This window comes from Ranitomeya variabilis, chromosome 2, assembly GCF_051348905.1.
Source record: "Ranitomeya variabilis isolate aRanVar5 chromosome 2, aRanVar5.hap1, whole genome shotgun sequence".
NCBI lineage: Eukaryota > Metazoa > Chordata > Amphibia > Anura > Dendrobatidae > Ranitomeya > Ranitomeya variabilis.
This window is the reverse complement of record NC_135233.1, coordinates 492,399,884-492,688,241: the sequence shown is the minus strand read 5'-3', so window position 1 is coordinate 492,688,241 and position 288,358 is coordinate 492,399,884. Positions and strand designations below refer to the sequence as shown.

The window sequence follows — 288,358 nt, the reverse complement described above, 5'->3', positions numbered from 1 at the left end:
TCTGTCTCTTCACCACCTGCCAAATTGCCCAGGCAGACAGAGAGCCCAGGACAGGAGCCGTCTCTACTTCTGTTCTCTGAATCTCTTGGCTTGGAAACAGGGGGCCAGCCAAGCAGCATTGGAGAAATGGAAGAAGAGGCAGGGTGCAGTGATGCCCAACAGCTTTTTCTCTCTTCCTCTGAAGAGGCGGGTGGGCCAGTGGCTCCGGTCACCACATCGCAGGCCGCATCAGCTGATGATGACACTCAGGTGCCACTTACTGGTGCGTGCTCTGCTGCTGAGACTACCCAGGAGGAGCAGTTGGGGGCAGAGGGTAGTGTAGATGATGAGGTCCTTGACCCATCTTGGCGTGAGGGACAGGAAGGTGGTGGGAGCAGCTCTGAGGAAGAGATTCCCCGTACGGCCCAAAGAGGGAGAGGGAGGGGGAAGACTGCGGATCCTGCAGCCTCCGCTTTGGCACCCGTTAGGAGCATGTCTCTTCCAAAAGCCAAAAAGGGCGCTCCCAAGACTTGCAGTGCCTGGTCCTTTTTTGACACAGTTGCAGATGACATTTGCTATGTCAGATGCAAGGTGTGTCATCAAAAAGTCAAAAGAGGTCGAAATGTCAGCAACCTCAATACCTCCAACATGTGGAAACATGTGCGCAACAGGCACCCGGCGGAGTTAGAAAAACACACTGAAGAGCTAGGCCAACCAACAGCGGCAGCTACCACCTCTTCAGCTCGTGTTGCCTCTTCCTCTAGCTCACACGCAGCTGGTTCGGCTTCCTCCCAGGATCGCCGTGGAAGAACGTCTGGCCCTGTTGTCCAGAGACCCGCTGTAATTCCACCCGCAGCACCACTTTCCCAGTCATCCACACACTCCCAGCCCAGTCTACAGCCATCGGTAGTACAGGCATGGGAGAAAAGGCGGCCTTTCTCGTCAAACCACCCACGAGCACAGGCTCTGACTGCAGGCATTGCCAAACTTCTTTCACTGGAAATGCTGTCATTCAGGCTGGTGGAGACTGACAGCTTCCGTGACTTGATGTCATTGGCAGTCCCACAGTACAATGTGCCCAGCCGCTTTTACTTCAGCAGGCAAGCCGTCCCTGCCCTGCACAAGCATGTGGAGGGACACATAAAACACGCGCTACTGAACGCCGTCAGTAGCAAGGTCCACCTCACCACCGATGCGTGGACCAGTCAACATGGACAGGGGCGATACCTTTCCCTCACTGCCCATTGGGTTAATGTCGTTGAGCCGGGTACAGACCGTGCGAGTGGCGCAGGACGTGTCCTGCCCACTCCAAGGATTGCAGGAATCCATTCTGTACGCATTGACTCCTCCTCTTACACCAGTTCCTCAGAATCATCGCTGCAGGAGCCGTCACAGTCCACCTCCACATGGACCCGTGATGAACGTGTACCTGTTACGACCGACATGAGCACAGCCGTGGCCAAACGTCAACAGGCCGTCTTGAAATTAATTTTTTGGGGGAATCGTAGCCACACAGCGCAGGAGCTCTGGAATGCCATCAAGCAGGAGAGCGATGTGTGGTTTGTGCCAGCGAATCTCCAGCCAGGCATGGTAGTGTGTGATAATGGCCGAAATCTGGTGGCAGCTCTGGGCCTCGGCAACCTCACTCACATCCCATGTCTGGCACATGTGCTCAATTTGGTCGTGCAGAGCTTTTTGAGGGACTATCCGGATCTTGATGCACTGCTGCACAAGGTCCGCCTAGAGTGTGCTCACTTGCGGCGTTCCAGCACGGCAAAAGCGCGCATTGCGGCTCTGCAGCGCCGACACCGCCTGCCGGAACATCGCATCATATGTGACCTACCTACCAGGTGGAATTCCACGTTACATATGTTGGAGCGGTTGTGTGAGCAGCAGCAAGCTGTAATGGAGTACCAGCTGCTTCAGGCGCAAAGAAGTCGCAGTCAGCGCCGTACAGACTTCACAACCACAGAGTGGGCCACTATGAATGACGTCTGCCAGGTTTTGCGTCCCTTTGATTATTCCACGCGGATGGCGAGTGCAGATGATGCACTAGTCAGCATGACTGTCCCCCTTATCTGCCTGCTTGAAAAATCACTGCAAGCGCTAAGGGATGATGTTGTGGAAGAGGTGGAGGATGAGGATTCACCATTTCCATCATCTTCTGGACAGTCAGCGCCACGTGGTTCCTCACAAACGCGTAGGCAGGGGAAAGTTTGTGAGGAGGATGAGGAGGAGTCAATGGAGGAGGAAGACATCCGTCCAGAGGAGGGAGTTACCGAATTGTCCAGTACTCAGTGTGTACAGCGAGGGTGGGGTGATGACGAGCGGGCAGAGACCACGCCTCCAGCAGGGGACAGCGTTTCTTGGGCAGTTGGCAGTCTGCAGCACATGGTGGATTACATGCTGCAGTGCCTGAGAAACGACCGCCGCATCGCCCACATTCTCAACATGTCTGATTACTGGGTGTTCACCCTCCTCGATCCTCGCTACCGGGACAACGTAGAAAGCCTCATCACACCGTTGAACCGGGAGCGAAAAATGCGGGAGTACCAAGACACACTGGTCAATTCCATCATCTTCTCCATTCCAACTGAGAGAAGTGCTGCTAGTGCATTCCAAAGCAGCTCAGTGCGTCCAGGCAGTGGTGGAGGCTCTGCACAAAGAGGGAGCAGAAGCAGTGCCTCTGCCCAAGGCAAGACCAGTATGGCCCAACTGTGGCACAGTTTTCTGTGCCCCCCACAAAAGTCTACACCATCACAGACGGCTCCAGTCAGCAGGAGGCAACGGTTCCGTCAGATGGTGACAGACTACATGTCTTGCCCTCTTGCTGTACTCCCAGACGGCTCTTCCCCTTTCAAGTTTTGGGTCTCAAAGCTGGATACATGGCCAGAGCTAAGCCAGTATGCATTGGAGGTGCTGTCTTGCCCTGCGGCCAGTGTATTATCGGAACGTGTCTTTAGTGCTGCAGGTGGTGTACTAACTGACCGTCGCATGCGACTATCCTCCGATAACGTTGACCGGCTTACTTTCCTGAAAATGAACAAGGCCTGGATCTCGCAGGAATTTGCCACTCCTCCTCCTGATTAAATAATTAGGTCACTGTATACGTTATCCAGGTCTCCTGTTGTGTTCATCTTTCTACCACCTGAACTTAAATTCCTGGGCTCCAACACCGCCAGTTGAGGCTCAGAAGTGCCGTCTGCACAGTCAAAACATACGACCCAGTGTTATTGGGTTTCAGTACCGTCAGCTGATCCCCAGCTGTGTAGCCGGCAATGTGTCATGCGACCGCCACGCTGACACAACAACTGAAATGTAAGGGAATCTGTCCCCCCCCCCCCCCCCCCCAAGGCGTTTGTTACTGAAAGAGCCACCTTGTGCAGCAGTAATGCTGCACAAGGAAAAGGTAGCTATTTTGGTTTAGCTCCTTGCACACGCAGAACTTAACACTTATAAAATGTGTCCACTGATACCGTAAAACCGTCCCGGAGGTGGGGCTTTCCTTCGTAATATGACGCAGCACAGCCGTCATTCCTACCCCCCCGGCGCTGCGCCCCGGCTCCTCAGCGTTGTTTGATTCCGTCCCGGAGCCTGCGCTGTTATGTTATCCCGTGGCCAGGCACACTTAGCGCTGCCCGTCTTCTGGCATCATTTGGTGTCAGGATGGCTGCGCCTGTGCGGCCGCGCTGGCCGAGAGCCCGCCTCGCAGTGTCTTCTGATTTAATCCCACTGGGGGCCTGGGATCCATGGACACGCGCATTGCATATCTGAACCTCCACCTCTCACTCATCTCCCTATGGCTTCTTCAGACTGTTCGGTGTCAGCTGGTCCCTAATAGCATGCCACGGTCGTGACACCGCACAGTCTTAAGAAGCCGTAGGGAGGGGAGTGAGAGGCGAGGATATGCACTGCGCATGGCCATGGATCCCAGGCCCCCAGTGGGATAAAATCAGAAGACACTGCGAGGCGGGCTCTCGTCCAGCGCGGCCACACAGGCGCAGCCAGCCTGACACCAAATGATGTCAGAAGATGGGCAGCGCTAAGTGTGCCTGGCCAAGGGATAACTTAACAGCGCAGGCTCCGGGACGGAATCAAACAACGCTGAGGAGCCGGGGCGCGGCGCCGGGGGGGTAGGAATGACGGCTGTGCTGCGTCATATTACGAAGGAAAGTCCCACCTCCGGGACGGTTTCACGGTTTCAGGGGACACATTTTATAAGTGTTTAGTTCTGTGTTTGCAAGGAGCGTGATGAAAAGAGCCACCTTTTCCTTTTGCATCTTTTGTGCTGCACAAGCTGGCTCTTTCAGCTACAAACGCCTTGGGGGGGGGTTAAAGGTTCCCTTTCGACTTTCTCAGGCTTCGGCCTACATTGTGTTCCTCTGCTTTTCCACCTGTCCCTGGGCTCCAACACCGCCAGTTGCCGTCCAGAAGTGCTGTCCGCACAGTCCCAACAGTCGCTCCTCTGTTATTGGGGTTCAGTAACGTCAGCTGTTCCCCAGCTGTGTGTGTGGCAATCCCTCCTACCTCCTCCACCTCCCCCTCCTGTCCCTGGGCTCCAACACCGCTAGTTGCCGTCCAGTAGTGCTGTACGCACAGTCAACAGTCCCTCCTCTGTTATTGGGGTTCAGTAACGTCAGCTGTTCCCCTGCTGTGTGTGTGGCAATCCCTCCTACCTCCTCCTACCTCCTCCTCCTCCACCTGTCCCTGGGCTCCAACACCGCCAGTTGCCGTCCAGAAGTGCTGTACGCACAGTCAACAGTCCCTCCTCTGTTATTGGGGTTCAGTAACGTCAGCTGTTCCCCTGCTGTGTGTGTGGCAATCCCTCCTACCTCCTCCTACCTCCTCCTCCTCCACCTGTCCCTGGGCTCCAACACCGCCAGTTGCCGTCCAGAAGTGCTGTACGCACAGTCAACAGTCCCTCCTCTGTTATTGGGGTTCAGTAACGTCAGCTGTTCCCCTGCTGTGTGTGTGGCAATCCCTCCTACCTCCTCCTACCTCCTCCTCCTCCACCTGTCCCTGGGCTCCAACACCGCCAGTTGCCGTCCAGAAGTGCTGTACGCACAGTCAACAGTCCCTCCTCTGTTATTGGGGTTCAGTAACGTCAGCTGTTCCCCTGCTGTGTGTGTGGCAATCCCTCCTACCTCCTCCTACCTCCTCCTCCTCCACCTGTCCCTGGGCTCCAACACCGCCAGTTGCCGTCCAGAAGTGCTGTACGCACAGTCAACAGTCCCTCCTCTGTTATTGGGGTTCAGTAACGTCAGCTGTTCCCCTGCTGTGTGTGTGGCAATCCCTCCTCATATCTGAACCTCCACCTCTCACTCATCTCCCTACGGCTTATTCAAACTGTGCGGTGTCAGCTGGTCCCTAATAGCATGCCACGGCCGTGACACCGCACAGTTAGAAGAAGCCGTAGGGAGATGAGTGAGAGGTGGAGGTTCAGATATGCACTGCGCATGTCCATGGATCTCAGGCCCCCAGTGGGATTTAATCAGAAGACAGTACGAGGCGGGCTCTCTGCCAGCGCGGCCGCACAGGCGCAGCCAGCCTGACACCAAATGATGTCAAAAGACGGGCAGCGCAAAATGTGTGCATGGCCAAGGGCTAACCTAACAGCGCAGGCTCCGGGACTGATTCAAACAACGCTGAGGAGGCGGCGCACGGCGCCAAGGGGGTAAGAATGACGGCTGTGCTGCGTCACATCACAAAGGAAAGTTACACCTACCGGACGGTATCACGGTAGGAGGGGACACTTTTCATAAGTGTTAGGTTCAGCATGTGCAAGGACCATAATTAAAAGAGCTAAGTTTACCTTTTCCAGCATTAGTGCTGTACACGATGGCTCTTTCAGCTACAAACGCCTGGGGGGGGGGTTAAAGTTTCCCTTTCAACTTGCTCCAGTGCAGGCTTCGGCCTACACTCTGCTCCCTCTCCTCCTCCTGCTGACCCTGGGCTCTAACACCGCCAGTTGGGGCCCAGATGTGCTAGCTGCACAGAGCCAAACACCAGCCAATGTGTCAGTGGGGTTCAGCACCGCCAGCTGTTCCCCTGCTGTGTAGCCGGCAACGTGTCCTGCAACAGCCACGCAGACACAAGAACTGAAATTGAAGGGAACCTGTCCCCCCTCCCCCAGGCGTTTGTACGTTTTTAAGGCCACCTTGTACAGCGGTAATGCTGCATGTGTGCAAGGTGGCTCATAAACGTATTCTCCTCGCACATGTGGAACTGAAAACACGTCTGAAATGTGTCCTCTGTGTGACCATTTAACCGTCCCGGGGGTGTGACTTTCCTTTGTAATGACACGCTGCAACCCCCTTGGTAGCGCTGCCCGTCTTCTGGCATCATTGTTTGGCTGCCTGCGCCTCTGCGGCCGCCCTGACCCACACAACGCCCCTCGGTGTCTTATTTCTTGGGACTGCGAGGGTGTGATTGATGGGCATGAGCAGTGCATCAGTTCGCCTGTCCCTCATCTCCTTCCGCCTTCTTCAGACTGTGCGGCTTCATGGCCGTGGCATGCGATAAGGGATCAGCTGACGCCGCACAGTCTGCAGCGGGTGTAAGGACCCGAGTGCGAGAGGCGAACATATGTGCTGCGCCAGGCCATGAATCACAGCCCCGCAGTGTTTTAACAATGTTAAGACACCGCGGGGCTGGGATTCATGGTCATCGCGAACCGCAGCGGCCGACATTAAATGAGGTCAGAAGATGGGCAGCGCTAACAGCGCTAGGCCAGGGGATAACACGACAGCGCAGACTCCTGTACAGCAAATAACAACGCTCAGGAGGCTGCACCCAGCACCAAGGTGGGATTCTTGACATCTGTGCTGCGTCTCATTACAAAGGGAACTCGCGCCTCCAACACAGTTTGACTGTATAAAGGGCTAAATGTTATACGTGTTTCATTCAGCGTGTGCAAGGAGCAAAATTAAAAGAGCAACCTTTGACTTGTGCAGCACTACTGCTGCATAAGCTGTGGCTCTTCTAGTTTGTAACCCCTGAGGGGGGGTTAAAGGTTACCTTTGAAATTGGTTCAAGTAGGCTTCGGCCTACACTCTGCTCCCCCTGCAGAGCCCGGGCTCCAACACCGCCAGTTGGGGCCCGGTACTGCTAGCTGCACAGAGCCAAACACCAGCCAATGTGTCAGTGGGGTTCAGCACCGCCAGCTGTTCCCCTGCTGTGCAGCCGGCAACGTGTCCTGCAACAGCCACGCAGGCACAACAGACCCAAAGCTGCCGCCAGTGCAGGCTTCGGCCTACACTCTGCTCCATCTCCTCCTCCTGCTGACCCCGGGCTCTAACACCGCCAGTTGGGGCCCGGTACTGCTAGCTGCACAGAGAAAAACACCAGCCAATGTGTCAGTGGGGTTCAGCACCGCCAGCTGTTCCCCTGCTGTGCAGCCGGCATCGTGTCCTGCAAAAGCCACGCAGACACTTGCTCTTGTACCTTCTGCTCCCCATCCTGGTTCCAGTACCGTCAGCTGGTTCCGGGCAGAGCCTTTGGCTTAGGTGCCTCCCTCTGGGTATCCGAGTTCCACCAACGTCAGGTGGTCCTTGGTAGTGCTTTCAGGCACGGGTACCTCCTGCTTAGTAACCGGGTTCCAGTAACGTCAGCTGGTCCTCGGTAGTTCCATTGGCTCTTGGACCTTCGGGTAGCCATCCGAGTTCCAGTTCCATCAGCTGGTTCTCGGCCTTCTTGTACCTTCTGCTACATTTCCAAGTTCAAGAGACTAAACACGATGACCCGGAAGACCACCCCTAAGATGACGACGACACCAGAGACGACAACCACCGTGATGACGACGACCCTGGAGACGATGACCCCGAAGACCACCCCGATGACGACGACCCCGGAGACGACGACCCTGAAGACCACCCCGATGACGACGACCCCGGAGACGACGACCCTGGAGACGACGACGACCTGGAAGACCGAGAAGCAGAAGAACAAGAGGCTGCAGAACAAAGAGCAGAAGAACATTAAGCATAACACTAAATATCAGAGCAAAAAATATTATCTAAATTATAAGCAGAAGAAGACTAAGCAGTGTATGGGGGTGAGTCCGTTCCTCCTCGTGGTGCCCCTGGATAAAGCCTGATGCTGCAGGCCAAACTGAATGCGGACAAATGTAACTCTTTTGTGACAGGCAGAACGGAAGGTGTAATCTTCAAACTTTTATAGATAACAACTACGGGAATGCCTGTCACAAATAAGAATATGATGAAGAAGTAGAATATGATGAAGATAATAGTAAAATAAAAAGAATATGAACAATGTAAGAAAAAAAATAATAGGTAGAAGATGAAGAAGAAGATGAATAAGGTGAAGAAGTTGATGTCAAAGAAGCTGATGATGAGGATAATGAAGAAGAAAGTGTGGGAGAAGTAAAAAAGAAGGTGAAGGGCGTGGAAGTAGTGAAACATCAATATCTGACAAAATAAAAAAAAATTAACATAGTCAAAATCTTTCTACCGCCGAACGTCATAAAAAAAAACAAAACCTGCTATTCTATTACATTGGGCTAAACCTCTGTGCCTTTAATGTCTCCGCCACGTCCCCCAATACATCCTACATTATTCTTAGTTGTTTTCCTTCATGTAGAATGAACCTACAAGTTTATAAAGGGTTTATTTTAATTCCGATATTTTCGTCCCATTGACTTGCATTGGGATCGGGTATCGGTATCGGATTAGATCTGATATTTTGACGGTATCGGCCGATACTTTCCGATACCGATACTTTCCGATATCGGAAAGTATCGCTCAACACTAGTCACTAATAATGGACCTGCTCAGAAATACCATGACTGTGAATCAGTGACCTGCATCTGGGCTATGCCCTCTAAATGCACACACCTTTATACAGCTGATGTGACAGCACTGTTCACATTAACATGACTTCCACAAGCCGATGCCGTGAGTCAGCAGCCTCCTGCAATTCATTGTGTGGTCTGACGATAGACACCGGCAATGGTGTAGCCAGAAGGCAGAGGTTGGGCCGTGTTTCTACATTTTTGTCTATTCAACCAATTGATGTGTCTAAATTGAAGAAAATTGATAAGTCTGTGTTCAGATGCAGGAATCATACTGTGTCTTTAAACTGCAAAAGCCCTGTGCCCCGATGGTCTTTCCACTGTTTTCTGGCACAATCACTTAAAGGGGCATTTGCACTGCAGGGTAATCGTTAAAGTGCATTGTTAAAAACACTGATTTCACAAATATCTTGCAGTGTGAACAGGCTGCTGATCAGCTGAGGAAGAAGAAAAACGCTCATTCATCGGGTGTAAGATCATCGTTCGTTCTCGGCTGTGCATCATGCTGTGTAAGCAGGACTCGTGCTGCCGAGAACAAAGGCAACCAATGTGTACTGATCTATCTAGTACAGATCTAGCATAGATGGCTCAGTGCGCATCATTTACAGCAAATTTTGGGCAGCACAGTGGTTCAGTGGTTAGCACTGTATGGTGGCTCAGTGGCTAGCACTGTATGGTGGCTCAGCCTTGCAGTGTTGGGGTCTGGGGTTCAAATCCCACCAAGGACATCTGCAAGGAGTTTGTATGTTCTCTCCGTGTTTGCGTGGGTTTCCTCCAGTTCTCCGGTTTCCTCCCAGACTCCAAAGACATACTGATAGGGAATCTAGATTGTGAGCCCCAATGGGGACAGTGATGATGTATGTCTGTAAAGCGCTGTGTAATTAATGGTGATATATGAGTAAAATAAATACATTTACATTGGTCTGCCTGTGTAAACAGGGATTCAAACAACTGCTAATCAACAGTCAGTTTTGGGCCAGTTGTCAGATATAAGAGCTGCTGGGCCAGGCACAGCCACCCAGCTCAGTAAAAGGAATAGCAGTCTCACTTCCGCACCACATCCCTTTAACTATCTGATCACTTGGGCACTAGTGATGAGCAAATATACTCGTTACTCAAGATTTTCTGAGCATGCTCGGGTGACCTCTGAGTATTTTTTAGTGCTCGGAGATATAGTTTTCTATGAATGATTTACATCTGTTAGGCTGTGTGCACACTTTCAGGATTATTCGCGTTTTTTCAAGTTTTTTTCCGCTATAAAAATGATATAAAAACACTTTAAAAATGCATACATTAAGCATCGCATCATTTTTAATGCATTCTGCAATTTTTGTGCACATGATGTGTTTTTTTCCCGCGAAAAAAACGCATTGCAGGAAAAAACGCCGCATGTTCATTAATTTTGCGGATTTTTCACATTTTTCCCGCTATTTAATGCATTAGGAAGCTCCGGAAAAAAAAACGCAAAAAAACGAGCAAAAAACGCGTCAAAAACGTGAAAAGAAACTAATGCGGATTTCCTGCAGAAAAAGTTCAGTTTTGTTCAGGAAAAATCTGCAGAAAATCCTGAACGTGTGCACATAGCCTTAGCCAGCTTGATTACATGTGGGGATTCCCTAGCAACCAGGCAACCCCCACATACATATACATGTACTTATGCTGGCTAACAGATGTAAATCATTCAGCTGCGGCAAAAAACCCTAAATCTCCGAGCACTAAAAAATACTCGGAGGACCCCCGAGCGTGCTCGAGAGATCTCGAGTAACGAGTATATTCGCTCATCACTATTGGGCACTAGGGTTGCTCAATCCGATAATGTAAAATCGGAATTATACCGATTTTCACTATGATCGGAATTCCGAATCCCGATTCCGATCTTTGAATGTGATTGGAAATCGCGTTTTTTTTTTTTTGCACAATGCTTGTGATTGACACATGAACCACCCAATGAAGAGCCTGTGTAGTGTGGGCACATCCAGTTCGGGAGGGGGGAAGAGTGTGGGCGGAAACTGTGCGTGTCTGTGTGTGCGGGCGGGGTCTGTGCGAGACCATCGGGGGTCTGTGCGGGCCTGCCAGGGGTCTGTGCGGGCCTGTCGGATCTGTGCGAGCGTCTGTGCAGGCCTGCCGGGGGTCTGTGTGGGGCTGCTGGGGGGTCTGTGCGGGCCTGTCGGGGGTCTGTGCGGGCCTGCCGGGGTCTGTGCGGGCCTGTCGGGGGTCTGTGCGGGCCTGCTGGGGGGGTCTGTGCTGGGCTGTCGGGGGTCTGTGCGGGCCTGTCGGGGGTCTGTGCGGACCTCTTGGGGGTCTGTGCGGGCCTGTCGGGGGTCCGTGTGGGCCTCTCGGGGGTCTTTGTGTGTGTGCAGGCATCGTCCGGGCAATGCCTGCTACAATGACAGTGATTGACACATTAGCCAATGATGGGACAGTAGTAGTCCCATCATCCGGCTAATGTGTTGAATGTAAAAAAAACCCACAAACATACAGTACAGACCAAAAGTTTGGACACACCTACTCATTTAAAGATTTTTCTGTATTTTCATGACTATGAAAATTGTAAATTCACACTGAAGGCATCAAAACAATAAATTACCACATGTGAAATTATATACTTAACAAAAAAGTGTGAAACAACTGAAAATATGTCTTATATTCTAGGTTCTTCAAAGTAGCCACCTTTTGCTTTGAGGACTGCTTTGCACACTCTTGGCATTCTCTTGATGAGCTTCAAGAGGTAGTCATCGGGAATGGTCTTCCAACAATCTTGAAGAAGTTCCCAGAGATGCTTAGCACTTGTTGGCCCTTTTGCCTTCACTCTGCGGTCCAGCTCACCCCAAACCATCTCGATTGGCTCCAGGTCTGGTGACTGTGACATTTTTATTGAAAAATAAATGATGGTCCAACTAAACGCAAACCGGATGGAATAGCATGCCGCTGCAAGATGCTGTGGTAGCCATGCTGGTTCAGTATGCCTTCAATTTTGAATAAATCCCCAACCGTGTCACCAGCAAAGCACCCCCACACCATCACACCTCCTCCTCCATGCTTCACGGTGGGAACCAGGCATGAAGAGTCCATCCGTTCACCTTTTCAAAGACACGGTGGTTGGAACAAAAGATTTCAAATTTGGACTCATTAGACCAAAGCACAGATTTCCACTGGTCTATTGTCCATTCCTTGTATTCTTTAGCCCAAACAAGTCTCTTCTGCTTGTTGCCTGTCCTTAGCAGTGGTTTCCTAGCAGCTATTTTACCATGAAGGCCTGCTGCACAAAGTCTCCTCTTAACAGCTGTTGTAGAGATGTGTCTGCTGCTAGAAATCTGTGTGGCATTGACCTGGTCTCTAATCTGAGCTGCTGTTAACCTGCGATTTCTGAGGCTGGTGACTCTGATAAACTTATCCTCAGAAGCAGAGGTGACTCTTGGTCTTCCTTTCCTGGGGCGGTCCTCATGTGAGCCAGTTTCTTTGTAGCGCTTGGCGCTTGATGGTATTTGCATCTACTCTTGGGGACACTTTCAAAGTTTTCACAATTTTTTGTACTGACTGACTTTCATTTCTTAAAGTAATGATGGGCACTTGTTTTTCTTTACTTAGTTGCTTTTTTCTTGCCATAATACAAATTCTAACAGTCTATTCAGTAGGACTATCAGCTTTGTATCCACCAGACTTCTACACAGCACAACTGATGGTCCCAACCCCATTTATAAGGCAAGAAATCCCACTTATTAAACCTGACAGGGCACACCTGTGAAGTGAAAACCATTTCCGGTGACTACCTCTTGAAGCTCATGAAGAGAATGCCAAGAGTGTGCAAAGCAGTCATCGAAGCAAAAGGTGGCTGCTTCGAAGAACCAAGAATATAAGACATATTTTCAGTTGTTTCACACTTTTTTGTTAAGTATAAAATTCCACATATGTCAATTCATAGTTTTGATGGCTTCAGTGTGAATTTACAATTTTCATAGTCATGAAAATACAGAAAAATCTTTAAATGAGGTGTGTCCAAACTTTTGGTCTGTACTGTACATACTACATACAACATAATACATACATACATACTACATACATACATACATACATGCAACATACATACTACATACATGCATACAACATACTACATACATACTACATACATACAACATACATACTACATACATACATACATACTACACACATACAGCATACATACATACTACATACATACATACTACATACATACTACATACATATATACTACATACATACAACATACATACTACATACATACATACATACAACATACATACATACTACATACATACTACATACATACAACATAGATACAACATACTACATACTACATACATACAACATACATACAAAAAACATACAACATACTACATGCAACATACATTTTACATACGTACTACATACATACTGCATACATACTACATACATACATAAAACATACATACATACATACTACATACATACATACTATATACATACTACATACATACAAAAAAATGGATCAGTTGCATTAATTTTTCGCTATTTGCAACGGATCCGTTTTTTCAAAAATTCGCCGGATCCTGCCTGATGGATGGATTTAGATAGATATATAGATAGTTAGGCTACTTTCACACATCAGTTTCTTTCCGTCAGGCAGGATCTGGTGAATTTGTAAGATGCGCCAATTCCGGCACTTAGCCCCTCTCTTTCCACTCCCTTGTAGCGGTGGGATATGGGGTAATAAGGGGTTAATGTCACGTTGCTATTGTAAGGTGACATTAAGCCGGGTTAATAATGGAGAGGCGTCAATAAGACGCCTATCCATTATTAATCCTAGAGTAGTGAAAAAGTAAAAAAAAAATAAAGACAGCCAGAAAAAAGTATTTTATTATTCTTAATTTAACCATACTTACCATACTCGATCGCCTGCAAAAAACGTAAAATAATAAACCGTATACTTCCTGTCCGACGCAGTCCAATTAATAACGAGTGTCCCATGACGATGTCACTGCTCTATAGGACCCTCAGTGACACAGTGACAGGAGACAATGGCTCCTGCAGTGCATCACTGAGGTTGCATTGATTAAGATCGGACTCGATCGAAACGCGTCGCATCAACTCTTGTACTCAAGCATTCACATGTATGCAAGGATTTATCGAAAGGGAACAATTTTAATGGATGAATAAAGAATTGTGTTTTATGGAGCTGGAACGCCCTTTTTTCTGCTATTGCTGTTACAACTTGTCTTGGTCCGAGACGAAGTTCCGAGCACCTGCGTTGATCGGTGAGCTGGCTGCGGCTTTTTAAGCCGCTTTTTTCTTTTTATTGCTTATCATCACTGAGGTTACTGTAGTTCACTGGTCTCACTTTATGCCATTGCTGGGTGGGAACTTTCTCACACAGCAGTGCCAAAAGTGAGACTAGGGACTATTTTTTACAGTGGTGGAGGAATACAGTGCGGAAGGATACCTCCCTCCCGTCATTGTATTCCTGGAGCCCCTAGAGAGCGGTCGCATCAGCTGATGCTGCTGCTCTCTCAATGGGAGATCGTCGTGGGACACTCGTGGATTTCTGCGGATCAGGGAGTATAATCGGGTATCAAAGTGACAAGTGATGGTGAGTATGTACTCTATGTTATATGTACTGTATGTTATATGTATTGTATGTAATGTATGAATGTATTGTATATTGTATGTATGTTGTATCAATGATGTACTGTATGTATGTAGTATGTATGTTGTATGTATGTAGTATGTATGTAGTATGTTGTATGTATGTAGTATGTATGTAGTATGCATGTTGTATGTATGTTGTATGTATGTATGTAGCATGTATGTAGTATGTATATTGTATGTATGTAGTATGTTGTATGTATGTATGTAGTATGTAGTATGTTGTATGTATGTAGTCTGTATGTAGTATGTTGTGTTATGGTTACCCCAATGACCATGGGAAACAAAAATACAAAACGGACTAGCTCTCGGGTGATGGAAACTAAGGTCGACCGTGACCTGAACCTGGCCCAACACTTACAGTAGCCGGGGGATGTACCTACGATGCCCTAGACACCACGCGCCAGCCGGAGATCTAACTACCCCTATAAGAGGAATATACAGGCCTGCCTTACCTCCAGTGAGGAACCCCAAAAGATGATAGTAGGCCCCCACAGATATTGACGGTGAGTTCAGAGGAAATGACATACGTAGGATGAACAGCAGATTTAGCACAGTGAGGTCCGCTTACTAGATAGCAGAAGGACAGGAAAGAGTTACTTCACGGTCGACCTAAAAATCACTATTCAAAAACACCATCCAGAAATTACTTTAAACTCCAGTGACAACTCATGCCACTGGAGTAGTAATTTTCTGTCCACAAGAGCTTCCAGCACTGAAGAGTCACATTGCAGATAGCTGGACAAAAATAGCAAAACAAGAAACTAAATTCAACTTAGCTGAACTGGAACTTGAGGCAGGTGAATGCAACAGAATGCTACTAGCACATTGTTGGCCGGCATGTGACTAACAGCCAAGCAGCCTTAAATAGGAAACTCCCCTAGAGGGTGGCGACAGGTAATCAGAGATGGAGGAAGGCACATGAGAGACACTACCATAACAGACCACCGGGGGAGCCCACAAACCGAATTCACAACAGTACCCCCCCCTTAAGGAGGGGGCACCGAACCCTCACCAGAACCACCAGGGCGACCTGGATGAGCACTATGAAATGCACGAACCAAATCGGGAGCATGAACATCGGATGCTGTCACCCAAGAATTATCCTCCTGGCCATAACCTTTCCACTTAACCAGATACTGAAGTTTCCGTCTGGAAACACGGGAGTCCAAGATCTTTTCCACCACATACTCCAATTCACCCTCAACCAACACAGGAGCAGGTGGATCAGCAGAAGGAACAACCGGTACCTCATACCTCCGCAATAATGACCGATGGAAAACATTATGGATATTAAAAGATGCTGGGAGGTCCAAACGAAAGGACACAGGATTAAGAACCTCCAGAATCCTATAAGGGCCGATAAACCGAGGCTTAAACTTAGGAGACGAGACCTTCATAGGAACAAATCGAGAAGACAGCCACACCAGGTCCCCAACACAAAGACGAGGACCAATACGCCGATGACGATTAGTGAACTGTTGAGTCTTCTCCTGGGACAACTTCAGATTGTCCACAACCTGTCCCCAAATCTGATGCATCCTATCAACCACAGCATCCACTCCAGGACAATCCGAAGACTCCAATTGACCGGACGAAAACCGAGGGTGAAACCCTGAATTACAAAAAAATGGAGAAACCAAAGTGGCAGAACTAGCCCGATTGTTAAGGGCAAACTCTGCCAATGGCAAAAAGTCAAGCCAATCATCCTGATCAGCGGACACAAAACACCTCAAGTAAGTCTCCAAGGTCTGATTAGTACGCTCAGTCTGGCCATTAGTCTGAGGATGGAATGCAGACGAAAAAGACAAATCGATACCCATCCTGGCACAGAACGTCCGCCAAAATCTAGACACAAACTGAGTACCCCTGTCAGACACTATATTCTCAGGAATACCATGCAAACGCACCACATTCTGAAAAAATAGAGGAACCAACTCAGAGGAGGAGGGCAATTTGGGTAAAGGTACCAAATGAACCATCTTGGAAAAACGGTCACAAATCACCCAGATGACAGACATCCTACGAGAAACCGGAAGGTCAGAAATAAAGTCCATAGAGATGTGCGTCCAAGGCCTCTTAGGAATAGGCAAGGGCAACAACAACCCACTGGCCCTAGAACAGCAGGGCTTGGCCCGAGCACAAACATCACAAGACTGCACAAACATGCGCACATCTCGAGACAAAGAAGGCCACCAGAAGGACCTAGACACCAAATCCCTGGTGCCAAAAATTCCAGGATGACCTGTCAACGCGGAAGAATGAACCTCCGAGATAACTCTACTGGTCCAATCATCAGGGACAAACAGTCTACCAGGCGGACAGCGATCAGGCCTATCCACCTGAAACTCCTGCAAAGAACGCCGCAGGTCTGGGGAGACAGCTGACAATATCACCCCATCCTTCAGGATGCCGGTAGGTTCGGAATCACCAGGCGAGTCAGGCTCAAAACTCCTAGAGAGGGCATCCGCCTTCACATTCTTGGACCCAGGCAGATATGACACCACAAAGTTAAATCGGGAGAAAAACAACGACCAGCGCGCCTGTCTAGGATTCAGACGCCTGGCCGACTCAAGATAAATTAGATTCTTGTGGTCAGTGAGGACCACCACCTGGTGTCTAGCACCCTCAAGCCAATGACGCCACTCCTCAAACGCCCACTTCATGGCCAGAAGTTCCCGATTACCCACATCATAATTTCGCTCAGCGGGCGAAAACTTTCGGGAGAAAAACGCACATGGTCTCATTACTGAGCAGTCAGGATCTTTCTGCGACAAAACTGCACCTGCTCCGATCTCCGAAGCATCCACCTCAACCTGGAACGGAAGTAACACATCAGGTTGGCGCAACACAGGAGCGGAAGAAAAGCGGCGCTTAAGCTCTTGAAAGGCCTCCACAGCCGCAGAGGACCAATTAGCAACATCAGCACCCTTTTTGGTCAAATCAGTCAAAGGTTTAGCAATGGCAGAAAAACCCGCTATAAATCGGCGATAGAAATTAGCAAAACCCAAGAACTTTTGCAGACTCTTCAAAGAAGTAGGTTGCATCCAATCACAAATAGCCTGGACCTTGACAGGGTCCATCTCCATAGATGAAGGGGAAAAAATATATCCCAAAAAGGAAATTCTCTGAACTCCAAAACTACACTTTGAGCCCTTTACAAAAAGAGAATTAGCTCGCAAAACCTGAAAAACTCTCCTGACCTGTTGAACGTGAGATTCCCAGTCCTCCGAAAAAACAAGAATATCATCCAAATACACAATCATAAACTTATCCAGATATTCACGGAAAATATCGTGCATAAAGGATTGAAAAACGGAAGGGGCATTTGCAAGACCGAAAGGCATTACCAAATACTCAAAATGGCCTTCAGGCGTATTAAATGCGGTCTTCCACTCATCCCCCTGCTTAATCCGCACCAAATTATACGCACCACGTAGATCGATCTTAGTGAACCACTTAGCCCCCTTTATACGAGCAAACAGATCAGTCAGTAAAGGTAACGGGTACTGGTATTTAACTGTAATCTTATTCAAAAGTCGATAGTCGATACAAGGTCTCAATGAACCATCCTTTTTACCTACAAAGAAAAATCCTGCCCCTAGTGGAGACAACGAGGGGCGAATATGACCCTTTTCCAAGGATTCTCTGATATACTCCCGCATAGCAGTATGTTCAGGTACAGACAAATTAAACAAGCGACCCTTAGGAAACTTACTACCGGGGATCAATTCAATAGCGCAGTCACACTCTCTGTGGGGAGGGAGAGAATCAACTTTAGGCTCTTGAAAGACATCATAAAAATCTGACAGAAATGCTGGGATCTCAGAGGGAGTAGATGAAGAAATAGGAACCAGAGGTGCATCCCCATGAATACCCCGACATCCCCAGCTCAACACAGACATAGATTTCCAGTCCAAGACGGGATTATGAATCTGTAACCATGGTAATCCAAGCACTAAGACATCATGTAGGTTATATAATACAAGGAAACGAATAATCTCCTGATGGTCTGGGGTAAGACGCATAGTCACTTGTGTCCAATATTGTGGTTTATTGCTAGCCAAAGGTGTAGAATCAATACCCTTCAGGGGAATAGAAACTTCCAACGGCTCCAAATCAAACCCACAACGCTTGGCAAAGGACCAATCCATGAGACTCAGAGCGGCGCCAGAATCCACATAAGCATTCACAGTCACAGATGATAAGGTACAAATCAATGTCACGGACAAAAGAAATTTTGACTGCAAGGTACCTGTAGAAAAAGATTTATCAACCTTTTTATCAACCTTATTTATACGTTTAGAGCATGCTGATATAACATGAGCTGGATCTCCACAGTAGAAGCACAATCCATTTTTGCGCCTGTAATTTTGACGTTCGCCTCTAGACAAAACACGATCGCATTGCATATGCTCTAATGCCTTTTCAGAGGTCACCGCCAAATGGTGCACAGGTCTTTGCTCAGAAGACACCGCCATATGGTGCACAGGTTTTTGCTCAGAAGATACCGCCATATGGTGCACAGATTTTTCCTCAGAAGACCCCGCCATATGGTGCACAGATTTGCGCCGATCAATCTGGATAGCCAATTTCATGGCATCATTCAGACCTGTAGGCACAGGGAACCCCACCATGACATCCTTCACGGCATCAGAGAGACCTTCTCTGAAATTAGCTGCTAAGGCGCACTCATTCCATCTAGTAAGCACCGACCATTTACGGAATTTCTGGCAGTATATCTCAGCTTCATCTTGCCCTTGGGAAAGAGCTATCAAGGCTTTCTCAGCCAAAATCTCCAAATTAGGTTCTTCATAAAGCAACCCCAAAGCCTGAAAAAACGCATCTACATTTAACAACGCAGGATCCCCTGGCGATAATGCAAATGCCCAACTTTGTGGGTCGCCGCGCAGTAGAGAGATAACAATTTTAACTTGTTGAGTCTGATCACCAGCAGAGTGAGATCTCAGAGACAAAAACAATTTGCAATTCTCTCTGAAACTCAAAAACCGGGATCTGTCTCCGGTAAAGTATTCAGGCAGAGGAATCTTAGGTTCAGACATTGGAGCACGTATAACAAAATCTTGTAGGTTCTGTACTTTTGTCGCAAGGTTATTCAAACCTGCAACTAAACTCTGTGGATCCATGTTTCAAATGGGTGTAACCCAAGCATTCAGAGGTTAAGAGGAGAGGAGAAAAAAAAAAGGCTGAAGACTGCAGTTTAAGCAAGAAATACAAATGATCAAACTAAGGTGCACTTTCAAACACAGAAAAAAAAACCTTTTCTTCTCCTTCCTACTTTAGTGCATATTTTAACACATAGATTTTTTAAAGGCCGGCCAAACTGTTATGGTTACCCCAATGACCATGGGAAACAAAAATACAAAGCGGACTAGCTCTCGGGTGATGGAAACTAAGGTCGACCGTGACCTGAACCTGACCCAACACTTACAGTAGCCGGGGGATGTACCTACGATGCCCTAGACACCACGCGCCAGCCGGAGATCTAACTACCCCTATAAGAGGAATATACAGGCCTGCCTTACCTCCAGTGAGGAACCCCAAAAGATGATAGTAGGCCCCCACAGATATTGACGGTGAGTTCAGAGGAAATGACATACGTAGGATGAACAGCAGATTTAGCACAGTGAGGTCCGCTTACTAGATAGCAGAAGGACAGGAAAGTGTTACTTCACGGTCGACCTAAAAATCACTATTCAAAAACACCATCCAGAAATTACTTTAAACTCCAGTGACAACTCATGCCACTGGAGTAGTAATTTTCTGTCCACAAGAGCTTCCAGCACTGAAGAGTCACATTGCAGATAGCTGGACAAAAATAGCAAAACAAGAAACTAAATTCAACTTAGCTGAACTGGAACTTGAGGCAGGTGAATGCAACAGAATGCTACTAGCACATTGTTGGCCGGCATGTGACTAACAGCCAAGCAGCCTTAAATAGGAAACTCCCCAAGAGGGTGGCGACAGGTAATCAGAGATGGAGGAAGGCACATGAGAGACACTACCATAACAGACCACCGGGGGAGCCCACAAACCGAATTCACAACAATGTTGTATGTATGTACAGTACAGACCAAAAGTTTGGACACACCTTCTCATTTAAAGATTTTTCTGTATTTTCATAACTATGAAACTATCATTCACACTGAAGGCATCAAAACTATGAATTAACACATGTGGAATTATATACTTAACAAAAAAGTGTGAAACAACTGAAATTATGTCTTATATTCTAGGTTCTTCAAAGTAGCCACCTTTTGCTTTGATGACCGCTTTGCACACTCTTGGCATTCTCTTGATGAGCTTCAAGAGGTAGTCACCGGGAATGGTTTTCACTTCACAGGTGTGCCCTGTCAGGTTTAATAAGTGGGATTTCTTGCCTTATAAATGGGGTTGGGACCATCAGTTGTGTTGTGCAGAAGTCTGGTGAATACACAGCTGATAGTCCTACTGAATAGACTGTTAGAATTTGTATTATGGCAAGAAAAAAGCAGCAAAGTAAAGAAAAACGAGTGGCCATCATTACTTTAAGAAATGAAGGTCAGTCAGTCCGAAAAATTGGGAAAACTCTGAAAGTGTCCCCAAGTGCAGTTGCAAAACCATCAAGCGCTACAAAGAAACTGGCTCACTTGAGGACTGCCCCAGGAAAGGAAGACCAAGAGTCACCTCTGCTTCTGAGGATAAGTTTATCCGAGTCACCAGCCTCAGAAATCGCAGGTAAACAGCAGCTCAGATTAGAGACCAGGTCAATGCCACACAGAGTTCTAGCAGCAGACACAACTGTTAAGAGGAGACTTTGTGCAGCAGGCCTTAATGGTAAAATAGCTGCTAGGAAACCACTGCTAAGGACCGGCAACAAGCAGAAGAGACTTGTTTGGGCTAAAGAACACAAGGAATGGACATCAGACCAGTGGAAATCTGTGCTTTGGTCTGATGAGTCCAAATTTGAGATCTTTGGTTCCAACCACTGAGTCTTTAAGCGACGCAGAAAAGGTGAACAGATGGACTCTACATGCCTGGTTCCCACCGTGAAGCATGGAGGAGGAGGTATAATGGTGTGGGGGTTGCTGGTGACACTGTTGGGCATTTATTCAAAATTGAATGCATACTGAACCAGCATGGCTACCACAGCATCTTGCAGCGGCATGCTATTCCATCCGGTTTGCGTTTAGTTGGACCATCATTTATTTTTCAAGAGGACAATGACCCCAAACACACCTCCAGGCTGTGTAAGGGCTATTTGACCAAGAAGGAGAGTGATGGGGTGCTACGCCAGATGACCTGGCCTCCACAGTCACCAGACCTGAACCCAATCGGGATGGTTTGGGGTGAGCTGGACCGCAGAGTGAAGGCAAAAGGGCCAACAAGTGCTAAGCATCTCTGGGGACTCCTTCAAGATTGCTGGAAGACCATTTCCGGTGACTACCTCTTCAAGCTCATCAAGAGAATGCCAAGAGTGTGCAAAGCAGTCATCAAAGCAAAAGGTGGCTACTTTGAAGATCCTAGAATATTAGACATAATTTCAGTTATTTCACACTTTTTTGTTAAGTATATAATTCCACATGTGTTAATTCATAGTTTTGATGCCTTCAGTGTGAATGTACAATTTTCATGAAAATACATGAAAATACAGAAAAATCTTTAAATGAGAAGGCGTGTCCAAACTTTTGGTCTGTACTGTATGTATGTAGTATGTATGTTGCATGTATGTAGTATATATGTAGTATGTTGTATGTATGTAGTATGTTGTATGTATGTTGCATTTATGTAGTATGTATGTAGTATGTATGTAGTTTGTGTTTTTTTTTACATTCAACACATTAGCCAGATGATGGGACTACTACTGTCCCATCATTGGATAATGTGTCAATCACTGTCATTGTAGCAGGTTTAGCTTTTTGGGAGTTGTAGTCCCATCGGACGATGCCTGTACACACACACAAAGACCCCCGAGAGGCCCGCCCAGACCCCCCACAGGCCCGCACAGACCCCCGACAGGCCCGCGAAGACCCCCGACAGGCCCGCACAGACCCGCAGACCCCCCGGCAGCCCGCACAGACCCCCCGGCAGCCCGCACAGAACCCCGGCAGGCCCGTACAGAGACCCCCGACAGGCCTGCACTGACCCCCCAGCGGGCCCGCACAGACCCCCGACAGGCCCGCACAGACCCCCGACGGTCCTGCACAGACCCACAGCAGGCCCGCACAGACCCCCCCCCTGCAGGCCCGCACAGACCCCCTGCAGGCCTGCACAAATCCCGGCAGGCCCGCACAGACCCCCTGCAGGCCCGCACAAACCCCGGCAGGCCTGCACAGACGCCCGACAGGCCCGCACAGACCCCCGACGGTCCCGCACAGACCCCGCCCGCACACACAGACATGCATATTTTATCCCCATTGACTTCAATGAGGATCGGAAATCGGAATTCCCGATCGCCGATTTTCAAGTGTGATCGGACTGATCCTTTCCGATCCGATTTTTAGGGTGATCGATCAACCCTATTGGTCACCAATCTGATCTACGAATAAAGCATCAATATCAGAGCGCAGAAACCCCCCAGTGTAGGCAATGGAGGGTGTGCGACCACCGAGCCCTCACCATGGCGCTGGTCACATGTAATCTCAGAGTACTGGCACGCTGTTTACGGCAGCAGAAAGAGGACATTTCCTTTAATAATTAAAGGTCATAACCTGTTTACTATCCAGCAGCACTAATGATGGCACCTGTGCTAATAACCTTTATCACAGCAGACAGCACTCATTATAAAACGCCAGTTTATGACATGACGCCACCTCACAGTAAGGCCTGCCCCCCAGTACACAAACAAGTTTGTTTTTATCTTGTGACCACGTGACCTGGTGGCCATTTGTAGATTGGGCAACTGAACTTTTAAGCTTTTCCAGGGACCCAAAAATCAGCTATAAACGTTAAGCAGAGGCTCCTTACACCGGCTTAGTCATCTACCTCAGGATTACAATCGCGGATTTTTTTTTCTCCATTACTATTGCTATTTACTTGGACTCTGCCCTTAACAAACATGGCAGCCGGCTGGCAGGTCACGTGTCAAGAGGCGGGGCAGTTCCCTTGGCACCGCTAGGGATCGCGTGACGTCACTCTGCGTATATATAGCACAGCGGGACGGTGCAGCTTGAGCGCAGTTCAGAGAACGTTTTTCGGTTCCCGCTTCAACAGTGATTGGACGGAACCCGATAATCCGCAGCCATGAGCTCCCAGGTCCGTCAGAATTACCACCAGGACTGTGAGGCCGCCATCAACCGGCAGGTGAACCTGGAGCTGTACGCCTCCTATGTGTACCTATCCATGGTGAGTGCTGAGCCCGCCGTGCTGCTGGGCGACACATACTTACCGCAGGCAGCTGTTAGGTTGTCTTTTTGTGGTGCGCCTCAAACAGCTGTTGCCGTAAAGCATGTGCTTTGGGACTACAACTCCCAGCGTGCTACGTTGGCTCATGACTAGACTGGTTGTAAGTAGCTCCATCTCTAGGTGCTGGGGTCTGGCCTGTCCGCACTCTGCAGTCCGCCGCTGCTCCACTCGCTACATCTGGACTTCTATAATTCCTGGCCTGGCGGGCTCTGGCTGGGGGGGTCCCTGGCGGGCTCTGGCTGGGGCTTGTGGTGCTGTGCGGCCTCCATCTTGCAGGGTCATTAGATCCAGCAGTGCTGACGGCTGCAGCTGTCACTCCCTGTGCCAGTGTCCTGAGCACCATCTACTCTGGCTCTTGTAGCAGTGAACCATGTGGCCTGCCTGTTTACCAGCCTTTGTGGGTGCTGGATCTGCCATCCAAATCTGCTGGGCTTTCCCCCTTCATCTAGTTCATGTGTAGCTCAGGCCATTGACTTCTATGGGAGCTGTAAATCTGGCAGTTCCCACTCCCCTGTGTTGCAGGCCCTGCACATTAGATGGTAAGAGCCTGGTCTCTAGTCTAACGTGGGTGAGCTGACACTTAAATACACTACTGCATACAGGGATGGTGCATGAAGCTTTTGAGCCTTGTCACTGCACAAATGGTCCTATAGAAAATCCTGGCCCTACCTTTGTAGGATGGGCGGTCACCTTCCCCCTGCAGGCCTGTTATTAATTTCTGCCCTTCCAATAACTAAACACGCCCCAGGCCTGGATGCAGTTTATCTCCCAGGACCAGTGTGATATCGGAGCCAGCAGATGTTGGATATAGCGGATGGGGCCTGTTAGTGCAGAGCAGTGTGCCACCCTTGTACACTGGTCTCCAGTAACTCTGCCTATTGTACTGGCCTCTGGTTTTCTAACACCCAATATTTAAATGATGATTGAAGCTACAAAGACCATTAGACGAGCTGTCACCAGAACTATAATGGACTTCTCCCCTGCACACTATTTAGTTTTTTCCCCTTCTATTTGTTTATAAATCTGTCATGGATCCAGGGATGTGGCCCTTATTTAGCTCTAATTTGTATGGTCTGTACTTACGGGGCTGTGGCTCCTAAGGTAACCATGCAGAACACACTGCCACACCCCATGGTAAAGATTATAACAATGTACTCGTATACTCATGGCAGCAGCTGAAAGGGTGATCCGTTCCTTTTGCCCTGGTGACAGGTGTTTCTTTAAGGTTGTGCTGGGAGTTATAGTTCCACAGTAGTTGGCGCAGTGCTCTGATGGCTTAGATTATCTCCTTATGTTCTGTTCTAGTACACGAAGTGCTGAGTGGGTGGATGCAGCACTGTTACATAATCACATCTTGGGTGATATAGTGGCTTTTTCCCTAGCTGCTCCGCCATGTCTCTGGACTTGGATGTGCTTCATCATTGGGAAGCTTAGACCCCAGGCATAAATATTGCCACCTCGTGTTATGTATGATACAAAGACATGATGACCTCCAGGAGGGTTTTCTGCGTGTGATGGGAGGGACTCTGCGCCATGTGCGACATATGGGTGAAAAGTGCTTACCTACACTGCCCTCTGCTGGCCAGGAGGCATCACTGTCTACCCGTGCCCAGATGTATAGCCCTCACTGCAGGGATTGTCATAATTCATAATACCGATCACGCTATATCAACAAGGACTATAGGACTTGCATGAGTTTTATAGGACTACTTGGGCTTGCATGGGGCTGACACATCCTGGTAGAGGTTGTCCAGCAGTCCTAAAAGTGCAATAATTGCTATAGCCGTCTTGTATAGCCTGCACGTCAGGTCTAAATCCATACTTATAATCTGCCATTAATGAGTTTTGAAAGACTGAGGTCTAATGTTCTAGCTATTGACCAGTTTGCTTGTTTTTTTTTCCCCTTGCAGTCTTATTATTTTGATCGTGATGATGTGGCATTAAAGAACTTTGCAAAATACTTTCTGCATCAGTCCCATGAGGAGCGGGAGCATGCCGAGAAGCTTATGAAGCTGCAGAATCAACGCGGAGGAAGGATTTGCTTGCAGGACGTGAGGGTAAGAAGACTTTACCCTATTCACCTGCTGTAGTGTGTAATTATTGATGGGATCAAACCTAATAAACATAACCTTGTGTAAAGTAACTTGCCTGCCAGAGTAATGCTGACCTCTAGCCCCTTCTGACACTGAGTGTAATGATGGGAACACGCTTGGGTCCCCTTCTCGGTCTGCATTTCTCCTAGTGGTGGATAACTGCAGGTGCATGCATTGCCGGGGGCTTGCTGAGGACCCCTGTACCAGTTATAGCAGCGCTCCTATGAAGACCAGCTGAGGTGGCTGCTATGGAGCACAGTATTGCTGTATATAGTAAAAATACCAGTCAGACAATTGCACGATAAAGTCCTGACTATGGGGACCTAAACTGTTTATTAGCAAAATAAAAAAAGTGACATGGTCTTGACCAATATGTCAAATGTGTATACAGCATGGTAAATTTTGTAATAGAATGTTTAAAACAACTTTTAATAGTTGTTTTAAACACTTTTACAAATTTACCTTGCTGTATACACATTTTGATAAATTTTTCTAAAAAAAATCTGAGTGTTTTAAGGGAAGGTGCTGCAATTTATATCATCTAATAGAACACTAAACTTATTTCAGTCACTGGGGGCTGCCATTTTCGCTTGCTGGTGTACGACACTTGTACGCCTCAAATACAGCAGCCCTTTGGCATAAGACTGAGATCTCCTCTCCTACACTGACCTGGGCTCACCGCTGTGGAAGATCAGACATTTTGTAGTAGCCCACAGCATGTGCATGTTGTAGTCATGTGTCGCAAAACAGTGGATGGCTATGGGGGGGGCCTTATACTGTATGGAGGACTGTTGTGGTCGCCTTACTTTGCCTAGGGACTTGAAGGAGGGGGCTACAGTATGGTTATCACATCATTTTTATGAAAGAATTCACTGGTGGCATAATTGCCTTGTGGGAGTCTTTTGTCACTTTACAGGGGAGTCTAGGGGCTTCAATAGGAGGAAAATTGCTTTAAGGGCTGCCAAGTTGTGAAATGCACCCCAGACTTGTGTATCTAACCCAATCCTGTGACAGTGCTCAGTGTAGTGTAACAGACACTGGGGTTAGGTATATCCCAGCATATCATACAGCAAGCAGCCCAAACTAACACAGCGCTGTCGGCCATCCTCAGTGACCATGTCCCCCATCTCAGTATCACTATGCAGTCATCAACAAAAATGGCTCCACACTGATCCTAAACTTCATACTGTGAAAACACCCAGGAGGAGCTATGTCATGCAGCTGAGCAGACCTCCCCCATACTTACGCCTACTTGTACACTAGGTCTTGAAGGCAAACTTGAGTAGCTGTTCCCCTAGTGCTTAAAGTGGAAAAGATCAAACTGTTTAATATTTTATTCCATTAAACTTTTTTTAATCAAAACAAATATGCACTAACTAATGATAAAAATTCTAAACTGGCCTTTACAGCGATGTTGGTTAAAGATCTATATTTTAGTCCAGTACCTAACCTGCACTTGTCTTTAGAGGCTGATGTACTGTGTATTTTTCACCAAATGTCCTGTTGCCTCTGCAAATTGCCTCTTTGGCCCTCGTTAGCATGAAGCATGAGAACTAATTTGGCTAGGTGAGAGGCTCTGGACTGGGGTCTATGCTTTGCACTGACGAGGGCAAACAGCTCAAAACACAGCAGACAGGATAAAGGCCAAATCAGTATCTCAATTCGCTGAGTCATATTGCAAGACTCATTAAAGGTTTGACTGACTTGTAGGATCGCTACTTCCATCAGGTGGCGCTATAGAGTTCAAGTCCTCTTTCTTAGAGGCAATTTGCATATTAAATTTCCCAGAGGAGCATTGCACGGCAAATATGCCTCCTTACCTTGACAAGCCAGAGCTGGTATGTTACTCTCCACAAGGAGAAGCCTTACCCCTTAAACCCCTGTTGCCTTTGGGCAGGCTGGTACCTAACAGGGCATGCTTTATGAAGATACATGGCCACTATAGAGGAGTCCATATACTCACAGGGCCCTGCTTTCAGACATTATCAATATTCTGTAGCTTTCAGAAGTCCTCGAGTCATCTCCTGTCGAAGGTGACATGTAGGAGGCAATTGCAGGGCTCTCATCCAGTGTCCACAGTGTACTATTGTGGCCACTGGATCAGGCTTTTGACTCCATGTGATCATAACCCCAAGTACGTCTTGCAGATGTATAAAAGGTACATGAATAACTCATGGATAGAAGTCTGATGGTATTAATGAAAAATGTAATGTAATTGCAGAAGCCAGATCGGGATGAGTGGGGCAGTGGGCTGGAAGCCCTAGAATGTGCCTTGCAGCTGGAGAAGAGCGTTAACCAGTCCCTCTTGGATCTGCATAAAGTGTCTACTGATCGGAACGATCCACATGTAAGTGACTGCTGTGATGGTAACTTGCATGTGTCACCCCACTGAAAATCCTATTGTCACTTGGGTGGATGGGGACTTCTGTTTGCAGACGAGAGCAATCTATAACATAATGTGATCAGCTGCTTGCCTCCATGGAAATGTGTTCTAGATTAAACTTTCTTGCCCTGAATATTGGTCTCGGCTGTTCCCAGAGTTGGAATCTAAGACCATCATACATGTAACTGACTAGTCGTGTGCTGCACAGCTTGACTCATTCTGTGTCTTCACAGCTCTGCGACTTCTTGGAAACGCATTACCTTGATGAGCAGGTGAAATCGATAAAGGAGCTGGGTGACCATGTGACAAATCTCCGGCGAATGGGAGCCCCACAGAATGGCATGGCTGAATACCTGTTTGACAAACACACACTAGGGGAATCCCATGACTAAATTCCCACCTTGTCGTGCTTGATGTACAATTTCCTTTTTAATGTCCGTGCAATTGTTTCTTGCTATATTTTGCCTTCAATAAATCCTCTAATATATGTGGCTTCACAAGTCTCATCACTTCTATATGTCCCACTTGCCAGTGATCGTAAAGATCTCACTGCCCTAGTCCACAGGGATGACTGACTCAATAGAAGAGGAGATGGTGTATGTTGGCTCTACATGACAGAGCTTGCATACTACTGATTATAGATTTGGGCCTCTGGCTGACTCAACATAGGCACATTGACACCTCTAACCTCAAGATCACTAAACAATATAAAACATGAGGGCTGAAAGTGATGCAATGACACTGGAGCACTTGCTTGGTCTAGATCAGTGGTCCCCCAACCTTCCTGACCTTGAGAGCCACACTCAGCTTGGAGAGGGTCACGAGCCACATCCAGTTCCCACCCTCTTCAAAGTAGTGTCAACCAAAGCCCCCATTACAGGTATAATGATAACCAAAGCTTTTGCACAGAAATCACTCCAAAGCAGTGAACTGAGATACTGGGGTTCCCACAATACTCCCATCAATGACTCCCAACACTGTCACATCCAGCATTGAGCACCTCCTCTAACAGGTAGTACCATCTTCTTGCGTACCATATCTAAAATATCTCTAAACCCCTAAGGCTACTTTCACACATCCATCAGTACGGGGCCGTCGCAAACGTCAGCCCGACGGACGTTGTGCTAAATGTAGCACAAAGTGGGCAGCGGATGCAGTTTTACAACGCATCCGCTGCCCATTGTGAGTTCCAGGGCGGAGTTTTGGCCACGCATGCACAGTCAAAAATGTCAGACCTGACGCACAAACGTTACATTGAACTTTTTTTTTTTTCGTGCATCGCGGCTGCTAAAACACAACGCATCCGTTGCACGATGGATGCAACGTGTGGCCATACTTTGCAATGCATCGCTAATGCAAGTCTATGGAGAAACGCATCCTGTGGGCAACTCCGCAGGATGGTTTTTTTTTTCTCAACGCATTGCGACATGCCAGAAGACGTAAGTGTGAAAGTAGCCTTAGACCAGTAAGGCTACTTTCACACTAGCATCGTGTATTGCACGTCGCTATGCGTCGTCTTGTAGAAAAAAACGCATCCTGCAAAAGTGCTTGCAGGATGCATGTTTTTTTTTTCCATTGACTTGCATTAGCAACGCAGTGTGAGGCTTTGCCACACGTCGCGTCGGACCGTCGCCACCAAAAGACATTGCTTGTAACACTTTTTTGGTGCATCGTTCCCGACCGCACATGCGCAGCCGGAACTCCGCCCCCTCCTCCCCACACCTCACAATGGGGCAGCGGATGCATTAAAAAAAACAGCATCCGCTGCCGCATAGCGACGTGCAGTGCACGACGCTAGTGTGAAAGTAGCCTAAATGTGCATCTAGATCTGCACTACTGTGCAGGGCTACTCACAACTCACCATTTTGAGATGTTCTTCATACCAGTTTGCTAGACATGGAGCTAATGCACCAAGCTGAAAGTCACGAGCCACAATTCATGGGACAGCAAGCCACATGTCGCTCCCGAGCTACAGGTTGGGGCCCACTTGTCTAGATGGTGCTGTGTAGGTGAGGCTGCTGTGCTACACTCCTCTTGGAACCTCCTACAATGTTATGAATGGTTGTCTAGACCCCTGTAGTTAAAATGCCTCCATTAAAGACTCTTTGCCTTTAAGCTCCTTAGGGTACCGTCAGTCACACTTTGATCGCTACGACCGCACGATTCGTGACGTTCCAGCGATATCCATACGATATCGCAGTGTCTGACACGCAGCAGCGATCAGGGATCCTGCCGAGAATCGTACGTCGTAGCAGATCGTATGGAACTTTCTTTCGTCGCTGGATCTCCCGCTGGATCGTTGTGTGTGTGTGTGTGACAGCGATTGTGTTCGCTTGTAACCAGGGTAAACATCGGGTAACTAAGCGCAGGGCCGCGCTTAGTAACCCGATGTTTACCGTGGTTACCAGCATAAAAGTAAAAAAACAAACAGTACATACTCACATTCCGGTGTCTGTCCTCCGGCGTCTCAGCTTCTCTGCACTGTGAGCGCCGGCCAGAAAGCGAGCACAGCGGTGACGTCTGACGTCACCGCTCTGCTGCTTACACAGTGGAGAGAAGCAGAACGCCGGGGGACAGACACCGGAATGTGAGTATGTACGGTTTGTTTGTGTTTTTTTTACGCTTACGCTGGTAACCAGGGTAAACATCAGGTTACTAAGCGCAGCCCTGCGCTTAGTAACCCGATGTTTACCCTAGCAATCCGGGGACCTCGGCATCGCTCCAGCGCCGTGATTGCAAAGTGTGACCGCAGTCTACGACGCTGGAGCGATACTCATACGACGCTGCGACGTCACGGATCGTGCCGTCGTAGCGTCCAAAGTGTGACTGTGTGACAGTACCCTTAGCTGTTCATTCAGACAACTCTTCATCACTGCCATAGGCTCTGCAGCTAACCCCAGCAGGGAACCTGATGACTGGAGATAGCAAACTTGTTTAGAAAACATTCGGCACAAATGTGGCTCATTCAGATTAGTGTTCGGCTTCCCAAGTACCGTACTTTACCTCAAGGTCAGTAAAATTTGGTAAATGATCACGTTTCCAGTAATGGTGGGGTTTTTTTTTCCTCCCTTCACTTTGTCTAGGATGAAAGTGATGTTTTGAAGGGAGAGCATGTGTCTAGGTCAGAAAAGCAGCTTTCTTTTTTTTTTTTTTTTTTTTTTTTTCTCCCTGTAATGTTTATATTGCAGCAGGTAAAAACGATCCACACCATGACAAAGGTCTTGTGATTGGCTGCCAAAGTCAAATGTCCCTGACCATATAAAAAGCAGACATCTTGTCTTGCAGACACCATCTTCTCAGTAAAACGGCGCAGAGGCTGCTGGAAGTGACCTTGTTGACTAGATAAAATGCTGTCCTGTGTGAGATCTCTCCCAGCATCTAACTAGATTGTGCTAAAACTGTGCCGTGCCGTCGTAGCGATCAAAATTGCACTGTGTGACGGTACCCTAAGGAGGCTCACTTGCTAATCCAAATCACTTGAGAAAACTGGTGTAATGAGGAATAAGGAGGCCCCACTTACCAAAATCATTAGGTATAAGTGTTCAGGCACCATGAAAATAAATGAGCACTTAGTGACAAGTGACATCTGTTACTGGCAGGCCTACTCAACTCCATTTCTCTGGTAGCTGCACAGCGGTACACCTTGTAGATGAGGCTCAGAGCATGTTCTCCAGTAGATGGCAAGCAATGCATCTAGTAGCCTCTCCTTCTCTTCTCCACCTTAGCATCACATGCATTACATTCCTCAGAGGTGGTACCTCATCACCCTTGTCAGATTTCCAAATGCCCAGCTGATTGTGGGGAACCACAGATGGACCATTCTCCAAAGCTGTTACATTCTATGGGTATCGGAGGTCGGCTCCAAAGACTCACAGAATCTGGAGGAAATCATCTGCACCAATGCCCCCAATTTTTTTTTTTTCCTGTGGGGGCTAAATGAAGGGCCAAGCATAACTTAGACCCTCATCACCAGAAGTTAATCATTGGGGGTGATCCTGATGCAATTCCCATACCAGAGTTGCACACTGACTGTCCTATGGTGTCAGGAAGAGGAGGGTGGGGAAAGGATGGCTGAGGTTGTAGATCCCACTTGGTGTGAACCCAGAGGTATGTGACAGAATAGCTCAGCATAGGAGGATGAGGAGGTTACATTGCAGCTTCCTGCATGGAGTGATACAAGCACTGCATCCTCAGCCACCGATGGCCAGCATCGGTCAAGTCTACAGTTCACACAGGCTAGCCTGGGCCTTTTTTTTTTGCAACCAGAGGACAACAACTTGCATTATCTGCCAAACTTACAAAAAACCTCAATTAAAAAAATTGCAATGTAATAACTACATGCATTAAAGCAGAGGTCCGCAACGTTTTTGATCTTGAGAGCCACATTCAGCTCTGAGAGAGGGTTGCGAGCCACATCCAGCCTTGAGAAAGGGTCGCAAGCCACATTCAGCTCCCGCCCCCCCTTAAAATAGTGGCAACCAAAGCCCCCATTAAAGGAATAATGGTAACCAAAGCTTTTCCACAAAAATCAATCACCCAAAAGCAGTATACAAAGATCCAGGGGTTCCAACAATACCCCCCATTCAGTTTTCTCCTATAAAGCACTCCCAAGACACTGTCACATGCAGCTTCAAACACCTCCTCTGACTGGTGGTATCATCTTGTCTCCAGCGTACCATAATTAAATCATCTCTAAGACCATTATATGTGCATCCAGATCTGCTCTTCTGTGCAGGGCTGCTCACAAAGTTCACCATTTTCAGATGTGCACTTCATATCTGTTTGTTAGAACTGGAGCTAATGCACTAAGCTGACAGACAGCCACGAGCCACAGTTCATGGGACCGCGAGCCACAGGTTGGGGATCCATGCATTAAAGGCACAAGCATTGTCAACATGCCTTAGTGTGGGATTCTCACTGCGCTAAAATGCAGACTAGCGGGCTTCGCCAACCACTTCCATCCCATCAACCACATCTGCTACTTCCTCCTGTCACTGCCAAGTGTTCTCACACAGGTCTCCAGCAGCAGAAACTCCACTTGTTTACCCTCTACAGTCGGGGTGAGTGAGAGCCCATCAGCTGTTACGGAAGCGGGCATGCATGCTGTTTTTGTCACCTAGGACAACTCTTTCTCAAGCCACCATAACGCCACCTGCACCTCACTTTCAGTCCAGCTGTTTGTCCTACTCCACCCTCTCTCAGCACAGCAGCCAGCCCTCTGTCCTGCAGTTGTGGTCTTCTAAAAGAATGTTTCCTCCAACACATGCCATAGCAAAGAGCTTGAACTCCACCATCTCCAATTTGTAGGCCACGAAAATGCTGCCTTTTTTCCTGGTGGATACAGATGTTTTCTGAAAGTTGATGGCTGTTGCAGTCCCTGAGTACTAGTTGTCCAGTCACCATTCCTTCTGTAAGAAAGCTGTGCCTGCACTACAGTAGCATGTGGCGGACAACATCACCCATTCACTGAAAAAAAAAAAATTGTCTTCCATGGTGCATTTCACCACTGACACCTGGATGAGCAAGGAGCGTTACTTCTCTCTGACTGGGCCCTGATGGCTGTGGGAGCAGGCGGTCAAGGGGCTGCTCCACAAGTCTTGGAATCCCTGAGGATTGGACTAACCTCCATATCTAACTGCTGGGTATTCTTACCTCCTCTATTGCTTCCACCTGCACCCTCAATCCTCTCTTAATGAGACACACGTTCCAACAGTGCAGAGAGAATCCTCCTCACCTCCGTACTGCACATCCATGGCTCACCTCAATCAGGCAGTGTTAAAATTAATATGCTTTGGATCTTTAACGCTTCCGCAGCACGCTTGCGCCGGCCTTCAGAGGACACAGGGAGGTATGAACTATCACCCCCTCACGGACGCCCTTCCCTCCTGCGGCTGATTACCTCCGAGGCTCTCCGCTTACCGGCGGCTATTTCCCCTGCATCCCGGCGCTTCTGGCGGCGACCTGAGACGGACCGAGCTGCTGCTGCGGCTGCCTGGTCTCTGCTCTGTTCGGCGCTGTCAGCGGGCGCGGCAGAGCTCTGAGAGAGGAGACTTGAGAGGCGGGCTAGCTCGGCGGGAGAACACCCTTCGCCCCCCGGTGATCCGGTTGTTGCCCGGGATTTGTCTCTGGAGGAGGTACGTGTGGGCTGAGATTTTCCCGCCAGTCCGGGCGCCATTTTAACTGGACGGTGTGCGGTGGAGAGGATCCCTGTGTGCTGGGAGAGGGAGCGGTGTCTAGCTGAAGCTGTCCTATATCTACAGCACATACTAGCGCTCTTACTCCTGTGGCCTCATAACCTACCTTTTTTATATCAAAGAGGATGACATAATTAATTGAAACTGAGCTAGACTTTATGTCCAGATACAACATCACAAGGAGATAACTTACATATCAATAACGCTCCCCTCATAAGGCTTGTGACAATCCACGCAGCCCCACCTCCACATAGGTGCTGCAACGGTTCAATTTAAATAATATCCCTCTGTGGCCTCTGGAAATAATTTATCATATAAGCGCAAAGAGTTCATAGACAGGAAGCAAAGTTTTTTATTTTCCTACTGGGCTCTTTTTTGCTATAGACTCAGACATATAGAATGTAAGAAAAAGACCCGGAGAATAGGTCTATGGTGACACCTAGTGTCTATTTTGAGAATTGAATCTGAACTTGATTTTATACACAGTGGATCAAACGAGATATAATCTCTATTCCTTAAAGGGAACCTGTCACCTGAATTTGGCGGGACCAGTTTTGGGTCATATGGGCGGGGTTTTCGGGTGTTTGATTCACCCTTTCCTTACCCGCTGGCTGCATGCTGGCCGCAATATTGGATTGAAGTTCATTCTCTGTCCTCCGGAGTACACGCCAGCGCAAGCCAATATTGCCTTGCGCAGGCGTGTACTCCGGAGGACAGAGAATGAACTTCAATCCAATATTGCGGCCAGCATGCAGCCAGCGGGTAAGGAAAGGGTGAATCAAACACCCGAAAACCCCGCCCATATGACCCAAAACTGGTCCCGCCAAATTCAGGTGACAGGTTCCCTTTAAGCTAATTGTGACAGCTAAAACTAGTGCTGGCTTTTAGTTCTACACACCACAAAAAGTTTACCTACAGATTCTATCCAAGTACTGAAGTTATGATTGAACCAAGATAAACTTGTATGAACAAGCGGCGACTTTAGAAGCTTACGTCTTCGACATTAAGAAATTATAATGGTGAGGACAGGTAAAGAACGTTCTAAAAGTTTAACTCCAGCTCTCTATCAAAGAAAACAGGGAGAGATGGAAAAATTTCTCAAACATAAAGGAACAGCTAAAACAACTTTAAAGAACTCTAATCCGACTACTGGCACTGAGGACATGGTAGAGGACTCTGATTCCAGTGACGAAATGTCTGAAAATGACGTCCCCCAATCAGACTCAGGAAAACTTTCCAGATCGTTCCTTAAGAAATCTCTGTCTCAAGCTATGAAACCTCTTATAGCGGAAATTGCTGGCATGAGAGCAGACCTGGCGCAGATAGGAAACAGAGTTGACTCACTAGAAAATGTTCAATCCTCCATGGTTAACCAGACGAACCTAATGAAAGATCATCTTGATTTCCACAAGCACCAGATAAATACTATGGCTCTAGCAATTGAGGACCAGGAGAACCGAAACAGGAGAAAAAACATCAGAATTAAAGGCTTGCCTGAAAGCGTTTCCCTGGAGGTCCTTGAGAAAGCTACTAAAGAGATCTTCGCCCTGTTGCTGCCACAGGAAAAATGTGACCAAATCATCATCGAAAGGGTCCATAGGGCTTTGAGGCCAAAGCCGAGGCCCTCGGATCCTCCAAGAGATGTTGTATGCGGACTACTAAACTATCAAGATACCTCGGCCTTGATGATGGCCTCCAGAGAAAAGAAATCTCTCTGCTATGAAGGTTCTAACATTCAGATTTACCAGGATTTGTCTCCAACTACTCTTATGAAGCGCAGAATCATGAGACCGCTCCTGGATGTCCTACGCTCCAAAAAAATCCTATATAGGTGGCTTTTCCCTTTTGGCTTGGCGATTCAGGGAGACGGGAGACAGATTGTGGTCAGAAGCCCAAAAGATCTCCCGAGTGTGTGGGAGGCACTTGATATTACCCCTGTGGAGATCCCTTCTTGGCTTCCGGTGGACATGGATCCATTCCTACCTCCACCTCTGAATGCTATCCCTGGAGAACATGGAGACTGGACCCCCGTCAAGAGAACGGCTTCCCCCAGGCAGATGAAGGCAGCTAATAAGAAGAAACCCCCTCCATGAATATACAATTCTTTAAAGCTCTAACATGGTTCCACGCTTACTGTTTTTTGTCTTCTGAAGTCAGGTTTATCTTTAGTTGACATTAGATAATGTTTGAAGATGTTCACGTTCATTATAACTTAATTAGATCGTCGCTTGTCCATTTGATGACATCCATCCCATCTGATATGGGAGGACTCCCTGGCCCCCGCTTATGCGGTGGAAGGGTACTTTATTTGTTTTCATGTATATTTTTCCCCCAGTTAATATTTGTTATATTGTTCACTTGGAATTGGTACATTTGCAATATTTCGGTAGACCATAGCAGGTCGTTTTATATGTTCAGTCATGGTTAGTTGTAATTCTCCGGCCAATATAACCCTGGCCTCATACAATGTGAAGGGCATACGATCCCCGAACAAAAGAAACCAAATTTTAAGGTTCCTCCATTCTAAAAAGGCAAATATTGCTTTCCTTCAGGAAACACACTTTAAGCACAATAGGGCCCCAGATATGACTAGATCCTATTTCCCCCAATGGTTCAATAGCATGGGAACCTCCGCCTCTAGAGGTGTGAGCATAATTTTAGGCAAAAATGTACCCTTTACGCTTAAAGACTCCCTATCTGACCCGGAAGGTAGGTTTATTTTCCTCAAGGGACTTATTGCTAACACAAAAGTAACCCTTGGCAATCTCTACGCTCCAAATCGTAATCAAGTGAGTTGGATGTGTAAAACGTTACAAACCCTAAAATTGTTTGCAGAGGGAGTCATGATTGTTGGAGGTGACTTAAATATACACTTTAATCCGCTCTTGGACACATCGTCAGGAAAATCGCACCTGTCCCAAAAAACCCTTAGAAAAATGCATCTTTCCCTGCAATCGCTTAATTTGGTTGATAGTTGGAGAGCCCTACATCCCTCTGGTAGAGATTATACATTCTATTCATCTCCTCATAATACATACCACAGAATCGACTATCTGTTAACTCAGATCAATTGCCTTCAATTTATTAAATCGGCCACAATTGGCAATATCACTTTATCTGATCATGCGCCCGTTTTCCTAGAAATGTACATCGATTCTTTACCCAAACGAACATTGACTTGGTCCTTAAACGAAACATTGTTAGATTCGGACACCCATTTATCAAAATTAGCAAATACCCTTAATTTCTACTTTCAGGAGAACTCTGACTCGGGGCCTCGAACCGCTATCATCTGGGAGGCGCACAAGGCGGTTATTAGAGGTGAACTAATTGCTCTAGGCTCCTTTGTTAAAAAGGAAAGATCTAAACAAATAATTTCCATTCTGCAACAAATTAATACTCTCGAGAGGATCCATAAAAAATCCCGAAGTATGATAATACAGAAAGATTTATTAAACCTGAGGAGTACGTTAAAAAACCTACTAAATATACAGTCAGCTAAAATCTATGCTAGAAGCCAACAAAAATTTTATTTACATGGCAACAGAGGTAGCAAATTGATGACCTCATTACTTAAAAAGCGTAATGACCTGAGGTTTATAAACCGCGTTCTATCAACTGATAAGTCGATTAAACATAAGACTCCGGAAATTGCGGAGGAGTTTCGTTCTTATTATGAAAGCCTCTATAATCTACCTACCCCATCACAACTTAATGACCCATTTGATATTCTAACTCAAACAAAGGATTTTCTCAAGTCCCTCAAACTCCCAAAAATATCGCCTGAAGGTCATCAGATATTATTGGCACCTATTACCCCCAAAGAGGTACTTGATACACTAAAACTGATTCCAGGTGGAAAGGCCCCTGGCCCAGATGGTCTTTCAATCACATACTATAAAAAACTCATTAAACAACTTCTGCCCCACCTAGTAACTTTATTCAACTCGCTCTTAGATGGCCAGCCCCTGCCGAAACAATCCCTTGAAGCTTTTATCTCCATTATACCCAAAGAAGGTAAAGACCCTACAGCTTGTTCCAATTACAGGCCTATTTCCCTTCTCAATGTGGATATTAAGCTTTGGGCTAAAATCTTAGCATCTAGACTTAGCATTTTCTTGCCGAAATTGATTCATAAAGATCAGGTGGGATTTGTCAGGGGGAGGGAGGGAAAAGAAAATTCCACCAAAATAATCCAATCGATAACATTCGCTAAAAATAAAGGGATCCCCTTGATCCTACTTTCAACAGATGCGGAGAAAGCATTTGACAGGGTGAGTTGGTGCTTTATGGAGCAAACTTTGATGAAGTTTGGATTCCCATTGCAGTTTATTGAAGCGATTTTTTCTCTCTACTCGCAGCCAACGGCTAAGGTGAGAGTGAATGGCACCCTGTCAGATAGCTTCAGTATCCATAATGGTACGAGACAGGGGTGCCCATTGTCCCCAACCTTGTTTATTCTGGTTATTGAAACTCTGATTCAAAAACTAAGGCAAGAAACATTAGTTGACGGTTTGAAGATTGGCTCTATTGAGTTAAAAACATTGGCCTTTGCAGACGACTTGCTTTTCCTGATCACTAATCCTTCCACGGCCTTCCCAGTAATTTCAAATATCCTAATGCAATTTGGACATTTATCCAACTTTAAAATTAATAACACGAAGTCACTGGCTTTAAACATTTCTCTCCCTCATAAAAACCTAACGGAGTTGTACCCACTTTGTCCCTTCTCCTGGGCTACACATTCTATTAAATATCTTGGTATCCTGATAACAAAAAACCCTAGTCAACTCTTTCAGGCAAACTTTTCTACTTTAACTAAAAAAGTCCAAGATATGTTAAAAACATATAATTTGCCCACGCTTTCATGGCTAGGACGGGTCAATGTCTTCAAGACGTATATTATGCCTGTTATACTGTATACATTAAACATGGTCCCGATAAACATTCCACAAACTTATTTTAAAAACCTGAAATCTCTAATAACTAAATTTATCTGGAAACAGAAACCTCCCAGAATCACATATAAATTTCTCTCTAGATCTACTCGGGACGGTGGTCTTAAGTTGCCTGACCCTGCATTATTTTATCGAGCAGTACATTTATGCAGATGGCTCAAAATAATAGACGCTTTTGAGAGGAACGATCAAGATAGCGTTGATTTAGCTTTGTTGGGACCAGGAGGTATACCATACCTTTGGTCGTTAGCTAAGCCCCCGGATGGCCATAGATTAGATGAGATTTCTCTTACTACGCTCAAAATTAGACGCTTATTAAACAAGGATCTCCCGTCGAGTTCTTTTCCCTCTCTATTTGCCCCAATATGCTCTATACCCTACTTACTAGACCCAGATTATGCTGATCCATACAGATTATGGTCCTCTCTTCCTAAAGAACCCTTGAAAAACTTCTACAATGGCAAAATTCTGCAGAATGAAGCCTGGCCCCCTAATTCTATAAATCACCCTAAGAATTTTCTTCAAATACAGCATTTTAGACGTACACTACTTAATTTCAAGGAAAAATTCCCCCATGGCTCTACTTGGTCCTGGCTAGATTTATTGACTAGAATTCCCCACCCTGAAATGAAAAGCGTCTCTCGCATTTATACGCAACTCTGCTCTGTTAACACTCAGAATAGGCCAACATTTATACACTCCTGGGAGCAAGAGATGGGTACCGTTTTTACTGAGACACAAATTTTGAAAATTTTAGAATTTGCTAAGGGATTCTCACGCTGCATTTTACTCCAGGAAAACTCCTATAAGATAGTGACGAGGTGGCACCTAACTCCTGCTAAATTATCACACCTGGGCCTGGTGGAGGACGACTCTTGTTGGCGTTGCCACGCTTCATTAGGCCATCACACCCACATTTTTTGGGATTGTCCCATTTTGAAGACGTTTTGGGGAGAGATCAATGAGACTCTTAAAAAGCTAAACTTAATTAATACTAATCTTAAAGCTTCAGAAGCCCTTCTTTCTTGCCCATCCATTAATTTTCGTCCCAAGAAACATAGACTGCTACCACTATTAGTAAGTGCCGCAAAGCATCTAATTACTTTACACTGGAAAGATACTTCCCCCCCCAACCGTGACTGAGTGGCTCTCCAAGGTTGATCAAATTTCTAGGTTAGAAGAATTATCGAGTTGGGAGGTAAATAGCCATGACATCTATGTAAAAACTTGGACTCCTTGGAAAGATTTTCGGGCAAGTGGATAATTATGGATTGGTTGTCCGAATATTTCATAACTATGTATAGTAGTTAATTCACAAATGATACCTGTTAAAAGTTTTGTGTCCTAACTGCAATGTGCCATTCCATGCATTGGTTAATACCTACCCTTTCCCTGACTTTCCCTTGTTACCCTGTTCTATCCTCCACTTCTTTTATCACTCTCCTTAGATTTAACCTACCTCCTTCCCCCTCCCCCACAACCTTCCCCTTAAATAACACTTATGTTATTATTTTTTTTGCATTTTATGTGATTTGTTGTCATATGTATGCTAATTTTCATAAATAAAGAATTTATAAAAAAAAAAAAAAAATTAATATGCTTTGGAGATCGCAGTTGTGGACAACTATATAGGCCGAGTTAGAGCAATGGCTGTCTTCACTGAATCGGGAGCCAGGGAAGACCGTGTGGGATAACTATGCAAACCTGGTAGCGGCCCTACACTGGGGCAACCTCACACACGTGCATGGCTCACGTTGTCAACCTGGTGGTATAGTAATTTCTCTGCCATTATCCCGGGCTGGATATGCTGCTGCCGCAGAAAGCACGAACACTGTATGCTCACTTCCTACGATTGCTCCCCGCAGGTCATTGACTTGCATCACTACTGAGGTCTTTCGGCCTACTGGTTGTTTGATTTGCGATGTTTCAACACAGTGAAATTCCACTCTGCACATGTTGCAGCGATTGTGGCGGCAGCGACGAGCCCTGGTGCACAATGTCCTTTTGCATAGCCTGTGCCAAAGCAGTACGGACGTTGTACAAATCATGCTTGCGGAGTGAGCACAGAGCAAACGGTTGCGCAGTTTTGAAATGGCTACTAAGATGGTTAGCACCGATGATGCTGTCATCAGAATCACTATTCTGGTCATGATGAAGCACTCTTTGAATAGTCTGCGTGAGGAGGTGGTGGTCCCAGAAGAAAAGGATGAAGCAGAGGAGAATGTGCAAGGCATTACAATATCTCTAAGTTCCAGACTGTAGTCGCACAGGTGCCTTGGGAGGGTGCATTACAGAGATTGAGGGAGCTCATGGCACCAGGCAAATTGTTGTTGAAGGTGCAGGAGCCAAGAAACAAATTGAGGAGGACGAGGTGATGACACACTGTCAGGAGATGAAGAGAATAATGATCCTCTCTCTGTTGTCTGTGGTTGGCGGGAGTGGATGGAACGAAGCCACCTTGTGTTACCCCGCCACCAAAACACCATGGACTTGAACCTCATGGACACATGAGCACCTTCTTGCTACACTATCTTCAACATGGTGCTTGTATTGTTAGGGTTATTAATGGTGCTGACTCCTGTTTTGCCACTCTGTTAGATCCACAGTACAAGAGAGAATTTTACCAGATGCTTCCCCACTAGAAATAGACACGCGCATCCTGGAGTGTCAAATTGCTCTTGTAGACAGTCTCAAGAGTGGTTTTACCCAAGACAGCAGTGACGCACACAGTGTGCATCGCAGTTCAAGACTTCCAACCTCGGGAATGTCAAGGTGTCACCGCAAAAACAGCAGCAGCAGCAGCAGTGTAAGTGGCATAAGCAATTTCTGTGAATCATTTCACACATTTTTTTTATACCAGCCCGTGCACCAGCAGAACAGAGTACAAGTCTGACACATTGTGAACGACTGGAGAGGTTGGTGCAGGAGTATCTAAAACTCAACATCAATACTATCAGGGAGGTGGGGGGGGGTTTGGACCCATTTGCATTATGGTCTTCAAAAATAGAAGAGTAGCCTCCAAGTGGGGTCTCCATCTGGTGTGTAAGTAGGTCTCCCAGACTGGCAGGCCTGCACTCACTTTCAGTCAACTACCTGTGTTACTTTCCTTACATTTTACTACCAATAGTAATGTATGAAACTGATGTTTGTGCCACCTGTGTGTGGCTGGGGAAAAAAAAGCTGTTGCATGAGGTATCAGGACTCCCAGCACAGCAGGCACCGCTCTCTTAATTTAAGCTTTAATTCCAAGCTGTAAATGCTGGGCCAGGCCCAGATAGCTCATGCATGGCCCATGCCTGACTGCTGTGCCATTTGCAAATTTCTACTGTGGGTCAATTGATGTCACCTTTCATGATGTTTGCCCCTAATTTTAGCTGTTTGGGAACCCCATAAGGTGTTGTGTATACATTTGGTTTGGCCCCCATTGAATTTAGTGGGGTTTGGGTACGTTTTGTCAGCCCAGGGTCTTGTGGGTAAGCCAGGTGCTGAGGGATTTGCCATCTTCATTGGGTTTTTGCTCGTAACCCGACTGCTAATTCTGGTGCTCAGTCTATAAACATCATGTGATATGTTCTAAAAATCTCAGCTTCCTATGTTAACCACAGATGCAATACACATTTTTTTTTTTTCCTTAAGAAGTGATGGAAGGCATTCACCAAGCAGTAAAATCTTTCTTTATTGTAGAAAGTGTACAAAGGTCAGGGAGGCGATGCAGGTAGTGTGATAAACCGGCTATTGGCATTTTACATTAGATTGTGCTTCTGCAACCAGAAGAACGGGTTCTCACTAAGATATCTATGGATTCACATGAATGAACACCACCAGCTATGTGCACTTTGCCAAGTGTTAACGCTTAACACACACTAGATCTGTATTTTAAGAAGATGGTGTCCAGCAGTTTTTTTTTTAAGGGGAGACAAAAACCCATGCCTGTTTGGATGATAACATCTTGGTCAAACTTCATTTGGAAGTTCACAACCTATCAAATGTCTTCTCCAGATTTCCAGTCTTGGCTAAAAGCCCATCGAGCAGATTATGCAAATGACAGTATCCAACAGAAGACTCCACTCCTGCCCCCCCAATTCCCCCCCTGCACCCGCATTTTCTGTGCAACACCCATTGGGATGATGCAAGGCAAAATAAATAAAAAAATCCAAGCCCTACATAATAAATACAGGGACAATCCAAGTCTCGAAAATAAACAATGCACAGACATAAGACAATAACTTTTTTTTTTATCAAATAGATTTTTATTGATTTATAAAATGCAATAAACATTTAACAATAACACATGTTTTTCAATTCACCCCCAGCATTAACCCCCCCCCCTTTACCCATCCCACCCCCCTTCATCTCCATCTCTCACGTCCTTCTTTGATCATGTCTTGTAGCATTATATACTTTAGTATAATATAATATCCTTCACTATGAATTTATATACCATTATTTTATAGGCGACACCTCCTGAGGCCTATTTTCCCTTAATCTCCTCCTAACCCAATTCCAACCAAGGCGTCCACAATTTGTCATACAGAACCATTTTCCCTCTTTTCTGATATACTCCCTTTTCTAAGGTTATGACCTTCCCCGCATACTTGATGTATTCTCCCCTCGAGGGAGGCTCCTCTTTCATCCAGTTTCTTGCTATGACCTTCCGAGCCATGTATAACAGTCTAGCGATTGCTATTTTCAATGTGTTATCTACAATTGTCTCATCAACATATCCCAGCACGCACACCACTGGTTCCCTTGAATTTACACATCTGTACGCCCCTTCTATCCGGCTGAGAACCACTAACCAGAAGACAGTCAACCTTGGACACGACCAGAGCATGTGGAACATTCCGGCATTATCATTCCTACACCTAGGGCATTCCGAATCGGGTCTCAACCCAGCTCTATATAGAACATATTTGAACCCTAAAACCTCAGTGGACTGTCGAATTTTGGCGGCCAACGGTTCCACGGCCAGAGCAAACAAAAGAGGGGAGAGCGGGCACCCCTGTCTCGTTCCTCTATGCAGCTGAATCGTGTGAGAAAGCTCACCATTCACTCTCACTCTAGCTGATGGTTGCTCATATAGCAGCTGAACCTGTCATGTTCTCAATGGCAAGAGAACATAGCATCAGCATATATAGGAACTAGCTCTTGGAAGATGGAAACTGAGCTGACCATGAACTAAACCTAACGCACAACTAGCAGTGGCCGGGTAGCATGCCTACGTTGATTCTAGATGCCCAGCACCAGCCGGAGGACTAAATAATGCTAGCAGAGGAAAATATTAGTCCTAGCTCACCTCTAGAGAAATACCCCGAAAGGAGACAGAGGCCCCCCACATGTATTGGCGGTGAATTAAGATGAAATTACAAACGTAGTATGAAAATAGGTTTAGCAAATTTGAGGTCCACTTACTACATAGCAGAAGACAGAAAGGACACTTTCATGGTCAGCTGAAAACCCTATCAAAACACCATCCAGGAATTACTTTAAAACTCTGGCATTAACTCATAACACCAGAGTGGCAATTCCTGTTCACAAGAGCTTTCCAGACACAGTAACGAAACTTCAGCTGTGAACTGGAACAAAAATGCAAAAACAAACATGGACAAGAGTCCAACTTATCTAGTAGTTGTCTAGGAGCAGGAACAAGCACAGAGAGGCTTCTGATAACATTGTTGACCGGCAAGCAACTAACAGAGCAGCAAGGTTATATAGCGACTCCCACATCTTGATGGGAACAGGTGAACAGAGAAGATGACAACACCAGTTCAATTCCACCAGTAGCCACCGGGGGAGCCCAGAATCCAAATTCACAACAGTACCCCCCCCTCAAGGAGGGGGCACCGAACCCTCACCAGAACCACCAGGGCGATCAGGATGGGCCCTATGAAAGGCACGAACCAGATCAGAGGCATGAACATCAGATGCATTCACCCAAGAATTATCCTCCTGGCCGTATCCCTTCCACTTGACCAGATACTGGAGTCTCCGTCTGGAAACACGAGAGTCTAAGATTTTCTCCACAACGTACTCCAACTCACCCTCAACCAACACCGGAGCAGGAGGCTCAACGGAAGGCACAACCGGTACCTCATACCTGCGCAATAATGACCGATGAAAAACGTTATGAATAGAAAAGGATGCAGGGAGGTCCAAACGGAAGGAAACAGGGTTAAGAATCTCCAATATCTTATACGGGCCGATGAACCGAGGCTTAAACTTAGGAGAAGAGACCCTCATAGGGACAAAACGAGAAGACAACCACACCAAATCCCCAACACAAAGCCGAGGACCAACACGACGGTGGCGGTTGGCAAAAAGCTGAGTCTTCTCCTGGGACAACCTCAAATTGTCCACCACCTGTCCCCAGATCTGATGCAATCTCTCCACCACAGCATCCACTCCAGGACAATCCGAAGTTTCCACCTGACCAGAGGAAAATCGAGGATGAAACCCCGAATTACAGAAAAACGGGGACACCAAAGTGGCAGAGCTGGCCCGATTATTGAGAGCGAACTCCGCCAATGGCAAAAAAGCAACCCAATCATCCTGGTCAGCAGACACAAAACACCTCAGATATGTCTCCAGGGTCTGATTAGTCCGCTCGGTCTGGCCATTCGTCTGAGGATGGAAAGCGGACGAAAAAGACAAATCTATGCCCATCCTAGCACAGAATGCCCGCCAAAATCTAGACACGAATTGGGTCCCTCTGTCAGAAATGATATTCTCAGGAATACCATGCAAACGAACAACATTTTGAAAAAACAGAGGAACCAACTCGGAAGAAGAAGGCAACTTGGGCAGAGGAACCAAATGGACCATCTTAGAGAAACGGTCACACACCACCCAGATGACAGACATCTTCTGAGAAACAGGCAGATCTGAAATAAAATCCATCGAGATGTGCGTCCAAGGCCTCTTAGGAATAGGCAAGGGCAACAATAATCCACTAGCCCGAGAGCAACAAGGCTTGGCCCGAGCACAAACGTCACAAGACTGCACAAAGCCTCGCACATCTCGTGACAGGGAAGGTGTCATGATCTCTGCAGGCAGAGATCATAGCAAGCCTATAGAGGGACAAGCTCTCGGAAGATGGAACTATACTGACCATGAACTAAGCCTGCCGCGCAACTAGAAATAGCCAGGTAGCATTTCCTATTTATCGCTAGATGCCCAGCTCTGGCCTAAGACCTAAATAGCTAGCAGAGGGAAATATAAGACCTGGCTCACCTCTAGAGAAATATTTCAAAGAAGACAGTAGCCCCCCACATATAATGACGGTGAGTTCAGATGAAACAACAAACGCAGCAGGAAAATAGTCTTAGCAAATTTGAGGTCCGCTTACTAGATAGCAGAAGACAGATAGTATACTTTCATGGTCAGCAGAAAAACACTAACAAAACACCATCCAGAGATTACCTTAAACTCTGGCATTAACTCATAACGCCAGAGTAGCAATCCCTGATCAACGAGAGCTTTCCAGACACAGTAACAAAACTTCAGCTGTGAACTGGAACAAATAGGCAAAACCAAACATGGACAAAAGTCCAACTTATCAGTAGTTGTCTAGAAGCAGGAACAAGCACTGAGAGGCATCAGATAACATTGTTGACCGGCAAGAAACCACCAGAGAAATGAGCTTAAATAGCGACACCCACTACTGATGGAATCAGGTGAAACAGGAAAGAGGATGACAAGTCCAATTCCACAAGCGGCCACCGGGGGAGCCCAGAATCCAAATTCACAACAGTACCCCCCCCTCAAGGAGGGGGCACCGAACCCTCACCAGATCCACCAGGGCGACCAGGATGAGCCCTATGGAAGGCACGAACAAGATCAGAAGCATGAACATCAGATGCATTGACCCAAGAATTATCCTCCTGGCCGTAACCCTTCCAGTTGACCAGATACTGGAGTTTCCGTCTGGAAACACGAGAGTCCAAAATTTTCTCCACAACGTACTCCAACTCACCCTCAACCAACACCGGAGCAGGAGGCTCAACTGAAGGTACAACAGGTACCTCATACCTGCGCAATAACGACCGATGAAAAACGTTATGAATGGAAAAGGACGCAGGGAGGTCCAAACGGAAAGAAACAGGATTAAGAATCTCCAATATTCTATAAGGGCCGATGAACCGAGGTTTAAACTTAGGAGAAGAGACCCTCATAGGGACAAAACGAGAAGACAACCACACTAAATCTCCAACACAAAGCCGAGAACCAACACGACGATGACGGTTGGCAAAACGCTGAGTCTTCTCCTGGGACAACTTCAAATTGTCCATAACCTGTCCCCAGATGTGATGCAATCTCTCCACCACCGCATCCACTCCAGGACAATCCGAGGATTCCACCTGACCGGAGGAAAATCGAGGGTGAAACCCCGAATTACAGAAAAACGGGGACACCAAGGTGGAAGAACTGGCCCGATTATTGAGGGCGAACTCTGCCAATGGCAAAAAAGCAACCCAATCATCCTGGTCAGCAGAGACAAAACACCTCAGATATGTCTCAAGGGTCTGATTAGTCCGCTCGGTCTGGCCATTAGTCTGAGGGTGAAAAGCAGATGAAAAAGACAAATCTATGCCCATCCTAGCACAGAATGCCCGCCAAAATCTAGACACAAATTGGGTACCTCTGTCAGAAACAATATTCTCAGGAATACCGTGCAATCGGACAACATTCTGAAAAAACAGAGGAACCAACTCAGAAGAAGAAGGCAACTTGGGCAGAGGAACCAAATGGACCATTTTAGAGAAACGGTCACAGACCACCCAGATGACAGACATCTTCTGGGAAACAGGCAGATCTGAAATAAAATCCATCGAGATGTGTGTCCAAGGCCTCTTAGGAATAGGCAAGGGCAACAGCAGTCCGCTAGCCCGAGAACTACAAGACTTGGCCCGAGCACAAACGTCACATGACTGCACAAAGACTCGCACATCTCGTGACAGAGAAGGCCACCAGAAGGATCTTGCCACCAAATCCCTGGTACCAAAAATTCCGGGATGACCTGCCAATGCAGAAGAATGTACCTCAGAGATGACTCTGCTGGTCCAATCATCCGGAACAAACAGTCTATCAGGCGGACAACGATCCGGTCTATCCGCCTGAAACTCTTGCAAGGACCGCCGCAGATCAGGAGAAACGGCCGACAAAATTACTCCCTCCCTAAGGATACCTGTGGGTTCAGAATTACCAGGAGAGTCCGGGTCAAAACTCCTAGAAAGGGCATCTGCCTTAACATTCTTAGAACCCGGTAGGTATGACACCACAAAATTAAAGCGAGAAAAAAATAAAGACCAGCGCGCCTGTCTAGGATTCAGGCGTCTGGCAGTCTCAAGATAAATCAAATTTTTGTGGTCAGTCAATACCACCACCTGATGCCTAGCCCCCTCGAGCCAATGGCGCCACTCCTCAAACGCCCACTTCATGGCCAAAAGCTCCCGATTCCCAACATCATAATTCCGCTCTGCGGGCGAAAATTTGCGAGAAAAGAAGGCACAAGGCCTAATGACGGAGCAGTCGGAACCTTTCTGCGACAACACTGCCCCAGCTCCGATCTCCGAAGCGTCAACCTCAACCTGAAAAGGCAGATTCACATCAGGCTGACGCAACACAGGGGCAGAGGCAAAACGGCGCTTAAGCTCCTGAAAGGCCTCTACAGCATGAGGGGACCAATTAGCAACATCAGCGCCTTGTCTGGTCAAATCAGTCAGTGGTTTAACGACATCCGAAAAACCAGCAATAAATCGGCGGTAAAAGTTGGCAAAGCCCAAAAATCTCTGAAGACCCTTAAGAGAGGAGGGCTGAGTCCAGTCACAAATAGCTTGCACCTTGACGGGATCCATCTCAATGGAAGAGGGAGAAAAAATATACCCCAAAAAGGAAATTTTCTGGACCCCAAAAACGCACTTAGACCCCTTCACACATAAAGAATTAGACCGCAGAACCTGAAAAACTCTCCTGACCTGCTGGACATGAGAGTCCCAGTCATCAGAAAAAATCAGAATATCATCCAGATATATTATCATAAATTTATCCAGAAAATCGCGGAAAATATCATGCATAAAAGACTGGAAAACTGAAGGGGCATTAGAAAGACCAAAAGGCATGACCAAATACTCAAAGTGGCCCTCGGGCGTATTAAATGCGGTCTTCCACTCATCCCCCTGCCTGATCCGCACCAAATTATACGCCCCACGAAGATCAATTTTAGAGAACCACTTAGCACCCTCTATACGAGCAAACAAATCAGTAAGCAATGGCAATGGGTATTGATACTTAACAGTGATCTTATTCAGAAGCCGATAATCAATACATGGTCTCAAAGAGCCGTCTTTTTTTGAGACAAAGAAAAACCCAGCTCCCAAGGGAGAAGAAGATGGACGAATATGTCCCTTTTCCAAAGACTCCTTTATATATTCCCGCATAGCAGCATGTTCCGGCACAGACAAATTAAACAAACGACCCCTTGGATATTTACAACCCGGTATCAAATCTATGGCACAATCGCACTCACGGTGCGGAGGTAACGACCCAAGCTTGGGTTCGTCAAAGACGTCTTGATAATCAGAGAGGAACTCAGGGACTTCAGAGGGAATGGACGACGAAATAGAAACCAAAGGTACGTCCCCATGAATACCCTTACATCCCCAGCTCAACACAGACATTGCTCTCCAGTCCAAGACTGGGTTGTGAGACTGCAACCATGGCAATCCCAGTACCAAATCGTCATGTAAATTATACAGCACCAGGAAACGAATAATCTCCTGGTGATCCGGATTGATACGCATGGTTACTTGTGTCCAGTATTGTGGTTTATTATTGGCCAATGGGGTGGAGTCAATCCCTTTCAGAGGAATAAGAGTCTCCAAAGGCTCTAAATCAAAACCACAACGATTGGCAAAGGACCAATCCATAAGACTCAGAGCGGCGCCAGAGTCAACATAGGCGTCCGTGGCAATGGATGACAAAGAGCAAATCAGGGTTACAGACAAAATAAACTTAGACTGAATGGTGCCAATGGAAACAGACTTATCAAGCTTCTTTGTACGCCTAGAGCATGCCGATATAACATGAGTAGAATCCCCACAATAGAAACACAATCCATTCTTCCGTCTAAAATTCTGTCGCTCGCTCCTGGACAGAATTCTATCACACTGCATACTCTCTGGCGTCTTTTCCATAGACACCGCCAGATGGTGCACCGGTTTGCGCTCCCGCAGACGCCTATCAATCTGAATAGCCATTGTCATGGACTCATTCAGACCTGCAGGCAAAGGGAACCCCACCATAACATCCTTAACGGCATCAGAGAGACCTTCTCTGAAAGTTGCCGCCAAGGCGCACTCATTCCACTGAGTAAGCACAGACCATTTACGGAATTTTTGGCAGAAAACTTCAGCTTCGTCTTGCCCCTGAGATAGTGCCATCAAAGTTTTTTCTGCCTGAAGTTCCAAATGAGGTTCCTCATAAAGCAAGCCCAAGGCCAGAAAAAACGCATCCACATCGCGTAACGCAGGATCCCCTGCTGGCAATGAGAAGGCCCAATCTTGAGGGTCACCCCTGAGCAAGGAAATCACAATCCTAACCTGCTGAGCAGGGTCTCCAGCTGAACGAGACTTCAGGGACAAATAAAGCTTACAATTATTTCGGAAATTCTGGAAGCTAGCTCTATTCCCTGTGAAGAACTCCGGCAAAGGAATTCTCGGCTCAGATACCGGAGCATGTACCACAAAATCTTGTAAATTTTGTACTTTCGTGATGAGATTATTCAAACCCGCAGTTACACTCTGGAGATCCATTATTGTCAGGTGCACACAGAGCATACAGAGATTAGGAGGAGAGAGAGAAAAAAGACTGCAGCAAGGCAGACTGGAGGAAAAAAAAAAAAAAAATTCCAGCAGACTTCTTATAACTCTCCTTTCTCAACCTGGGTCTTTAACACTTTATGGGCCGGTCAAACTGTCATGATCTCTGCAGGCAGAGATCATAGCAAGCCTATAGAGGGACAAGCTCTCGGAAGATGGAACTATACTGACCATGAACTAAGCCTGCCGCGCAACTAGAAATAGCCAGGTAGCATTTCCTATTTATCGCTAGATGCCCAGCTCTGGCCTAAGACCTAAATAGCTAGCAGAGGGAAATATAAGACCTGGCTCACCTCTAGAGAAATATTTCAAAGAAGACAGTAGCCCCCCACATATAATGACGGTGAGTTCAGATGAAACAACAAACGCAGCAGGAAAATAGTCTTAGCAAATTTGAGGTCCGCTTACTAGATAGCAGAAGACAGATAGTATACTTTCATGGTCAGCAGAAAAACACTAACAAAACACCATCCAGAGATTACCTTAAACTCTGGCATTAACTCATAACGCCAGAGTAGCAATCCCTGATCAACGAGAGCTTTCCAGACACAGTAACAAAACTTCAGCTGTGAACTGGAACAAATAGGCAAAACCAAACATGGACAAAAGTCCAACTTATCAGTAGTTGTCTAGAAGCAGGAACAAGCACTGAGAGGCATCAGATAACATTGTTGACCGGCAAGAAACCACCAGAGAAATGAGCTTAAATAGCGACACCCACTACTGATGGAATCAGGTGAAACAGGAAAGAGGATGACAAGTCCAATTCCACAAGCGGCCACCGGGGGAGCCCAGAATCCAAATTCACAACAGGAAGGCCACCAGAAGGACCTTGCCACCAAATCCCTGGTTCCAAAAATGCCAGGATGACCTGCCAACGCAGAAGAATGAACCTCAGAGATGACTCTACTGGTCCAATCATCAGGAACAAACAGTTTATCAGGTGGGCAACGATCCGGTCTATCCGCCTGAAACTCCTGCAAGGCCCGCCGCAGGTCTGGAGAAACGGCTGACAATACCACTCCATCCTTAAGGATACCTGTGGGCTCAGAGTTACCAGGCGAGTCAGGCTCAAAACTCCTAGAAAGGGCATCCGCCTTAACATTCTTAGAACCCGGTAGGTATGACACCACAAAATTAAACCGAGAGAAAAATAATGACCAGCGCGCCTGTCCAGGACTCAGGCGCCTGGCGGTCTCAAGATAAATCAAGTTTTTGTGGTCAGTCAATACCACCACCTGATGTCTGGCCCCCTCAAGCCAATGGCGCCACTCCTCAAAAGCCCACTTCATGGCCAAAAGCTCCCGATTCCCAACATCATAATTCCGCTCAGCGGGCGAAAACTTACGGGAAAAGAAGGCACAAGGCCTCATCACGGAGCAGTCAGAACTTTTCTGCGACAACACTGCCCCAGCTCCGATCTCAGAAGCGTCGACCTCAACCTGAAAAGGTAGAGCAACATCAGGCTGACGCAACACAGGGGCAGAGGAAAAACGGCGCTTAAGCTCCCGAAAGGCCTCCACAGCGTCAGGGGACCAATCAGCAACATCAGCACCCTTCTTAGTCAAATCGGTCAATGGTTTAGCAATATCCGAAAAACCAGCAATAAATCGACGATAAAAGTTAGCAAAGCCCAAAAATTTCTGAAGACTCTTAAGAGAAGAGGGCTGCGTCCAATCACAAATAGCTTGAACCTTGACAGGATCCATTTCAATGGAAGAGGGAGAAAAAATATATCCCAAAAAGGAAATCCTCTGTACCCCAAAAACACACTTAGAACCCTTCACACACAAAGAATTAGACCGCAAAACCTGGAAAACCCTCCTGACCTGCTGGACATGAGAGTCCCAGTCATCCGAAAAAATCAGAATATCATCCAGATACACAATCATAAATTTATCCAAATAATCGCGAAAAATATCATGCATAAAGGACTGGAAAACTGACGGAGCATTTGAAAGACCAAAAGGCATCACTAAATACTCAAAGTGGCCCCCGGGCGTATTAAATGCGGTTTTCCACTCATCCCCCTGCCTAATACGCACCAAATTATACGCCCCACGAAGGTCAATCTTAGAGAACCACTTGGCCCCCTTTATGCGAGCAAACAAATCAGTCAGCAACGGCAATGGGTATTGATATTTTACAGTGATTTTATTCAAAAGCCGATAATCGATACACGGTCTCAAAGAGCCGTCTTTTTTTGACACAAAGAAAAAACCGGCTCCTAAGGGAGATGACGATGGACGAATATGTCCCTTTTCCAAGGACTCCTTTATATATTCTCGCATAGCAGCATGTTCAGGCACAGACAGATTAAATAAACGACCCTTTGGGTATTTACTACCCGGGATTAAATCTATGGCACAATCGCACTCTCGGTGCGGAGGTAATGAACCAAGCTTGGATTCTTCAAAGACGTCACGATAGTCAGACAGGAACTCAGGAATTTCAGAGGGAATAGATGATGAAATGGAAACCACAGGTACATCCCCATGAGCCCCCTTACATCCCCAGCTCAACACAGACATAGCTTTCCAGTCGAGGACTGGGTTGTGAGATTGCAGCCAAGGCAATCCTAGCACCAAATCATCATGTAGATTATGCAGCACCAGAAAGCGAATAATCTCCTGGTGATCCGGATTAATACGCATAGTTACTTGGGTCCAGTATTGTGGTTTATTATTAGCCAATGGGGTGGAGTCAATCCCCTTCAGAGGAATAAGAGTCTCCAAAGGCTCTAAATCATACCCACAGCGTTTAGCAAAGGACCAATCCATAAGACTTAAAGCGGCGCCAGAGTCGACATAGGCGTCCGTAGTAATAGATGACAAAGAGCAAATCAGGGTCACAGATAGAATAAACTTAGACGGTAAGGTGCAAATGGAAACAGATTTATCAAGCTTTTTAGTGCGCTTAGAGCATGCTGATATAACATGAGTAGAATCACCACAATAGAAACACAACCCATTTTTCCGTCTAAAATTCTGCCGCTCGCTTCGGGACAGAATTCTATCACACTGCATACTCTCTGGCGACTTCTCAGTGGACACCGCCAGATGGTGCACTGGTTTGCGCTCCCGCAAACGCCTATCGATCTGAATAGCCATTGTCATGGACTCATTCAGACCCGCAGGCACAGGGAACCCCACCATAACATCCTTAATGGCATCAGAGAGACCCTCTCTGAAAGTCGCCGCCAGGGCGCACTCATTCCACTGAGTAAGCACAGACCATTTACGGAATCTTTGACAGTAAATTTCCGCTTCATCTTGCCCCTGAGATAGGGACATCAAAGTTTTTTCTGCCTGAAGCTCCAAATGAGGTTCGTCATAAAGCAACCCCAAGGCCAGAAAAAACGCATCCACATTGAGCAACGCAGGATCCCCTGGTGTCAATGAAAAAGCCCAGTCTTGAGGGTCGCCCCGGAGCAAGGAAATCACAATCCTGACCTGCTGTGCAGGGTCTCCGGCAGAGCGAAATTTCAGGGACAAAAATAATTTGCAATTATTTCGAAAATTCTGAAACCCAGATCTATTCCCCGAGAAAAATTCCGGCAAAGGAATTCTCGGCTCAGATACAGGTGCATGACAAACAAAGTCTTGCAAATTTTGTACCTTCGTGGCGAGATTACTCAAACCTGCAGTCACACTCTGAAGATCCATTACAAACAGGTGGACACAGAGCCATTCAAAGATTAGAAGGAGAAAAAAAAAAAAAAAAATTCTCAGCAGACTTCTTATTTCTCTCCTTTCTCAGCCAAGGATTTTAACCCTTTAGTGGGCCGGTCAAACTGTCATGTTCTCAATGGCAAGAGAACATAGCATCAGCATATATAGGAACTAGCTCTTGGAAGATGGAAACTGAGCTGACCATGAACTAAACCTAACGCACAACTAGCAGTGGCCGGGTAGCATGCCTACGTTGATTCTAGATGCCCAGCACCAGCCGGAGGACTAAATAATGCTAGCAGAGGAAAATATTAGTCCTAGCTCACCTCTAGAGAAATACCCCGAAAGGAGACAGAGGCCCCCCACATGTATTGGCGGTGAATTAAGATGAAATTACAAACGTAGTATGAAAATAGGTTTAGCAAATTTGAGGTCCACTTACTACATAGCAGAAGACAGAAAGGACACTTTCATGGTCAGCTGAAAACCCTATCAAAACACCATCCAGGAATTACTTTAAAACTCTGGCATTAACTCATAACACCAGAGTGGCAATTCCTGTTCACAAGAGCTTTCCAGACACAGTAACGAAACTTCAGCTGTGAACTGGAACAAAAATGCAAAAACAAACATGGACAAGAGTCCAACTTATCTAGTAGTTGTCTAGGAGCAGGAACAAGCACAGAGAGGCTTCTGATAACATTGTTGACCGGCAAGCAACTAACAGAGCAGCAAGGTTATATAGCGACTCCCACATCTTGATGGGAACAGGTGAACAGAGAAGATGACAACACCAGTTCAATTCCACCAATAGCCACCGGGGGAGCCCAGAATCCAAATTCACAACATGAACCCAAGACACGAAATGTGGGCCAAAGCCAAAACAGTGCAATACCTGCCACAGGTACCCCCATTCCACACTATCGAATGCCTTATTGGCATCTAAGGAAGCAATGACTCTATGCCCACCGTTATCAGCCCCCAGTTGTAAATTCAAAAAGAGTCTTCTTAGATTCACTGCCGTAGACCTATCAGGCATAAAGCCGGACTGATCTGGGTGAATTAATTTAGAAACAACTCCTGTTAATCGGGCCGCTAACACCCCGGCCAGGAGCTTAACATCTGTAGTAAGTAGAGAGATCGGGAGATACGATTCAGGCCGTCGCAGATCTTTATCTTCCTTCGGAATTACTACTATTATGGCTTCCCTCATGGAAGCTGGCAAGGTTCCCCTAAGCTTGGCCTCCTCCAATACCACTCTTAATCTGGGTATTCACACCTCTTCCATCTCTTTATATATTTCAGCAGGTAGCCCATCTACTCCTGGCGCCTTACCTCTTGCCATCGCCCTTAAAGCCCGACCTAGTTCTTCATCAGTAATAGGGCCCTCCAAACTTTCCCTATCCTCCTCACTCAGTCTAGGCAAGGCGATGCCCTCTAAAAATGCCATATTGTCTCCGATGGGACCACACCAGAGGAGTACAGATCCGCGTAAAATTCCATAAAGACTCTTAAAATCTCAGAGGTCTCCGATACTTTCATACCATTGTCAAGTTCCAATGAATGCACGAATGATGCACTCCTCTGAGCAGAAGCCACCAATGACAACATATGTCCAACTACCTCTCCCTCCTGGTAAAACGCCAGATGTTGGAACTCTCTTCCTCTCTGCCCTCTCCATTAGAATTTTATCCATGTGGTTCTGGACTTCTTTTAGCAGTTTCCCAGCCTCAGGAGTACCCAGTGTAATCAAATCATCTTCAGGAATTCTCAGCCTTTCCCTCGCGCCATTCTCCGAAGACAATCACTTAACTCTTTTGTCCATGGAAAGGCCCAGTGGCATCACTTAGCCATTCCAATTAGATATAACGGTTCTTGTAGTAGTGGACACTTAGCACAGATCACTAGGCCATCCTCAAATGTTCACACTAATTGCAAAATTAACCCCCTACAACCGAACCCTGCACTAGGGCTAATTCAACCTCCCGGAGATCCTCCTGGATTACTACAACCATTTCTAGAGTTCCCTCCCACAGACACTACAACAATGCTCATTTCTAGACACTCTTTCTTTAGCCAAAATATCTGAATCACAAAGCTTGGCTTGAACAGGATCTAACAGAAGTAAGGCTATTCCTTCCACCCCTCCTGATAAAACACTAGGTCTCAGTGTCTTCCTTGGCAATACTACAATATTCTCACACCTAACTAGTCTATTTACAGAACCTTTCATCAAATATTTCATGTTGAGCTGGACACATGGAGATATTAGCAGTCAAAATATTGTCACCTAATAAGTTAACTTTATCCAAGTGGGTTTCACTTGGGGGGGGGGGGTATCCTTCTGCCTCCTTTGACACTGACCAATCATAAGCGGGCAGCAACATAGAAGTGCAGAAGGACCTATGATGTCATCAGGGTCACATGATCAGAGTCCAAAGTTCCTGCTAAAAAGTGTGGAGTGAAAATAAGCCCTTACCATAGATTACACAGCACAGAATTGTAGAGCCATTAACTGGAGATTATAAAATCAAAATTGTAACATTGGTGGATATCAGAGTCTATTCAGTTTTCCGCACAAAAGTGGCAGAAATGAAGAACAGAACTATGGAGAGAGTACTGACGGACAGGGGGTATATGAGCGAACATTCTTTCAGTGACCACTTTGTTGTAGAATCTGGGTTACAGGATATTATGAGGTTCTGTAGCAGCTGAGGTTTGTATTATATTTTACCGCAGCTGAGGTGTGGTATGAGGATCTAAGACTGCTGAGGTGTGTATGAGGTTCTGCAGTAGCTGAGGTGTGTATTATGTATACTATGCATATACCGTTTATACTCGAGTATAAGCCGACCCGAGTATAAGCCGACCCCCCTAATTTTGCCACAAAAAACTGGGAAAACTTATTGACTCGAGTATAAGCCTAGGGTGGAAAATGCAGCAGCTACCGGTGAATTTCAAAAATAAAAATAGATGCACCATACCGTTCATTATGGCCCCATAGCTGTGCCATATAGTGCTCTGCACCGTTCATTATTGCCCCATAGCTGTACAATAGAAAGCTGTGCCATATAGTGCTCTGCACCGTTCATTATTGCCCCATAGCTGTGCCATATAGTGCTCTGCACCGTTCATAATTGCCCCATAGCTGTGCCATATAGTGCTCTGCACCGTTCCTTATTGCCCCATAGCTGTGCCATACAGTGCTCTGCACCGTTCCTTATTGCCCCATAGCTGTGCCATATAGTGCTCAGCACCGTTCCTTATTGCCCCATAGCTGTGCCATATAGTGCTCTGCACCGTTCATTATTGCCCCATAGCTGTACAATAGAAAGCTGTGCCATATAGTGCTCTGCACCGTTCATTATTGCCCCATAGCTGTGCCATATAGTGCTCTGCACCGCTCCTTATTGCCCCATAGCTGTGCCATATAGTGCTCTGCACCGTTCCTTATTGCCCCATAGCTGTGCCATATAGTGCTCTGCACCGTTCCTTATTGCCCCATAGCTGTGCCATATAGTGCTCTGCACCGTTCATTATTGCCCCATAGCTGCACAATAGAAAGCTGTGCCATATAGTGCTCTGCACCGTTCATTATTGCCCCATAGCTGTGCCATATAGTGCTCTGCACCACTCCTTATTGCCCCATAGCTGTGCCATATAGTGCTCTGCACCGTTCCTTATTGCCCCATAGATGTGCCATATAGTGCTCTGCACCGTTCATTACTGCCCCATAGATGCTCCATAGAAAGCTGTGCTGCTGCTGCTGCTGCAATAAAAATAATAAAACACATACTCACCTCTCTTGCTTGCAGCTCCTCAGCGTCCCGTCCCGGCGTCTCTCCGCACTGACTGATCAGGCAGAGGGCGGCGCGCACACTATATGCATCATCGCGCCCTCTGACCTGCAGTCAGTGCGGAGAGAGAGACGCTGGGAAGACAGAGCGGCGCCCGGCGTGTGGAACGCGGACAGGTAAATATGACATACTTACCTGCTCCCGGCGTCCCGCTCCTTCCCCCGGACAGCTGGTCTTCGGTGCCGCAGCCTCTTTCTCTGTCAGCGGTCACCGGCACCGCTGATTAGAGAAATGAATAGGTGGCTCCGCCCCTATGGGAGTGGAGCCGCCTATTCATTTCTCTAATGAGCAGTCCCACGTGACCGCTGAACAGGGGAAGAGCTGCGGCACCCGGAGACCGTGGGACGGGCAGGGGGAGCGCCGGGAGCCCCGGAAGCAGGTAAGTATGCCTCAGCGCCCTCTCCCCCTCACCCGCTGACCGTGACTCGAGTATAAGCCGAGAGGGGCACTTTCAGCCCAAAAAATGGGCTGAAAATCTCGGCTTATACTCGAGTATATACGGTATATATATATATATATATATATATATATCTATATATATATAATTGTCTAAGGGTTTTTCCGTCTGTCTGTCTGTCCCGTTTATTCATTCGCTTTATACAATCTATGAATTAACACATGTGGAATTATATACTTAATGAAAAAGTGTGAAACAACTGAAAATATGTCTTATATTCTAGGTTCTTCAAAGTAGCCACCTTTTGCTTTGATGACTGCTTTGCACACTTTTGGCATTCTCTTGATGAGCTTCAAGAGGTAGTCACCGGGAATGGTTTTTGCTTCACAAGTGTTCCCTGTCAGGTTTAATAAGTGGGATTTCTTGCCTTATAAATGGGGTTGGGACCATTAGTTGTGTTGTGCAGAAGTCTAGTGGCTACACAGCTGATAGTCCTACTGAATAGACTGTTAGAATTTGTATTACGGCAAGAAAAAAGCACTTAAGTAAAGAAAAACAAGTGGCCATCATTACTTTAAGAAATGAAGGTCAGTCAGTCCAAAAAATTGGGAAAACTTTGAAAGTGTCCCCAAGTGCAGTTGCAAAAATCATCAAGCGCTCACATAAGGACCACCTCAGGAAAAGAAGACCAAGAGTCACCTCTGCTTCTGAGGATAAGTTTATCTGATATACAAGTTACACACGGCACTCAAGGCCCCTGGGTGGTGCTCAAGTAAGGTTTCCAACCCGTCAATGAATGATTAATAACTTGCCACTCAAAAGTTCTTTTTGCAAGATGAAAATAACTTTTTCGTTTATTAGTGCGACCAGTTCAATGATTAAACGTTTTCGGTCACAAGACCTTCATCAGAAACATCTCATATGAAACTGGAAGCAGGGCAGCGCAATGCATAGGCCCGAATGGCCTGAGCACAAGTGTAACCGGGCGACTAGACCTGGAAAATCCTGGGGGGTATACTGAGGTAGGGCGCACTGGGGAGGCGAGAGCCCCGCTGTAGGGAACTGGCGCTGATACGTCCAGGTCCAGGAAGCCGAGGTGCTGTGGAGCCGATGTTGCCAGAAGCCGCGGCAGAGTGAAGGCAAAAGGGCCAACAAGTGCTAAACATCTCTGGGATCTCCTTCAAGATTGTTGGAAGACCATTTCCGGTGACTACCTCTTAAAGCTCATCAAGAGAATGCCAAGAGTGTGCAAAGCAGTCATCAAAGAAAAAGGAGGCTACTTTGAAGAACCTAGAATATAAGACATATTTTCAGTTGTTTCACACTTTTTTGTTAAGTATATAATTCCACATCTGTTAATTCATAGTTTTGTTGCCTTCAGCGTAAATTTACAATTTTCATAGTCATGAAAATACAAAAAAATCTTTAAATGAGGTGTGTCCAATCTTTTGGTCTGTACTGTATATATATATAACTTTTACTATACACCATGGACTAATGGATTAATTGTTCTGTCCATCAATTTATTCTTTTTTCTTTTTTTTTACCATTTGATTTACTCGGATTTGTCCATTTAAATTGTTCATGTTGGATTCTTTAGGTAATAAACCAGTTTGTTCTTTCACCTGCGAGATCTTGGCAGTTCTGATTTTGTAACTCAAAGCTTCATCCATGTTGAGTTGCTTATATAACATATTTCTGGTTAGCAAATTAATCTTGGAGTAGGCTCACATGGGATAGGGAAGCTGCAGCGTGTTACTGTAACTGAGATTCTACTAAATCACATCCACTGCAGAAATCTATAACAAAAATTGACCTGAAATGCAGATTTAAAAAGGGCAGCACCTTGGTTTGTGCTGGAGATTTTCAGTGGATTTAAATTTTTGCTGTGAATATTGTAAAATCTGCAACAAATCCACATGCAACATATGCTGTGATTGTGCATGGCGGATAATGGGAGTATAAGTGTATTGTACAAAACAAAATACACTGAACTACCAATGCTAGCTTGGGAAAGCCGTGAGATGCATTCATGTGAGCGGGTTCGATTTCCACTTAAATTTTAATTTGTGCATCTTACTCCAGTGCATTGTTCATCAAGACTGACGCAAACTGGTGCAAAATACCAGTCTTGATTACTCGGGTTCACTTTCTATAATCTTTATAAAACTGTCTAATGCAGTCTAAAAAGTGTCTAAAACCAGGGCTGTGGAGTCGGTATGCCAAACCACCAACTCCAACTCTGACTCCTCAATTTCTCTGACTTTTGACTCCAACTCTGTCACTCCCAACTCCACAGCACTGGTCACTACTGAACATGTACATAGTGCAGCACAGATTCATCTCATCTATGACTTCACAGCACTGGTCACTACTAAGCATGCACATAAAGCGTAGGACAGATTCCTCTCCACTACAACTCCACAGCACTGCCTCACTACTGAGCATGTACATAAAGTGCAGCACAGATTCATCTCATCTACGACTCCACAGCACTGGTCAATACTGAGCATGTACATAAAGTGCAGCACAGATTCACCTCATCTACGACTCCACAGCCCTGGTCACTACTGAGCATGTACATAAAGTGCAGCACAGATTCATCTCATCTACGACTCCACAGCACTGGTCAATACTGAGCATGTACATAAAGTGCAGCACAGATTCACCTCATCTACGACTCCACAGCCCTGGTCACTACTGAGCATGTACATAAAGTGCAGCACAGATTCATCTCATCTACAACCCCACAGCCCTGCCTCACTACTGAGCATGTACATAGTGCAGCACAGATTCATCTCATCTACAACTCCAAAGCCCTGGTCACTACTGAGCATGTACATAGTGCAGCACAGATTCATCTCATCTACGACCCCACAGCACTGGTCACTACTGAGCATGTACATAAGGTGCAGCACAGATTCATCTCCTCTACGACTCCACAGCACTGCTCACTACTGAGCATGTACATAAAGTGCAGCACAGAGTCATCTCATCTACAACTCTACAGCACTGGTCACTACTGAGCAAGTACATAAAGTGCAGCACAGTTTCATCTCATCTATGACCCCACAGCACTGGTCACTACTGATTATGTATATAAAGTGCAGCACAGATTCATCTTATCTACGACTTCACAGCACTGTTCACTACTGAGCATGTGCATAAAGTGCAGCACAGATTCATCTCATCTACGACTCCATAGCACTGGTCACTACTGAGCATGTACATAAAGTGCAGCACAGATTCATCTCACTAACGACTCCACAGCACTGGTCACTACTGAGTATGTGCATAAAGTGCAGCACAGATTCATCTCATCTACAACTCCACAGCACTGGTCACTACTGAGCATGTACAGTGCAGCACAGATTCATCTCAACTACAACTCCACAGCACTGGTCACTATTGAGCATGTACATAAAGGTCAGAACAGATTCATCTCAACTAAAGCCGAGATCGTTAAATCAGGAACAGAACAGACATTTATATGACATTTTATAACTTTTCCATATTATTATGGAAACATTTACAGCACATCCTGCATTGTACTACTGCACGCAATTTATTCTATATTTTAGGAGTTGGAGTCGGTCCATTTTATACTGATTCCATGACTCTGACTCTTACAGCCCTGTCTAAAATACATGAGAAATGTGGCATAAAGCATGTTTGCCAGTTTTCTTATATAAATGAAACCAGAATTCTGGTTAGTAAACCCCCACCTCACCTGTTTTGGGACCCCCTGAGACCATGTAAAAGGATGTGTACCACAGAATTGGACATCATTTGGACATCTGTTTTTGCTTATATACGTGAAAAAAAGGAGCATTTTTTTTGTCAATGTGCTTGATCAAATTTTCATCTATTTTTGGGCTTAATGTCCTTTCTTACCTTCAGTGTGGCATCTGCTTTTCTCGATAGTATCCAAAAGCTATCTGGTTTTTAACTAAACTCCTGCATTTGAACAGTCCAGTTTTGATGTGAGATCAAGAACGGAGAATAAAAAAAGTGATCCAGCTCCCCAACTGTGAAGTAGCTAATGAATCATCAGCTCGGATGACAATTCACTCCTCAGTAGCAGCAGTAGGGAAAGGCTCGGATATGCAGACATTTTTGGCTAAAAAAAATGTTAAAAAAAATTATTTGTAGAAGTGAAAAAAAGATCTGTATATCTCTACCTTTTCAGAAAAAGACTAGACCTGTATCCATTTTTTTATCTGTTCAATCAAGTAAAAAAAACGGAAATGTGAGCAGCTCTATAGACGATAATGGGTCACGGCTGAATCCATGAAAAATATGTTAAACACGAACGTCCTAATTCTAAACATAATAAGGAGTATAGCTTCATGCAGGGCCGGACTGGCCATCTGGCAATTCTGGCAAATGCCAGAAGGGCCTGTCTGGTCATGGGCTGCCTTGTCTGCTACGTTGTTAACAGAATTGGTGTTCTCAAGACACCCATACTGTTAAGAGTTGTGATGGAGCACACTTACCCCAGTGACTCTGTCACTTACCCCAGCAGGCCACGGAAATCATTAGAAATATTGGTCTTGTAGTACATCTTCCTTTCCTCCATCCAGGGTAATATTAGTAATATATTCCATCTGGTGCTTGGGGACGGGGACAGCATTAGCCTGTGTGATTTCAAATGCCAGGGCTGAAATTCAGCTCCAGTCCGTACCTGGCTTCATGGTACAACTTTACTTTTCTGTTGAATGTCTATGGAAACTGAGGTATACTAAGGTACTGCAGGACCCTTCTTTGGTTTTTTTTTGTACGACTCTGAAGTTGTTAAAAGTCATAATGAATAATACGCAAATGTAGGTCAATAGTTTAATTGTCAACTTTTTTTAATTGGACATTGGTTGCTTTTAACCCTTTAAGCCCCGAGGGTGGTTTGCACGTTAATGACCTGGCTAATTTTTACAATTCTGACCACTGTCCCTTTATGAAGTTATAACTCTGGAACGCTTCAACGGATCCTGATGATTCTGACACTATTTTCTCGTGACATATTGTACTTCATGATAGTGGTAAAATTTCTTTGATATTAACTGCGTTTATTTGAGAAAAAAAAGGAAATTTGGCGAAAATTTTGAAAATTTCACAATTTTCCAACTTTGAATTTTTATGCCCTTAAATCACAGAGATATGTCACTTAATAAGTAACATTTCCCACATGTCTACTTTACATAAGCACAATTTTGGAAACAAATTTTTTTTTTCCGTTAGGGAGTTAGGGTTAAAAGTTGACCAGCAATTTCTCATTTTTACAATACCATTTTCTTTAGGGACCACATCACATTTGAAGTCATTTTGAGGGGTCTATATGATAGAAAATAACCAAGTGTGACACCATTCTAAAAACTGCACCCCTCAAGGTGCTCAAAACCACATTCAAGAAGTTTATTAACCCTTCAGGTGTTTCACAGGAATTTTTGCAATGTTTAAAAAAAAATGAACATTTAATTTTTTTTCACAAAAAAATTAACTTCAGCTCCAATGTATTTTATTTTACCAAGGGTAACAGGAGAAAATGGACCCCAAAAGTTGTACAATTTGTCCTGAATACCCCGATACCCCATATGTGGGGGTAAACCACTGTTTGGGGGCATGGCAGAGCTCGGAAGGGAAGGAGCGACATTTGACTTTTCAATGCAAAATTGGCTGAAATTGAAATGGGACGCCATGTTGCGTTTGGAGAGCCCCTGATGTGCCTAAACATTGAAACCCTCCACAAGTGACACCATTTTGGAAAGTAGACCCCCTAAGGATCTTATCTAGAGGTGTTGTGAGAGCTTTGAACCCCCAAGTGTTTCACTACAGTTTATAACGCAGAGCCGTGAAAATAAAAATTCCTTTTTTTTTCCACAAAAATTATTTTTTAGCCCCCAGTTTTGTATTTTTTCCAAGGGTAACAGGAGAAATTGGACCCCAAAAGTTGTTGTGCAATTTGTCCTGAGTACACTGATACCCCATATGTGGGGGTAACCACCGTTTGGGTGCATGGCAGAGCTCGGAAGGGAATGCAGAATGCAGACTTAGATGGATTGGTCTGCAGGCGTCACGTTGCATTTGCAGAGCCCCTGATGTACATAAACAGTAGAAACCCCCCACAAGTGACCCCAAATTGGAAACTAGACCCCCCAAGGAACTTATCTAGATGTGTTGTGAGAACTTTGAACCCCCAAGTATTTCACTACAGTTTATAACGCAGAGCCGTGAAAATTAAAAATCATTTTTTCCCACAAAAATGTTTTTTTAGCCCCCAAAATTTTTATTTTCTCAAGGGTAAAAAGAGAAATTGGACCCCAGAAGTAGTTGTCCAATTTGTCCTGAGTACGCTGATACCCCATATGTTGGGGTAAACCCCTGTTTGGGCGCACTGGAGAGCTCGGAAGGGAAGGCGCACTGTTTTACTTTTTCAACGTAGAATTGGCTGGAATTGAGATCAGACGCCATGTCACGTTTGGGGAGCCCTGATGTGCCTAAAAAGTTGAAACCCCCAATTCTAACTGAAACCCTAACCCAAACACACCCCTTATCCCAACCACACCCCTAACCACACCCCTAATCCCAACCATAACCCTAACCACATCCCTAACCCTAACACACCCCTAACCCTAATCCCAACCGTAAATGTAATCCAAACCCTAGCCCAACACTAACCCTAGCCCCAACCCTAACCCTAGCCCCAACCCTAGCCGCATCCCTAGCCCCAACCCTAACCCTTGCCCTAACTCTAGCCCCAACCCTAGCCCCAATCCTAGCCCTAACCCTAGCCCCAACCCTAACCCTAGCCCTAGCCCCAACCCTAACCCTAAGCCCAACCCTAACCCTAACCCTAGCCCTAACCCGAATGGGAAAATGGAAATAAATACATTTTTTAATTTTTCCCTAGCTAAGGTGGTGATGAAGGGGGGTTGATTTACTTTTATAGTGGGTTTTTCAGCTTACAGACTAAAAGACGCTTTTCATTGCAAAAAATATTTTTTTGCGTTACCACATTTTGAGAGCTATAATTTTTCCATATTTTGGTCCACAGAGTCATGTGAGGTCTTGTTTTTGCGGGACGAATTGACGTTTTTATTGGTACCATTTTCGGGCACGTGGCATTTGATTGCTTTTCATTCCGATTTTTGTGAGGCAGTATAACCAAAAACCAGCTATTCATGAATTTCTTTTTTTGGGGGGGGGGCGTTTATACCGTTCCGCATTTGGTAAAATGGATAAAGCAGTTTTATTCATCGGGTCAGTGCGATTACAGCGATATCTCATATCTTTTTTTATGTTTTGGCGCTTTTATACGATAAAAACTATTTTATAGAAAAAATAATTATTTTTGCATCGATTTATTCTGAGGACTATGACTTTTTTATTTTTTTGCTGATGATGCTGTATCATGGCTCATTTTTTGCGGGAGAAGATGACGTTTTCAGCGGTACCATGGTTATTTATATCCGTCTTTTTGATCGCGTGTTATTCCACTTTTGGTTCGGCGGTATAAAGCGTTGTTTTTTGCCTCATTTTTTTTTTTTTTTACGGTGTTCACTGACGGAGTTAACTAGTGGGACAGTTTTATAGGTTGGGTCGTTACGGACGCGGCGATACTAAATATGTGTACTTTTATTGTTTATTGTTTTTTTTATTTATTTAGATAAAGGAATGTATTTATGGGAACAATATATTTTTTTTTTCTTTATTTAGGAATTTTTTTTTTTTTTACACATCTGAATATTTTTTTTTTTACTTTATAACAATGCCCCGGGGGGGATATCATGTTATAAGGTCAGATCGCTGATCTGATACTTTGCACAGCACTGTGTCAGATCAGCAATCTGACATGCAGGGCTGCAGGCTTCCTAGTGCTTGCTCTGAGCAGGTGCTTGGTAAGCCACCTCCCTGCAGGACCCGGATGCAGCCTCGCGGCCATTTTGGATCTGGGGCCTGCAGGGAGGAGACGCTCGGTGCAAGGTGAGCACATCGCCTTGTACCGAGGGTCTCAGGGAAGCCCGCATGGAGCCCCCTCCCTGCGCGATGCTTCCCTATGCCCCCGGAACACTGCGATGTTTGATCGCAGTGTGCCGGGGGGCGGTCCGTGACCGCTCCTGGCACATAGTGCCGGATGTCAGCTGCGATAGTCAGTTGACACCCGGCCGCGCTCCCCCGTGAGCGCAGCTGGTCGCTATGACGTACTATCCCGTCCCTGGGAATTAAGTCCCAGGTCACCTTGACGGGATAGTACGTCATAAGGGATTAAGGGGTTAAGGGTTATTCCAATCTCAGCCTTTCATGGCTGTAATGAAAATAACTTTATTCAGGTTCCGACCACTAAAAGTGGGGCTACGGAAATAGCCAAGGGCGGCTGAGCTATGCCGTTTCCATAAATCCCTTTGGATGTTTCCATAGCCTTGGAGTCTGGGCAGAAATATTACCGTCTCAGTTATAAAAAGCTGAGGTCACAAGTAACCCTTTAAAGGGACTCAATCACCAGGTTTTCCTTATGTATTCTGAGAGCAGCATGATGTGGGGAGTGAGAGCCTGATTCCAGCGATGTATCACTTACTTGGCTGTGTGCTGTTGCTTTAATAAAATCAGTGTTTTATCAGCAGGAGATTATCACTAGAGGACTAGTTGTCTTGTGACATGTAGTCTTCCTGCTCTGTATAACCCTGCCCCCAAACACTGATTAGCAGCTTTCTGTCATTGTACAGTGTGTGGACAGGTTATACAGAGCTCAGCATTCAGAGCACTGCTAGATCTGCAGCAGAGAAAACTGAGATTGTGTCAAAATGACAGCATGCAGACCAGCAATTGATACATTGCTGGAATCAGGGTCTCAGCCCCTACATATTGCTGCTCTCAAATTATGTAGCAAAAACTTCTGACAGATTCCCTTTAAGTGACAGCCTATGACATAGCATCCCCAGCCATTTACCCTATCACTTTGGAACACAGTGAAGCTATAGTTATTTCTTTAGTATAACAAAAATGATTTTATTCTACAAAATATCTGATATTTTCTATAATGATGTTATTTGCACCTTCTGAGTATAAAAGGGTTAAAGACTTTCATAGGAAGTCATTGCTGATAAATAAGATTACTTGGCTTATGACTGGAATAGTCCATGAGCCGGGCCAGATATCGGTACCACCCGGAGTGACTAATTTTCTTTGGTATTTTTAGGTAGATGCATGTCTGTAGTTTATTTTTTGATATGATAGCCCTTACATATACGTAGCTTATTAACCCCTTCAGCCCTAGGCCTATTTGTACCCAAGTGCCTAAGCCAATCTGACCTGTGCCACTTCATGGGCTAATAACTTTGGAACGCTTTCACCTATCCAAGCCATTCTGAGATTGTTTTCTCGTGACATATTGTACTTCACGTCAGTGCTAAATGGGAGTCAATATATTTTACCTTTCTATATAAAAAAATGCTAAATATTCGGAAATTTTGGAAAAATCGGCAATTTTTTAACTTTGAAATTCTCTGCTTTTTACAAAAATACTGATACCCCCCATAATAGTTATTAATTTACACTCCCCACATGTTTACTTCATATTGGCATCATTTTGAAAATGAAACCTTATTGTTTTACGACGTAATAGGGCTTATAGTTTTATGCGCAATTTTTCACATTTACAGCAAAACCCACTTTTCAAAGGACCAAGTCACTTCTGAAGTCACTTTAAGGGGCTTACATAACAGAAACCACCCATAAATTACCCCATTTTGCAAACTACACCCCTCAAGCTGTTCAAAACTCATTTTTAAAAACTGTTAACCCTTTAGGTGTTCCACAGGAATTTTAGCAGAATGAAGGCGAAATTTCAAAATTTCATTTTTTTTCCAGATATTACATTGTAATCCAATTTTACCTGCAACCTAGCAAGGGTTAACGGCAAACCCAAACTTGGTTACCCTAATTCTGCAGTTTATAGAAACACCCCACATGTACTCGTAAACTAAAGTATGGGCACACAGCACAGCTCAACACGGAAGGAGCGCTATGTGGTTTTTGGGTGGCGGATTCACTGGAAGAAATCTAGGGGGCCATGTCACATTTGAAGGCTGCCTGAGGTACCCCCACAGTGGAAACCCCAAAAAGTGACCCTATTTTGGAAACTACACCCCCAAGGAATCTTTTAGGGGGTATAGTGACCACTTTGACCCAACCAGTGTTTCACAGTAGTTGGAAACACTTGGTTGAGAAAATGGAAAAAGTGCATTTTTTACATGAAGGTGTCATTTTAGGCTCATTTTTTTATTTTTAAGAGGTGTACCAGCAAAAAATGCACCCCACTATTTGTTCACCAATCTCTCCCGAACACAACAACACCCGATATGTTGTCGTACACTGCAGTATTGGGGAACGGCAGGCCTCGGAAGGGAAGGAGCGCCAAATGACTTTTGGAGTGCAAATTTTACTGGAAGAAATCTAGGGGGCTATGTCACATTTGAAGACACCCTGAGGTGCCCCAACACACGCACACACACTGACACATACACGTTCTGTGCTGAACAGGACTCTCCGGTCTTCTCTGCAGAGCTCCTATCTCCCTCTGTAGAGGCTGACACCTCCCAGGCTTGTGACTGATCACATGGCCGTGACATCACCACAGGTCCTGTAGTCCTGTACTGTGTGCTGCTGCTGGTAAGGAACTTGTGGAGAGAGGGGGAACAGTCACCTAGCACCAGCGCTCCCAGCTCTAAGAACGAGCGCCTCATGAAGGTGGGCCCCTGCCTCCTCCTTCCCTGCGCGGCGGCCTTTCCCCCCGGCGGCTGTATTCGGCGTATAAGACAACCGCCCTCTTGGAGCCATGTTTTTCATGGCTAAAAAGTCGTCTTATACGCCAGGAAATACGGTAAATAAAATTTTAATGTTTTTCTTTGTGTTTGCAGGTGTTTACTGACTATCTAACGGCATGATGGAAGTACCAGCAAGGAAGAAATCACGGATCGACTGTATCATACACTGCTCTAATGATGACAGCGATGATCTGGCGTCCCTTAAGGATTTGGACTCCTGGAAAACATTGCTTAGGGCTGCAGAGATCAGGCAGCATGAATCAGTCCTGGTAGCAGCTAAGGGCCTTGAAGAAGGAGAAATACCACACATACAATATCACCGTAAATGTCGTAGTATCTTTACAATGAAGAAGTCACTGGATTCTATCCTTGGCAAGGGTGTCAATGTCGAAACAGCAAGCAAAATCTCCATGAGGAAGCTACCGAGGGGTGCCCCCAGTGATAGCAGGGTGTATGCCAAAGTATGTATCTTCTGTGAGAAGTCAAGCAAGTACCTAAAAGGAAAACAAACAAGGGAGCCAATTGTCCAGTGTGTTGAGCTACGAGCAGATGAGACGATCCGCAGAGCAGCGATAAGGAAAGGCACACAGAGAATACTTGGTTTACTTAGCAGAGACCTTGTTGCTGCAGAGGGGCACTACCACAAGTCGTGCTACAAACTATTCACAAAAGATGATTCCCAAGTGGCCTGTAGGTCTAGTGCAGCTGAAAATCAGGTCGAAAGCGAGGAAGTACGCTACGAAGAGGCAGAGAAAGAGGCCCTTGAAGAACTCTTCTTGTATATAAGGACTAAATTGTTCCCAAACCCAGAAGTACTGCCTATGATAAACCTCACATCTAGGCTTGAGAGATTAATGATATCCCGTGGTATCATCCAACTGAAACCATCGACAAAGAAACATGTTCGACGAAAACTTGAAACAGAGATTGGGGAATCACTCCGCTTTCTCTCAGATGAGAAAGGTAAGCTTCTAGTCTATCCATGTAGCCTATCAATGGACGACCTTGTCCGGCAAGTACACAGCATGACAAAAGATCTGCAAGAAGCAAGAGCTGCTAACTCTGGAGATATCGTAACCAAAGCAGCAATGCAGCTAAGGAATGAGATCAAGAAGCAAGATGTGAGTCAGCCATGGCCTCCCAATACAGATCAGAATGTCGTTCCTGCATTAGTCACTCAATTCCTGCAAACCCTGCTTACAGGAGATTGTGAGTGCCAAACTACCTGTGAAAGAGCTCAACGTCTTGCCACATCCTTCGGCAGTGACTTGGTTTTTGCTGTTACCAATGGAAAGACAAAGCCACCAAAGCACGTACTGCTATCCTTTGCAGTTAAGTCTTTGACCGGCAATACAGAACTGATTCGAACTCTGAATCGTCTTGGCCACTGTGTGTCATATTCAATGGCTGAGGAGATCGATACAGCCCTTTGTATCCAGAAGTTGGAATGTTCAAAGGATGACATCCCAATGCCAGCAAGTATCTACCCAGGTGTGTTCACAACCCTGGCCTGGGATAACATTGACAGACTTGAGGAGACACTAAGTGGAGCAGGTACATCTCATAGAGTCAATGGCATTGCTGTTCAGTCCAATGTTGCATGCTCTGTGACAAAGAAAGTCCTGCCAGATGTAACCAAGTCGAAGAAAAGAAGCATAACTCTGACAGAATTAATGCTACCGATATACAATGTTGGGCAGCGGGGAGAGCCACCCAGGATTGAGACTTCGAATGTTAACACTACCAAGGAGGTCCAGGATTCAAAAACCAAAAACCATATCTGGCTTCTGGCTAGAATGTCAGACCATGAGGATCAGACCACCAGCAGTTGGACTGGGTTCAACATAAAAATCCGCAGCGACATTGTAGTGGCCCAGGACACTGTAAGCTACCTGCCCACTATCAATGCTCCTGCAACAGCCATGTCCACTGTGAATGAAGTCTTGGAGCAAACACATGCCATCATGCAGACCCTGAAGCTTAACAGAATTGTGTGTGTGTTTGATCAAGCACTCTATGCCAAAGCTGCCGAGGTTATCTGGAAACAGGAGAAGTTCAAGAACATTATAATTAGAATGGGTGTCTTCCACACAATCTGTAATCTCCTCTCTATCATAGGGAACAGATTTCAGGATGCAGGCCTTAGAGATCTGTGTGTTGAATCCGGTGTAATCGCTGAAGGATCAGTGTCTGGAGTGATGGACGGCCGGAGGTACAACAGAGCAGTGAGACTACACAAGCTGGTCTATGAAGCACTTATGAGGCTTGCATGGAAAAACTTCCTTCCATGGCTAGAAGAAAACCATGCAAGGGACCTTCACCATCTGGATGAAACACTGAAGAACATCACAAACTTTCGCATCAGTGTGTCGCAGGGATCCTTCGAAAAGCTCTTGGATAATGAATCTTGCACACTTACCCTGAAGCTCTTTCAAGTTTATCTTGAGACCCTCAGAAATGAACAACTCTCAGCATTCTGGATGTCATACTTGGACATGGTCGAGACCATGCTGGCCCTGGTTCGAGCTTCAAGAGAAGGCAACTGGATGCTTCACCTAGGAGCAATCCGACAGATGATACCATGGTGTTTTGCCTATGACAAGGTCAACTATGCCCGATACCTAACCTATTACTATGCCACAATGTCTCGGCTGCCCATAGAACACCCAGAGGTCCATGAATACTTCATGCAAGGTGGCTTTTCGGTCCAGATCGGTAGCAAGAATCCTTTTGGACGAATTCCTGTGGACCAGACCATTGAAGAGACAATCAACAAAGACACCCAGACACCAGGGGGCACAAAAGGCTTCAGCCTCAAAGTTGGAGCTGTTTCCAGGTTCTACCTGACATCAGAGTACCGCAGTATGTACTTGAGGCAGCTGAGGGCCCTGGTAGGCCAACAATATACTGACTTCAGCCATTCAGACCTACAGGTGTCTAGGATTAGAAGAGATGAAGCCGATGTCCAATCTTTCGTTCAACTGCTGGAGACAGGTTGGGTGAACCCCTTCAACAAAGAGCATAATGGTGAACTTATCAGTTTGTCAACAGCGACTGTAGCACCACCAGATGTAGCCAAAGACCTTCAAGGGGCATACAGTATAGGAGAGGATGCATATCAAACATTCAAGGATGAGCGTTTGGGTACCGATAAGCCAACTACATTGTTTCATGACAAGATGACGAAGAACAAACTTAAAACGTTCTCTAACATCCAAATGAAGACACGCAGACAAGGTCTTGGCAAGGAGGTAATTTTGAAGGCTGACAGAAACCTATTTGGCCAGATGATACTTGTAGCTGAGAACAGAAAGCTACAAATGAGTGATGTCTTGACTCATCCCCTGGGTCCATTGCCATGGGCACTTGCCAATGGTGATGGGTCTATCCGCAAGACCAACAAGGCTGCCCTCGCAAGGGAGTTGGAGAGGAATGCTCGTCCTGCAGAAGTGATCCCCGAGCCCTCTGCAACCATCATTGATGGGATGAGCCTGGTTCAGAAACTGAAGGGAAACAATGCAACATTTGGCCAGCTAGCAGGCACAGCAATGAGTCGCGCTATCCATGAGGGTGCTAAGAGCAAGCGCATTGATATTGTCTTTGACGTCTACAAGGAGACATCCATCAAAGATACAGAAAGAGTCAACAGATATGAAGGCACAGGGATCCATTTCAAGAACATTCAACATGGGCACAACATCCAGCAGTGGAAAAAGCTTCTAAGTAGTTCCTCCAACAAGGCAAGTCTCATAAAGTTTCTGGTAGAAGAATGGAAGGCGAAACACCACAGGGAGAAGCTTGAGGAGAAGGAGCTGTATGTCACATGTGAGCAGCTCTGCTTTAAGATCACCAAAGAACAGTGGGAAGAGGCTGCTGACCTTAAGTCAAATCAAGAAGAAGCAGACACACGCCTCCTTCTCCATGCTCTTCATGCAGCAGAATCTGGTTACAAGTCGGTCATCATCACTTCGGAGGATACTGATGTCATGGTCCTGTGTCTGGGCATGTGCCACAAAATCCCATCCCACCTGTTCCAGAAATGCGGTACACAGAACCGGACAAGATTCCTGGATATCACCACTCTGAGCCGAACATTGGGAGGCAGCGTATGTGATTCATTGATTGGTATGCATGCATTTACAGGCTGTGACACCGTCAGTGCATTCGCTGGCCATGGGAAGATGACGACACTCAAGCAGTTGAAGATGAACAAGACATACCAGGATGCCTTTCAGGAAGTTGGTCGTTCATGGGAAGTGTCTACCGAACTTTTTGAGAAGTTACAGGAAATCACCTGCCACATGTACCTGCCAACTACCCAAACAACTGAGGTAAACAGGCTCCGTTATCAGCTGTTCTGTGCCAGACGTGGAGTGGTAGAGTCAAGTCAACTCCCTCCTTGCCAGGACTGCCTTTTCATGCATGCACTGCGTGCAAACTACCAGGCTGCGATCTGGAGGAGAAGTCTGCAGAGCCAGCCATGGGTTGCAAACCCAACAGACTGCGGTTGGATGATAGATAACGACGGAAAGCTTGTTGTCAAGTGGATGCAAGGGGCACCAGCACCAGAAGCTATTATACAGCTACTGTCCTGCAAGTGTGTGCGGTCATGTGAACTTCCTCAGTGTACTTGCCTCAGCAATGGCCTGAAGTGCACAGACATGTGCAGATTACAGACATGCCAGAACAAGGGTACTGAAGACGAGCCAGTAGAACAACAGTCAGATTCAGAGTCCGATGTTGAAGATATTATGGAGTAACATATATATATATATATATATATATATATATATATATATATATATATATATATATATATATATGCACATGACATGTTCAGTGTGTATTTACATAACTTGGATTAAATTTTGTTACAAATACTACATCTAGTCACTCCGGGTGGTACCGATATCGTCATATTTGGTTCTTGGCTCATGCTAAAATTCCTGTGGAACACCTAAAGGGTTAACAGTTTTTAAAAATGAGTTTTGAACAGCTTGAGGGGTGTAGTTTGCAAAATGGGGTAATTTATGGGTGGTTTCTGTTATGTAAGCCCCTTAAAGTGACTTCAGAAGTGACTTGGTCCTTTGAAAAGTGGGTTTTGCTGTAAATGTGAAAAATTGCGCATAAAACTATAAGCCCTATTACGTCGTAAAACAATAAGGTTTCATTTTCAAAATGATGCCAATATGAAGTAAACATGTGGGGAGTGTAAATTAATAACTATTATGGGGGGTATCAGTATTTTTGTAAAAAGCAGAGAATTTCAAAGTTAAAAAATTGCCGATTTTTCCAAAATTTCCGAATATTTAGCATTTTTTTATATAGAAAGGTAAAATATATTGACTCCCATTTAGCACTGACGTGAAGTACAATATGTCACGAGAAAACAATCTCAGAATGGCTTGGATAGGTGAAAGCGTTCCAAAGTTATTAGCCCATGAAGTGGCACAGGTCAGATTGGCTTAGGCACTTGGGTACAAATAGGCCTAGGGCTGAAGGGGTTAATAAGCTACGTATATGTAAGGGCTATCATATCAAAAAATAAACTACAGACATGCATCTACCTAAAAATACCAAAGAGAATTAGTCACTCCGCTTGGTACCGATATCGTCAAATTTGGTTCTTGGCTCATGGACTAGAAGGACAACCTCCTCTTCTGCCTAATGGAGTCACAGCCTCTGAATCTACATTTTATGCATCTACTATTATTCATTTATTTATTAACCGCTCTTGTCTTCTTGGTGACACGGCTCCCCAGCCTCCATGATTACTTCCATAAGTTGTGTAAAGTCTCCCTCAGTTAGACTTATGCCGGAGTCTTTTGGAGAGGGAAACTGAAATCCATTCTGTTCTTTAGTGCCTCCTTCACAGTTTACATCTGGCTGCCCATGAGAGATTTTGGAAGTTGCCCTCTGCAAATTTGGGGAGTTCATAGGAGAGAATGAAAAAATAGGATGTGATGTCTTGTGTCCTGGGGTATGAAGAGCATCGGGTGAAGCCAGAGACGGGTTTTCTTGCAGTAATGCAGATAAGCGGTGGCCTCGGAGTAACCTTCTAGGTATCTGTATAGGACTCTGCACAGGTTGGTCAGTCGCTTTCAGTGAGGAGGTACTCTCCACACTATCTACAATGGCCTCCTCCTGTTCCTCCATACTTCCCAGTGGCCACACAAAGCACTCTTTAGACCCAGGAGATACGCTGGTTGTCTCATCTGCAGTTTCATTAGATGTCCCCATCTTCTTGCTTCTTTGTGTGTGACAAAGGTTCGGAGTTCCGTGAGCAGGAAATCGAGGACAGTATGTTGGACCTCCATTAAGTGGTGTTTGAGGAGCGCTATAAAATCCCGACCTCTCATAGAAAGGGGTAGACATGAATACATTTAGATCACGTAGGGTCTCTCCACCCCTGTTTCCCACGTCTCGGTGTGGAAAGTGTGGGAGTCCTGGAGGTATGCCGCTCTGTCTTCTCATTAACAAGCTCTGTCGTGAGTTGGAACGAGGTGGACTAGGAGAATGAACTCCCAGTAGACGCCCAAGTGGTCCAATCAATGGGGTAGAGTGATTGGCCTCTTCATTCTCATTTATCTGCTCAAGAGGAGGAAACTCCAAATCCTCCTTTTGCAAACTGGAAGGTAAAAACGGAACAATAAATTGTCCTGTAAAATACTGAAAATCATAATACAACTTATTAAATTGTGTGGTTGTATTTCTGTAATGCCACAGTTCTGTGCTGGGCCAGTATACTATACAATAAAATCTGTATGATCTGATCACCCAAAATTTCATAAAAAAATGGTCTAGAGGGGAGGTCCTTTCAGAAAGGTATACCAAACCGGCATTTATGATGGAGCTGACCAGACAAATGGGTCTAAGTAAATGGTGATCAGCATGGTATATGATGAAACAGAAAAAGTAAACTAGATATGGGGGTAGTCATTTTTTTAGATGATTCCTTGCATGTTGGAAGGTTGCATGGTAGAATAGAAAGTTGGGGTACGGTAGTGAATAATTATAACATTTCTATTAAATGCTAGAACTTTGATTTGTATAATGGAAGAAATAGAAGCTAGTAGTCTCTGACTAAAGGTACCTTCACACTGAACGATCCGTGACGTTGCAGCGTCACGTTGAAGCGATCCGTGACGTTGCAGCGTCCTGGCTAGCGATATCGTTGAGTTTGACACGCAGCAGCGATCAGGATCCTGCTGTGACATCGTTGGTCGGAGCAGAAAGGCCAGAACTTTATTTCGTCGCTGGACTCCCGTAGACATCGCCGATTCAGCGATGTCTTCACTGGTAACCAGGGTAAACGTAAAAAACCCCAAACACTACATACTTACATTCCGGTGTCTGTCCCCCGGCTCTGTGCTTTCCTGCACTGTCAGCGCCGGCCAGCCGTAAAGCAGGGCACAGTGGTGACGTCACCGCTGTGCTTTCCGGCTGGCGCTTACACAGTGCAGAGAAGCAGAACGCCGGGGGACAGACACCGGAATGTAAGTATGTAGTGTTTGTTTTTTTTTACGTTTACGCTGGTAACCAGGGTAAACATCGGGTTACTAAGCGCGGCCCTGCGCTTAGTAACCCGATGTTTACCCTGGTTTCCAGGGGACTTCGCATAGTTGGTCGCTGGAGAGCTGACTGTGTGACAGCTCTCCAGCGACCACACAGCGACGCTGCAGCGATCGGGATCGTTGTCTAGATCGCTGCAGCGTCGCTAAATGTGACGGTACCTTTACTATAACCTAAGAGTATGTTTATACCGCCTAGTGTGTGGGAAGATCAGCGATAGAGTGTCATCTTATGGCCGCTGATAAGATTGTTAGAATAGGAACCAGATTGTTTAGGAGGGTCACATTACTGATTGCTATAGTTCTTAGGCCATGTGCACACGTTCAGGATTTTTCGCGTTTTTTCCGCGTTTTTTCGCTATAAAAACGTGATAAAAACGCGAAAAAAAACGCTAACCTATGCCTCCTATTATTTACAGGGTATTCCGCATTTTTTGTGCAAATGTTGCGGAAAAAAAAGCAACATGTTCATTAAAAATGCGGAATTGCGGGGATTCCGCACACCTAGGAGACCATTGATCTGCTTACTTCCCGCACGGGGCTGTGCACACCATGCGGGAAGTAAGCAAGATTATGTGCGGTTGGTACCCAGGGTGGAGGAGAGGAGACTCTCCTCCACGGACTGGGCACCATATAATTGGTCAAAAAAAAAAGAATTAAAATAAAAAATAGTGATATACTCACCTTCGATGTCTTCCCGCCTCTCAGGTGCATGCTGCCGCTTCGGTTCCTATAGCTGGTGTGCGGTGAAGGACCTGCGATGACGTCGCGGTCCTGTGATTGGTCGCGAGACTGGTCATGTGACCGCGACGTCATGGAAGGTCCTGCGCACACACACCAGCTATAGGAACGGACGCCGGTGAGGAGATCAGCTGTCTGCGGGTGAGTATAAGCATTTTTTTATTTTTTTAATTATTTTTAAACATTCTATCTTTTACTATAGATGCTGCATAAGCAGCATCTATAGTAAAAAGTTGGTCACACTTGTCAAACACTATGTTTGACAAGTGTGACCAACTTGTCAGTCAGTTTTCCAAGCGATGCTACAGATCGTTTGGAAAACTTTAGCATTCTGCAAGCTAATTACGCTTGCAGAATGCTAAAAAAAACGTGAAATAAACAGAAAAAAAACGCAAAAAAAAAAAGCGGATTTCTTGCAGAAAATTTCCGGTTTTCTTCAGGAAATTTCTGCAAGAAATCCGGACGTGTGCACATACCCTTAAGACTGGAAATTGGGAAAACATGACATTTCATAGATAGTGATTAGGGCTCTTTCAGACAACTGTAGTGTTGATCCTAGTGTCATCCATCACAACATAGGATCACACTCAGATCAATGGTATTCAGTGAGGACATGCACATGTCCAATTTTTTCCTCTGACCGAGTGGTCCGGGGAAAAAGATCACAGCACGCATGATTTGCCTCCAATAATCCGACTACATTTGCACACTCATGTCTATGGGTCTGTGAAAAACATTGGAACACTCCCGGATGACATCTGAGTGGGGTCCAATTTTCATGGACAGATTGGATGGAGAAGATAGAGAAACTTTTTAGTTCTCCACATCCGAGAAAATTGGATCACACTCTCACCAGAGTTTTATCAGAGTGTGATTAGCGTAATCAGCCCAGTTTTCTTGGATGGAGAACATATCGTTGTCAGCACCTGCCCTTTGAGTGGTGCAAAAAGATTTGGGCTGACATTTTCCATTGTCCAGTCCACTCCTCTATGGCAGCATTTATATTTACATACACAGGGCAGCATTGTTAAGGTTTTTATTCTCTCTCTCTCTCTCTCTCTCTCTCTCTCTCTCTCTATATATATATATATATATATATATATATATATATATATATATATATATATATATATATGATTAAATTTGCATTAGCAGCAAATGTTCTCTTTCCTTATTACACAAAGAATGTATTTTACGGATGAGTAGTTAAGAGATGTTATAACGACGAAAATAAAATTAATTTTTAATATATACAGCTCTGGCAAAAATTAAGAGAAAACTGCAAAAAGTTCAGTTTGTCTGATTTTTCCTTTTATAGGTACAGTATATTTTTGAGTAAAAAGTAAATTGTTCTTTTATTCTATAGACTTCTGACAACATGTCTCCGAGTTTCCAAGCCATAAATTTTGTATTTTTTTTTTACAAAGAAAAATGGTCAAAATTAAAAAAAAACCAGTGCTTTCAAACCTCAAATAATGCAAAGAAAACAAGTTCATAATCATTTAGAAGGAACAATGCTAATGTTTTAACTCAGGAAGAGTTCAGGAATCAATATTTTGTGGAATAACCATGATTTTTAATCACAGCTTTCATGCGTCTTGGCATGCTTTCCACCAGTCTTTCACACTACTTCTGGCACAAAAATTTAAGAAGTTCTTCTTTGTTTGATGGCTTGTGACTATCCATCATCCTCCTGATTACATTCCAGACGTTTTCAATGGGGTTCAGGTCTGGAGATTGGGCTGCCAATGACAGGGATTTGATGTGGTGGTCTCTTAATTTTTGCCAGAGCTGTAACTAATCTCTTCTCAATAATTGGTGTACTAATTCAGTTCTGCAGTCTTTTTTTCTCTATCTTATTTATACACCAGAAAAGCACTCAAAGAATTCATTATTATTGTATGCATAATAAAATCTGAATTTATCCTAGGTGTGGCCCTCACATTTCACAGTTCGTCTAGAGCAGGGGTGGGCAATTAATTTTCCCATGACAGACCGTGACTATTGTGGAGGCTGAACCAATAGGCTGAAATTAATTCTGCTCAATATTAATATTAACATATTAGTCATAATTACTTTATATTAATATTGTATCACTTAATATTGAGCCCGTCTCAGAGATCCTATACCAATATGTAATAGGTATAATATTAACAAATACCTCCAATTAAAAATGTAGTATTATTCTTCTAATAAGTTATGTCGCTTACCCATATGTGGGCATTGCAGTAGCTTAGGTATCCATGATTACGACCACTAACAACAAACTAACACTATATGAGTGGTCGTAACCATGGATACCTAAGTTACTGCAATGCCCTGCAAATGGGGTAAGTGACATAACGAATCAGAAGAACTATACTAATGTTTAGTTCACTGTTTCAGCCCTTCAGCTGTCTCAATCCACGGGCAAGACGGGGACAGCCAAAGGGCCAGTATCTGGCCTAACTTTATAACTGTGCACTATAAAGTTGTCATGCTCAGAAGTAAGGTATAGGTAGTGAAGCATTAGCAGTTACACAGATGCCATTGGGGGGCCTAACAGCCAGTTTATTACGCAGTCAGTGGGGGGGGCTGTTTCAGAGTTTAGTTTAGGGTTCCAGAAACAGAGGTTAATGAATAAGTAGTAAACTACATATAATAACCTTATTTAATGATACTTTTTGTTTACTGGGAAGAACCCATATATTATGGACCAACATGGACTAGAGAGTAAATCGATAGTCCACGAATAAGTCAATGCTTTCCTGCAGGGTCACTAGCAAAAAGGAGGAGTATCTGCATGTCTTTAGGGTAACTAGAGTGAGTGCAAAAGATGTGTATGAACATGGCTGAGAATGGCATTGCTGTGATGGGCAAGGCATCTTAGGTGTTGCTAATTCCACATTTTGTGAGAAGCTGAGCAGTTGGAGGCAGTTTTATAGGAAGTGACCTTATCTGAAAAATTACACCATGGGTATATGTTAGATTCTCAGTTTCGCCAACATCTTTCACAATGTTACAGTGTGTAAAGTTGAATTAACTTTAGGTTTTTAATTTTTGTGGAGTTATATCTTTACCTTATATCAAACGCAGAACCCATGAATGATGGCCTCCGAGTCTCCACTGTAGACGCAGTGTACGGCGGCTGAGCGTCCGAATCATTCCAATATACATCTTTTTCCAGTGGAGGAACATTTTGGTGCATTTCATCTACTGCTAGAAGAGACACCTGATGGAGAATGTCGCATTATCAAAATATTGTCACTTGACTGAATTAGTAATTTAAGAGGCACTGTGACATTTTATAGGTTACAGGGTATATACTTCTATATATCCATCCATAGACATGTACTTATTTCTTTGTTTTTTCTACCAAAATTTTGGGCCATAACACAACATGTTCACCTGATCTATTTAAATTATTATATAAAATAGCATTCATTAAGTGAATTACTATTATTATTATTATTTATTGTTATAGCGCCATTTATTCCATGGCGCTTTACATGTGAGGAGGGGTATACATAATAAAAACAAGTTCAATAATCTTAAACAATACAAGTCCCGACTGGTACAGGAGGAGAGAGGACCCTGCCCGCGAAGGCTCACAATCTACAAGGGATGGGGGAGAATACAGTAGGTGAGGATAGAGCTGATCGTGCAGCGGTTTGGTTGATCGGTGGTTACTGCAGGTTGTAGGCTTGTCGGAAGAGGTGGGTCTTCAGGCTCTTTTTGAAGGTTTTGATGGTAGGCGAGAGTCTGATGTGTTGTGGTAGAGGGTTCCAGAGTAGGGGTGATACGCGAGAGAAATCTTGTATACGATTGTGGGAAGAGGAGATAAGAGGGGAATCAGTAGGATCAATCCTCCTATGCCCTCTATATGGGCACACACAGGGGCGTAACTACCGCGGTCGCAGGGGTCGCAATTGCGACGGGGCCCGCAGTGCTTACAGCAGACTGGGCGGGCCCCTAAGAACTCTGAGCTACAAAATGGGCCTCCGGCCCTTTAAATACATCTTCTTTACAGGCCCTGGTGCGCGTACACTCTCTCAGTGCATGCGCGAACACGGGTGGGACTGCACTTGTCCCGCAGCAGAGCCCCTCCACCGCAGAGAGCCGCACACCACAACTATGGCAGCAGCTGCTCTGTGCGCACAGGACCTGTGATGAGGTCACAGGAGGGGAGGAGTCGGAGTCACATGAACAAGGGCTTCCGTGTAGTGCAGGACAGTAGTGCAGTGCTGGTTGTCATCGTGCTGGAGGAGGGTAAGCTTTTGTGTGAGGTCATGAGGGGTTTGTGTGGATATAGCAGAGCAGTGTGTGTATGAGGTGTACAGAGCGGAGCCGTGTGTGTATGAGGTGTACAAGGCGGAGCTGGGTGTGTATAAGGTGTACGGAGCGGAGCTGGGTGAGTACGAGGTGTACGGAGCGGAGCTGGGTGTGTACGAGGTGTACGGAGCGGAGCTGGGTGTGTATGCGCTGTATGGAGCGGAGCTGGGTGTGTATGCGCTGTATGGAGCGGAGCTGGGTGTGTATGAGGTGTACGGAGCGGAGCTGGGTGTGTATGCGCTGTATGGAGCGGAGCTGGGTGTGTATGAGGTGTACGGAGCGGAGCCGTGTGTGTATGAGGTGTACAAGGCGGAGCTGGGTGTGTATAAGGTGTACGGAGCGGAGCTGGGTGTGTACGAGGTGTACGGAGCGGAGCTGGGTGTGTACGAGGTGTACGGAGCGGAGCTGGGTGTGTATGCGCTGTATGGAGCGGAGCTGGGTGTGTATGAGGTGTACGGAGCGGAGCTGGGTGTGTATGCGCTGTATGGAGCGGAGCTGGGTGTGTATGAGGTGTACGGAGCGGAGCTGGGTGTGTACGAGGTGTACGGAGCGGAGCTGGGTGTGTACGAGGTGTACGGAGCGGAGCTGGGTGTGTACGAGGTGTACGGAGCGGAGCTGGGTGTGTACGAGGTGTACGGAGCGGAGCTGGGTGTGTATGCGCTGTATGGAGCGGAGCTGGGTGTGTATGCGCTGTATGGAGCGGAGCTGGGTGTGTATGAGGTGTACGGAGCGGAGCTGGGTGTGTATGCGCTGTATGGAGCGGAGCTGGGTGTGTATGAGGTGTACGGAGCGGAGCCGTGTGTGTATGAGGTGTACAAGGCGGAGCTGGGTGTGTATAAGGTGTACGGAGCGGAGCTGGGTGTGTACGAGGTGTACGGAGCGGAGCTGGGTGTGTACGAGGTGTACGGAGCGGAGCTGGGTGTGTACGAGGTGTACGGAGCGGAGCTGGGTGTGTATGCGCTGTATGGAGCGGAGCTGGGTGTGTATGAGGTGTACGGAGCGGAGCTGGGTGTGTATGAGGTGTACGGAGCGGAGCTGGGTGTGTATGCGCTGTATGGAGCGGAGCTGGGTGTGTATGAGGTGTACGGAGCGGAGCTGGGTGTGTACGAGGTGTACGGAGCGGAGCTGGGTGTGTGCGAGGTGTACGGAGCGGAGCTGGGTGTGTATGCGCTGTACGGAGCGGAGCTGGGTGTTGTGGATTCTGTTTGCGGGCTCCCTCTGGTGGTTACTGCTGGTACTGGGTGACTTTGGTGGGTTGCGGCCTTTGGTTTCCATCTGTCCATCAGAGGCTGGGTGTTTCCTATTTTACCTGGCCTCTCTGTCATTTCCCTTGCCGGCTATCAATGTGTTCAGATGTGCTCTGTTTGGTTCCTGCCTACCTGCTCCCAGATCTTTCAGGATAAGCTAAGTGCTGATTTTCAGTTGTTTGGTTTTTTGTCCAGCTTGCTTAGAATGTCTCTTTGTTAGCTGGTTGCTCTAGTGGACTGAGGTTCTCCCCATGTGCCATGAGTTGGCACATGGGTTCTTGTAATCTCAGGATGGTTTTTTTGATTAGGGTTTTTTGCTGACCGCTCAGTCCCCTTTTGTGTCATTCTGCTTTCTAGTTTTCAGCGGGCCTCTATTTGCTAAAGCTATATACATCATCTCTATGTACAGTATGTGCCTTCCTCTCATTTCACCGTCAATACATGTGGGGGGCAACTATATCTTTGGGGTTAATTCCTCTGGAGGCAAGTGAGGTCTTGGTTTTCTCTGCAGTACTAGTTAGCTCTTAGGCTGGTGCGTGGCGTCTAGAACCAACGTAGGCACGCTCCCTGGCTATCTCTAGTTGCGTTTGTCAGGCGTAGGGCAGCGGTCAGCCCAGGTTCCATCACCCTAGAGCTCGTCCGATATTTATTACTTTGCTTATCCTGTGCTATCCCTAGCCATTGGGGATTCATGACAGTATAGCCGGCCCACAAAGTGTTAATTGTTTGGGCTGAAGCAGGAGGAAAAGAAGTGTTCAAGGAAATTTTTTTTTTTTTTTTTCCTTCAGAGTTTTGCTGCCTAGCCCTTAATTGCTGTCTAGCTGCTTCTTACCTCCTCTTAACCCTTGAATGGCTCTGATCTTAGCTGTTTATCATGGATGTCCAGAGTTTGGCTTCCAGCCTGAGTAATCTCGCGGCAAAGGTTCAAAACATACAGGATTTCGTTGTTCACACTCCCATGTCTGAACCTAGAATTCCTATTCCAGAGTTTTTTTCTGGAGATAGATCTACCTTCCTGAATTTCAGGAACAATTGTAAATTGTTTCTCTCTTTGAAATCTCGCTCCTCTGGAGACCCTGCTCAACAGGTCAAGATTGTTATATCGTTCCTACGGGGCGACCCTCAGAATTGGGCATTTGCATTGGCACCAGGGGATCCTGCATTGCTCAGTGTGGATGCGTTTTTTTCTGGCATTGGGATTGCTCTATGAGGAACCTAACCTAGAGATTCAGGCTGAAAAGGCTTTATTGGCCCTCTCTCAGGGGCATGATGAAGCGGAAATATATTGTCAGAAATTTCGGAAATGGTCGGTGCTTACTCAGTGGAATGAGTGCGCCCTGGCTGCAAACTTCAGAAATGGTCTTTCTGAGGCCATTAAGGATATTATGGTGGGGTTCCCTGCGCCTACAGGTCTGAATGAGTCTATGGCTATGGCCATTCAGATTGATCGGCGTTTACGGGAGCGCAAACCCGTGCACCAGTTGGCGGTGTCTTCTGAACAGGCACCTGAGACTATGCAATGTGATAGAATTCAGTCCAGAAGTGAACGGCAAAATTATAGGCGGAAAAATGGTTTGTGTTTTTATTGTGGTGATTCAGCTCATGTTATATCAGCATGCTCTAAACGCACAAAAAGGGTTGATAAATCTTTTGCCATTGATACTCTGCAGTCTAAGTTCATTTTGTCTGTGACTCTGATTTTTTCACTGTCTTCCATTTCCGTCGATGCCTATGTGGATTCAGGCGCTGCCCTGAGTCTTATGGATTGGTCATTTGCTAAACGCTGCGGTTTTAGTCTAGAGCCTCTGGAAGTTCCTATTCCTCTGAAAGGAATTGATTCTACACCATTGGCTATGAATAAACCGCAGTATTGGACACAAGTGACCATGCGCATGACTCCCGTTCATCAGGAGGTGATTCGCTTCCTTGTACTGTATAATTTACATGATGTACTAGTGCTTGGTCTGCCATGGTTACAAACTCATAATCCTGTCCTGGACTGGAAAACAATGTCTGTGCTAAGCTGGGGATGTCACGGGGTTCATGATGATGCACCTCCGATTTCTATAGCTTCATCTACTCCTTCGGAGATCCCTGCGTTTTTGTCGGATTATAGGGATGTTTTTGAGGAGCCTAAGCTCAATTCGCTCCCTCCCCATAGAGAGTGTGACTGTGCTATAGAATTGATTCCTGGCAGTAAGTTCCCTAAGGGTCGTTTATTTAATCTGTCACTGCCAGAGCATACTGCTATGCGGAATTATATTAAGGAGTCCTTGGAAAAGGGACATATTCGTCCATCTTCGTCCCCTCTGGGAGCAGGTTTTTTTTTCGTGGCAAAAAAAGATGGTTCCCTGAGGCCTTGTATAGATTATCGCCTTCTGAATAAGATTACAGTCAAATACCAGTATCCATTGCCATTATTTACTGATTTGTTTGCTCGCATTAAGGGGGCTAGGTGGTTCACTAAAATAGATCTTCGTGGTGCGTATAATCTGGTGCGGATAAAACAGGGTGATGAGTGGAAAACCGCATTTAATACGCCTGAGGGCCATTTTGAGTATTTGGTAATGCCTTTTGGACTCTCCAATGCTCCGTCAGTCTTTCAGTCCTTTATGCACAATATTTTCCGTGAATATCTGGATAAGTTTATGATTGTGTATTTGGATGATATTTTGGTGTTTTCTGATGACTGGGAGTCTCATGTTCTACAGGTCAGGAAGGTGTTTCAGGTTTTGCGGGCCAATTCTCTGTTTGTGAAGGGCTCAAAGTGTCTCTTCGGAGTCCAGAAGATTTCTTTTTTGGGGTACATTTTTTCTCCTTCTACTATTGAGATGGATCCCGTTAAGGTTCAGGCTATTTGTGACTGGACACAACCTACATCTGTTAAGAGCCTTCAGAAGTTCTTGGGGTTTGCTAATTTTTATCGTCGGTTCATTGCTAATTTTTCCAGTATTGTTAAACCTTTGACTGATTTGACTAAAAAGGGTGCTGATGTTGCTGATTGGTCTCCTGCGGCCGTGTAGGCCTTTCGGGAACTTAAGCGCCGGTTTTCTTCTGCTCCTGTGTTGTGTCAACCAGATGTTTCACTTCCTTTCCAGGTGGAGGTTGATGCTTCCGAGATTGGAGCGGGGGCGGTTTTGTCACAGAGAAGTTCTAATGGCTCGGTGATGAAGCCATGTGCTTTCTTCTCTAGAAAATTCTCGCCCGCCGAGCGCAATTATGATGTGGGTAATCGGGAGCTTTTGGCCATGAAGTGGGCATTTGAGGAGTGGCGTCATTGGCTTGAGGGTGCTAAACATCGCGTGGTGGTCTTGACTGATCACAAGAATCTCATTTACCTTGAGTCTGCCAGGCGTTTGAATCCTAGACAGGCTCGTTGGTCGTTATTTTTTTCTCGTTTCAATTTCGTGGTTTCATACCTGCCAGGTTCAAAGAATGTGAAGGCAGATGCTCTTTCCAGGAGTTTTGTGCCTGACTCTCCTGGAGACACTGGGCCTGCTGGTATCCTTAGGGATGGAGTAATATTGTCCGCTGTATCCCCAGACTTGCGACGCGCATTGCAGGAGTTTCAGGTGGATAAACCGGATCGATGTCCACCAGAAAGACTGTTTGTTCCGGATGATTGGACCAGTAGAGTCATCTCCGAGGTCCATTCTTCTGTGTTGGCTGGTCATCCTGGAATATTTGGTACAAGAGACTTGGTGGCCAGGTCTTTTTGGTGGCCTTCCTTGTCTAGGGATGTGCGTACCTTTGTGCAGTCTTGTGAAGTGTGTGCTCGAGCTAAGCCTTGCTGTTCACGGGCTAGTGGGTTGTTGTTATCCTTGCCCATCCCGAAGAGGCCTTGGACGCACATTTCCATGGATTTTATTTCTGATCTCCCGGTTTCACAGAAAATGTCCGTTATCTGGGTTGTGTGTGACCGCTTTTCTAAGATGGTTCATTTGGTGCCCTTGCCTAAGTTGCCCTCCTCCTCTGAGTTGGTTCCTTTGTTTTTTCAGAACGTGGTTCGTTTGCATGGGATTCCGGAGAATATCGTTTCTGACAGGGGATCCCAGTTTGTGTCTAGATTTTGGCGGACGTTTTGTGCCAAGATGGGCATTGATTTGTCTTTCTCGTCTGCATTCCATCCTCAGACGAATGGCCAGACGGAGCGAACTAATCAGACCTTGGAAACTTATTTGAGGTGTTTTGTTTCTGCTGATCAGGATGACTGGGTTGCTTTTTTGCCACTGGCCGAATTTGCTCTTAATAATCGGGCTAGTTCGGCCACGTTGGTCTCTCCTTTTTTTTGTAATTCGGGGTTTCATCCTCGTTTTTCCTCTGGTCAGGTGGAGTCTTCGGATTGTCCTGGAGTGGACGTGGTGGTGGACAGGCTACATCACATTTGGAATCAGGTGGTGGACAATTTGAAGTTATCTCAGGAGAAGACTCAGCAGTTTGCTAATCGCCGTCGCCGCGTGGGTCCCCGACTTCTTGTTGGGGACTTGGTGTGGTTGTCTTCTCGTTTTGTCCCTATGAAGGTCTCTTCTCCTAAGTTCAAGCCATCGGTTCATCGGTCCTTATAGGATCTCGGAGATTCTTAACCCTGTATCTTTCCGTTTGGATCTCCCAGCATCGTTCGCTATTCATAATGTGTTCCATCGGTCGTTGTTGCGGAGGTATGAGGTGCCTGTTGTTCCTTCGGTCGAGCCTCCTGCTCCGGTGCTGGTGGAGGGAGAATTGGAGTATGTTGTTGAAAAGATCTTGGATTCTCGTGTTTCCAGACGCAAACTCCAGTATTTGGTTAAGTGGAAGGGTTATGGTCAGGAGGACAATTCCTGGGTGGTCGCCTCCGATGTTCATGCGACTGATTTGGTCCGCGCCTTCCATAGAGCTCACCCTGATCGCCCTGGGGGTTCTCGTGAGGGTTCGGTGACCCCTCCTCAAGGGGGGGGTACTGTTGTGGATTCTGTTTGCGGGCTCCCTCTGGTGGTTACTGCTGGTACTGGGTGACTTTGGTGGGTTGCGGCCTTTGGTTTCCATCTGTCCATCAGAGGCTGGGTGTTTCCTATTTTACCTGGCCTCTCTGTCATTTCCCTTGCCGGCTATCAATGTGTTCAGATGTGCTCTGTTTGGTTCCTGCCTACCTGCTCCCAGATCTTTCAGGATAAGCTAAGTGCTGATTTTCAGTTGTTTGGTTTTTTGTCCAGCTTGCTTAGAATGTCTCTTTGTTAGCTGGTTGCTCTAGTGGACTGAGGTTCTCCCCATGTGCCATGAGTTGGCACATGGGTTCTTGTAATCTCATGATGTTTTTTTTGATTAGGGTTTTTTGCTGACCGCTCAGTCCCCTTTTGTGTCATTCTGCTTTCTAGTTTTCAGCGGGCCTCTATTTGCTAAAGCTATATACATCATCTCTATGTATGTGCCTTCCTCTCATTTCACCGTCAATACATGTGGGGGGCAACTATATCTTTGGGGTTAATTCCTCTGGAGGCAAGTGAGGTCTTGGTTTTCTCTGCAGTACTAGTTAGCTCTTAGGCTGGTGCGTGGCGTCTAGAACCAACGTAGGCACGCTCCCTGGCTATCTCTAGTTGCGTTTGTCAGGCGTAGGGCAGCGGTCAGCCCAGGTTCCATCACCCTAGAGCTCGTCCGATATTTATTACTTTGCTTATCCTGTGCTATCCCTAGCCATTGGGGATTCATGACAGCTGGGTGTGTATGAGGTGTACGGAGCGGAGCTGGGTGTGTATGCGCTGTATGGAGCGGAGCTGGGTGTGTATGAGGTGTACGGAGCGGAGCTGGGTGTGTACGAGGTGTACGGAGCGGAGCTGGGTGTGTACGAGGTGTTCGGAGCGAAGCTGGGTGTGTATGCACTGTATGGAGCGGAGCTGGGTGTGTATGAGGTATACGGAGCGGAGCCGGGTGTGTACAAGGTGTACGGACCAGAGCCGCGTGTGTATGAGGTGTACGGAGCAGAGCCGTGTGTGTACGAGGTGTACGGAGCGGAGCCGGGTGTGTATGCGCTGTATGGAGCGGAGCCGTGTGTGTATGAGGTGTATGGTGCGGAGCCGTGTGTGTATGAGGTGTATGGTGCGGAGCCGTGTGTGTATGAGGTGTACGGAGCGGAGCCGTGTGTGTACGAGGTGTACGGAGCGGAGCCGTGTGTGTACGAGGTGTACGGAGTGGAGCCGTGTGTGTACGAGGTGTACGGAGCGGAGCCGTGTGTGTACGAGGTGTACGGAGGGGAGCCGCATGTGCAATGTGTACGGAGCTCAGCCGCGTGTGTTGGAGTAACTATGTGCGGCCATTATACTGTAGGCAATATCATGTGTGGCCATTTTACAGTATGGAGCATCATGTGCGGCCATTATACAGTATGGAGCATCATGTGTGGCCATTATACAGTATGGAGCACTATGTGTGGCCATTGTACAGTATGGAACACTATGTGTGGCCATTGTACAGTATGGACAGGGGCGTAACTACCGCGGTTGCAGCAGTCGCCATTGCAACCAGGCCCAGCAGGTCAGGGGCCCGGGCCGGCAGGTCAGAGCAGGGCCAGACTGGCCATCGGGCACTTCTGGCAAATGCCAGAAGAGCAGGTGCCAGTCATGGGCCGCTCGATCCGCCTCCCCCCGCCGCCTCACCCCCCCTGCCGTCGCATTCAACTATACCGGCGTCTATGACGCCGGTACAGTTGAATGCAATGACGGAGGAGAGAGCGTCTACAGACGCTCCCTCTCCCATCATTCCCCGCTCTGCCTCTGACACTGCGGGTGCGCGATGACGTCATATCATCGTGCACCTGCTGTGTCCCGGGCAGACTGCAGCCGAGCCTGAGACCGGAGCAGGAAGCAACGCTGGCAAGAGGAAAGGTAAGGAGAGTGTTTTTTTTTTTTTTTACTGGACTGTGGGGGCATTCTCGGGGCGGGGGGGGGGGCGAGAGATGTGGGCTGTGCTTTATATACCACTGTGCGGGCTGTGCTGGATATACCACTGTGCGGGCTGTGCTGGATATACCACTGTGCGGGCTGTGCTGCATAGACCACTGTGCGGGCTGTGCTGGATAGACCACTGTGCGGGCTGTGCTGGATAGACCACTGTGCGGGCTGTGCTGGATAGACCACTGTGCGGGCTGTGCTGGATAGACCACTGTGCGGGCTGTGCTGGATAGACCACTGTGCGGGCTGTGCTGGATAGACCACTGTGCGGGCTGTGCTGGATAGACCACTGTGCGGGCTGTGCTGGATAGACCACTGTGCGGGCTGTGCTGGATAGACCACTGTGCGGGCTGTGCTGGATAGACCACTGTGCGGGCTGTGCTGGCACCCAACACCATGTTGCAGTGCAGGAGATTCCTCCTGCACGGCAACAGTCCGAGGCGTATCTAGGGGAAGGGGGCAGCCGGGGCACGTGAGAGACAGGAAGCAGCTCCAGTCATCACGATGAGACAGCTTCTCAGTCTGTATTTTTCCCCCCTCATACATCTCATGTACATCTGAATGAGATCGTATTTAAGAGAAAGCCAAAATAACCCCGGGACAGAAGGCGAGAGCAGGGGGGAGGTGCGGGACAGAGCCGCTTTAGTCAGGAGAAGCTGAGGAGCTGCAGCCGGTTTACATCAGCCACCCCTGTACCAGAGAGGAGACTGTGAGTTGTGTATATGAGCTGGTATCTCTGGTGTGTGTGTGTGTGTGTGTGTGTGTGTGATATCTGTAGTATGTGTGTGTGTGATATCTGTAGTATGTGTGTGATATCTGCAGTATGATGTGTGTGTGTGTGTGTGTGTGTGTGTGTGTGTGTGATATCTGTAGTGTGTGTGATAACTGTAGTATGTGTGTGATATCTGTAATATGATGTGTGTGTGATATCTGTAGTGTGTGTGTGATATCTGTAGTATGTGTGTGTGATATCTGTAGTGTGTGTGTGATATCTGCAGTATGATGTGTGTGTGATATCTGTAGTGTGTGTGATAACTGTAGTATGTGTGTGATATCTGTAATATGATGTGTGTGATATCTGTAGTGTGTGTGTGATATCTGTAGTATGTGTGTGTGTGTGATATCTGTAGTATGTGTGTGTGTGTGATATCTGTAGTGTGTGTGTGATAACTGATGTGTGTGTGTGATATTTGTAGTATGATGTGTGTGTGTGTGATATCTGTAGTGTGTGTGTGATAACTGATGTGTGTGTGTGATATCTGTAGTATGATGTGTGTGTGATATCTGTAGTGTGTGTGTGTGATATCTGTAGTATGTGTGTGTGTGCGGCAGCGGCGTAACTACCATGGTCGCAGCTGCAAGCGGCTCTGGCAGGTCAGGGGGCCGTGTGTCCCCTTGAGCCTGTCTCCCTTATGCTTGTGTCCCCATGTGCCAGTCTCCCTTGCCCATTAGTCCATGTGTCCCCATGTGCCTGTCTCCTATGTCCCCTTGTGCTTGTGTCAGTCTCCTTTGCCCACTAGTCCCTGTGTGTCAGTCTCCCTTTCCCACTTGTCCCTGTGTGTCCCCTTGTGCTTGTATCCCTTGTCCCCTTGTGTCAGTCTCTTGCCCACTAGTCCCTGTGTGTCCCCTTGTGCCTGTCTCCCTTGTCCCCTTGTGCTTGTCCCTTGTCCCCGTGTGTCCCCTTGTCTCAGTCTCCATTGCCCACTAGTCCCCTTGTATCAGTCTCCCTTGCCCATTAGTCCCTGTGTGTCCCCATGTGCCTGTCTCCTATGTCCCCTTGTGCTTGTGTCAGTCTCCTTTGCCCACTAGTCCCTGTGTGTCAGTCTCCCTTTCCCACTTGTCCCTGTGTGTCCCCTTGTGTCAGTCTCTTGCCCACTAGTCCCTGTGTGTCCCCTTGTGCCTGTCTCCCTTGTCCCCTTGTGCTTGTCCCTTGTCCCCGTGTGTCCCCTTGTGTCAGTCTCCATTGCCCACTAGTCCCCTTGTATCAGTCTCCCTTGCCCACTATTCCCCGTGTGTCAGTCTCCCTTGCCCACTAGTCCCTGTGTCCCCGTGTGCCAGTCTCCCTTGTCCACTAGTCCCCGTGTGCCCTTTGTGTCAGTCTCCCTTGCCCACTTGTCCCCGTGTGCCCCTTGTGTCAGTCTCCATTGTCCCCTTGTGTCAGGCTCCCTTGCCCACTAGTCCCCTTGTAACCTTCTCCCCTGCCTCCTAGCCCCCATGTGTCCCCTTGTGCCTGTCTTCCTTGCCCCCTTGTGCCCTCTCCCCTGCCCCCTCATCACCATTTGCTCGTGTCTTTCTCACTGCCCCTGTATGGAGGGGCTGCATTATACTATGAGGGGGGCTGCATTGTATTCTATGGGGGTTACATTGAATTTTATGGCGGGGGGGGCCCCATTTGGAAGTTCGCACCGGGGCCCATAACTTTGTAGTTACGCCACTGGGCACACAGATTATAGGAAGCTGAATAAAATGACACCTTGATATCTGTGATCCGATGTCTTATTCCAGGGAAATCCACGTTTTCTTAATATGTAAATGAACTGTTAAGATCTATGGGCCGGACATAGATCTCCTTAAGAATCTGCCTCCAGAGATTATTATAAATAAAAGGGAGAGTTACCAGTGCGAGACATGTAGATCAGGAGAGCAAGCTGTCAGTGATTACATGTCTCACACTGGTAACACCTCTTTTTTAAAAAAATGTTCTCTGGAGGGAGATATATATTTCCGGCCCATAGATCTTTACAGCTCAGTTACATAGTGTATAAGAAAGGCGTGGATTTCTCTGGAATAAGACATCAGATCACAGATATGAGGGTATGATATTATTCAGCTTCCTGTAATCTGCATGCCCATATAGACGGCTTAGGGCTGATCCTACTGACAGATTCTCTTTAAGGACATGTTAACCATTGTCATGCTTCTGTAATTAGACTGCCGGCTTGATCTTTCCAGTTTCTCTTTAATTTTCAGCAGTCTTCAGACATTTTGTTTGGCACAATAGGGTTTGCATAACCCCTGTTCTCCTAATGGGAATGTAAACCACCTAAACTTGGGGGCATTCTGTGCATTGTATATGGTCAGTGGTCAGATTACTCATTTAGGTTTTCTACCCAATTACTTTTACAATAGACTCATCGTAACTATTGTTACCTGGAAATTTCGGTCAATTAACCAATTGGTCTCAAAGTCGTCATCGTCTTGTCCAAAGGGGTTAATTAACTGCTCGGCCACCTGGAGGATATGCAAAGGTGATTACAGTCATGTAATACAGTAAGAAAAGTGAAATTTGTAAGGGCCATTTTCTATTTGTGGAACCAGTACAGACTACAAAATACTCACCTTTAACCAGCCAGCATAGAAAAAGAATTGTAAAAGGGTAAACACTGGGACGTAGAGGTCTAGATCATGTCCAGGGTATCCCCTCTGGGGGTCCAGGAACTGACGGCCAATAAGGCAAGCCAGAAAAAAACTGTATACGGCCACTGTGACCACCTAAGGAGAAAAGAGAAAAACTAACATCAAATGAGTATGTAGATAAATTACAGGGAATCTGTTACCAGGTTTTTGCCATCTATTCTGAGAGCAGCAAAAAGTAGAAACACCTCCTTTCCAGCGATGTGTCACTTACTGGGCTGCTTGCTGTAGTTTTGATAAAGTCACAGTTTTATCAGCAGGAGATTATCACTAGAGGACTGGTAAACCTGCTGCCATGTAGTCCAATGTAGTGCCCACCACTGACTGGCAGCTTTCTGCCTATGCACAGTGTACACATAAATCCGCCAATCAGTGGTGTGGGCGGGGTTATACAGAGCTTAGCATTTAGAGAAGTGCTAGATCTGCAGCAGATAAAACAGAGATTTTATCAAAACTACAGCAAGCAGTTCAGCAAGGGACACATCATTGGAATCAGGATCTCTGTCTCTACAGTATGCTGCTGTCAGATGGGGGAGCAAATAACTGTAGACATATTGCTTTTAAAGGGTTAGTTATATGATTAGAAAAACATGGTTGGTTACTTCCAGAAATAGTTCAGTTTTACAACTGGAGGAATAAATGAATCTTGCAGAACTAAAGGGGTTCTCTAGTCAAATGATGTGTTGACTTATCTAAAAGAAGAGCGATAACTTATTATTTGGAGGGGGTCTGAAAGCTGGACCCCACACTGATAGGCTGAACTCGTATCTTTTATTCATGCTCGAAGGCTGCCTCATTCATTCTCTATAGGGCAACAGAGCGCGGTGCTCGGCTTATTCCAGCAGCCCCATAGGGAATGTATGAAGCAAAGGTCGGACATCCAACTTGCCGATCCACTTGGAAACAATATAAAAGTTCTGCATTCTGCTGATCGGTGCGGGTCCCAGTGGTCAGACTTCCACCGATCTGTAAGGTATCACATATCCATAGTACAGGTGATGACGTGATTTCACCAGACAATCCATATAAAGACTGATGTAACAGAGAGGTCATAGTGTAGAGGCAAAGTCAAGGGAAAAACCTGAGTGTAGACCAGAGGAATGCTGATCCAGTCATATCCAAACAGGCGTCCACATTGGGTGCGGAGAGAATTCAGCTCCTGAGACAGAGAGCAGGTCAATGTAAGAATGAAGAATGACAAATGTAAAAAGTGGTCAAATTGTGACTAATTTATGCATAATATCAGAGCAGGAACACAACCTGCTGCTAGAATAGTCAGAAACATATTGATGAAATTGAGAGTGATGAAAATCTGTATTCTGCGGAATATGTTGACGCTTTCTAAAGCCTTCTAAGGGCTAATATTGTGCTTTGCTGTTTGTATCAGCTACATTCTGCATTTAGCCTAAGGAGGGAGAGAGTCGTAGGAGCAGGGAGAGTTGACAGAATACAGTCTGTAGACGGACTAGGGCTGTGCAGTCCCTTGCAAAATATATAGCTGCATTTTTTGTGTTCTTTTGTGTGTGAAAAAATTAAATATATTGTGTGATCCATCAAGTATTACGTGCTTTGTGGTACATTTTTGTAATACATAACACTCCAAAAAAGCATTTAAAAAATTTGTTGGGTTACATTTCTCAGCCATACAGTATTCAGTTGTCTTGTGTACATTTTTGTGATAAATAACGCTAAAAAAAGAGTAAAAAAAATGTGAAATTTCGTACTCCGTGGTCTGGGGTACAATAATGTGATATCTATCTCTCCAAAATAGTGTTTAAAAATGTTCCTGGGTTAAATTTCTCACACATGCAGTATTTCATTGTCTGGGGTACATTTTTATGAAATCTAACAATTCAAAAAGGGTAAACAAAAATATGCTGGGTTAAATTACTCACTCATACAATATTCTGTGGTATGGGGTACATTACTGTGGTATCTATCACTTCACAAAAGCGTTCACAAATTTTGTTGGGATACATTTTTTACCCATACAGAATTCCATGGTCTGGGGTACATTTTTGTGATATTTCACACTCCAAAAAAAGTATTTAAAAATGTTTCACGCATACAGAATTCAGATGTCTGGGGTACATTAACCCCTTTCTGTTTTTCCTTTTAGTACGTCCGAGGTCAGATCCCCTGGTTTGATGTGGGGTCCGGCGGTGAGCCCACATCAAAGTCGCGACATGTCAGCTGTTTTGTACAGCTGACATATGCGCGCAATAGCGGCGAGTGGAGTCGCGATACAACTAGTTAAATGCCGCTGTCAAACGATGACAGCGGCATTTAACTACCGCTTCCGGCTGCGCGGCCGGTAATGCTCTCATTGCTGACCCCCGTCACATGATCGGGGGTCAGCGATGCGTCAGGATGGTAAGCATAGAGGTCCTTGAGACCTCTATGGTTACTAATCCCAGCTTGCTGTGAGCGCCACCCTGTGGTCGGCGCTCATAGCAAGCCTGTAATTAAGCTACATAGGAGCAATCTGATGATCACTGCTATGTAGCAGAGCCGATCAGGGTTGCCTTCTGTTACAGCCAAATATTTCACATTTTGACTCATCAGTCTAGAGCACTTGCTGACACTATTCTTCATCCCAGTCACAAAGTTTTTTTTTTCCATAGCTGAGTCACTTATCTGTGTTTCCATGTGGAAGGTATGGCTTTTTTTTGGCTGCAATTCTATGAAGCTGGGTCCCACTGGTTGCTGCCAGTTCGGAGCTGATGGCACTGCTGGACATTTTCTGATTTAGAAGAGACGTAAACATGATGTGTCTTTCATCTGCTGCACTAAGTTACCTTGGCTGACCACTGCCCCTTAGGGTCCTCAATGTTTGCCATTTCTTAGTGTCCTTAAGGATGAGAAATACAGGCAGGTACTTATCCATCATGTAATACTATCAGGGAGGCGTCTGATTGGCTCCAAATTTGTTCTGTAACAGTAGAAAGATCCCAAACATACAGCCAATGTTATTAAGAACTATCTTCAGCATACAGTAGAACAAGAAGTCCTGAAGGTTATCTTATGGTCCCCACAGAGCCTTGATCTCAGCATCATCCGGTCTGTCTGTGATTACATGAAGAGATAGAAGATTTGCACAAGTGACATACACAGTAGAGCTGTGGTTAGTTCTCCTAGATGTTTGGAACAATCTCCATGCTGAGTTCCTCCAAAATCTGTGTACAAAAGACAAGTTCCTAGAAAAACTGATCCTGTTTAGGAAGTAAGCATGGTCATAAAAATATTGATTTGATTTAGAATTCTCTTTTGTTCATTCAGTTCTCATTTTGCTGGTTGATAAAATTAAACTACTAACACCATTACGTTTCAAAGCATTCTCTGTAAAAAATTTTTTACACCTGCCTACAATTTTTACAGCAGTACAACAAACATTTTAGAGTTGGATTCAATTAATTTTCATTAAAGGGGTCTTATATCTGCCTTAATGCTGAAAACAACAAATAAAAAGATTTCTGTAATGGTGTGTACAATTCACCTCCTACCTTGAGGATGAGTGTTAATATAACGCTGTCACGTATCCGCCCCTCTGTCCGGGCTGTTACTGCTAGGTTTGCAAACCAAACACATGGAATCCAGAATTTGTTGTGTGGAGAAGAAACAGCATCAAATTTCATATATTCAGTTGGAGTCATGAAGCCTGCGGTGGTCGAAAAGGAACATTGTAAGACTTGTGTTTAATCCGCTAGTTCCTCAATGCACCCAAGGTGTTGCTATACCTGCCGGTAAATGAGTGCGTCATTAAAGTCTGGAGATTTATGGATTTGTGTAAATAAATATTTAAAGATGTATTAGATCACTTTCCAAGAGAGAAAAAACTCTTGCTAGTATCACCGAGTACTATATGGACATCTTTTGTCCAGTGGAATACCCGCCATAGAGAGGGTCCTCATATTGGTATGGAGCAGATGGCTGCGGGTTGTAACTAAGAACCACCATAGTCTGTTTTCTGTATAGTTTTGTTTTCCTACATTTCTTATGGGAATTTTGGAAGCTATGTGTTGGCACTTACATATTGACTTCACTCGTTGGCTGCTGACATTGCTGATTTGTGAGTTTGTATTATTATTATGGACACTAGCTGTCATTTTCTGGTCTAGATCTTGAAAGAAGAGTTTTGTGTGGTTGGAAGGCACTTTGGCTGAAGTTTGGTGGACTGTTATGTCCATGAATGTCTCCATGAAAAGTGAAATAAACCATAGAACTGTGTATGAGCCAGTTAACCTGCAGTTTACCGAGCTTCTACCGGACTTTTTTCCAGTTTCATACTTACCAGCATTAACAACGTGCTGCAGGGTGGGGAATCTCTTGTAAACAGCCGTACTAATTGAGCGTAAAATAAGAACCCCAGAAAGACTGGCATAGCGCATAAGAGTCCGACGAATCATCCGTCCTCGTTCATCTGTGCCATGAATATTACTGGAGACCAAGCACATGAGACGGTCTAACCAGGGTACACTCTCATACTGGGCCCACCAACGAGAGACCACCAAAGTTACATAAAAACCTAACAGAAAATGGAGACAAAAGCAGAATTGACCCAAACTTAGGTGGAAATAAAAAATGAGGCTCAGGCTCAATCCATGTCATATTAAAATACATAGTACATGGTGTATTGGGCAATCGAAAGGGATGACACTTTGTAAATACATTTTCAAAAGGATTTTTGTACCACGACTATATGTATACATGGAGCTGAGCTGCTGTGCCTCACTGTAGCACCACCGCCCTTGTATTTAGAACCACCGCCCTTGTATTATACTGATCTATGAGAGTGATAGGGGCTGAAACCTACTGATCATTCACAGCCTATGCTAAGGATAAAGAATCAATTATTAAGGCCTGGAAAGGCCCTTTACCAAAGTGAAGGTATCTGGCAGCACCCAATGCAAGGACGCACGTCCGAACTCTCCAAGGAACCCACTTGGAAATATTTTAAAAAAAGGTAAGATAGACAGCGTCCAATCCAGGGGGTTCATTTTAAAAAGATGAAATTTATTCCGCCATAAATAGCACAACGTTTCGACCCATTACAGATCTTTATCAAGTACAAAAACTAAAAGACATGGCGGGCTTATGTAGTGTGGTTGATAAATATGCACCAATCACCATAAAGACCCAGCCCAATCTAATAAAATATAGCGCTCGCAAATATTTTCCTATCAATATTAAAGTCATAAACATTAATAAAAGTCAACAATATATTACACATTGTAGCAGGTGAAAAATTAATCTCTATATACAATAGTTTAAACATTGTATAACAGAAAAACTGACCAGCACATCCAAACCAGTGTGAACAGGTGCCAGCTAACACAACAATGCTAAGCAAAAACAAAGCTGCACTGTGGAATGTTAAGAGTGGTAAATCTAGAAAATTGGAACTGCATTACTATCAAAGAAACTAGGTAAGTGCTACATTATGTACATATGGAATTTTGCAAAATTGGAACTGCAATATTGCTATAGGAAAGTTTACAGTAAATTTTCTTAGAATTGTTCACAGTTCAGGACTCTGACACATGGTAAGATTTTTAATATTAGATAGTGTAGGACCATCCCGATCAGGGTCACCTTGCCGTGGTGGGATGGCTTTTACGCTATTTTTGATCAAAAACAGTGTTACTAAGAACCCTACGTTATTTAAACTGCACTTTTGCTTTTTACTTATTTAGTTACAGCAGGGTTTATGTTCATTGTGTTTTTCTGTAGGTTTTGTATGATCTATGGTCAATGTGAACATGCGTTTATGTATTTATGTGCTGCATGTATACCAACTTAAACCAAGCTCAATTTTTGTGTTTTTACATCTATTGTGGTATATCCCAACAATGCCAACAATATTTTAATGATTAAATAAAGACTTTACAGTTTTTAACTGAAACTGGATCTTTACCTTTTTTTGCAGAAAAATAAACATACTTGGTATAGTCATGTCTATAAAAGTACCATCCATCAAAATCTAAAACATTTAAAGGGAACCTGTCACCTGAATTTGGCGGGACCAGTTTTGGGTCATATGGGCGGGTGTCATGATTCTCAATGGCGAGAGAACATAGCCCAGCATATATGAGAACTAGCTCTTGGAAGATGGAAACTATACTGACCATGAACTAAACCTGCCGCACAACTAGAAGTGGCCGGGTAGCATGCCTACGTTTTTTATCCCTAGATGCCCAGCGCCAGCCGGAGAACTACCTAATCCTAGCAGAGGAAAAGACAGTCCTGGCTCACCTCTAGAGAAATTTTCCCAAAAGGCAGACAGAGGCCCCCACATATATTGGCGGTGATTTTAGATGAAATGACAAACGTAGTATGAAAATAGGTTTAGCAAAATCGAGGTCCGCTTACTAGATAGCATGAAGACAGAAAGGGCACTTTCATGGTCAGCAGAAAACCCTATCAAAACACCATCCAGAAATTACTTTAAGACTCTAGCATTAACTCATAACACCAGAGTGGCAATTTCCGCTCACAAGAGCTTTCCAGACACAGTAACGAAACAGCAGCTGTGAACAGGAACAAAATGCAAAAACACACAAGGACAAAAGTCCAACTTAGCTAGGAGTTGTCTAGTAGCAGGAACATGCACAGAAGGCTTCTGATTACATTGTTGACCGGCATGAAACTGACAGAGGAGCAAGGTTATATAGCGACTCCCACATCCTGATAGGAGCAGGTGAACAGAGGGGATGATGCACACAAGTACAATTCCACAAGTGGCCACCGGGGGAGCCCAGAATCCAATTTCACAACAGTACCCCCCCCTCAAGGAGGGGGCACCGAACCCTCACCAGAACCACCAGGGCGATCAGGATGAGCCCTATGAAAGGCACGGACAAGATCGGAGGCATGAACATCAGAGGCAGTGACCCAAGAATTATCCTCCTGACCGTATCCCTTCCATTTGACCAGATACTGGAGTTTCCGTCTGGAAACACGAGAGTCTAAGATCTTTTCCACAACGTACTCCAACTCACCCTCAACCAACACCGGAGCAGGAGGCTCAACGGAAGGCACAGCCGGTACCTCATACCTGCGCAACAATGACCGATGAAAAACATTATGAATCGAAAAGGATGCAGGGAGGTCCAAACGGAAGGACACAGGGTTAAGAATCTCCAATATCTTGTACGGGCCGATGAACCGAGGCTTAAACTTAGGAGAAGAAACCCTCATAGGGACAAAACGAGAAGACAACCACACCAAGTCCCCAACACAAAGCCGAGGACCAACACGACGACGGCGGTTGGCAAAAAGCTGAGTCTTCTCCTGGGACAACTTCAAATTGTCCACCACCTGCCCCCAAATCTGATGCAACCTCTCCACCACAGCATCCACTCCAGGACAATCCGAAGATTCCACTTAACCGGAGGAAAATCGAGGATGAAACCCCGAATTACAGAAAAACGGGGACACCAAGGTGGCAGAGCTGGCCCGATTATTGAGGGCGAACTCCGCCAAAGGCAAAAAAGCAACCCAATCATCCTGATCCGCAGACACAAAACACCTCAAATATGTCTCCAAGGTCTGATTAGTCCGCTCGGTCTGGCCATTAGTCTGAGGATGGAAAGCAGACGAAAAAGACAAATCTATGCCCATCCTAGCACAGAATGCCCGCCAAAATCTAGACACGAATTGGGTCCCTCTGTCAGAAACGATATTCTCCGGAATACCATGCAAACGAACAACATTTTGAAAAAACAGAGGAACCAACTCGGAAGAAGAAGGCAACTTAGGCAAGGGAACCAGATGGACCATCTTAGAGAAACGGTCACACACCACCCAGATGACAGACATCTTCTGAGAAACAGGCAGATCCGAAATAAAATCCATCGAGATGTGCGTCCAAGGCCTCTTCGGGATAGGCAAGGGTAACAACAATCCACTAGCCCGAGAACAACAAGGCTTGGCCCGAGCACAAACGTCACAAGACTGCACAAAGCCTCGCACATCTCGTGACAGGGAAGGCCACCAGAAGGACCTTGCCACCAAATCCCTGGTACCAAAGATTCCAGGATGACCTGCCAACGCAGAAGAATGAACCTCAGAGATGACTCTACTGGTCCAATCATCAGGAACAAACAGTCTACCAGGTGGGCAACGATCAGGTCTATCCGCCTGAAACTCCTGCAAGGCCCGCCGCAGGTCTGGAGAAACGGCAGACAATATCACTCCATCTTTAAGGATACCTGTGGGCTCAGAATTACCAGGGGAGTCAGGCTCAAAACTCCTAGAAAGGGCATCCGCCTTAACATTCTTAGAACCCGGTAGGTAAGACACCACAAAATTAAACCGAGAGAAAAACAACGACCAGCGCGCCTGTCTAGGATTCAGGCGCCTGGCAGACTCAAGGTAAATTAAATTTTTGTGGTCAGTCAATACCACCACCTGATGTCTGGCCCCCTCAAGCCAGTGACGCCACTCCTCAAAAGCCCACTTCATGGCCAAAAGCTCCCGATTCCCAATATCATAATTCCGCTCGGCGGGCGAAAATTTACGGGAAAAAAAGGCACAAGGTCTCATCACGGAGCAGTCGGAACTTCTCTGCGACAACACCGCCCCAGCTCCGATTTCAGAAGCGTCGACCTCAACCTGAAAAGGAAGAGCAACATCAGGCTGATGCAACACTGGGGCGGAAGAAAAGCGGCGCTTGAGCTCCCGAAAGGCCTCCACAGCATCAGGGGACCAATCAGCAACATCAGCACCCTTCTTAGTCAAATCAGTCAATGGTTTTACAACATCAGAAAAACCAGCAATAAATCGACGATAAAAGTTAGCAAAGCCCAAAAATTTCTGAAGACTCTTAAGAGAAGAGGGTTGCGTCCAATCACCAATAGCCTGAACCTTGACAGGATCCATCTCGATGGAAGAGGGGGAAAAAATGTATCCCAAGAAGGAAATCTTTTGAACCCCAAAAACACACTTAGAACCCTTCACACACAAGGAATTAGACCGCAAAACCTGAAAAACCCTCCTGACCTGCTGGACATGAGAGTCCCAGTCATCCGAAAAAAATCAGAATATCATCCAGATACACAATCATAAATTTATCCAAATAATCGCGGAAAATGTCATGCATAAAGGACTGGAAGACTGAAGGGGCATTAGAAAGACCAAAAGGCATCACCAAATACTCAAAATGGCCCTCGGGCGTATTAAATGCGGTTTTCCACTCATCCCCCTGCTTGATTCGCACCAAATTATACGCCCCACGGAGATCAATCTTAGAGAACCACTTGGCCCCCTTTATACGAGCAAACAAATCAGTAAGCAGTGGTAACGGATATTGATATTTAACCGTGATTTTATTCAAAAGACGATAATCAATACACGGCCTCAAAGAGCCGTCTTTCTTAGACACAAAGAAAAAACCGGCTCCTAAGGGAGATGACGAAGGACGAATATGTCCCTTTTCCAAGGACTCCTTTATATATTCTCGCATAGCCGCGTGTTCAGGCACAGACAGATTAAATAAACGACCCTTAGGGTATTTACTACCCGGGATCAAGTCTATGGCACAATCGCACTCCCGGTGCGGAGGTAGTGAACCAACCTTGGGTTCTTCAAAAACGTCACGAAAGTCAGACAAGAATTCAGGAATCTCAGAGGGAATAGATGATGAAATGGAAACCAAAGGTACGTCCCCATGAGTTCCTTTACATCCCCAGCTTAACACAGACATAGCTCTCCAGTCGAGGACTGGGTTATGAGATTGCAGCCATGGCAATCCCAGCACCAAAACATCATGTAGATTATACAGCACCAGAAAGCGAATAACCTCCTGGTGATCCGGATTAACACGCATAGTCACTTGTGTCCAGTATTGTGGTTTATTACTAGCCAATGGGGTGGAGTCAATCCCTTTCAGAGGTATCGGAGCCTCCAATGGCTCCAAATCATACCCACAGCGTTTGGCAAAGGACCAATCCATAAGACTCAAAGCAGCGCCAGAGTCGACATAGGCGTCCGCGGTAATAGATGACAAAGAACAAATCAGGGTCACAGATAGAATAAACTTAGACTGTAAAGTGCTAATTGAAACAGACTTGTCAGGCTTCTTAGTACGCTTAAAGCATGCTGATATAACATGAGTTGAATCACCACAATAGAAGCACAACCCATTTTTTCGTCTAAAATTCTGCCGCTCGCTTCTGGACAGAATTCTATCACATTGCATATTTTCTGGCGTTTTCTCAGTAGACACCGCCAAATGGTGCACAGGTTTGCGCTCCCGCAGACGCCTATCGATCTGAATAGCCATCGTCATGGACTCATTCAGACTCGCAGGCACAGGGAACCCCACCATAACATCCTTAATGGCATCAGAGAGACCTTCTCTGAAAATCGCCGCCAGGGCGCACTCATTCCACTGAGTAAGCACAGACCATTTGCGGAATTTTTGGCAGTATATTTCAGCTTCATCTTGCCCCTGAGACAAGGACATCAAGGCCTTTTCCGCCTGAAGCTCTAAATGAGGTTCCTCATAAAGCAACCCCAAGGCCAGAAAAAACGCATCCACATTGAGCAACGCAGGATCCCCTGGTGCCAATGCAAAAGCCCAGTCCTGAGGGTCGCCCCGGAGCAAGGAAATTACAATCCTGACCTGCTGTGCAGGGTCTCCGGCAGAGCGAGACTTCAGGGACAAAAACAATTTGCAATTATTTTTAAAATTTTGAAAGTGAGATCTATTCCCCGAGAAGAATTCAGGCAAAGGAATTCTAGGCTCAGACATAGGTGCATGAACAACAAAATCTTGCAAATTTTGTACCTTTGTGGCGAGATTATTCAAACCTGTAGCTACACTCTGAAGATCCATTTGAAACAGGTGAACACAGAGCCATTCAAGGATTAGAAGGAGAGAAAGAGAGGAAGGCTGCAGCATAGGCAAACTAGCAAGTGATTCAATTAAGAGCACACTCAGAACTAGAGGAAAAAAAAAAAAAAAATTGTAGCAGACTTCTTTTTTCTCTCCTTTCTCAGCCAGAAATTTAACCCTTTTTTGGGCCGGTCAAACTGTCATGATTCTCAATGGCGAGAGAACATAGCCCAGCATATATGAGAACTAGCTCTTGGAAGATGGAAACTATACTGACCATGAACTAAACCTGCCGCACAACTAGAAGTGGCCGGGTAGCATGCCTACGTTTTTTATCCCTAGATGCCCAGCGCCAGCCGGAGAACTACCTAATCCTAGCAGAGGAAAAGACAGTCCTGGCTCACCTCTAGAGAAATTTTCCCAAAAGGCAGACAGAGGCCCCCACATATATTGGCGGTGATTTTAGATGAAATGACAAACGTAGTATGAAAATAGGTTTAGCAAAATCGAGGTCCGCTTACTAGATAGCATGAAGACAGAAAGGGCACTTTCATGGTCAGCAGAAAACCCTATCAAAACACCATCCAGAAATTACTTTAAGACTCTAGCATTAACTCATAACACCAGAGTGGCAATTTCCGCTCACAAGAGCTTTCCAGACACAGTAACGAAACAGCAGCTGTGAACAGGAACAAAATGCAAAAACACACAAGGACAAAAGTCCAACTTAGCTAGGAGTTGTCTAGTAGCAGGAACATGCACAGAAGGCTTCTGATTACATTGTTGACCGGCATGAAACTGACAGAGGAGCAAGGTTATATAGCGACTCCCACATCCTGATAGGAGCAGGTGAACAGAGGGGATGATGCACACAAGTACAATTCCACAAGTGGCCACCGGGGGAGCCCAGAATCCAATTTCACAACAGGCGGGGTTTTCGGGTGTTTGATTCACCCTTTCCTTACCCGCTGGCTGCCTGCTGGCCGCAATATTGGATTGAAGTTCATTCTCTGTCCTCCGGAGTACACGCCTGCGCAAGGTAATATTAAATGTCGAAAAGAAAAAAAATTGAAATGCCAGAATTGACGTTTTTTGGTCTCCACACTTCCCCAAAAAACACACTCAAAAGTGGTCAAATGCCATGTATTCTAGAATGGTATCAATTAAAGTCTCAGCTTGGCATATAAAAAGTAATTAATAGTGATGAGCGAATATACCCATTGCTTGGGTTTTCCCGAGCACGCTCGGGTGGTCTCGAGTATTTATGACTACTCGGAGATTCAGTTTTCATTGCCGCAGCTGAATGATTTACAGCTGCTAGCCAGGCTAAGTACATGTGGGAGTTGCCTGGTTGCTAGGGAATCCCCACATGTATTAAAGCTGGCTAACAGATGTAAATCATTCAGCTGCAGTGATGAAAACTAAATCTCCAAGCAGTCATAAATACTCGGAGACCACCCGAGCGTGCTCGGGAAAACCCGAGCAACTAATATATTCGCTCATCACTTGTAATTAATCAAACAGGTCCATTGACGCAAAAATTTAAGTTACAGATCTAAAAAAATGGGGATACAATGGTGATATAATATTTAAGATCCTAATATGTGGCCAGATACATATGATAATGATCAGTTGTATAAACGATCCCACCAGTAAAAATGGAAAGGAACAGGGTGGGATAGAATTTCAACCATTCACATAAAGTACAAAGTATAAGTAGTTTCAGCTGACCACCGCCAAAATGTTCTACTGGAGGTTACCCAGCAAAGGAAAACCCCTTATATAAAGATCTGTAACTCCTAATTATACATCCACTAGAAAGTATAGCCAGCAAGGAAGTGCAGTGAAGGGATACTACAAAAAGCCCAGCCCAGAACGTGGGCAAACAAACATGGGAAAATGGAAAACAAAGAAAGGAGAAGAAGGACAAAATAACAATCAGTATTTGGGGAGAAAAGAAAAGAGCCATAACTCAACAGGCAGAAGACCTGACCACAAAGCAACAGGTCACAGAATCAAATCCCTAAACCGAGCCATGAGAACTCGCTAAATGAAATCCCCAAACCGAGACTTGAGGGGTTGTTTAAGGATGATATACTTGTCCATACACCATATTATGGCATTTGATTTAAGTGCTTTTTATTTTCACACCTGGTAAATATGAGCAATAGTACATTCATTTTTTACTGGAGCCTAAGCAAATAATACACAAAACTAGTAGTCTGGACTTGTAAATATTCTTTCTTGCAGGACGGTATTGTTGAACATAGCTAAGAACTTTTAATCTGATTATAAACCTGCTTAAACCTCTCATGCATGTGAAGGCAGCAGTGTTTACCAGTGGCCATAGTTCGTTTATGCAACTTTTTAATGACTTCTACTTGTGTGATGAGTATAATGTATGCAATGGTGGGGTTAGAAGGGAGTGCAATATGTATGGAAAAGCAATAATCGGATCACAGTGAACACGAGGATTACTTATAAACTTGTACAACGAAATAAGCGAGTACTGTTTACATTCCACATATGTAAAAGGCAGCTTTAGTATTGTCAAGTGCTCAAATCTATAGCAAATGTATTATTGTGTCCAAGTTTCGGCAATTTATGAGGAACTTCTAGTGTTAAGTCAACCATAAAGGGATCATCTAATTTTCTTTCTTTGGAAGCACACTGATTCTTTGCTTCCCAGGTTCCTGCTTGCTAGGGGAAGGGGAGGCTTGCTCTTCTGAAGGTTGACAGTTCAGTCCCATGGCATGGTTGCACCCCTGGGACCCTGGGTGCTCTCCCATGCTGCAAGCAAAGACAGCTTTGCCTATACAGCATCCGGCAAGCTTCAGAGCTGCAAATGCAACTTATGTAGCAAATAGCTTGCGTACTTGGTTTCTTTTCTTTTGAAACTGGCCACATCTAATGGTGGCCTGGTAATGAAGTAAACTATATAGGTAATAATCTGTACTTTTTTTAGAACAGAGAGAATCTTTAATAAGAGGTAAAATGCAAAGTTACAGAACCTGGAAAAAGTATTCATACCCAGTGAAATTTTCCACATTTTTTCACTTTACACCCACAACCTTTTGGGCTAAATGCAAAATGCTATGTGAGGCAGAAAACTATAATTGCACATCACATTGAAAACACCATCCCCACTGTCAAACATGGTGGTGCAGTATCATGCTGTCAGGAAGCTTTTCTTCAGCAGGGACAAGGAGGCTGGTCAGAATTGATGTTGAGATGGATGGATCTAAATACAGGGCAATCCTGAAGGAAAGCCTGTTAGAGGTTGCAAAAGACTTGAGACTACAGCATAGGTTCACATTCCAGCAGGATAATAATGCTAAACATACTACCAGGGCTGCAATGTAATGGTTTAGATCAAAGCATACTCGTGTGTGAATGGCTTAGTCACAGCCAAACCTAAATACCCTTGAGAATCTGTGGCAAGACTTGGAAATTGCTGTTCACAGACACTTCCATCCAATCTCATGCAAAGTAGAATTGGCAAAAATTTCGGCCTCTAGATATGCAAAGCTGGTAGACATAAATCCCATAAGACAGCAGCAGTAATTATAGTGAAAAGTGACCCTGCAAAGTATTGAACTTGGGGCTGAATACAAATGTACATCACAATTTTCAGATTTATATTTTTAAAATATTTAAAAAATCATGTATCATTTCCTTTACACTTCACAAATATTTGCTACTTTGTGTTGGTCTATTACATAAAATACCAATAAAATACAAGTTTCTGGGTGTAAGGTGGAAAAATGTTTAAAAGTTTATGGGGTATGAATACTTTTTCAAGACACTGTACTTCTTTGTACAATTACTTCGCAAGCTTCCCATTTAAGAAGCTAAGATGACCACTTAAAACATTTTTGGCCTTATAGACTTTAAAATTATTGTAAGTATGACAATTAATTTTCTACATTATTACATTAAAGGAAGGTAATAAACAAATGTTTAATAATTGACGGCTGATCATTAAGATAATGGGGGTCTGGCTCTAGGATCCAATGCTAATCAGCTTTTGGGCCTGTCACTGAAGCCTCGTCATTGTTTGCATCAGAACTTACACTAGGGGTACCAAGGCATGTAAGGAGGGGCATAGATTGGGGGAAGGACACGGCATGAAAAAGAGGGGGGGCATCATCAAGATACTAAGTTTTCCTCGGCTTGCTTGGCATGCTGCAATCACACAAGTCTCCCGGATGCTCGTCAGTAAAATTTGATAAGTATGGCCAAAATGAACAATTCCAGTGGAAAATAGTTGGTTATTTGTCAAATGTTAATCAGTAACATTTCTGGCATGTAGCAATCTTTAAAATATCTGCATTAGGTCTTATGGTATATGATTAATTCTTTGAAAATCCCATTAGTCTTACCTAGAACGAATGACACTGGGATCAGCTCTGCGTAGTTGTTACAGTACAAGGCCAGCTTCTCAAAGTGAATTCTCTGCTGCTCATTAAGAAGGAGCCTGCAGGGCAGATATAAGGGAGACAGCTATTTGGGCGGTGTTATAGTTAGGAATCATTCATCAGCAATGGGAAAAAAAGAACCAGCAAAATCTAAAAGATTATAAACTTTCACTACACTAAACCTAATCACAGTGTGAAATTACAGCTTAAAGAAAAACCTGGCTTGTGCTAAAGTAAATTCTCTCACCCCCTAATTAAAGCATTTACACAGGTATGTATGGAATAATACATAAACCTTATAGATTTTAGTGTTTTACTTGGCTGAAAAAAAAAAATTATATGTAAATGTGTGGGGCTTCAGTGCACCCTTGGCATTGCCCAGAGCTCAGTGCACCCTTGGCATGGGCAAGTGCTCAGTGCACCCTTGGCATAAGAAGTGCTCAGTACACCCTTGGCCTGACCAAGAGCTCAGTGCACCCTTAGCATGCGAAGTGCTCAGTACACCCTTGGCCTGATCAAGAGCTCAGTTCACCCTTGGCATGGGCAAGAGCTCAGTGCACCCTTGGCATGACCAAAGCTCAGTACACTGTTGGCATGGCCAGAGCTCAGTACACCGTTGGCATGGGCAAGAGCTCAGTGCACCCTTGGCATAAGAAGTGCTCAGTACACCCTTGGCCTGACCAAGAGCTCAGTGCACCCTTGGCATGGGCAAGTGCTCAGTGCACCCTTGGTATGTCCAAGAGCTCAGTGCACACTTAGCATGCGAAGTGCTCAGTACACCCTTGGCCTGATCAAGAGCTCAGTGCACCCTTGGCATGGGCAAGAGCTCAGTGCACCCTTGGCATGGCCAAAGCTCAGTACACTGTTGGCATGGCCAGAGCTCAGTACACCGTTGGCATGGGCAAGAGCTCAGTGCACCGTTGGCATGGTCAAGAGCTCAGTGCACCGTTGGCATGTCAAGAGCTCAGTGCAGCCTTGGCATGGCCAAGAGCTCATTGACCCATTACTCTCCCTCAATTTGCATACTGAGCACTTTGTCGAAATTTTGGTTGACGGTGCTCAAATGAACAATGTCTGAAAATCAGCAGCTCTTTACTTTTGCATGGACACTATAGGAGCCCAGCCACCCTTTTTTTTGTCTGTGGCTGCCACTTGTTACTTTACTATAGACAAGAGCCAGTGACAAGAGCTGTAGTGACACTATGTTAATGCAGCGCCCTAGAGTCCTGGTCGTTGCAGTACTGATGCTCCGCCGCTAAGGGGGCTATGGTACGTCTGATGGCACTGAAGGAGTTCACCTGACCAGGTATCACAGACACCAATACACTTCACAGTCTGGCCTCCAGGGGGAGCTAAGGGTGCTATGTATTAGGCCACTCCTCACAGTCTGGTAAAACTGGGGGTCAGACAGGAAGTTAGACAGAAGCTGACTGGGAATCGAACAGGCAACATCCTGTGGCAGAGGGTGTTGCGGGGAGAGACTCAGGAGGGTCCTTGTCAGGGGTGGGATCCTGACAGAGGCCTAGCGAACAGAGAGAACGTTACGGGACCGCGCCTGCACTTGATCGCGGCGGTACCCCAAGAAAGGATAAGAAGCGAGGTTTATTGTGCTGAGTGAGAAACGAGATCAACGCAACAAGGAGAAATACCAGTAGGAGTCGTGCTGTAAGACAAGGCAACATCCTACTGAGGCGCGCAGCCAGTGGCCGGAACGCCGAGGAAGTACTAGGCTCCAAGCAATACTTCAAACCTACGGCAGGACAGTCAGCTATAGGCGGGCTGTCTCACACAAATCACCTACGAAGACACAGGGGGCAACAATAGGAGAGGGGCGACGCTAGGGTCCCGGAAGAACTCCGAGCCTACCCGTCATACGGGTGCGTCCTAGCCATACAATCTGGGGGACGAAGAAGAACATCAGAATCGAGTTGTGAGGGAACTTCAGAAACAGACACAACAGTTGTGGGGACTATCCCGTAAGCACAGCAGGGGAGGACCACAACACACAAGCGCTAGAAGGTAGGCACAGATTTCCACCTGCAAAGGGAACTCTGGAGGTGCCATCGGACCGGCCGGACTTGCGCAGCCCGGTTAACCGTATTCCGGACTGAGGATCCTGAAGCCTTCAGTAAAGAGGTAAAGAGACTGCAACCTGGTGTCCTCGTTATTTACTGCGGCCTGCACCACATCATAACATCATCACCATCCCTCCACCTTCATTGTACGCCCCTCAGCAGGGTCACGGACCGGGTCTAGCCACCGTGACAACCCCAGAGCAGAGACTCAGAGGCCCGGTACTGGGTACCCCTCGGCCCTGTGGCAGTGGGGGCGCTACATTAACATGGCTGGGCTCCTGCCTTGTCAATGCAGTTGTACACAGCCACATATTCAGTTCAGGTGGGGCTCGCTTGAGCACAGTCAATTAAGATATGACAAGTGTTCGGCATGCAAATTGATGAGGTGTAATGGTGTACTGTGCTCTTGGCCACTCTAAAAGCACCAATGCATATTAGACTAAAGTCAGCTGAACCTGCTGTTATTGACGGGTTCGATCGACAGTGTGATGTTTATGCAACACCGGCCGACTGAGGGTTGGGAAACATGTCGATCGGCATGTCTGATTTCGGACTGTTGACCTACTGACATGTCAGTAAATGGTTTTCTCATAGAGAACACAGGAGCACTAAGCCGAGTAAGTGCTACTGTGTTTGGGAGGCATGGGCAAGATTGCTGTTGGCCAAATGATCAGCCGAAGCATTGCCGACAGCCATCTAATGTGTATAACCAGATTTAGGGTGCACCGAAGCCCCTCATTTGCAAGCAAAATCATTTTTTCATGGCACCTAGATGAGTAAAATGTATACTACTGGTCCATAAACAGTTTGGTACATTCAGCACCAACTGGAAAGTATCAGTGTGTAGGATACATACATACAAGGAGGATAGTAACACCCTATAAAGAATACCAGAGGAATGGCACAACACACAGGTCTACGGAGTAATGCCCTCGAATATTTTCCATTTAGTGCATGTGATGTATATAAAACACATAAGACAGGAGAGCCGACAGGTTCTCTTTTAGCTTTATTATGGTACAACCCTTACAGTAATGTTGAAATTCATGGTCCATTTCCACATACAGATGTAAACTATGTAGCGGTGACTTGACGGTGACTCATTGACTGAACTTTAGAGATTACCAAGTTTAGAATAGATTGGTCATCTGTTGTCTTCTGTGTTACTAATCCTAATTATTACACAGCTACTAATTTATGAAGATGTAAAGGTTAACGTACAAACAATGGAAAACTGTGATCTGATTTTGGGTAAAAGGTCTGTTGAGTCCAATAATTAAAGCTGGCCATAAACATTAATTATTCTGCATATCACTGGCAGATCCAGCTCATTTATAGCTGGATCTGCCAATCAGCTGTCAGCTTAAATGGCTCTCAGGTGAATGATGGAATCGGACAATTGTTTTGCCGGCAGTTATCTCCACAATCCCTGGAGAACAAAAGGATCAGCAGTCCAAAACCAGGCATTCTAGATCCTTATCCCCCCTGACAATTATCTGTCCGAGGTCCACATTTATAGTATACTGTCAATTGAACACACATAACGTAGGATGAAAAGTAAATAAATTGTAATAGTAAATGTAAAAAATGTTAGTTAACGTGATTCTGTCTGTTAAGTGGCCTCGGTGTGAATGTGCATCTACACATTACACTAATTTATTTGGTTTTGTTTGAGTTTTTTTGTACTCTGTACCAACAGGGTTGTGGCTCTCTCTTTTTGGGTTGGGCCTTTTGTCTATATAGCTTTCCAGGTGTCAGAATAGTCGGGTTTAGGTCATCCTCTGCCCCCATCTATTTTGACGTCTGCTGACAAATAATGAGGTGAACTACAAGAGTTAGGGTCCATCCCGATTGGGTACACCTTGTCGTGGTGGGATGGCTTTTAACCTTTTTGATCAAAATAGTGTCAGCTAAGTACAATATGTAATTCACATGTACTATTACCATTTAATTACTTATTGCAGGGTATTTGCTCACTGTTTTTATCCTAGGTACTGTCTGTTCATGGCCACAGTGTGAATGTGAACCTACACATTACACTTATACCAATATATATTCCTGCTCATTTGTTTGGATTTGTTGACTAAACACATAAGTATTGGTGGGTTTGGTTGACGTTAGTCTAATGAGTAAGTGGCCTTTAGAAACACATGCCATTAGTCCTGTGGGTATGACAATCACAGACCTCACTTGCACTTTTCACCAAATTTAGCGAGATCTGTCAATGATGTAAAACCAATAAAACAGTCAGGGGTAACTGTTGACTTGGCTCCTGGACACATTTTCCTCCCCAATAAACATAAGCAGTAGTAATATAAACTAGGTTATACGTACTATCTAGTGTAGTACCTGTAGGTGACGCTGATTATGAAGTAGAAGCCGACAAAAATAAGGAACTCTTGGTAGAGTAATTTGTAGATACTACCTCGCCATCGGAGAAGTAACCTGGAGAAGGTCCCCAGCTTGGCATCTGCCACACGATTGCTGTAGGTGACCGTCATCTTTTCAGGTGCTGATACATCTTGTACAGATAAGAAAAGCATAACACAGATAACATGGTCTTGTACATACAACTATTTTTCATTGTTTCTGGGACTTGACTAGATAGGTCATTATCAGATTGGTGAGGATCCAACTCTTGACACCTCCACTGATCAACTGATTGAAAGGGATTCAGCCAACCAGAATTAGCACATTGTGTAGGGTCTGTAAATGGTACCGCACATTTTCTCCCACAATAGTCAATGGAAAGAGTTGGCAGTGGCATTCTTTGCCGTTACACAATATGGCACCTTCAATCAGCAGATTGGGATATTTGCCGGGAGTTAGATGCCCAATAATCTGATATAGATGACCTATTCCTGGAAAATTCCATCACTGTTATATCTTAGCCATACGAGTGTATGTAAAATAGATATCACACGAAAAAGGTAACACAAAATACTTGCTTATAATACGTCCTAAAAAGATGGGTTGACCTGGTGTTTGTGTATTTAGGTGATCATATGTTTTACTAACAGAAATTAATTAAGATCCTCTAAAGAGGAAGGAATTTAAGTAAACAGCAATAGCTAGGCTCCATTTACATTTTTAATCATGGCTAGAGTTTTTCCATTACTTGTCACTTCTAAAACAACACAGTGATAGGGAGCAGAGTCCGGCTTTGACCACCCCAGTTCTTGTCATCTCTGCCAGAAGAACCAGGGAGGGGAGAAGAAGAAAACTCTTCCTAAAGTTTTTTTTTGTGTGTTTTGGAATATGAGATCTTCCCAAACAACAGATGCCATCGGTCTAAGCTGCCATAAAACACACATCCTCTGATGTACCGGGAGACAATACAAGAAGGAATCCTATCTCTCCACAATGACTGACCCAGGAAAGTTTTTAAAAATAGCAAGTAACAAGCTAAAAAATAAAACAAAAGAACCAAGCTAACTCTGATCCCAGCTGTTTACCCCTTAGATGCAGAGGTCAAAAGTGAATGCAGCAAGTAAGACGTTTGACAGTGCAAAAGACTCCCTCTTGTCACCCCATCAGTGCTGTAAGTTCTAACTATTGCAAAAAAGATTGAATTTTTCAATTTATGGCTTGATAAAGCATGTTTGTGGCTGAACTATAAATGTTTTGAATAATAAAGAAGCTGATTGAGGAACTTCTTTGGCGCCTTGGATATTTCTTGTTGGATCTACTGGAAATGTGGCGGTGAGTAGTCTTAAGACAGCATGGAGCTAAGCGAGTGGTCCACAGGAACCTTCTACTACAACTAACTATTCCAGAGTATTATGTAAGTGATCAAACAATATATATATAAAAAGCTTCCTGATCATAAAAAAGTAAAACATATTTTTTATTTACTTGAAAATATATATTTATAAAAACTATAATTAAATAAATATAAAGTACAGTCACAATTTACAATGACTCCCAAAAATGGCCATAATGGCCTGCAGAAAAAACACCATCCAAATTGGGGTACAAAGATATTTACAGAGCAGGTTTTTTCTATCCATAAATTGAACCTCCTCCACCTTGGGTGGCCAACTACTTTACCTAACCTTTGTCCTAACCATTGCGTTACCTACTGGATTCATAAATAAATCAATAAATACATTCAAAGAAAAAGACTTCTGTTGTGGAATATGAAGACTTTTCATGAGACAAGATCGTCTTATCAACAATTATCTTTACCAATCCATAGAGAGATAAGAAAAGATGAGGAAAGAGAATATTGAAGATCATGGGATCATCATTTATACTTGCTTACTTTCTATGAGACTGAAGTAGATGATTGTTGATTTCTGTCTATCTCAGCGTGAATGGCAGATACTCTTATATCAAGTGGTAAGTCCCATGTCACTTACCAGTCACCACTCAGACTTCATGTCCTACTTGTTCCTATCTTCACCCATTGAGCTCTGTAGCAAAAATAACCAAATCTGTTCTGTGGTCCTGTGATCCCATAATCTGCTCTCACAGTATTCACTTTGTTGTCCCTATAACTAACCACCCCCATCCCACAGTTACTGTGCTCAGTTGTGGGCTTATTGTACGAGCTCCTGGCACTGCTTTCTCTGGTTGAACATAAACTGTTTGCTTTTTAAATCTTTTCCTGTTTGGATTTTCATGGTGACAGAGTTACAAACTTCATAATATGTGAGGTAGGCCTGAGATGTCCTAATGGCATAGTAGAGTGCTGAAAATAATACAAGCGGTTTTACTGACCAAGATTAATTCAAAGGACAAGAATGCCAAGGGCAGTGTATGGCCCTTGCTGGAGAGCAAGATCAATCGGCCTCTATAGTACAACCCCAATTCCAAAAAAGTTGAGACACTGTAAGGTGTAAAGAAAACCAGAATGCAATGATTTGGAAATCTCTTATAGCCATATCAGAAGTTGAACATTGGACATTTTTCCTTTTCATTAGAAAAAATGAACTCATTTAGAAACAGATGGTGGCAACACATCTCAAAATAGTTGTGCCTGGGCCGTGTCTACCATTGTCTGCAAATTTCTGTGAATTGAGAAGACAATTACTGGAGTTTTGGGGGAAAAATGTTTTTCTATTCTAGTCTGATGTGGGATTCTTGCTGCACCTCCGTTCGGGGTCTTCTGTGACGGATTTTACATTTCATGATGAGCCAAGAGGTCTCTGTTGGTGAAAGGTCTGGACTGCAGGTGGCCAATTCATCGGGTTAGGGGTTGGGATTAGGGTTAGGGGTGTATTGGGATTAGGGTTAGGTTTTGAGGTTAGGGTTGAGATTAGGATTAGGGGTGTGTTGGGTTTAGGGTTTTGATTAGGGTTATGGTTAGCTTTGGGATTAGGGTTAGGGGTGTTTTGGGGGTTAGGGTTGTGATTAGGATTATGGATCGTGTTGGGATTAGGGTTAGGGTTGTGTTGGGGTTAGGGTTGGAGTTAGAATTGGGGGTTTCCACTGTTTAGGTACATCAGGGGGTCTCTAAACGCCACAACCAATTTTTCCCTCAAAACGTCAAATGGTGCTCCCTTCCTTCTGAGCTCTGCCGTGCACCCAAACAGTGGTTTACCCCCACATATGGGGCATCAGCATACTCGGGATAAATTGGACAACAACTTTTGGGGTTTAATTTCTCCTCTTACCCTTGTGAAAATAAAAATTTGGGGGCTAAAAAAATCTTTTTTGTGGAAAAAAAAATATTTTTTATTTTCACGACTCTGCATTATAAACTTCTGTGAAGCACTTGGGCATTCAAAGTTCTCACAACACATCTAGATAAGTTCCTTGGGGGGTCTAGTTTCCAAAATGGGGTCACTTGTGGGGGGTTTCTACTGTTTAGGTACATCGGGGGCTCTGCAAACGCAACATAATGCCCGCAGACCATTCTATCAAAGTCTGCATTCCAAAATGGCGCTCCTTCCCTTCCGAGCTCTGCCACACGCCCAAACAGTGGTTTACCCCCACATATGGGGTATCAGCCTACTCAGGATAAATTGCACAATAAATTTTGGTGTCCAGTTTCTTCTGTTACCCTTGTGAAAGTAAAAATTTGGGGGTTAAAAGATAATTTTGTGAAAAATATGATTTTTTTTATTTTCATGGCTCTACATTATAAACTTCTGTGAAGCAGTTGAGGGTTCATAGTGCTCACCACACATCTAGATAAGATCTTTGGGGGGTCTAGTTTCTAAAATCGGGTCACTTGTGGGGGGTTTCTACTGTTTAGGTACATCAGGAGCTCTGCAAATGCAACATGACGCCCGCAGACCATCCCATCAAAGTCTGCATTCCAAGCGGCGCTCCTTCCCTTCCGAGCCCTGATGGGTGCCCAAACCGTGTCCCCCCCAAATATGGGGTATCCACGTACTCAGGAGAAATTGCACAACAACTGTTGTGGTCTAATTTCTCCTGTTACCCTTGTCAAAATAAACATTTTGGGGCAAAAAGATCATTTTTGTAGAAAAAAATGCGATTTTTTATTTTCATGGCTCTACGTTATAAACTTCTGTGAAGCACCTGGGGGTTTAAAGTGCTCACCACACATCTAGTTAAGTTCCTTAAGGGGTCTAGTTTCCAAAATGGTGTCACTTGTGGGGGATTTCCACTGTTTAGGCACATCAGAAGCTCTCCAAACGCGACATGGCGTCCGATCTCAATTCCAGCCAATTCTACATTGAAAAAGTAAAACGGCACTCCTTCTCTTCCAAGTTCTGCGGTGCGCCCAAACAGTTGTTTACCCCCACATATGGGGTATCGACGTACTCAGGAGAAATTGCACAACAACTTTTGTGGTATAATTTCTCCTGTTACCCTTGTGAAAATAAGAATTTGTGGGCGAAAAGATCATTTTTTGTAAACAAATGCGATTTTTTATTTTCACAGCTGTACTTTATAAACTTCTGTGAAGCACTTGGGGGCTCAAAGTGCTCACCACACATCTAGTTAAGTTCCATAAGGGGTCTAGTTTCCAAAATGGTGTCACTTGTGGAGCGTTTCCACTGTTTAGGCACATCAGGGGCTCTCTAAACATGACATGGCATCCGATCTCAATTCCAGCCAATTCTGCATTGAAAAAGTCAAACGGCGCTCCTTCTCTTCCAAGCTCTGCGGTGCGCCCAAACAGTGGTTTACCCCCACATATCGGGTATCGGCGTATTCAGTAGAAATTGCACAACAAAATTTATGGTTAAATTTCTGTTTTTACACTTGTGAAAATAAAAAAAATGGTTCTGAATTAAAATGTTTGCAAAAAAAAGTTAAATGTTCATTTTTTCTTCCACATTGTTTCAGTTCCTGTGAAGCACGTAAAGGGTTAATAAACTTCTTGAATGTGGTTTTGAGCACCTTGAGGGGTGCAGTTTTTAGAATGGTGTCACACTTGGTTATTTTCTATCATATAGACCCCTCAAAATGACTTCAAATGTGATGTGGTCCCTAAAAAAAATGGTGTTGTAAAAATGAGAAATTGCTAATCAACTTTTAACCCTTATAACTCCCTAACAAAAAAAAAATTTGTTTCCAAAATTGTGCTGATGTAAAGTAGACATGTGGGAAATTTTATTTATTAACTATTTTGTGTGACATATCTCTCTGATTTAAGGGCATAAAAATACAAAGTTTGAAAATTGCAAAATTTTAAAAATTTTCGCCATATTTCCATTTTTTTCATAAATAATCGCAAGTAATATCGAAGAAATGTTACCACTAGCATGAAGTACAATATGTCACGAAAAAACGTTCTCAGAATCAGCGGGATCCGTTAAAGTGTTCCAGAGTTATAACCTCATAAAGTGACAGTGGTCAGAATTGTAAAAATTGGCTCGGTCATTAAGTACCAAATTGGCTCTGTCACTAAGGGGTTAAGGATAGATTGGAGAGGGGAAAGTCGAGTAACGGGGAGGCCAATTAATAGAGCATTGCAGTAGTCCATGCGGGAGTGGATCAAGGCGACAGTGAGCGTTTTTGTTTCCATGGTGAGAAAAGGGCGGATTCTAGAGATGTTCTTTAGATGTAAGCTGCAAGAGCGGGCAAGAGATTGTATATGGGATGTGAAGGAGAGATCGGAGTCAAACACCCAGACAGCACGCTTGCTGCCGGGGTGATATTATGGTGCCACCCACGGAGAGGGAAATGTCAGATATAGGGAGGCTAGTAGAAGGCGGGAGCAGGAGAAGTTCAGTTTTGGAGAGGTTGAGTTTCAGATAGAGAGCGGACATGATGTTGGAGACTGCGGACAGACAGTCACTGGCGTTCTGTAGTACAGCGGGGGTAAGGTCAGGGGATGACGTGTATAGTTGTGTGTCATCAGCATAAAGATGGAACTGAAAGCCAAATCTGCTGATGGTCTGTCCAATTGGGGCCGTGTAGAGGGAGAAGAGAAGGGGGCCAGGAAGAGGAGATGAAGTGGAGCCAGTGAACAAAACATTGAAGGAGCAGTCAGAAAGATAGGAAGAGAACCAGGAGAGAGCAGTGTCCTTAATGCCTAGTGACTGGAGCCTAGAGAGTAGGAGACGGTGGTCAACAGTGTCGAAAGCTGTAGAAAGGTCGAGAAGACTGAGCAGAGTGGTCACCGTTACATTTTGCTGTCAGAAGGTCATTGGTCACCTTGATGAGTGCAGTTTCTGTAGATTGTAGAGGGCAGAAGCCGGACTGTGAGGGGTCTAGGAGGGAGTGAGTGGAGAGGTAACGGGTAAGTAGACCAGGCGCTCCAAGAGTTTAGAGATGAAGGGGAGATTGGAGTTGGTCTGTAGTTATTTGTGCAGGATGGGTTGAGAGAGGGCTTCTTTAATAATGGAGTAATGATAGAGTGTTTGAAGGAGGATGGGAAAATGCCTGAGCAGAGGGAGAGATTAAAGACTGTAGTTGGGGATAAGGAGGTCATTCATGCCAGGATGGAGATGAGGAGGCCATGCATACCAGGATAGAGATGAGAGTGCCATGTATACCAGGCTTATACTCAAGTCAATAAGTTTTCCCAGATTTTTGTGGTAAAATTAGGTGCCTCGGCTTAAATTTGGGTTGGCTTATACTCGAGTATACACCATATTATGTATAGCACAGTCTCTTAGTATATAGTGAATTCACTTATTGTGTAGAGCACAGTCCGTTAGTATATAGTGTACTCACATATTTTGTATGGCAGAGTCCATTAGTATACAGTGTACTCACTTATGTATAGCACAGTCACCTAGTATACAGTGTACTCCCTTATGTACTGCAATTTTGCAGTGGTTTCCATCTGGCAGCGTTAGGGCATATTAGGGCCAGCCGACGAGAGCGGGGGCGCCATTTGCGCAGGAATTTGTAGGGTGCCAACCCCCGCAAATAGGCAGTGCGAATATAGGTACAGATTATCCCATAGGGAGCCTACAGGCTAGATAGGGTTATGTGCAATTATGTACTAAGTATGTGCTACTGTTGATTCCAAAAGAGCACACGTACGCACTATTATGGTTATGTGCGTCAAGTACTTGGCACACTAGTCATTGTTATCTGTTTGTCTGTTTGTATGGTCTGCTGTTTGTCTATCTATTCCACACTTGAGGGTTGTTTAGGTGAGTCAGGGCTAGTCCACGTTGAGTGGGGGCGCCATTGTGCAGGTTTCATAGGGTGCCAACCTCCGCAGCAAGGTAGGGCATAGATAGCCTATACATTAGGGACTGAGAGCACCCTGTATCTTTACTTAGCCAAACAGTAGCCTTTTTTAGGTCGTGATTGTTGAATTTTATCTTTAATATTAGTAAATGTTACGTTTTATTGTGTATTGGATTTATTTGTGAATTTAGTGCTTTAGTCGGTGAAAAAAAGATAATTCAAGAACATAGCAAGTAACTAAAAGCTGAAATTGAAGGACTTCTTTCAGCCATACTTGCTATGTCACCATCTGAATGACTCATCTACAATGTGGTGGTAAGGAGAAGACTACCGGATATGGACTGAAAGAAGGCCGCGGCTGGTCCTTCACCTACCGGATATTTACAGAAAGAAGGAAGCGGCTGTTCCTTCTCCTACTTGGCCATGTATAAACAGAAGGAAGCGGCTGCTCCTTCTCCTACTTGGCCATGTATAGACAGAAGGAAGCGGCTGCTCCTTCACCTACTGGATTTGGACATTAAGAAGGCAGAGGCTGCTCTTTCAACTACCAAATATTTACAGATAGAAGGAAGCGGCTGCTCCTTCACCTACCAGACATGGACTGAAAGAAGGCAGACGCTGCTCCTTCACCTACCAAATATTTACAGATAAAAGGAAGCGGCTGCTCCTTCTCCTACTTGGCCATGTACAGACAGAAGGCAGCGGCTGCTCCTTCTCCTACTTGGCCATGTACACATGTAAAGCGCCATTGAATAAATGGCACTATAATCAGGGGCGTAGCTAGAGCTTTTGCCGCCCGGGGCTGTTCCCGAGTTTGGCGCCCCCCCCTAGAACGTATGCGATTTTCACACTTAGTCATGTACCGACGAGCTCCTCTCCCTTAAGCTCCCAATGTTCAGTGAAAAACTGAGAGAAGCAGAAGAGAAGCTCGTTGTTACAGGACCATGAGTATGAAAATCGCATATGAGTGACGTGTCCATGTGTCGACGACTGGAACCTGCAGAGGTGAATCCTGACATCGCAGCTTCTGAATTCTCACAACTAATGCATTGCACACTTTTAGGATTCTCCCTGGCCGGTGGACAGTCATGTCAGCACAAGCATGCGATTTGTATACTTCCGACCACATTCCGACTAGACGTGCCTGGCCTCGCTCAGTTCATTTTCATAGAGTGAGGCCACACATGTCTAGTCAGCACGTGACCGCATGTATGTAAATCGCCAGCACCAGAGAATCCTGACAGTGTGCAGGGTGCACTGTGAGAACTCAGAAGTCTGCAGTCACAAAGAATGACTGCAGACTCATTACAAACCTGGACATCCCCTTTAATGCTCCTAACATAAATAAAAACATGAGAGTTAGTCAGTATCACAAATAACATTTACATCCAGGTACCTTATAGATGACGTCGCCTCTGGAGCCGTTCTTCTTTTCTTCATCTTGTCCAGATCCCATGATGAGTTTTCTCATCCACAGCCGTCTCTGCAGACTTCCATCTTCTCCGCTCTTTTGCAGAAAGTCTCCACATGATGCCCTTAAAGATACAAGTGTCATTATAATGCTCCTGAATAAAAAATTTCCCCGCACTATATTGTCTGCATAAAATATGACCCCCACACTGTCTGTCTTATGGTACTTGCTCTTCACACTGACCTCCCCTTTCTATACCGGACCCCTCTTCACACTGACCTCTCACACTGTGTCCCCCCTATAGGGCCCAGTATTTATACTGTACTCTCTCATCACACTCCCCCTCCTTTGTATACTGTCCCCTCCTGGCTGTGCCCTTACACTGTCCCCCATGCTACGCATGCACACATCCCAACACCCTCACTCCCCGTACTCTGTCCACATACGTTTTTCACATCGCTACTCATACTGTGTCCGCATACATTCCCGTTTGACCCCAAGCTGTCTGCACCCATCCCCCATACTGTTTCCTCATATATGCCCCCCCATCTCCCCCTTTGCTCTTCATTTTGTGTCCTCAGATCTCCCCCACACATTAAATCCCCCCATCCCCATGACAAATCTCCCCCCACACACAATAAATACCCCATCTCCACTCACATTAAATCTCCCCCCACAATAAATCCCCCCATCTCCACTCATATTAAATATCCCCAATCCAATAATATATCCCACTATCCCCACTCACAGTAAATCCCCCCCAGAATATATACCCCCCATCCCCACTCACATTAAATCCCCCCCACAATATTTTCCCCCATGCCCACTCACAGTAAATCCCCCCCTGCACCTTCGGTGTCTTCAGCTCCACTCACAGTAAATCCCCCCCACAATAAATGCCCCCATCCCCACTCACAGTAAATCCCCTGCACAATAAATGCCCCCATCCCCACTCACAGTAAATCCCCCCCACAATAAATGCCCCCATCCCCACTCACAGTAAATCCCCCCACAATAAATGCCCCCATCCCCACTCACAGTAAATCCCCCCCACAATAAATGCCCCCATCCCCACTCACAGTAAATCCCCCCCACAATAAATGCCCCCATCCCCACTCACAGTAAATCCCCCCCACAATATATGCCCCCATCCCCACTCACAGTAAATCCCCCCCACAATAAATGCCCCCATCCCCACTCACAGTAAATCCCCCCCACAATATATGCCCCCCTTCCCCACACAGTAAATTCCCCCCCTGCACTTTCGGTGTCTTCAGCTCCATTGGAGCACTTACCACCGCTCTGCATCTCCTGCTCTGCCGCGCAGGTGAGTGACGTCAGCAGCGTGATCACATGACCTGATCACGCTGCTGGCATCGCTCTGACCCGGCAGTCAGAGCTTCAATTGTACTCGCATCTCAGATGCAGTACAATTGAACACTGGGAGCCGGCACGCTGCAGCTTCTCTGTGCCGGCTGTCAGCTTGACAGTCGGCACAGAGAACAGCTGACTCCCAGCGCGGGGGGTGACAGAATGCAGCCGCCGGGGGAGACACTGCGGACCGCCGCTTTAGGCGGCCCGACTGCGCCCCCCTGCCGGCTGCTCCCCCCCTAGATACGCCACTGACTCACCCCCGCATTGTGCCGCCCCCCGCATTGTGCCGCCCGGGGCGGCCCGCCCCCCCCGCACCCCCCTTCCTACGCCACTGACTATAATAATAAATAATAATAATGTACAGACAGACGGAAACTGCTGCTCCTTCACCTACCTGGCCATGTACAGATAAAAGGCAGCGGCTGCTCATTCTCATACTTGGCCATGTACATACAGAAGGAAGCGGCTGCTCCTTCACCTACCAGATATGGACAGACAGAAGGAAGCGGCTGCTCCTTCACCTACTCGGCCATGGACAGACAGAAGGAAGCAGCTGCTCCTTCACCTACTCGGCCATGGACAGACAGAAGGAAGCAGCTGCTCCTTCACCTTCCTGCCCATGGTCAGACAGAAGGCCATATGGTTGATTGCGATGCTGTAGGAATCCAGGAAAACTCCAACTACACTGATCACATGTCACACATTCCTGCTCTTCTCCTCTCTCATGTGTGATCCAGACCTGGATGTCCAAGAACGGCACAAGTGCAAACCAAGGCCCGAGGAGCGGAATCATCACCATCTGCTCCTTTCTACAGAAAGTCACTGTTTCTACACACTTTCTTTTTCATATTTGCATAATATTAACAACTTTTATGGACAAATAAATATGTAAAACATCTATGTTGCTTTTGGTTAAATTCTTCTCATATATAGACCTGTTTTTTTTTACTTTTGTTAATATCATGATCAGGGCCGGAACAAGGTATTTTGGTCCATTAGGGAGATTAAGTCAATGGTCTCCTCCCGCAAGAAAAGGAATAGGTCAAACACTATGGTAACAGGACCCCTAACGCAGCACCTCCACCCTCCGATCAGTCAGGTGACAAGCTCTGATGACCACTTCTACTGCAATTCTTACCTTTTTTACCAAAAAAATACTAGTGAAAGTAAATTAAAAAATATTGTGTATCACGGTTGAGGCTTACCAGGGAGCACAATTTCAAACTTTTATATAGAACCATTCATTGTTTGTGGACGATTTACTCCATATAGGGGACAAATAGCGATATTCATCCCTGACATCCTATATTTTAAATGTCAGACCAAAGAATGGTAATGGAAACAAATATAGCTTAACTATAATGGGGGCTGTTTGGTTTCAATTGAGGTCATGCGACAGATGCAGCTTGTAACAAAATTGAAGGTGGTTCTAGTGCCGTATTCCTGAGTGGCGCCATCCTCTAACAGAGGGCAGGTTGACCATCCCGGAGTCTCATGGGAATTACCGGCAGAGCAGCGAGTGGATTACAGCTCCTCTGCTCCTGTCCTGGCGGCGCTCACATCAATTGTATTCGTAAATACAATTCAGTGCAGGGAGGGAGCGACACTGCTCACCTTTGTGCGTGTGCTGTTGATGTGTGCTGTTTCTGTGTGGTCTGGTTTGGAAACAGACAGAACTCAGACCAAAAATATGTTTGTGTGAACATACCCTTATGGGGAAGAGAAAGTTTGCAATTTTTTTTTAGCATATGACAAAACCAGTGATGGTTAAAACAGATGCACCGACCAAACACTGATGAAAATCTCATCCAGCATATTGATGAAAATAGATTAAAAAAATTAACATCTAAATAAAACCTAACAGTATTGGATTCAGTAGATTCAGCTATGTAATTTAATGATTTAATTACATTTTTTTCAAATTAAAGTACATAACTGAATCTACAAACATGCAGGACGTCTGTCCAGAATTTACCCACAGATTTCTTCTATCAATGAAGCCTTGGGATAAGTGAATCATCTGTGGACACAAGTAGCCACTGATGTCAGGAAAATAGAGTTCATGAGGCCCAATTTCTCCATTTCCTGCTGCGTCTCTTTAAATTCCCTTAAGAGGCAAAACAGAGAAACGACATATCTTAAAGAAGTTTTTTCACTACTATGATATTAAAGACCTATCAATGAAATAGGTCATCACTATCAGGCAGCATGGGTAGCACAGTGGTTAGCACAGTGGCTCAGTGGTTAGCACTGCAGTCTTCCAGCGCTGGGGTCCTGGATTCAAATCCCACCACGGACATAATCTGCAAGGAGTTTGTATGCTCTCGTGTTTGCGTGGGTTTCCTCCAGGTTCTCCGGTTTCCTCCCACACTCCAAAGACATACTGATATGGAATTTAGACTGTGAGCCCCAATGGGGACAGGTATGGATACCTGTAAAGTGCTGCGGAATATAATAGCGCAATAGAAGCAAGTATAATACATAAATAATAAATCTGATCAGCTTGTATTCAGGTGAATAGAACCAGTACCAGATAGCCACCACTAAACAGTGTCATGGAGCGGTGGTGTTCTGGTTACCGGACCTGGTTCCAGGTGTCAGACCCCTACTGATCTGATATAGATGACCTATTAAGGACAGGTCTTCAATATCAGAGTAGTGGAAAACCTCTTTGAAAGGGTTGGACAAAAAAAATCACGATTGTTTCCAGAAGCAGTGACTGTATTGTCTATTTTCTGCATTTGCAAACTCCAAAAAAGAACTGGCACACATGTTGGTATAAGTGCAGTGTGTAGGTGCTCATTCACACTGTGGCCATGTAACAGACAGAAGCTAGGATAAAACCAAAATCAGCAAATACCTCGCTCTAATAAATAGTAACAGTCCATGGAAATACAATTGCATAATTAGTTGACACAGTTTTGATCAAAAGCCCTGTTTTTGCACTTTGTACATACTGGGGCATGGCTCCCCTTTTTGGGCTGGGCATTTTGTCTATATAGCTTTCCTAATCAGGTCTGGGTCCTGCTCTGCCCCACCTGTTCTGACATCTGCTGACACATAGTGAGGTGACCTACAAGAGTTAGGGTCCATCCCGATCGGGTACACCTTGTCGCAGTAGGACGACTTTTACGCTCTTTTGATCAAAATAGTCAACTAAGTGCCCCATGTTATTTACATGTATTATTGCTATTTATTTACTGCAAGGTTTTTGTACATTGTTTTTACCCTTGGTTCTATTTACTGTATTTGGAAAGATGGTAACAGTGGGACAGGGAGAGATATATAAAAAAGTTTGCAGGATAATATTCTCCTATTATCGCTTCTAGGGGAGGATACATGAACTGTGATGATGATGTGGCTTCCTACTTTATCAGTACTACTAGGTGGTAATGAGCACTTGCAGTATGTGGCCACATGAGGGCAGTAGTGTTGAGCTGAATCTGACATACAGTACATTCCTGCATTGTTTATTGAGAACTATATCAGCAAGTGTATCAGCACTGCCTATGGTATACTCACATGGGGCAAATGTATCCCTCCAGACAATCTGAAATTATTAATGATGTGGATTTTCATTGTATTTCATCATTTGCAAATCATCAACAAGTCTGTGTGTAAGTTATGTAGCTTTTACTGCAGATTCCTGGAGGATACTGTTGTGGTTTGCTTGCTTTTTCCATTTGGATGTACTATTGACCCTGATTCGTTAAAGAAGCACCCCCTTCAAAGATTATATTCTTTTAATGTAATACAATCATCATATTATATGGCTTTGTGTACTTATAATTGCTCTTTTTGCCTTTCTACCTAGTAAATTCTTCACTTTTCTCTGCTCTATGTAGAAACAGGAAGTCTCTTTTCCCTGCATTTATCATTCCCCTCTTCAGCTCCTGTCCCAGCTGCTCCCTCTTCCCCATGCCAGGGACTTTTGAAGTAAGCTTAGAAAGATTCAACTAGTCAGTTTTTAATCAAGTGATGTCATAGATCTAATGGAAAAGAGAAGAATTAACTGGTTAGAATGGAAAAATGAGCAATTGTAAGTACACAGTGCTATATAATATGATGATTGCACTGTATTAAACTTTTTGATGGAAGGAGGAGTGCTTCTTTAAGATTGGCTTTTGCTTGCCTCTCCTAATGAAGGCACAGCTGGAGTTAAAAGCATTTAATTCAAGAAGCAAATGATGAAATAGTCCGATCTTACAAATGGTGTGCGCCTCCACCAGAAACGTCCCTTCAGTCAGGGAGTACACGGGCTGACACAACTTTTCATGAATTTGCTGGATAGGCTTCGCCATGTCTGGTCTCATCAGCTTTGACAGATCTGGCCGGGACAAGCGTAAAAATGTTACAATATTTGTGTTTTTCACTGTAATGAATCGGATCCTTAACCTTTTGTGGCACATTAGAATATTAGAAATATCTTTCTTGGTCGCATAAAAGCATTTATATGGATGTGGCCAGTAATGTCTCCCCTGCTGTGCTACGCTCCCTGTGGGCTGCATGCGGCCTTACAATTCCTCAGATTCGCTCGTGGATCCCATGATCTACAATAGCTATCAACCCTCGTGAAATATTTGGCCATATTCAGCAAACCCATAGGATACCCGTCTCCAAAATCCTTCCCGTGTAGACTGCCTAGAGGCATGAGCCTGAGAGGAACGAGGACTGCATTATCCACCTGTTGGTGGTATTTTTTTCATGCTTTGGTCTTGGCCCACTAATAACACAGGTCAACAAAAAACATTTTTTTTTCTGGTGTCCAAAATATTTTAATGAATTTGGGGTATTTTTGGGGTGCTGATTCTGAATATGCTATCAGTTTTGCCAGATTGGCTCAAGTTTTTGACATTTTTGGTATCTTATTTATAGCACTTGTTGGTAAATGCGATGCATCATCTCATTAATTTCTTTGGATTAGTACTTGAACTGAGCAGTTCTCAATATAGTTTTGTGTTAATTAGTGTTCTAAAAGTTTGTTCATAGCTTGATTTTTGCACTAACTTTGTTGTAGTCTGTTTTCCAGTGAAAAGCATGAACTCATCAAGAAGAAGTTGTCTTAACGATCCAGACTCATTCTGTTACATTTGTGGTGAATACACACTGCCAAAACATAGAAGAAACATAACAGACTTCGTAAAAAAAGTGTATTTTGCCTACTTTGGGGTTATGCTTGGGGACCAAGACAAGTTTTGGGCACCACACATAGTGTGCAAAGCATGTATCGAATTATTACGAAAATGGAGCAAAGGACAAAGAAAAAGCTTCAAATTTGGTGTTCCAATGGTGTGGAGAGAGCCAAAAAATCATCATGATGACTGTTATTTCTGTGCAGTGCAAGTGCAAGGATTCAATAAGCATAAGAAATGAAAATGGGAGTAACATGGAATCTGCAAGAAGGCCTGTCCCTCATTGTGAAGATGTGCCTGTACCTGTGTTTACCATAAATAACAGTCATCCCGTCTGGTCACGGAAGATCTTAAATTATTATCCCCTAGACGGAGATTTGATAACCTTACATTTAAACAGAGGAACGCCATAAAAGAACTACAGTCCTATAAGGACATTATTATCAAACCAGCTGACAAGGGGGGGAACGTAGTCATCTGGCCATGCAACAAATATGAGAAAGAGGCATTCCGCCAGTTGCGGGATGCCTCCACATATACTAAATTGACACATAGCCCTTTGACCTCCTTCTCCTCTCAGTTGCAGACCATCCTGGGTAGGGCCTTTGAGGATGGCATTATTGACAGGAAGGTGTTGGATGGCCTAACAGTAAGGTTCCCAAGAATACCTACTTTCTATCTGCTTCCGAAGGTCCACAAGGATCCCGTCAACCCACCGGGCCGTCCGATCGTGTCAGGTATTGATGGCCTATGTGACCCAATTTGTAAATTTATAGATTTCTTTTTAAAACCTCTCGTAGAAACACTGCCATCATACGTTAGAGACACGACGGACGTCCTTACACGGGTTGACGGCATCTTTGTGGAGCCTGGTACCCTCCTGGTCACCGCCGATGTACAAACACTCTATACGTGCATTGATCATGAGCATGGGTTGGCAGCGGTCCGCCTATTCTTGGGGGCCTCCGACTTGGGCAGCCCCATGTGTGAACTTATCCTCGAGCTGCTGCGTTTTGCCCTGACCCATAATTTCTTTACTTTTAAGGACGCTTTTTATCTGCAAAAGCGTGGCACGGCCATGGGTGCGGCCTGTGCCCCATCATACGCCAATCTCTTCCTGGGCTCATGGGAGAGGCACATTTTTGGTGATGGTGGGTTGCGGGCCGCTGCCCATGTGCTGTGCTGGCTTAGATATATTGATGATGTTCTTTTCTTGTGGGCGGGGACGACGCGGCAGCTCGAGGATTTTATGAGGGATCTTGATGCTAATCCCTTTAACATCAGGCTCACACATAATTTTGATCCGCAGCGTATAGACTTCCTGGATGTAACGTTGGAGATTGACATCACCCGTCATATCCAAACTGATGTATTCAGGAAGTCGACATCTGTTCATGCGCTATTAAGTGCGGATTCTGCGCACAATCCCTCCACCATTGGGGCTGTCCCGGTCGGACAGTTCCTTAGGATGAGGCGGATCTGCTCCACAGAGGATAGGTTTTTGGCACAGGCGGTTGACCTGGAGGGTCGGTTCAGGGATCGAGGATACAGTCGAAGAAGCATTAGGAGGGGTCTTGATAGAGCTAGGCGGACACCTCGTAGAGACCTCCTTTATGCCAATAATAGGAAACATATGGGAGATTCAAATCATGACAAAGTTAGGTTTATAACAACTTATAACCACGAATGGTCCCATATGAGAGAGATATTAAAAAAACATTGGCCGGTATTAAAGACTGAACCTTCCCTTGCACAGGTATTGGGTGACTTCCCTCTAATGACTGCAAGGAGATCCCCAAACCTAAGTAATCTTCTTGTCCGTAGCCATTACATTGCCCCGTATACTAATCCCTTTAGTACCAGGGGTCCGAGCTTGGGCTGTTTCCGGTGCGGCCATTGCCTGGCGTGTGAAAACATCATTCGGGCCACTACATTCAAATCCTCTGACGGTAGTAAGGAGTTCTCCATCCGGCAGCGTATTTCGTGCGGCACATCCAATGTGGTGTATTACGCCACATGTGGATGTTCATTGATCTACATTGGATTGACCTCCAGGGAACTACGGATACGTGTCCGTGAACACGTCAGGGATATACAGGCGGCTAGTACCGTAGAGGATGACTCTGACCTGAGGACTATTCCTCGCCACTTTAAACACTTTCATGGTTGTGATGCGAGGACTCTTCAGGTCAGAGGCATCGAGAGTATCCATTTGGGATTAAGAGGTGGTAACTACAAGAGGGCTCTTGCCCAGCGGGAGGCCAACTGGATTGTCCGGGTGGATACAATGACACCCAAAGGACTCAACGAGTCTTTAAGCTTTTCCTCTTTTTTATGAAGGTCGTCATCTGTGGTAACTTTTACCACGTTGACGGGATATTTATGATGTATTCTGCTCAAGTATATACTAAGTAGTATTGTGCAAATCGTGTGATTATGCTCTTGTCTTTTTCACCATGCCGTGCCCTCTGTGTCATCTCCCCCCATGGGTGGGTATCCACGCTGGATCCTTCTATGGTTTTACATTTGTTTTTATCCCCTTATTTATGTGTTCTCTCTTTTTGTATGATTCTCTTTTGCAGTTTTTAATCCACTGATGTCCGTGCGTGTCTTGTATCATCTCTGATTTATATCATCGCTGGCCGCAGTTTGAATATTTTTCCATCATATCAATATCGCCTCACAACAAAATGGACTAGATTGTTTTGGTCTTGTTTATGATGTTCTGTAATGGTATGACATTTACTATTTGCGGTATATTTATCGATCTTTTATGCGGCCTATCTTCCACTTACATCACTTATTGTTCCTCATGTACCATATTCACCTATAATACAGTGCTCGTACAGGGTCTTTCCCTGTTAGATTACCAACCGAGTAGTCTCTTGCTGGAGTGCGCATGCGCCGCCTCCCGCCCTGCTCCCTCCCGTGGCGGCGTCTCCAGTGCCTCGCGCGTGCGCTCTGGGTTCCCTCCCGGGCACACTCGGGATGCATGACGCCTGCTGCGGAGGTGGGGCTCGGCGGGCGGCGTGCGCATGCGCCGTTGTTTCCAGATCTTATTGGCTATTACGCCACACGTGACTGGTCACATGAGGGTCGGTTTATCACATTTAATGATGGCGGACACGCTCAGGGGCATCTCCCCTTGATAAAGCTACGTGAAATCGTGGGCGAAACGCGCGTCGGGGACTGTGCCTAGGATCGGTCCGGGTGTGTGCCACTCTCGGGCTCAGCATTGGTAAGAAAGACCATAATTTATTTGCTAAATTTATGCCGGTTTTTGGCTTATATACCTGTGTGCTACTATAGCTATAGGGTTCTTGCCTTGTATATCTGCATGCTGACCCCAATGGTGGTACACACCTGGTGATCCCCACTCATTCCTTTTAACCATCCTGTTTGCGAATTATATATGTATTTTTGTATGGACATAACTGTTTTGTATTTGTACTAATAAAATAGCTATTACCTATATGCTCCTTGGTTTCTCCTTTTTTCCTCATGGCTCTTATGGAGTTGGGTTCTTTCGGTGAGGGGTAGTTTTGCACTATTTTGCATTTCTTTACCTCTCCCAGTATCTAGTATGTTGCCTCGTTTTGTTATTATTTTCAGTTCAAGTACTAATCCAAAGAAATTAATGAGATGATGCGTCGCATTTACCAACAAGTGCTATAAATAAGATACCAAAAATGTCAAAAACTTGAGCCAATCTGGCAAAACTGATGACATATTCAGAATCAGCACCCCAAAAATACCCTAAATTCGATGAAATATCTTTGGCACCAAAAATGCTGTTGACCAGTGTAATAAGGGAGGAGACGCCATATTTGGAGGGGTTTGGTGCCATTCTGGTAGAGCGGTAAGGGGAGAAAAGCTGGAAGGTGGCAGCTGTGGAGGTGGTGAACCAGAGACGGAACAGGAGGTCTATGGGAAAGAGACCTCGGAGGAGAACATGGCTGTATGGCCAAGTGTGGCCTAGCATGTGTCACAGAGAGGACAGTGAGCGACTAGTGCTGAGCAGTGGTCTGGGGGCTGATAGAGTTGTGTCACGTATGGCCAGGGCTGTGGCCAGTAAACCACCAGCCCAGCAGGCATGTACATCCACAGACCAGTGCGGGAAACACTTGAGCATTTAGAGCTTGGCTGTAATAAGTAATAGTAACCAATCAGCACGCTCGTACAAATTCCACCCCCACAGCACTGATGAGTGGACTCATCTCATTGGATGGAATAACAGTCAATCACAGCCTACTTAGCAAACAGCTGGTTGCCGTGGAAATTCTAGCTGTGGCCCCTTAACTAGTGTATTTGTGGTATTGGGAAGATAAAGCGTCCTGTGAGAGACCAGGAAAAGAGACCCCCGGAGTAGAAACGTCACAGCTGCATAGTTATGCTGAAACCGGGCAGACTAGTGGAGAATACTGATGATCGCCTCACGGCCGCTCATGCCAGGTGCTCACCTGTCCCCCAATACTTTACTTAAAGGGAACCTGTCAGCACAATATCATCCCCAAAAGTCTGAATGAGGCCTAAATCAGTACCCCAACATCGCCCAGTCTGTTATATGCACACACGCAGATATATTGCTCCTAGTAAAGCCCATTATTGATCCCGCACAGTATGATTCCAAGCTCACTGATTCCTAGCTCATGGTCCCCGCAGAGCTCCTTAAAAAGTAAGGTGCACCCACAGTCCCCTGCACATAGTAAACGGCCCCCACTGTGCCACCACACAGAATAATATCTCCGCAGATCCTCAGACAGTATAACACCCACAAACTCCCCCACAGACCCTCCCATCACACAATATAATGACCCCAAAAGAATCCCCCACGGTATGATGTTCCTACAGACCCTCCCATCACACAGTATGATGACCCCAAGACTCCCCCACAGTATGATGTTCCCACAGACCCTCCCATCACAGAGTATGATGACCCCAAGACTCCCCCACAGTATGATGTTCCCACAGACCCTCCCATCACACAGTATGATGACCCCAAGACTCCCCCACAGTATGATGTTCCCACAGACCCTCCCATCACAGAGTATGATGACCCCAAGACTCCTCCACAGTATGATGTTCGCACAGACCCTCCCATCACACAGAATGATGACCCCAAAAGACTCCCCCACAGTATGATGCTCCCACAGACCCTCCCTTCACACAGAATGATGACCCCAAAAGACTCCCCCACAGTATGATGTTTCCACAGACCCTCCCATCACACAGAATGATGACCCCAAAAGACTCCCCCACAGTATGATGTTCCCACAGACCCTCCCTTCACACAGAATGATGACCCCAAAAGACTCCCCCACAGTATAATGTTCCCACAGACCCTCCCATCACACAATATGATGACCCAAAAGACTCCCCCACAGTATGATGTTCCCACAGACCCTCCCATCACACAGTATAATGACCCCAAAAGACTCCCCCACAGTATGATGCTCCAACAGACCCTCCCTTCACACAGAATGATGACCCCAAAAGACTCCCCCACAGTATGATGTTTCCACAGACCCTCCCATCACACAGAATGATGACCCCAAAAGACTCCCCCACAGTATGATGTTTCCACAGACCCTCCCATCACACAGAATGATGACCCCAAAAGACTACCCCACAGTATGATGTTCCCACAGACCCTCCCTTCACACAGAATGATGACCCCAAAAGACTCCCCCACAGTATAATGTTCCCACAGACCCTCCCATCACACAATATGATGACCCCAAAAGACTCCCCCGCAGTATGATGTTCCCACAGACCCTCCCATTACACAATATGATGACCCCAAAAGACAGCCCACAGTATAATGTTCCCACAGACCCTTCCATCACACAATATGATGACCCCAAGACTCCCCCACAGTATGATGCTCCCACAGACCCTCCCGTCACACAGTATAATGAACCCAAAAGACTCCCCCACAGTATGATGTTCCCACAGACCCACCCATTACACATTATGATGACCTCAAGACTCCCCCACAGTATGATGCTCCCACAGACCCTCCCATCACACAGGATAATGACCCCAAAAGACTCCCCCACAGTATGATGTTCCTACAGACCCTCCCATCACACAATATGATGACCCCAAAAGACTCCCCCACAGTATGATGTTCCCACAGACCCTCCCATCACACAGTATGATGACCTCAATACTCCCCCACAGCATGATGTTCGCACAGACCCTCCCATCACACAGTATGATGACCTCAAGACTCCCCCACAGTATGATGTTCGCACAGACCCTCCCATCGCTCAGAATTTTGACCCCAAAAGACTCCCCCACAGTATGATGTTCCAACAGACCCTCCCTTCACACAGAATGATGACCCCAAAAGACTCCCCCACAGTATGATGTACCCACAGACCCTCCCATCACGCAATATGATGACCCCAAAAGACTCACCCACAGTATGATGTTCCCACAGACCCTCCCATCACACAGCATGGTGACCCCAAAAGACTACCCCACAGTATGATGTTCCCACAGACCCTCCCATCACACAGTATGATAACCCCAAAAGACTCCCCCACAGTATGATGTTCCCACAGAACCTCCCATCACACAACGTGATAACCCCAAGACTCTCCCACGGTATGATGTTCACACAGACCCTCCCATCACACAGTATGATGACCCCAAGACTCTCCCACAGTATGATGTTCGCACAGACCCTCCCATCACACAATATGATGACCTCAAAAGACTACCCCACAGTATGATGTTCCCATAGACCCTCCCATCACACAGAATGATGACTCCAAAAGACTCCCCCACAGTATGATGTTACCACAGACCCTCCCATCACACTGTATGATAACCCCAAAAGACTCCCCCATAGTATGATGTTCCCACAGACCCTACCATCACACAGTATGATAACCCCAAGACTCTCCCACAGTATGATGTTCACACAGACCCTCCCATCACACAGTATGATGACCCCAAGACTCACCCACAGTATGATGTTCGCACAGACCCTCCCATCACACAGAATGATGACCCCAAGACTTCCCCACAGTATGATGTTCGCACAGACCCTCCCATCACACAGTATAATGACCCCAAGATTCCCCACAGTATGATGTTCGCACAGTCCCTCCCATCACACAGAATGATGACCCCAAGACTCCCCCACAGTATGATGTTACCACAGACCCTCCCATCACACAGTATGATAACCCCAAAAGACTCCCCCACAGTATGATGTTCCCACAGACCCTCCCATCACACAGTATGATAACCCCAAGACTCTCCCACAGTATGATGTTCACAGACCCTCGCATCACACAGTATGATGACCCCAAGACTCCCCCGCAGTGTGATGTTTACACAGACCCTCCCATCACACAGTATGATGACCCCAAGACTCCCCCACAGTATGATGTTCGCACAGACCCTCCCATCACACAGACTGATGACCCCAAAAGACTCCCCCACAGTATGATGTTTCCACAGACCCTCCCATCACACAGAATGATGACCCCAAGACTCCCCCACAGTATGATGTTTCCACAGACCCTCCCATCACACAGAATGATGACCCCAATAGACTCCCCCACAGTATGATGTTCCCACAGACCCTCCCTTCACACAGAATGATGACCCCAAAAGACTCCCCCACAGTATAATGTTCCCACAGACCCTCCGATCACACAATATGATGACCCCAAAAGACTCCCCCACAGTATGATGTTCCCACAGACCCTCCCATCACACAGTATAATGACCCCAAAAGACTCCCCCCCAGTATGATGCTCCCACAGACCCTCCCTTCACACAGAATGATGACCCCAAAAGACTCCCCCACAGTATGATGTTTCCACAGACCCTCCCATCACACAGAATGATGACCCCAAAAGACTCCCCCACAGTATGATGTTTCCACAGACCCTCCCTTCACACAGAATGATGACCCCAAAAGACTCCCCCACAGTATAATGTTCCCACAGACCCTCCCATCACACAATATGATGACCCCAAAAGACTTCCCCACAGTATGATGTTACCACAGACCCTCCCATCACACAGAATGATGACCCCAAAAGACTCCCCCACAGTATGATGCTCCCACAGACCCTCCCTTCACACAGAATGATGACCCCAAAAGACTCCCCCACAGTATGATGTTTCCACAGACCCTCCCATCACACAGAATGATGACCCCAAAAGACTCCCCCACAGTATGATGTTCCCACAGACCCTCCCTTCACACAGAATGATGACCCCAAAAGACTACCCCCCAGTATAATGTTCCCACAGACCCTCCCATCGCTCAGAATTTTGACCCCAAAAGACTCCCCCACAGTATGATGTTCCCACAGACCCTCCCTTCACACAGAATGATGACCCCAAAAGACTCCCCCCGCAGTATGATGTTCCCACAGACCCTCCCATTACACAATATGACCCCAAAAGACAGCCCACAGTATAATGTTCCCACAGACCCTTCCATCACACAGTATGATGACCCCAAGACTCACCCACAGTATGATGTTCGCACAGACCCTCCCATCACACAGAATGATGACCCCAATAGACTCCCCCACAGTATGATGTTCCCACAGACCCTCCCTTCACACAGAATGATGACCCCAAAAGACTCCCCCACAGTATAATGTTCCCACAGACCCTCCGATCACACAATATGATGACCCCAAAAGACTCCCCCACAGTATGATGTTCCCACAGACCCTCCCATCACACAGTATAATGACCCCAAAAGACTCCCCCACAGTATGATGCTCCCACAGACCCTCCCTTCACACAGAATGATGACCCCAAAAGACTCCCCCACAGTATGATGTTTCCACAGACCCTCCCATCACACAGAATGATGACCCCAAAAGACTCCCCCACAGTATGATGTTTCCACAGACCCTCCCTTCACACAGAATGATGACCCCAAAAGACTCCCCCACAGTATAATGTTCCCACAGACCCTCCCATCACACAATATGATGACCCCAAAAGACTTCCCCACAGTATGATGTTACCACAGACCCTCCCATCACACAGAATGATGACCCCAAAAGACTCCCCCACAGTATGATGCTCCCACAGACCCTCCCTTCACACAGAATGATGACCCCAAAAGACTCCCCCACAGTATGATGTTTCCACAGACCCTCCCATCACACAGAATGATGACCCCAAAAGACTCCCCCACAGTATGATGTTCCCACAGACCCTCCCTTCACACAGAATGATGACCCCAAAAGACTACCCCCCAGTATAATGTTCCCACAGACCCTCCCATCGCTCAGAATTTTGACCCCAAAAGACTCCCCCACAGTATGATGTTCCCACAGACCCTCCCTTCACACAGAATGATGACCCCAAAAGACTCCCCCCGCAGTATGATGTTCCCACAGACCCTCCCATTACACAATATGACCCCAAAAGACAGCCCACAGTATAATGTTCCCACAGACCCTTCCATCACACAGTATGATGACCCCAAGACTCACCCACAGTATGATGTTCGCACAGACCCTCCCATCACACAGTATGATGACCCCAAGATTCCCCACAGTATGATGTTCGCACAGTCCCTCCCATCACACAGAATGATGACCCCAAGACTCCCCCACAGTATGATGTTACCACAGACCCTCCCATCACACAGTATGATAACCCCAAAAGACTCCCCCACAGTATGATGTTCACACAGACCCTCCCATCACACAGTATGATGACCCCAAGACTCCCCCGCAGTATGATATTCACACAGACCCTCCCATCACACAGTATGATGACCCCAAGACTCCCCCACAGTATGATGTTCGCACAGACCCTCCCATCACACAGAATGATGACCCCAAAAGACTCCCCCACAGTATGATGCTCCCACAGACCCTCCCTTCACACAGAATGATGACCCCAAAAGACTCCCCCACAGTATGATGTTTCCACAGACCCTCCCATCACACAGAATGATGACCCCAATAGACGCCCCCACAGTATGATGTTCCCACAGACCCTCCCTTCACACAGAATGATGACCCCAAAAGACTCCCCCACAGTATAATGTTCCCACAGACCCTCCGATCACACAATATGATGACCCCAAAAGACTCCCCCACAGTATGATGTTCCCACAGACCCTCCCATCACACAGTATAATGACCCCAAAAGACTCCCCCACAGTATGATGCTCCCACAGACCCTCCCTTCACACACAATGATGACCCCAAAAGACTCCCCCACAGTATGATGTTTCCACAGACCCTCCCATCACACAGAATGATGACCCCAAAAGACTCCCCCACAGTATGTTTCCACAGACCCTCCCTTCACACAGAATGATGACCCCAAAAGACTCCCCCACAGTATAATGTTCCCACAGACCCTCCCATCACACAATATGATGACCCCAAAAGACTTCCCCACAGTATGATGTTACCACAGACCCTCCCATCACACAGAATGATGACCCCAAAAGACTCCACCACAGTATGATGCTCCCACAGACCCTCCCTTCACACAGAAAGATGACCCCAAAAGACTCCCCCACAGTATGATGTTTCCACAGACCCTCCCATCACACAGAATGAAGACCCCAAAAGACTCCCCCACAGTATGATGTTCCCACAGACCCTCCCTTCACACAGAATGATGACCCCAAAAGACTACCCCCCAGTATAATGTTCCCACAGACCCTCCCATCACGCAATATGATGACCCCAAAAGACTCCCCCACAGTATGATGTTCCCACAGACCCTCCCATCACACAGTATAATGACCCCAAAAGACTCCCCCCGCAGTATGATGTTCCCACAGACCCTCCCATTACACAATATGACCCCAAAAGACAGCCCACAGTATAATGTTCCCACAGACCCTTCCATCACACAGTATGATGACCCCAAGACTCCCCCACAGTATGATGCTCCCACAGACCCTCCCGTCACACAGTATAATGAACCCAAAAGACTCCCCCACAGTATGATGTTCCCACAGACCCACCCATTACACAGTATGATGACCTCAAGACTCCCCCACAGTATGATGCTCCCACAGACCCTCCCATCACACAGTATAATGACCACAAAATCCCATCACACAATATGATGACCCCAAAAAACTCCCCCACAGTAAGATGTTCCCACAGACCCTCCCATCACACAGTATGATAACCCCAAGAGTCTCCCACAGTATGATGTTCACACAGACCCTCCCATCACACAGTATGATGACCCCAAGACTCCCCCACAGTATGATGTTCGCACAGACCCTCCCATCACACAATATGATGACCTCAAAAGACTACCCCACAGTATGATGTTCCCACAGACCCTCCCATCACACAGAATGATGACCCCAAAAGACTCCCCCACAGTATGATGTTACCACAGACCCTCCCATCACACAGTATGATGACTCCAAGACTCCCCCACAGTATGATGTTCGCACAGACCCTCCCATCGCTCAGAATTTTGACCCCAAAAGACTCCCCCACAGTATGATGTTCCCACAGACCCTCCCTTCACACAGAATGATGACCCCAAAAGACTCCCCCACAGTATGATGTACCCACAGACCCTCCCATCATTGCAATATGATGACCCCAAAAGACTCACCCACAGTATGATGTTCCCACAGACCCTCCCATCACACAGCATGGTGACCCCAAAAGACTACCCCACAGTATGATGTTCCCACAGACCCTCCCATCACACAGTATGATAACCCCAAAAGACTCCCCCACAGTATGATGTTCCCACAGAACCTCCCATCACACAACGTGATAACCCCAAGACTCTCCCACGGTATGATGTTCACACAGACCCTCCCATCACACAGTATGATGACCCCAAGACTCTCCCACAGTATGATGTTCGCACAGACCCTCCCATCACACAATATGATGACCTCAAAAGACTACCCCACAGTATGATGTTCCCATAGACCCTCCCATCACACAGAATGATGACTCCAAAAGACTCCCCCACAGTATGATGTTACCACAGACCCTCCCATCACACTGTATGATAACCCCAAAAGACTCCCCCATAGTATGATGTTCCCACAGACCCTACCATCACACAGTATGATAACCCCAAGACTCTCCCACAGTATGATGTTCACACAGACCCTCCCATCACACAGTATGATGACCCCAAGACTCACCCACAGTATGATGTTCGCACAGACCCTCCCATCACACAGAATGATGACCCCAAGACTTCCCCACAGTATGATGTTCGCACAGTCCCTCCCATCACACAGAATGATGACCCCAAGACTCCCCCACAGTATGATGTTACCACAGACCCTCCCATCACACAGTATGATAACCCCAAAAGACTCCCCCACAGTATGATGTTCCCACAGACCCTCCCATCACACAGTATGATAACCCCAAGACTCTCCCACAGTATGATGTTCACAGACCCTCCCATCACACAGTATGATGACCCCAAGACTCCCCCGCAGTATGATGTTTACACAGACCCTCCCATCACACAGTATGATGACCCCAAGACTCCCCCACAGTATGATGTTCGCACAGACCCTCCCATCACACAATATGATGACCTCAAAAGACTACCCCACAGTATGATGTTCCCATAGACCCTCCCATCACACAGAATGATGACTCCAAAAGACTCCCCCACAGTATGATGTTACCACAGACCCTCCCATCACACTGTATGATAACCCCAAAAGACTCCCCCATAGTATGATGTTCCCACAGACCCTACCATCACACAGTATGATAACTCCAAGACTCTCCCACAGTATGATGTTCACACAGACCCTCCCATCACACAGTATGATGACCCCAAGACTCACCCACAGTATGATGTTCGCACAGACCCTCCCATCACACAGAATGATGACCCCAAGACTTCCCCACAGTATGATGTTCGCACAGTCCCTCCCATCACACAGAATGATGACCCCAAGACTCCCCCACAGTATGATGTTACCACAGACCCTCCCATCACACAGTATGATAACCCCAAAAGACTCCCCCACAGTATGATGTTCCCACAGACCCTCCCATCACACAGTATGATAACCCCAAGACTCTCCCACAGTATGATGTTCACAGACCCTCCCATCACACAGTATGATGACCCCAAGACTCCCCCGCAGTATGATGTTTACACAGACCCTCCCATCACACAGTATGATGACCCCAAGACTCCCCCACAGTATGATGTTCGCACAGACCCTCCCATCACACAGAATGATGACCCCAAAAGACTCCCCCACAGTATGATGCTCTCACAGACCCTCCCTTCACACAGAATGATGACCCCAAAAGACTCCCCCACAGTATGATGTTTCCACAGACCCTCCCATCACACAGAATGATGACCCCAAAAGACTCCCCCACAGTATGATGTTCCCACAGACCCTCCCGACACACAGAATGATGACCCCAAAAGACTCCCCCACAGTATAATATTCCCACAGACCCTCCCATCACACAATATGATGACCCCAAAAGACTCCCTCACAGTATGATGTTCCCACAGACCCTCCCATCACACAGTATAATGACCCCAAAAGACTCCCCCACAGTATGATGCTCCCACAGACCCTCCCTTCACACAGAATGATGACCCCAAGAGACTCCCCCACAGTATGATGTTTCCACAGACCCTCCCATCACACAGAATGATGACCCCAAAAGACTCCCCCACAGTATGATGTTCGCACAGACCCTCCCATCACACAGAATGATGACCCCAAGACTCCCCCACAGTATGATGTTCCCACAGACCCTCCCATCACACAGTATGATAACCCCAAGTCTCTCCCACAGTATGATGTTCACACAGACCATCCCATCACATAGTATGATGACCCCAAGACTCCCCCACAGTATGACGTTCACACAGACCCTCCCATCACACAGTATGATGACCCCAAAAGACTCCCCCACAGTATGATGTTTCCACAGACCCTCCCTTCATGCAGAATGATGACCCCAAAAGACTCCCCCACACTATGATGTTCCCACAGACCCTCCCTTCACACAGAATGATGACCCCAAAAGACTCCCCCACAGTATGATATACCCACAGACCCTCCCATCACGCAATATGATGACCCCAAAAGACTCCCCCACAGTATGATGTTCCCACAGACCCTCCCATCACACAGCATGGTGACCCCAAGACTCTCCCACGGTATGATGTTCGCACAGACCCTCCCATCACACAATATGATGACCTCAAAAGACTACCCCACAGTTTGATGTTCCCATAGACCCTCCCATCACACAGAATGATGACCCCAAAAGACTCCCCCACAGTATGATGTTACCACAGACCCTCCCATCACGCTGTATGATAACCCCAAAAGACTCCCCCATAGTATGATGTTCCCACAGACCCTCCCATCACATAGAATGATGACCCCAAAAGACTCCCCCACAGTATGATGTTACCACAGACCCTCCCATCACACAGTATGATGACTCCAAGACTCCCCCACAGTATGATGTTCGCACAGACCCTCCCATCGCTCAGAATTTTGACCCCAAAAGACTCCCCCACAGTATGATGTTCCAACAGACCCTCCCTTCACACAGAATGATGACCCCAAAAGACTCCCCCACAGTATGATGTACCCACAGACCCTCCCATCACGCAATATGATGACCCCAAAAGACTCACCCACAGTATGATGTTCCCAGAGACCCTCCCATCACACAGCATGGTGACCCCAAAAGACTACCCCACAGTATGATGTTCCCACAGACCCTCCCATCACACAGTATGATAACCCCAAAAGACTCCCCCACAGTATGATGTTCCCACAGAACCTCCCATCACACAACGTGATAACCCCAAGACTCTCCCACGGTATGATGTTCACACAGACCCTCCCATCACACAGTATGATGACCCCAAGACTCTCCCACAGTATGATGTTCGCACAGACCCTCCCATCACACAATATGATGACCTCAAAAGACTACCCCACAGTATGATGTTCCCATAGACCCTCCCATCACACAGAATGATGACTCCAAAAGACTCCCCCACAGTATGATGTTACCACAGACCCTCCCATCACACTGTATGATAACCCCAAAAGACTCCCCCATAGTATGATGTTCCCACAGACCCTACCATCACACAGTATGATAACCCCAAGACTCTCCCACAGTATGATGTTCACACAGACCCTCCCATCACACAGTATGATGACCCCAAGACTCACCCACAGTATGATGTTCGCACAGACCCTCCCATCACACAGAATGATGACCCCAAGACTTCCCCACAGTATGATGTTCGCACAGACCCTCCCATCACACAGTATAATGACCCCAAGATTCCCCACAGTATGATGTTCGCACAGTCCCTCCCATCACACAGAATGATGACCCCAAGACTCCCCCACAGTATGATGTTACCACGGACCCTCCCATCACACAGTATGATAACCCCAAAAGACTCCCCCACAGTATGATGTTCCCACAGACCCTCCCATCACACAGTATGATAACCCCAAGACTCTCCCACAGTATGATGTTCACAGACCCTCGCATCACACAGTATGATGACCCCAAGACTCCCCCGCAGTATGATGTTTACACAGACCCTCCCATCACACAGTATGATGACCCCAAGACTCCCCCACAGTATGATGTTCGCACAGACCCTCCCATCACACAGAATGATGACCCCAAAAGACTCCCCCACAGTATGATGCTCTCACAGACCCTCCCTTCACACAGAATGATGACCCCAACAGACTCCCCCACAGTATGATGTTCGCACAGACCCTCCCATCACACAGAATGATGACCCCAAAAGACTCCCCCACAGTATGATGCTCTCACAGACCCTCCCTTCACACAGAATGATGACCCCAAAAGACTCCCCCACAGTATGATGTTTCCACAGACCCTCCCATCACACAGAATGATGACCCCAAAAGACTCCCCCACAGTATGATGTTCCCACAGACCCTCCCGACACACAGAATGATGACCCCAAAAGACTCCCCCACAGTATAATATTCCCACAGACCCTCCCATCACACAATATGATGACCCCAAAAGACTCCCCCACAGTATGATGTTCCCACAGACCCTCCCATCACACAGTATAATGACCCCAAAAGACTCCCCCACAGTATGATGCTCCCACAGACCCTCCCTTCACACAGAATGATGACCCCAAAAGACTCCCCCACAGTATGATGTTTCCACAGACCCTCCCATCACACAGAATGATGACCCCAAGACTCCCCCACAGTATGATGTTTCCACAGACCCTCCCATCACACAGAATGATGACCCCAATAGACTCCCCCACAGTATGATGTTCCCACAGACCCTCCCTTCACACAGAATGATGACCCCAAAAGACTCCCCCACAGTATAATGTTCCCACAGACCCTCCGATCACACAATATGATGACCCCAAAAGACTCCCCCACAGTATGATGTTCCCACAGACCCTCCCATCACACAGTATAATGACCCCAAAAGACTCCCCCACAGTATGATGCTCCCACAGACCCTCCCTTCACACAGAATGATGACCCCAAAAGACTCCCCCACAGTATGATGTTTCCACAGACCCTCCCATCACAAAGAATGATGACCCCAAAAGACTCCCCCACAGTATGATGTTTCCACAGACCCTCCCTTCACACAGAATGATGACCCCAAAAGACTCCCCCACAGTATAATGTTCCCACAGACCCTCCCATCACACAATATGATGACCCCAAAAGACTCCCCCACAGTATGATGCTCCCACAGACCCTCCCTTCACACAGAATGATGACCCAAAAAGACTCCCCCACAGTATGATGTTTCCACAGACCCTCCCATCACACAGAATGATGACCCCAAAAGACTCCCCCACAGTATGATGTTCCCACAGACCCTCCCTTCACACAGAATGATGACCCCAAAAGACTACCCCCCAGTATAATGTTCCCACAGACCCTCCCATCACACAATATGATGACCCCAAAAGACTCCCCCACAGTATGATGCTCCCACAGACCCTCCCATCACACAGTATAATGACCCCAAAAGACTCCCCCCGCAGTATGATGTTCCCACAGACCCTCCCATTACACAATATGACCCCAAAAGACAGCCCACAGTATAATGTTCCCACAGACCCTTCCATCACACAGTATGATGACCCCAAGACTCACCCACAGTATGATGTTCGCACAGACCCTCCCATCACACAGAATGATGACCCCAAGACTTCCCCACAGTATGATGTTCGCACAGACCCTCCCATCACACAGTATGATGACCCCAAGATTCCCCACAGTATGATGTTCGCACAGTCCCTCCCATCACACAGAATGATGACCCCAAGACTCCCCCACAGTATGATGTTACCACAGACCCTCCCATCACACAGTATGATAACCCCAAAAGACTCCCCCACAGTATGATGTTCACACAGACCCTCCTATCACACAGTATGATGACCCCAAGACTCCCCCGCAGTATGATATTCACACAGACCCTCCCATCACACAGTATGATGACCCCAAAAGACTCCCCCACAGTATGATGCTCTCACAGACCCTCCCTTCACACAGAATGATGACCCCAACAGACTCCCCCACAGTATGATGTTCGCACAGACCCTCCCATCACACAGAATGATGACCCCAAAAGACTCCCCCACAGTATGATGCTCTCACAGACCCTCCCTTCACACAGAATGATGACCCCAAAAGACTCCCCCACAGTATGATGTTTCCACAGACCCTCCCATCACACAGAATGATGACCCCAAAAGACTCCCCCACAGTATGATGTTCCCACAGACCCTCCCGACACACAGAATGATGACCCCAAAAGACTCCCCCACAGTATAATATTCCCACAGACCCTCCCATCACACAATATGATGACCCCAAAAGACTCCCCCACAGTATGATGTTCCCACAGACCCTCCCATCACACAGTATAATGACCCCAAAAGACTCCCCCACAGTATGATGCTCCCACAGACCCTCCCTTCACACAGAATGATGACCCCAAAAGACTCCCCCACAGTATGATGTTTCCACAGACCCTCCCATCACACAGAATGATGACCCCAAGACTCCCCCACAGTATGATGTTTCCACAGACCCTCCCATCACACAGAATGATGACCCCAATAGACTCCCCCACAGTATGATGTTCCCACAGACCCTCCCTTCACACAGAATGATGACCCCAAAAGACTCCCCCACAGTATAATGTTCCCACAGACCCTCCGATCACACAATATGATGACCCCAAAAGACTCCCCCACAGTATGATGTTCCCACAGACCCTCCCATCACACAGTATAATGACCCCAAAAGACTCCCCCACAGTATGATGCTCCCACAGACCCTCCCTTCACACAGAATGATGACCCCAAAAGACTCCCCCACAGTATAATGTTTCCACAGACCCTCCCATCACACAGAATGATGACCCCAAAAGACTCCCCCACAGTATGATGTTTCCACAGACCCTCCCTTCACACAGAATGATGACCCCAAAAGACTCCCCCACAGTATAATGTTCCCACAGACCCTCCCATCACACAATATGATGACCCCAAAAGACTTCCCCACAGTATGATGTTACCACAGACCCTCCCATCACACAGAATGATGACCCCAAAAGACTCCCCCACAGTATGATGCTCCCACAGACCCTCCCTTCACACAGAATGATGACCCCAAAAGACTCCCCCACAGTATGATGTTTCCACAGACCCTCCCATCACACAGAATGATGACCCCAAAAGACTCCCCCACAGTATGATGTTCCCACAGACCCTCCCTTCACACAGAATGATGACCCCAAAAGACTACCCCCCAGTATAATGTTCCCACAGACCCTCCCATCACACAATATGATGACCCCAAAAGACACCCCCACAGTATGATGTTCCCACAGACCCTCCCATCACACAGTATAATGACCCCAAAAGACTCCCCCCGCAGTATGATGTTCCCACAGACCCTCCCATTACACAATATGACCCCAAAAGACAGCCCACAGTATAATGTTCCCACAGACCCTTCCATCACACAGTATGATGACCCCAAGACTCACCCACAGTATGATGTTCGCACAGACCCTCCCATCACACAGAATGATGACCCCAAGACTTCCCCACAGTATGATGTTCGCACAGACCCTCCCATCACACAGTATGATGACCCCAAGATTCCCCACAGTATGATGTTCGCACAGTCCCTCCCATCACACAGAATGATGACCCCAAGACTCCCCCACAGTATGATGTTCACACAGACCCTCCCATCACACAGTATGATGACCCCAGGACTCCCCCGCAGTATGATATTCACACAGACCCTCCCATCACACAGTATGATGACCCCAAGACTCCCCCACAGTATGATGTTCGCACAGACCCTCCCATCACACAGAATGATGACCCCAAAAGACTCCCCCACAGTATGATGCTCCCACAGACCCTCCCTTCACACAGAATGATGACCCCAAAAGACTCCACCACAGTATGATGTTTCCACAGACCCTCCCATCACACAGAATGATGACCCCAATAGACGCCCCCACAGTATGATGTTCCCACAGACCCTCCCTTCACACAGAATGATGACCCCAAAAGACTCCCCCACAGTATAATGTTCCCACAGACCCTCCGATCACACAATATGATGACCCCAAAAGACTCCCCCACAGTATGATGTTCCCACAGACCCTCCCATCACACAGTATAATGACCCCAAAAGACTCCCCCACAGTATGATGCTCCCACAGACCCTCCCTTCACACAGAATGATGACCCCAAAAGACTCCCCCACAGTATGATGTTTCCACAGACCCTCCCATCACACAGAATGATGACCCCAAAAGACTCCCCCACAGTATAATGTTCCCACAGACCCTCCCATCACACAATATGATGACCCCAAAAGACTTCCCCACAGTATGATGTTACCACAGACCCTCCCATCACACAGAATGATGACCCCAAAAGACTCCCCCACAGTATGATGCTCCCACAGACCCTCCCTTCACACAGAATGATGACCCCAAAAGACTCCCCCACAGTATGATGTTTCCACAGACCCTCCCATCACACAGAATGATGACCCCAAAAGACTCCCCCACAGTATGATGTTCCCACAGACCCTCCCTTCACACAGAATGATGACCCCAAAAGACTACCCCCCAGTATAATGTTCCCACAGACCCTCCCATCACACAATATGATGACCCCAAAAGACTCCCCCACAGTATGATGTTCCCACAGACCCTCCCATCACACAGTATAATGACCCCAAAAGACTCCCCCCGCAGTATGATGTTCCCACAGACCCTCCCATTACACAATATGACCCCAAAAGACAGCCCACAGTATAATGTTCCCACAGACCCTTCCATCACACAGTATGATGACCCCAAGACTCCCCCACAGTATGATGCTCCCACAGACCCTCCCGTCACACAGTATAATGAACCCAAAAGACTCCCCCACAGTATGATGTTCCCACAGACCCTCCCATCACACAGTATGATAACCCCAAGACTCTCCCACAGTATGATGTTCACACAGACCCTCCCATCACACAGTATGATGACCCCAAGACTCCCCCACAGTATGATGTTCGCACAGACCCTCCCATCACACAATATGATGACCTCAAAAGACTACCCCACAGTATGATGTTCCCACAGACCCTCCCATCACACAGAATGATGACCCCAAAAGACTCCACCACAGTATGATGTTACCACAGACCCTCCCATCACACAGTATGATGACTCCAAGACTCCCCCACAGTATGATGTTCGCACAGACCCTCCCATCGCTCAGAATTTTGACCCCAAAAGACTCCCCCACAGTATGATGTTCCCACAGACCCTCCCTTCACACAGAATGATGACCCCAAAAGACTCCCCCACAGTATGATGTACCCACAGACCCTCCCATCACGCAATATGATGACCCCAAAAGACTCACCCACAGTATGATGTTCGCACAGACCCTCCCATCACACAATATGATGACCTCAAAAGACTACCCCACAGTATGATGTTCCCATAGACCCTCCCATCACACAGAATGATGACTCCAAAAGACTCCCCCACAGTATGATGTTACCACAGACCCTCCCATCACACTGTATGATAACCCCAAAAGACTCCCCCATAGTATGATGTTCCCACAGACCCTACCATCACACAGTATGATAACCCCAAGACTCTCCCACAGTATGATGTTCACACAGACCCTCCCATCACACAGTATGATGACCCCAAGACTCACCCACGGTATGATGTTCGCACAGACCCTCCCATCACACAGAATGATGACCCCAAGACTTCACCACAGTATGATGTTCGCACAGACCCTCCCATCACACAGTATAATGACCCCAAGATTCCCCACAGTATGATGTTCGCACAGTCCCTCCCATCACACAGAATGATGACCCCAAGACTCCCCCACAGTATGATGTTACCACAGACCCTCCCATCACACAGTATGATAACCCCAAAAGACTCCCCCACAGAATGATGTTCCCACAGACCCTCCCATCACACAGTATGATAACCCCAAGACTCTCCCACAGTATGATGTTCACAGACCCTCCCATCACACAGTATGATGACCCCAAGACTCCCCCGCAGTATGATGTTTACACAGACCCTCCCATCACACAGTATGATGACCCCAAGACTCCCCCACAGTATGATGTTCGCACAGACCCTCCCATCACACAGAATGATGACCCCAAAAGACTCCCCCACAGTATGATGCTCTCACAGACCCTCCCTTCACACAGAATGATGACCCCAAAAGACTCCCCCACAGTATGATGTTTCCACAGACCCTCCCATCACACAGAATGATGACCCCAAAAGACTCCCCCACAGTATGATGTTCCCACAGACCCTCCCGACACACAGAATGATGACCCCAAAAGACTCCCCCACAGTATAATATTCCCACAGACCCTCCCATCACACAATATGATGACCCCAAAAGACTCCCCCACAGTATGATGTTCCCACAGACCCTCCCATCACACAGTATAATGACCCCAAAAGACTCCCCCACAGTATGATGCTCCCACAGACCCTCCCTTCACACAGAATGATGACCCCAAAAGACTCCCCCACAGTATGATGTTTCCACAGACCCTCCCATCACACAGAATGATGACCCCAAGACTCCCCCACAGTATGATGTTTCCACAGACCCTCCCATCACACAGAATGATGACCCCAATAGACTCCCCCACAGTATGATGTTCCCACAGACCCTCCCTTCACACAGAATGATGACCCCAAAAGACTCCCCCACAGTATAATGTTCCCACAGACCCTCCGATCACACAATATGATGACCCCAAAAGACTCCCCCACAGTATGATGTTTCCACAGACCCTCCCATCACACAGAATGATGACCCCAAAAGACTCCCCCACAGTATGATGTTTCCACAGACCCTCCCTTCACACAGAATGATGACCCCAAAAGACTCCCCCACAGTATAATGTTCCCACAGACCCTCCCATCACACAATATGATGACCCCAAAAGACTTCCCCACAGTATGATGTTCCCACAGACCCTCCCTTCACACAGAATGATGACCCCAAAAGACTCCCCCACAGTATAATGTTCCCACAGACCCTCCGATCACACAATATGATGACCCCAAAAGACTCCCCCACAGTATGATGTTCCCACAGACCCTCCCATCACACAGTATAATGACCCTAAAAGACTCCCCCACAGTATGATGCTCCCACAGACCCTCCCTTCACACAGAATGATGACCCCAAAAGACTCCCCCTCAGTATGATGTTTCCACAGACCCTCCCATCACACAGAATGATGACCCCAAAAGACTCCCCCACAGTATGATGTTTCCACAGACCCTCCCTTCACACAGAATGATGACCCCAAAAGACTCCCCCACAGTATAATGTTCCCACAGACCCTCCCATCACACAATATGATGACCCCAAAAGACTTCCCCACAGTATGATGTTACCACAGACCCTCCCATCACACAGAATGATGACCCCAAAAGACTCCCCCACAGTATGATGCTCCCACAGACCCTCCCTTCACACAGAATGATGACCCCAAAAGACTCCCCCACAGTATGATGTTTCCACAGACCCTCCCATCACACAGAATGATGACCCCAAAAGACTCCCCCACAGTATGATGTTCCCACAGACCCTCCCTTCACACAGAATGATGACCCCAAAAGACTCCCCCACAGTATGATGTTCCCACAGACCCTCCCATCACACAGTATAATGACCCCAAAAGACTCCCCCCGCAGTATGATGTTCCCACAGACCCTCCCATTACACAATATGACCCCAAAAGACAGCCCACAGTATAATGTTCCCACAGACCCTTCCATCACACAGTATGATGACCCCAAGACTCACCCACAGTATGATGTTCGCACAGACCCTCCCATCACACAGAATGATGACCCCAAGACTTCCCCACAGTATGATGTTCGCACAGACCCTCCCATCACACAGTATGATGACCCCAAGATTCCCCACAGTATGATGTTCGCACAGTCCCTCCCATCACACAGAATGATGACCCCAAGACTCCCCCACAGTATGATGTTACCACAGACCCTCCCATCACACAGTATGATAACCCCAAAAGACTCCCCCACAGTATGATGTTCACAAAGACCCTCCCATCACACAGTATGATGACCCCAAGACTCCCCCGCAGTACGATATTCACACAGACCCTCCCATCACACAGTATGATGACCCCAAAAGACTCCCCCACAGTATGATGCTCTCACAGACCCTCCCTTCACACAGAATGATGACCCCAACAGACTCCCCCACAGTATGATGTTCGCACAGACCCTCCCATCACACAGAATGATGACCCCAAAAGACTCCCCCACAGTATGATGCTCTCACAGACCCTCCCTTCACACAGAATGATGACCCCAAAAGACTCCCCCACAGTATGATGTTTCCACAGACCCTCCCATCACACAGAATGATGACCCCAAAAGACTCCCCCACAGTATGATGTTCCCACAGACCCTCCCGACACACAGAATGATGACCCCAAAAGACTCCCCCACAGTATAATATTCCCACAGACCCTCCCATCACACAATATGATGACCCCAAAAGACTCCCCCACAGTATGATGTTCCCACAGACCCTCCCATCACACAGTATAATGACCCCAAAAGACTCCCCCACAGTATGATGCTCCCACAGACCCTCCCTTCACACAGAATGATGACCCCAAAAGACTCCCCCACAGTATGATGTTTCCACAGACCCTCCCATCACACAGAATGATGACCCCAAGACTCCCCCACAGTATGATGTTTCCACAGACCCTCCCATCACACAGAATGATGACCCCAATAGACTCCCCCACAGTATGATGTTCCCACAGACCCTCCCTTCACACAGAATGATGACCCCAAAAGACTCCCCCACAGTATAATGTTCCCACAGACCCTCCGATCACACAATATGATGACCCCAAAAGACTCCCCCACAGTATGATGTTCCCACAGACCCTCCCATCACACAGTATAATGACCCCAAAAGACTCCCCCACAGTATGATGCTCCCACAGACCCTCCCTTCACACAGAATGATGACCCCAAAAGACTCCCCCACAGTATGATGTTTCCACAGACCCTCCCATCACACAGAATGATGACCCCAAAAGACTCCCCCACAGTATGATGTTTCCACAGACCCTCCCTTCACACAGAATGATGACCCCAAAAGACTCCCCCACAGTATAATGTTCCCACAGACCCTCCCATCACACAATATGATGACCCCAAAAGACTTCCCCACAGTATGATGTTACCACAGACCCTCCCATCACACAGAATGATGACCCCAAAAGACTCCCCCACAGTATGATGCTCCCACAGACCCTCCCTTCACACAGAATGATGACCCCAAAAGACTCCCCCACAGTATGATGTTTCCACAGACCCTCCCATCACACAGAATGATGACCCCAAAAGACTCCCCCACAGTATGATGTTCCCACAGACCCTCCCTTCACACAGAATGATGACCCCAAAAGACTACCCCCCAGTATAATGTTCCCACAGACCCTCCCATCACACAATATGATGACCCCAAAAGACTCCCCCACAGTATGATGTTCCCACAGACCCTCCCATCACAAAGTATAATGACCCCAAAAGACTCCCCCCGCAGTATGATGTTCCCACAGACCCTCCCATTACACAATATGACCCCAAAAGACAGCCCACAGTATAATGTTCCCACAGACCCTTCCATCACACAGTATGATGACCCCAAGACTCACCCACAGTATGATGTTCGCACAGACCCTCCCATCACACAGAATGATGACCCCAAGACTCCCCCACAGTATGATGTTCCCACAGACCCACCCATTACACATTATGATGACCTCAAGACTCCCCCACAGTATGATGCTCCCACAGACCCTCCCATCACACAGGATAATGACCCCAAAAGACTCCCCCACAGTATGATGTTCCTACAGACCCTCCCATCACACAATATGATGACCCCAAAAGACTCCCCCACAGTATGATGTTCCCACAGACCCTCCCATCACACAGTATGATGACCTCAAGACTCCCCCACAGCATGATGTTCGCACAGACCCTCCCATCACACAGTATGATGACCTCAAGACTCCCCCACAGTATGATGTTCGCACAGACCCTCCCATCGCTCAGAATTTTGACCCCAAAAGACTCCCCCACAGTATGATGTTCCAACAGACCCTCCCTTCACACAGAATGATGACCCCAAAGGACTCCCCCACAGTATGATGTACCCACAGACCCTCCCATCACGCAATATGATGACCCCAAAAGACTCACCCACAGTATGATGTTCCCACAGACCCTCCCATCACACAGCATGGTGACCCCAAAAGACTACCCCACAGTATGATGTTCCCACAGACCCTCCCATCACACAGTATGATAACCCCAAAAGACTCCCCCACAGTATGATGTTCCCACAGAACCTCCCATCACACAACGTGATAACCCCAAGACTCTCCCACGGTATGATGTTCACACAGACCCTCCCATCACACAGTATGATGACCCCAAGACTCTCCCACAGTATGATGTTCGCACAGACCCTCCCATCACACAATATGATGACCTCAAAAGACTACCCCACAGTATGATGTTCCCATAGACCCTCCCATCACACAGAATGATGACTCCAAAAGACTCCCCCACAGTATGATGTTACCACAGACCCTCCCATCACACTGTATGATAACCCCAAAAGACTCCCCCATAGTATGATGTTCCCACAGACCCTACCATCACACAGTATGATAACCCCAAGACTCTCCCACAGTATGATGTTCACACAGACCCTCCCATCACACAGTATGATGACCCCAAGACTCACCCACAGTATGATGTTCGCACAGACCCTCCCATCACACAGAATGATGACCCCAAGACTTCCCCACAGTATGATGTTCGCACAGACCCTCCCATCACACAGTATAATGACCCCAAGATTCCCCACAGTATGATGTTACCACAGACCCTCCCATCACACAGTATGATAACCCCAAAAGACTCCCCCACAGTATGATGTTCCCACAGACCCTCCCATCACACAGTATGATAACCCCAAGACTCTCCCACAGTATGATGTTCACAGACCCTCGCATCACACAGTATGATGACCCCAAGACTCCCCCGCAGTGTGATGTTTACACAGACCCTCCCATCACACAGTATGATGACCCCAAGACTCCCCCACAGTATGATGTTCGCACAGACCCTCCCATCACACAGACTGATGACCCCAAAAGACTCCCCCACAGTATGATGTTTCCACAGACCCTCCCATCACACAGAATGATGACCCCAAGACTCCCCCACAGTATGATGTTTCCACAGACCCTCCCATCACACAGAATGATGACCCCAATAGACTCCCCCACAGTATGATGTTCCCACAGACCCTCCCTTCACACAGAATGATGACCCCAAAAGACTCCCCCACAGTATAATGTTCCCACAGACCCTCCGATCACACAATATGATGACCCCAAAAGACTCCCCCACAGTATGATGTTCCCACAGACCCTCCCATCACACAGTATAATGACCCCAAAAGACTCCCCCCCAGTATGATGCTCCCACAGACCCTCCCTTCACACAGAATGATGACCCCAAAAGACTCCCCCACAGTATGATGTTTCCACAGACCCTCCCATCACACAGAATGATGACCCCAAAAGACTCCCCCACAGTATGATGTTTCCACAGACCCTCCCTTCACACAGAATGATGACCCCAAAAGACTCCCCCACAGTATAATGTTCCCACAGACCCTCCCATCACACAATATGATGACCCCAAAAGACTTCCCCACAGTATGATGTTACCACAGACCCTCCCATCACACAGAATGATGACCCCAAAAGACTCCCCCACAGTATGATGCTCCCACAGACCCTCCCTTCACACAGAATGATGACCCCAAAAGACTCCCCCACAGTATGATGTTTCCACAGACCCTCCCATCACACAGAATGATGACCCCAAAAGACTCCCCCACAGTATGATGTTCCCACAGACCCTCCCTTCACACAGAATGATGACCCCAAAAGACTACCCCCCAGTATAATGTTCCCACAGACCCTCCCATCGCTCAGAATTTTGACCCCAAAAGACTCCCCCACAGTATGATGTTCCCACAGACCCTCCCTTCACACAGAATGATGACCCCAAAAGACTCCCCCCGCAGTATGATGTTCCCACAGACCCTCCCATTACACAATATGACCCCAAAAGACAGCCCACAGTATAATGTTCCCACAGACCCTTCCATCACACAGTATGATGACCCCAAGACTCACCCACAGTATGATGTTCGCACAGACCCTCCCATCACACAGAATGATGACCCCAATAGACTCCCCCACAGTATGATGTTCCCACAGACCCTCCCTTCACACAGAATGATGACCCCAAAAGACTCCCCCACAGTATAATGTTCCCACAGACCCTCCGATCACACAATATGATGACCCCAAAAGACTCCCCCACAGTATGATGTTCCCACAGACCCTCCCATCACACAGTATAATGACCCCAAAAGACTCCCCCACAGTATGATGCTCCCACAGACCCTCCCTTCACACAGAATGATGACCCCAAAAGACTCCCCCACAGTATGATGTTTCCACAGACCCTCCCATCACACAGAATGATGACCCCAAAAGACTCCCCCACAGTATGATGTTTCCACAGACCCTCCCTTCACACAGAATGATGACCCCAAAAGACTCCCCCACAGTATAATGTTCCCACAGACCCTCCCATCACACAATATGATGACCCCAAAAGACTTCCCCACAGTATGATGTTACCACAGACCCTCCCATCACACAGAATGATGACCCCAAAAGACTCCCCCACAGTATGATGCTCCCACAGACCCTCCCTTCACACAGAATGATGACCCCAAAAGACTCCCCCACAGTATGATGTTTCCACAGACCCTCCCATCACACAGAATGATGACCCCAAAAGACTCCCCCACAGTATGATGTTCCCACAGACCCTCCCTTCACACAGAATGATGACCCCAAAAGACTACCCCCCAGTATAATGTTCCCACAGACCCTCCCATCGCTCAGAATTTTGACCCCAAAAGACTCCCCCACAGTATGATGTTCCCACAGACCCTCCCTTCACACAGAATGATGACCCCAAAAGACTCCCCCCGCAGTATGATGTTCCCACAGACCCTCCCATTACACAATATGACCCCAAAAGACAGCCCACAGTATAATGTTCCCACAGACCCTTCCATCACACAGTATGATGACCCCAAGACTCACCCACAGTATGATGTTCGCACAGACCCTCCCATCACACAGTATGATGACCCCAAGATTCCCCACAGTATGATGTTCGCACAGTCCCTCCCATCACACAGAATGATGACCCCAAGACTCCCCCACAGTATGATGTTACCACAGACCCTCCCATCACACAGTATGATAACCCCAAAAGACTCCCCCACAGTATGATGTTCACACAGACCCTCCCATCACACAGTATGATGACCCCAAGACTCCCCCGCAGTATGATATTCACACAGACCCTCCCATCACACAGTATGATGACCCCAAGACTCCCCCACAGTATGATGTTCGCACAGACCCTCCCATCACACAGAATGATGACCCCAAAAGACTCCCCCACAGTATGATGCTCCCACAGACCCTCCCTTCACACAGAATGATGACCCCAAAAGACTCCCCCACAGTATGATGTTTCCACAGACCCTCCCATCACACAGAATGATGACCCCAATAGACGCCCCCACAGTATGATGTTCCCACAGACCCTCCCTTCACACAGAATGATGACCCCAAAAGACTCCCCCACAGTATAATGTTCCCACAGACCCTCCGATCACACAATATGATGACCCCAAAAGACTCCCCCACAGTATGATGTTCCCACAGACCCTCCCATCACACAGTATAATGACCCCAAAAGACTCCCCCACAGTATGATGCTCCCACAGACCCTCCCTTCACACAGAATGATGACCCCAAAAGACTCCCCCACAGTATGATGTTTCCACAGACCCTCCCATCACACAGAATGATGACCCCAAAAGACTCCCCCACAGTATGTTTCCACAGACCCTCCCTTCACACAGAATGATGACCCCAAAAGACTCCCCCACAGTATAATGTTCCCACAGACCCTCCCATCACACAATATGATGACCCCAAAAGACTTCCCCACAGTATGATGTTACCACAGACCCTCCCATCACACAGAATGATGACCCCAAAAGACTCCACCACAGTATGATGCTCCCACAGACCCTCCCTTCACACAGAAAGATGACCCCAAAAGACTCCCCCACAGTATGATGTTTCCACAGACCCTCCCATCACACAGAATGAAGACCCCAAAAGACTCCCCCACAGTATGATGTTCCCACAGACCCTCCCTTCACACAGAATGATGACCCCAAAAGACTACCCCCCAGTATAATGTTCCCACAGACCCTCCCATCACGCAATATGATGACCCCAAAAGACTCCCCCACAGTATGATGTTCCCACAGACCCTCCCATCACACAGTATAATGACCCCAAAAGACTCCCCCCGCAGTATGATGTTCCCACAGACCCTCCCATTACACAATATGACCCCAAAAGACAGCCCACAGTATAATGTTCCCACAGACCCTTCCATCACACAGTATGATGACCCCAAGACTCCCCCACAGTATGATGCTCCCACAGACCCTCCCGTCACACAGTATAATGAACCCAAAAGACTCCCCCACAGTATGATGTTCCCACAGACCCACCCATTACACAGTATGATGACCTCAAGACTCCCCCACAGTATGATGCTCCCACAGACCCTCCCATCACACAGTATAATGACCACAAAATCCCATCACACAATATGATGACCCCAAAAGACTCCCCCACAGTATGATGTTCCCACAGACCCTCCCATCACACAGTATGATAACCCCAAGACTCTCCCACAGTATGATGTTCACACAGACCCTCCCATCACACAGTATGATGACCCCAAGACTCCCCCACAGTATGATGTTCGCACAGACCCTCCCATCACACAATATGATGACCTCAAAAGACTACCCCACAGTATGATGTTCCCACAGACCCTCCCATCGCTCAGAATTTTGACCCCAAAAGACTCCCCCACAGTATGATGTTCCCACAGACCCTCCCTTCACACAGAATGATGACCCCAAAAGACTCCCCCACAGTATGATGTACCCACAGACCCTCCCATCATTGCAATATGATGACCCCAAAAGACTCACCCACAGTATGATGTTCCCACAGACCCTCCCATCACACAGCATGGTGACCCCAAAAGACTACCCCACAGTATGATGTTCCCACAGACCCTCCCATCACACAGTATGATAACCCCAAAAGACTCCCCCACAGTATGATGTTCCCACAGAACCTCCCATCACACAACGTGATAACCCCAAGACTCTCCCACGGTATGATGTTCACACAGACCCTCCCATCACACAATATGATGACCTCAAAAGACTACCCCACAGTATGATGTTCCCATAGACCCTCCCATCACACAGAATGATGACTCCAAAAGACTCCCCCACAGTATGATGTTACCACAGACTCTCCCATCACACTGTATGATAACCCCAAAAGACTCCCCCATAGTATGATGTTCCCACAGACCCTACCATCACACAGTATGATAACCCCAAGACTCTCCCACAGTATGATGTTCACACAGACCCTCCCATCACACAGTATGATGACCCCAAGACTCACCCACAGTATGATGTTCGCACAGACCCTCCCATCACACAGAATGATGACCCCAAGACTTCCCCACAGTATGATGTTCGCACAGTCCCTCCCATCACACAGAATGATGACCCCAAGACTCCCCCACAGTATGATGTTACCACAGACCCTCCCATCACACAGTATGATAACCCCAAAAGACTCCCCCACAGTATGATGTTCCCACAGACCCTCCCATCACACAGTATGATAACCCCAAGACTCTCCCACAGTATGATGTTCACAGACCCTCCCATCACACAGTATGATGACCCCAAGACTCCCCCGCAGTATGATGTTTACACAGACCCTCCCATCACACAGTATGATGACCCCAAGACTCCCCCACAGTATGATGTTCGCACAGACCCTCCCATCACACAATATGATGACCTCAAAAGACTACCCCACAGTATGATGTTCCCATAGACCCTCCCATCACACAGAATGATGACTCCAAAAGACTCCCCCACAGTATGATGTTACCACAGACCCTCCCATCACACTGTATGATAACCCCAAAAGACTCCCCCATAGTATGATGTTCCCACAGACCCTACCATCACACAGTATGATAACCCCAAGACTCTCCCACAGTATGATGTTCACACAGACCCTCCCATCACACAGTATGATGACCCCAAGACTCACCCACAGTATGATGTTCGCACAGACCCTCCCATCACACAGAATGATGACCCCAAGACTTCCCCACAGTATGATGTTCGCACAGTCCCTCCCATCACACAGAATGATGACCCCAAGACTCCCCCACAGTATGATGTTACCACAGACCCTCCCATCACACAGTATGATAACCCCAAAAGACTCCCCCACAGTATGATGTTCCCACAGACCCTCCCATCACACAGTATGATAACCCCAAGACTCTCCCACAGTATGATGTTCACAGACCCTCCCATCACACAGTATGATGACCCCAAGACTCCCCCGCAGTATGATGTTTACACAGACCCTCCCATCACACAGTATGATGACCCCAAGACTCCCCCACAGTATGATGTTCGCACAGACCCTCCCATCACACAGAATGATGACCCCAAAAGACTCCCCCACAGTATGATGCTCTCACAGACCCTCCCTTCACACAGAATGATGACCCCAAAAGACTCCCCCACAGTATGATGTTTCCACAGACCCTCCCATCACACAGAATGATGACCCCAAAAGACTCCCCCACAGTATGATGTTCCCACAGACCCTCCCGACACACAGAATGATGACCCCAAAAGACTCCCCCACAGTATAATATTCCCACAGACCCTCCCATCACACAATATGATGACCCCAAAAGACTCCCTCACAGTATGATGTTCCCACAGACCCTCCCATCACACAGTATAATGACCCCAAAAGACTCCCCCACAGTATGATGCTCCCACAGACCCTCCCTTCACACAGAATGATGACCCCAAGAGACTCCCCCACAGTATGATGTTTCCACAGACCCTCCCATCACACAGAATGATGACCCCAAAAGACTCCCCCACAGTATGATGTTCGCACAGACCCTCCCATCACACAGAATGATGACCCCAAGACTCCCCCACAGTATGATGTTCCCACAGACCCTCCCATCACACAGTATGATAACCCCAAGTCTCTCCCACAGTATGATGTTCACACAGACCATCCCATCACATAGTATGATGACCCCAAGACTCCCCCACAGTATGACGTTCACACAGACCCTCCCATCACACAGTATGATGACCCCAAAAGACTCCCCCACAGTATGATGTTTCCACAGACCCTCCCTTCATGCAGAATGATGACCCCAAAAGACTCCCCCACACTATGATGTTCCCACAGACCCTCCCTTCACACAGAATGATGACCCCAAAAGACTCCCCCACAGTATGATATACCCACAGACCCTCCCATCACGCAATATGATGACCCCAAAAGACTCCCCCACAGTATGATGTTCCCACAGACCCTCCCATCACACAGCATGGTGACCCCAAGACTCTCCCACGGTATGATGTTCACACAGACCCTCCCATCACACAGTATGATGACCCCAAGACTCTCCCACAGTATGATGTTCGCACAGACCCTCCCATCACACAATATGATGACCTCAAAAGACTACCCCACAGTTTGATGTTCCCATAGACCCTCCCATCACACAGAATGATGACCCCAAAAGACTCCCCCACAGTATGATGTTACCACAGACCCTCCCATCACGCTGTATGATAACCCCAAAAGACTCCCCCATAGTATGATGTTCCCACAGACCCTCCCATCACACAGTATGATGACCCCAAGACTCTCCCACAGTATGATGTTCACACAGACCCTCCCATCACATAGAATGATGACCCCAAAAGACTCCCCCACAGTATGATGTTACCACAGACCCTCCCATCACACAGAATGATGACCCCAAAAGACTCCCCCACAGTATGATGTACCCACAGACCCTCCCATCGCTCAGAATTTTGACCCCAAAAGACTCCCCCACAGTATGATGTTCCAACAGACCCTCCCTTCACACAGAATGATGACCCCAAAAGACTCCCCCACAGTATGATGTACCCACAGACCCTCCCATCACGCAATATGATGACCCCAAAAGACTCACCCACAGTATGATGTTCCCACAGACCCTCCCATCACACAGCATGGTGACCCCAAAAGACTACCCCACAGTATGATGTTCCCACAGACCCTCCCATCACACAGTATGATAACCCCAAAAGACTCCCCCACAGTATGATGTTCCCACAGAACCTCCCATCACACAACGTGATAACCCCAAGACTCTCCCACGGTATGATGTTCACACAGACCCTCCCATCACACAGTATGATGACCCCAAGACTCTCCCACAGTATGATGTTCGCACAGACCCTCCCATCACACAATATGATGACCTCAAAAGACTACCCCACAGTATGATGTTCCCATAGACCCTCCCATCACACAGAATGATGACTCCAAAAGACTCCCCCACAGTATGATGTTACCACAGACCCTCCCATCACACTGTATGATAACCCCAAAGGACTCCCCCATAGTATGATGTTCCCACAGACCCTACCATCACACAGTATGATAACCCCAAGACTCTCCCACAGTATGATGTTCACACAGACCCTCCCATCACACAGTATGATGACCCCAAGACTCACCCACAGTATGATGTTCGCACAGACCCTCCCATCACACAGAATGATGACCCCAAGACTTCCCCACAGTATGATGTTCGCACAGACCCTCCCATTACACAATATGACCCCAAAAGACAGCCCACAGTATAATGTTCCCACAGACCCTTCCATCACACAGTATAATGACCCCAAGATTCCCCACAGTATGATGTTCGCACAGTCCCTCCCATCACACAGAATGATGACCCCAAGACTCCCCCACAGTATGATGTTACCACGGACCCTCCCATCACACAGTATGATAACCCCAAAAGACTCCCCCACAGTATGATGTTCCCACAGACCCTCCCATCACACAGTATGATAACCCCAAGACTCTCCCACAGTATGATGTTCACAGACCCTCGCATCACACAGTATGATGACCCCAAGACTCCCCCGCAGTATGATGTTTACACAGACCCTCCCATCACACAGTATGATGACCCCAAGACTCCCCCACAGTATGATGTTCGCACAGACCCTCCCATCACACAGAATGATGACCCCAAAAGACTCCCCCACAGTATGATGCTCTCACAGACCCTCCCTTCACACAGAATGATGACCCCAACAGACTCCCCCACAGTATGATGTTCGCACAGACCCTCCCATCACACAGAATGATGACCCCAAAAGACTCCCCCACAGTATGATGCTCTCACAGACCCTCCCTTCACACAGAATGATGACCCCAAAAGACTCCCCCACAGTATGATGTTTCCACAGACCCTCCCATCACACAGAATGATGACCCCAAAAGACTCCCCCACAGTATGATGTTCCCACAGACCCTCCCGACACACAGAATGATGACCCCAAAAGACTCCCCCACAGTATAATATTCCCACAGACCCTCCCATCACACAATATGATGACCCCAAAAGACTCCCCCACAGTATGATGTTCCCACAGACCCTCCCATCACACAGTATAATGACCCCAAAAGACTCCCCCACAGTATGATGCTCCCACAGACCCTCCCTTCACACAGAATGATGACCCCAAAAGACTCCCCCACAGTATGATGTTTCCACAGACCCTCCCATCACACAGAATGATGACCCCAAGACTCCCCCACAGTATGATGTTTCCACAGACCCTCCCATCACACAGAATGATGACCCCAATAGACTCCCCCACAGTATGATGTTCCCACAGACCCTCCCTTCACACAGAATGATGACCCCAAAAGACTCCCCCACAGTATAATGTTCCCACAGACCCTCCGATCACACAATATGATGACCCCAAAAGACTCCCCCACAGTATGATGTTCCCACAGACCCTCCCATCACACAGTATAATGACCCCAAAAGACTCCCCCACAGTATGATGCTCCCACAGACCCTCCCTTCACACAGAATGATGACCCCAAAAGACTCCCCCACAGTATGATGTTTCCACAGACCCTCCCATCACAAAGAATGATGACCCCAAAAGACTCCCCCACAGTATGATGTTTCCACAGACCCTCCCTTCACACAGAATGATGACCCCAAAAGACTCCCCCACAGTATAATGTTCCCACAGACCCTCCCATCACACAATATGATGACCCCAAAAGACTTCCCCACAGTATGATGTTACCACAGACCCTCCCATCACACAGAATGATGACCCCAAAAGACTCCCCCACAGTATGATGCTCCCACAGACCCTCCCTTCACACAGAATGATGACCCAAAAAGACTCCCCCACAGTATGATGTTTCCACAGACCCTCCCATCACACAGAATGATGACCCCAAAAGACTCCCCCACAGTATGATGTTCCCACAGACCCTCCCTTCACACAGAATGATGACCCCAAAAGACTACCCCCCAGTATAATGTTCCCACAGACCCTCCCATCACACAATATGATGACCCCAAAAGACTCCCCCACAGTATGATGCTCCCACAGACCCTCCCATCACACAGTATAATGACCCCAAAAGACTCCCCCCGCAGTATGATGTTCCCACAGACCCTCCCATTACACAATATGACCCCAAAAGACAGCCCACAGTATAATGTTCCCACAGACCCTTCCATCACACAGTATGATGACCCCAAGACTTCCCCACAGTATGATGTTCGCACAGACCCTCCCATCACACAGTATGATGACCCCAAGATTCCCCACAGTATGATGTTCGCACAGTCCCTCCCATCACACAGAATGATGACCCCAAGACTCCCCCACAGTATGATGTTACCACAGACCCTCCCATCACACAGTATGATAACCCCAAAAGACTCCCCCACAGTATGATGTTCACACAGACCCTCCTATCACACAGTATGATGACCCCAAGACTCCCCCGCAGTATGATATTCACACAGACCCTCCCATCACACAGTATGATGACCCCAAAAGACTCCCCCACAGTATGATGCTCTCACAGACCCTCCCTTCACACAGAATGATGACCCCAACAGACTCCCCCACAGTATGATGTTCGCACAGACCCTCCCATCACACAGAATGATGACCCCAAAAGACTCCCCCACAGTATGATGCTCTCACAGACCCTCCCTTCACACAGAATGATGACCCCAAAAGACTCCCCCACAGTATGATGTTTCCACAGACCCTCCCATCACACAGAATGATGACCCCAAAAGACTCCCCCACAGTATGATGTTCCCACAGACCCTCCCGACACACAGAATGATGACCCCAAAAGACTCCCCCACAGTATAATATTCCCACAGACCCTCCCATCACACAATATGATGACCCCAAAAGACTCCCCCACAGTATGATGTTCCCACAGACCCTCCCATCACACAGTATAATGACCCCAAAAGACTCCCCCACAGTATGATGCTCCCACAGACCCTCCCTTCACACAGAATGATGACCCCAAAAGACTCCCCCACAGTATGATGTTTCCACAGACCCTCCCATCACACAGAATGATGACCCCAAGACTCCCCCACAGTATGATGTTTCCACAGACCCTCCCATCACACAGAATGATGACCCCAATAGACTCCCCCACAGTATGATGTTCCCACAGACCCTCCCTTCACACAGAATGATGACCCCAAAAGACTCCCCCACAGTATAATGTTCCCACAGACCCTCCGATCACACAATATGATGACCCCAAAAGACTCCCCCACAGTATGATGTTCCCACAGACCCTCCCATCACACAGTATAATGACCCCAAAAGACTCCCCCACAGTATGATGCTCCCACAGACCCTCCGATCACACAATATGATGACCCCAAAAGACTCCCCCACAGTATGATGTTCCCACAGACCCTCCCATCACACAGTATAATGACCCCAAAAGACTCCCCCACAGTATAATGTTCCCACAGACCCTCCCATCACACAATATGATGACCCCAAAAGACTTCCCCACAGTATGATGTTACCACAGACCCTCCCATCACACAGAATGATGACCCCAAAAGACTCCCCCACAGTATGATGTTTCCACAGACCCTCCCATCACACAGAATGATGACCCCAAAAGACTCCCCCACAGTATGATGTTCCCACAGACCCTCCCTTCACACAGAATGATGACCCCAAAAGACTACCCCCCAGTATAATGTTCCCACAGACCCTCCCATCACACAATATGATGACCCCAAAAGACTCCCCCACAGTATGATGTTCCCACAGACCCTCCCATCACACAGTATAATGACCCCAAAAGACTCCCCCCGCAGTATGATGTTCCCACAGACCCTCCCATTACACAATATGACCCCAAAAGACAGCCCACAGTATAATGTTCCCACAGACCCTTCCATCACACAGTATGATGACCCCAAGACTCACCCACAGTATGATGTTCGCACAGACCCTCCCATCACACAGAATGATGACCCCAAGACTTCCCCACAGTATGATGTTCGCACAGACCCTCCCATCACACAGTATGATGACCCCAAGATTCCCCACAGTATGATGTTCGCACAGTCCCTCCCATCACACAGAATGATGACCCCAAGACTCCCCCACAGTATGATATTCACACAGACCCTCCCATCACACAGTATGATGACCCCAAGACTCCCCCACAGTATGATGTTCGCACAGACCCTCCCATCACACAGAATGATGACCCCAAAAGACTCCCCCACAGTATGATGCTCCCACAGACCCTCCCTTCACACAGAATGATGACCCCAAAAGACTCCACCACAGTATGATGTTTCCACAGACCCTCCCATCACACAGAATGATGACCCCAATAGACGCCCCCACAGTATGATGTTCCCACAGACCCTCCCTTCACACAGAATGATGACCCCAAAAGACTCCCCCACAGTATAATGTTCCCACAGACCCTCCGATCACACAATATGATGACCCCAAAAGACTCCCCCACAGTATGATGTTCCCACAGACCCTCCCATCACACAGTATAATGACCCCAAAAGACTCCCCCACAGTATGATGCTCCCACAGACCCTCCCTTCACACAGAATGATGACCCCAAAAGACTCCCCCACAGTATGATGTTTCCACAGACCCTCCCATCACACAGAATGATGACCCCAAAAGACTCCCCCACAGTATGTTTCCACAGACCCTCCCTTCACACAGAATGATGACCCCAAAAGACTCCCCCACAGTATAATGTTCCCACAGACCCTCCCATCACACAATATGATGACCCCAAAAGACTTCCCCACAGTATGATGTTACCACAGACCCTCCCATCACACAGAATGATGACCCCAAAAGACTCCCCCACAGTATGATGCTCCCACAGACCCTCCCTTCACACAGAATGATGACCCCAAAAGACTCCCCCACAGTATGATGTTTCCACAGACCCTCCCATCACACAGAATGATGACCCCAAAAGACTCCCCCACAGTATGATGTTCCCACAGACCCTCCCTTCACACAGAATGATGACCCCAAAAGACTACCCCCCAGTATAATGTTCCCACAGACCCTCCCATCACACAATATGATGACCCCAAAAGACTCCCCCACAGTATGATGTTCCCACAGACCCTCCCATCACACAGTATAATGACCCCAAAAGACTCCCCCCGCAGTATGATGTTCCCACAGACCCTCCCATTACACAATATGACCCCAAAAGACAGCCCACAGTATAATGTTCCCACAGACCCTTCCATCACACAGTATGATGACCCCAAGACTCCCCCACAGTATGATGCTCCCACAGACCCTCCCATCACACAGTATAATGACCACAAAATACTCCCCCACAGTATGATGTTCCCACAGATCCTCCCATCACACAATATGATGACCCCAAAAGACTCCCCCACAGTATGATGTTCCCACAGACCCTCCCATCACACAGAATGATGACCCCAAGACTTCCCCACAGTATGATGTTCGCACAGACCCTCCCATCACACAGTATGATGACCCCAAGATTCCCCACAGTATGATGTTCGCACAGTCCCTCCCATCACACAGAATGATGACCCCAAGACTCCCCCACAGTATGATGTTACCACAGACCCTCCCATCACACAGTATGATAACCCCAAAAGACTCCCCCACAGTATGATGTTCACACAGACCCTCCCATCACACAGTATGATGACCCCAGGACTCCCCCGCAGTATGATATTCACACAGACCCTCCCATCACACAGTATGATGACCCCAAGACTCCCCCACAGTATGATGTTCGCACAGACCCTCCCATCACACAGAATGATGACCCCAAAAGACTCCCCCACAGTATGATGCTCCCACAGACCCTCCCTTCACACAGAATGATGACCCCAAAAGACTCCACCACAGTATGATGTTTCCACAGACCCTCCCATCACACAGAATGATGACCCCAATAGACGCCCCCACAGTATGATGTTCCCACAGACCCTCCCTTCACACAGAATGATGACCCCAAAAGACTCCCCCACAGTATAATGTTCCCACAGACCCTCCGATCACACAATATGATGACCCCAAAAGACTCCCCCACAGTATGATGTTCCCACAGACCCTCCCATCACACAGTATAATGACCCCAAAAGACTCCCCCACAGTATGATGCTCCCACAGACCCTCCCTTCACACAGAATGATGACCCCAAAAGACTCCCCCACAGTATGATGTTTCCACAGACCCTCCCATCACACAGAATGATGACCCCAAAAGACTCCCCCACAGTATGTTTCCACAGACCCTCCCTTCACACAGAATGATGACCCCAAAAGACTCCCCCACAGTATAATGTTCCCACAGACCCTCCCATCACACAATATGATGACCCCAAAAGACTTCCCCACAGTATGATGTTACCACAGACCCTCCCATCACACAGAATGATGACCCCAAAAGACTCCCCCACAGTATGATGCTCCCACAGACCCTCCCTTCACACAGAATGATGACCCCAAAAGACTCCCCCACAGTATGATGTTTCCACAGACCCTCCCATCACACAGAATGATGACCCCAAAAGACTCCCCCACAGTATGATGTTCCCACAGACCCTCCCTTCACACAGAATGATGACCCCAAAAGACTACCCCCCAGTATAATGTTCCCACAGACCCTCCCATCACACAATATGATGACCCCAAAAGACTCCCCCACAGTATGATGTTCCCACAGACCCTCCCATCACACAGTATAATGACCCCAAAAGACTCCCCCCGCAGTATGATGTTCCCACAGACCCTCCCATTACACAATATGACCCCAAAAGACAGCCCACAGTATAATGTTCCCACAGACCCTTCCATCACACAGTATGATGACCCCAAGACTCCCCCACAGTATGATGCTCCCACAGACCCTCCCGTCACACAGTATAATGAACCCAAAAGACTCCCCCACAGTATGATGCTCCCACAGACCCTCCCATCACACAGTATAATGACCACAAAATACTCCCCCACAGTATGATGTTCCCACAGATCCTCCCATCACACAATATGATGACCCCAAAAGACTCCCCCACAGTATGATGTTCCCACAGACCCTCCCATCACACAGTATGATAACCCCAAGACTCTCCCACAGTATGATGTTCACACAGACCCTCCCATCACACAGTATGATGACCCCAAGACTCCCCCACAGTATGATGTTCGCACAGACCCTCCCATCACACAATATGATGACCTCAAAAGACTACCCCACAGTATGATGTTCCCACAGACCCTCCCATCACACAGAATGATGACCCCAAAAGACTCCACCACAGTATGATGTTACCACAGACCCTCCCATCACACAGTATGATGACTCCAAGACTCCCCCACAGTATGATGTTCGCACAGACCCTCCCATCGCTCAGAATTTTGACCCCAAAAGACTCCCCCACAGTATGATGTTCCCACAGACCCTCCCTTCACACAGAATGATGACCCCAAAAGACTCCCCCACAGTATGATGTACCCACAGACCCTCCCATCACGCAATATGATGACCCCAAAAGACTCACCCACAGTATGATGTTCGCACAGACCCTCCCATCACACAATATGATGACCTCAAAAGACTACCCCACAGTATGATGTTCCCATAGACCCTCCCATCACACAGAATGATGACTCCAAAAGACTCCCCCACAGTATGATGTTACCACAGACCCTCCCATCACACTGTATGATAACCCCAAAAGACTCCCCCATAGTATGATGTTCCCACAGACCCTACCATCACACAGTATGATAACCCCAAGACTCTCCCACAGTATGATGTTCACACAGACCCTCCCATCACACAGTATGATGACCCCAAGACTCACCCACAGTATGATGTTCGCACAGACCCTCCCATCACACAGAATGATGACCCCAAGACTTCACCACAGTATGATGTTCGCACAGACCCTCCCATCACACAGTATAATGACCCCAAGATTCCCCACAGTATGATGTTCGCACAGTCCCTCCCATCACACAGAATGATGACCCCAAGACTCCCCCACAGTATGATGTTACCACAGACCCTCCCATCACACAGTATGATAACCCCAAAAGACTCCCCCACAGTATGATGTTCCCACAGACCCTCCCATCACACAGTATGATAACCCCAAGACTCTCCCACAGTATGATGTTCACAGACCCTCCCATCACACAGTATGATGACCCCAAGACTCCCCCGCAGTATGATGTTTACACAGACCCTCCCATCACACAGTATGATGACCCCAAGACTCCCCCACAGTATGATGTTCGCACAGACCCTCCCATCACACAGAATGATGACCCCAAAAGACTCCCCCACAGTATGATGCTCTCACAGACCCTCCCTTCACACAGAATGATGACCCCAAAAGACTCCCCCACAGTATGATGTTTCCACAGACCCTCCCATCACACAGAATGATGACCCCAAAAGACTCCCCCACAGTATGATGTTCCCACAGACCCTCCCGACACACAGAATGATGACCCCAAAAGACTCCCCCACAGTATAATATTCCCACAGACCCTCCCATCACACAATATGATGACCCCAAAAGACTCCCCCACAGTATGATGTTCCCACAGACCCTCCCATCACACAGTATAATGACCCCAAAAGACTCCCCCACAGTATGATGCTCCCACAGACCCTCCCTTCACACAGAATGATGACCCCAAAAGACTCCCCCACAGTATGATGTTTCCACAGACCCTCCCATCACACAGAATGATGACCCCAAGACTCCCCCACAGTATGATGTTTCCACAGACCCTCCCATCACACAGAATGATGACCCCAATAGACTCCCCCACAGTATGATGTTCCCACAGACCCTCCCTTCACACAGAATGATGACCCCAAAAGACTCCCCCACAGTATAATGTTCCCACAGACCCTCCGATCACACAATATGATGACCCCAAAAGACTCCCCCACAGTATGATGTTTCCACAGACCCTCCCATCACACAGAATGATGACCCCAAAAGACTCCCCCACAGTATGATGTTTCCACAGACCCTCCCTTCACACAGAATGATGACCCCAAAAGACTCCCCCACAGTATAATGTTCCCACAGACCCTCCCATCACACAATATGATGACCCCAAAAGACTTCCCCACAGTATGATGTTCCCACAGACCCTCCCTTCACACAGAATGATGACCCCAAAAGACTCCCCCACAGTATAATGTTCCCACAGACCCTCCGATCACACAATATGATGACCCCAAAAGACTCCCCCACAGTATGATGTTCCCACAGACCCTCCCATCACACAGTATAATGACCCCAAAAGACTCCCCCACAGTATGATGCTCCCACAGACCCTCCCTTCACACAGAATGATGACCCCAAAAGACTCCCCCACAGTATGATGTTTCCACAGACCCTCCCATCACACAGAATGATGACCCCAAAAGACTCCCCCACAGTATGATGTTTCCACAGACCCTCCCTTCACACAGAATGATGACCCCAAAAGACTCCCCCACAGTATAATGTTCCCACAGACCCTCCCATCACACAATATGATGACCCCAAAAGACTTCCCCACAGTATGATGTTACCACAGACCCTCCCATCACACAGAATGATGACCCCAAAAGACTCCCCCACAGTATGATGCTCCCACAGACCCTCCCTTCACACAGAATGATGACCCCAAAAGACTCCCCCACAGTATGATGTTTCCACAGACCCTCCCATCACACAGAATGATGACCCCAAAAGACTCCCCCACAGTATGATGTTCCCACAGACCCTCCCTTCACACAGAATGATGACCCCAAAAGACTCCCCCACAGTATGATGTTCCCACAGACCCTCCCATCACACAGCATAATGACCCCAAAAGACTCCCCCCGCAGTATGATGTTCCCACAGACCCTCCCATTACACAATATGACCCCAAAAGACAGCCCACAGTATAATGTTCCCACAGACCCTTCCATCACACAGTATGATGACCCCAAGACTCACCCACAGTATGATGTTCGCACAGACCCTCCCATCACACAGAATGATGACCCCAAGACTTCCCCACAGTATGATGTTCGCACAGACCCTCCCATCACACAGTATGATGACCCCAAGATTCCCCACAGTATGATGTTCGCACAGTCCCTCCCATCACACAGAATGATGACCCCAAGACTCCCCCACAGTATGATGTTACCACAGACCCTCCCATCACACAGTATGATAACCCCAAAAGACTCCCCCACAGTATGATGTTCACAAAGACCCTCCCATCACACAGTATGATGACCCCAAGACTCCCCCGCAGTACGATATTCACACAGACCCTCCCATCACACAGTATGATGACCCCAAAAGACTCCCCCACAGTATGATGCTCTCACAGACCCTCCCTTCACACAGAATGATGACCCCAACAGACTCCCCCACAGTATGATGTTCGCACAGACCCTCCCTTCACACAGAATGATGACCCCAACAGACTCCCCCACAGTATGATGTTCGCACAGACCCTCCCATCACACAGAATGATGACCCCAAAAGACTCCCCCACAGTATGATGCTCTCACAGACCCTCCCTTCACACAGAATGATGACCCCAAAAGACTCCCCCACAGTATGATGTTTCCACAGACCCTCCCATCACACAGAATGATGACCCCAAAAGACTCCCCCACAGTATGATGTTCCCACAGACCCTCCCTTCACACAGAATGATGACCCCAAAAGACTCCCCCACAGTATGATGTTCCCACAGACCCTCCCATCACACAGCATAATGACCCCAAAAGACTCCCCCCGCAGTATGATGTTCCCACAGACCCTCCCATTACACAATATGACCCCAAAAGACAGCCCACAGTATAATGTTCCCACAGACCCTTCCATCACACAGTATGATGACCCCAAGACTCACCCACAGTATGATGTTCGCACAGACCCTCCCATCACACAGAATGATGACCCCAAGACTTCCCCACAGTATGATGTTCGCACAGACCCTCCCATCACACAGTATGATGACCCCAAGATTCCCCACAGTATGATGTTCGCACAGTCCCTCCCATCACACAGAATGATGACCCCAAGACTCCCCCACAGTATGATGTTACCACAGACCCTCCCATCACACAGTATGATAACCCCAAAAGACTCCCCCACAGTATGATGTTCACAAAGACCCTCCCATCACACAGTATGATGACCCCAAGACTCCCCCGCAGTACGATATTCACACAGACCCTCCCATCACACAGTATGATGACCCCAAAAGACTCCCCCACAGTATGATGCTCTCACAGACCCTCCCTTCACACAGAATGATGACCCCAACAGACTCCCCCACAGTATGATGTTCGCACAGACCCTCCCATCACACAGAATGATGACCCCAAAAGACTCCCCCACAGTATGATGCTCTCACAGACCCTCCCTTCACACAGAATGATGACCCCAAAAGACTCCCCCACAGTATGATGTTTCCACAGACCCTCCCATCACACAGAATGATGACCCCAAAAGACTCCCCCACAGTATGATGTTCCCACAGACCCTCCCGACACACAGAATGATGACCCCAAAAGACTCCCCCACAGTATAATATTCCCACAGACCCTCCCATCACACAATATGATGACCCCAAAAGACTCCCCCACAGTATGATGTTCCCACAGACCCTCCCATCACACAGTATAATGACCCCAAAAGACTCCCCCACAGTATGATGCTCCCACAGACCCTCCCTTCACACAGAATGATGACCCCAAAAGACTCCCCCACAGTATGATGTTTCCACAGACCCTCCCATCACACAGAATGATGACCCCAAGACTCCCCCACAGTATGATGTTTCCACAGACCCTCCCATCACACAGAATGATGACCCCAATAGACTCCCCCACAGTATGATGTTCCCACAGACCCTCCCTTCACACAGAATGATGACCCCAAAAGACTCCCCCACAGTATAATGTTCCCACAGACCCTCCCATCACACAGTATAATGACCCCAAAAGACTCCCCCACAGTATGATGCTCCCACAGACCCTCCCTTCACACAGAATGATGACCCCAAAAGACTCCCCCACAGTATGATGTTTCCACAGACCCTCCCATCACACAGAATGATGACCCCAAAAGACTCCCCCACAGTATGATGTTTCCACAGACCCTCCCTTCACACAGAATGATGACCCCAAAAGACTCCCCCACAGTATAATGTTCCCACAGACCCTCCCATCACACAATATGATGACCCCAAAAGACTTCCCCACAGTATGATGTTCCCACAGACCCTCCCTTCACACAGAATGATGACCCCAAAAGACTCCCCCACAGTATGATGTTCCCACAGACCCTCCCATCACACAGCATAATGACCCCAAAAGACTCCCCCCGCAGTATGATGTTCCCACAGACCCTCCCATTACACAATATGACCCCAAAAGACAGCCCACAGTATAATGTTCCCACAGACCCTTCCATCACACAGTATGATGACCCCAAGACTCACCCACAGTATGATGTTCGCACAGACCCTCCCATCACACAGAATGATGACCCCAAGACTTCCCCACAGTATGATGTTCGCACAGACCCTCCCATCACACAGTATGATGACCCCAAGATTCCCCACAGTATGATGTTCGCACAGTCCCTCCCATCACACAGAATGATGACCCCAAGACTCCCCCACAGTATGATGTTACCACAGACCCTCCCATCACACAGTATGATAACCCCAAAAGACTCCCCCACAGTATGATGTTCACAAAGACCCTCCCATCACACAGTATGATGACCCCAAGACTCCCCCGCAGTACGATATTCACACAGACCCTCCCATCACACAGTATGATGACCCCAAAAGACTCCCCCACAGTATGATGCTCTCACAGACCCTCCCTTCACACAGAATGATGACCCCAACAGACTCCCCCACAGTATGATGTTCGCACAGACCCTCCCTTCACACAGAATGATGACCCCAACAGACTCCCCCACAGTATGATGTTCGCACAGACCCTCCCATCACACAGAATGATGACCCCAAAAGACTCCCCCACAGTATGATGCTCTCACAGACCCTCCCTTCACACAGAATGATGACCCCAAAAGACTCCCCCACAGTATGATGTTTCCACAGACCCTCCCATCACACAGAATGATGACCCCAAAAGACTCCCCCACAGTATGATGTTCCCACAGACCCTCCCTTCACACAGAATGATGACCCCAAAAGACTCCCCCACAGTATGATGTTCCCACAGACCCTCCCATCACACAGCATAATGACCCCAAAAGACTCCCCCCGCAGTATGATGTTCCCACAGACCCTCCCATTACACAATATGACCCCAAAAGACAGCCCACAGTATAATGTTCCCACAGACCCTTCCATCACACAGTATGATGACCCCAAGACTCACCCACAGTATGATGTTCGCACAGACCCTCCCATCACACAGAATGATGACCCCAAGACTTCCCCACAGTATGATGTTCGCACAGACCCTCCCATCACACAGTATGATGACCCCAAGATTCCCCACAGTATGATGTTCGCACAGTCCCTCCCATCACACAGAATGATGACCCCAAGACTCCCCCACAGTATGATGTTACCACAGACCCTCCCATCACACAGTATGATAACCCCAAAAGACTCCCCCACAGTATGATGTTCACAAAGACCCTCCCATCACACAGTATGATGACCCCAAGACTCCCCCGCAGTACGATATTCACACAGACCCTCCCATCACACAGTATGATGACCCCAAAAGACTCCCCCACAGTATGATGCTCTCACAGACCCTCCCTTCACACAGAATGATGACCCCAACAGACTCCCCCACAGTATGATGTTCGCACAGACCCTCCCATCACACAGAATGATGACCCCAAAAGACTCCCCCACAGTATGATGCTCTCACAGACCCTCCCTTCACACAGAATGATGACCCCAAAAGACTCCCCCACAGTATGATGTTTCCACAGACCCTCCCATCACACAGAATGATGACCCCAAAAGACTCCCCCACAGTATGATGTTCCCACAGACCCTCCCGACACACAGAATGATGACCCCAAAAGACTCCCCCACAGTATAATATTCCCACAGACCCTCCCATCACACAATATGATGACCCCAAAAGACTCCCCCACAGTATGATGTTCCCACAGACCCTCCCATCACACAGTATAATGACCCCAAAAGACTCCCCCACAGTATGATGCTCCCACAGACCCTCCCTTCACACAGAATGATGACCCCAAAAGACTCCCCCACAGTATGATGTTTCCACAGACCCTCCCATCACACAGAATGATGACCCCAAGACTCCCCCACAGTATGATGTTTCCACAGACCCTCCCATCACACAGAATGATGACCCCAATAGACTCCCCCACAGTATGATGTTCCCACAGACCCTCCCTTCACACAGAATGATGACCCCAAAAGACTCCCCCACAGTATAATGTTCCCACAGACCCTCCGATCACACAATATGATGACCCCAAAAGACTCCCCCACAGTATGATGTTCCCACAGACCCTCCCATCACACAGTATAATGACCCCAAAAGACTCCCCCACAGTATGATGCTCCCACAGACCCTCCCTTCACACAGAATGATGACCCCAAAAGACTCCCCCACAGTATGATGTTTCCACAGACCCTCCCATCACACAGAATGATGACCCCAAAAGACTCCCCCACAGTATGATGTTTCCACAGACCCTCCCTTCACACAGAATGATGACCCCAAAAGACTCCCCCACAGTATAATGTTCCCACAGACCCTCCCATCACACAATATGATGACCCCAAAAGACTTCCCCACAGTATGATGTTACCACAGACCCTCCCATCACACAGAATGATGACCCCAAAAGACTCCCCCACAGTATGATGCTCCCACAGACCCTCCCTTCACACAGAATGATGACCCCAAAAGACTCCCCCACAGTATGATGTTTCCACAGACCCTCCCATCACACAGAATGATGACCCCAAAAGACTCCCCCACAGTATGATGTTCCCACAGACCCTCCCTTCACACAGAATGATGACCCCAAAAGACTACCCCCCAGTATAATGTTCCCACAGACCCTCCCATCACACAATATGATGACCCCAAAAGACTCCCCCACAGTATGATGTTCCCACAGACCCTCCCATCACACAGTATAATGACCCCAAAAGACTCCCCCCGCAGTATGATGTTCCCACAGACCCTCCCATTACACAATATGACCCCAAAAGACAGCCCACAGTATAATGTTCCCACAGACCCTTCCATCACACAGTATGATGACCCCAAGATTCCCCACAGTATGATGTTCGCACAGTCCCTCCCATCACACAGTATGATGACCCCAAGATTCCCCACAGTATGATGTTCGCACAGTCCCTCCCATCACACAGAATGATGACCCCAAGACTCCCCCACAGTATGATGTTACCACAGACCCTCCCATCACACAGTATGATAACCCCAAAAGACTCCCCCACAGTATGATGTTCACACAGACCCTCCCATCACACAGTATGATGACCCCAGGACTCCCCCGCAGTATGATATTCACACAGACCCTCCCATCACACAGTATGATGACCCCAAGACTCCCCCACAGTATGATGTTCGCACAGACCCTCCCATCACACAGAATGATGACCCCAAAAGACTCCCCCACAGTATGATGCTCCCACAGACCCTCCCTTCACACAGAATGATGACCCCAAAAGACTCCACCACAGTATGATGTTTCCACAGACCCTCCCATCACACAGAATGATGACCCCAATAGACGCCCCCACAGTATGATGTTCCCACAGACCCTCCCTTCACACAGAATGATGACCCCAAAAGACTCCCCCACAGTATAATGTTCCCACAGACCCTCCGATCACACAATATGATGACCCCAAAAGACTCCCCCACAGTATGATGTTCCCACAGACCCTCCCATCACACAGTATAATGACCCCAAAAGACTCCCCCACAGTATGATGCTCCCACAGACCCTCCCTTCACACAGAATGATGACCCCAAAAGACTCCCCCACAGTATGATGTTTCCACAGACCCTCCCATCACACAGAATGATGACCCCAAAAGACTCCCCCACAGTATGTTTCCACAGACCCTCCCTTCACACAGAATGATGACCCCAAAAGACTCCCCCACAGTATAATGTTCCCACAGACCCTCCCATCACACAATATGATGACCCCAAAAGACTTCCCCACAGTATGATGTTACCACAGACCCTCCCATCACACAGAATGATGACCCCAAAAGACTCCCCCACAGTATGATGCTCCCACAGACCCTCCCTTCACACAGAATGATGACCCCAAAAGACTCCCCCACAGTATGATGTTCCCACAGACCCTCCCTTCACACAGAATGATGACCCCAAAAGACTACCCCCCAGTATAATGTTCCCACAGACCCTCCCATCACACAATATGATGACCCCAAAAGACTCCCCCACAGTATGATGTTCCCACAGACCCTCCCATCACACAGTATAATGACCCCAAAAGACTCCCCCCGCAGTATGATGTTCCCACAGACCCTCCCATTACACAATATGACCCCAAAAGACAGCCCACAGTATAATGTTCCCACAGACCCTTCCATCACACAGTATGATGACCCCAAGACTCCCCCACAGTATGATGCTCCCACAGACCCTCCCGTCACACAGTATAATGAACCCAAAAGACTCCCCCACAGTATGATGTTCCCACAGACCCACCCATTACACAGTATGATGACCTCAAGACTCCCCCACAGTATGATGCTCCCACAGACCCTCCCATCACACAGTATAATGACCACAAAATACTCCCCCACAGTATGATGTTCCCACAGATCCTCCCATCACACAATATGATGACCCCAAAAGACTCCCCCACAGTATGATGTTCCCACAGACCCTCCCATCACACAGTATGATAACCCCAAGACTCTCCCACAGTATGATGTTCACACAGACCCTCCCATCACACAGTATGATGACCCCAAGACTCCCCCACAGTATGATGTTCGCACAGACCCTCCCATCACACAATATGATGACCTCAAAAGACTACCCCACAGTATGATGTTCCCACAGACCCTCCCATCACACAGAATGATGACCCCAAAAGACTCCACCACAGTATGATGTTACCACAGACCCTCCCATCACACAGTATGATGACTCCAAGACTCCCCCACAGTATGATGTTCGCACAGACCCTCCCATCGCTCAGAATTTTGACCCCAAAAGACTCCCCCACAGTATGATGTTCCCACAGACCCTCCCTTCACACAGAATGATGACCCCAAAAGACTCCCCCACAGTATGATGTACCCACAGACCCTCCCATCACGCAATATGATGACCCCAAAAGACTCACCCACAGTATGATGTTCGCACAGACCCTCCCATCACACAATATGATGACCTCAAAAGACTACCCCACAGTATGATGTTCCCATAGACCCTCCCATCACACAGAATGATGACTCCAAAAGACTCCCCCACAGTATGATGTTACCACAGACCCTCCCATCACACTGTATGATAACCCCAAAAGACTCCCCCATAGTATGATGTTCCCACAGACCCTACCATCACACAGTATGATAACCCCAAGACTCTCCCACAGTATGATGTTCACACAGACCCTCCCATCACACAGTATGATGACCCCAAGACTCACCCACAGTATGATGTTCGCACAGACCCTCCCATCACACAGAATGATGACCCCAAGACTTCACCACAGTATGATGTTCGCACAGACCCTCCCATCACACAGTATAATGACCCCAAGATTCCCCACAGTATGATGTTCGCACAGTCCCTCCCATCACACAGAATGATGACCCCAAGACTCCCCCACAGTATGATGTTACCACAGACCCTCCCATCACACAGTATGATAACCCCAAAAGACTCCCCCACAGTATGATGTTCCCACAGACCCTCCCATCACACAGTATGATAACCCCAAGACTCTCCCACAGTATGATGTTCACAGACCCTCCCATCACACAGTATGATGACCCCAAGACTCCCCCGCAGTATGATGTTTACACAGACCCTCCCATCACACAGTATGATGACCCCAAGACTCCCCCACAGTATGATGTTCGCACAGACCCTCCCATCACACAGAATGATGACCCCAAAAGACTCCCCCACAGTATGATGTTCCCACAGACCCTCCCATCACACAGTATGATAACCCCAAGACTCTCCCACAGTATGATGTTCACAGACCCTCCCATCACACAGTATGATGACCCCAAGACTCCCCCGCAGTATGATGTTTACACAGACCCTCCCATCACACAATATGATGACCCCAAAAGACTCCCCCACAGTATGATGTTCCCACAGACCCTCCCATCACACAGTATAATGACCCCAAAAGACTCCCCCCGCAGTATGATGTTCCCACAGACCCTCCCATTACACAATATGACCCCAAAAGACAGCCCACAGTATAATGTTCCCACAGACCCTTCCATCACACAGTATGATGACCCCAAGACTCCCCCACAGTATGATGCTCCCACAGACCCTCCCGTCACACAGTATAATGAACCCAAAAGACTCCCCCACAGTATGATGTTCCCACAGACCCACCCATTACACAGTATGATGACCTCAAGACTCCCCCACAGTATGATGCTCCCACAGACCCTCCCATCACACAGTATAATGACCACAAAATACTCCCCCACAGTATGATGTTCCCACAGATCCTCCCATCACACAATATGATGACCCCAAAAGACTCCCCCACAGTATGATGTTCCCACAGACCCTCCCATCACACAGTATGATAACCCCAAGACTCTCCCACAGTATGATGTTCACACAGACCCTCCCATCACACAGTATGATGACCCCAAGACTCCCCCACAGTATGATGTTCGCACAGACCCTCCCATCACACAATATGATGACCTCAAAAGACTACCCCACAGTATGATGTTCCCACAGACCCTCCCATCACACAGAATGATGACCCCAAAAGACTCCACCACAGTATGATGTTACCACAGACCCTCCCATCACACAGTATGATGACTCCAAGACTCCCCCACAGTATGATGTTCGCACAGACCCTCCCATCGCTCAGAATTTTGACCCCAAAAGACTCCCCCACAGTATGATGTTCCCACAGACCCTCCCTTCACACAGAATGATGACCCCAAAAGACTCCCCCACAGTATGATGTACCCACAGACCCTCCCATCACGCAATATGATGACCCCAAAAGACTCACCCACAGTATGATGTTCGCACAGACCCTCCCATCACACAATATGATGACCTCAAAAGACTACCCCACAGTATGATGTTCCCATAGACCCTCCCATCACACAGAATGATGACTCCAAAAGACTCCCCCACAGTATGATGTTACCACAGACCCTCCCATCACACTGTATGATAACCCCAAAAGACTCCCCCATAGTATGATGTTCCCACAGACCCTACCATCACACAGTATGATAACCCCAAGACTCTCCCACAGTATGATGTTCACACAGACCCTCCCATCACACAGTATGATGACCCCAAGACTCACCCACAGTATGATGTTCGCACAGACCCTCCCATCACACAGAATGATGACCCCAAGACTTCACCACAGTATGATGTTCGCACAGACCCTCCCATCACACAGTATAATGACCCCAAGATTCCCCACAGTATGATGTTCGCACAGTCCCTCCCATCACACAGAATGATGACCCCAAGACTCCCCCACAGTATGATGTTACCACAGACCCTCCCATCACACAGTATGATAACCCCAAAAGACTCCCCCACAGTATGATGTTCCCACAGACCCTCCCATCACACAGTATGATAACCCCAAGACTCTCCCACAGTATGATGTTCACAGACCCTCCCATCACACAGTATGATGACCCCAAGACTCCCCCGCAGTATGATGTTTACACAGACCCTCCCATCACACAGTATGATGACCCCAAGACTCCCCCACAGTATGATGTTCGCACAGACCCTCCCATCACACAGAATGATGACCCCAAAAGACTCCCCCACAGTATGATGCTCTCACAGACCCTCCCTTCACACAGAATGATGACCCCAAAAGACTCCCCCACAGTATGATGTTTCCACAGACCCTCCCATCACACAGAATGATGACCCCAAAAGACTCTTCCACAGTATGATGTTCCCACAGACCCTCCCGACACACAGAATGATGACCCCAAAAGACTCCCCCACAGTATAATATTCCCACAGACCCTCCCATCACACAATATGATGACCCCAAAAGACTCCCCCACAGTATGATGTTCCCACAGACCCTCCCATCACACAGTATAATGACCCCAAAAGACTCCCCCACAGTATGATGCTCCCACAGACCCTCCCTTCACACAGAATGATGACCCCAAAAGACTCCCCCACAGTATGATGTTTCCACAGACCCTCCCATCACACAGAATGATGACCCCAAGACTCCCCCACAGTATGATGTTTCCACAGACCCTCCCATCACACAGAATGATGACCCCAATAGACTCCCCCACAGTATGATGTTCCCACAGACCCTCCCTTCACACAGAATGATGACCCCAAAAGACTCCCCCACAGTATAATGTTCCCACAGACCCTCCGATCACACAATATGATGACCCCAAAAGACTCCCCCACAGTATGATGTTTCCACAGACCCTCCCATCACACAGAATGATGACCCCAAAAGACTCCCCCACAGTATGATGTTTCCACAGACCCTCCCTTCACACAGAATGATGACCCCAAAAGACTCCCCCACAGTATAATGTTCCCACAGACCCTCCCATCACACAATATGATGACCCCAAAAGACTTCCCCACAGTATGATGTTCCCACAGACCCTCCCTTCACACAGAATGATGACCCCAAAAGACTCCCCCACAGTATAATGTTCCCACAGACCCTCCGATCACACAATATGATGACCCCAAAAGACTCCCCCACAGTATGATGTTCCCACAGACCCTCCCATCACACAGTATAATGACCCCAAAAGACTCCCCCACAGTATGATGCTCCCACAGACCCTCCCTTCACACAGAATGATGACCCCAAAAGACTCCCCCACAGTATGATGTTTCCACAGACCCTCCCATCACACAGAATGATGACCCCAAAAGACTCCCCCACAGTATGATGTTTCCACAGACCCTCCCTTCACACAGAATGATGACCCCAAAAGACTCCCCCACAGTATAATGTTCCCACAGACCCTCCCATCACACAATATGATGACCCCAAAAGACTTCCCCACAGTATGATGTTCCCACAGACCCTCCCTTCACACAGAATGATGACCCCAAAAGACTCCCCCACAGTATGATGTTCCCACAGACCCTCCCATCACACAGCATAATGACCCCAAAAGACTCCCCCCGCAGTATGATGTTCCCACAGACCCTCCCATTACACAATATGACCCCAAAAGACAGCCCACAGTATAATGTTCCCACAGACCCTTCCATCACACAGTATGATGACCCCAAGACTCACCCACAGTATGATGTTCGCACAGACCCTCCCATCACACAGAATGATGACCCCAAGACTTCCCCACAGTATGATGTTCGCACAGACCCTCCCATCACACAGTATGATGACCCCAAGATTCCCCACAGTATGATGTTCGCACAGTCCCTCCCATCACACAGAATGATGACCCCAAGACTCCCCCACAGTATGATGTTACCACAGACCCTCCCATCACACAGTATGATAACCCCAAAAGACTCCCCCACAGTATGATGTTCACAAAGACCCTCCCATCACACAGTATGATGACCCCAAGACTCCCCCGCAGTACGATATTCACACAGACCCTCCCATCACACAGTATGATGACCCCAAAAGACTCCCCCACAGTATGATGCTCTCACAGACCCTCCCTTCACACAGAATGATGACCCCAACAGACTCCCCCACAGTATGATGTTCGCACAGACCCTCCCATCACACAGAATGATGACCCCAAAAGACTCCCCCACAGTATGATGCTCTCACAGACCCTCCCTTCACACAGAATGATGACCCCAAAAGACTCCCCCACAGTATGATGTTTCCACAGACCCTCCCATCACACAGAATGATGACCCCAAAAGACTCCCCCACAGTATGATGTTCCCACAGACCCTCCCGACACACAGAATGATGACCCCAAAAGACTCCCCCACAGTATAATATTCCCACAGACCCTCCCATCACACAATATGATGACCCCAAAAGACTCCCCCACAGTATGATGTTCCCACAGACCCTCCCATCACACAGTATAATGACCCCAAAAGACTCCCCCACAGTATGATGCTCCCACAGACCCTCCCTTCACACAGAATGATGACCCCAAAAGACTCCCCCACAGTATGATGTTTCCACAGACCCTCCCATCACACAGAATGATGACCCCAAGACTCCCCCACAGTATGATGTTTCCACAGACCCTCCCATCACACAGAATGATGACCCCAATAGACTCCCCCACAGTATGATGTTCCCACAGACCCTCCCTTCACACAGAATGATGACCCCAAAAGACTCCCCCACAGTATAATGTTCCCACAGACCCTCCGATCACACAATATGATGACCCCAAAAGACTCCCCCACAGTATGATGTTCCCACAGACCCTCCCATCACACAGTATAATGACCCCAAAAGACTCCCCCACAGTATGATGCTCCCACAGACCCTCCCTTCACACAGAATGATGACCCCAAAAGACTCCCCCACAGTATGATGTTTCCACAGACCCTCCCATCACACAGAATGATGACCCCAAAAGACTCCCCCACAGTATGATGTTTCCACAGACCCTCCCTTCACACAGAATGATGACCCCAAAAGACTCCCCCACAGTATAATGTTCCCACAGACCCTCCCATCACACAATATGATGACCCCAAAAGACTTCCCCACAGTATGATGTTCGCACAGACCCTCCCATCACACAGTATGATGACCCCAAGATTCCCCACAGTATGATGTTCGCACAGTCCCTCCCATCACACAGAATGATGACCCCAAGACTCCCCCACAGTATGATGTTACCACAGACCCTCCCATCACACAGTATGATAACCCCAAAAGACTCCCCCACAGTATGATGTTCACAAAGACCCTCCCATCACACAGTATGATGACCCCAAGACTCCCCCGCAGTACGATATTCACACAGACCCTCCCATCACACAGTATGATGACCCCAAAAGACTCCCCCACAGTATGATGCTCTCACAGACCCTCCCTTCACACAGAATGATGACCCCAACAGACTCCCCCACAGTATGATGTTCGCACAGACCCTCCCATCACACAGAATGATGACCCCAAAAGACTCCCCCACAGTATGATGCTCTCACAGACCCTCCCTTCACACAGAATGATGACCCCAAAAGACTCCCCCACAGTATAATATTCCCACAGACCCTCCCATCACACAATATGATGACCCCAAAAGACTCCCCCACAGTATGATGTTCCCACAGACCCTCCCATCACACAGTATAATGACCCCAAAAGACTCCCCCACAGTATGATGCTCCCACAGACCCTCCCTTCACACAGAATGATGACCCCAAAAGACTCCCCCACAGTATGATGTTTCCACAGACCCTCCCATCACACAGAATGATGACCCCAAGACTCCCCCACAGTATGATGTTTCCACAGACCCTCCCATCACACAGAATGATGACCCCAATAGACTCCCCCACAGTATGATGTTCCCACAGACCCTCCCTTCACACAGAATGATGACCCCAAAAGACTCCCCCACAGTATAATGTTCCCACAGACCCTCCGATCACACAATATGATGACCCCAAAAGACTCCCCCACAGTATGATGTTCCCACAGACCCTCCCATCACACAGTATAATGACCCCAAAAGACTCCCCCACAGTATGATGCTCCCACAGACCCTCCCTTCACACAGAATGATGACCCCAAAAGACTCCCCCACAGTATGATGTTTCCACAGACCCTCCCATCACACAGAATGATGACCCCAAAAGACTCCCCCACAGTATGATGTTTCCACAGACCCTCCCTTCACACAGAATGATGACCCCAAAAGACTCCCCCACAGTATAATGTTCCCACAGACCCTCCCATCACACAATATGATGACCCCAAAAGACTTCCCCACAGTATGATGTTACCACAGACCCTCCCATCACACAGAATGATGACCCCAAAAGACTCCCCCACAGTATGATGCTCCCACAGACCCTCCCTTCACACAGAATGATGACCCCAAAAGACTCCCCCACAGTATGATGTTTCCACAGACCCTCCCATCACACAGAATGATGACCCCAAAAGACTCCCCCACAGTATGATGTTCCCACAGACCCTCCCTTCACACAGAATGATGACCCCAAAAGACTACCCCCCAGTATAATGTTCCCACAGACCCTCCCATCACACAATATGATGACCCCAAAAGACTCCCCCACAGTATGATGTTCCCACAGACCCTCCCATCACACAGTATAATGACCCCAAAAGACTCCCCCCGCAGTATGATGTTCCCACAGACCCTCCCATTACACAATATGACCCCAAAAGACAGCCCACAGTATAATGTTCCCACAGACCCTTCCATCACACAGTATGATGACCCCAAGACTCACCCACAGTATGATGTTCGCACAGACCCTCCCATCACACAGAATGATGACCCCAAGACTTCCCCACAGTATGATGTTCGCACAGACCCTCCCATCACACAGTATGATGACCCCAAGATTCCCCACAGTATGATGTTCGCACAGTCCCTCCCATCACACAGAATGATGACCCCAAGACTCCCCCACAGTATGATGTTACCACAGACCCTCCCATCACACAGTATGATAACCCCAAAAGACTCCCCCACATTATGATGTTCACACAGACCCTCCCATCACACAGTATGATGACCCCAGGACTCCCCCGCAGTATGATATTCACACAGACCCTCCCATCACACAGTATGATGACCCCAAGACTCCCCCACAGTATGATGTTCGCACAGACCCTCCCATCACACAGAATGATGACCCCAAAAGACTCCCCCACAGTATGATGCTCCCACAGACCCTCCCTTCACACAGAATGATGACCCCAAAAGACTCCACCACAGTATGATGTTTCCACAGACCCTCCCATCACACAGAATGATGACCCCAATAGACGCCCCCACAGTATGATGTTCCCACAGACCCTCCCTTCACACAGAATGATGACCCCAAAAGACTCCCCCACAGTATAATGTTCCCACAGACCCTCCGATCACACAATATGATGACCCCAAAAGACTCCCCGACAGTATGATGTTCCCACAGACCCTCCCATCACACAGTATAATGACCCCAAAAGACTCCCCCACAGTATGATGCTCCCACAGACCCTCCCTTCACACAGAATGATGACCCCAAAAGACTCCCCCACAGTATGATGTTTCCACAGACCCTCCCATCACACAGAATGATGACCCCAAAAGACTCCCCCACAGTATGTTTCCACAGACCCTCCCTTCACACAGAATGATGACCCCAAAAGACTCCCCCACAGTATAATGTTCCCACAGACCCTCCCATCACACAATATGATGACCCCAAAAGACTTCCCCACAGTATGATGTTACCACAGACCCTCCCATCACACAGAATGATGACCCCAAAAGACTCCCCCACAGTATGATGCTCCCACAGACCCTCCCTTCACACAGAATGATGACCCCAAAAGACTCCCCCACAGTATGATGTTTCCACAGACCCTCCCATCACACAGAATGATGACCCCAAAAGACTCCCCCACAGTATGATGTTCCCACAGACCCTCCCTTCACACAGAATGATGACCCCAAAAGACTACCCCCCAGTATAATGTTCCCACAGACCCTCCCATCACACAATATGATGACCCCAAAAGACTCCCCCACAGTATGATGTTCCCACAGACCCTCCCATCACACAGTATAATGACCCCAAAAGACTCCCCCCGCAGTATGATGTTCCCACAGACCCTCCCATTACACAATATGACCCCAAAAGACAGCCCACAGTATAATGTTCCCACAGACCCTTCCATCACACAGTATGATGACCCCAAGACTCCCCCACAGTATGATGCTCCCACAGACCCTCCCGTCACACAGTATAATGAACCCAAAAGACTCCCCCACAGTATGATGTTCCCACAGACCCACCCATTACACAGTATGATGACCTCAAGACTCCCCCACAGTATGATGCTCCCACAGACCCTCCCATCACACAGTATAATGACCACAAAATACTCCCCCACAGTATGATGTTCCCACAGATCCTCCCATCACACAATATGATGACCCCAAAAGACTCCCCCACAGTATGATGTTCCCACAGACCCTCCCATCACACAGTATGATAACCCCAAGACTCTCCCACAGTATGATGTTCACACAGACCCTCCCATCACACAGTATGATGACCCCAAGACTCCCCCACAGTATGATGTTCGCACAGACCCTCCCATCACACAATATGATGACCTCAAAAGACTACCCCACAGTATGATGTTCCCACAGACCCTCCCATCACACAGAATGATGACCCCAAAAGACTCCACCACAGTATGATGTTACCACAGACCCTCCCATCACACAGTATGATGACTCCAAGACTCCCCCACAGTATGATGTTCGCACAGACCCTCCCATCGCTCAGAATTTTGACCCCAAAAGACTCCCCCACAGTATGATGTTCCCACAGACCCTCCCTTCACACAGAATGATGACCCCAAAAGACTCCCCCACAGTATGATGTACCCACAGACCCTCCCATCACGCAATATGATGACCCCAAAAGACTCACCCACATTATGATGTTCCCACAGACCCTCCCATCACACAGCATGGTGACCCCAAAAGACTACCCCACAGTATGATGTTCCCACAGACCCTCCCATCACACAGTATGATAACCCCAAAAGACTCCCCCACAGTATGATGTTCCCACAGAACCTCCCATCACACAACGTGATAACCCCAAGACTCTCCCACGGTATGATGTTCACACAGACCCTCCCATCACACAGTATGATGACCCCAAGACTCTCCCACAGTATGATGTTCGCACAGACCCTCCCATCACACAATATGATGACCTCAAAAGACTACCCCACAGTATGATGTTCCCATAGACCCTCCCATCACACAGAATGATGACTCCAAAAGACTCCCCCACAGTATGATGTTACCACAGACCCTCCCATCACACTGTATGATAACCCCAAAAGACTCCCCCATAGTATGATGTTCCCACAGACCCTACCATCACACAGTATGATAACCCCAAGACTCTCCCACAGTATGATGTTCACACAGACCCTCCCATCACACAGTATGATGACCCCAAGACTCACCCACAGTATGATGTTCGCACAGACCCTCCCATCACACAGAATGATGACCCCAAGACTTCCCCACAGTATGATGTTCGCACAGACCCTCCCATCACACAGTATAATGACCCCAAGATTCCCCACAGTATGATGTTCGCACAGTCCCTCCCATCACACAGAATGATGACCCCAAGACTCCCCCACAGTATGATGTTCCCACAGACCCTCCCATCACACAGTATAATGACCCCAAAAGACTCCCCCCGCAGTATGATGTTCCCACAGACCCTCCCATTACACAATATGACCCCAAAAGACAGCCCACAGTATAATGTTCCCACAGACCCTTCCATCACACAGTATGATGACCCCAAGACTCCCCCACAGTATGATGCTCCCACAGACCCTCCCGTCACACAGTATAATGAACCCAAAAGACTCCCCCACAGTATGATGTTCCCACAGACCCACATATTACACAGTATGATGACCTCAAGACTCCCCCACAGTATGATGCTCCCACAGACCCTCCCATCACACAGTATGATAACCCCAAGACTCCCCCACAGTATGATGTTACCACAGACCCTCCCATCACACAGTATGATAACCCCAAAAGACTCCCCCACAGTATGATGTTCCCACAGACCCTCCCATCACACAGTATGATAACCCCAAGACTCTCCCACAGTATGATGTTCACAGACCCTCCCATCACACAGTATGATGACCCCAAGACTCCCCCGCAGTATGATGTTTACACAGACCCTCCCATCACACAGTATGATGACCCCAAGACTCCCCCACAGTATGATGTTCGCACAGACCCTCCCATCACACAGAATGATGACCCCAAAAGACTCCCCCACAGTATGATGCTCTCACAGACCCTCCCTTCACACAGAATGATGACCCCAAAAGACTCCCCCACAGTATGATGTTCCCACAGACCCTCCCGACACACAGAATGATGACCCCAAAAGACTCCCCCACAGTATAATATTCCCACAGACCCTCCCATCACACAATATGATGACCCCAAAAGACTCCCTCACAGTATGATGTTCCCACAGACCCTCCCATCACACAGTATAATGACCCCAAAAGACTCCCCACACAGTATAATGTTCCCACAGACCCTCCCATCACACAATATGATGACCCCAAAAGACTCCCCCACAGTATGATGTTCCCACAGACCCTCCCATTACACAATATGATGACCCCAAAAGACAGCCCACAGTATAATGTTCCCACAGACCCTTCCATCACACAGTATGATGACCCCAAGACTCCCCCACAGTATGATGCTCCCACAGACCCTCCCGTCACACAGTATAATGAACCCAAAAGACTCCCCCACAGTATGATGTTCCCACAGACCCACCCATTACACAGTATGATGACTTCAAGACTCCCCCACAGTATGATGCTCCCACAGACCCTCCCATCACACAGTATAATGACCCCAAAAGACTCCCCCACAGTATGATGTTCCCACAGACCCTCCCATCACACAATATGATGACCCCAAAAGACTCCCCCACAGTATGATGTTCCCACAGACCCTCCCATCACACAGTATGATAACCCCAAGACTCTCCCACAGTATGATGTTCACACAGACCCTCCCATCACACAGTATGATGACCCCAAGACTCCCCCACAGTATGATGTTCGCACAGACCCTCCCATCACACTGTATGATAACCCCAAAAGACTCCCCCACAGTATGATGTTCCCACAGATCCTCCCATCACACAGTATGATAACCTCAAGACTCTCCCACAGTATGATGCTCCCACAGACCCTCCCGTCACACAGTATGATGACCCCAAAAGACTCCCCCACAGTTTGATGTTCCCACAGACCCACCCATCACACAGTATGATAACCCCAAGACTCTCCCACAGTATGATGTTCACACAGACCCTCCCATCACACAGAATGATGACCCAAAAGACTCCCCCACAGTATGATGTTACCACAGACCCTCCCATCACACTGTATGATAACCCCAAAAGACTCCCCCACAGTATGATGTTCCCACAGATCCTCCCATCACACAGTATGATAACCTCAAGACTCTCCCACAGTATGATGCTCCCACAGACCCTCCCGTCACACAGTATGATGACCCCAAAAGACTCCCCCACAGTTTGATGTTCCCACAGACCCACCCATTACACAGTATGACCTCAATACTCCCCCACAGTATGATGCTCCCACAGACCCTCCCATTACACAGTATAATGACCCCAAAAGACTCCTCCACAGTATGATGTTCCCACAGACCCTCCCATCACACAATATGATGACCCCAAAAGACTCCCCCACAGTATGATGTTACCACAGACCCTCCCATCACACAGTATGATAACCCCAAAAGACTCCCCCACAGTATGATGTTCCCACAGACCCTCCCATCACACAGTATGATAACCCCAAGACTCCCCCACAGTATGATGTTCGCACAGACCCTCCCTTCACACAGTATGATGACCCCAAAAGACTCCCCCATAGTATGTTGTTCCCACAGACCGTCTCATCACACAGTATGATAACCCCAAGACTCTCCCACAGTATGATGCTCACACAGACCCTCCATCACACAGTATGATGACCCCAATACCCCCCCCACAGTATGATGTTCGCACAGACCCTCCCATCACACAATATGATGACCCCAAAAGACTCCCCCACAGTATGATGTTACCACAGACCCTCCCATCACACAGTATGATGACCCCAAAAGACTCCCCCATAGTATGTTGTTCCCACAGACCCTCTCATCACACAGTATGATAAACCCAAGACTCTCCCACAGTATGATGCTCACACAGACCCTCCCATCACACAGTATGATGACCCCAAGACCCCCCCCACAGTATGATGTTCCCACAGACCCTCCCTTCACACAGAATGATGACCCCCAAAGACTCCCCCACAGTATGATGTTTCCACAGACCCTCCCATCACACAGAATGATGACCTCAAAAGACTCCCACACAGTATGATGTTCCCGCAGACCCTCCCATCACACAGTATGATGACTTCAAAAGACTCCCCCACAGTATGATGTTCCCACAGACCCTCCGATCACACAGTATGATGACCCCAAAAGACTCCCCCACAGTATGATGTTCTCACAGACCCTCCCATCACACAGTATGATGACCCCAAGACTCCCCCACAGTATGATGCTTCCACAGACCCTCCCGTCACACAGTATGATGACCCCGAAAGACTCCCCCACAGTATGATGTTACCACAGAACCTCCCATTACACAGTATGATGACCTCAAGACTCCCCCACAGTATGATGCTCCCACAGACCCTCTCATTACACAGTATAATGACCCCAAAATACTCCCCCACGGTATGATGTTCCCACAGACCCTCCCATCACACAATATGATGACCCCAAAAGACTCCCCCACAGTATGATGTTACCACAGAACCTCCCATCACACAGTATGATAACCCCAAAAGACTCCCCCACAGTATGATGTTCCCACAGACCCTCCCATCACACAGTATGATAACCCCAAGATTTTCTTACAGTATGATGTTCACACAGACCCTCCCATAACAAAATATGATGACCCCAAAAGACTCCCCCACAGTATGATGTTACCACAGACCCTCCCATCACACAGTATGATGACCCCAAAAGACTCCCCCACAGTATGATGTTCCCACAGACCCTCCCATCACACAATATGATGATCCCAAAAGACTCCCCCACAGTATGATATTACCACAGAACCTCCCATCACACAGTATAATGACCCCAAAAGACTTTCCCACAGTATGATGTTCCCACAGAACCTCCCATCACACAGTATGATAACCCCAAAAGAGTCCCTCTCAGTATGATGTTCCCACAGACCCTCCCATCACACAATATGATGATCCCAAAAGACTCCCCCACAGTATGATGTTACCACAGAACCTCCCATCACACAATATGATGATCCCAAAAGACTCCCCCACAGTATGATGTTACCACAGAACCTCCCATCACACAGTATGATAACCCCAAAAGAGTCCCTCTCAGTATGATGTTCCCACAGACCCTCCCATCGCACAGTATGATAACCCCAAGACTCTCCCACAGTATGATGTTTGCACAGACCCTCTCATCACACAATATGATGCCCCAAAAGACTCCCCCACAGTATGATGTTCCCACAGACCCTCCCATCACACAGTATGATGACCCCAAAAGACTCCCCCACAGTATGATGTTCCCACAGACCCTCCCATCACACAATATGATGATCCCAAAAGACTCCCCCACAGTATGATATTACCACAGAACCTCCCATCACACAGTATAATGACCCCAAAAGACTTTCCCACAGTATGATGTTCCCACAGAACCTCCCATCACACAGTATGATAACCCCAAAAGAGTCCCTCTCAGTATGATGTTCCCACAGACCCTCCCATCACACAATATGATGATCCCAAAAGACTCCCCCACAGTATGATGTTACCACAGAACCTCCCATCACACAATATGATGATCCCAAAAGACTCCCCCACAGTATGATGTTACCACAGAACCTCCCATCACACAGTATGATAACCCCAAAAGAGTCCCTCTCAGTATGATGTTCCCACAGACCCTCCCATCGCACAGTATGATAACCCCAAGACTCTCCCACAGTATGATGTTTGCACAGACCCTCTCATCACACAATATGATGACCCAAAAGACTCCCCCACAGTATGATGTTCCCACAGACCCTCCCATCACACAGTATGGTGACCCCAAATGACTACCCCACAGTATGATGTTCCCACAGACCCTCCCATCACACAGTATGATGACCCCAAAAGACTCCCTCACAGTATGATGTTCCCACAGACCCTCCCATCACACAGTATGATGACCCCAAAAGACAACCGACAGTATGATGTTCCCACAGACCCTTCCATCACACAGTATGATGACCCCAAGACTCCCCCACAGTATGAGGCTCCCACAGACCCTCCCATCACACAGTATGATAACCCCAAGACTCTCCCACAGTATGATGTTTACACAGTCCCTCCCATCACACAGTATGATGACCCCAAGACTCCCCCACAGTATGATGTTCGCACAGACCCTCCCATCACACAATATGATGACCCCAAAAGACTCCCCCACAGTATGATGTTACCACAGACCCTCCCATCACACAGTATGATGACCCCAAAAGACTCCCCCATAGTATGATGTTCCCACAGACCCTCCCATCACACAGTATGATAACCCCAAGACTCTCCCACAGTATGATGTTCACACAGACCCTCCCATCACACAGTATGATGACCCCAAGACTCCCCCACAGTATGATGTTCGCACAGACCCTCCCATAACACAGAATGATGACCCCAAAAGACTCCTCCATAGTATGATGTTTCCACAGACCCTCCCTTCACATAGAATGATGACCCCAAAAGACTCCCCCACAGTATGATGTTTGCACAGACCCTCCCATCACACAGTATGATGACCCCAAAAGACAACCCACAGAATGATGTTCCCACAGACCGTTCCATCACACAGTATGATGACCCCAAGACTCCCCCACAGTATGATGCTCCCACAGACCCTCCCATCACACAGTATAATGACCCCAAAAGACTCCCCCACAGTATGTTCCCACATACCCTCCCATTACACAGTATGATGACCCCAAAAGACTCCCCCACAGTATGATGTTACCACAGACCATCCCATCAGACAGTATGATAACCCCAAAAGACTCCCCCACAGTATGATGTTCCCACAGACCCTCCCATCACACAGTATGATGACCCCAAGACTCCCCCACAGTATGATGTTTGCACAGACCCTCCCATCACACAGAATGATAACCCCAAAAGTCTCCCCCACAGTATGATGTTCCCACAGACCCTCCCTTCACACAGAATGATGACCCCAAAAGACTCCCCCACAGTATGTTTCCACAGACCCTCCCATCACACAGAATGATGACCCCAAAAGACTCCCCCACAGTATGATGTTTCCACAGACCCTTCCTTCACACAGAATGATGACCCCAAAAGTCTCCCCCACAGTATGATGTTCCCGCAGACCCTCCCTTCACACAGAATGAGGACCCCAAAAGACTCCCCCACAGTATGATGTTCCAACAGACCCTCCCATCACACAGTATGATGACCCCAAAAGACTCCCCCACAGTATGATGTTCCCACAGACCCTCCCATCACACAGTATGATGACCCCAAAAGACTCCCCCACAGTATGATGTTTGCACAGACCCTCCCATCACACAGAATGATGACCCCAAAAGACTCCCCCACAGTATGATGTTTGCACAGACCCTCCCATCACACAGTATGATGACCCCAAAAGACTCCCCCACAGTATGGTGTTCCCACAGACCCTCCCATCACACAGAATGATGACCCCAAAAGACTACCCCTCAGTATGATGTTCCCACAGACCCTCCCATCGCACAATATGATGACCCCAAAAGACTACCCACACAGTATGATGTTCCCACAGACCCTTCCATCACACAGTATAATGACCCCAAAAGACTCCCCCACAGTATGATATTCCCACAGACCCTCCCATCACACAGAATGATGACCCCAAAAGACTCCCCCACAGTATGATGTACCCACAGACCCTCCCATCACGCAATATGATGACCCCAAAAGACTCCCCCACAGTATGATGTTCCCACAGACCCTCCCATCACACAGCATGGTGACCTCAAAAGACTACCCCACAGTATGATGTTCCCACAGACCCTCCCATCACACAGTATGATAACCCCAAAAGACTCCCCCACAGTATGATGTTCCCACAGACCCTCCCATCACACAACATGATAACCCCAAGACTCTCCCACGGTATGATGTTCACACAGACCCTCCCATCACACAGTATGATGACCCCAAGACTCTCCCACAGTATGATGTTCGCACAGACCCTCCCATCACACAATATGATGACCTCAAAAGACTACCCCACAGTATGATGTTCCCATAGACCCTCCCATCACACAGAATGATGACCCCAAAAGACTCCCCCACAGTATGATGTTACCACAGACCCTCCCATCACGCTGTATGATAACCCCAAAAGACTTCCCCACAGTATGATGTTACCACAGACCCTCCCATCACGCTGTATGATAACCCCAAAAGACTCCCCCATAGTATGATGTTCCCACAGACCCTCCCATCACACAGTATGATGACCCCAAGACTCTCCCACAGTATGATGTTCACACAGACCCTCCCATCACACAGTATGATGACCCCAAGACTCATCCACAGTATGATGTTCGCACAGACCCTCCCATCACACAGAATGATGACCCCAAGACTTCCCCACAGTATGATGTTCGCACAGACCCTCCCATCACACAGTATGATGACCCCAAGATTCCCCAAAGTATGATGTTCGCACAGTCCCTCCCATCACACAGAATGATGACCCCAAGACTCCCCCACAGTATGATGTTACCACAGACCCTCCCATCACACAGTATGATAACCCCAAAAGACTCCCCCACAGTATGATGTTCACACAGACCCTCCCATCACACAGTATGATGACCCCAAGACTCCCCCGCAGTATGATATTCACACAGACCCTCCCATCACACAGTATGATGACCCCAAGACTCCCCCACAGTATGATGTTCGCACAGACCCTCCCATCACACAGAATGATGACCCCAAAAGACTCCCCCACAGTATGATGCTCCCACAGACCCTCCCTTCACACAGAATGATGACCCCAAAAGACTCCCCCACAGTATGATGTTTCCACAGACCCTCCCATCACACAGAATGATGACCCCAATAGACTCCCCCACAGTATGATGTTCCCACAGACCCTCCCTTCACACAGAATGATGACCCCAAAAGACTCCCCCACAGTATAATGTTCCCACAGACCCTCCGATCACACAATATGATGACCCCAAAAGACTCCCCCACAGTATGATGTTCCCACAGACCCTCCCATCACACAGTATAATGACCCCAAAAGACTCCCCCACAGTATGATGCTCCCACAGACCCTCCCTTCACACAGAATGATGACCCCAAAAGACTCCCCCACAGTATGATGTTTCCACAGACCCTCCCATCACACAGAATGATGACCCCAAAAGACTCCCCCACAGTATGATGTTCCCACAGACCCTCCCTTCACACAGAATGATGACCCCAAAAGACTACCCCCCAGTATAATGTTCCCACAGACCCTCCCATCACACAATATGATGACCCCAAAAGACTCCCCCACAGTATGATGTTCCCACAGACCCTCCCATCACACAGTATAATGACCCCAAAAGACTCCCCCCGCAGTATGATGTTCCCACAGACCCTCCCATTACACAATATGACCCCAAAAGACAGCCCACAGTATAATGTTCCCACAGACCCTTCCATCACACAGTATGATGACCCCAAGACTCCCCCACAGTATGATGCTCCCACAGACCCTCCCGTCACACAGTATAATGAACCCAAAAGACTCCCCCACAGTATGATGTTCCCACAGACCCACCCATTACACATTATGATGACCTCAAGACTCCTCCACAGTATGATGCTCCCACAGACCCTCCCATCACACAGTATAATGACCACAAAATACTCCCCCACAGTATGATGTTCCCACAGATCCTCCCATCACACAATATGATGACCCCAAAAGACTCCCCCACAGTATGATGTTCCCACAGACCCTCCCATCACACAGTATGATAACCCCAAGACTCTCCCACAGTATGATGTTCACACAGACCCTCCCATCACACAGTATGATGACCCCAAGACTCTCCCACAGTATGATGTTCGCACAGACCCTCCCATCACACAATATGATGACCTCAAAAGACTACCCCACAGTATGATGTTCCCACAGACCCTCCCATCACACAGAATGATGACCCCAAAAGACTCCCCCACAGTATGATGTTACCACAGACCCTCCCATCACACAGTATGATGACTCCAAGACTCCCCCACAGTATGATGTTCGCACAGACCCTCCCATCGCTCAGAATTTTGACCCCAAAAGACTCCCCCACACTATGATGTTTCCACAGACCCTCCCTTCATGCAGAATGATGACCCCAAAAGACTCCCCCACACTATGATGTTCCCACAGACCCTCCCTTCACACAGAATGATGACCCCAAAAGACTCCCCCACAGTATGATGTACCCACAGACCCTCCCATCACGCAATATGATGACCCCAAAAGACTCACCCACAGTATGATGTTCCCACAGACCCTCCCATCACACAGCATGGTGACCTCAAAAGACTACCCCACAGTATGATGTTCCCATAGACCCTCCCATCACACAGAATGATGACTCCAAAAGACTCCCCCACAGTATGATGTTACCACAGACCCTCCCATCACACTGTATGATAACCCCAAAAGACTCCCCCATAGTATGATGTTCCCACAGACCCTACCATCACACAGTATGATAACCCCAAGACTCTCCCACAGTATGATGTTCACACAGACCCTCCCATCACACAGTATGATGACCCCAAGACTCACCCACAGTATGATGTTCGCACAGACCCTCCCATCACACAGAATGATGACCCCAAGACTTCCCCACAGTATGATGTTCGCACAGACCCTCCCATCACACAGTATAATGACCCCAAGATTCCCCACAGTATGATGTTCGCACAGTCCCTCCCATCACACAGAATGATGACCCCAAGACTCCCCCACAGTATGATGTTCCCACAGACCCTCCCATCACACAGTATGATAACCCCAAAAGACTCCCCCACAGTATGATGTTCCCACAGACCCTCCCATCACACAGTATGATAACCCCAAGACTCTCCCACAGTATGATGTTCACAGACCCTCCCATCACACAGTATGATGACCCCAAGACTCCCCCGCAGTATGATGTTTACACAGACCCTCCCATCACACAGTATGATGACCCCAAGACTCCCCCACAGTATGATGTTCGCACAGACCCTCCCATCACACAGAATGATGACCCCAAAAGACTCCCCCACAGTATGATGCTCTCACAGACCCTCCCTTCACACAGAATGATGACCCCAAAAGACTCCCCCACAGTATGATGTTTCCACAGACCCTCCCATCACACAGAATGATGACCCCAAAAGACTCCCCCACAGTATGATGTTCCCACAGACCCTCCCTTCACACAGAATGATGACCCCAAAAGACTCCCCCACAGTATAATATTCCCACAGACCCTCCCATCACACAATATGATGACCCCAAAAGACCCCCACAGTATGATGTTCCCACAGACCCTCCCATCACACAGTATAATGACCCCAAAAGACTCCCCCACAGTATGATGCTCCCACAGACCCTCCCTTCACACAGAATGATGACCCCAAGAGACTCCCCCACAGTATGATGTTCCCACAGACCCTCCCATCACACAGAATGATGACCCCAAAAGACTCCCCCACAGTATGATGTTTCCACAGAACCTCCCTTCACACAGAATGATGACCCCAAAAGACTACCCCACAGTATGATGTTCCCACAGACCCTCACTTCACACAGAATGATGACCCCAAAAGACTCCCCACACAGTATAATGTTCCCACAGACCCTCCCATCACACAATATGATGACCCCAAAAGACTCCCCCACAGTATGATGTTCCCACAGACCCTCCCATCACACAGTATAATTACCCCAAAAGACTCCCCCGCAGTATGATGTTCCCACAGACCCTCCCATTACACAATATGATGACCCCAAAAGACAGCCCACAGTATAATGTTCCCACAGACCCTTCCATCACACAGTATGATGACCCCAAGACTCCCCCACAGTATGATGCTCCCACAGACCCTCCCGTCACACAGTATAATGAACCCAAAAGACTCCCCCACAGTATGATGTTCCCACAGACCCACCCATTACACAGTATGATGACTTCAAGACTCCCCCACAGTATGATGCTCCCACAGACCCTCCCATCACACAGTATAATGACCCCAAAAGACTCCCCCACAGTATGATGTTCCCACAGACCCTCCCATCACACAATATGATGACCCCAAAAGACTCCCCCACAGTATGATGTTCCCACAGACCCTCCCATCACACAGTATGATAACCTCAAGACTCTCCCACAGTATGATGTTCACACAGACCCTCCCATCACACAGTATGATGACCCCAAGACTCCCCCACAGTATGATGTTCGCACAGACCCTCCCATCACACAATATGATGACCTCAAAAGACTACCCCACAGTATGATGTTCCCACAGACCCTCCCATCACACAGAATGATGACCCAAAAGACTCCCCCACATTATGATGTTACCACAGACCCTCCCATCACACTGTATGATAACCCCAAAAGACTCCCCCACAGTATGATGTTCCCACAGATCCTCCCATCACACAGTATGATAACCTCAAGACTCTCCCACAGTATGATGTTCACACAGACCCTCCCATCACACAGTATGATGACCCCAAGACTCCCCCACAGTATGATGCTCCCACAGACCCTCCCGTCACACAGTATGATGACCCCAAAAGACTCCCCCACAGTATGATGTTACCACAGACCCTCCCATCACACAGTATGACCCCAAAAGACTCCCCCATAGTATGTTGTTCCCACAGACCCTCTCATCACACAGTATGATAACCCCAAGACTCTCCCACAGTATGATGCTCACACAGACCCTCCCATCACACAGTATGATGACCCCAAGACCCCCCCCCACAGTATGATGTTCGCACAGACCCTCCCATCACACAGTATGATGACCCCAAAAGACTCCCCCATAGTATGTTGTTCCCACAGACCCTCTCATCACACAGTATGATAACCCCAAGACTCTCCCACAGTATGATGCTCACACAGACCCTCCATCACACAGTATGATGACCCCAATACCCCCCCACAGTATGATGTTCGCACAGACCCTCCCATCACACAATATGATGACCCCAAAAGACTCCCCCACAGTATGATGTTACCACAGACCCTCCCATCACACAGTATGACCCCAAAAGACTCCCCCATAGTATGTTGTTCCCACAGACCCTCTCATCACACAGTATGATAACCCCAAGACTCTCCCACAGTATGATGCTCACACAGACCCTCCCATCACACAGTATGATGACCCCAAGACCCCCCCCCACAGTATGATGTTCGCACAGACACTCCCATCACACAGAATGATGACCCCAAAAGACTCCCCCACAGTATGATGTTCCCACAGACCCTCCCTTCACACAGAATGATGACCCCCAAAGACTCCCCCACAGTATGATGTTTCCACAGACCCTCCCATCACACAGAATGATGACCTCAAAAGACTCCCACACAGTATGATGTTCCCGCAGACCCTCCCATCACACAGTATGATGACTTCAAAAGACTCCCCCACAGTATGATGTTCCCACAGACCCTCCGATCACACAGTATGATGACCCCAAAAGACTCCCCCACAGTATGATGTTCTCACAGACCCTCCCATCACACAGTATGATGACCCCAAGACTCCCCCACAGTATGATGCTCCCACAGACCCTCCCGTCACACAGTATGATGACCCCAAAAGACTCCCCCACAGTATGATGTTACCACAGAACCTCCCATTACACAGTATGATGACCTCAAGACTCCCCCACAGTATGATGCTCCCACAGACCCTCCCATTACACAGTATAATGACCCCAAAATACTCCCCCACAGTATGATGTTCCCACAGACCCTCCCATCACACAATATGATGACCCCAAAAGACTCCCCCACAGTATGATGTTACCACAGAACCTCCCATCACACAGTATGATAACCCCAAAAGACTCCCCCACAGTATGATGTTCCCACAGACCCTCCCATCACACAGTATGATAACCCCAAGATTTTCCCACAGTATGATGTTCACACAGACCCTCCCATCACACAGTATGATGACCCCAAGACTCCCCCACAGTATGATGTTCGCACAGACCCTCCCATAACAAAATATGATGACCCCAAAAGACTCCCCCACAGTATGATGTTACCACAGACCCTCCCATCACACAGTATGATGACCCCAAAAGACTCCCCCACAGTGTGATGTTCCCACAGACCCTCCCATCACACAATATGATGATCCCAAAAGACTTCCCCACAGTATGATGTTACCACAGAACCTCCCATCACACAGTATAATGACCCCAAAAGACTTTCCCACAGTATGATGTTCCCACAGAACCTCCCATCACACAGTATGATAACCCCAAAAGAGTCCCTCTCAGTATGATGTTCCCACAGACCCTCCCATCACACAATATGATGATCCCAAAAGACTCCCCCACAGTATGATGTTACCACAGAACCTCCCATCACACAATATGATGATCCCAAAAGACTCCCCCACAGTATGATGTTACCACAGAACCTCCCATCACACAGTATGATAACCCCAAAAGAGTCCCTCTCAGTATGATGTTCCCACAGACCCTCCCATCGCACAGTATGATAACCCCAAGACTCTGCCACAGTATGATGTTTGCACAGACCCTCTCATCACACAATATGATGACCCAAAAGACTCCCCCACAGTATGATGTTCCCACAGACCCTCCCATCACACAGTATGGTGACCCCAAATGACTACCCCACAGTATGATGTTCCCACAGACCCTCCCATCACACAGTATGATGACCCCAAAAGACTCCCCCACAGTATGATGTTCCCACAGACCCTCCCATCACACAGTATGATGACCCCAAAAGGCTCCCCCACAGTATGATGTTCCCACAGACCTTCCCATCACACAGTATGATGACCCTAAAAGACTCTCCCACAGTATGATGTTCCCACAGACCCTCCCATAACACAGTATGATGACCCCAAAAGACTACCCCACAGTATGATGTTCCCACAGACCCTCCCATCACACAATATGATGACCCCAAAAGACAACCGACAGTATGATGTTCCCACAGACCCTTCCATCACACAGTATGATGACCCCAAGACTCCCCCACAGTATGAGGTTCCCACAGACCCTCCCGTCACACAGTATAATGACCCCAAAAGACTCCCCCACAGTATGATGTTCCCACAGACCCACCCATTACACAGTATGATGACCTCAAGACTCCCCCACAGTATGATGCTCCCACAGACCCTCCCATCACACAGTATAATGACCCCAAAAGACTCCCCCATAGTATGATGTTCCCACAGACCCTCCCATCACACAATATGATGACCCCAAAAGACTCCCCCACAATATGATGTTACCACAGAACCTCCCATCACAAAGTATGATAACCCCAAAAGACTCCCCCACAGTATGATGTTCCCACAGACCCTCCCATCACACAGTATGATAACCCCAAGACTCTCCCACAGTATGATGTTCACACAGTCCCTCCCATCACACAGTATGATGACCCCAAGACTCCCCCACAGTATGATGTTCGCACAGACCCTCCCATCACACAATATGATGACCCCAAAAGACTCCCCCACAGTATGATGTTACCACAGACCCTCCCATCACACAGTATGATGACCCCAAAAGACTCCCCCATAGTATGATGTTCCCACAGACCCTCCCATCACACAGTATGATAACCTCAAGACTCTCCCACAGTATGATGTTCACACAGACCCTCCCATCACACAGTATGATGACCCCAAGACTCCCCCACAGTATGATGTTCGCACAGACCCTCCCATAACATAGAATGATGACCCCAAAAGACTCCCCCACAGTATGAAGTTCCCACAGACCCTCCCTTCACACAAAATGATGACCCCAAAAGACTCCCCCACAGTATGATGTTTCCACAGACCATCCCATCACACAGAATGATGAGCCCAAAAGACTCCTCCATAGTATGATGTTTCCACAGACCCTCCCTTCACATAGAATGATGACCCCAAAAGACTCCCCCACAGTATGATGTTTGCACAGACCCTCCCATCACACAGTATGATGACCCCAAAAGACAACCCACAGAATGATGTTCCCACAGACCCTTCCATCACACAGTATGATGACCCCAAGACTCCCCCACAGTATGATGCTCCCACAGACCCTCCCATCACACAGTATAATGACCCCAAAAGACTCCCCCACAGTATGTTCCCACAGACCCTCCCATTACACAGTATAATGACCTCAAGACTCCCCCACAGTATGATGCTCCCACAGACCTTCCCATCACACAGTATAATGACCCCAAAAGACTCCCCCACAGTATGATGTTCCCACAGACCCTCCCATCACACAGTATGATGACCCCAAAAGACTCCCCCACAGTATGATGTTTGCACAGACCCTCCCATCACACAGAATGATGACCCCAAAAGACTCCCCCATAGTATGATGTTCCCACAGACCCTCCCATCACACAGTATGATGACCCCAAAAGACTCCCCCACAGTATGGTGTTCCCACAGACCCTCCCATCACACAGAATGATGACCCCAAAAGACTACCCCTCAGTATGATGTTCCCACAGACCCTCCCATCGCACAATATGATGACCCCAAAAGACTACCCACACAGTATGATGTTCCCACAGACCCTTCCATCACACAGTATAATGACCCAAAAAGACTCCCCCACAGTATGATATTCCCACAGACCCTCCCATCACACAGAATGATGACCCCAAAAGACTCCCCCACAGTATAATGTTCCCACAGACCCTCCCATCACACAGTATGATGACCCCAAAAGCACTGCTACATCAACACACATAAACACAACCCTGCTATACATATACTGTATATGCACAGACACCAACACAAAAACTGCTACATCAACGCAGACAACTCTGTTATGTCAAAACACATGTACCTTACTACACCAGACACATATACACTCAGCTCTGCTATATCTATCTGCAGTAGTGTTCAAGTTGAACTGTTTGAAAGTACAGCTGTGGCAAAAATTAAGAGACCACTGCAAAATGTTCAGTTTGTCTGATTTTTCTCTTTATAGGTATATTTTTGAGTAAAATGTAAATTGTTCTTTTATTCTATAAACTTCTGACAACATGTCTCCGAAGTTCCAAGCAATACATTTTGTATTTTTTTCTGACAAAGAAAAATGGTCAGGGGCGTGGCTATGTAGCTGGAGCGAGAAGACGTGCCCTGGGAGAGCTCCCATAATCCTGATATCATCCTGCCGCTTAAATCCCCCTTACAGCGTGGACTGCTTACTATTTGTGGCCCCCCTGGGTCCTGGGAGGTGCGAGGCTGCTGTGGAGGGTGCTGCGGGGTCTGGAGGAGAGCGGGGACCCGGCGGAGCCCGCCGGAGCAGGAGACTGGTGTGTGACGGCGGCCATCTTGTGAGCGCGCTGTGAGGAAGCATAGTGCAGCGCCGGCTCTCATCATCCCCGGGACTTCCCCCCCTGAGCCTTGGAGGCCTCTGAGAGACTGCGGTGCCGGCTGGGGGACTGTGGACGGCGGTGCCGGTGTGGTAGCGGTCAATACAAAGCGCGCGCTCCAGTGAGAGGGGACGTGACGCTGTGCACATATTTGCAGCGCTGTCTGGAAGGTGAACTTGCATCCTGCAGTTTATCAGAGAACAAACGGTGAGCGCCCTGGAGAATTGGGCCCCGCGTTCCCTTATTTGAAGATACCTACCCTGCCAGTGCATGTGATTTGGAGGGTCTGGCACCCCTCCCCCTGCTGCCTCTGCCGCTGCTGTGGTCTTCACCCCCAGGTGCACAGAATCTGCTGAGTTCTAAGAGCTGGGGCACCTACAACTATAAGCACTCTATATATACCTGTGGGTGTCTCATAACACCACATAAACAATCATTGCCGGCTCTGCTAATTATTTGTGACTGGTACTCGGCATTACTCCAAATTATAATCTCAGTTACTCTGCTGCCTCTCATCTTTATCAAGGATGCAGCAATCCAAAGGATCAGGAACGGCTGATAAATTGAAAAAATTTGCCAGAGAGGACCCTTCGGATGGTGGGCGGACCCTCAGAAATACCCCCGCGCAGGTTCAGCGTAAAGGTCGATCTTCTGATAGTAATGAGCAGGGGGAACAGGAGGAGTTAACTCTTAAACAGGCCTCTGAACAGCTAATGCAGGCCATCTCCTTAACCAGATCCTCTCTGACTGAAAAGATAGAAGATGTACACACTGAGGTGGACCGTCTGAGACTAGATATGCAGACCATGGGAGGACGCATTACGGAGGTGGAAACAAGAGTGTCACAGATAGAAGATACTATCACGCCCATGGAGGCTAAATTGATAAAGGTGGCAGGTTCCATTAATGCCTGGAAACAAAAAGCGGATGACTTAGGCTACGTTCACATTAGCGGCGGGCGCCGCAGCGGCGCCGCATGCATCATGCGCCCCTATATTTAACATGGGGGCGCATGGACATGCGTCGCACTTGCGTTTTGCGCCGCATGCGTCGCTGCGGCGCCCGCGTCCAGGCGCAGAGGACGCAGCAAGGTGCATTTTTGCTACGTTCAAAATCAATTAAAAAAAGGACGCATGCGGCGCAAAACGCAGCGTTGTGCATGTGTTTTGCTGCGTTTTTGTTTGCGTTGTGCGCTGCGGCGCCGACGCTGCGGCGCACAACGCAAATGTGAACGTACCCTTAGAGAACAGGCTGCGTCGGAACAACATTCGTATTATTGGTCTACCGGAGCGCTCGGAGGGTCAACGACCTGAGGAATTCCTGGAGAACTGGCTTAAAACTTCTTTGGAAGGTGAATTCTCCTCAACCTTTTCTGTGGAGAGGGCCCATAGGGTCCCCGCGAAGCCCCTCCCCCCTGGAGCCTCTCCGAGACCTTTCCTGGCACGCATTCTTAATTGTAAGGATAGAGATGCCATTCTACGTTTGGCACGGCAAAAGAGCCCTATCAAGTTCCACAACGCCACAATTTCGATTTTCCCAGACTTCTCCATGGAGCTTCAGAAGCAGCGGGCACGGTTCCTGGAAATTAAGAAACAACTCAGAGATCGGAACGTCGTATACTCCATGCTTTATCCTGCCCGCTTGCGAGTCGTTCATGAAGGTTCCTCTATATTCTTCACTGATCCGGAGGAAGCGGCTGAGTGGTTGCAGGTCCACGGGGGGTCCAGTATAAAGACATCCTAATACACTTGAGTGGATGATTATATAATGAAGCTTTCCCTGTGGGTGCCTAAGTTACCAACAATACCGAACGCTTAACTTAGCGAGGGTATCCCCGTTTTCATCTGATAACAGGAGCATGGGATTACTATCATGATTCCCAATGGCAGGGAAACATCAAAACACAAAGATAACGGACGAGCTCTGGGTGATGGAATCTCGAGCTGACCGTGAGCTAAATCTACCACACAACTAATAGTAGCCAGGGAGCATTCCTGATTAACCCTAGATGCCACGCGCCAGCCGGAGGACTAACTACCCCTGGTAGAGGAAGGAACAGACCTGGCTTACCTCTAGGGAAATACCCCAAAAGATGATAGCAGCCCCCCACATGTAATGACGGTGAGTTTAGAGGAAAAGACATACACAGTATGAAGGTAGATTTAGCAAAGAGAGGTCCACTTACTAGATAGCAGAAGGATACAAAAGAGGACTTCACGGTCAACTGAAAACCCTATAAAAAAAAACATCCTGAAATTACTTTAAGACTCCTGTGTCAACTCATGACACAGGAGTGGCAATTTCAGCCCACAAGAGCTTCCAGCTACAGAGAATAACAAAACTGCAAACTGGACAAAAAATACAAAACAAAAGGACAAAGTCCACTTAGCTGATCAGCAGACTAGTAGCAGGAACATGCAACCGAAGGCTCTGGTTACAATGATGACCGGCAAGGAAATGACTGGAGAGCAAGGCTAAATAGGAAACTCCCAAACACTGATGGGAGCAGGTGAACTGAGACAGCAAAGACACACAAGTCACCAGTACCACCAGCAACCACCAGGGGAGCCCAAAAGCGGATTCACAACAGTACCCCCCCCCTTAAGGAGGGGGCACCGAACCCTCACGAGAACCACCAGGACGATCTGGATGAGCCCTATGAAAGGCACGAACCAAATCCGAGGCATGAACATCAGAGGCAGTTACCCAAGAATTATCTTCTTGACCATAGCCCTTCCATTTAACCAGATACTGAAGTCTCCGTCTGGAAATACGGGAGTCCAGGATCTTCTCCACAACGTACTCCAATTCACCCCCTACCAGCACAGGAGCAGGAGGTTCAGTAGAAGGAACCACCGGTACCTCATACCTCCGCAACAACGACCGATGGAATACATTATGGATAGCGAAAGATGCCGGGAGGTCCAAACGAAAGGACACAGGGTTAAGAATCTCCAAAATCCTATAAGGACCGATGAACCGGGGCTTAAACTTAGGAGAAGAAACCCTCATAGGGACAAAACGGGAAGACAACCACACCAAGTCCCCAACACGAAGGCGAGGACCAACACGACGCCGGCGGTTAGCAAACCGCCGAGTCCTCTCCTGGGACAACTTCAAATTGTCCACCACTTGTCCCCAAATCCGATGCAACCGATCCACCACAGCATCAACTCCCGGACAATCCGAAGATTCCACCTGACCAGATGAAAAACGAGGGTGAAACCCTGAATTGCAAAAGAAAGGGGAAACCAAAGTGGCAGAACTAGCCCGATTATTAAGAGCAAACTCTGCCAACGGCAAAAAGGCAACCCAGTCATCCTGATCCGCAGACACAAAACACCTCAAATAAGTCTCCAAAGTTTGATTAGCTCGCTCCGTCTGGCCATTAGTCTGAGGATGGAATGCAGACGAAAAAGACAAATCAATTCCCAACCTGGAACAGAATGTCCGCCAAAATCTAGACACGAACTGGGTTCCCCTGTCAGAAACGATGTTTTCCGGAATCCCATGCAGGCGAACCACATTTTGAAAAAACAGAGGGACCAATTCAGATGAGGAAGGCAACTTAGGCAATGGCACCAAATGGACCATTTTAGAAAAACGGTCACACACCACCCAGATGACAGACATCTTCTGAGAAACAGGGAGATCAGAAATAAAGTCCATAGAGATGTGCGTCCAAGGCCTCTTCGGAATAGGCAAGGGCAACAATAACCCACTAGCCCTAGAACAACAAGGCTTGGCCCGAGCACAAACATCACAAGACTGCACAAAAACACGCACATCTCGAGACAGGGAAGGCCACCAGAAGGACCTAGCCACCATATCTCTAGTACCAAAAATTCCAGGATGACCTGCCAGAGTAGAAGAATGAACTTCCGAGATGACTCTACTAGTCCAATCATCAGGAACAAACAGTCTACCAGGTGGACAACGATCAGGTCTATCTGCCTGAAATTCTTGCAAAGCACGTCGCAAGTCTGGGGAGACAGCAGACAAAACCACCCCATCCTTAAGGATACCAGCAGGTTCAGAATCCCCAGGAGAGTCAGGCTCAAAACTCCTAGAAAGAGCATCTGCCTTCACATTTTTAGAACCCGGTAAGTATGAGACCACAAAATTAAACCGAGAAAAAAAAAACGACCAGCGTGCCTGTCTAGGATTCAGGCGCCTGGCAGACTCCAGATAAATCAGATTCTTGTGATCAGTCAAAACCACCACCTGATGTCTGGCACCCTCAAGCCAATGACGCCACTCCTCAAACGCCCACTTCATGGCCAAAAGCTCCCGATTACCAACATCATAGTTTCGCTCGGCGGCCGAAAATTTACGAGAAAAGAACGCACAAGGTCTCATCACTGAGCAATCGGAACTTTTCTGCGACAAAACCGCCCCTGCTCCGATCTCGGAAGCATCGACCTCAACCTGAAAGGGAAGAGAAACATCAGGCTGGCGCAACACAGGAGCAGACGAAAAGTGGCGCTTAAGCTCCCGAAAGGCCTCCACAGCAGCAGGGGACCAATCGGCAACATCAGCACCCTTTCTAGTCAAATCAGTCAAAGGCTTAGCAATGCCAGAAAACCCAGTTATAAATCGACGATAGAAATTAGCAAAGCCCAAGAACTTCTGAAGACTCCTAAGAGAAGTAGGCTGCGTCCAGTCACAAATAGCCCGAACCTTAACAGGGTCCATCTCAACAGAAGAAGGGGAAAAAATGTACCCCAAAAAAGAAATCTTTTGAACCCCAAAAACACACTTTGAACCCTTCACACACAAAGAACCAGTCCGCAAAACCTGAAAAACCCTCCTGACCTGTTGAACATGAGACTCCCAGTCATCAGAAAAAAATCAAAATATCGTCCAAATACACAATCATAAATTTATCCAAATATTCACGGAAAATATCATGCATAAAGGACTGAAAGACCGAAGGTGCATTTGAAAGGCCGAAAGGCATTACTAAATACTCAAAATGGCCCTCAGGCGTATTAAAGGCGGTTTTCCACTCATCCCCCTGCTTAATTCGCACCAAATTATACGCCCCACGAAGATCAATCTTAGAGAACCACTTAGCCCCTCTTATGCGAGCAAACAAATCAGTCAACAAAGGCAACGGATACTGATATTTGACTGTAATTTTATTCAGGAGCCGATAATCAATACAAGGCCTCAGAGAGCCATCCTTCTTAGACACAAAGAAAAAACCAGCTCCTAAAGGAGATGAAGAAGGACGAATATGTCCCTTTTCCAGGGACTCCTTAATATACTCTCGCATAGCAGCATGTTCAGGCACAGATAAATTAAACAAACGACCCCTTGGAAATTTACTGCCAGGAATCAGATCTATGGCGCAATCACAATCTCTGTGGGGAGGGAGAGAACCAATCTTAGGCTCTTCAAAAACATCACGATAATCAGACAAAAATGCTGGAATCTCAGAGGGAGTAGATGACGAAATGGAAACCAAAGGTACATCCCCATGAGTCCCCCGACATCCCCAGCTTATCACAGACATTGTTTTCCAGTCAAGGACTGGGTTATGAGATTGTAACCATGGTAATCCAAGCACTAAAACATCATGTAAATTGTACAACACAAGGAAGCGAATCACCTCCTGATGGTCTGGAGTCATACGCATAGTCACTTGCGTCCAGAATTGTGGTTTATTACTAGCCAAAGGGGTAGAATCAATACCCTTCAGAGGTATAGGGACTTCCAGTGGCTCTAAATCAAACCCACAGCGCCTGGCAAAGGACCAATCCATAAGACTCAGGGCGGCGCCAGAGTCCACATAGGCATCCACAGTAAAAACTGATAATGAACAAATCAAGGTTACAGACAGAATAAATTTAGACTGTAAAGTGCAAATAGACTTGTCAGCCTTCTTTGTGCGTTTAGAGCATGCTGATATAACATGAGCAAAATCACCACAATAGAAACATAACCCATTTTTACGCCTGTAATTCTGCCGCTCGCTTCTGGACAGAGTTCTGTCACATTGCATATTCTCTGGCGACTTTTCAGAAGATATCGCCAAATGGTGCACAGGCTTGCGCTCCCGCAAACGCCGATCAATCTGAATAGCCATTGTCATGGACTCATTCAGACCTGTAGGCGCAGGGAACCCGACCTGTTATGGTTCTCAATGGCAAGAGAACATAGCCCAGCATACATAGGAACTAGCTCTTGGAAGGATGGAAACTTAAACTGACCATGAACTAAACCTGCCGCACAACTAACAGTAGCCGGGTAGCGTAGCCTGCGTTTTATCCCTAGACGCCCAGCGCCGGCCGGAGGACTAACTAATCCTGGCAGAGGAAAATATAGTCCTGGCTCACCTCTAGAGAAATTTCCCCGAAAGGCAGACAGAGGCCCCCACATATATTGGCGGTGATTTAAGATGAAAATGACAAACGTAGTATGAAAATAGGTTTAGCAAAATCGAGGTCCGCTTACTAGATAGCAGGAAGACAGAAAGGGTACTTTCATGGTCAGCTGAAAACCCTATCAATACACCATCCTGAAATTACTTTAAGACTCTAGTATTAACTCATAACATCAGAGTGGCAATTTCAGATCACAAGAGCTTTCCAGACACAGAAACGAAACTGCAGCTGTGAACTGGAACAAAATGCAAAAAACAAACAAGGACAAAAGTCCGACTTAGCTGGAAGTTGTCTGGTAGCAGGAACATGCACAGAAAGGCTTCTGATTACAATGTTGACCGGCATGGAAGTGACAGAGGAGCAAGGTTAAATAGCGACTCCCACATCCTGATGGGAACAGGTGAACAGAGGGGATGATGCACACAAGTTCAATTCCACCAGTGGCCACCGGGGGAGCCCAAAATCCAATTTCACAACAGTACCCCCCCCTCAAGGAGGGGGCACCGAACCCTCACCAGAACCACCAGGGCGATCAGGATGAGCCCTATGAAAGGCACGGACCAGATCGGAGGCATGAACATCAGAGGCAGTCACCCAAGAATTATCCTCCTGACCGTATCCCTTCCATTTGACCAGATACTGGAGTTTCCGTCTGGAAACACGGGAGTCCAAGATTTTTTCCACAACGTACTCCAACTCGCCCTCAACCAACACCGGAGCAGGAGGCTCAACGGAAGGCACAACCGGTACCTCATACCTGCGCAACAATGACCGATGAAAAACATTATGAATAGAAAAAGATGCAGGGAGGTCCAAACGGAAGGACACAGGGTTAAGAATCTCCAATATCTTGTACGGGCCGATGAACCGAGGCTTAAACTTAGGAGAAGAAACCCTCATAGGGACAAAACGAGAAGACAACCACACCAAGTCCCCGACACAAAGCCGAGGACCAACCCGACGCCGGCGGTTGGCAAAAAGCTGAGTCTTCTCCTGGGACAACTTCAAATTGTCCACCACCTGCCCCCAAATCTGATGCAACCTCTCCACCACAGCATCCACTCCAGGACAATCCGAAGATTCCACCTGACCGGAGGAAAATCGAGGATGAAACCCCGAATTACAGAAAAAAGGAGACACCAAGGTGGCAGAGCTGGCCCGATTATTGAGGGCAAACTCCGCTAAAGGCAAAAAAGCAACCCAATCATCCTGATCTGCAGACACAAAACACCTCAAATATGTCTCCAAAGTCTGATTCGTCCGCTCGGTCTGGCCATTAGTCTGAGGATGGAAAGCAGACGAGAAAGACAAATCTATGCCCATCCTAGCACAGAATGCCCGCCAAAATCTAGACACGAATTGGGTTCCTCTGTCAGAAACGATATTCTCCGGAATACCATGCAAACGAACCACATTTTGAAAAAACAGAGGAACCAACTCGGAAGAAGAAGGCAACTTAGGCAGGGGAACCAAATGGACCATCTTAGAGAAACGGTCACACACCACCCAGATGACAGACATCTTCTGAGAAACAGGAAGATCCGAAATAAAATCCATCGAGATGTGCGTCCAAGGCCTCTTCGGGATAGGCAAGGGCAACAACAATCCACTAGCCCGAGAACAACAAGGCTTGGCCCGAGCACAAACGTCACAAGACTGCACAAAGCCTCGTACATCTCGTGACAGGGAAGGCCACCAGAAGGACCTTGCCACCAAATCCCTGGTACCAAAGATTCCAGGATGACCTGCCAACGCAGAAGAATGAACCTCAGAAATGACTTTACTGGTCCAATCATCAGGAACAAACAGTCTACCAGGTGGGCAACGATCAGGTCTATCCGCCTGAAAATCCTGCAAGGCCCGCCGCAGGTCTGGAGAAACGGCAGACAATATCACTCCATCCTTAAGGATACCTGTAGGTTCAGAATTACCAGGGGAGTCAGGCTCAAAACTCCTAGAAAGGGCATCAGCCTTAACATTCTTAGAACCCGGTAGGTATGACACCACAAAATTAAACCGAGAGAAAAACAACGACCAGCGCGCCTGTCTAGGATTCAGGCGTCTGGCGGACTCAAGATAAATTAAATTTTTGTGGTCGGTCAATACCACCACCTGATGTCTAGCCCCCTCAAGCCAATGACGCCACTCCTCAAAAGCCCACTTCATGGCCAAAAGCTCCCGATTCCCAATATCATAATTCCGCTCGGCGGGCGAAAATTTACGAGAAAAAAAAGCACAAGGTTTCATCACGGAGCAGTCGGAACTTCTTTGCGACAAAACCGCCCCAGCTCCGATTTCAGAAGCGTCGACCTCAACCTGAAAAGGAAGAGCAACATCAGGCTGACGCAACACAGGGGCGGAAGAAAAGCGGCGCTTAAGCTCCCGAAAGGCCTCCACAGCAGCAGGGGACCAATCAGCAACATCAGCACCCTTCTTAGTCAAATCAGTCAATGGCTTAACAACATCAGAAAAACCAGCAATAAATCGACGATAAAAGTTAGCAAAGCCCAAAAATTTCTGAAGACTCTTAAGAGAAGAGGGTTGCGTCCAATCACAAATAGCCCGAACCTTGACAGGATCCATCTCGATGGAAGAGGGGGAAAAAATGTATCCCAAGAAGGAAATCTTTTGAACCCCAAAAACGCACTTAGAACCCTTCACACACAAGGAATTAGACCGCAAAACCTGAAAAACCCTCCTGACCTGCTGGACATGAGAGTCCCAGTCATCCGAAAAAATCAGAATATCATCCAGATACACGATCATAAATTTATCCAAATAATCACGGAAAATGTCATGCATAAAGGACTGAAAGACTGAAGGGGCATTTGAAAGGCCAAAAGGCATCACCAAATACTCAAAGTGGCCCTCGGGCGTATTAAATGCGGTTTTCCACTCATCCCCCTGCTTAATTCGCACCAAATTATACGCCCCACGGAGATCTATCTTAGAGAACCACTTGGCCCCCTTTATGCGAGCAAACAAATCAGTCAGCAGTGGCAACGGATATTGATATTTAACCGTGATTTTATTCAAAAGCCGATAATCAATACACGGCCTCAAAGAGCCATCTTTCTTAGACACAAAGAAAAAACCGGCTCCTAAGGGAGATGACGAAGGACGAATATGTCCCTTTTCCAAGGACTCCTTTATATATTCTCGCATAGCAGCATGTTCAGGCACAGACAGATTAAATAAACGACCCTTAGGGTATTTACTACCCGGAATCAAATCTATGGCACAATCGCACTCCCGGTGCGGAGGTAATGAACCAAGCTTAGGTTCTTCAAAAACGTCACGATAGTCAGACAAGAATTCAGGAATCTCAGAGGGAATAGATGACGAAATGGAAACCAAAGGTACGTCCCCATGCATCCCCTTACATCCCCAGCTTAACACAGACATAGCGTTCCAGTCGAGGACTGGGTTATGAGATTGCAGCCATGGCAATCCAAGCACCAACACATCATGTAGATTATACAGCACAAGAAAGCGAATAATCTCCTGATGATCCGGATTAATTCGCATAGTTACTTGTGTCCAGTATTGTGGTTTATTACTAGCCAATGGGGTGGAGTCAATCCCCTTCAGAGGTATAGGAGTTTCAAGAGGCTCTAAATCATACCCACAGCGTTTGGCAAAGGACCAATCCATAAGACTCAAAGCGGCGCCAGAGTCGACATAGGCATCCGCGGTAATAGATGATAAAGAACAAATCAGGGTCACAGATAGAATAAACTTAGACTGAAAAGTGCCAATTGAAACTGACTTATCAAGCTTCTTAGTACGCTTAGAGCATGTTGATATAACATGAGTTGAATCACCACAATAAAAGCACAACCCATTTTTTCGTCTAAAATTCTGCCGTTCGCTTCTGGACAGAATTCTATCACATTGCATATTCTCTGGCGTCTTCTCAGTAGACACCGCCAAATGGTGCACAGGTTTGCGCTCCCGCAGACGTCTATCGATCTGGATAGCCATTGTCATGGACTCATTCAGACCCGCAGGCACAGGGAACCCCACCATAACATCCTTAACGGCATCAGAGAGACCCTCTCTGAAATTCGCCGCCAGGGCGCACTCATTCCACTGAGTAAGCACAGACCATTTACGGAATTTTTGGCAGTATATTTCAACTTCATCTTGCCCCTGAGATAGGGACATCAAGGCTTTTTCCGCCTGAAGCTCTAAATGAGGTTCCTCATAAAGCAACCCCAAGGCCAGAAAAAACGCATCCACATTGAGCAACGCAGGATCCCCTGGAGCCAATGCAAAAGCCCAATCTTGAGGGTCGCCCCGGAGCAAGGAAATCACAATCCTGACCTGCTGAGCAGGATCTCCAGCAGAGCGAGATTTCAGGGACAAAAACAACTTGCAATTATTTTTGAAATTTTGAAAGCAAGATCTATTCCCCGAGAAAAATTCAGGCAAAGGAATTCTAGGTTCAGATATAGGAACATGAACAACAAAATCTTGTAAATTTTGAACTTTCGTGGTGAGATTATTCAAACCTGCAGCTAAACTCTGAATATCCATTTTAAACAGGTGAACACAGAGCCATTCCAGGATTAGAAGGAGAGAGAGAGAGGAAGGCTGCAATATAGGCAGACTTGCAAGTGATTCAATTGAAAGCACACTCAGAACTGAAGGAAAAAAAAAAAAAAAAAATTTTTCAGCAGACTTCTTTTTTTCTCTCCTTTCTCTGCCAATTAATTTAACCCTTTGTGGGCCGGTCAAACTGTTATGGTTCTCAATGGCAAGAGAACATAGCCCAGCATACATAGGAACTAGCTCTTGGAAGGATGGAAACTTAAACTGACCATGAACTAAACCTGCCGCACAACTAACAGTAGCCGGGTAGCGTAGCCTGCGTTTTATCCCTAGACGCCCAGCGCCGGCCGGAGGACTAACTAATCCTGGCAGAGGAAAATATAGTCCTGGCTCACCTCTAGAGAAATTTCCCCGAAAGGCAGACAGAGGCCCCCACATATATTGGCGGTGATTTAAGATGAAAATGACAAACGTAGTATGAAAATAGGTTTAGCAAAATCGAGGTCCGCTTACTAGATAGCAGGAAGACAGAAAGGGTACTTTCATGGTCAGCTGAAAACCCTATCAATACACCATCCTGAAATTACTTTAAGACTCTAGTATTAACTCATAACATCAGAGTGGCAATTTCAGATCACAAGAGCTTTCCAGACACAGAAACGAAACTGCAGCTGTGAACTGGAACAAAATGCAAAAAACAAACAAGGACAAAAGTCCGACTTAGCTGGAAGTTGTCTGGTAGCAGGAACATGCACAGAAAGGCTTCTGATTACAATGTTGACCGGCATGGAAGTGACAGAGGAGCAAGGTTAAATAGCGACTCCCACATCCTGATGGGAACAGGTGAACAGAGGGGATGATGCACACAAGTTCAATTCCACCAGTGGCCACCGGGGGAGCCCAAAATCCAATTTCACAACACCGACCATAACATCCTTAACGGCATCAGAGAGGCCCTCTCTGAAATTTGCCGCTAGGGCGCACTCATTCCACTGAGTAAGCACAGACCATTTACGAAATTTTTGGCAGTATATCTCAGCTTCATCTTGCCCTTGAGATAGGGCTATCAAAGCTTTTTCAGCTTGAATCTCCAAATTAGGTTCCTCATAAAGCAAGCCTAAAGCCAGAAAAAAGGCATCCACATTGAGCAACGCAGGATCCCCTGGTGTCAATGAAAATGCCCAGTTTTGAGGGTCACCTCGCAGCAAAGAAATCACAATCTTAACCTGCTGGACAGGATCTCCAGAGGAGTGAGGTCTGAGAGAAAGGAATAATTTACAATTATATTTGAAATTCAGAAACCGAGATCTATCTCCGGAAAACACCTCTGGTGTATGAATCTTAGGTTCAGACATTGGAGTATGTATAACAAATTCTTGTAAATTTTGAACCTTAGTAGCAAGATTATTTAAACCTGCAGCCAAGCTCTGAGGATCCATCTTTAAACAGGTGAGATCAGAGCCATTCAAGGATTAGAAGGAGAGAAAGGCAAAGGCTGTAATTAGAGCTGAAATACAACTGATCCAACTATGGAGCAAACATAGGGAAAAAAAAAAAAAAACTCTGCAGACTTCTTTTTCTCTCCTTTCTTCTGCCAGTAACTTTAACACGGGCCGGTCATACTGTCATGATTCCCAATGGCAGGGAAACATCAAAACACAAAGATAACGGACGAGCTCTGGGTGATGGAATCTCGAGCTGACCGTGAGCTAAATCTACCACACAACTAATAGTAGCCAGGGAGCATTCCTGATTAACCCTAGATGCCACGCGCCAGCCGGAGGACTAACTACCCCTGGTAGAGGAAGGAACAGACCTGGCTTACCTCTAGGGAAATACCCCAAAAGATGATAGCAGCCCCCCACATGTAATGACGGTGAGTTTAGAGGAAAAGACATACACAGTATGAAGGTAGATTTAGCAAAGAGAGGTCCACTTACTAGATAGCAGAAGGATACAAAAGAGGACTTCACGGTCAACTGAAAACCCTATCAAAAAAACCATCCTGAAATTACTTTAAGACTCCTGTGTCAACTCATGACACAGGAGTGGCAATTTCAGCCCACAAGAGCTTCCAGCTACAGAGAATAACAAAACTGTAAACTGGACAAAAGATACAAAACAAAAGGACAAAGTCCACTTAGCTGATCAGCAGACTAGTAGCAGGAACATGCAACCGAAGGCTCTGGTTACAATGATGACCGGCAAGGAAATGACTGGAGAGCAAGGCTAAATAGGAAACTCCCAAACACTGATGGGAGCAGGTGAACTGAGACAGCAAAGACACACAAGTCACCAGTACCACCAGCAACCACCAGGGGAGCCCAAAAGCGGATTCACAACAGATTACGCTCCTACATTGTATGGTTTCTGGTTTGTTTTTCTTTCTATGTTTGTTCTATCTGTTTTGTAGGTAAGCTCGCCGCCGGTGGATCTCTTGGCCTCTATGTGCTATTCCTAAACTCTGCCTGGACAATTATTGTTTATTATGTGGTGATGAGTGAGTATGGGGTCTGAAATGATCTACATGACCTGGAATGTGCGTGGTATCAAATCTCCCCGGAAAAAGATTAAGGTTTTCTCACAGATCAAGCGCTACCACCCACATATTGTAGCATTAGTCGAGACACATTTGACTAGAGACACGGCCCGATGTGTACAGAAATCGTGGGTGCAATGGACCATTCTAACCATAGGGTTAGAATTAGGCTATGTGCACACGGTGCGGATTTGGCTGCGGATCCGCGGCGGATTGGCCGCTGCGGATTCGTAGCAGTTTTCCATCAGGTTTACAGTACCATGTAAACCTATGGAAAACCAAATCCGCTGTGCTCATGGTGCGGAAAATACAGCGCGGAAATGCTGCATTGTATTTTCCGCAGCATGTCAATTCTTTGTGCGGATTCCGCAGCGTTTTACACCTGTTCCTCAATAGGAATCCGCAGGTGAAATCTGCACAAAAAACACTGGAAATCCGCTGTAAATCCGCAGGTAAAACGCAGTGCATATTACCTGCGGATTTTTCAAAATTGGTGCGGAAAAATCTCACACGAATCCGCAACGTGGGCACATAGCCTTAGGGTTAGGGTTGGAATTAGGGCTAAGTTTGGAAATAGGGTTAAGAGTAGGCTTGTGGTTAGGGTTATGGCTAGGGTTAGGGGTGTATTGGGGTTAGGGTTGTGGTTAGGGTTGGGATTAGGGTTGGGATTAGGGTTAGGCTTAGGGTTGGGATTAGGGTTAGGGGTGTGTCGGGTTAGGGTTGTGGTTAGGGTTGTGGTTAGGGGTGTGCTGGGGTTAGGGTTGTGATTATGGTTATGGCTAGAGTTGGGATTAGGGTTAGGGGTGTGTTGGGTTAGTGTTGGAGTTAGAATTGAGGGATTTCCACTGTTTAAGCACATCAGGGGTCTCCAAACGCAACATGGCGCCACCATTGATTCCAGTCAATCTTGCGTTCAAAAAGTCAAAAGGTGCTCCCTCCCTTCCGAGCCCTGACGTGCGCCCAAACAGTGGTTTACCCCCACATATGGGGTACCAGCATACTCAGGACAAACTGGGCAACAAATATTTGGGTCCAATTTCTCCTGTTACCCTTGCAAAAATAAAAATTGCTTGCTAAAACATAATTTTTGAGGAAAGAAAAATGATTTTTTATTTTCTCGGCTCTGCGTTATAAACTTCTGTGAAGCACTTGGGGGTTCAAAGTGCTCTCCACACATCTAGATAAGTTCCTTGGGGGGTCTAGTTTCCCAAATGGGGTCACTTGTGGGGGGTTTCTACTGTTTAGGCACATCAGGGGCTCTGCAAACGCAACGTGAAGCCCGCAGACCATTCCATCAAAGTCTGCATTTCAAAACATCACTACTTCCCTTCCGAGCCCTGACGTGTGTCCAAGCAGTGGTTTACCCCCACATATGGGGTATCAGTGTACTCAGGATGAACTGGGCAGCAACTGTTGGGGTCCAATTTCTCTTGTTACCCTTGTGAAAATAAAAAATTGCTTGCTAAAACATAATTTTTGAGGAAAGAAAAATGATTTTTTATTTTCACGGCTCTGCTTTATAAACTTCTGTGAAGCACTTGGTGGTTCAAAGTGCTCACCACACATCTAGATAAGTTCCTTGGGGGATCTAGTTTCCAAAATGGGGTCACTTGTGCGGGGTTTCTACTGTTTAGGCACATCAGGGGCTCTGCAAACGTAGCATGATGCCCGCAGACCATTCCATCAAAGTCTTCATTCCAAAACGTCACTACTTCCCTTCCGAGCCCCGACGTGTGCCCAAACAGTGGTTTATCCCCACATATGGGGTATCGGCGTACTCAGGACAAATTGTTCAACAACTTTTGGGGTCCAATTTCTCCTGTTACCCTTGGTAAAATAAAACAAATTGGAGCTGAAGTAAATTTTTTGTGAAAAAAAGTTAAATGTTCATTTTTTAAAAAACATTCCAAAAATTCCTGTGAAACACCTGAAGGGTTAATAAACTTCTTGAATGTGGTTTTGAGCACCTTGAGGGGTGCAGTTCTTAGAATGGTGTCATACTTGGTTATTTTCTATCATATAGACCCCTCAAAGTGAGTTCAAATGTGATGTAGTCCCTAAAATAAATGGTGTTGTAAAAATGAGAAATTGCTTGTCAACTTTTAACCCTTATAACTCCCTAACAAAAAAAAATTTTGGTTCCAAAATTGTGCTGATGTAAAGTAGTCATGTGGGAAATGTTACTTATTAAGTATTTTGTGTGACATATCTCTGTGATTTAAGGGCATAAAAATTCAAAGTTGGAAAATTGCAAAAGTTTCAAAATTTTCACCAAATTTCCGTTTTTTATCACAAATAAACGCAAGTAATGTCAAATAAATTTTACCACTATCATGAAGTACAATATGTCACGAGAAAACAAGGTCAGAATCATCAGTATCCGTTGAAGCGTTCCAGAGTTATAACCTCTGAAGGTTCCTATAAAGGGACAGTGGTCAGAATTGTAAAAATTGGCCTGGTCATTAACGTGCAAACCACCCTTGGGGGTTAAAGGGTTAATAAGTCTATATCTGTCAGCTCTTACCCAACAACAACAAGAAAGTAACTGTACATGAATGCCAGCACACCAGGAGGCTGCGTTTGTACAATGGGTGGCCTTAAAGGCAGGGCTGTGGAGTTGGTAAGCCAAACTTCCGACTCCGACTCCTCAATTTCCATGGCACCGACTCTGACTCCTCAATTTCCATGACACCGACTCCACCAAAATGGGCTCTGACTCCACAGCCCTGTCAAGGGTGTGGAGTCGGTAAGTCAAACCTCCGACTCCGACTCCTCAATTTCCATGACACCGACTCCACCAAAATGGGCTCCGACTCCAATTCTGACTCCACGACTCCGACTCCACAGCCTTAATGGCAGCAGTGAAAGTGTGTAGGAAAGTAAGTGATGTGGCACTGCTGTACACATCTCATGTCTGGACAAAATTTAGCAAAATCCAGAAATCCTTTTCTCCTTTTTGTATTGGTGAGTGGAAGACACACACGCCATGCAATATACTCCTGCAAGTAGGATTGGCATTATAGATCATCCTTAATACAATTAAAGTAGCCAGACTTAGAGAATTGTACCACAAGGAAAAAAAATTGAAACCAAAAGCATAGAAATGCTGGTAATAATAGAGCAAAGCTGCAAACTTAAAGGTAATTTGTTACCAGGTTTTTGCTTCCCTATCTGAGAGAAACATAATGTAAGGGCAGAGACCCTGATGCCAGTGATGTTTAACATACTGGACTTCTTGCTCACTGTTTTATCAGCTGCAGATCTACTAATTTTCTTAACCCCTTACTGATATTGGGCGTAATAGTACGCCGATGTCGGTATCCCCCGCTTCGTTGTGGGCTCCGGCGGTGAGCACTGAGCCCACATCTTTTCCGGGACATGTCAGCTGTTTTGAACAGTTGATATATGCCCGCAATAGCCGCGGGTGAAATTGGAGCGGCCCCCAGACGCAGGACAGCGGGGTACTCGGTACCGGGTCTATCGGTTCTGAGGATGTCACGGTGGCCCGACCCGGTCCGTGGTCCTGCTAAGGGGCGCCCAATTAAAGGTGTAGGTGGTGGTGTAGGTCGCCGTAAATAACGAGGACACAGGGTTGCAGTCTCTTTACCTCTTTACTGAAGGCTTCAGCATCCGCAATCCAGAGCACTGCTAACAGGGCTGGCTGAGACCGGACGGTCCGAAGGCACATCCAGAGTTCCCTTTGCAGGTGGAAATCAGTGCCTACCTACTAGCGCCTGGGTGTTGTAGTACTTCCCTACTGAGCACCACAGGACACAGTCGTGTATGTTTCTGTTCTTTCTCTCCGTCCCCCAAATGATATGGATAAGACGCACCCGTACGACGGGGTAGGCCTGGAGTTATTTTATAGGGACCCTAGAGACGCCCCTCTCCCACAATTGCCTCCGTTGTCTTCATTAGGTGATTTAGGTGAGGCAGCCAACCTAAAATTAACTGCCCTGCCGTTGGTTTGAAGTAATGCGTAGAGCCCAATACTTCCTCGGCGTTCCGGCCACCGGCTACGCGCCTCAGTAGGATGTTGCCCATCTCGGGGCATGACTCCTACTGGTTCTATCGCCTTTGTGCTGTGATCTCGTTTCTCACTTCTCCACAATATACTTCGCTTCGTGTCCTTTCTTAAGATGCCGCCGCAATGAAGTGCAGGCGCGGCTCCGTAACGATCTGTCCTGTTCGCTAGGCCACTGTCAGGATCCCACCCCTGACAGGGACCCCCCTGGATCTTCCCAAGCAACGCTCTTCTCTCACTAGATGTTATCCAGGCAAAACCCAGTCAGCTTCTCCCTAACTTCCTATCCAGCCCCCAGTTTTACCAGAGTGTGAGGAGTGGCCTAATACATAGAACCCTTTGCTCCCCCTGGCGGCCAGAGTGTGAAGTGTAGTGTGTGACTGTGATACCTGGTCAGGTGAACTCCTTTAGTTCAATCAGACGTACCATCACTCCCCTTAGTGGCGGAGCAACAGTACTGCAATGACCAGGACTCTGGGGCGCTGCAAAATCGTGATCCACCCGCGGCCATTAACTGGTTAAATGCCGCTGTCAAACTCTGACAGCAGCATTTAAATCTCGCTTCCGATCATTTGCCCGGAAATACGTGCACCAGTGACCCCCATCACATGATCAGGGGTCATCGGTTCATTGGCATGACAGACAGAGGTTTCCTTGAGACCTGTATGGTTGTCAGTGCCGGTTTGCTATGAGCAGTACCCAGTGGTCGGAGCTCATAGCAAGTCAGTATATCTGCTACATAGAGGCGATGTTCAGATCGCCTCTATGTAGCAGTGCCGATCAGGCTATGACAGCGTCTATATCATCAATCAAGATCCACTATATTATACAGTGCTTAACAAGCAATACCAAATTCGTCTGTTACAATTGAATCTCCTCTATTAAGAAGGTAATCAAATAAACAGAAAAAGCACTAATCACAACAACAATAGTTACCATCAAAATAACTTTTATTATAACATTAAATAACACTATGCACTTTATGTGATAATGTGATAATCAGACAATTTAATTATTCTCATAACATGGTTTTATACACTAATATGAATTATACAAGGTGTTTATTAGAGTCTTTAGCCATAAGTGTCTCTCACTTTGAGGTTACTAGAGATTTTATTTTTATTTTTGCTTTGTTATTTAATGTTATAATAAAAGTTATTTTGGTTTTAACTATTGTTGTTGTGATTAGTGCTTTTTCTGTTTATTTGATTACCTTCTTAATAGAGGAGATTCAATTATAACAGACAGATTTGGTATGGCAGCTTGTAGTCTCCTATGGAGGCTATTGAAGCATGCCAAAAGTAAAAAAAAATGTTTTTAAAAGTATAAAAAAATAAAATAATATATAAGTTCGAATCACCCCCCTTTTGCCCCATTCAAAATAAAACAATAAAAAAATTCAAACACACACATTTATCAATAAAAAAATTTATTAACCTGATCGCAAAATGGCATAGCGATAAAAAAAGTAAAAAAATAAGCTTGCACCCAACCCGAGATCACGAAAAATGGAGACGCTACGGGTATTGGAAAATGCCCCATTTTATTTTTTTTTAAGCAAAGTTTGGAATTTTTTTACACCACTTAGATAAAAAATAACCTTGACATGTTTGGTGTGTATGAACTCGTAATGACCTGGACAATCATAATGGCAGGTCAATTTTAGCATTCCGTGAACCTAGTAAAAAAGCCAAACAAAAAACAAGAGTGAGATTGCACTTTTTTTGCAATTTCACTGCACTTGGAATTTTTTTCCCATTTTTTTAGTACATGATATGGTAACACCAATGGTGTCCTTCAAATGTACAACTCGTCCCGCAAAAAATAAGCCCTCACATGGCCATATTGACGGAAAAATAAAAAAGTTATGGCTCTGGGAAGGAGGGGAGTGAAAAACGAAACGCAAAACCGAAAAAAAGGGGGTGAAGGGGTTATCAAGGTCAATACAAAGTCTGGAGAATGCAATGTCTCTTCTCAGGGACATGATTGTTCTCAGAGCACAGTGTCCCTGGAAAAGATTTCAGGGTTGGAATTTGCTTGGATGCTTTTATGGTTCTTTTTATGAATTTCTTCTTCCATGCCCTGAAGCACAGCATGTCCTAGTCACTACGGAATGCTCTTGGGTCAAGCACACATGCACACTGTTACTGAATGGCTGCGGTTGTTCCTCACAGGATGTGAAAGTCTCGTAAAAGGAACTGAAGATTTACATTCACTTTAGTGGAAAACATCTGACATGATGGCCACGTGATCTGGTCGGGGAGAGTAGGGTGTAGACTGGTGCAATGGGGAACAGATGGAGTCATGTGACCTGAGCTGGTGTTGTGCAGGGAGCTACACTACTGCCTATGTCTGCATTTCTGCTATTATTGCAGCTCTTCCTGAGAACTCCATTTCCTGGCACTTTGATGTGTAACCTCCTCTTCCTCCCGGCTTCTCCTAGTCCTCACTCTCCCTGCAGCTGGAAGTGTTTCCTCTGTGTGCCGCAGAGAAGGAGGGAGGGAGGCTGGGGAGACGCACACATACTTGTGTGGGATGCACGGAAACTCTATGGTGCAACATCAGCCCCAACATCTGGATCTGCGCCGCCACCTCTCATTTTCTCTGCACCGTCCTCTGGCCTTCTGTTCTCTATCCCTTCCTTCTCTGCTGTCTCATTGTCCCCTCTGAATGTCCCCTCCCTGAGACAGCCTGGAGGAGAGTGTGCCCGCTGCTGGGATGTGGAGATCGGGGTAAGATGAATGTATTGTGATATGGGCCACATGTAAGATGGGGTCTGCTCAGTAGCGTCATTGGAAACTCATGGGCCCCGATGCAAAAGCTTCAACGGGGCCCCCAAATATTGTAAATCTTCAATAGCAATAGTCTTTTTCTATAGGCCAAAGGGACTTTTAGGGCCCCCTAGGCTCCAGGGCCCGGGAGCGATTGCAACCCCTGCACCTGTTGTAGTTATACCCCTGGGTCTGCTGCAGATTGCGGACCACTGTGCGTAGAAGTTTAATCACACATTTCCAGCCCTGTGTCATGTATCATTTAGTAGTTACTAGATGACGGATGATTTGGTGCATTCCATTTAGATCAACGGCTTAGGTGAGGTACTACAAGGCTCAGCAATCTGCAAATATCCTGTCCTTCTGCATCATGGTTACACAGTTATTCCTTCTGTTCTGTGCACAGAAATATCCTGTGATATTATGTATATTGTCTAGATGGAGTTGAGCTGAGTTTGTCATCAGTCATCGTGTGCAGGTGCAGATCCGGTTAAATGACCCGATCTGCTCTGCTACATCGGCTCTGCTACATCAGCTCTGCTGTATCTGGGAGGGATACAGGAAAGTGAGAAGTTGGAATGATCTGTGTATTAGGCGCAGCTCTGAGGACAGTGTCCAGGGTTCATTGATTGCGGATATGGATCCCTCGCTTATAGAGAAAGTGTTTTCTATATGAATGGCAGGAAGTTTAATTCAGAGGTGGCTTCCTGGAGGGAACACCACTCTCCTTCCTTCTATACACTGTTCTCTGGAGACTAACATTGTGTGTATTTTTACCATAGGCAAGATGGGGGCACCCAGCTCCACTGCTCACCTGAGGACTGGACGACGTCTCCAAGACCGGAAGCTCCTAGACCCATCACTGAGCTACCAAAAGACACCCCTACGTATGACCTGTCTCGCCTACGCAGCTCCTCCGTGGAAATCAGGGAAAAGGGCTCGGAAATACTAAGAGATGAGCTCTTGAAAGCCCAGAAGGTAACGTCGTGTCATTTGGGTTGTATCACACAAGGCTGATACGCTGCAGATTTTTGGTTTCGATTTGTGGACATAAAATCCAGAGCGTATTACAGCGGCAGTGAAATAGATAACATTTTACCAATCCCATTCACACGCCGCAGAAAAATTCTAAAGCGAACATTCACCTGTGATGAGGATGTTTAATTCATAGTATGTCAATCTATCTAGCGGATTTAGGCCGGGATCAGACAAGTGTATAGAAGATCATCCAGAAAACGCTGCTGATTTTCACCTGTATTGTCATCTGTGGGTCCATATCTTACGTCTGTGTGATTTATACATAAGCAATTTTCTAGGTTAATCATAGAAAAGTAATCTTAAAAATCGGATGCTAAACGGATGACCAATATGGGATCCAATTTTTTGCACACCCATAGACTTGAATGGGAGAGTCTCATCGGATATAAGAAAAAAAAATAGTGCATGCTAGGGCATTTTTTTTCATACGAACACCCGATTCATGCGAAAAAAACTGTCATCTGAACGGCCCTATTGAAATTCATTGTAAAGTGCTGCGGAATATGTTGGTGCGATATAAATAAAATTATTATTATTATTATTATTAATTACATTGATCAGTGTGCTTTCGCTTTTTACTTGGACAGCACAAGTCTGTATAATACACTGAATGATCCCTGACAATTGCTGATTCCAAGCTCCCCCATTATACAGGGTGAACTCTGCACCTGAAAATCTGCATTTAACACATGGGAATTTTGATGCAGATTTTGGTGTGCATTCGCAGCAGATCAGTAGCAAGATCTGCATTGGTAAATTTGTAAGTGTGACCATCCCCTAACTGTAGTTGATCAGATGTATAACCGTGTTAGTGAAATTGGAGTCCTGTACAGGGTGTGGCCTTATAACAGGGCTGTGTATGTGCAGATAACTCCAAGACTCCTTTATCCAAGCTTGAAACATTTGTACATTTTTGAGAAACTACAATCATATGACAGCGCCCTAAACAGAATAGTTCTTAAAGGCGTTTATGGGGTTAAAAACCATGGTTGCTTTGTAATAGAAACAGTGCCTACCCTTTCCACAGGATGTGGGTGATGTTGCCGCTCAGCTCCATTGAAATGAACTGGGTCGAGCTGCGATACTACACACAACATGGAAAAAGTGTGGTGCTGTTTTGTTTTAAGGCTGCAACGTTTTCTTATCCTGCACAATGCTTGTAATGTGTACCCCATTTATCAGAGTATACAGAATGTATGTAGACTGGATCTCAGCCAGTACAGATTTTGAGCTTTGCTGTATGGGGTTTTGAGCTTTGCTGTATGGGGCATTGAGACTTGCTATATGGGGCTTTTAGACTTGATGTATGGGGCATTGAGCCTTGCTGTATGGGGCTTTGAGCTTTGTTGTATGGGGCTTTGAGTTTTACTATATGGGGCATTAAGACCTGCTATATGGGGCGTTGAACCTTGCTGTATGGAGCTTTGCTGTATGGGACTTTGAGCCTTGATGTATGGGCTTTGAGCTTTGCTGTATGGGGCTTTAAGCTTTTTTGTATGGGGCTTTAAGCTTTTTTGTATGGGGCTTTGAGCCTTGTTGTATGGGCTTTGAGCTTTGATGTATGGAGCTTTGCTGTATGGGGCTTTGAGCCTTGCTGTATAGGGCTTTGAGCCTTGCTGTATGGGACTTTAAGCTTTGTTGTATGGGACTTTAAGCTTTGTTGTATGGGACTTTAAGCTTTGTTGTATGGGGCTTTGAGCCTTGCTGTATGGGGCTTTTAGTTTTGCTTTATGGGACTTTGAGCTTTGCTGTATGGGGCTTTGAGCCTTGCTGTATGGGGCTTTGAGCCTTGCTGTGTGAGGCTTTGAGCCTTGCTGTATGGGGCTTTGAGCTTTGTTGTATGGGACTTTGAGCCTTGCTGTATGGGGCTTTGAGCTGTGTTGTATGGGGCTTTGAGCCTTGTTGTATGTGCTTTGAGCTTTGCTGTATGGGGCTTTGAGCTTTGCTGTATGGAGCTTTGCTGTATGGGGCTTTGAGCCTTGCTGTATGGGGCTTTGAGCCTTGCTGTATAGGGCATTGAGCCTTGCTGTATGGGGTTTTGAGCCTTGCTGTATGAGGCTTTGAGCCTCGCTGTATGGGGCTTTGAGCTGTGTTGTATGGGGCTTTGAGCCTTGTTGTATGTGCTTTGAGCTTTGCTGTATGGGGCTTTGAGCTTTGCTGTATGGAGCTTTGCTGTATGGGGCTTTGAGCCTTGCTGTATGGGGCTTTGAGCCTTGCTGTATAGGGCATTGAGCCTTGCTGTATGGGGTTTTGAGCCTTGCTGTATGAGGCTTTGAGCCTCGCTGTATGGGACTTTGAGCCTTGCTGTATGGGGCTTTTAGTTTTGCTTTATGGGACTTTGAGCTTTGCTGTATGGGGCTTTGAGCCTTGCTGTGTGGGGCTTTGAGCCTTGCTGTATGGGGCTTTGAGCTTTGTTGTATGGGACTTTGAGCCTTGCTGTATGGGGCTTTGAGCTTTGTTGTATGGGGCATTGAGCTTTGTTGTATGGGGCTTTGAGCTTTGCTGTATGGGGCTTTGAGCTTTGCTGTATGGGGCTTTGAGCTTTGTTGTATGGGACTTTGAGCCTTGCTGTATGGGGCTTTGAGCTTTGTTGTATGGGGCATTAAGCTTTGTTGTATGGGGCTTTGAGCTTTGCTGTATGGGGCTTTGAGCTTTGCTGTATGGGGCTTTGAGCTTTGCTGTATGGGCTTTGAGCTTTGCTGTATGAGGCTTTGAGCTTTGCTATATGGGGCTTTGAGCTTTGCTGTATGGGCTATGAGCTTTGCTGTATGAGGCTTTGAGCTTTGCTATATGGGGCTTTGAGCCTCGCTTTATGGCTTGTACTCGAATCAATAGGTTAGGCTTATATACAGTATACAATTCTATACAGAAAATGTGAGTTCAGTGCAGTATTCTGCAGCTGTAAGCACATATACAGCATATACATGTACTTCAGCAGCAGTACGAGCATCGGTGATTGGATAGTGATGACTTTTCACCCAATGTCCACCCATGCAGTAAACTACTGGTTTTAATGTGCTAACAGAATTAGAGTAAGTCATCAGAATAAAACATCAGAATAAAAACAACCTTACTACTCATACTTTGCACATATCATTAGGGGTCAAATATCTGTTTGTTTCATATGTTGCTATGAATCACCCATTTCTCTTGTTTTTACTCTAATTCAACTCCTTTAAGTCCAGAATCACTAAGGCTAGGTTCAGATTGCGTTTGGGCAATCCGTTTAGCGCTAAGCGCTAGCGGATTGCGCTAACGCAATGTCTTTTTAGGGGTCGCGTTAAACGTCCCCGCTAGCGCAGATCCCCGATCTGCCAGAGCGGGGAACAGACCTCGGGCGCGCCGCGGACGCTGCAAGCAGCGTCCGAGGCGCGCCACAAAAGGACAGCACATCACTAGCGCGTGCAGAAAAAGGCACTCGCTAGCAATACGCTTTAACATTGCTGGCAATGGGAGCACTAACGGACGCGTTGCACGGCGTTAATTTCACTTAAGCGCTCACACAAAAACAAAATGAGAACCTAGCCTTAGGGTTTGTTCACACACAGAGTTCTTTCTTTGTTTTCCCATCCATTTTTGTAGCCTATTACAGTAGCTGCAAAACAAATAAGATTTTGAATATATCCTTCTCTTTGTTAGTTTTTTCTTGTGTTTTTTTCAGTTGCAATGTTTTTTTTTTTTAAACTGAAGAATGTCAATTCCTTCAGCATTTTTGCTGCTTTTTTTACCCATTTAATTGAATGTATAAAAAAGCATATACTTAGCCAGTAAAGGCTAAGTATACAGCTGTGAGCTGATATTAATAGCCTGGGAAGCTTCATAGTTATTACCCCCTTCTCAGGCTATAAACATCGGCCCCCAGCCATCGGCTTTCCCTCTGCTGGTTACGAAAATTACACGGGAACCCACACCATTTTTTTCAGATAAATAATTAAATACATGTACAGTATGCTACACACGCACTGTACTAATTGTATATCTACCTATTCTATGTGTATATACTGTATGTAACCTATCTATTCTTTCATGTCGGGTCCCTCTGTGATATTACTGTATGCGGCAGATTAATTTCTGGCTTTTCAAAGGAGATCGGTGTGTAAAAATTGGACAGCACTCGCACTCGCAAGTCTATAAGTCAGTGAAAAAAATCAGCCCTCACTCGGATGACATAGAAGTGCGGTCCGATTTTCACAGACTGAGAAGGTTGAGAACAATTTTTTTCTCTCCACATCCGAAAAAAATCTATGCCAATTTAATCAACTCTGATCAGAATGACTGGAGCATTATTTTCTGATGGGGAAAAATTGGTCGTGTGTAAATTGTAAATGGAGACAACGAAGGAAAAAGGGGGTCTTGAAGCAGGCTGTTCTCGATAGAATTATTTCACCAAGGACTTCTTGCAAAGCTTTATTTTTATTTTTAAGAAAAGTGGGTTTGTGTATAGCAGACATTGTTTTCAAAAAGGTAAAAGAAGTTTAATAAATATGTAAAACGGATGATGATGATGTCAAAAGAGCAGAGTCCACCTCTACCTTCCAGCTTTTTGAGGCTTGTATATCCTTTCTTCAGGAGCTAAAGCTGAGAGATGAGGAATGTGAGAGATTGTCAAAAGTTCGAGAGCAGCTGGAACAGGAGCTGGAGGAGCTGACGGCTAGTCTATTTGAGGTACGGCTGGATAATTTACGAATCCTTCACACAGGTTCATTCCTCCACCAACGAGTAATTCAAAATATCATTTTAGTGTATGAAGCATCACAAATGTTACTGTATTCTTTGTAGGTGGAACGTCTGTGACAATATTTTATTTGTGTTAGGAAGGTTTGTGGCTGCATCTTGGGCAAAATGGGGCTGCTCCGTGTGCAAAGTCACATAGAAGTCGTCCACTTTCATTGCTGTAAACCTGGCCCAATAATTGGCCAAAGCTGTAAATATTCCCTTCCTGTGTTCCTGGAAAACAACTTAAACTTTACCATCATCCTTCATCACATTCCACCCATGACTTGCACACGTCCTTCTTGACATGTGGATCTCACATTTTCCAAAAATTTGAAAAACAGCAAAATCCATTTCTCATATCTTTCTTAACCTCATTTGCAACTGATGTTGTAAACTGATAATTTAATTTAGTTCTTTATTCATTTCGCTGTCAGGACAATTTTCAAACTTTTAATTAAGAAAAATCACGGCACTCCTGGATAGGTGCTCAAGTAGGGTCCAAATTTTAAGACAATTTTCAGACTTTTGACATGAAAATAAAGTCTAGGTTTCAATACAAAAAAATTTAATGTAATTTAAACATCCCCATATAGTGTTTTTTTGAAAGTTTGTGAGCCCTATAGAATTTTCCATATTTCTTCATAAATAAAATCAGAGGCATACAAAGCTACAGTAAAGGTCCGAACCAATAAAATGGAAGACAAATTGTAAATCTGTACAAAACTGAGCTGTATTAAGGGACCTGTCTAACTAATGTATCTACTATTTTTGGCCCAATTCTTTATATATATTTTTTTGTCAAAGAATGTCACTTCCAGTTCTTCTTTTTGCAGGAGGCTCACAAAATGGTGCGTGATGCTAATATCAAACAGGCTGCATCTGAGAAACAGCTACGGGAGGCCCATGGGAAGGTAACTACTGATGGGCCAGTTACCCATATGTTACTCACACCATACCTTTTATACCTCTTCTTTTTTCCTCTTTTTTATATTTGATTTGTCTTGTCAGATTGACATGCTGCAGGCTGAAGTCACGGCTTTGAAGACTCTTGTCATCACCTCCACTCCATCTTCTCCAAACCGTGATCTACATCCTCAACTACAAAGTCCATCAAAAAATGCACTACGCCAGGGTCATGCTCGGAATAAGAGTACAGGTTGTGCAGCTGCCATGCCACTTCCTCCTTCCAACCAGCCGATCAACACAGAGGCCAAAGAGGTGAGACAAAATAAATCTAGTGAGTCCGTGACTTGGTGCTTTCATATATAGAGTTTCCAATTCTAGTGATATCTGTTGTTTGCAAATGGACAAAATCATTGTTTTCACCAGCAAGGGTGATGGTAGATGCTGAAGATACCTGGGGTACCATGGGGCACATTTGAATGTGGTAGTCACAGCAGGGGCCATGCTACCGGTGCCAGGTACTAGCCATGCCACTAGTATAGACTATCAGGGTCATTGTGGGACACATCATTATGTATGCACCAGTGGGGTTACTATAGTGGTATGGAAGTTGCTGTTGCAACTAGGCTCTGTTGTTATCCCCCCCTTGCTACATAAGAGGACAGTGGTATTAAATATGGTGAGAAATAAGAAGAATGTTCTCACTGTAGAGTATAGCAAAAAGAAAAGAAGAGCTCCATATTGTAAATCCATGTGAAAGGATCACTAAGTTGGCAAAATGTCTCATCTGGAAGACTTGTGCATGGACATGCACAATACTGCGCAAAGCATAGAAGAGATTTGGATAGGCTTGCTACTCCACTAGCCAAACTTGGAGATTCCGGGATCTGAACTGGAGAGATGAAGGAGTAGAAAGGTGCGGTTTGGGTACAGTTGGTATGCTGGACTTGGTTTTGGTGCAGCTTCGATATCCAGACGATCGTGAACCAAGGTGGTGAAAAAATACTTTACTGGACAATGCATTTTGGAGCTGGTTTACCTCTTTTACGTACCTGGAGAAGGAGGTAAACCAACTAGAAAATGCGTTGTCCAGTAAAGTTTTTTTTCACTATCCTGGTTCACATTCCTCTGGATATCAGGTGCGTTCACATTGCGTTTAGGCACCTGTTAAGTGCTCCCGAAGGGTCCTTAGACTATAACGGTGGTTACAAAGCAGATGTGTGCTCTGCATCATTTTCGGGTGTATACGCCTACTGGAGGTAGACACCCAGACACAGTCTACTACTCACTGTAGGGTGGGACCTGCAGATTATTGTGTGCACAGGAAGTCAATTATCTCCAGTCTCTTCCAATTCTTCTAACTCTTTTCTTTCTCTCCATTGACTCTTCTTTGTGTCAAGTTATTCATTATGTTTTTTCCCAGCTTCATTAATACCAGTTCTATACATTGTGTCATATCAACTCCTTCTCCAGCATCCACTACCTACTCATCTATGCTTGTTCTTCAGCAAACATTACTGTAGCTTTCCATTGGTGTCGCACTAAGCCTCAAGTCTTTTTCATGGTCACCTTTAATGTGTGAATGATATTGGTGGCACTTTTTAAACTTTTGGTTTAGTGCAACTTTAATTTGTTCATTTTCTTTATCCATAAACCTTTATTTTTGTATTCATCTTCAATAACATTGTTACAGCAGCTAATTGGAAGGGGATGGTGCATGTTATAAAATATCCTGCCAAATAACCAATGCGGACATAAAGGGCTTACAGCAACCAAGCGGATCCTTGCTTCAATATTCCTAAATGATGAGTGAAGTGATGGGTTGCTTTAGGAAACTGTTTTTTTCTTAGTCTGATCAGTTTCTATATACAAGGTTTCAATGTCTTTACTTTAAAACATTGGATCAGATAGATGGTTGGCGGCCCAATTTTGAAGAGTGCATGAGCACAGGATGGAGTATTTTCTTAGCAACCAACCAAAAACAATTCTATAATGATCGCCAGCTGGAGAAGACTTATAGAAGATTACTGCTGATTGTGCCAGTTATATTTTTTTGATCCACATAATTATACTTTAATCCAGTAATTAAAGGTTCTAATATAGGGTGTTCATATACACTGTATGGATCTGGTCTGTGTGCCCTGGTGCTGAAACAAAAGTTCTTTAATCTTCTTATGGAATAATTTGGGCCATCTAGTGACCTGAATGATGATTTAGATATAGCAATTTTAAATGTACTGGTTGTGACTTTCCCCCCTGCAGAAGGATTATTTCAGATGAATAAATGCCATTGTTCTGGCTACAAGAACCCCCAGAAGTCATTTTCTACTGCTGGGGTTGTTTTTGGGTAAACCCGTTGCAGGAAAAATTACAAGTTGCCATTGAAGTGAATGTCGATCCACGTAACGCATGACAAGGCTGAGTCCTACAGTCTTACTAGATGGCTCTTTGCTTGGGATAATAGACGCGGCATACTGACAATGGCTGTCTCAGTAAAGGGACAGATTTAGAATTTTCCAAATATTCAAGTTAGAATTTAATTTAAATTTTTTCACTTTTTTCCACCATGTTTCTCCATCTTCATCTTTGAGAATTTCTTCAGTTGTATCTGTGTTGTTGTGTGGCTCACCTGTCTTCTATCTTCTTCCTTTCCTTCCTCTTATCTCTCAGTTATCTGCAGTACCATCTCTTCTTTCATTGCTTCTTTGTATTGTCCCGGGGAAGGTTGTCCATTTAACCTACGAGCCGGGATGGCCTCTCTCCGATGACTCCTCTTCCACTTCCTCTCGCCAGGTACTGTCCCTTGTGTGTTAAGTCACTGTCTATGAAGACCAGTAGTGAAACTTACACCTTAGGACCCCAATATTCTAACATTTAATTCTATAGAGTACACAGGAAATATAGAGGCACAAGAATCTGATAACGTTTTTCTAGATCACTCCACTGGAGTATTTAGACTACTTGTATTGTTGACTTGTTTCTCAAGAAAGATACTTGTGAATTTAATTGCTATTTTTATTGGTATTTTATTTATGGAACTTTAATAAAAAATATCACAATATGGGAAAAAAATCAAATATCAGAATTCAAACACATCTGAATCTCAACCCTTTTTTTTTTTTTTTAGCCAGGGCTACGTGCCTTGCTGAGCTTCTAAACCAGCCTTTATCTGTCCCCTACCCCACCCAGGGAAGTGGGGAGTTGTAGTATATAAGAATACACAAACCAGACTAACAAAGGAAGACATACATGGATAAATGAAATTACCAACCATACAAATATGCACTCACAAACAACAGAGTGGAATGCCGTGGAGTTAAGGAAGGATAAACCAAATAGAAGAGGATGAGGAAGTGCACACACAGACAAACACCATGCAACAGTATTCTGAAAAACTCTCCAAACTCCACCTCCAGCAACCAACACCTACAACTCCAGAACCAGGCAGTATGAAACTAACACTGGCAATCCGTGATTGCCAGAGGCCAGTATATATAGCAGAGGGGAGTGGCCAACACTGAACAGCTGAGACCATCACAGCAGGAAAGCTCTAGGAGCTCTAAACTGAACATAATTAACCACTGCACTGCTCTCAGAAACCTGCACTTAACAAGTTTAACAAGATGGAGAAGTGCTTCTAATCAGTGCAGGAGTATGTGAAATAAGACATCATGGTCTTCTGGCCCCTCTCTTTCAGGAGTAAACTCATGAAAATAACTATCTGAATAAATCTGATTACATCTGGACAATTTTTACACTTTAATACAATTTATGATCCCTAATGGTTTCTTTGTGAATATCAATGCTGCTTTTTGGTCATTTGCAATTATTAAAAAGCCCCCTTTTCACTGAGAAATATATGAATCAATTACCTTTAAGATTAAGGGTTCACACCGAGAAATTAGTATCAGATAATTTTCTTTTATTAGTTTAAACTTATATTATATCATATTAAAGGGAATCTGTTGGCAGCTTTTTCCTATATAACCTGAGAGCAGCATAATGTAGGTCAAGAAAGCCTGATTCCAGGAATATTTCACTTACTGGACTGTTTGGTATAGTTGTGATAGAATCCTTGCTTGTCTCATGTAGAACTAATAATTTTTGGACTGTGTATATCTCCGCCCACACCTCTGACTGGCAGCTTCATGTGTAAATTGTGAGCAAGCTCCCAATCAGTGGTGGGGGCGGGGTTACACACATTAGCCTGACTGCCTGGCACGTGAGCTGTAGTCCTGTAGTGTTAATATCCTTCTGATAAAATAAAGGAAACCATAGATATACCTATGGTTAAAGGAAATAAAGTTGGCTGCTTTAAACAAGTTCTATGTTGGTACGCTACAAAAACAGTAATCAGTTCATTGTAATTCACATTGATCATTTGTGCTGCTGCTTCAGGTGGACACCATACTATACTCAGAATTTATGGAGTGGAAGGAGAACCCAACACTTGACAAATCCTGTCTCTTTCTGTCCCGTATCTACCAAGAAGATATTAACCCATGCTTGGACTTTGCAAAAAAAGAGGTGAATGCAGATTTTGAAACCAAATTCCATTCTATGACCCACCCATTGCAAGGAAGACAAAAAGACTGGTCTTGCCAGTACATTTTCTTCCCGATTGTTTTTTTTAAAATAATATATACCATCGTACTATTCTTCTACATTGTAGGAGCTGTCAGCCTGATAACGTTTGGCTGATAGTTATGTGTATGGCAGGCTTAAGATAATCGAGACTCATCTCGTGCTGCGCCAGCCTTCTGGAATGCTTTACCTCAGACAATCCGACTAATAGCTCTGTGCCCCCAATAGCACTTGGTAACTGTAGTGAGCCAGATTGTGGCTGATGACCAGGTCATGCAGCTTTATATCATAGCCCCTACTTATTATAATGATGGCTGGATCATACAAGACAGCACGTTCTACCTGTTGTGTCCCCCATTTCCTTATAGATTGTAAGCTAGCGAGCAGCACGACTCACTCCTCCTGTAACTGGTGACCTATGTGATACTTAGTATTCTCCGCACATGTCACTGCTTAATTGTAAAGTGCTGCAGAATATGTTGACGCTAAAGCATCAATCTATATTGCTTGGAAGATATCACTTCGATATAGGTGATAAATATACTATATATATATATATATATATATATATATATATATTTCATTACTTATTTTTGACATTTCACAGCTGTCGGAGCAGGTTCTCATTGCTGTAGAAGATAACACTTTATCGGTAGAGCCTGTGACACAGCCAACTCTACCCGTTGTGAAAGCATCAGCCGTAGAACGTGGAGGTCCAAGGTAAATACACAGAAAAATCTAAATAATGCTGAAAAGAAAAATACAATACTCTGCATGGAGGGGTAATTTACCATGTGACGCTTATAATACCCGTGTCTTATGTGGCAGAGAGGCTTTTGGAGGCCTTTTCGGGTCCTCGGTGCTACCTCTACATCTCCTACAGTTATGTCTTTGGCGCTAGATCATGTTGGGGCCAATCGTGTAGTCTGCCGCTGACCGCTGCCATATTTTTGTCTTTCTGTTTTCCCTTTCAGTGGAAGTCGGGTGGAGGTTTTAATGTAAGTTCAGAAAGGAAACTTGTATTAATCCACTGATGAGCTGTGATAATAAGTGAATGGCTTTTTTGATTGTTTCTACTCCAGTAACTAAAGAACTAATAAGGTGCATCACTAACTTGTATGTTTCTGCATATTCTATCACAGATAACCTGCATGCTCCTGGCATTAGACCAATGCTCATTTGATTAACCAGTTTTGTTTTGTTACATTTGGGGGAACTACTCGTTGGAGGACCCAATGTATTGGCCATTTTTCTTTTCCGATAACACAGATCTATTTGCTCCAGGGTAAAGTCATCTAAAGATGCTCTCCCCATAGAGAACACAATCCTTGGCCAAGCACAGCTTTCACGTCTGGAGATCTAGCCGTCAGCCCAGTGCTTGTATCGCAGTTGTGTGGCCAGGGGAACTGCTAGATTGCTGGTTAATACCACCACTGGTGCAAAGACTAAAATCCAATTATTATTAATTATTGTTCATGGAGAAAGTATCACTGTAAATGTAATAGTTAATGCTATCAATATGGTTTATTTCATGTCAAAAGAGCTTCCCATGTGTTCCCTCATTACTGACATTAAATGTGATGCGTTTAGGATCAGGAATAATTATCTGATGTGAAACCATATCCCAAAAATGGCTCAACTGATCCATCAGATCTCCATTGGTATGAAACAATCATGTTGTTGTGATAAACAAATTATTTACAGACCTTTAAATAGGTCAAAATTTTGTGCTGATTAATTGTTTAAAGCCTTCACCACCCGTTACAAATCGGTGCGGTGTGTACAGAGTGGGCTCAGGGGCCGCAGCACCAGAAGCGAGCTTCCATAGTGCTGCTATTAACCATTTAGATGCCACTGTCAATCACTGACAGTGGCATTTAAATGTCACTTTAATGGCAATTACAGGGAGCACTGTGGTATTGCTGTACATAGTATAAGCGATCAAATCATTTTGCAGGTTCAAGTCCCCTAAGGGGAACTAAAAAGTAAAGTAAAAAAAAATAAAAAAAATAAATAAATATATACAGTGGCTTGTGAAAGTTATCACCCCCTTGGCATTTTTCGTGTTTTACTACCTCACAAGCTGGAATTTCACTGTTTTTTTAGGGTTTGCACCAGTTCATGTAAAGAACATGCCTACAACTATGAACATTTGGTTTTCTTTTTATTGTGAAGCAAACAAACAAGAGAAAATAACTGAAAATTTCAGTGTGCATAACTATTCACGCCCCTAAAGTCAGTACTTTGTAGAGTCTCCTTTTTCGGCAATTACAGCTGCAAGTCTCTGTGAGCTTTCCACATCTGGCCACTGGGATTTTTGCCCATTCCTCCCATTCCAAGACAAAACTGCTCCAGCTTCTTCAGGTTCGATGGTTTCCTCTGGTGAACAGCAATCTTCAAGTCTGACCACAGGTTCTCCATTGGATTAAGGTCTGAGCTTTGACTAGGCCACTCCACAGCATTTACACGTTTCCCCTTAAACCACTCAAGTGTTGTCTTAGCAGTATGCTTTGAAGGTGGACCTCTGTCCTATTCTCAAATCACTGACAGACTGACACAGGTTTCGCTCAAGGAAAACAATATTGGACAAACAATCAGTAAATTCATTTTTCAGTACCATCTTTATTCCTTATGACACCAAATTATACACTTCTTTTCCTGACATCACCCCTGCATTACTACAAAATACCATAGGTAAATTGCCTCTTCAGAGAGAAAGAGAAATTGAACTCTATAGCGCTACCTGTTGGAAGCAGCGATCCTACAAGGCACTATCAACCGGTTAACGAGCCTTGCAATATGTCTTAGGATAGAAGCCAAATCAGAATCTCAGTTTGCAGACACAGTGTTTCAGAGAATTGCCCCTCGTCAGTGCAAAGTATGAGAACTGATTTGGCTAGGTGAGAGGCTCTGGACTGAGGTTTAAGGGGTAATGTTTCTCCTTGCTGAGAGTGACATAGCGGCTCTGGTATGGCAAGGTACAGAGGCTTATTAACCGTGCAATGTTTTCACAGGCTGCACCAATTCAATGGAATGCACTACCCAAAACAATTTGATTAATTCCCAATATACACAGTATTAAGCGTGGCCTAAAATCACATTTTTTTTAGACTGGCCTATCGCCCCACCTCACTTATCTAACTATTCCCTTTTTGCACATACAAAATTTTCTTCAAAACCAGAACCCTTGTAGCATTTGTTCACGCACCTTCCAATCACTTAGTAGCCCTCTGTGTCTGTACTGTACACATACTGACTGGTGACCACTTCATGTAGAGTTAGCGCTTTGTTCATATTCTTTTTGGGATATTATGGTTGTATCATACAATAGAAGCACATTTTATCATTTACCGTCAGACCATATTCCCCAAGCTTGATGCTGCCACCATGTGTTACTTTGAGGATGGTGTTCTTGCGGTGATGAGCTGTGTTGGTTTGGATCCAGACATAGCATTTACTTTGGTAGTCAAAAAGTTCAATTTTGATCTTATCTGACCACAACACCCTCCTCCATAGATTTGGGGAATATCTTTTCAATGTAAGTAATTAGGCTTTTTTCTGCCCTCTCCTACCTCAAGGCCACCTCTATGGAGTGTACGGCTTATTGTGGTCGCACAGACAGATGCTCCAGTCTCTGCTTGTGAACTCTGCAGCTCTTTCAGCGTTACCTTTGGTCTCTGTGCTGCCTCTCTGATTAATGCCCTCCTTGCCTGGGCTGAGAGTTTTTGTTGGAGGTGGCATGTTTGTTGTGGTACCATGTTCTTTCCATTTGATGATAATGGATATGATGTTGCTTGTCCTTCTCAACCACTTTGTTCCTGACTTGTTTGGAGATCTCCTTGGTCTTCATGGGGGTGCCTCTTACTTAATGATGTTGCAGTCTTCGTGGCCTTTGAGAAAAGGTGTGTATATACTGACAGACCATGTGACACTTACAGTGGCATGTAAAAGTTTGGGTAACCTTGGTCAAAATGACTGTTATTGTGAACAGTTAAGCAAGTTGAATATGAAATTCTATCTAAAATGGCTAAAGTTAAAGATGACACATGTTGTACTTTAGTGTATATATATATATATATATATATATATATATATATACACTAGATGGTGGCCTGATTCTAACGCATCGGGTATTCTAGAATATGTATGTATGTATGTATATAGCAGCCACATAGTATATAGCACAGGCCACGACATATTGTAGAATACCCGATGCGTTAATACAGGCCACGCAGTATATAACACAGCCCAAACAGTATATAACATTGCCCACGTAGTATATAACACTGCCCACATAGTATATAACATTGCCAACGTAGTATATAGCAGCCACGCAGTATATAACACAGCCCACGTAGTATATAACACAGCCCAAACAGTATATAACATTGCCCACATAGTATATAACACTGCCCATGTAGTATATAGCAGCCACGTAGTATATAACACAGCCCACGTAGTATATAACACAGCCCAAACAGTATATAACATTGCCCACGCAGTATATAACACTGCCCACGTAGTATATAGCAGCCATGTAGTATATAACGTAGCCCGCGTAGTATATAACACTGCCCACGTAGTATACAGCAGCCATGTAGTATATAACGCAGCCCACGCAGTATATAACACAGCCCACGTAGTATTTAGCAGTGTGGGCACCATATCCCTGTTAAAAAAAATAAGTAAAATAAAAAATAGTTCTATACTCACCCTCCGTCGTCCAGTGAAGCTCTGTCGATGCATGCGCGGCTGCCGCCAGCTTCCGTTCCCAGGATGCATTGCGAAATTACCCAGATGACGTAGCGGTCATTTGGGTGCTCAGATAACTTTGATCAAGGTTTCAGACCATATTTAGCCTGTTAAGGTTATGGCTTGTTCACTATCATCATTCGGAAGTTCAGGTGATGCAAATTTTGCAGCTTTATCAAACCCCAGCCTCCTCTAACGTTGTGCCAAAAAATAGCCGCCATGGCTTCTTCTGAGAAGCTGCCTAGCACTCTGAAAAAGAAAATGGTGAAGGCCCACAAAGCAGGAGAAGGCTATAAGAAAATAGCTAAGAGTTTTCAAGTTGCTCTTTCCTTAGTTTGAAATGTAATTAAGAAATGACAGTTAACTGTAACAGTGGAGGTCAAGATAAGGTCTGGAAGACCAAGCTAAATGTCAGTGAGGAGCTGCTTGTAGGATTGTTAAATAGGCAAATCAGATTCCCCGCTTGACTGCAAAAGACCTTCAGAAAGATTTAGCAGACTCTGGAATTGTGGTACATTATTCTACTGTTCCAAGATACCTGCACAAATATGGCTTTTATGGAAAAGTAATCAGAAGAAAACCTCTCCTGTGTCCTCACCATAAAATTCAGCATCAGAAGTATGCAAAAGAACATCTAAACAAACCTGGTGTATTTTGGAAACAAGTCCTGTGGACCGATGAGGTTAAAATAGAACTCTTTGGCCACAATGATCAAAGGTATATGTGGAGAAAAAGACACAGAATTTCAGGAAAAGAACATCTCACCAATATTAAGTATGGGGGTGAAGTAATAATGATTTGGGATGTGTTGCAGCCAATGGCACGGAGAACATTTCACAGGTAAAGGGAAGAATGGATTCAATTAAATGTCAACAAATTCTTGATGCAAACATAAAATCATCTAGAAAAAAGCTGAAGTTGAAAAGAGGATGGCTTCTACATATGGATAATGATCCTAAACATAGGTCAATCCACAATAGACGACCTCAAAAGGGGCAAGATCAAGGTTTTACAATAGCCCTCACAGTCCCCTGATCTAATCATCATTGCAAGGAACTGGAAGAATTCTCCAAGGAAGAATGGATGAAAATCTGTCAAACAAGAACTGAAAGGGTATGTGTCCACGTTCAGGATTGCATCAGGATTTGATCAGGATTTGATTCAGGTAAAATCTGCACCAAATCTGCACCTGAGGTCACTGGCAGGTCACCTGCGTTTTTCATGCTTTTTTTGACGCGTTTTTTTCATGCGTATTTGTGTGTGTTATGTAAGCTCAATAAAGATATACCAAAAAAAAAAGGGTGATGTAATTTCTTGTCCAACCTCTTCATTTACATACTCCATTGAAGAATAATGTTTACACACAGAGACAGATAGATGATAGATAACAGATAGATCAATAGATAGATAATAGATGATAGATAGATAGATATAGGATAGATAATAGATAGATAATAGATAGATCTATCGTATCTATCTATCATATCTATCGTATCTATTATTATTATCTATTGATAGATATATCTATAGATAGCTAGATAGATATATCGATAGATAGATAATAAATAGATAGATAATAGATAGATACGATAGATAGATAATACCAAGCCCGATGTTTAGTATATCTATGTATCTATAGATACAGTTAGGTCCATATATATTTGGACAGAGACAACATTTTTCTAATTTTAGTTATAGACATTACCACAATGAATTTTGAACAAAACAATTCAGATGCAGTTGAAGTTCAGACTTTCAGCTTTCATTTGAGGGTATCCACATTAAAATTGGATGAAGGGTTTAGGAGTTTCAGCTCCTTAACATGTGCCACCCTGTTTTTAAAGGGACCAAAAGTAATTGGACAATTGACTCCAAGGCTATTTCATGGACAGGTGAGGGCAATCCCTTTGTTATGTCATTCTCAATTAAGCAGATAAAAGGCCTGGAGTTGATTTGAGGTGTGGTGTTTGCATTTGCAAGATTTTGCTGTGAAGTAAACATGCGGTCAAAGGAGCTCTCCATGCAGGTGAAACAAGCCATCCTTAAGCTGCGAAAACAGAAAAAACCCATCCGAGAAATTGCTACAATATTAGGAGTGGCAAAATATACAGTTTGGTACATCCTGAGAAAGAAAGAAAGCACTGGTGAACTCATCAATGCAAAAAGACCTGGGCGTCCACGGAAGACAACAGTGGTGGAGGATAGAAGAATAATCTCCATGGTGAAGAGAAACCCCTTCACAACAGCCAACCAAGTGACCAACACTCTCCAGGAGGTCGGCGTATCAATATCCAAATCTACCATAAAGAGAAGACTGCATGAAAGTAAATACAGAGGGTTCACTGCACGGTGCAAGCCACTCATAAGCATCAAGAATAAAAAGGCTAGACTGGACTTTGCAAAAAAACATCTAAAAAAGCCAGCACAGTTCTGGAAGAACATTCTTTGGACAGATGAAACCAAGATCAACCTCTACCAGAATGATGGAAAGAGAAATGTATGGCGAAGGCGTGGTACAGCTCACGGTCCAAAGCATACCACATCATCTGTAAAACACGGCGGAGGCAGTGTGATGGCTTGGGCATGCATGGCTGCCAGTGGCACTGGGTCACTAGTGTTTATTGATGATGTGACACAGGACAGAAGCAGCCGAATGAATTCTGAGGTATTCAGAGCCACACTGTGTGCTCAGATCCAGCCAAATGCAGTCAAACTGATTGGTCGTCGTTTCATACTACAGATGGACAATGACCCAAAACATAAAGCCAAAGCAACCCAGGAGTTTATTAAATCAAAGAAGTGGAATATTCTTGAATGGCCAAGTCAGTCACTTGATCTCAACCCAATTGAGCATGCATTTCACTTGTTAAAGACTAAACTTCAGACAGAAAGGCCCACAACCAAACAGCAACTGAAAACCACCGCAGTGAAGGCCTGGCAGAGCATCAAAAAGGAGGAAACACAGCGTCTGGTGATGTCCATGAGTTCAAGACTTCAGGCAGTCATTGCCAACAAAGGGTTTTCAACCAAGTACTGAAAATGAACATTATATTTAAAATTATTGAATCTGTCCAATTAGTTTTGGTCCCTTTAAAAACAGGGTGGCACATGTTAAGGAGCTGAAACTCCTAAACCCTTCATCCAATTTTAATGTGGATTCCCTCAAATGAAAGCTGAAAGTCTGAACTTCAACTGCATCTGAATTGTTTTGTTTAAAATTCATCGTGGTAATGTCTATAACCAAAATTAGAAAAATGTTGTCTCTGTCCAAATATATATGGACCTAACTGTATATCTATCTATAAATCTACTATATAATTGTCTAAGGGGTACTTTCATCTGTCTGTCCCGGAAATCCTGCGTCGCTGATTGGTCTCGCCAGCTGCCTGTCCTGGCTGCCGCGACCAATCAGCGACGGGCATAGTCCGATTAGTCCCTCCCTACTTCCGTCCAGTCAGTGCCCGGCACCCGCTCCATGCTCCCACCCAGTCAGCGCTCACACAGGGTTAATGCCAGCGTTAACGGACCGCGTTATGCCGCGGGTAACACACTCCGTTAACGCTGCTATTAACCCTGTGTGTCCCCAACTTTTTACTATTGATGCTGCCTATGCAGCATCAATAGTAAAAAGATGTAATGTTAAAAATAATAAAAAAACAAAAAACCTGCTATTCTCACCTTCCGTAGTCCGCCGAGACGCGCGCGGCCTCCGCCATCTTCCATTCCCAGAGATGCATTGCGAAATTACCGAGAAGACTTAGCGGTCTTGCGAGACCGCTAAGTCATCTGGGTAATTTCGCAATGCATCCTGGGAACGGAAGATGGCGGCAGCCGCGCGCGTCTCAGCACATCTTCGCTGGATCCCCGCGGGTGAGTATATAACTATTTTTTATTTTAAATATTTTTTTTTAACAGGGATATGGTGCCCACACTGCTATATACTATGTGGACTGTGTTATATACCGCGTGGCTGATATATACTACGTGACCAGTGTTATATACTGAGTGGGCTGTGCTATATATTACGTGGCCAGTGTTATATACTGCGTGGGCTGTGCTATATATTACGTGACCAGTGTTATATACTACGTGGGCTGTGCTATATATTACGTGGCCAGTGTTATATACTGCGTGGGCTGTGCTATATATTACGTGGGCTGTGTTATGTACTGTTTGGGCTGTGCTGTATATTATGTGGACAGTGTTATATACTGTTTGGCCTGTGTTATATACTACGTCGCCTGTGTTATATACCGCGTGACTGCTATATACTGCGTGGGCTGTGTTATATAGTATGTGGGCTGTGTTATATACTGCGTGGGCTGTGTTATATACTGCGTGGCCACAGTTATATACTGCGTGGCCTGTATTAACGCATCGGGTATTCCACAATATGTATGTATGTATATAGCAGCCACATAGTATATAGCACAGGCCATGTAGTATTTGTCTGTTATATACTACATGGCCTGTACTATATACTATGTGGCTGCTATATACATGCATACATAGATATTCTAGAATACCCGATGCGTTAGAATTGGGCCACCATCTAGTATATCTATAGATAGATTATCCATCTCTCTATGTAATCATCTAAGGGGTACTTCCGTCTGTTTGTCTGTCTGTCTGTCTGTCTGTAACAGAAATCCCGAGTCGCTAATTGGCCCCTCCCTACTCCCCATCCCGGACCAACTTTTTTACTATTGATGCTGGCTATGCAGCATCAATAGTAAAAAGATATAATGGTAAAAGTAATTAAAAAAAAATAGTGCTATTCTCACCTTCCGTCGCCTCCGCAGCTTTCCCGCTCCTCCCAATGCTCTCGGCAACTTCCGTTCCCAGAGATGCATTGCGAAGTTACACAGATGACTTAGCGGTCTCTGGCAAAGACCGCTAAGTCATCTGGGTAATTTCGCAATGCATCTCTGGTGGACGACGGAAGGTGAGTAAATAACTATTTTTTATTTTAATTCTTTTTGTGGGCTGTTATTTACTACGTGTCTGCTATATACTACGTGGCTGCTGTATACTACGTGGCTGCGCTATCTACTGCGTTGGCTGTGCTATATAATATGTGGCTGTGTTATATACTACGTGGGCTGTGCTATATACTACGTGGCTGTGCTATCTACTGCGTGGGCTGTGTTATATACTACATCGCTGTGCTATATACTATGTGTCTGTGCTATATACTATGTGGCTGTGCTATATACTACGTGGCTGCTATATACTACGTGGCTGCGCTATCTACTGTGTTGGCTGTGCTATATACTACGTGGCTGTGTTATATGCTACGTGGGCTGTGCTATATACTACATTGCTGTGCTATTTACTACGTGGCTGTGCTATATACTACGTGGCTGTGCTATATACTAAGCGGCCGACCGCGACCAATCAGCGACATTGGCACGGAATTTAACCCCCACTCACAGCGCGACATACATACATACATACATATTCTAGAATACCCAATGCGTTAGAATCGAGCCACCATCCAGTATATATATAATCGTCTAAGGGTCTGTTTGTAATGGAAATCCCGCTTCGCTGATTGGTCGCGGGCGGCTGGTGCGACCAATCAGCGACAGGTGCAGTCTGGCCGTGAATTGGCGCAGGATTTAAACCATGCTTCGCTGATTGCTCTCGCCCGGCCGGCCGCGACCAATCAGCGATATTGCAGCGAGATTTAAACACCACTTCGTAAATAAACTACATACATATTCTAGAATACCAAATGTGTTAGAATTGGGCCACCATGTAGTAGATATGTAATAGCAAGGCCGATGTTTATGAATGAACGTTTAATTTAAAAAAAAAAATGGGAAAAAAAATGGCGTGGGCTCCCGCAAAATTTTCTGCGCCAGAGAGGGAAAGCCGACGGGCGGGGGCCAATATTTGTAGCCTGGGAAGGGGGTAATACCCATGGCCCCTCTCTGGGATATGAATATCAGCCCGCAGCTGTCTGCATAGCCTTTACTGGCTATAAAGATAGGGGGACCCCCCCAAAAAAGACGTGGGGTCCCCCTATATTTTATAGCCAGAAAGACTACGCAGACAGATGCAGGCTGATATTCATAGCCTAGAGAGGGGCCATGGATATTGGCCTTCCCCGGCTACAAATACCAGCCCCCAGCCGCCCCAGAAATGGCGCATCTGTAAGATGCACGAATTCTGGCACTTAGCCCCTCTTTTTCCACTCCCGTGTAGCGGTGGGATATGGGGTAATAAGGGGTTAATGTCACCTTGCTATTGTAAGGTGACATTAAGCCGGGTTAATAATGGAGAGGCATCAATAAGACGCCTATCCATTACTACTCCTAGAGTAGTGAAAGGGTTAAAAAAAAAATAAAGACACAGCCAGAAAAAAGTATTTTATTATTCTTAATTTAACCATACTTACCATACTCGATCATCTGCAAAAAATTAAAAATAATAAACCGTATACTACCTGTCCGTTGTCCGTACGTTGTCCAATTAATAACGAGTGTCCCACGATAATCTCCCCTATAGAACAGTGACATTGGGTGATGTCACTGCTCTATAGGCCCTCCAGTGACACACTGACAGGAGACAATGGCTCCTGCAGTGCATCACTGAGGTTACCTGAGTTCAGGGTCTCACTTTATGGCATTGCTGCGTGGGAACTTTCTCACACAGCCGTGCCGCAAGTGAGACTAGGGACTATTTTTTACAGTGGCGGAGGAATACAGGATACCTTCCTTCATTGTATACCTGGAGCCCCTGGAGAGCGGTCGCATCAGCTGATGCTGCTGCTCTCCACGGGAGATCGCCGTGAGACACTCGTTTTGTTTGGATTTCTGCGTTCAGGGAGTATAGTGTTTGTTTATTATTTTAATATTTTTTACAGGTGACAATGGCTTCGGGTATCAAAGTGACAAGTGATGGTGAGTATGTACTCTATGTTTAATGTACTGTATGTCTATATGTATGTACTGTATGTATGTGTATGTGTTGTATGGTGTATGTTGTATGGTGCATGTCGTATGTTGCATGTCGTCACATGTTGCATGTCGCATGTTGTCGCATGTTGCATGTCGTCGCATGTTGTTGCATGTTGCATGTCGTTGCATGTTGTCGCATGGTGTATGTGCATGGTGTATGTTGTGTGGTGTATGTGCACACAGTGTAGACGAGTCCGGTTCTGCTACATCTGGATGCCTGATATCTAGATGTAGCAGAGCCTGTAGATGATCGCCGGAGATAACTCCAGCGATCACCTACACTGCAGCGTTCTCACAATCAGCTGATCAGCTGTTTGCGAGAACCAGACTAGTGACCGGAGATAACTCCCGGTCACGTGCACGGCAGTTCTCGCGATAACATAAGTTATGGCGAGAACTGCAGTGGACGAGGGACTTCCGGCGGCGGGACAGGTGAGCCGGCAGACATGCGTAGTAATCTGCATGTACGCAGTTTCTACGCATGTGACTAATCATTAGATGTGATTTTATCGCTTCTAATGATAGTCTATGGTAAATTTACGGTGCGGCGACGGATAGTCGCCGCTTGGTAAACAGACATGCTGCGTTCTGAAAAGATGCGCCGCATGTCCGTTTACGCGGGTCTGCCGCCTGCGTGTTTTACCGCATAGTGGAGATGGGATTTCATGAAATCCCCTCCACTATGCTGTAACATCTGGACGCTGCATGTTTGACACTGCGGCTCAGCGCAGGGTCAAACACGCAGCATTTCCTGAACGTGGAAACATACTCAAAGACTCTTGGCTGGCTACAGAAAGCATTTACAAGCTGTGATATTTGTAAAAGGGGTGCTTCTATGTACTAACCATGCAAGGTGGCACACTATTGCATTGTCCCATTTTCCTTTTGCTAATTTTTAAAATGTAAAATATGAAAATATTTTCTTTTCCTAAAATACAAAAGAAATGTGTCATCTTTATCTTTAGGTCTTTTAGAGATAGTTTAATCTTCAACTTGCTTAAGGGTACCGTCACACAGTCACACTTTGATCGCTACGACCGTACGATCCGTGACGTTCCAGCGATATCCATACGATATCGCAGTGTCTGACACGCAGCAGCGATCAGGGATCCTGCTGAGAATCGTACGTCGTAGCAGATCGTTTGGAACTTTCTTTCGTCGCTGGATCTCCCGCTGACATCGCTGGATCGTTGTGTGTGACACCGATCCAGCGATGTGTTCGCTTGCAACCAGGGTAAACATCGGGTAACTAAGCGCAGGGCCGCGCTTAGTAACCCGATGTTTACCGTGGTTACCAGCGTAAAAGTAAAAAAAACAAACAGTACATACTCACATTCCAGTGTCTGTCCTCCGGCGTCTCAGCTTCTCTGCACTGTGAGCGCCTGCCGGCCGGAAAGCGAGCACAGCGGTGACGTCTGACGTCACCGCTGTGCTTTACGGCTATGGCGCTTACACAGTGCAGAGAAGCAAAACGCCGGGGGACAGACACCGGAATGTGAGTATGTACTGTTTGTTTTTTTTTACATTTACGCTGGTAACCTGGGTAAACATCGGGTTACTAAGCGCGGCCCTGCGCTTAGTAACCCGATGTTTACCCTGGTTACCCGGGGACTTCGGCATCGCTCCAGCGCCGTGATTGCAAAGTGTGACCGCAGTCTACGACGCTGGAGCGATAATCGTACGATGCTACGACGTCACGAATCGTGCCGTCGTAGCGATGTAAATGGTACTGTGTGACGGTACCCTAACTGTTCACAAAAACAGTAATTTTGACCAGGGGTGCCCAAATATTTACATGATACTGTAGATTGCACACAGGTGGGCGTCCTGTCACTAAGCGAGGAACTTATGAAGGTAATTGCTTGCACCAGAAATTTTTAGAGGCTTCATAGCAAAAGGGGTGATTACATATGCACATGCCAATTTTTTGTTATTTGATCTCATAAATGCAGTTTTTGCCTATATTTTTCTCACGTCACCAACTTAGACTATTTAGCGCTGACACATCACTCACCAATCGGATTATAAAAATATTTAAACACAGGTTGTAATGTAACAAAATAGTTAAAAAGCCAAAGGTCTGAAGACTTTCGCAAACTACTGTGTATATATACAAGTTTAAATCACTTCCCATTTTCCTCATTCAAAAATAAAGAATTAAAAAAAAAAAAATTGGTATTGCTGTGTTTGAAAAAAATGCAAGTTATCAGTTTATAAAATTATTTAAACTGTGTGTTAAAGAGAATCTGTCAACAAGTTTTTGCTATGTAATCTGATGACAGCAGGAGATAGGGGCTGAAACACAGAAATCAGGGATCTGTCACTTATCAGGTTGTGTGCTGTTTACTTACAATTAAGGTTTTATCACCTGGACATTATCACTGCCTGGACTACAGCTCAAGCACCTGCTAGATCGACCACGTCTCCTCCCCGAAAAGCAGCTCATTATCAATAGACAATGTACACAAGAGAGCCTGGTGTGGCGGGGTTAGCTTTCTGAGCTCTGCTACCTGCCACATCTAAAATCTCTGAGTGTGTCACCACTGCTGCACCCTGTAAACTAAGTGACACATCGTTGGAATCAGGGTCTCTTTTTCTATGTTATGCTGCTCTTATGCTGCAGTTAGCAAAAAACAGCTGACAGATTCCCTTTAAACACAGAAAATGAAAAAAAATGAAACATAAGAATTGTTGTTTTTTATTGCCACACTTTTCTAAAAATACAATAAAAATCTATTGAAATGTCACATCTATCCTAAAATGTATCAATAAAACTACATCTCAGATCCCTACCCCTATTTGTTACTCCTGAAAGATGTATGTGAGTTTTACAAGGGGCCATCTACTGTATTCTTGTGACTCTCTCCATCATAGTTTATGGCATTTACATTTACAATGGGGAGAGTCCCCGTCATGTATGGCCTTCCCTTCTCCTAAGTGCTAAGTGTTGGTATAGGGGACCCCTTTTATTCCCATAGGTACAGGCTCCACTTTCTGGACTTCTATCTATCAGGCGTTTATGGCATGTAATCTTGATATGCTGGAAATGTCTCAGATGATAATAACTTCTAAGATTTAATGCTGCCCTTGGGAGCGACTCAGTATGACAATGTAGGCTCGGAGCGGAAGGATAAGAGGAGATGGCTTATCAGGTCGGAATATGGCTCCAAGTGCAACAATGTGCACTAATTGTGATACAAAATACTGGCAAAAATGAAAGAAGCCAAGGCAGTAGTGTCTACATTGTGGAGCGGGATACAGTAAATGTAGACTGTATTTGATAATGTTGCCGTATATTCAGAGCACCTGGTCTAGTTTTATGCTGTCACACCATTAGATAAGATTAGTATATCTCACCCAATGGGGTTTTGGAGAATCTGCAAAAAATGTTAACCCTAAAAATAACATGATGCTAGGGCAGACATTCACTTTAAGACTAATTAAAGGCATTCAATCAAAGTGACTGTGTAAAGCACCACTCCAGAGTTCTTAGAGTTCTCCACATGCAGCTGATACCAGCTATGTTACATACTCAGCATCTTTTTCTATCAGGAGCAGTCGGAGCCGAGCTCCAGTTGCTGCTGTTAACCATTTAAATGTCGCTGTCAATCACTGACAGCATTGTTTAAATGACATACTTGCCATTTCTCATCTGCATTAGCTCCTATTGGCCCCGTGTGATGCGTCTGCAGAGCATCGATGGGTTACCATTGCAGCCCTGGCCCTATTGAAGAACCCCATCATCACTGCCATCTTGGTATTTCAGTGAAGCTCAGACAAAGGGACAGCAATTGTACCTACATACTGCAGTATATGTAGTATCACATGCTGGGTGCTGCTATTTCCTCTCCATGTGCTTTTCTCCGTGTCTATAGCTTGTTTTCTCTGCTTTCCATAAGACTTTAGTCACTTCATTCCCTTTCCATTGCAGATCTGTGAACAACACCCTCTTTGCTGCTATCTCTAAGGGTGCAGTCAGACGGCCATATTACTCTCGCGAGTACACAGACTGGCCAGTAGCGCTAAAAACCTGAGCGTGACAGCTGCATAGAAATACAGGCTGTCACTCTCAGGTAAGAAGAGCCGACGGCCAGTCCGAGCATTGCGCTGCGAGTAATACACCCGTCTGACTGCACCTTGAGAGGAAAAAATCAAAGGGCTAAGCACTCAGAATAACTACTTCCATTCAAGAAGCCTTTTCCCACCTTCGTATCTTTACAATATACAGTAACATACTGTATGTCTAGAATCTTACATTTCTGCTGATCTACTTCATTTTAGGAAATGTGCACTCAGCGGTTTGTCACGTTCCTGCCGCCACCGCATTAAGCTGGGAGATTCCGGGAATTATTACTTCATCTCACCCTCCTGCCGGTACAGGGTAAGTGCTGGATAAAGGAAGGGTGCACTTCCATCTTTGCTCCCTAACTCCGTGAAGCATAGCAAAGTGCAAGCTATTGGAATCTTGTGGCCACGTTTGCATTTCTTACATATGGGGGCCGATTCAGTAAGACTGGAGTAGTGAACATCCGTGCTATGCCAGTCTGGCTGGAATTCATTAAGTGATCTGTGGAGCGGCGGAGTGCCGGTGTGCTACCCGATGGAGAAAGGTGAGTACAGTGCGAATAGATAATTACCTTCATTAGAATTCCTCAATCCACAAACAGGTTGTCAGCTCCGGGCTGGAGCCTTCGTCAGGTGTCTGTACAATGTGAGGGCTAGGCGCTGTTTAAATAGCAGTTTTGGCAGTAAAAACAGATATCAGTTTCCAAAAATATTTTCTTTGTATAAATATTGGCTAAAAATACTAAAGGAATAATTCAGATTAAAATCATCATAGTACAATTCAATTAATTGTATTTTAAAAATTACAGAAAAATAGATTATCATTATACAGATTAAAATCCTTTATTATCGCTGCATCATTAGAAGGTTATTTGGGTTCAAAATAACTGAAGGGAGAATTAATGTAATAGAAGAAATGGAAATGCAAGTGTCCATTCATAATTAGTGTTTCTATATAATGTAACAGTTTGTACAGTAGCCAATGAGATGTAGTTCTTCTTTAATCCAGGAGGTGCCATCATTCCTCCATCAGCACAGAATGGCTTCTGTCATTGCCATTTCATTTAGACATAAGGTCGTATGAAAGGACGTAATGTTCCAGGTTGTACAGGTCCTTCTCAAAAAATTAGCATATAGTGTTAAATTTCATTATTTACCATAATGTAATGATTACAATTAAACTTTCATATATTATAGATTCATTATCCACCAACTGAAATTTGTCAGGTCTTTTATTGTTTTAATACTGATGATTTTGGCATACAACTCCTGATAACCCAAAAAACCTGTCTCAATAAATTAGCATATCAAGAAAAGGTCCTCTAAATGACCTATTACCCTAATCTTCTGAATCAACTAATTAACTCTAAACACATGCAAAAGATACCTGAGGCTTTTAAAAACTCCCTGCCTGGTTCATTACTCAAAACCCCCATCATGGGTAAGACTAGCGACCTGACAGATGTCAAGAAGGCCATCATTGACACCCTCAAGCAAGAGGGTAAGACCCAGAAAGAAATTTCTCAACAAATAGGCTGTTCCCAGAGTGCTGTATCAAGGCACCTCAATGGTAAGTCTGTTGGAAGGAAACAATGTGGCAGAAAACGCTGTACAACGAGAAGAGGTGACCGGACCCTGAGGAAGATTGTGGAGAAGGACCGATTCCAGACCTTGGGGAACCTGAGGAAGCAGTGGACTGAGTCTGGTGTGGAAACATCCAGAGCCACCGTGCAGAGGCGTGTGCAGGAAATGGGCTACAGGTGCCGCATTCCCCAAGTAAAGCCACTTTTGAACCATAAACAGCGGCAGAAGCGCCTGACCTGGGCTACAGAGAAGCAGCACTGGACTGTTGCTAAGTGGTCCCAAGTACTTTTTTCTGATGAAAGCAAATTTTGCATGTCATTCGGAAATCAAGGTGCCAGAGTCTGGAGGAAGACTGGGGAGAAGGAAATGCCAAAATGCCTGAAGTCCAGTGTCAAGTACCCACAGTCAGTGATGGTGTGGGGTGCCATGTCAGCTGCTGGTGTTGGTCCACTGTGTTTCATCAAGGGCAGGGTCAATGCAGCTAGCTATCAGGAGATTTTGGAGCACTTCATGCTTCCATCGGCTGAAATGCTTTATGGAGATGAAGATTTCATTTTTCAGCACGACCTGGCACCTGCTCACAGTGCCAAAACCACTGGTAAATGGTTTACTGACCATGGTATTACTGTGCTCAATTGGCCTGCCAACTCTCCTGACCTGAACCCCATAGAGAATCTGTGGGATATTGTGAAGAGAAAGTTGAGAGACGCAAGACCCAACACTCTGGATGAGCTTAAGGCCGCTATTGAAGCATCCTGGGCCTCCATAACATCTCAGCAGTGTCACAGGCTGATTGCCTCCATGCCACGCCGCATTGAAGCAGTCATTTCTGCCAAAGGATTCCCGACCAAGTATTGAGTGCATAACTGAACATTATTATTTGATGGTTTTTTTGTTTGGTATTAAAAAACACTTTTATTTGATTGGTCGGGTGAAATATGCTAATTTATTGAGACAGGTTTTTTGGGTTATCAGGAGTTGTATGCCAAAATCATCAGTATTAAAACAATAAAAGACCTGACAAATTTCAGTTGGTGGATAATGAATCTATAGTATATGAAAGTTTAATTGTAATCATTACATTATGGTAAATAATGAAATTTAACACTATATGCTAATTTTTTGAGAAGGACCTGTATATCCAGAAGAGCTCTCTTTTTTTTAGCAGATTTAATCTGTTTTAATGTGGGTATTTGAACTATAGGTATTATACAGTAGATATGGGATTTTTATGGCTAGGGTGAGAAAATGCAGTGTCTTGATAAACTGTGTTGCATAAATTTATTTGTTTGTATTAGATCTGTGTTTGTTGACTTTATTGTGGAACACTCACGTTCTTCTCCCTACATATTGTTAGTTACAGCAGCATGTTTTTAGATAAATTACATATTTGGATTGACAGTTTAATTTTTGTTTGACAGACCCCATTATAGATAAAGGGATACATTGGATAGTCTTTTTGCGCGTCATGAAACAAATACAGCTTGCACAAAACTGATAGTGGTTCTGGTGGCATATTTATGTACTGATGGTGGTTATGGTGATGTGTCCCGGTTTTGGTGACATATTCATGTAGTGATGGTTGTTTTGGTGCTGTATTCATGTACTGTACTTCTGATGGCTCTGGTGATGCATTCATGCAGTGATGATGATTCTGGTGATATATTCATCACCCGAATCATCATCAGTACATGAATATGAAACCAAAATCATCATCAGTACATAATTAGAGTATCAGAGCCATCAATAGTACATGAATATGGCACCAGAAACATCATCAGCAAATAAATATGTCACCAGAACCACCATAAGTACATGACTTCATCACTAGAACCTCCATCAGTAGATGAATAAATCACCAGAACCCCCATCAGTAAAGGAATACATCACCAGAACCTCCATCAGTACATGAGTACATCACCAGACACACGAGTACATGAATCTTACACAAGAACCACAATGTACTTAAATACAGGAATCAAGCTTAATATCAATTGTAATGTCAAGTCAGCCCACAAACAATTCTATAGCATGAACTTACAACTCCAAAAATTCCAGTATATCCTTAACAATGGTAAGGAGATACTGGAAGTTGTTGTTACCAGCCATCATCAGACTGCGGACCACACAGGAACCACAGTACTGCTGAGACTCAGCCAGTATCACAAATAAAGATTTACATCAGGTACTTTATAGATTACATCTTTTCTGGAGTCGTCTCTTTCTTCTTATCTCTATCTTTTTAGATGCTATGATAACTTTTCACATCCACAGCCCTTCTCTGCAGACCTCCCTCTTCTCCGGTCTTTTACAGCACATCCCCACATGGTGCCCTTAAAAATAAGAATGTTATTAAAATGCCCTCTGCATAAAAATATCTAACCATACTGTGCCAAAAATGAGCCTCCTATGCTATATGGAATCCACGCTGTCCGCCTTAAAGGGAACCTGTCACCACATTTGACCTATCTAAACTATTAATATGGGAATACAGGTTATAGACTGCTGAAAAGGTCCTCGATGTATGTCTCATATCAGATGCCTTGTTGTTGAGAAATCACCTTTTATCACGTTATATAAATGACCTCTTCCAGGCTCTGGTGGGGACGCTGTCTGGAAGAGAACTTTGCCTCCAGAGATTATTTTACACCGAGTTACCAGTGTGAGACAAGTAACTAACACAGAACAGGAGAAATTAAATTTCTCTTCCTGCAAACACATTTTTGCTTCCCTCCCAGCTCTGTTGTATAGTGGCAATTTTGCAACCCTGTCTGCCTGTGAACTCGATGCTGGAGGTGAGAGGAACCTGCAGATGTGGATCACCCCCCAAGGGCTGTGGGGTACTCGGTACCGGGTCCTTCGGTTCACAGGGGGATGTCACGGTGGCTGACCCGGTCCGTGGCCCTGGGATGTCCGTGTAAAAGGGAAAGGTCTTTAAGGGGAATGTTCGTGACGCCACCTGTGGTATTCGGTCAGGGTGACCGACGCTGCTTTAAGGTGTCCGCTGGGGTGATGTTATGGCAGCTAGATGGTATACCTTCCCACAGGTGAAGTATGTCCTCAGGGCTTCCCGGTGTATAGATGGTGGTATGGTGAGAGGCGCAGAGAAGAACGAGGACAATGTTGTAGTCTCTTTACCTTTACTGAAGACTTCAGCATCCACAGTCCAGGGCACCAGATCACAGGGCAGGCAGCGTCTGGCCGGTTTGGAGGCAAGTCCAGAGTCCCCTTATCCAGGTGGAAATCAGTAGCCTTCCCTTGCGCTGCGATGGTGTAGTCCCTTACTGCCTATGGCTTCACATAAGGGTCTCACAGATGCGATGTTTCGTTCTCTCTGTACCCCATATAGGATAGGGCAAAACCCGTATGACTGGTGACTTGAGCCTGTTTATAGGGTCTCTTAGATAACCCGGGTCTGTAGGTGTCTCCGTGCCTCCTGGGTGTAGGTGCGGACAGGTCACCTCTCTGAAATAAGGCGTAGAGGTCCTTACTCCCTCGGTGTTCCGGCTACCGGGATTTGCGCCTCAGAAGGAGAGAGCTTGAGTGGGGCTGGTCCCCTTCTGTTATCCTCTCCTTTGCTTCGACTTCCTTCACGCTCGCTGCAATACAGTTCTGCCTTTCAATGTCTCTTTCTGGAAGCTGCAGCTCTGAGGGCATGCACAGCTCCTTTGACCCTCTGTTCTCCTCAGACCCTGGTCTGGAACTTCCTCCAGAACTCCTGTCTGGAGCTCTGTCAGGAACTGGCTCCTGTCTGGCACTAACTAACTTTCCCCACAGACTACCAGTTCTATATATGTGGGGAGTGACCTAATAAATAGGAGCAGAAGCTCCCCCTGGTGGCCTGGAGTGTGAAATGTGTTGCATGTTTGTGATACCTGGATGCAGTTATCCTTCCTTGCCTCCAAACGTAGCATCACTCTCCCCGAGAGGAAAGCAATACCACTGCGACGACCAGGACCCCGGGGCGCCGCAGATGTGTTCGGTATAATCACACACAACTCTGCAGTGAGATCAGGAGAGCAGAGAGTGGTCATCACACATCACACTGGTAACACTGGTAACCATTACACATCACATTACACATCACACTGGTAACTCCCCCCCCCCCCCCCCCCCCATTCATGTAAAATAATCTCTGGATGCAGAGTTATCTTCCAGGCAGCATCCTCCCCAGAGCTTGGAAGGGGTCACTTATATAAAGTGATAAAAGATGATTCATCCACAACAAGTTATCTGATTTGAGACACACAGGGAGGACTTTTTCAGCTGTCTATAGCGTGTATGCCCATATTAATAGTTTAGATAGGTCAAATGTGGTGACAGATTCCCTTTAATGATCTACACCCACCACACTGTCTGCCATTATCAGCTATAAACGCAACACCGTCCGCCCGTATGAACCACAGCCTTTACCTTGGCTGTCCTGCCTCATCTGTTTTCCATTACATTTTCTAAATCTCCAAATTGTCTCTCTACCAAGCTAACATCTCTCCATACTGTGCCCTCATTTCACGCTGTCCCCTTTCCATATTCATTCTTTGCCCCCTTTTCACACTATGCCCTCATATTGCCCACCATGCTGCCTTCTTGAAACTTTAACCTCTCCTCACACTGTCTCCTTACACAGTATGAAGGTCACCACAGCTGCCCATATGGTATGACATCCTCAATAAGTTGGCAATATATAGTATAGTCACCACCACAGCCCCCCATATATAGTGTGATGTGCAAAACAGCCCTTTGTGTATTGTAGGACGGCCCCCACGGCACTCCATATAGTAGTATGACCTCCACAGCACCCACACAGTATGATATCCACCACAGCCCCCTATCCAGTATGGCCACCACAGCCCCCAGTATAATGTCCTCCACAGCCCCCTATCCAGTATGGCCACCACAGCCCCCAGTATAATGTCCTCCACAGCACCATATACAGTATGGTCACCACAGCTCCATATATACTTTGCTGCCCCAGCACAGCCCTTAATTTGCTGTGTGACCCTCCCCTTCTACCACCCCCAACACAACCACTAATTCCATGGCCCTCCACACAGCTCCTCACTTCATGGTCCCAGGCACAGCCTTTAATTTCATGGCCCCTGCACAGCCCCTCTTTCACAGACAAATAATATTAGAATAAAAAAAAAATGATACTCACCTAATCCAGACTCCCTGTCCACCGTCTCCTCTTCTATCCTGTGCAACAGTGGGAACTGGATGGCGCAATGAAGTCCCTGCATCATGTCATCCAACATCCCCTGCCTGCACCGTCTCATACAGGGCACAGGCTGTGCTGTGCTGGAGTTCCCTGGGGTTCAGCTCCTCTGCTTCTGTCCCGGCGGCATCACATCAAATATATTTGCGTCATACTGAGTACTGGGGGAGAGTGACAGTCAGGGCAGTGGCAGAGAGAGGGGTGAGTGGTGTCAGTGACTGACACTGCTCCCCTGTGTGCCCGCTTCCTGGCCGTCACTGTGCTGAATGCCTGCGGCTGGAGTAAAGTGTCAGAGGGCCGCAGGCATTCAACAGTTCTTTTCCAAAGTGGGCCCTCCTTGGGTAGGCAAGAGGTAGCTCCTAAGGCAGGTGCCTACCCTTCCTACTCCTTGTCCTGGCCCTGATCCTAACCACAAAAATCCTATATCCATAATACTCATATATCAAATACCCAAATGCACACAAAACAGATTTAACCTACTAAAAAGGAGAGAAATCCTGAACACATCATCAGCTGGGGGCCGTGAGGACAGAGTTTGGGAAACACCGGTCTAATGACCGATCCATTCTGGATCAAATAACTACATCTGATGGGCTAATATAATGATACAAACTGTTACAAATTACCAGCTACATCTTCCAAAAAAAGATAGCAACATTAATTATGAATTATGCATTTTAATGTTTTCTATTAAATTAATTCTCCCTACAATTATATTGAAACCACATGACCTTCTAATAATGGATTGTAATCTGTATAATGATTATCTATTTTTCTGTAAATATAAATTTAATTGCACTATAATATATTTAATATGAATTCCTTTAGTATTTTTAGCCAATATTTATACATAAAAAATATTTTTGTAAACTGATACCAGCTTTTACCGCCAAAACTGCTATTTAAACAGCGCCTAGTTCTCACATTATACAGACACCTGACGAAGGCTCCAGCCCGGAGCTGACAACCTGTTTGTGGATTGAGGAATTCTAATTAATGTAATTCACTATTCGCGCTGTACTCGCCTTTCTTCATCAGGTAGCACACCGGCACACCGGCACTCCGCCGCTCCACAGATCACTTTTAACCCGCTTAGTCCCTGAACGGATATACTCTTGTGCTGTATCCCATTCTGAAGGTGAAGTGGGTTCATCACCCAAACCACCATTCTCCAGAAATAATACTCCGGCCATGCAAACTCCAGCGCTATTGATGAATTGGACGGGCAGGCTTGGTCACGCTCCCGCCAGCCCTGGCCACTCTCCACCTCTGCCCATTTCATTCATTACAACTCCACATTGTGCAAAAATTTGGTGACTTTTCAAAGCTTTATGCCACTTTTCTGGCGTTAAAGCTTTAATAAATTGTCTCCATGTTTTTTTTGGTATAGAGAGACTTATGAAATACCCACTAGTTACCTAAGATGTAGCTTCCAGTTATCTGGTTGTAGACTAGTACACAAGCTTTTCCTTAGCCACCACCACTATGCATCCACAGTATGTCCCATTCATATTAAATTCTAATTGTTCTTTCAGACCATGTGATCTCATTTGATACATAATGTGATAAACGGGCAATTTACAAATTGCTTTATTTTCACACTATGTTGTCTTTCCCTGCTGACCGCCTGTGATGGAGTGCAATTCGTCTCTAGCAGAGATGGATTACAGTGGGGAGGGCCTTTGTCTGCTCCTGCTTTCCTGTCTGTCACACTTCATACAGGCATAACAATGACAATAATGTGGTAACACATACTGGAAAGTCAGAGAAGGAAAGCTGCAGCACTTATAGTGCTGGCAGAATACAGATGAAGGGTATCCACTTACTCCAAAAGAGTGGATGGCGAGTTGTAGAGTAAAAGACCTATCAGACTGGCATGAGCATCTTTTTGCAGAGGGATCGAAGAATGTAGCAGGACCATGCGTTCCTGCTGATTATTTTTATGAATGGATAGACATAGTCTAAGGCCACATTCACACGTTCAGTATTTTACCTCAGTATTTTACCTCAGTATTTGTAAGACAAAATCAGGAGTGGAACAATCAGAGGAAAAGTATAATAGTAACACTTCACCGCTTTTTAGTTCATTAGTTGTCACCTTACTTCCCCTCTATTTATTGCCAGTCCTTCATCAGGCTCCCGGTATCCTTGGACCTCGTCTTGGGTGGCTCTTGCACTTGCTATGATGTTGTGGGGCCTAGTAAGTGGAGCGCCCCCAGACGCAGGGCTGCGGGGTACTCGATACCGGGCCTCTCTGTCTCAGTTCTGGGGTTGTCACGGTGGCTAGACCCGGTTCGTGACCCTGCTAAGGGGCGTCCAATGAAAGGTGTGATGATGGTGCGTGGTGCAGGTCGCGATGAATAACGAGGACACAGGGTTGCAGTCTCTTTACCTCTTTACTGAAGGCTTCAGGATCCGCAATCCAGAGTACTGCTAACAGGGCTGGCTGAGACCGGCCAGTCTGAAGGCACATCCAGAGTTCCCTTTGCAGGTGGAAATCAGTGCCTACCTTCTAGCGCCTGTGTGTTGTAGTACCTCCCTGCTGAGCACCACGGGATAGTCCTCACAACTGTTGTGTCTGTTTCTGATGTTCTTCTCTCACAACTCGTATCTGTTCTGATATTCTTTCTCCGTCCCCCAGATGATATGGATAGGACGCACCCGTATGATGGGGTAGGCCTGGAGTTCTTCCGGGACAATAGTGACGCCCCTCTCCCACAATTGCCCCCTATGTCTGCTTAGGTGAATTAGGTGAGACAGCCAACCTAAAGTCAACTGCCCTGCCGCTGTTTGAAGTATTGCTTGGAGCCCAGTACTTCCTCGGCGTTCCGGCCACCGGCTACGCGCCTCAGTAGGATGTTGCCACGATCTTAAGGCACGACTCCTACTTGTTCTATTCTCCTTTGTGCTGCGATCTCGTTTCTCACTTCTCCACAATAAACCTCGTTTCGTTTCCTTTCTTAAGATGCCGCCGCATTCGAGTGCAGGCGCGGCTCCGTAACGTTCTGTCTTGTTCGCTAGGTCACTGCCAGGATCCCACCCCTGACAGGGACCCCCCTGAATCTTCCCCTGCAACACCCTCTGCCACAGGATGTTACCTGGGCAAAACCCAGTCAGCTTCTCCCTAACTTCCTATCCAGCCCCCAGTTTTACCAGAGTGTGAGGAGTGGCCTAATACATAGAACCCTTTGCTCCCCCTGGTGGCCAGAGTGTGAAGTGTAATGTGTGACTGTGATACCTGGTCAGGTGAACTCCTTAAGTGCCATCAGACGTACCATCACTCCCCTTAGTGGCGGAGCATCAGTACTGCAACGACCAGGACTCTGGGGCGCTGCACAAGTCCAATAACCCTCCTGGACGTCTGGTCAAGGACAGATAGATGCGGAATTGATGACCGCTGTGTCCCAGAGGACAGGTCACTGAACCAGGGCAGTACAAAATATTTTGCTCAATTCCACTATGAACCCTTCCCAGGAGGTTTCAGCTCCATCTTCTTTCTATGCCAACCTCTCTTGGTGCTTTCCCCTTCTCACTAAGGCCATGTGTAGTATAGAGGCAGGCCATGAGGGTGTTATGGGGACCGCTAGGCCCGGGGAGACCAGACCTGCTTAGCTACATCACTTATTTAGTTTCATTCCCTTTAGAAAACAAGGATGACAACCAATGAAGCCCCGCTGTGGACTGGTGTGTGGTGGCGTCTCCCAGTAGCTCTTGTCCTGCGTCCTTACTGCCTTGTTTCTCACATTGCCTTCTCTCCTACAGATAACAGCAGTCTGCAATTTCTTCACTTACATCCGTTACATCCAGCAAGGTCTGGTACGCCAGGACAGTAAGTAGCCTCATCTTGTGTTCCAGACACTTTCTTTTCGTCAGTGCAGTATGTATGATCTGTGAAAAGGAACAAAACCAGCACAGGGCGAGCCGTGCACCGTAAAGATGGCGGCGGCGTCTACAGCGAGTGATGAATTGTCATTGGAATAATGATGGCAGTGAGGTGCTTAGTTCCCTGTGTACTGTAGGGGTATGTTCACACATGGCGGTTTTGTCACATATTATACACAGTGCAGTTGGTGTAGTAAATGGGCAGCATTTGAGCCCTGCTTTGTTTTTGCCAAGACGCAGCATGTCAATGCTTTCAATGTTTTTGCAATAAATGGGTGAAAAGCGCAAGTAAAAACACTTAAAAAAACACATGTAAAAACAAGGCAAAAATCCATGTATTGCATGCAGCGCCTTTCCTGCCTCCACTATGGTATTTGGTGCAGAAAAAATGTTGCAAAAACACATGTGCTCCTACCCTAATACTGCACTCCTCCTTGTATATTGAAGACCGGCATAACATGCAGTTGCCTAAGGCCTCATTCAGACATCAGAGTTTTTTCTGGTACGCAAAAAAAAAACTGTCTGATTTTCATCTATGTTTTTGATCCAATTTTCCTCTGTATTCAGTCAGCATTTCAGATTTTGCCATCAGTGATTTTCTTGTATGAGAAAATGAATCAATAAATCTCTAAGATTCTCCTAAACAATGCAATGGTGAAAACAAGGATGACACATGGATGGTAATGTGCGCTGACAGCGATTTTTCACGGACAATTGACTTGTTTGGCGATTTTCATATATTAGGACAGGTGCAGACGAGCACATTTATTGTCCATTTGTGATCTAACTAAACATCAGATGGCACTTGGACCAATGTTATTCTATGGGCTGTGCACATGTCCTAATTTTTTCCTCAGAGAGAGATGGTCTGGGGAAAAAAATCGCTGCATGCCCGAGTTTGATCCACTATTCTGATTGCACTCGGACATGCAAGTCAATGAGTGCATGGGAAACATCAGACTGCACTCAGATGGCATCTGAGTGCAGTCCAATTTACACGGACTGATGAACTGAGAATTTTCTTTTCTCCATCTTCTCCTTATCTGAGAGAATCAGATCACACTCTGATCATACTATGATCACATGATCAAATTCTGATCAGAGTGTCATTGGCATAATTGTCTGGGTGAAAAAATACGTGGTCGCCTGCACCTGTCCTTACTCAGATGCATTTGAGGCATGTGATGTGTTTTGATCTATTACATAACTCACACTCTAAGGCCGGGGTCACACTTGCGAATTCAATGCGAGACTCGTGCAAGTCTGTCTCATCAATACCCGGCATATAGAAATATATGCAGCCGCACGCTCGGGTCCCCAGTGCCGGTGGCAGTGCTAGGTATTGATGCGCGAGTTTCTCGCATTGAACTCGCAAGTGTGACCCCGGCCTAAGTGTAAGGTCACACTTAATGTCTTTGTTACATTAGTATTTTGCCGCAGATTTTGTTGTGGAATTGCTGCACATTTCATTGTCTCCATTGCAAATAGTGAAATCCAAGCACAAAGAGTTGACGTGCTACAATTTTTACATCTGTACAACATGTCTGTTTCTGCACGGGAATTTTCAGCAACATGTATACTGTATTAGGCTGACCTCACACTAGCGAGTTTTACGGACGTATGAGCACATAAACTACGTCCGTAAAATACGCATTACACACGGCCCAATGATTCTCTATGGCCCAGCTCCTATCTGCCGTATATTACGCATCCGTAATATACGGTCTTGTACGGCCGTAGAAAATCGCAGCATGCTGCGTTTGTCACCGTATTGCGCAAAAAAATCGCCAATGAAAGTCTATGGGGGCGAGAAAAATACGGATTACACACGGACCAGCAGTGTGACTTGCGAGAAATACGCAGCGGTGTTAGAGAGAAAAGCCGGTAATTCAATTGCCGGCTTTTCATTTCTCCTTCACAAACCCGACATGATATGAGACATGGTTTACATACAGTAAACCATCTCATATCCCCTTTTTTTTGCATATTCCACACTACTAATGTTAGTAGTGTGTATGTGCAAAATTTGGGCGCTGTAGCTGCTAAAATAAAGGGTTAAATGGCAGAAAAAATTGGCGTGGGTTCCCGCGCAATTTTCTCCGCCAGAGTGGTAAAGCCAGTGACTGAGGGCAGATATTAATAGCCTAGAGAGGGTCCATGGTTATTGGCCCCCCCTGGCTACAAACATCTGCCCCCAGCCACCCCAGAAAAGGCACATCTGGAAGATGCGCCTATTCTGGCACTTGGCCACTCTCTTCCCACTCCCGTGTAGCGGTGGGATATGGGGTAATGAAGGGTTAATGTCACCTTGCTATTGTAAGGTGACACTAAGCAAGATTAATAATAGAGAGGCGTCAATTATGACACCTATCCATTATTAATCCAATTGTATGAAAGGATTAAAAAAACACACACACATTATTAAAAAGTATTTTAATGAAATAAACACACAGGTTGTTTTAATATTTTATTGCTCTCTCAATCCACCTGAAGACCCTCGCTCTGAAAAATAATAAACCAACAATATACATACCTTCAGATGATCTGTCACGTCCCACGAAGTAAATCCATCTGAAGGGGTTAAATTATTTTACAGCCAGGAGCTGTGCTAAAGCACTCGCTGGTGCCTGTAAACCCCGGGTACTGAAAGGAAAGCAGGATGATCTGTACTTACCTTGAGTTGCAGTGATGCGCCCTCTGCTGGATGTCCTCATATGAACTCGAGCGTGGGAACTTTTCCAAGGCTCCAGTTCATGAGGACATCCAGCAGAGGGCGCATCACCGCAACTCAAGGTAAGTACAGATCATCATTTTTAACCCTTTCATACAATTGGATGAATAATGGATAGGTGTCATAATTGACACCTCTCCATTATTAATCTGGCTTAATGTCACCTTACAATAGCAAGGTGACATTAACCCTTCATTACCCCATATCCCACCGCTACACGGGAGTGGGAAGAGAGTGGCCAAGTGCCAGAATAGGCGCATCTTCCAGATGTGCCTTTTCTGGGGTGGCTGGGGGCAGATGTTTGTAGCCAGGGGGGCCAATAACCATGGACCCTCTCCTGGCTATTAATATCTGCCCTCAGTCACTGGCTTTACCACTCTGGCGGAGAAAATTGCGTGGGAGCCCACGCCAATTTTTTCCGCCATTTAACCCTTTATTTTAGCAGCTACAGCGCCCAAATTTTGCACATACACACTACTAACATTAGTAGTGTGGAATATGCAAAAAAAAAAGGGGGTATGAGATGGTTTACTGTACACTGTCTTCCAAATTATTATGCATAAAGAGTTTAGGAGTGATAAGGTTAGAATTTTTTTGTTTGTCATTTAAACTCATTGATGGTGAGATGTGTGTCAGGGCTCTTTATATCACTGAAAGCAATTGCAGATACCTGTGAAAATTAGTTTGGCAGGTGTGTCCAAATAAAGGCAAGACTACGTAAGAAGGCTGTTCCACATTATTAAGCAGCCTACATTTTTTGCCAAAATGGGAAAGAAAAAGGATGTGTCGGCTGCTGAGAAGCAACAAATTGTGGAGTATTATATAGAGTATATATAGAGTATAGGTCAAGGCATGACTACAATCAACATTGCCAAGACACTTCATCGTGATCATCGCACAATCAAGAAGTATGTAGCTGATTCCCAGCACACACGTGTGCGTGCTGATAAGGAAAAATTGAGGACTCTTTCCAACAGGCAATTGCGTAAGGTTAAAAGAGCAGCTGCAAAAATGCCTTGTCATAGCAGCAGACAAGTTTTTGAAGCTGCTGGTGCCTCCAACGTCCCCAGAACAACAAGATGCAGGGTCCTTCAGAGGTGCGTAAGCCATCCTGTCAACCACCTCTATCCACTGCACACAAGCAGAAACGGCTCCAGTGGGCCAAACGATACATGAAGACTGACTTCCAAACTGTTTTGTTCCAAGATGAGTGCCGTGCAACGCTCGATGGTCCAGATGGATGGAGTGGAGGATGGCTGGTTGATGGACACCCCATGAAAACACGGCTAAGGCGCCAACAAGGAGGAGGTGGAGTAATGTTTTGGGCTGGAATCATGGGGAGAGAGATTGTCGGCCCCTTTATGATCCCTGAAGGGGTAAAGATGAACTCCATAATCTATGTGGAGTTTCTAAAACAACACTTCCTGCCATGGTCCAAGAGGAAGAACCGTGCTTTCCGCAGCAAGATCATTTTCATGCATGATAATGCACCGTCTCATGCTGCAAAAAACACATCTGCATCTCTGGCTGCTATGGGCATAAAAGAGGACAAACTTATGGTATGGCCACCATCTTCCCCTGACCTCAACCCCATTGAGAACCTCTGGAGCATCATCAAAAGGAGTGTCTATGATGACGGGAGGCAGTTCACATCTAAGCAACAGCTCTGGGAGGGTATTCTGTCCACATGCAAAACAATTGAAGCAGAAACCATCCAAAAACTGACAAATTCAATGGACGAGAGAGTTCAGAAGCTTCTTTCGAACAAGGGGTCCTACGTGCAAATCAGTAGCGTAGCTAGCAGGGGGGCAGAGGGTGTGGTCGCCCCGGGCCCACTGCTCGCAGGGGCCCACCTGGAGCTACTGCCAATGCTAACTATATCGGCGTGCACAGCACGCCGATATAGGTAAAGCTCCACTGTAGTGCAGAGAGACATGATCTCCCTGCAGTACAGCTGTCTGTGTTTCTGTTCTATAGACCGGGGACGCTGAATGCCGGCCCGGAACTGTACCTCTGCTGCAGGGGTCAAACTGCAGACACGCCCACATTGCACGCTGTGTCTGCAGGGCACCAGCTTCTTCCTGCTGAGAGGAGCAGGAGAAAGGACAGACTGTGGAGCTGTAAGTAGGAGCTCAGGCTGCTGCCTGCATCCGGGGGCTCGGAGGTGTCTGTGCAGTGAGGAGGTGCCAGGAAGCTGATCACCTCCTGACAAGTCCTGGATGATTTCTTATCTTGTGTTTGGGGTCTTAAATCGCTGGAGCATCACCATATGTGTTAAAGACTTCAATGCAGCTGCCATAAATCTTTGTGCCCCAGATAGAGGGACTGACATGAGTAGTCAATATCATTCCCTGCACTCACTGACAGACGTGACCCCTGCTGCAGCACCGCAGAGATTACAATATGTCCCTTTCCCTATATATATATATATATATATATATATATATATATATATATATATATATATATATATATATATATTATATTATATACACATACATACTGTATATAGATAACTGTAAAGATGTATAGTTGCAAAAAAATGAAAACAGAACACCATTGACAAAATGAAAAAAAAAAAAGTGTTTTAATAGCCTATTGGGGCTCAGCGACATTTTGGTTCTTTTTCCAGGAGAACCAAAACACTATTTTTTCATTTTGTCTAAATTGTGTGCTGCCTTCATTTTTTTGCTACTATATTGAGGATAAGTAAATGCCTGGAAGGTTTGGCAGCCGTATAATACACAGTTTGCTAGTGCTGCTTTCACATCTCTTTGCTGTATGTATATATTATATATACATGTACAGAATGTACACATCATGTGACGTAGTCCTGTAGTTGGGGACAGGCTCCTATAATCTCATATTGTAAATCCAGGGTGGCGAGCATGAAAACCCAATTATTTTTATTAAAATAAATCCAATAAAGTTGAGGATGAATATATATATATATATATATATATATATATATATATATATATATATATATATATATTAAAGAGCCAAATAGAAGAAAATACGAACAGCCAGTAGGTGCGTATAAATATTCACATATAGGTGTAGACCCCCGAACTTATATTCAGTCTGGACAACAAGACACCCAAAGGCAGAAAAAGGAAAAAAGAGATGTACCAGGGGTGCACTTTCTTCTTTACATGAGTAACATTCTACCTCCCCCTCTTCAAATTCCCTCATTTCCGTTTCCCTCTTTGGGTTCTTGTCCAGACAAGGTTACCTGGATACATTCAGGGAGCTGTACCCATATCCTGGACTCTGAATGCACCTACTGTCTGTTTCTATTTTCTTCTATTTATCTCTTTGTCATATATATCAGGCCTGTGCAAGTTGTGGCACACAGACAGACCAGAATCAAAGGCGTGGGAGCTACTGCGGGGTCCATTACACAGTGTGAGAGCTAATACAGGGGCCAGTATACAACGTGATAGCTATTGCAGGGGCAATTATACAGTGTTAGAACTAATTCAGGGACCGTTATACAGCGAATGAGCAAATGTGGGGGTCACTATACAGTATGGGGGCTAATGCGGGGGCCAGTATACTGAATGATAGCTATGGCGGGGGCCATTATACAGTACAGTTTAAAGGCTACTGTGGGGGTCGTCATCAAAGTATCGGGGCCTATATAAAGTGAGGGAGTTACTGTGGGGGCTGTCATAAACTGGGGTCTATATACAGTGTGGGAGCTACTGTGAGGGCACAAAAGAGACATTCTACTATGTATAGGGCACAGTGGTAGCATTAGTATGAGGCAGAAAGAGGATCTCAGCGCTTGTATCACACAGCAGGTGCAGTAATAGGGTCACATACGGCAGCAGTGGCTCAGTATTGGGGTATCAGGGGCAGTAATAGGGACACATACGGCAACAGCGGCTCAGTATTGGGGTATCAGGGGCAGTAATAGGGACACATACGGCAGCAGTGGCTCAGTATTGGGGTATCAGGGGCAGTAATAGGGACACATACAGCAGCAGCGGCTCAGTATTGGGGTATCAGGGGCAGTAATAGGGACACATACGGCAACAGCGGCTCAGTATTGGGGTATCAGGAGCAGTAATAGGGACACATACGGCAGCAGTGGCTCAGTATTGGGGTATCAGGTGCAGTAATAGGGACACATACGGCAGCAGTGGCTCAGTATTGGGGTATCAGGTGCAGTAATAGGGACACATACGGCAGCAGCAGCTCAGTATTGGGGTATCAGGGGCAGTAATAGGGACACATACGGCAGCAGCGGCTCAGTATTGGGGTATCAGGTGTAGTAATAGGGACACATACGGCAGCAGTGGCTCAGTATTGGGGTATCAGGTGCAGTAATAGGGACACATACGGCAGCAGTGGCTCAGTATTGGGGTATCAGGTGCAGTAATAGGGACACATACGGCAGCAGTGGCTCAGTATTGGGGTATCAGGTGCAGTAATAGGGACACATACGGCAGCAGCAGCTCAGTATTGGGGTATCAGGGGCAGTAATAGGGACACATATGGCAGCAGCGGCTCAGTATTGGGGTATCAGGTGTAGTAATAGGGACACATACGGCAGCAGAGGCTCAGTATTGGGGTATCAGGTGCAGTAATAGGGACACATACGGCAGCAGCAGCTCAGTATTGGGGTATCAGGGGCAGTAATAGGGACACATATGGCAGCAGCGGCTCAGTATTGGGGTATCAGGTGTAGTAATAGGGACACATACGGCAGCAGAGGCTCAGTATTGGGGTATCAGGTGCAGTAATAAGGACACATACGGCAGAGGCTCAGTATTGGGGTATCAGGGGCAGTAATAGGGACACATACGGCAGCAGCGGCTCAGTATTGGGGTGACAGCACGTTGAGGCATTTGTACATGTTGGGAATAGATGGAGATGGTGCTGGAAATGTTAGTCAGATGTGTCTGTTGTAATCTGTGCATACAAGTACTGGCTGGAGAAGTTGTCATGTCGGTCTGAGTAAGATGTCAAAAGTGAACGACTATCAAAAAACTTAACCTGTAAGTTATTATGTGTAACTCTATTGTAAACTCTTGTATATTCTGCAGCACTGGTATCTACCAGTATATGGTCACCATGTGGTGGTAATATCAGTCTTGGCCATTGTATAGAGATTTTTGTCAGTTATAGCTCTGTCATCTGCTGATATTCCCCAATACCCACGACTAGAGTGCACCACCTGAGTTGTAATCAGGGTTACCTGTTAGGGGCCCACTCAGATTTTTCGCCCCCCCTGAGCTGAACCCTTAGCTACGCCTCTGGTGCAAATGTAACAGCACCTAGAATAAAGTTTTCACTTGAAAACTGTTTGATTTCATTTTGTAATAAGCTGATAATGCTTATAACTTCACAATTGAACATTTTTTTGTTCAAAATTAAAAAAAAAGGTTGAAAACTCTGCTGTGCATAATAATTTGGAACATGCATTTTGAGTGTTTATTTTTTTTTTAGAAAGGATACTGTTTTCATAGGCAGTTTGTTCCAAAACATTGCAATTATACTAGAATAGTAGATGACTGGAAAATAACAATGACTGCAATTCAGATAGGTAATTTAGAGAAAATATGAGGAAATATTATTTGCATAATAATTTGGAACACAGTGTATGTAAACCATGTCTCATATCCTGTCGGGTTTGGGAAGGAGAAATGAAAAGCCCACAATTGAATTACCAGCTTTTCACATATATCGCGCTGAATTAAATATAAATACAGAATATATATATATGTGTCTCAATGACATATATATATATATATATATATATATATATATATATATATATATATATATATATATATATATACTGTATATATGTTTTAACGAACATTTGAGCACATAAATCCATTAGATGTCGGTTTTGCAAGCCTGCGAGAAAATATCGCAGTACGGATGCCATACGGATTACATATGGAGGATGCCATGCGCAAAAAACGCTGACACACCCTGCCTACGGATGACATACGGATCACTATTTTGGGGACTTTTCTGCGTATTACGGCCGTAAAAAACGGACCGTATTTACATACGCTGAGTGTGAGGCCGGCCTTACACTGTGGATTTTCTGCCTGCAAATACATGCTGAAATCCCAAACCAAACATGCAACATGTGAACGTACCCTAAGGCTAAATTCACATGTTACATATTTGTTCCAGATTTTGTTGCGGAAAATTCAACAACCTTCTCATTCATCTGCAGCAATTCTGTTCAGATGGATGGAACTGATTTCCTCCAACATAATCTGCAGTTTCCTTGGAAGATCCAGCGATTGTGCAGGAAAATAGTGGAGAGGCGGCAGAAGCACAGGACTGTTGCGGTTTCCAGCTGCAGCGTGACTGCTGTGTGTGAACAGGACCTTACTATTATGCATAATGACATTTCTCCTTTCTGATGTCTGTTCGCTGTGTTGGTTCATTATATAAAATAGATTGTAAAGCTCCTTTTCTCCACTTGTGCAGCGGAGCTGATATTCTGGGAAATCATGAGGCTCCGACGTGAGATGTCGTCTGCAAAACTTGGGTTCTTTCCCAACGAGTCCTAATGGTGTCAACAGAACCTGGACTGCCAGAACAACACTTAAATAAAACACCAAAATGCTGCTGCGGGTCAAGTAAAATGGAGGCGTGAGTGTGTGCTTGTGAAGACACAACTTCGTCTGTGTGAACTGTTTGTTATCCCTTCCTACATGGTACAAAACCCACCTACTCTGGAGAAGAAACATGACATGCAGGTAGAATTAGTCACTTTACAGATGTCCGGAAATGACTGTAATGTGCACGAACCCACAGCAACTAATTACGTATTGGCTTCTAATTTCGGAATTTGCACAAGACAGATTACGTCTAACTTCTGATTGGTTGCTTTCAGTTGTCCACTATTACTTATCTGTTAGTAAGCGGCCCTGTGTATATCACCTGGTACTTTATAAGGCCGGTTTCACACGTCAGTGCCTCCAGTACGTGTAGTGACGGTTTTCTCACGTACCGGAGAAACACACGTAGAACCATTCAATTGAATGGGTCTATGCACATGTCAGCGGGTTTTCACAATAAGACACCCATCCATTAATAATCCTATAGTTGTTAAAGGTTTAATCAAACACCACACAGTAAGAAAAGTCTTTTAATGAAATAAAACAATAAACACAGTTTTTCCATTAGTCTGCCATTCCAAGCGAAGCCCTCGATCTCCTGTAAAAAATGTCAAAATAATAAACCAACAATATACCCATACCTGTCTGCCATACAGTCATGTCCCACGCAGTAATCCATATCTGAGGAATGTACAGTTTACAACTGGAAGCGGTGCCAATGCCACCGCTCCCGGCTTCAAACTGTTTTATTTCATTAAAATACTTTTTTCTTACTGTCTGGTGTTTGATTAACCCTTTAACAACTATAGGATTAGTAATGGATAGGTGTCTTATTGACACCTCTCCATTACTAAGCCGGCTTAATGTCACCTTACAATAGGAAGGTGACATTAACCTCTCATTACCCCACTTGCCACCACTACAGGGCAAGTGGGAAGAACCAGGCAAAGCTCCAGAAATGGCGCATCTCATAGATGTGCCTTTTCTGAGCAGCTGCGGGCTACTGTTTTTAGGCTGGGGGGGGGGGGCATATCCATGGCCCCTTACCAGCCTGAGACTAGCAGCCTGCACCTGTGAGTTTTACCGGGTTGGTTGAAAAATATAGGGGGGGCCCCACGTCGTTTTTTTCTTTCATTCATTCTGCGCTTCTTCCCCGGCGGCCGTCCGTGTGGTACTGGTGCAGCACACAGGCGGCACATGGTTGCCATACGTGTGCCACGTGTAGGACACACACGGATATCTTTGGTACCGTGTTTACTGGTACCGGAAATATCAGGACGAGTGACACCGGCCTCAGCTATATATGATATATTAAAGCATCTCCTTCAAGGTTTTACAGGAGGTTTCCCACGAACAAAGTACATTTCAATCTATTCTTACACTATTGGATGTGTTAAAAAATGTTTCTGCACTGTTTGTTTTTAAACAGGAGGGGAAATGTTTTACCTCACAGAAAGCAGCAGCTGCAATCCTGTGCTGTCCTGTCTGTATCCTCTTTTTTGCTTCCCCTCTGCTCAGGAGATGTGGTATGATCAGACCATGTCCCGGTCAGACACAGCCATTACACAGTACACAGCAGGGGCACATTTATAAGATTATCTCAGCACAGGAACATTATTTTTTTACACATCCAATTGTGGAACTTATTATTATTTAAAGATCTTTTGATTAAAATCTACTTTGTCCTTTAACTGCCCCAAGGACTTATAACAGTTGAATTGCCCAATCATCCATTTAGAGATCTGTAACAAATAACTATACCAAAAAAGTAAAATAAAAAATTGTACAAAAAGAAAAACTAATGATGCACGGTGTCAGGCATGGTGCTGGGTCTGATGGGAGTAGCATGACACACAAGGTCTTTAATTTATTGTGTTGGGCTCTGCTCCCTCAGAACCATTACTAGGCTTAACAGTGTATGGTTAGTATGGTATACAGTAAATGTCTGTTATTCTGGCATCTGATAATGTAGGAATATTCCACACTTGTTTCTTCCACTTAACTGGTGGACAAGACTGGAAATTAGGCTATATTCACACATCAGTGTGTCGTGGTCCGAATATGGACCGCAGTGTACAGACTGGCCGCTGGGTCACCTGACACAAATTCAGCAGCCACATAGGCATCTATAAGGATGGTGAGCCCGGTTCAGGAAACCCGCAGTCAGTCTATTTCGTCCATACTTTGCCCGTGACACACTGATGTGTGAATGTAGCCTGGAGCCTCGTTCGGATGGGCATATTATTGGGCTGCGTGCTGTCTGTGTTCGCCAAGGATCGTCCATAGAGAGCAAACCGACCCATTATCGCCAGTGTACATGGCCGATTTTCCACATGGACCGATGATTTACATGGAAAAATTGCAACATGCAATATTCAGAGGAGTCTGCAGCACCTAATTAGGAGGCAGCTCCTGCACTCATCCGCTTTGTGGACATGCACACAGAGCTAGTCAATGCCCACAATTTGCCACAGTGTTTGGTGTCACTGTCCGAACACGATCTTAAACTGAAAAAAACTAATTTTCATCACCACAGATTTTCAGACCCTCTTGTGCGCCACCAACGTCAGTAGAATTTTTATCCTTCACTTCTGTGTAATTTATTTATTGCAAAGACAGTTTTGAGCATTTGAGTATTTTTACTCTGGCTTTCAAAAAATTAATCTTAGGCCAATCCACTTCATACTCTGAATGAGTTTTCATTTGATGATGATGATCAAAACTTGATGCAATATGAAAACAATCATCAACGGATGCATTTGGCCACATTCACTTGGTCATAAACACCCAAGCCTGGGGTAAATTCTAGGGTCAGTTCGATCACATTTGGTAAAATAGCTGCTCTTATATATTTAAGTCCGTGTTTCTCCATTTATGGTCTATGGGTCTGCTGGAGATAGCTGAGACCAGTCTTTGGCTTTTTTTGGCAGCCCTATAGAGACTGAATGGACACCTGGTGCTCATCCCTGGTCATCGCTCCATTCAGAGAGCGCTCTGCTGAGCCCTCTTGGAATTGATGGGAAATCCAACTGATGAACGTTCATCAATCAGCAATATATCTTATATGGATAGGTGATAAATTCTAAAGAATGGGAATAAAGGGTCTTCAGGACCTTATTATTACTGATCCTATTGAAGTCCTCAAAATAGGTAATCTCATCAGTATCAGATCAAATAGAGGAGGATCTGGGAGACCCACTAGTATAATATGATGGTTTATCCTAAGGGTGGGCATGTAATATCCCGTAAAATTCCTTCATTCCAAATTTGACTTATTCAGCATTTATCTACTATGATTTTTGTTTCTTGGCCAATGACCATGAATTTTTTGGCATCACTGATTAACCATCCTCTACTTTTAAAGGGCTACCTAGACACATTTTATTAGGGGAGTAATTATAATAAGTTCTTGACAGTTGCCGAATAGCTGAACAACTCACTTTTCACATCTGGGGCCAGATTCCCTTTTGTTTGTTTTTTTCCATTTTCTTTCTTTTTTTACAGAGATGTAACAATGATCCTCAGCACACAAGCCATTCACCCTCGCTGCAGCCCGTCTATACACATCAGCTTTCTGCTATTCACTGTGACTTTCTTAAAAGAAAATATTTTTATACTAGTCTTGAAAACCCTTTTCCCAAATTCCAACCAGCACAGGAAAATAATGTAGTCTCCAACTCGTTAGTCTTAAATGTAGCATTTTATTTTTTTAATGATCTGTTTTTTAGGACTCAGTATTGTACATAATGGAGCAAGATTGTTGGACGTAATGTAAATGTAAACTATATGTTATTATGGTCACGAAATCTACCACATAGCGCAGGCTCATGTCCAGCTATTGGATTTACACTGGTGCCCCACAACCAGTGAGGTTCCCACAGAAGACACTAGAAAACAATAGCAGGTGAAAAAGGTCAATGGTTGCACGGGAACATTTTTAGGGATAAACTGAATCCGAGAGTTTTCCAGCAGGTATTATCTCCATATCTGGAAGTTCCTAGTGCTTAAAGGATTTGTCCAATGTCAAGACTATAGTGGAGCATCCGCCACTCAGGATATAGAGGAGCCCTGGTAGAGAGACACTCTTGGGTTCTACATGGTCACGTATTGCTAATCATTTGAATGATCACCATGTTCTGCAGTGGTCACCCTCATCTGATCTACCTAATGTTGTTCCTTCTATGCGCTCCCTGTTTCTGAGAATGAAGTAGAGGCACTGCTTTGACTTCAAGGACAGAACCCAACCCCTGGACCATTCTGCTGCTTAGGGCAATGCTGAAATGTTAGTAATTAGCATGTAGCAAAGGGGGCTACACTATAGTTATAGGACGTAAATGTTCTTGCCTAAAATAAATCTGCCCAGACCAAAGTCCAAGATCTCTGCTCGCTGTCAGTGAATGGAAATCACCTTTCAAAAGTATCTACACTTTTTTGCTAACTATGTAATAAGCGCTGAAACAACCAGTAGATCTGTGGGGCGCCCGGATCCCAAGACCCCCACCAATCACTTAACACATGATGTGCTGCTCAGGAATCCGGAGAGCCCCGCTCTTAAGGGCTCGTGCAGACCACCATTTTAATTGGCCGAGTGCTATCCGTGGCCTTGACTGATAACCGATGTACCGATGTTATTCTATAGGGCTGTGCACATGTCTGATATTTTTTCTTAGACCGAGTGGTCAGAGGTAAAATATTGCAGCATGCACGATTTGCCTCTCAGAATCCCATGGCACTTGCCCTTTCATGTTTACAGAAAAAAACCCGAGCATGGTATGATTTTAACGGACTGACATAATGGAGATGGTGGAAAACTTTTTTTTTCTCTCCACCTCTGAGAAAATCGGATCCCACTCCGATCTAACTCTAATAACCCTGTGGCCAAACTCTGATCAGAGCCTAGTTTGCATAATCAGGTGGAGAGAAAATGGTGGTGTGGCCGTCGCCTAATTTTGTGAACACGGGGCCGGTGCTCTGTGTAAAGTCTGTGGGCCCGTACGCAGAATGGAGCATTGCGTTATAGACTTGCTATTGAGCCCCATACCGCTGTGTGTACTCCATTATTGGAGCGCTCCCGCTTCCTGAGCAGCGCACAGCCAACAAGTGATTTGAGCGATCGGTGTGAGTGCCACCACCCGGACCCTCACTGACCGGCAGAGCATTTCCACATACTCACAATCACATAGTTAAAAAATAAAATGTAGGTGCTCTATGATAGAGGTATTAAAGGGGTTGTCCAGTGCCGTGCACTTCCCTCATGGTACTCAGCTGTGAAGCCAGGGGCGGCCATCTACTCGGGACAGGTAGCATTACATGATGCCCATTTAAATGAATCAGTGACCTTGTAATATAAGGTTTCACTGTGTTCCTTTTGCTCCCAATCTTGGGACGTTCCCTTGACAGTGGCGGGGGCACCAATTAAAGTCTGTAACCAGCCCCTCACCTACTGTGCAATATTTATTATACCGGTGTCTTCTCATATGCCGGAGGGCCCCATGGGCCCCCTCAGGCACCTCAGCCTGCGTGTGACTGATGACTGGGGTATATTTCCCTGAGCGATGTTGTACACTACACATTTTACCACTCCAAAGCAAATAGAAAAATATGTCTATGTTGCTCATAGCAACCAATCACAGAGGAGCTTTCATTTTACCAGAGCATTTTAAAAAATGAAAGCTGTGCTTTGATTGGTTGCTAAGACCGTTTGTCTTTCTGACAATTTCTATAAATGAAGCACAATGTCTTGTACTAAACACGTGACCGCTGTCTCCTGGGCCTGCTTCAGCCCTAGCGACTCACTCATCCATGGTGCTTAGAGCTTAATATATGAGCTACAGCATTGTATTAAGAGAAGCATGGGCAAACAATGGCCTTCAGCAGTGGTAGAACTACTAATCCCAGCATGCCAAGTGTGAAGGCTTATAATCAACAGCAGTTGAACAGCCATAGTTCACCCGCCTCTATGTTATGAGAACTTGCACCTCTCTGTCTACTGCGCATCCTTGTACTTGTAGTGCTATTTCTATACCACATTTTTTAGTAATCTGACATGCCAATCCGGGACTACTTGCTGGCACAAATCATAGTCTCTTCAAACTCACAAGACATTATTGTGACTGGTGTCAAAGCACAACCTGTTTATTTCACAAAGGACATATTCATATTGTAATGTCTGGAAACCGTCTATTGTTCTCTTACATGAGCATGTATTATATGTGTACAGCACAAAGAGGAGGAGAAGGGCCATGTTATGCTGCAGACCACCCTATTGGGGGCATTACTAACCAGTATTATGCAACATGGAGTGAGAGAGTACATGTGTATATTGATCTATGAAATGATATTAAATGATTTCTTTATGGCAAACCGTTTGTGTCTATTTTATTATTATTATTGTGTTATTGTTGTTATTATTATTTATTATTCAACTCCCAGTTTACATTTACAAGACTTTTCCATCATTTCCATTACTATTTCTGGGAAATGAGTGACAGGCAGCAGTTCTGTAGCTTTTCCACTAGGTGTCAGTGTAAATGCACCTTTTAACCTAAAGTTTCACGTGTGGCCATAATCAGCCAATGAAAATCCTAATATGCCTTTTTGTACTATTTCCTCTTTCTCCCCTTTGTGGTGTCTACAACATATTTTGCTACTAAATGTTGACAAGAATAATAATAAGAATATTATAATCGCCTATAGCCGATAGTTGATAGTTGTTAGCCAGCAGCAGGAGATTTATTTTTTAACTAGATTGTGGCCCGATTCTAACGCATCGGGTATTCTAGAATATGTATGCGTAGTGTATAGCACAGCCCATGTAGTATATTGCCCAGCTCATGTAGTATATTGCCCAGCCACGTAGTATATAGCACAGCCCATGTAGTATATTGCCCAGCCACGTAGTATATTGCACAGCCCGTGTAGTATATTGCCCAGCCACGTAGTATATTGCACAGCCCGTGTAGTATATTGCCCAGCCACGTAGTATATCGCACAGCCCATGTAGTATATTGCCCAGCCACGTAATACATTGCCCAGCCATGTAGTATATTGCCCAGCCATGTAGTATATTGCCCAGCCACGTAGTATATTGCCCAGCCCATGTAGTATATTGCACAGCCCACGCAGTATATAGCAATGTGGGCATCATATCCCTGTTAAAAAAAAAATAAATAAAATAAAAAATAGCTATATACTCACCTTTCGGAGCCCCTGGATCCAAGCGAAGCGGTTACCGACGCTGCTCGTGCGCTCCGGTCTGAAGAGTACATTGCGGTGTCGCGAGATGATGACGTAGCGGTCTCGCGAGATCTCAGCATGGACCGGTTACCGGAGCGTCGCGAGCGGGAAAGGCCTGTTGTCGATCCGGGGGCCGACGGACGGTGACTATATAACGATTTTTTATTTTTTTAAAAATTATTTTTAATATTAGATCGTTTTACTATTCATGCTGCATAGGCAGCATGAATAGTAAAAAGTAGGTCACACAGGGTTAATAGCAGCGGTAACGGAGTGCATTACACCGCGGCATAACGCGGTCCGCTACCGCTGCGATTAACCCTGTGTGAGGGCAGACTGGAGGGGAGTACGGAGCGGGCACTGACTGCGGGGAGGAAGGAGCGGCCATTTTTCCGCCGGACTGTGCCCGTCGCTGATTGGTCGTGGCTGTTTTGCCTTGGATTCCATGACAGACAGAGGCCGCGACCAATGAATATCCGTGACAGACAGACGGAAGTGACCCTTAGACAATTATATAGTATATTTGCACAATAAATTTGCACACAAAAAAAAATCTATTAGATATTACGAAACGTGATCAGATTAGTGGGGATCCAACACTGATCATCTGTTATTTGCTCTAGCAGCAGCTGAATATAAACCCATGGAACGGATCTGCAGCTCAGCACTCCATTCAATGTTGTGCAGCTCTCGCCAGCTGCCGCTACACGTTGCATGGGGCTGCACTATCGATCTCTATTCCATCTGTTTACGCCCAGTCACTGCTGGAGCAGATACCAGCTGATCAGGTTTCTGACCCCACCGATCTGTGTTTGATGACCTATCCTGGGAATAGGTCATCAATATTCCCTGACCAGATAACCCCTTTAATTGTTATACCATTTGTTTTAAACCAGATTTTTCTTGAAAATATTTATTTGGCTTTTTGTATCTTTTACTTGGAACTATCCAAGCAAAACATAGATTAATATTTTGCAATTTTTCCCATTTTCTTCCATATTAATTAAGTTATGGAGTTAAAATAATTAAAAATGTCATACTTATTCTGCTGCTGCAGTCTATATAGGCAGGTGGAAAACCCAACTAATTAAGGAAATTGTGGAAATTCATTGCTGGCATTTTGCTAGGGTACGCTACCCATGTCCTGTGGCCAAGGATTCATCACCCTCAGTGGCTGCCTGGGTGGCCTATAGTCAATGTCCAACTATGGGTGCCTAGGATAAGGGGAGCTGACATGAGGCAGAGGCACAGATCTTTCCTATAGGTGCTCACAGATCTGGGCACTATGATAGCAAACCCTGCATTTAGGTAGTGGGTGTATCTAGAACTGTATTTACACCTCCTACTGACCTAGGCATAGATTATGGGACCACCAAAATGATAGTGAATATTACCACCATACTGAGACTATATAGTCAGAGTCTACAGAAGTGGTCTTCAGAGATCACCACACTGCAGACTGGACAAATGAATGCTAATCAGACCCTTCTAGCCCCCCAAAATCATTAGACTAGTGTCGGATGAACAAGCCATTATCTATAGGCTCAGGCGATTGTGTTAATGCGTTCACGGGGGTCTCTTGACTGTCCTCCGACAGATGATGTTGGGGAACAGAAGGATCTGGCATGACTGATTTTGGACTGCCGATCTTTTGCTCTCTAGCCGCCGGCAGACATGTCTGGCAGCGACTCTTTCATAGAAAACACAGGAACATTCGGCACAGTGAGCGCTCCTGTGTATTGGAGAGATGAGAGACATATATTCTTTAAAAAGTTAGTTTTTTGTGCAAAAGTAGTAAAACTTATAATAAGGTATGAATTAGGTCTTAACCTCATAGTATTGGTGCGTGATATAAAACGATGTCATTATTTCTCCTGCACGGCAAATGTCGTGGAAAAAAGAAAAAAGGCTTAATCATGCCTGAATCGCTGTGTTTTTGTTCATCCCATGGTAAAAAGTGACCAAAGGCATCAGTGAAAACTATAACTTGTCCCACCAGAAATAGGATGTAGAATAATGTCAATTACTGTATACTGAGTGAACAGTGTAAAAGAAGAAGCAAAAAAAAAAGTCAAGAATTGCTGTTTTCTCATTCATAACACCTCATAAAAAGTGTACTAAAATGTGATCAGAAAGTCAAATGTACCAAAAAATGAGGCTAATAAAAACTACATCTTGTCAGACAAAAAATAGGCATTCATCCAGTGTCATTTATGGAAAAATGTAAATGTTCCGGTTCTCAGAATATTGGGGCATGAAAATATATTTTTTTAAACCGTGTATTTATTGTACAGAAGCAATAAAATGTAAATAAATATTATATGAATTTATGAATTTGGTATCCCTGGAATTGAACTGATACACAGAAGAAAAAATGACTCTTTATTTGTGCAGCACATAAATAGAGTAAACATCAAAATCATTAAAAAACATCAGCCAAAGTGCTGATGTCATCTATTTCGCCCAATGAAGAGCAAATAAAAGTTAATTATATGTACTCTAAAATGGTGTCATTCACAAATGCAACTGATTCCTTTAAAAAACAAGACCTCATACAGTTATTTCAATTAAAGAATAAAATTATGACTTTTAGGCTGGAGTCACACTGCCGTATTTCTCCTGCGAGAATCGCAAAGTAAACCTTGTACTGGCTGTCGGCTCTCCTGACCTGAGCTGGACAGCTGCATAGTAATCCATCATGCTGTCATGCTCGGGTCAGGAGAGGTGCCGGCCAGTCCCTGCAGTGCGACGCGATTATCGGAGGAGAAACACAGCAGTGTGACTCCAGCCTTAGAATGTGATGAAAAAAAAAACACTGAATAAGATGTATGATCATTAAGGGGCTGTCAGGATTCTCCAGTGTCACTTCCGAAACCGAGCGGTCACGTGCCTACAAGTATGCGATTTGCCACATTCCCACTAGACGTGCTTGCATTGAGTGAAGCCAAGCACATTTAGTCAGAATGTGACCGCATTTATACAAATCACATATTTGCAGTCACGTGACCACCTGGACTCTGCAGTGACACCAGAAAATCCTGGGTAGACCATAACACTACTTAATATATGTAAGCCATACTTTTTGGCTGATAGAAATCCACCATGAAAACAAAAATCAATATTGTGTCCAATACACAGAACGTTGCTGTGTGGATGCTGGCACAGAGAGGAACGTGGAGGTGGACAGTACATTGTGCCGAGGTCCATGCAGCTGTAAGTACAGATATCGCTGCTGACAATTTGATTTCTCAGTCTGCCCTCTGGACGTTTGTCAATGTCAGATACGGTCATTCATAACCTATGTATATAAGGAGTAAACTCCGTTCCCCTTGACATAGTGATGAAGAGAGAGTGATCCAGCTGATAGCGGAGACTCTCGCCTAATTTGCGAGTTGGATGTTGGACTTTAATACACATCACACCATAGCTCGGCCGTGAGTCTGTCCTTGTCTCACTGCTGCCTGACTACTGGGATCAAAGTTCCGTAGTTACATTCACTGCCATGTGTTCCTAAATATACAGGGCAGAATGTCCCCAACCGATACACGGATCTGCACGTAATCTTTGGAGGCCAAGATAAAATTCCTGCAAAACTCAATCAGACTGATGATGTATTCTTACCTCAACTTAAGTGTTTTATATGTGCAGTATAGTAGAGAAAGTGCTACACCAAGAAGGAAAAGCTGTATAATTATGGAAATCACAGGATGGATAATAATAATAATTTTTATTTATATAGCGCCAACATATTCCGCAGCACATTACAAATTATAGAGGGGACTTGTACAGACAATAGACATTGCAGCATAACAGAAATCACAGTTCAAAACAGATACCAGGAGGAATGAGGGCCCTGCTCGCAAGCTTACAAACTATGAGGAAAAGGGGAGACACGAGAGGTGGATGGTAACAATTGCTTTAGTTAATGTGAAGCGATGGCCAAGGGACCACCACGGTGCAGGAAGACTACTGTACACAAGATGAGGTGCAAACAACAAAGGGTAGATTTATTGGAAGGCAAGGAATGAAGTGGATGAGGAAGATGCAAACAGGGGTATGCAATGGCAAAAGATAATTTATAAGAGTTATATTCTTTAGCTTGTCCGTAAAATAGCACGGTGCTCCAACTGTTACAGACTCAATATATGTTACACAAGTACAGTAAATGAAAACAATAAACAAATAATGATGCTACTCCACGTATAACCTCCCTGGCCTTTATTAAGCAGGCCTCACGGCTGCCATGTTCTGACTATTGAAGCCTACACTAGGCCCTGACATGTGCACAAAGCAAGAACAAACTCACGGTGATGTTGGGGACTCAGATCCAGTCCCGGGGGGCCCCCAGCAGTCTAGTAGGGTGGTGTGCACGGCTCTCTGCCAGCTCCGTGAAACATGGTCTTCTCCTTGCTTCTGGGTCCTGGAGGTGCTCCTGGAAACTGTAAATCCCTTTCTCGGTATCTTCGTGGCTCCTCGAACTAACACAGGACAGACACCCTCGCTGCACCCAGAAAAGTCTGTCAAATCTCACAAGTCCACTCCGTTACAGGCTGGGGGGTCCTCTCTTGCAGCTATATCAGGACACAGTTCTCCTCTCTTGCAGCTACCAGCACAAAGTTCTCTCTGCAGCAGCCTCAGCTCACATACACAGTTCAGGCTCCACCCCTGCCATCTGCACAGTCCAGTTCATTCAAACAGTCTATTGCAAGGGAGAAGCACAACATTCCATCACGCCAGACAAGGGGGTGCAGTCTCTTAAAGTAACAGCGTGTTCCTTACTGTTCATAACAGCACCACCCTCCTTCAGACAGACATGTTAATGATATGGAAACAACATTTTGAAAAGATCTTACATGCTTGGCTGCTATCAGTGAAGTTACTAATGTTTGTCTGTTCTGCTACGATGAATGCACTTGGGCAAATCATCAAGATCCACTGCCGGCAGCTTCGTTATGCAAATACCAAGAAAAGTCCTGAAACTCTGCAGGCCATTGTAACATGTTTAGTCCACGCAACTTGTCTCCTGGTGTTGTTGTGTTGAAAAATGGCTCTTGAGACACTTTTAAGTTCTGTAAGTGGTGCTCATACTCGATGTTGAATAAATCAAGATGTTTTGAAAATTCGGTCTTCATTTTTCCATGAACGTGTTTATGTTAATTCATTAATTTCATGATTTTTACTTCTTGATGTTGCAGTTACAATGTTGAGGATTGAGTATGTGTATATATACATCAAACAACAGCACCAGAGTATTTTTTAGAAAGTGTGGACTTATTGCCACCATGTTTCGCCTCCACAATGAGCCTTTCTCTGTTGTCTTTTTTCATATTTGTGGATTCCTTTCGAGGAGTTGTTCCACCCCAATGGCAATGTGCACAGGGCAATCTGGTTGGCACAAGATGAAAGAGAGTGTGGTCTCCATTATATGATTATATAAATATACATATATGTCAAACCAGAAGACACTCTGAAGATTCGGGCAGATAGGAGACAGTTTGCAGGACTCCTTTCTGCCGGCCACAGAATATTGACGTGGCCATTGGATCAGGGTCCCGTGAATTAATTCACTCAACTAATCAATATTATTCCCATCTGTAGGTGTGCATTGGAGCTATAGATGCAAAACGACACCAAAAATTTGATTTTGCAAAATTGCTTAATTTTATTGTTATTGATGTGGTGAATCAATGAGAAATTACTACAATGCAGTAGTAGGAGACATAGGAGTTAACAGTTACTGTTGCACTTGGCCCGTTGTGTTAATTGGCAATATCTCTTCTGTTACAGACCTTATCTGGATCTCTGCCGTCTTTTACAGGTTATAACCTGATGATGAAGTTGAAATTTAGCAAAGGTCACTTTTCTTCTAGACATAACTATGACATGTGGCATTTGGAAATACTAAAAATAGGGACATATTATAGCAATTACCGTAGTTTTATCAAGCCTTTTTTTTGCTTGACAAAGGCTTCTTAAGTCTGTCTCAAATCCTTAAAAACTCTAATTTTTCTAAAAATTAGTTTTTTTTAAGAATGAATAAATACAAACACTATGCAAAAACACTCTCCAAAAATTACTAACATACATTCTACTATTGCTACATATGTAAAAATATATGGTTCCTCGCACACATCTGATCAAACTATTTGTGCCCATCTACAAATGACAGTGACTTCTTTTACATGGGACCCTAATGCGAAAAGACTCATCTCTTCTTGTGCCTCGGCCTCAATATGATCTGGGCAGCAGCATGCTTGTACCCGTTGATTCATTTCTTCCCATATTTAGTGCTGGCCTTGTTCTATATTTTTTGCACCACCCTACCCTCTCATCTTTTCAAGATTTATGTAGAGCAAAGTATGGATGAATCCAGTGTTTCCCCAGTTCACATGAGGCCTGGCCATGGCGAAACGTGAGTCTTTACTTTGGTTCCCA

The 288,358-nt window shown here is 46.1% G+C and overlaps 3 protein-coding genes across 11 annotated transcripts; 2 read left to right on the top strand and 1 right to left on the bottom strand.

Moving 5' to 3' along the window:
- Positions 1 to 23,578: 23,578 nt before the first annotated feature.
- On the top strand, positions 23,579 to 28,814 carry FTH1 (ferritin heavy chain 1). Its single transcript, XM_077287967.1, has 4 exons — positions 23,579 to 23,791; positions 25,762 to 25,908; positions 28,166 to 28,291; positions 28,561 to 28,814. Exons 1-4 carry the CDS (start codon positions 23,690 to 23,692, stop codon positions 28,717 to 28,719), a joined length of 534 nt encoding a protein of 177 aa, XP_077144082.1. The 5' UTR covers positions 23,579 to 23,689; the 3' UTR covers positions 28,720 to 28,814.
- Positions 28,815 to 75,716: 46,902 nt separating this feature from the next.
- On the bottom strand, positions 75,717 to 109,865 carry BEST1 (bestrophin 1). The gene is made up of 8 exons (XM_077292709.1): positions 109,521 to 109,865; positions 98,593 to 98,826; positions 97,805 to 97,959; positions 95,383 to 95,460; positions 94,227 to 94,379; positions 94,038 to 94,118; positions 81,469 to 81,620; positions 75,717 to 76,725 (listed from the first exon to the last, which is right to left on the bottom strand). The coding sequence occupies exons 2-8, from the start codon at positions 98,753 to 98,755 to the stop codon at positions 75,822 to 75,824; spliced, it is 1,686 nt and encodes a 561-aa protein (XP_077148824.1). The 5' UTR covers positions 98,756 to 98,826; positions 109,521 to 109,865; the 3' UTR covers positions 75,717 to 75,821.
- Positions 109,866 to 133,386: 23,521 nt separating this feature from the next.
- On the top strand, positions 133,387 to 281,050 carry RAB3IL1 (RAB3A interacting protein like 1). 9 transcript variants are annotated; one of them, XM_077287957.1, is made up of 12 exons: positions 133,387 to 133,570; positions 228,439 to 228,634; positions 233,264 to 233,359; positions 234,244 to 234,321; positions 234,419 to 234,628; positions 236,984 to 237,106; positions 238,712 to 238,840; positions 239,505 to 239,617; positions 239,872 to 239,895; positions 254,896 to 254,995; positions 265,241 to 265,307; positions 274,554 to 281,050. In XM_077287957.1, the coding sequence occupies exons 1-12, from the start codon at positions 133,509 to 133,511 to the stop codon at positions 274,634 to 274,636; spliced, it is 1,281 nt and encodes a 426-aa protein (XP_077144072.1). In that variant the 5' UTR covers positions 133,387 to 133,508; the 3' UTR covers positions 274,637 to 281,050. The 9 variants fall into 9 exon arrangements, with proteins under 9 accessions (XP_077144072.1, XP_077144076.1, XP_077144073.1 ...); XM_077287959.1 differs by lacking the exon at positions 133,387 to 133,570 and adding an exon at positions 227,117 to 227,617; XM_077287961.1 differs by lacking the exon at positions 236,984 to 237,106.
- The last annotated feature ends 7,308 nt before the right edge of the window (positions 281,051 to 288,358 follow it).

Coding starts and splice junctions, on each gene's coding strand:
- RAB3IL1 (XM_077287957.1), top strand. CDS start 133,509: ATGCTGAAACCGGGCAGACTAGTGGAGAATACTGATGATCGCCTCACG. Junction 228,635..233,263: donor AGCTCTTGAAAGCCCAGAAG/GTAACGTCGTGT, acceptor TCCTTTCTTCAG/GAGCTAAAGCTGAGAGATGA. Junction 237,107..238,711: donor CTTCCACTTCCTCTCGCCAG/GTACTGTCCCTT, acceptor CTGCTGCTTCAG/GTGGACACCATACTATACTC.
- FTH1 (XM_077287967.1), top strand. CDS start 23,690: ATGAGCTCCCAGGTCCGTCAGAATTACCACCAGGACTGTGAGGCCGCC. Junction 23,792..25,761: donor CCTATGTGTACCTATCCATG/GTGAGTGCTGAG, acceptor TTCCCCTTGCAG/TCTTATTATTTTGATCGTGA. Junction 25,909..28,165: donor TTTGCTTGCAGGACGTGAGG/GTAAGAAGACTT, acceptor ATGTAATTGCAG/AAGCCAGATCGGGATGAGTG.
- BEST1 (XM_077292709.1), bottom strand. CDS start 98,755: ATGTGCTTGGTCTCCAGTAATATTCATGGCACAGATGAACGAGGACGG. Junction 97,960..98,592: donor GCAGCACGTTGTTAATGCTG/GTAAGTATGAAA, acceptor CGACCACCGCAG/GCTTCATGACTCCAACTGAA. Junction 94,119..94,226: donor TCTATGCTGGCTGGTTAAAG/GTGAGTATTTTG, acceptor CATATCCTCCAG/GTGGCCGAGCAGTTAATTAA.